The following is a 216,740-nucleotide window of genomic DNA, read 5'->3' as shown; positions in this document are numbered from 1 at the left end:
GAGACGTCCGACTGCAAAGGTACGAGGGTGCGACCTCTAATGTCTGATTACTGCAGGGGCAGTCCGGTCACACCCCGCAGCACCAGGACTCGCCGCTCCCCGCAGCTGATGTTTAGTGCCACGCAAAACAGGTCAGAGGACAAAATGCTGCCAGAAGCGTCCAGTCACATCCTCCACGTCCCTCTGCCGCCCGTAGCTGGTGACCGCCTGTCGCCTCCATCGTTAGTAGCTGGTGACCACCCGTACCTGGTGACCGCCCGTAGCTGGTGACCGCCTGTCGCCTCCATCGTTAGTAGCTGGTGACCGCCCGTAGCTGGTGACCGCCTGTCGCCTCCATCGTTAGTAGCTGGTGACCACCCGTACCTGGTGACCGCCCGTAGCTGGTGACCGCCTGTCGCCTCCATCGTTAGTAGCTGGTGACCGCCCGTAGCTGGTGACCGCCTGTCGCCTCCATCATTAGTAGCTGGTGACCACCCGTACCTGGTGACCGCCCGTAGCTGGTGACCGCCCGTAGCTGGTGACCACCCGTAGCTGGTGACCGCCTGTCGCCGCCGTCGTTAGTAGCTGGTGACCGCCCGTAGCTGGTGACCGCCTGTTGCCTCCGTCGTTAGTAGCTGGTGACCGCCCGTAGCTGGTGACCGCCTGTCGCCTCCGTCGTTAGTAGCTGGTGACCGCCTGTAGCTGGTGACCGCCTGTCGCCTCCGTCGTTAGTAGCTGGTGACCGCCCGTAGCTGGTGACCGCCTGTCGCCTCCGTCGTTAGTAGCTGGTGACCGCCCGTAGCTGGTGACCGCCTGTTGCCTCCGTCGTTAGTAGCTGGTGACCGCCCGTAGCTGGTGACCGCCTGTCGCCTCCGTCGTTAGTAGCTGGTGACCGCCTGTAGCTGGTGACCGCCTGTCGCCTCCGTCGTTAGTAGCTGGTGACCGCCTGTCGCCTCCGTCGTTAGTAGCTGGTGACCGCCAGTAGCTGGTGACCGCCTGTCGCCTCCGTCGTTAGTAGCTGGTGACCGCCTGTCGCCTCCGTCGTTAGTAGCTGGTGACCGCCAGTAGCTGGTGACCGCCTGTCACCTCCGTCGTTAGTAGCTGGTGACCGCCAGTAGCTGGTGACCGCCTGTCGCCTCCGTCGTTAGTAGCTGGTGACCGCCAGTAGCTGGTGACCGCCTGTCGCCTCCGTCATTAGTAGCTGGTGACCGCCTGTCGCCTCCGTCGTTAGTAGCTGGTGACCGCCAGTAGCTGGTGACCGCCTGTCGCCTCTGTCGTTAGTAGCTGGTGACCGCCTGTCGCCTCCGTCGTTAGTGACTGGTGACCGCCTGTCGCCTCTGTCGTTAGTAGCTGGTGACCGCCAGTAGCTGGTGACCGTGTCGTTAGTAGCTGGTGACCGCCTGTTGCCTCCGTCGTTAGTAGCTGGTGACCGCCTGTTGCCTCCGTCGTTAGTAGCTGGTGACCGCCTGTCGCCTCCGTCGTTAGTAGCTGGTGACCGCCCGTAGCTGGTGACCGCCTGTCGCCTCCGTCGTTAGTAGCTGGTGACCGCCTGTTGCCTCCGTCGTTAGTAGCTGGTGACCGCCAGTAGCTGGTGACCGCCTGTCGCCTCCGTCGTTAGTAGCTGGTGACCGCCCGTAGCTGGTGACCGCCTGTCGCCTCCGTCGTTAGTAGCTGGTGACCGCCCGTAGCTGGTGACCGCCTGTCGCCTCCGTCGTTAGTAGCTTGTGACCGCCAGTAGCTGGTGACCGCCTGTCGCCTCCGTCGTTAGTAGCTGTAGCTGGTGACCGCCTGTCGCCTCCGTCGTTAGTAGCTGGTGACCGCCCGTAGCTGGTGACCGCCTTTTGCCTCCGTCGTTAGTAGCTGGTGACCGCCTGTTGCCTCCGTCGTTAGTAGCTGGTGACCGCCAGTAGCTGGTGACCGCCTGTCGCCTCCGTCGTTAGTAGCTGGTGACCGCGCGTAGCTGGTGACCGCCTGTCGCCTCCGTCGTTAGTAGCTGGTGACCGCCCGTAGCTGGTGACCGCCTGTCGCCTCCGTCGTTAGTAGCTGGTGACCGCCAGTAGCTGGTGACCGCCTGTCGCCTCCGTCGTTAGTAGCTGGTGACAGCCTGTAGCTGGTGACCGCCTGTCGCCTCTGTCGTTAGTAGCTGGTGACCGCCCGTAGCTGGTGACCGCCTGTCGCCTCCGTCGTTAGTAGCTGGTGACAGCCTGTAGCTGGTGACCGCCTGTCGCCTCTGTCGTTAGTAGCTGGTGACAGCCTGTAGCTGGTGACAGCCTGTAGCTGGTGACCGCCTGTTGCCTCCGTCGTTAGTAGCTGGTGACCGCCCGTCGCCTCCGTCGTTAGTAGCTGGTGACCGCCCGTAGCTGGTGACCGCCTGTTGCCTCCGTCGTTAGTAGCTGGTGACCGCCCGTAGCTGGTGACCGCCTGTCGCCTCCGTCGTTAGTAGCTGGTGACCGCCTGTAGCTGGTGACCGCCTGTCGCCTCCGTCGTTAGTAGCTGGTGACCGCCTGTCGCCTCCGTCGTTAGTAGCTGGTGACCGCCCGTCGCCTCCGTCGTTAGTAGCTGGTGACCGCCCGTAGCTGGTGACCGCCTGTCGCCTCCGTCGTTCGTAGCTGGTGACCGCCTGTCGCCTCTGTCGTTAGTAGCTGGTGACCGCCCGTAGCTGGTGACCGCCTGTTGCCTCCGTCGTTAGTAGCTGGTGACCGCCCGTAGCTGGTGACCGCCTGTCGCCTCCGTCGTTAGTAGCTGGTGACCGCCTGTTGCCTCCGTCGTTAGTAGCTGGTGACCGCCCGTAGCTGGTGACCGCCTGTCGCCTCCGTCGTTAGTAGCTGGTGACCGCCTGTTGCCTCCGTCGTTAGTAGCTGGTGACCGCCAGTAGCTGGTGACCGCCTGTCGCCTCCGTCGTTAGTAGCTGGTGACCGTCCGTAGCTGGTGACCGCCTGTCGCCTCCGTCGTTAGTAGCTGGTGACCGCCCGTAGCTGGTGACCGCCTGTCGCCTCCGTCGTTAGTAGCTGGTGACCGCCCGTAGCTGGTGACCGCCTGTTGCCTCCGTCGTTAGTAGCTGGTGACCGCCAGTAGCTGGTGACCGCCTGTCGCCTCCGTCGTTAGTAGCTGGTGACAGCCTGTAGCTGGTGACCGCCTGTCGCCTCCGTCGTTAGTAGCTGGTGACCGCCCGTAGCTGGTGACCGCCTGTTGCCTCCGTCGTTAGTAGCTGGTGACCGCCTGTTGCCTCCGTCGTTAGTAGCTGGTGACCGCCCGTCGCCTCCGTCGTTAGTAGCTGGTGACCGCCCGTAGCTGGTGACCGCCTGTTGCCTCCGTCGTTAGTAGCTGGTGACCGCCCGTAGCTGGTGACCGCCTGTCGCCTCCGTCGTTAGTAGCTGGTGACCGCCAGTAGCTGGTGACCGCCTGTCGCCTCCGTCGTTAGTAGCTGGTGACCGCCCGTAGCTGGTGACCGCCTGTTGCCTCCGTCGTTAGTAGCTGGTGACCGCCCGTAGCTGGTGACCGCCTGTCGCCTCCGTCGTTAGTAGCTGGTGACCGCCCGTAGCTGGTGACCGCCTGTCGCCTCCGTCGTTAGTAGCTGGTGACCGCCTGTAGCTGGTGACCGCCTGTCGCCTCCGTCGTTAGTAGCTGGTGACCGCCCGTAGCTGGTGACCGCCTGTCGCCTCCGTCGTTAGTAGCTGGTGACCGCCTGTCGCCTCCGTCGTTAGTAGCTGGTGACCGCCCGTCGCCTCCGTCGTTAGTAGCTGGTGACCGCCCGTAGCTGGTGACCGCCTGTCGCCTCCGTCGTTAGTAGCTGGTGACCGCCTGTCGCCTCTGTCGTTAGTAGCTGGTGACCGCCCGTCGCCTCCGTCGTTAGTAGCTGGTGACCGCCCGTAGCTGGTGACCGCCTGTTGCCTCCGTCGTTAGTAGCTGGTGACCGCCCGTAGCTGGTGACCGCCTGTCGCCTCCGTCGTTAGTAGCTGGTGACCGCCTGTAGCTGGTGACCGCCTGTCGCCTCCGTCGTTAGTAGCTGGTGACCGCCCGTAGCTGGTGACCGCCTGTCGCCTCCGTCGTTAGTAGCTGGTGACCGCCCGTAGCTGGTGACCGCCTGTCGCCTCCGTCGTTAGTAGCTGGTGACCACCTGTCGCCTCCGTCGTTAGTAGCTGGTGACCGCCAGTAGCTGGTGACCGCCTGTCGCCTCCGTCGTTAGTAGCTGGTGACCGCCTGTCGCCTCCGTCGTTAGTAGCTGGTGACCGCCTGTCGCCTCCGTCGTTAGTAGCTGGTGATCGCCAGTAGCTGGTGACCGCCTGTCGCCTCCGTCGTTAGTAGCTGGTGACCGCCAGTAGCTGGTGACCGCCTGTCGCCTCCGTCGTTAGTAGCTGGTGACCGCCTGTCGCCTCCGTCGTTAGTAGCTGGTGACCGCCAGTAGCTGGTGACCGCCTGTCGCCTCTGTCGTTAGTAGCTGGTGACCGCCTGTTGCCTCCGTCGTTAGTAGCTGGTGACCGCGTCGTTAGTAGCTGGTGACCGCCTGTCGCCTCCGTCGTTAGTAGCTGGTGACCGCCCGTAGCTGGTGACCGCCTGTTGCCTCCGTCGTTAGTAGCTGGTGACCGCCAGTAGCTGGTGACCGCCTGTCGCCTCCGTCGTTAGTAGCTGGTGACCGCCCGTAGCTGGTGACCGCCTGTCGCCTCCGTCGTTAGTAGCTGGTGACCGCCTGTAGCTGGTGACCGCCTGTCGCCTCCGTCGTTAGTAGCTGGTGACCGCCCGTAGCTGGTGACCGCCTGTCGCCTCCGTCGTTAGTAGCTGGTGACCTCCCTTCTCCTCCATCATCAGTATCTGATGATGGAGGTGACAGGCAATCACCAGCTACTAACGATGGAGGCAACAGGCGGTCACCAGCTACTAACGACGGAGGCGACAGGCGGTCACCAGATACTGATGATGGAGGAGACGGGCGGTCACCAGATACTGATGATGGAGGTGACGGGCAATCACCAGCTACTAACGATGGAGGCAACAGGCGGTCACCAGCTACTAACGACGGAGGCGACAGGCGGTCACCAGATACTGATGATGGAGGAGACGGGCGGTCACCAGACACTGATGATGGAGGTGATGGGCGGTCACCAGACACTGATGATGGAGGTGACGGGCGGTCACCAGATACTGATGATGGAGGTGATGGGCGGTCACCAGATACGGAGGCGGGGGTGGTGACTCTGCATCATGGTCATTGATACATATAGGCCATTAACCCTTCTGTTACCAGGAGCTTCTCTGCAGCATTTCTTCCTTTTGTGCCGTGCGGTAGGTTGCGGTTCTGTTGGGGGTTGTAGTCCGGAGCACTGGGTAATGGGGCTGTTGTGTGCTTTGGACTGTCGGCGGGTGGCAGCCATTGTGTTGTGTCGGGGGTCCCATGGATCTCACCTCTGCTCTCCGCTGTCTGCAGACTCCTCGGCCCACCCAGCAGCTCCTCCAGTGCAGGCCTCCCCCGGCGTCCTCCCAGAATCCTCTCTGACGTTCCTGGCCACCCTCGCGTGCAGCACCCAGGAGGAGATGGAGCTGCAGCTGCAGGATCGCACGGAGTTCAGTAAGCGAGCCGTGTCCTGTGTCCTGGAGACCTCCAGCAAGCTGCACGGCCGGATGCAGGAGCTGTGCGAGCGCAGCGCTGGTAAGTGACCCCACGTCCTGGCGCAGAGCAGAGAGCATGATGGGATGTCACCCACGAATTCTGTGCCCCCCAGACACTGATCCGGTGGAGGAGACGCATCGAGCACAGAACAAGGAGGTCTTCACTGAGAACCACAAACTGCAGGACCTGGTGACCGTCCTCCAGGAGAAGCACCACCGCATCTCGCTACAGGTGCAGACCCCCAACAGCACCATAGCAGGGTCTTCTCCATACATATGTGTGTGTATAGTACTGGAGGAGCCCGGTACATGGAACAGGGTCTTATCCCCTCTATACAGTTGTGTGGAAACGGTTTGCCTCTTTCTGACCAAAAGACCCTCAAAAGCTCGACCTCGTGCCACGATCCAAAGAAATGCAGGGACAAATGAGAGAAGATCTGAGGTTGTAACAACCACCAGGCAGGTTAACGAGGCGACTTCATTATTCCATACATCCATGGTTGTACAACAAATCCAGGTAGATGGCCGACATACAATGTCCTCAGTCCACAAGACCCCAATCTGAGATCGCTAGTTCCACTGGCCCCGGACCAGGTGGTGCCCACTGTCTCCCAACTTCTGGCATCTCCAGCCGGTATAATGTGCAGTCACAGCCTTTGTTCCTCTAGAGCAGAGGTCCCCAACTCCAGTCCTCAAGGCCCACCAACAGGTCATGTTTTCAGGATTTCCTTAGTCTTGCCCAGGTAATAATTGCATCACCTGTGCAATGCAAAGGAAATCCTGAAAACATGACCTGTTGGTGGGCCTTGAGGACTGGAGTTGGGGACCTCTGCTCTAGAGGATGGATATCGTGACCGTACTCATGGATACATCTCCAGCCATCAATTAACCTCCAAACTCCATAGTCCGTCTGTGAAGGATTACCCCTTCCTCCCACGTCACCAATCCGTGACGTCACTACACAGGCCCAGCTCTCCGGCGCCCCCTTTGTCTCTCAGGTCAGTAAAGGGACTGCACCTAGAGCAAATGGCCGCCGGGGAGACTGCCCTGTTACCCACCCTGGGTATTCTAAGATTCGCAATCAGAGTAAAAGGATCAGCCCAAAATTAATTTATGATTTAATTGCCTTAAGGGCGCACTAGATAATTACAAGAAATATACAATCACAATATATCAAGAGTTACAGTCAGAGTACAATATAACAACAATAATACAAGGCTTAAAGGTATAAAGCTGGAGGTCAATTTACCAGGTCGAAGGTCGCTTGTGGAAGCCGGGGGGCATAGCATTCCGCAGGTCCAAAAACTTAGTTGCCGGGCAGCCCCCAGAAAGCATGTGCTTGCTCCCCCCTGGCTGGCATACCCTGTTCCTTAAGATGTCATCATCATCATCTTCTTCTGTGGAGTGAGACCCTCCCAGTGACCTCAGCTTCTTCTTATACCTGGCTGAGCCCCCCTGCCTGCAGCTGGGGGGCTTAGCAATCTCCACCCCCTCTGTCTCCCTGCAAGATTTATTCCAATATCTAATAAATGGGATAACTTCTCTCAGGATGATCGGATCAGCACACGGGCAGTACCAGCGCCTGTGGTTTGTTCTGCCGGTCGTACTGGGATCAAACCTGGACCCATTCGGTCCCTGTGGGAGGCTGATCCCTATATCTCGGGTTTCAGACCTTCCACCGTCACGGGAGTCACACTGTTGGATGCACAATTTCTTTAGGGTATGGAGAATATTTTTTATGAGCCTGTACCTCGGACGATGCGTCCATAATTCACAATTCCATGTTGGAGACGGTTTGGCTGGGCTGCCATAATAGATGTGTATCCAGTGGCCACTTGGCATGCGTGTTTTAATTAAGCCCCCAAGCATTTCCAAGCCCCCTGGTGGCGTGGTTTCCTCATGGGGCTTTGAACTACCGTCTACAGTTTACACTGAGCTCAGCCCGTTAGCATACTAATAGGAACTCTATTCATTAGCAAAGGTGGGGGCCAGGAGCACTCCTGTGTCCAGGAGACAAAATGGAGTCACGCCAATCTGATAGCATGCCTGTTCCAAGATGGCGGCTGTTCCCTCATCACACCGTCCGTCCGTCCATCCATCCCAGCTTGGATCCTCTCTCTTCTCAGTCCCTCCAATAACTGCCCGATCCAACCCTGTCTCTTTCTCCCTCCCACTTAAACATTTTCTTCAGCTCCTAGAACAAGGCATATTTCATCACCTGGGCTGATGTGAGACCCCCTGTGGTGACGGCTCCCCGAGGTCTGCTATCTCCATCCACACAATGGGCCTAGACTGGAATGGATTGATAGGGTGATTGCTTTACATTTAAGGTACCGTCACACTATACGATTTACCTACGATCACGAGCAGCGATACGACCTGGCCGTGATCGTTGGTAAGTCGTTGTGTGGTCGCTGGGGAGCTGTCACACAGACAGCTCTCTCCAACGACCAACGATCCGGGGAAAGACTTCGGCATCGTTGAAACTGTCTTCAACTATGCCGAAGTCCCCGGGTAACCAGGGTAAACATCGGGTTACTAAGTTAAGGGCCGCGCTTAGTAACCCGATATTTACCCTGGTTACCATTGTAAAAACAAACACTACATACTTACCTTCCGCTGTCTGTCCCTCGGCGCTCTGCTTCTCTGCCCTGTGTAAGCGCCGGCCGGAAAGCACAGCGGTGACGTCACCCCTGTGCTCTGCTTTACGGCCGGCCCTGACAGTCAGTGCAGGAAGCTGACGGCGGGGGACGTGACAGACATCGGAATGTGAGTATGTACTGTTTTTTGTTTTTTTTGTTAACTTTTACAATGGTAACCAGGGTAAATATCGGGTTACTAAGTGCGGCCCTGCGCTTAGTAACCCGATATTTACCCTGGTTACCAGTGAAGACATCGCTGAATCGGCGTCACACACGCCGATTCAGCGATGTCAGCGTGTGATCAGCGACCAAAAAAAGGTCCTGATCATTCCCCACGACCAACGATCTCCCAGCAGGGGCCTGATCGTTGGTCGCTGTCACACATAAAGAGATCGTTAGCGGGATCGTTGCAACGTCACAAAAAGCGTAACGTTGCAACGATATCGTTAACGAAATCGTTATGTGTGAAGGTGCCATTACCCTGAGCAGCCTCCTGTCCGGCCTTAGCTATACATAAGATCCAGCCGGCTCCTCTTCCTCTGCAGTAATTCCGTGTATGTAACATTGATTCCAGAGGAGAGAAAATCACTAATAAAACAACAAATAAAACACAAGAAAACCAGTGCTCCATGCTGGAAAAAGTCTCCCCTCTACGTCCTTTTGTCCTATAGTCTTCAGTAAGCGGCCATATTCTCACACAAAGTAATTGAGATCTATCAGTCTGGAAAAGGTTAGAAAGCTAATATCCACAAATGGCAAAAACAAGGAATAGTGGTAATTCTTGCCAAAATTACCCCAAGAGCGCAGCGACCACTCATCCAAGAGGTCACAAAAGCCCCTACAACAAAGACCTGCAGGCCTCCCCTGCCTCTGTTAAAGGGAATCTGTCACCCCCAAAATCGACGATGAGCTAAGCCCATCGGCATCAGGGGCTTATCTCCAGCACTCTGTAATGCATCTGTAATGCTGTAGATAAGCCCCGATGTATCCTGAAAGATGAGAAATAGAGGTTAGATTATAGTCACCCAGGGGCGGTCCTGCTGCGGTCCGGGGCCTCCCATCTTCATAGGATGACGTCCTCTTCTTGTCTTCGGGCTCCGGCGCAGGTCTACTTTGTTTCTCCTGTTGAGGGCAGAGCAAAGTACTGCAGTGCGCAGGGAAAGGTCAGAGAGGCCCGGCGCCTGCTCTCTGCAGTACTTTGCCCTCAACAGGACAGATCAGTAGGCCTGCGCCGGAGCCGCAGCGTGAAGACAAGAAGAGGACGTCATCTGATGAAGATAGGAGGCGCCGGACCGCAGTGTGAAGACAAGAAGAGGACGTCATCTGATGAAGATAGGAGGCGCCGGAGCCGCAGCGTGAAGACAAGAAGAGGACGTCATCTGATGATAGGAGGCGCCGGACCGCAGCGTGAAGACAAGAAGAGGACGTCATCTGATGATAGGAGGCGCCGGACCGCAGCGTGAAGACAAGAAGAGGACGTCATCTGATGAAGATAGGAGGCGCCGGAGCCGCAGCGTGAAGACAAGAAGAGGACGTCATCTGATGAAGATAGGAGGCGCCGGAGCCGCAGCGTGAAGACAAGAAGAGGACGTCATCTGATGAAGATAGGAGGCGCCGGAGCCGCAGCGTGAAGACAAGAAGAGGACGTCATCTGATGAAGATAGGAGGCGCCGGAGCCGCAGCGTGAAGACAAGAAGAGGACGTCATCTGATGATAGGAGGCGCCGGAGCCGCAGTGTGAAGACAAGAAGAGGACGTCATCTGATGAAGATAGGAGGCGCCGGAGCCGCAGCGTGAAGACAAGAAGAGGACGTCATCTGATGATAGGAGGCGCCGGACCGCAGTGTGAAGACAAGAAGAGGACGTCATCTGATGAAGATAGGAGGCGCCGGAGCCGCAGCGTGAAGACAAGAAGAGGACGTCATCTGATGAAGATAGGAGGCGCCGGACCGCAGCGTGAAGACAAGAAGACGTCATCTGATGAAGATAGGAGGCGCCGGAGCCGCAGCGTGAAGGCAAGAAGAGGACGTCATCTGATGAAGATAGGAGGCGCCGGACCGCAGTGTGAAGACAAGAAGAGGACGTCATCTGATGAAGATAGGAGGCGCCGGACCGCAGTGTGAAGACAAGAAGAGGACGTCATCTGATGAAGATAGGAGGCGCCGGAGCCGCAGCGTGAAGACAAGAAGAGGACGTCATCTGATGAAGATAGGAGGCGCCGGAGCCGCAGCGTGAAGACAAGAAGAGGACGTCATCTGATGAAGATAGGAGGCGCCGGAGCCGCAGCGTGAAGACAAGAAGAGGACGTCATCTGATGAAGATAGGAGGCGCCGGAGCCGCAGCGTGAAGACAAGAAGAGGACGTCATCTGATGAAGATAGGAGGCGCCGGAGCCGCAGCGTGAAGACAAGAAGACGTCATCTGATGAAGATAGGAGGCGCCGGAGCCGCAGCGTGAAGACAAGAGGACGTCATCTGATGATAGGAGGCGCCGGACCGCAGCGTGAAGGCAAGAAGAGGACGTCATCTGATGAAGATAGGAGGCGCCGGACCGCAGCGTGAAGACAAGAAGACGTCATCTGATGAAGATAGGAGGCGCCGGAGCCGCAGCGTGAAGACAAGAGGACGTCATCTGATGATAGGAGGCGCCGGACCGCAGCGTGAAGGCAAGAAGAGGACGTCATCTGATGAAGATAGGAGGCGCCGGAGCCGCAGCGTGAAGACAAGAAGACGTCATCTGATGAAGATAGGAGGCGCCGGAGCCGCAGCGTGAAGACAAGAGGACGTCATCTGATGATAGGAGGCGCCGGACCGCAGCGTGAAGGCAAGAAGAGGACGTCATCTGATGAAGATAGGAGGCGCCGGACCGCAGCGTGAAGACAAGAAGAGGACGTCATCTGATGAAGATAGGAGGCGCCGGAGCCGCAGCGTGAAGACAAGAAGAGGACGTCATCTGATGAAGATAGGAGGCGCCGGAGCCGCAGCGTGAAGACAAGAAGAGGACGTCATCTGATGAAGATAGGAGGCGCCGGAGCCGCAGCGTGAAGACAAGAAGAGGACGTCATCTGATGAAGATAGGAGGCGCCGGAGCCGCAGCGTGAAGACAAGAAGAGGACGTCATCTGATGAAGATAGGAGGCGCCGGAGCCGCAGCGTGAAGACAAGAAGACGTCATCTGATGAAGATAGGAGGCGCCGGAGCCGCAGCGTGAAGACAAGAGGACGTCATCTGATGATAGGAGGCGCCGGACCGCAGCGTGAAGGCAAGAAGAGGACGTCATCTGATGAAGATAGGAGGCGCCGGACAGCAGCGTGAAGACAAGAAGAGGACGTCATCTGATGAAGATAGGAGGCGCCGGACAGCAGCGTGAAGACAAGAAGAGGACGTCAAATGATGAAGATAGGAGGCGCCGGACAGCAGCGTGAAGACAAGAAGAGGACGTCATCTGATGAAGATAGGAGGCGCCGGACAGCAGCGTGAAGACAAGAAGAGGACGTCATCTGATGAAGATAGGAGGCGCCGGACAGCAGCGTGAAGACAAGAAGAGGACGTCATCTGATGAAGATAGGAGGTGCCGGACAGCAGCGTGAAGACAAGAAGAGGACGTCAAATGATGAAGATAGGAGGCGCCGGACAGCAGCGTGAAGACAAGAAGAGGACGTCATCTGATGAAGATAGGAGGCGCCGGACAGCAGCGGGACCGCCCCTGGGTGAGTATAATCTAACCTCTTTTTCTCATCATTCTAGATACATCGGGGCTTATCTACAGCATTCCAGAATGCATTACAGAATGCTGTACCATAAGCCCCTGATGCCGGTGGGCTTACCTCACCATCGATTTTGGGGGTGACAGATTCCCTTTAAAGTCAGTTGTCATGACTCCACCATAAGAAAGAGACTGGGCAAACATGGCCTGCATGGCAGAGTTTTAAGACGAAAACCACTGCTGAGCAGTAAGAACATAAAGGCTCGTCTCAGTTTTGCCACAAAACATGTTGATGATCCCCAAGACTTTTGGGAGAATACCCTGTGGACTGACAAGATAAAAGCTGAACTTTTTCGAAGATGTATACCCCATTACATCTGGTGTAGAAGTAACACAGCATTTCAGAAAAGAAACAGCATACCAACAGTAAAATACGGTGGTGGTAGTGTGATGCTCTGGGGCTGTTTTGTTGCTTCAGGACCCGGAAGATTTGCTGTGGTAAATAGAACCATGAATTCTAATGTCTACCAAAATAATCCTGAGAATGTCCGGTCATCTGTTTGTGACCTCAATCTGAAGCGCACTTGGGTTATGCAGCAGGACAAGGATCCAAAACACACCAGCAAGTCCACGTCTGAATGGCTTAAGAAAAACAAAATTGACTTTGGAGTGCTCTAGTCAAAGTCCTGACCTTAATCCGATTGAGATGCTGTGGCATGACCTTCATGCTTGGAAACATCCAATGTGGCTGAATTACAACAATTTTGCAAAGATGAGTGGCCAAAATTCCTCCAGAACATTGTAAGACTCATTGCCAGTTATCACTAACGCTTGATTGCAGTTGTTGCTGCTAAGTGTAGCCCGGCCATTAGGTTTAGGGGCAATCACTTTTTTCACACAACTGTATATAGTAGTGGAGGATCCCAGTACATGACGCAGTGAGGTCTTACCCCCTATGTGCCGCATCCCTTCGTCCCCTCTGACTCGCCCTCTGGTCTCGGCCCCCAGCACCACGAGCTCCAGGACCGCGTCACTTCATCAGAAACCAAAGTGTCAGAAATGGAGCGAAGCATCGAGGATCTGCAGTGGGACATCGAGAAACTGCGCAAACACGAGCAGAAGCTAAACCGCCACCTGGCGGAGGCCCTGGAGCAGGTATGTGCCCCTCTGGTCACCATGCTGCTCCTCTGACGGGGGCCGCCCCCATTCCTGCTCTGAACCCCATGACCGGCCATCCAGCAAAAACTCACTCTCACCCATGGACACCCCACAGTCGGCTGCCTTGTTCTCCATCCATCAGGTGGCTGCTCTTCTCTACCTTCCCAGTCTACCACAGGTGGCCATTCCTCTCTGTCCCAAACCCCCCATGGGTGGCAGTCCTGCAATTCTCCCCTGCCTCCATGGGCAGCCATCCCACTCTCCCCTATCCTTCCCTCATGGCCCGCACGCTACCCTGCCATAGGTAGCCTCCCAGTCTGCCCCATTTTCTCGATGACTGTCCATCCCACTCTCCCCCACAACCAGCCGTCCAACTCTCTCCCATCCTCCCCCACAACCGGCCTTCCTGCTTTCCCCCATTGACTCCACCATCCTGTCAAACGTTCCCCCCCACTATGGGTCGTACCTCCCCCACGACTGTCCCTCCTGATCTCCCCCACAACCAGCCATCCAATTCTCTTCCATCCTTCCCCACAACTAGCCTTTCTGCTTCCCCCCATTGACTCCGCCATCCTGTCTCCCACTACAGGCCGCACCTCTCCCACGACTGTCCCTCCTGATCTCCCCCACAACCGGCCTTCCTACTGTCTCCCATCCTCCCCCAAAACTGGCCTTCCTGCTTTCCTCCATCCTACCCCCCACTACAGGCCGTAACTCCCACTCTCCTTCCCCCACGACTATACCTCCCGCTCTCCCCCACAACCGGCCTTCCTCCTGTCTCCCATCCTCCCCCAAAACCGGCCTTCATGCTTTGTCCCATCGACTCCGCCATCCCGTCCCCCCACTGCTGGCCGTCCTGCTTTCCTCAGGTTCCCTTGTTGTTTTTCCATAGCTGAATTCTGGACACCACATCTCTGGAAGTTCCGGAAGTTTCCAGGGAGGACAGACGACTCTGACTGTACAGAAGGTAATGGGGTCCTGTCTGGTTATGTCTGAAGTCCTCTGTGCTGCTGCTGCCGCCTTCTGCATCGTCTCTTTTCTCAGTTTGAGATGCTGAATGCCGAGCTGGAACAAAACCAAGAATTGGCGAACGGTCGCATGTGTGAGCTGGAGAAGCTGCAGAACGAGCTGCAAGCGGCCGTGCGGCTGAAGGAGAAGCTGAAGGTCCGTGTCCAGAGTAACGGATGGGTCTTTGGAGGAGAAACCTTGGGAAGGGGCTCTGGGTAGGTGGGTCTCTTGGGGCTTGCAATCTTCACCAAGTTCCTATTCTTACAGCTTGATCTGCGGACCCTCCCGGAGGAGGCGGTCCGGGGGACACAGGACTTCCGCTGTCTGCAGTCCCAGTTCTCACTTCTGTATAACGAGTCTCTGCAGGTGAAGACTCAACTGGATGAAGCGCGAGCTCTGCTCCTGAGCACGAAAAACAGCCATCTGCGGCAGATCGAACGCATGGAGGTAAGCATTGTACTGGGGCATCGTTACTACCATGGCAGCCCTTTGTTGTGACCGCTGCTTCCACAGAGCGAGGAGCTGTCTGTACAGAAGAAGCTGCGCACAGAGGTGATCCAGCTGGAGGACACGCTCGCTCAGGTGCGCAAGGAGTACGAGATGCTGAGGATCGAGTTTGAGCAGAATCTGGCTGCCAACGAACAAGCAGGTAAGGGGAGACACTGCTCCTCCGACACTGCTCCTCCGACACTGCCATTGCTGGAGGGTAACGCCTCTCTTATAGGTCCCATTAATCGTGAAATGCGTCATCTGATCGGAAGTCTCCAGAACCACAACCACCAGCTGAAGGGCGACGTGCAGCGGTACAAGCGCAAGGTGCGAGATGCCCAAGGAGAGGTGAGTAAGTTGGGGGGTGGAGGTTGTGCGGCACCCCGTGTGTGTGTGTGGTGCCTGGTACGGTGCCCCCAATTCTGCGTAATGCCTGCTTTCTCCCATCTCCCCAGATGCGCTTACAGGTCCCTCTGGGTCCAGCACCCGGACTGTCTAGTGCTGAAGTCACCGCTCCAGGCATCAAAGAAGAAGAAGCGGCAGCAGACGTGAAGAAGGAGTCTCCTGTGCTTCTGCCTCGAGACCCGGAAATGCCCACAATCCCGGAGGTGAAGAAAGAAGAGGAGGAGCAGAAAAAAGAGCTGGAAAGGAGCAAGACACGGGAACTGGAGCGGGAAAAGGAGCGGGAGAAGGAGCGGGAGCGGGACAAGCAGAAGGGCGAAGACCCAAAGAGGAAGGACACGGACATCCTAAAACAGCTCAGAGCAGACCTCAAGTAAGAGCTGTTCATGCCAGCCTCTCGACCTGCCTCTGCTAGCATCTGCTGCATGCCCCCGATCTCTGCGCTCTTTTCAGACACCCACCCCTGATCTCTGCTCTCGCTTCAGGCACCCACCCCCGATCTCTGCGCTCTTTTCAGGCACCCACCCCTGATCTCTGCGCTCTTTTCAGGCACCCACCCCTGATCTCTGCTCTCGCTTCAGGCACCCACCCCTGATCTCTGCGCTCTTTTCAGACACCCACCCCTGATCTCTGCTCTCTTTTCAGACACCCACCCCTGATCTCTGCGCTCTTTTCAGACACCCACCCCTGATCTCTGCGCTCTTTTCAGACACCCACCCCTGATCTCTGCTCTCTTTTCAGACACCCACCCCTGATCTCTACTCTCTTTTCAGACACCCACCCCTGATCTCCTCTTTTCAGGCACCCACCCCTGATCTCTGCTCTCTTTTCAGACACCCACCCCTGATCTCTGCACTCTTTTCAGACACCCACCCCTGATCTCTGCGCTCTTTTCAGGCACCCACCCCTGATCTCTGCTCTCTTTTCAGACACCCACCCCTGATCTCTGCGCTCTTTTCAGGCACCCACCCCTGATCTCTGCTCTCGCTTCAGGCACCCACCCCCGATCTCTGCGCTCTTTTCAGGCACCCACCCCTGATCTCTGCGCTCTTTTCAGGCACCCACCCCTGATCTCTGCGCTCTTTTCAGACACCCACCCCTGATCTCTGCGCTCTTTTCAGACACCCACCCCTGATCTCTGCGCTCTTTTCAGACACCCACCCCTGATCTCTGCGCTCTTTTCAGACACCCACCCCTGATCTCTGCGCTCTTTTCAGACACCCACCCCTGATCTCTACTCTCTTTTCAGACACCCACCCCTGATCTCCTCTTTTCAGACACCCACCCCTTATCTCTGCTCTCTTTTCAGGCACCCACCCCTGATCTCTGCACTCTTTTCAGGCACCCACCCCTGATCTCTGCGCTCTTTTCAGACACCCACCCCTGATCTCTGCTCTCTTTTCAGACACCCACCCCTGATCTCTGCGCTCTTTTCAGACACCCACCCCTGATCTCTGCTCTCTTTTCAGACACCCACCCCTGATCTCTGCGCTCTTTTCAGACACCCACCCCTGATCTCTGCGCTCTTTTCAGACACCCACCCCTGATCTCTGCGCTCTTTTCAGACACCCACCCCTGATCTCTGCGCTCTTTTCAGGCACCCACCCCCGATCTCTGCGCTCTTTTCAGACACCCACCCCTGATCTCTGCTCTCGCTTCAGGCACCCACCCCGATCTCTGCTCTCGCTTCAGGCACCCACCCCCGATCTCTGCGCTCTTTTCAGACACCCACCCCTGATCTCCTCTTTTCAGGCACCCACCCCTGATCTCTGCTCTCTTTTCAGACACCCACCCCTGATCTCTGCACTCTTTTCAGGCACCCACCCCCGATCTCTGCGCTGTTTTCAGGCACCCACCCCCGATCTCTGCGCTGTTTTCAGGCACCCACCCCCGATCTCTGCGCTGTTTTCAGGCACCCACCCCCGATCTCTGCTCTCGCTTCAGGCACCCACCCCCGACTTCTGCGCTCGCTTTAGCTGCCAGCCCCTGCCTCTGTGCTCGCTTCAGATGCCCGTCCACCGCTTCAGCTGCCTACCCACAGGCCTCTGCTGCCAGAGCTCAACCTCTCCGTCCACCGCTGACTCTTGGCTTGTTATCTGTCCCTCTCTTAGAAAAGCCCAGGAGAGTCAGAAGGAGATGAAGCTGCTTCTCGATATGTATAAATCAGCCCCCAAGGAACAGAGGGACAAGGTGCAGTTGATGGCAGCCGAGAGGAAGACCAAAGCCGAGGTGGGTGCCCACTCTGCTCCCGAGGGGCCGCGGGCCACAGCCTGGTGTCATACATCTGTGTTTCTTGCAGGTGGAGGAGCTGCGATTACGAGTTCAAGTGCTTGAAGAAAAGGATCGTCGTGAGCGGAAAAAGCTGGCGGATGAGGAAGCGCTGCGGAAGATTAAAATAGCCGAAGAGCAGATCGAACATCTACAGCGGAAACTCAGCGCAACCAAGCAGGTGTGTGGTGCCTGCAGGCGGGGTAAGGATGCCCCCCGGGTGCCGGTCTCACCACAATCCCCCACCCCTTTCGATCATCTATCCAGGAGGAGGAGGCTTTGCTGTCAGAGATGGATGTGACGGGGCAGGCGTTTGAAGACATGCAGGAGCAGAATATCCGCCTGATGCATCAGCTGCGAGAAAAGGACGACGCCAACTTCAAGCTCATGTCCGAGCGGATCAAATCCAATCAGATCCACAAGTTGCTGCGAGAGGAGAAGGAGGAGCTGGCGGAGCAGGTGCAGGGCCTGAAGACACAGGTACCGCTGCGGACCCTCTAGGGTGTGTGGGGTGCAGGGACCGGTCTCATGGCTTCTCTTCGGCAGGTGGACTCTCAGCTGTTACAGGTGCAGAAGCTGGAGGAGCGGGAGCGGGTGCTGCACACCTCCCTGGCCGCCATCGAGAAGGAGCTGACGCTCAGGATACAGGCGCTAGAGATCCAGAAGAGGAAGGTGCGGACCGGGCGGGGGTATGATTCCTGGGCCAGAGTGGGAGGTGGCTCCGAGAATGGGGCACAAGGCGACTTCGAGACACTGGGTGGCTCCAGGGTGGGAGGTCACTCTGGGGCCGGACGCGGGCTGGGAGGTGACTCTGGGGTCAGGCGCGGGCTGGGAAGTGAGTCTGGGGCCGGGCGCAGTCTGGGAGGTGACTCTGGGGCCGGGCGCAGTCTGGGAGGTGACTCTGGGGCCGGGCGCAGTCTGGGAGGTGAGTCTGGGGCCGGGCGCGGGCAGGGAGGTGACTCTGGGGTCAGGCGCGGGCAGGGAGGTGAGTCTGGAGCCGGGCACTGGCTGGGAGGTGACTCTGGGGCCGGGCGCAGTCTGGGAGGTGAGTCTGGGGCCGGGCGCGGGCTGAGAGGTGACTCTGGAGCCGGGCACTGGCTGGGAGGTGACTCTGGAGCCGGGCACTGGCTGGGAGGTGAGTCTGGGGCCGGGCGCGGGCTGAGAGGTGAGTCTGGGGCCGGGCGCGGGCAGGGAGGTGACTCTGGGGTCAGGCGCGGGCTGAGAGGTGAGTCTGGGGCCGGGCGCGGGCAGGGAGGTGACTCTGGGGTCAGGCGCGGGCTGAGAGGTGAGTCTGGAGCCGGGCACTGGCTGGGAGGTGACTCTGGGGCCGGGCACTGGCTGGGAGGTGACTCTGGGGCCGGGCGCAGTCTGGGAGGTGACTCTGGGGCCGGGCGCAGTCTGGGAGGTGAGTCTGGGGCCGGGCGCAGTCTGGGAGGTGAGTCTGGGGCCGGGCACTGGCTGGGAGGTGACTCTGGGGCCGGGCACTGGCTGGGAGGTGACTCTGGGGCTGGGCGCAGTCTGGGAGGTGAGTCTGGGGCCGGGCACTGGCTGGGAGGTGACTCTGGGGCCGGGCGCAGTCTGGGAGGTGAGTCTGGGGCCGGGCGCAGTCTGGGAGGTGACTCTGGGGCCGGGCACTGGCTGGGAGGTGACTCTGGGGCCGGGCGCAGTCTGGGAGGTGAGTCTGGGGCCGGGCACAGTCTGGGAGGTGAGTCTGGGGCCGGGCGCAGTCTGGGAGGTGACTCTGGGGCCGGGCGCAGTCTGGGAGGTGAGTCTGAGGCCGGGCACTGGCTGGGAGGTGACTCTGGGGTCAGGCACTGGCTGGGAGGTGACTCTGGAGCCGGGCACTGGCTGGGAGGTGACTCTGGGGCCGGGCGCAGTCTGGGAGGTGACTCTGGGGCCGGGCGCAGTCTGGGAGGTGAGTCTGAGGCCGGGCACTGGCTGGGAGGTGACTCTGGAGCCGGGCACTGGCTGGGAGGTGACTCTGGGGCCGGGCGCAGTCTGGGAGGTGAGTCTGGGGCCGGGCGCAGTCTGGGAGGTGACTCTGGGGCCGGGCACAGTCTGGGAGGTGAGTCTGGGGCCGGGTGCAGTCTGGGAGGTGACTCTGGGGCCGGGCGCAGTCTGGGAGGTGACTCTGGGGCCGGGCGCAGTCTGGGAGGTGAGTCTGGGGCCGGGCGCAGTCTGGGAGGTGACTCTGGGGCCGGGCACAGTCTGGGAGGTGAGTCTGGGGCCGGGTGCAGTCTGGGAGGTGACTCTGGGGCCGGGCGCAGTCTGGGAGGTGAGTCTGGGGCCGGGCGCGGGCAGGGAGGTGACTCTGGGGTCAGGCGCGGGCTGAGAGGTGAGTCTGGGGCCGGGCGCAGTCTGGGAGGTGACTCTGGGGCCGGGCGCAGTCTGGGAGGTGACTCTGGGGCCGGGCGCAGTCTGGGAGGTGACTCTGGGGCCGGGCGCAGTCTGGGAGGTGACTCTGGGGCCGGGCGCGGGCAGGGAGGTGACTCTGGGGTCAGGCGCGGGCTGAGAGGTGAGTCTGGAGCCGGGCACTGGCTGGGAGGTGACTCTGGGGCCGGGCGCAGTCTGGGAGGTGAGTCTGGGGCCGGGCGCGGGCAGGGAGGTGACTCTGGGGCCGGGCGCAGTCTGGGAGGTGACTCTGGGGCCGGGCGCAGTCTGGGAGGTGACTCTGGGGCCGGGCGCAGTCTGGGAGGTGACTCTGGGGCCGGGCGCAGTCTGGGAGGTGAGTCTGGGGTCAGGCGCGGGCTGAGAGGTGAGTCTGGGGTCAGGCGCAGTCTGGGAGGTGACTCTGGGGCCGGGCGCAGTCTGGGAGGTGAGTCTGGGGCCGGGCGCGGGCAGGGAGGTGACTCTGGGGTCAGGCGCGGGCAGGGAGGTGACTCTGGGGTCAGGCGCGGGCTGAGAGGTGAGTCTGGAGCCGGGCGCAGTCTGGGAGGTGAGTCTGGGGCCGGGCACTGGCTGGGAGGTGACTCTGGAGCCGGGCACTGGCTGGGAGGTGGCTTTAGGTGTGGGAGGCCATGCTGGTTACTCACCCTACACTTATTCCAGGCAGTGGAAGCGGCTCAGCTCGCCGAGGACCTGAAGGTTCAGTTGGAACATATAGTCAGCACACTGCGCGACACGCAGAGCCTGGTGTGTGACAACCGCTCCGCCAAGGAGAAGGAATCATTCAGCCTGAAGAGAGCGCAGGTAACGCCCCACACCCGCCTACGAGAGAGCGGAGGTAATGCCCCGCCCCCGCCTACGAGAGAGCGGAGGTAATGCCCCGCACCCGCCTACGAGAGAGCGGAGGTAACGCCCCGCACCCGCCAACGAGAGAGCGGAGGTAATGCCCCGCACCCGCCTAAGAGAGAGCGGAGGTAATGCCCCACACCTGCCTACGAGGGAGCGGAGGTAACGCCCCGCACCCGCCAACGAGAGAGCGGAGGTAATGCCCCACACCTGCCTAAGAGAGAGCGGAGGTAATGCCCCACACCTGCCTACGAGGGAGCGGAGGTAACGCCCCGCACCCGCCAACGAGAGAGCGGAGGTAATGCCCCACACCTGCCTAAGAGAGAGCGGAGGTAATGCCCCACACCTGCCTACGAGGGAGCGGAGGTAACGCCCCACACCTGCCTACGAGGGAGCGGAGGTAATGCCCCGCACCTGCCTAAGAGAGAGCGGAGGTAACGCCCCACACCTGCCTACGAGGGAGCGGAGGTAACGCCCCGCACCCGCCAACGAGAGAGCGGAGGTAATGCCCCACACCTGCCTAAGAGAGAGCGGAGGTAATGCCCCACACCTGCCTACGAGGGAGCGGAGGTAACGCCCCGCACCCGCCAACGAGAGAGCGGAGGTAACTCCCCGCACCCGCCTACGAGAGAGCGGAGGTAATGCCCCGCACCTGCCTAAGAGAGAGCGCAGGTAACGCCCCACACCTGCCTAAGAGAGAGCGGAGGTAATGCCCCACACCTGCCTACGAGGGAGCGGAGGTAACGCCCCGCACCCGCCAACGAGAGAGCGGAGGTAATGCCCCGCACCTGCCTAAGAGAGAGCGGAGGTAACGCCCCGCACCCGCCTACGAGGGAGCGAAGGTAATGCCCCGCACCTGCCTACGAGAGAGCGCAGGTAACGCCCCGCACCCGCCTACGAGAGCGCAGGTAACGCCCCACACCTGCCTATGAGAGAGCGGAGGTAACTCCCCGCACCCGCCTACGAGAGAGCGCAGGTAACGCCCCGCACCCGCCTGCGAGAGCGCGCAGGTAACGCCCCACACCCGCCTACGAGAGAGCGGAGGTAATGCCCCGCACATGAGAGAGCGGAGGTAACGCCCCGCACCCGCCTACGAGAGAGCGGAGGTAACGCCCCGCACCCGCCTACGAGAGAGCGGAGGTAATGCCCCGCACATGAGAGAGCGGAGGTAACGCCCCGCACCCGCCTATGAGAGAGCGCAGGTAACGCCCCGCACCCGCCTACGAGAGAGCGCAGGGAACCTCCTGCCAGCCTTCCATGTTCCTGCTGTTGCCCATTTTTCCCCTTTTTAACCCTTCGTCTTCTGCAGGAGGACGTTTCGCGCCTGCGTAGAAAATTGGAGAAACAAAAGAAGATGGAGGTTTATGCGGATGCTGATCAGATCTTGCAGGAGGAGATCAAAGAGTACAGAGTAAGGCTGGGTGGAGTGCTGCTCCTAATATGCCCCTGGAAATGTGGGGTGGGGGATGGGGTGGGCATTAGGCTGCATATGGGGGGCAGGGGTCTGGCGCTGGGCTGAGGCTGCAGTGGGGGCAGGGGTCTGGAGCGGAGCCGAGGCTGCATATGGGGGGCAGGGGTCTGGCGCTGGGCTGAGGCTGCATGTGGGGGCAGGGGTCTGGCGCTGGGCTGAGGCTGCATGTGGGGGCAGGGGTCTGGCACGGAGCCGAGGCTGCATATGGGGGGCAGGGGTCTGGCGCTGGGCTGAGGCTGCATGTGGGGGCAGGGGTCTGGAGCGGAGCCGAGGCTGCATATGGGGGGGCAGGGGTCTGGCGCTGGGCTGAGGCTGCAGTGGGGGCAGGGGTCCGGCGCTGGGCCGAGGCTGCAGTGGGGGCAGGGGTCTGGCGCGGAGCCGAGGCTGCAGTGGGGGCAGGGGTCCGGCGCTGGGCCGAGGCTGCAGTGGGGGCAGGGGTCTGGCGCGGAGCCGAGGCTGTAGTGGGGGCAGGGGTCTGGCGCTGGGCCGAGGCTGCATGTGGGGGGCAGGGGTCTGGCGCGGAGCAGAGGCTGCAGTGGGGGCAGGGGTCCAGTGCTGGGCCCAGACTGCATGTGGGGGCAGGGGTCTGGAGCGGAGCCGAGGCTGCAGTGGGGGCAGGGGTCTGGAGCGGAGCCGAGGCTGCAGTGGGGGCAGGGGTCCGGCGCTGGGCCGAGGCTGCATGTGGGGGGCAGGGGTCTGGAGCGGAGCCGAGGCTGTAGTGGGGGCAGGGGTCCGGCGCTGGGCCGAAGCTGCAGTGGGGGCAGGGGTCCGGCGCGGGGCCGAGGCTGCAGTGGGGGTCCGGGGTGGGCACAGAGCCCCGTGGTGACGTCTATGCTTCTCCCTAGGCCCGTCTCACCTGCCCCTGCTGTAACACCCGTAAGAAGGACGCCGTCCTCACCAAGTGTTTCCACGTCTTCTGCTTCGAGTGTGTCAAGACCCGATATGACTCCAGACAGAGGAAGTGCCCCAAGTGTAATGCCGCCTTCGGGGCGCACGATTTCCACCGAATTTATATAAACTGATGGAGACAAGGTGACCGGAGTCGTCATGAGGAACTCGTGGGTGGGACCAGAATGTGGTGATGGGGGCAATAAAGATGAATTGGATCTGGGATTGATCCACACGACCTGTGACCTGATCGCTGTGTTACACATGTGCAGTAGATGGCGGTGCGCACGTCACCTGTTGATGAGACCGAACACGTCTGTATCGTTTGTGTGTCATCCATGTCACAGGCACCATGTGCTATTCTCCATTAGTCAGTGGGGACGGCCTCCTGGAAGTCCTTCATATATGGCCCAACATGTCACTTCTCCAGCACTTCCTGTCTGACCTGTTTGTGTCAAGGCTGCTATATTGTTTGTGATGCTGGATTCAGGCAGCCAAGTGTGTGAGGGGACTGTGCGGCCGGTGTCCCGTGTGTGAGGGGACTGTGCGGCCGGTGTCCCGTGTGTGAGGGGACTGTGCGGCCAGTGTCCCGTGTGTGAGGGGACTGTGCGGCCGGTGTCCCGTGTGTGAGGGGACTGTGCGGCCGGTGTCCCGTGTGTGAGGGGACTGTGCGGCCGGTGTCCCGTGTGTGAGGGGACTGTGCGGCCGGTGTCCCGTGTGTGAGGGGACTGTGCGGCCGGTGTCCCGTGTGTGATGTGTGGCCGGGTCCCGTTTGTGAGGGGACTGTGCGGCCGGTGTCCCGTGTGTGAGGGGACTGTGCGGCCGGTGTCCCGTGTGTGAGGGGACTGTGCGGCCGGTGTCCCGTGTGTGAGGGGACTGTGCGGCCGGTGTCCCGTGTGTGATGTGTGGCCGGGTCCCGTTTGTGAGGGGACTGTGCGGCCGGTGTCCCGTGTGTGAGGGGACTGTGCGGCCGGTGTCCCGTGTGTGAGGGGACTGTGCGGCCGGTGTCCCGTGTGTGAGGGGACTGTGCGGCCGGTGTCCCGTGTGTGAGGGGACTGTGCGGCCGGTGTCCCGTGTGTGAGGGGACTGTGCGGCCGGTGTCCCGTGTGTGAGGGGACTGTGCGGCCGGTGTCCCGTGTGTGAGGGGACTGTGCGGCCGGTGTCCCGTGTGTGATGTGTGGCCGGTGTCCCGTGTGTGAGGGGACTGTGCGGCCGGTGTCCCGTGTGTGAGGGGACTGTGCGGCCGGTGTCCCGTGTGTGAGGGGACTGTGTGGCCGGTGTCCCGTGTGTGATGTGTGGCCGGTGTCCCGTGTGTGAGGGGACTGTGCGGCCGGTGTCCCGTGTGTGAGGGGACTGTGCGGCTGGTGTCCCGTGTGTGAGGGGACTGTGCGGCCGGTGTCCCGTGTGTGAGGGGACTGTGCGGCCGGTGTCCCGTGTGTGAGGGGACTGTGCGGCCGGTGTCCCGTGTGTGAGGGGACTGTGTGGCCGGTGTCCCGTGTGTGATGTGTGGCCGGTGTCCCGTGTGTGAGGGGACTGTGCGGCCGGTGTGCCGTGTGTGAGGGGACTGTGCGGCCGGTGTGCCGTGTGTGAGGGGACTGTGCGGCCGGTGTGCCGTGTGTGAGGGGACTGTGCGGCCGGTGTGCCGTGTGTGAGGGGACTGTGCGGCCGGTGTGCCGTGTGTGAGGGGACTGTGCGGCCGGTGTGCCGTGTGTGAGGGGACTGTGCGGCAGGTGTGCCGTGTGTGAGGGGACTGTGCGGCCGGTGTCCCGTGTGTGAGGGGACTGTGCGGCCGGTGTCCCGTGTGTGAGGGGACTGTGCGGCCGGTGTCCCGTGTGTGAGGGGACTGTGCGGCCGGTGTGCCGTGTGTGAGGGGACTGTGCGGCCGGTGTGCCGTGTGTGAGGGGACTGTGCGGCAGGTGTGCCGTGTGTGAGGGGACTGTGCGGCCGGTGTCCCGTGTGTGAGGGGACTGTGCGGCCGGTGTCCCGTGTGTGAGGGGACTGTGCGGCCGGTGTCCCGTGTGTGAGGGGACTGTGCGGCCGGTGTGCCGTGTGTGAGGGAACTGTGCGGCCGGTGTCCCGTGTGTGAGGGGACTGTGTGGCCGGTTTGTCCTGTATGTGATGTGACGCTGCGGTGGGGCCCCTGTGCTGTACATGAGGCGATGCTGTGGCCGGACCCGTGTCTGGTTCGTGAGGTAACACACAATTTGCCAAAGGCAACTAAAGATCCCGAATCAAGATCCAAAAGTAGAACGTAACTTTCAATCATTTTCAAGGAAACACAGAAGTAAGATGAGAAGCCTGGTGTGTGGGCGCCGCTAGGGACGGACGCTGCGCCTGCAGGGCGACGGCTCCTATTATTGCCCCCATTTACTCCAGCTATAGGGGGACACACACGGTAATGGGTCGTTCGGGTGGAGAGTGATCTCTCACGTGGATCCCTTTAGGGCCAGAGTTTACCCCAGAAGAGCAGCGCTGTTCTCCTGAGATCATTAAGCTGCTGATGGATCTCCGTGCGGACACAGGTCAGTAGATCGCTGTCTATAAAGTGACTTTAGTGGAGATTACAGGATCACATTGTCCTGGAGCAGAACAATATTGTATCATACAATTATTAGGTTCTGTAGAAGGACGTAGATCTGGGGATTTATTATGATGGAATATAGGCTGAACTGGATGGACAAATGTCTTTTTTCGGCCTTACTAACTATGTTACTATGTTACAAGGCTAGATCCCTATTTAAATGTTCTCGGTTTGTGATCATACACAGACATATAGCGGATTCCTGTTTTAAAGAGGCGCTGCTTGTGATCATATGATGAGATCCACAGGAGATCACTTTAGTGACTCCCTGACTATAGTGACATATGGTTGATATTATCACCCAGGGATCATACAGTCAGATCCACAAGATCTTATTTTATAGGATCATACAATCAAAAAATCTGCCTGTATAATCCTATAAGATCTTGTCGTGAATCTGACTGTATGATCCTGTCAGACGCTGAGACGGAAGCTTGTCCTTCTAGCTGTGTAATTCGGACAGTCAACACCTGTACCGTATTCTGCAAATCTTGGATAGTTTGTTGGAGATTCTGGACATTATGGTCGTTTTGTATAATAAATGCGTCCATCCGTGCTTTTCCATTCATCTGTTCGCCGTGCAGATTGGACATTGCACCCTGCAGTTTTCTGACACGTGTCTCCATAGTTTCTGCCCCAGCGGCCTCCATTTTTGGGCTGAGTATCCTGTCACGTTACTGGCGATACAGGACTGAAGGTCAGTGGCCGAAGCAGATGTATACAAGTGACCGGACTGTGGAAAGACCTCGGGAGATGCAATATATGGCAGTTCAATATATCCGCAGATGCAGGGACCAGCCCGAGCCAGGGCCGGCCTGGATCACACACGTGCACAAAGTCCGTATGAGCAGCAGGAGTTCAGGGTAGTAGCAGCAGAAAGTCAAGAAGCAAAAAGATGCTAGCAAGACACCTTCCAACCAGGAGCTCAGCGATTGCTTCACTCAGACTGAGCACACAAAATACTCAGCAACAGGAAGCTGCACAGGGCCAGGTATATATAGCAGGTCCAATCAAGCTCAGTCAGGGTGGGGACAAATCAGCAGGGCAGGTGATGATCTCTATCTCAGACGAAGTTCATATGGTTCCAGGCAGAAGTCAAGCAAGTTCCAAATAGTTCACCAAGCAAAGGAACAGACTAGCAAACAAAGAGTTGCAGGTTCAAATCCTTACAGCAGGTCATTCACTAGTTCCCCCCGCGTGGTTCTGGGATTTTTGCTCACCGTTCTTGTGATCATTCTGACCCCACGGGGTGGGATTTTGCGTGGAGCCCCAGATGGAGGGAGATTATCAGTGGTCTTGTATGTCTTCCATTTTCTAATTATTGCTCCCACTGTTGATTTCTTCACTCCAAGCTGGTTGGCTATTGCAGATTCAGTCTTCCCAGCCTGGTGCAGGGCTACAATTTTGTTTCTGGTGTCCTTTGACAGCTCTTTGGTCTTCACCATAGTGGAGTTTGGAGTTAGACTGTTTGAGGGTGTGCACAGGTGTCTTTTATACTGACAACCAGGTCAAACAGGTGCCATTACTACATGTAATGAGTGGAGGACAGAGGAAACTCTTAAAGAAGTTACAGGTCTGTGAGAGCCAGAAATCTTGCATGTTTTTAGGTGACCAAATACTTATTTTCCACCATAATTTGCAAAATAAATCTTGCCAAATCAGACAAGGTGATTTTCTGGATTTGTTTTCTCATTGTGACTCTCATCGTTGTGTTCTAACTATGATGTCAATTACAGGCCTCTCTCATCTTTTTAAGTATGAGAACTTGCACAATTGGTTGCTGACTAATTACTTTTTTCCCCACTCTATATGGTGACAGCCGGGCTCAGGTCCTGTACGTGAGGTGACGTTGTGGCTGGGCTCCTGTCTTCTACATGAGGTGACAGCCGGGCTCAGGTCCTGTACGTGAGGTGACGCTGTGGCCAGACTCGTGTCCTCTACATGAGGTGACAGCCGGGCTCAGGTCCTGTACGTGAGGTGACGTTGTGACCAGACTCGTGTCCTCTACATGAGGTGACAGCCGGGCTCAGGTCCTGTACGTGAGGTGACGTTGTGGCCAGACTCGTGTCCTCTACATGAGGTGACAGCCGGGCTCAGGTCCTGTACGTGAGGTGACGTTGTGACCAGACTCGTGTCCTCTACATGAGGTGACAGCCGGGCTCAGGTCCTGTACGTGAGGTGACGTTGTGACCAGACTCGTGTCCTCTACATGAGGTGACAGCCGGGCTCAGGTCCTGTACGTGAGGTGACGCTGTGGCCAGACTCGTGTCCTCTACATGAGGTGACAGCCGGGCTCAGGTCCTGTACGTGAGGTGACGCTGTGGCCGAGCTTGTGCCTTGTATATGTGGTGATGGCCGGGCTCAGGTCCTGTACGTGAGGTGGTGGCACAGCCGGGCTCATGTCTCCTATATGAGGTGATTGCTGGGCTCAGGTCTTCAATGTGAGGTTTCAGCAGAGCTCAGGTCCTGTACGTGAGCTGGGCTACTATCTGGTGCGTGAGGCGACGGCACGACCAGGCACGTGTCTTGGACTTGAGGTGATGGCACAGCCGGTCTCCTGTCAAGTGTGTGAGGCCGAGCTCGTGTCTCGCATGGGAGGCCACATCTCGCAGCTAGATAATTGTGGAAACTCATTCTTTATTTTTGGTAGTGGTCGTTCACGCTCTTTATGCTGCTTTGGTTACTAGTTGGCGTCTTGTGGCCTCATAGACATCGGTGAGATCCTGGATGTGTTGCTGGACCTGGGCCAGGGCAGAATCATCATTAATAGAGTGAATGCGGCTTATTCCATCGTTGCTTTGTATGGCTCGGGCCCCGCCCCCTCTCGGCTCGTGCCCCGCCCCCTCTCGGCTCGTGCCCCGCCCCCTCTCGGCTCGTGCCCCGCCCCCTCTCGGCTCGTGCCCCTCCCCTCGACTCGTGCCCCTCCCCTCGACTCGTGCCCCTCCCCTCGACTCGTGCCCCGCCCCTTCTTGGCTCGTGCCCCGCCCCCTCTCGGCTCGTGCCCCTCCCCTCGACTCGTGCCCCTCCCCTCGACTCGTGCCCCGCCCCTTCTTGACTCGTGCCCCGCCCCCTCTCGGCTCGTGCCCCCTCTCGGCTCGTGCCCCGCCCCCCTCTTGGCTCGTGCCCCGCCCCCCTCTCGGTTCGTGCCCCACCCCCCTCTCGGCTCGTGCCCCGCCCCCTCTCAGCTCGTGCCCCGCCCCCTCTCGGCTCATGCCCCGCTCCCTCTCGGCTCGTGCCCCGCCCCCTCTCGACTCGTGCCCCGCCCCTCGACTCGTGCCCCGCCCCTTCTTGGCTCGTGCCCCGCCCCTTCTGGGCTCGTGCCCCCCCCCCCTCGGTTCGTGCCCCTCCTCGGTTCGTGCCCCTCCCCCCTCAACTCGTGCCCCGCCCCTTCTGGGCTCGTGCCCCACCCTCTTTCGGCTCGTTCCCCGCCCCCTTGGCTCGTGTCCCGCTCTTTCGGCAGCCGCTCCTCACTCTGGTTGGTGTAGTGCAGTGATAATATGCACGGCCCCCTCTTGTGCCTTTGGACCCTCATCCTCACCATCTCTAGTTGTGCCATGGTATCTTCTGTGACGGCGCTCCTTTCCAGGACCGCGATGTGACGGAATAGGTTTTGTGCTGCCATTTTTATGGTGCCAATCAGTAGGGTCTTCTTTGTGGCCGTATTCTGAATGTGCATCCACTGTGATTCCTGTAAGGTGAGAAGAGTAAAAGGGCAATATGCTGACCATGTCCCATCTGCCCCAACACCTGGGTGCTCAGACGCCAGTGGGTCTTCAGGCACCGACAACTCCTCAATCACAGACTGTCAGGAAATATGACCTATTTTTTCGTTATTGTGCTAGCCACGCACACATAGCTCTGCTGCATCTTCTTGGTTTTGTAAATGACATGCCAGCTCAGCACACACACACGCTTCCCTTCCACCATTAGGTTTGTGTAGAGTACACCCACAGGGCCCCTTTGCAGGCACATGGCTGCGAATCCCCCCTCTCTCGCCCTGCTACACAACTGTAACGTGAGAGTAGTTTTACGACCCCTTAAACTGGTTGAAAGCAGTCCCAATCATATGGGATGTAGTTTGTCTGAGACTGGGTTATTAAAGGTGAAATATATTTCCCCGATTATTGGTATAGGTGTCAATCTCACATGTCCATTTGTAAAACCACCACCCCGTGAGTTTTCTAAGCTCCAGAACCAGCAGAATCTGAGAAATGGATTTTTTCTTATCCGGGTCATACAGACACTTCATGTTTAGTCTTAACAGAAAAATAATTCCAGAACAAGAGTAATGATGGACCCACCATCGCTCTGCGAGGTTTCCAGCCAGAGATATGGAATTAATAAGGTTTTGGTATCTTCTGGACAAAGGGAGTGCCTTCCATAGCTCCGCCCACTCAGTGAGGTCATGAACAGAGGGTATAAGATCATGAAGTGCAATTAGGGGGAATTCAGCTACGACAGACTGTGCAATCTGCCCTGATGATTTGGGAAGGTCCCCTCCTCCTCACCACCACATGGCGTACCATTGAATGAGATAACTAAGTTCCTTCATCTTTAATCCATTGTTATTTTTAATTGCTTTGTACATATTGTAATTGTCTAATTTTGTAACATCTTTTTATACTTTTGTAAACCCTGCCTATTTCTTTTTGGAGTAAAAGCTATAATATTTACTAGTCTGTTCTCCTTGCTCTAAACTTATCCACCCATGTCCCCCGAACTAAGTCAACGCTACTGATTGGGTTGGCTCCTGACCCGATATTATAAAATTAGGAGCTGGTGGCAGCGACGTGTTCTGGGCTTGTTGGGAGACTCTGGCAGTGACGGACAGAGTTTTATAATCTGGGTATAGTTATATAGCTCTCACTGCAGCGTGCCCAATAGCCAGTACACAGCAAAGCGGCCCTTCTGGCGACTACTTATCCCAAGTGTAGTTCCCTGACTGACCTGAGGGTACGGGGGGCGCCAGAGAGCTGCAAGTTCCACACCTGAACTGGAAAGTGGGATATAATAAATCCCCTGACAAACTGAGGGCAACCAAACACCCCCGGTTCATTACATTGGTGGCACAGTAGTGGGATAATAGAGCATTAGTGATCTGGTTTGAGCAATCATTCCTCTCACTAAAAAGTTGCACGGTTCTTGCAAGGACCCTGCGCAAAAAGTTTTGGAGAACGAACTCAGTGTTTATTAGTGTGTATAAGCGATACCCCATACCCTTCTCTTCGTTTTTCTATCCTTTTATTTGGCAAACATGGTTATGCTGGGAGAAGCCTTTTATAAGCAGCAGTCCAAGGACACTTATTGTCCTGTGCATGTCGAAGCAGATTGACCCCACGGGCAAAAGCGAACTGGTCGCAAATCTGGTGCAACTGGAAGCCGCTTAGTATTGCAATCAGAGCCCAGCGGACGCAGAAGCCAGCGCAAGTGAAGGGGGTGCTGCTACAGAGGTCCTACCACTGAATAAGGGGCCCTATTCGCAACCAGGGTAGAGTGGACCCCCATCTGCAGATGGCATTGAAACAACTTCCCGCAGACTGATCCAGCAATACCAAGAGAAAGCTGAGAGCCAAGCGGAGCAGGAGTACCATCTGGAGTTAGCCCGAATCCAGGGTCAGAGGTCCCCCAGCCCATCAGTGAGTCCAGCAGCGCTCGGTTCTTTAAACCCCGGCCGGAGCATTTTCCTGTGATGGAAAAGGACGGGGACTTGGACATTTTTCTGTGGGCTTTTGAGAAAGGCTGCAGATAGAACCGGCTGCCTGGGACTGAATGGGTCCGATATCTAACCACAGGCCTCAAAGGAAAAGCTCTGGAGGCGTTTGCTTCTCTCCCGCCAGATTAAGATAGAGACTACGAGGCCATCAAGCAGGCCCTGATAAAGAAGTACCAACTGACTCCTGAGGTCTACCACAAAAAGTTTCGGAACCTCCAACGTGGCCCACACGACAGTTATAGTGATGTGGTGCATGGACTCAGGACCCACTTTGACCAGTGGACCCAAGGACTGTCAGTGACCACCTTTGAGCAGCTGCGGGATCTGATGATCAAAGACCAGTTCTTCCATCTTTGCCTAGCTGAGGTGCGACAGTTTGTGATGGACAGAGAACCCAAAGATGTGACAAAAGCAGCACAGATTGCCGATGCCTATGAGGCCAACCGTAGATCGGAAGTGCGGAAGCCAGTCACCACCAGCTGGAGAGGGGGTAAGCCTGCAACCAACGCCAGTACCCCTGCCAGCCAACACACCAGAGGCCCTGTCCCCTGTGCCAACAACACCAGGCCTACATCCGACCCTCGCCATCCTCACCCACAAGAGTCGCTGGTTCTGAGCGTGGTCCAGATGGCTCTGCAGTTGGCCCAGCTGGTTGTCGAGCTTCAGCGCCTCGTCACCCTTCTCCTTCATGAAGCTGCAGAGCTGCGCCCTGGCCTGGTCACTGGACGCCTGCGCCTCCTGTACTGCGAGCTGCAGATAACGTGACGTATCCACCAACATGTAGAACCGGGCGAGGACGTCACCCGAGGTCCGAAACTGAAACCAGACCAGAATGTATTCATCCGGTGACAGAGCTAAAGAACCACAATGACCAGACAGACACAGGAAGCAGTGGGTGTGCACGCCGTATACTGTACTGCACCTGGTGTACGCTCCACATACAGCGCTGCACCCAGTGTATGCTCCACATACAGCGCTGCACCCGTGTACGCTCCACATACAGCGCTGCACCCGGTGTACGCTCCACATACAGCGCTGCACCCGGTGTACGCTCCACATACAGCGCTGCACCCGGTGTACGCTCCACATACAGCGCTGCACCCGGTGTACGCTCCAAATACAGCGCTGCACCAGGTGTACGCTCCACATACAGCGCTGCACCCGGTGTATGCTCCAAATACAGAGCTGCACTAGGTGTACGCTCCACATACAGCGCTACACCCGGTGTACGCTCCACATACAGCGCTGCACCCGGTGTACGCTCCAAATACAGCGCTGCACCCGGTGTACGCTCCACATACAGCGCTGCACCCGGTGTACGCTCCACATACAGCGCTGCACCAGGTGTACGCTCCACATACAGCACTGCACCAGGTGTACGCTCCACATACAGCGCTGCACCAGGCGTATGCTCCACATACAGCACTGCACCAGGTGTACGCTCCACATACAGCGCTGCACCCGGTGTACGCTCCAAATACAGCACTGCACCCGGTGTACTGACAATCTCTGCATGCAGTATTCTACATAATGTATATTGTCCCATCTTATTGTCTCCGTTTATCCCTCCACCGTCCCATCTCTCGCTCTCTCTGCGGATCCATCCACCATCCCATCTCTCTCTCTCTATGGATCCCTCCACCGTCCCATCTCTCGCTCTCTGCGGATCCCTCCACCGTCCCATCTCTCGCTCTCTCTGGGGATCCCTCCACCGCCCCATCTCTCTCGCTCTCTGTGGATCCTTCCACCGTCCCATCTCTCGCTCTCTCTGGGGATCCCTCCACCGTCCCATCTCTCTCGCTCTCTGTGGATCCTTCCACCGTCCCATCTCTCGCGCTCTCTGTGGATCCCTCCACCGTCCCATCTCTCGCTCTCTCTGGGGATCCCTCCACCGCCCCATCTCTCTCGCTCTCTGTGGATCCTTCCACCGTCCCATCTCTCGCTCTCTCTGGGGATCCCTCCACCGTCCCATCTCTCGCTTTCTCTGGGGATCCCTCCACCGTCCCATCTCTCGCGCTCTCTGTGGATCCCTCCAGCGTCCCACTCACTGGGGATCCCTCCACCAACCCATCTCTCGTGCTCTCTGGGGATCCCTCCACCGTCCCATCTCTCGCTCTCTCTGTGGATCCCTCCACCGTCTCATCTCTCGCGCTCTCTGTGGATCCTTCCACCGTCCCATCTCTCGCTCTCTCTGGGGATCCCTCCACCGTCCCATCTCTCGCGCTCTCTGTGGATCCCTCCACCGTCCCATCTCTCGCTCTCTCTGGGGATCCCTCCACCGTCCCATCTCTCGCTCTCTGTGGATCCTTCCACCGTCCCATCTCTCGCTCTCTCTGGGGATCCCTCCACCGTCCCATCTCTCACGCTCTCTGTGGATCCCTCCACCGTCCCATCTCTCATGCTCTCTCTGGGGATCCCTCCACCGTCCCATCTCTCAAGCTCTCTCTGGGGATCCCTCCACCGTCCCATCTCTCACGCTCTCTCTGGGGATCCCTCCACCGTCCCATCTCTCACGCTCTCTCTGTGGATCCTTCCACCGTCCCATCTCTCGCTCTCTGTGGATCCTTCCACCGTCCCATCTCTCGCTCTCTGTGGATCCTTCCACCGTCCCATCTCTCACGCTCTCTCTGGGGATCCCTCCACCGTCCCATCTCTCACGCTCTCTGTGGATCCTTCCACCATCCCATCTCTCGCTCTTTCACCTCTTCTGATGCTTCCACTGTGCTGTCTAGAAAGTCGCAGAACTTGTTGTATTGTTGAATTTGGGCTTGGATTTTCTGCTTCCTTTCGACCAGTGAGTGTTTCTCCTCCTGCAGGCGGTGCAGTTGTTGCTCCTTATGGTTCCAGATTTCTCGCGCTCTCCTCGTTTTTGCATCTGCCTGCCTGCATTTCACTCCATTCTCCTGGAACACAGACAGGATCGACACCTTGGTGTTGATGTCTCTACCAGGGATTTGGCTTGAAATGCCGAACAAAAAAATGCAATATAATCCCATAATGAAACTTAATAGATCATATTGCAATTAATCTTTTTATTTTTATAGTGCTAACATATTCCTCAGCTCTTTACAGTTTGCTCACATTAACATCACTGTTCCCGTTGGGGCTCACAATCTAAATTCCCTATCAGTATGTCTTTGGAATGTGGGAGGAAACCGGAGAACCCGGAGGAAACCCACGCAAAGACGGGGAGAACATACAAACTCCTCGCAGATGTTGTCCAGGGTGGGATTAGAACCCAGCACTCCAGCGCTGAAAGGCTGCTGTGCTAACCACTGCGCCACCGTGCTGCTGTAGAGAATGATGTCCGTCCGGGTGTGGTGGGGTCCGGCGTGTTCAGCTGTTGTAATACAGACTCAGGCCGGCGTCACACTAGCAAGTTTTACGGACGTAAGAGCGCATAAAATACATCCGTAAAACTCGCCTAACAAACGGCACAATTATTCTCTATGCCCCGGGGAATGAAAGTAAAGTAGGTCAATGACCTATATTTACCTTCATTCGCGGTGAGGCGCCCTCTGCTGGTTGTCCTCTTATGATCTCGAGCCTGGGAGCTTTCTAGGAAAGTTCCCACGCTCCAGGAACAGCCAGCAGAGGGCGCCTCACCGCGAATCAAGGTAAATATAGGTCATTGACCTACTTTACCTTCATTCCCCAGGGTTTTGCAGCCAGGAGCACCGCTGCATTAACAGAGCTCCTGGCTGCAAAATATTTTAACCCCTTCAGATGGATTTACATTGTGGGACCTTACAGATCTTCGGAAGGTATGTATATTGTTGGTTTATTATTTTTTCTTTGTTACAGAGCGAGGGTCTTCAGAAGGATTGAGCGTAGAATAAATTATTACAACAACCTTTGTTTTTATTTCACTAAAATACTTTTTAATAATGTGTGTGTGTTTTTTTAACTCTTTACTATTGGATTAATAATGGATAGGTGTCATAACTGACGCTTCTCCATTATTAATTTGGCTTAATGTCACCTTACAAAAGCAAGGTGGCATTAACCCTTCATTACCCCATATCCCACCGCTACACGGGAATGGGAAGAGAGTGGCCAAGTGCCAGAATAGGCGCATCTTACAGATGTGCCTTTTCTGGGGTGGCTGGGGGCAGATATTTTTAGCCAGGGGGGGCCAATAACCGTGGACCCTCTCCAGGCTATTAATATCTGCCCTCAGTCACTGGCTTTACTACTCTGGCGGAGAAAATTGTGCGGGAGCCCATGCCAATTTTTTCCGCCATTTAACCCTTTATTTTAATAGCTAGAACGGCCAAATTTTGCAGATACACACTACTGACATTAGTAGTGTGGAATCTGCAAAAAAAATGGTGATATGAGATGGTTTACTGTATGTAATCATGTCTCATATCATGTCGGGTTTGTGAAGGAGAAAGCAAAAGCCGGTAATTGAATTACCGGCTATAAAGCCATCTAGCGCTGGATATATATATATACAGTATATATGTTTTTATGGGGTTTTTTTACACATGGATCCCTTGTACAGCCGTATGTCGGTTTTGCAAGCCTGCGATAAAACCACTCAGTACGGCTGCCACACGGATTACATACAGAGGATGCCATGCGCAAAATACGCTGACACACCCTGCCTACGGAGGAGCTACGGACCACTATTTTGGGGACTTTTCAGCGTATTACGGCCGTAATATACGGACCGTATTGTCTTACGCTGTGTGTGACGCCGGCCTCACCGTGGCAGAAATCAGAGAACTGGAGCCAGATGAGCAGCCCGCTGCCGCTGACACAGTGGTTCTTCTAAGCTCTCGCCAGCCTTTGTTCTAATTATTGTGGATCTTTAACGTTGTTATTTATAACCTGTATATGAACGGTTTGTGCTGCGGCGAATGTCGGCATTATACATAAATAGACTAATATTCTGCTTAGAACGGTAAATGTAGACGATGGAGATGCATTGCTGCTAATCATGTGCATGTGGGATCGTGGAGCTGCAGCGCGGCTCTAGGAAATCTACCGTAAAAAGAAGGCGCATAACTGGCCAGTGTGACCGAGCACCACCGCCGCCATCGCGGGGCCTGACCGATAACACTCCGCGTCTGGACTGAACGCCGACAATCTGTAGGGCAGGAGGGATGGACGCTCCACATTCTCTATGGCAGCAACGCCGCGCCAATCCTCCAGATTTCTCCACAATCCAGTGCAGCGTTTCTTGGAGAAGAACTAGAGGTCGTCATACAGAGCGAAACCGCAGCGCCAAGACGGAGAAGATGGAACCGTCGCTGCTCCGCAATCCCGGCACCTCCGGCCTCGGCTGCTGTCACTGAGGTCATTAATGGTCGTCTGAGGACGGTTCTGCCGCTGAATGTACAAATCATCAGGATCCGCTGCTGGCAGCTCCTGTGTAATCACCGACTAATGACGTCCCCAATAGAGACAAGTCTGGGTCCGCTGCTGGCAGCTCCTGTGTAATCACCGACTAATGACGTCCCCAATGGAGACAAGTCTGGATCCGCTGCTGGCAGCTCCTGTGTAGTCACCGACTAATGATGTCCCCAATGGAGATAAGTCTGGATCCGCTGCTGGCAGCTCCTGTGTAGTCACCGACTAATGATGTCCCCAATGGAGATAAGTCTGGATCCGCTGCTGGCAGCTCCTGTGTAGTCACCGACTAATGACGTCCCCAATGGAGATAAGTCTGGATCCGCTGCTGGCAGCTCCTGTGTAATCACCGACTAATGACGTCCCCAATGGAGATATGTCTGGATCCGCTGCTGGCAGCTCCTGTGTAATCACCGACTAATGACGTCCCCAATGGAGACAAGTCTGGGTCCGCTGCTGGCAGCTCCTGTGTAATCACCGACTAATGACGTCCCCAATGGAGATATGTCTGGATCCGCTGCTGGCAGCTCCTGTGTAGTCACCGACTAATGATGTCCCCAATGGAGATAAGTCTGGATCCGCTGCTGGCAGCTCCTGTGTAATCACTGACTAATGACGTCCCCAATAGAGACAAGTCTGGATCCGCTGCTGGCAGCTCCTGTGTAGTCACCGACTAATGATGTCCCCAATAGAGACAAGTCTGGATCCGCTGCTGGCAGCTCCTGTGTAGTCACCGACTAATGACGTCCCCAATGGAGATAAGTCTGGATCCGCTGCTGGCAGCTCCTGTGTAGTCACCGACTAATGACGTCCCCAATGGAGATAAGTCTGGATCCGCTGCTGGCAGCTCCTGTGTAGTCACCGACTAATGATGTCCCCAATGGAGATAAGTCTGGATCCGCTGCTGGCAGCTCCTGTGTAGTCACTGACTAATGACGTCCCCAATAGAGACAAGTCTGGATCCGCTGCTGGCAGCTCCTGTGTAGTCACCGACTAATGACGTCCCCAATGGAGATAAGTCTGGATCCGCTGCTGGCAGCTCCTGTGTAGTCACCGACTAATGACGTCCCCAATGGAGATAAGTCTGGATCCGCTGCTGGCAGCTCCTGTGTAGTCACCGACTAATGACGTCCCCAATGGAGATAAGTCTGGATCCGCTGCTGGCAGCTCCTGTGTAGTCACCGACTAATGACGTCCCCAATGGAGATAAGTCTGGATCCGCTGCTGGCAGCTCCTGTGTAGTCACCGACTAATGACGTCCCCAATGGAGATAATTCTGGATCCGCTGCTGGCAGCTCCTGTGTAATCACCAACCAATGATGTCACTGATGTGCTTAATAGAGACAAATCTGGAAACGCTGCCAGCAGCTCCTGTGTAATCACCGACCAATGATGTCCCAGATATGCTCGATGGAGACAAGTCTCATCAGGGAGGTCATTGGTCGGTGATTACACAGGAACTGCTGGTAACATCTCTGGACTTGTCTCTATTAAGCACATCAGTGACATCATTGGTCGGTGATTACACAGGAGCTGCCAGCAGCGTCTCCAGACTTGTCTCCATTGAGGACGCTATTGGTCAATAATTACACAGGAACTGCCGGCAGCGTCTCCAGATTTGTCTCTATTAAGCACATCAGTGACGTCATTGGTCGGTGATTACACAGGAGCTGCTGGCAGCGTCACCGCACCGGACTTGTCTCCATCGAGCACAACGGGGACGTGATTGGTCAGTGATCTCCATCATTCAGCACTTCTTGGTGTTGTAGTTTGTGTTGCGGTGTGTGCACACTGTGGCTTCTCACAGCCAGTGACACAAACACACACTCCAGCTGTCATACCCACACTCACCAGTATGAGGTGCTGGCTTGTCAGTAATTGGTCTTTTAGCCCTGCCTCCTGCACACGTAGCTCCTCCCACTGCAGGGTGATTACTTCCATGTTGGAGTGAAAATCCTGTATACAATGACCCTTGTTAGCTGCTGATGGCGCCAGGCCCTTACTTGTGACGAGAACCGTGAGGGTGGGACACACAGGAGGTGACGAGGACAGTGAGGGTGGGACACACAGGAGGTGACGAGGACAGTGAGGGTGGGATACACAGGAGGTGACGAGGACCGTGAGGGTGGGACACACAGGAGGTGACGAGGACAGTGAGGGTGGGATACACAGGAGGTGACGAGGACCGTGAGGGTGGGACACACAGGAGGTGACGAGGACAGTGAGGGTGGGATACACAGGAGGTGACGAGGACCGTGAGGGTGGGACACACAGGAGGTGACGAGGACCGTGAGGGTGGGACACACAGGAGGTGACGAGGACCGTGAGGGTGGGACACATGAGGTGACGAGGACCGTGAGGGTGGGACACACAGGAGGTGACGAGGACAGTGAGGGTGGGACACACAGGAGGTGACGAGGACCGTGAGGGTGGGACACACAGGAGGTGACGAGGACCGTGAGGGTGGGACACACAGGAGGTGACGAGGACCGTGAGGGTGGGACACACAGGAGGTGACGAGGACCGTGAGGGTGGGACACAAAGGAGGTGACGAGGACAGTGAGGGTGGGATACACAGGAGGTGACGAGGACCGTGAGGGTGGGACACACAGGAGGTGACGAGGATAGTGAGGGTGGGATACACAGGAGGTGACGAGAACCGTGAGGGTGGGACACACAGGAGGTGACGAGGACAGTGAGGGTGGGACACAAAGGAGGTGACGAGGACAGTGAGGGTGGGATACACAGGAGGTGACGAGGACCGTGAGGGTGGGACACACAGGAGGTGACGAGGACAGTGAGGGTGGGACACAAAGGAGGTGACGAGGACAGTGAGGGTGGGATACACAGGAGGTGACGAGGACCGTGAGGGTGGGACACACAGGAGGTGACGAGGACAGTGAGGGTGGGATACACAGGAGGTGACGAGGACCGTGAGGGTGGGACACACAGGAGGTGACGAGGACCGTGAGGGAGGGACACACAGGAGGTGACGAGGACCGTGAGGGTGGGACACACAGGAGGTGACGAGGACAGTGAGGGTGGGATACACAGGAGGTGACGAGGACCGTGAGGGTGGGACACACAGGAGGTGACGAGGACCGTGAGGGTGGGACACACAGGAGGTGACGAGGACCGTGAGGGTGGGACACACATGAGGTGACGAGGACCGTGAGGGAGGGACACACAGGAGGTGACGAGGACCGTGAGGGAGGGACACACAGGAGGTGACGAGGACAGTGAGGGTGGGATACACAGGAGGTGACGAGAACCGTGAGGGTGGGACACACAGGAGGTGACGAGGACAGTGAGGGTGGGACACAAAGGAGGTGACGAGGACAGTGAGGGTGGGATACACAGGAGGTGACGAGGACAGTGAGGGTGGGATACACAGGAGGTGACGAGGACCGTGAGGGTGGGACACACAGGAGGTGACGAGGACAGTGAGGGTGGGACACAAAGGAGGTGACGAGGACCGTGAGGGTGGGACACACAGGAGGTGACGAGGACCGTGAGGGTGGGACACACAGGAGGTGACGAGGACCGTGAGGGTGGGACACAAAGGAGGTGACGAGGACAGTGAGGGTGGGATACACAGGAGGTGACGAGGACCGTGAGGGTGGGACACACAGGAGGTGACGAGGACAGTGAGGGTGGGATACACAGGAGGTGACGAGAACCGTGAGGGTGGGACACACAGGAGGTGACGAGGACAGTGAGGGTGGGACACAAAGGAGGTGACGAGGACAGTGAGGGTGGGATACACAGGAGGTGACGAGGACCGTGAGGGTGGGACACACAGGAGGTGACGAGGACAGTGAGGGTGGGACACAAAGGAGGTGACGAGGACAGTGAGGGTGGGATACACAGGAGGTGACGAGGACCGTGAGGGTGGGACACACAGGAGGTGACGAGGACAGTGAGGGTGGGACACACAGGAGGTGACGAGGACCGTGAGGGTGGGACACACAGGAGGTGACGAGGACCGTGAGGGAGGGACACACAGGAGGTGACGAGGACCGTGAGGGTGGGACACACAGGAGGTGACGAGGACAGTGAGGGTGGGATACACAGGAGGTGACGAGGACCGTGAGGGTGGGACACACAGGAGGTGACGAGGACAGTGAGGGTGGGACACACGAGGCGACGACGTGAGGGTGGGACACACGAGGTGACGAGGACCGTGAAGGTGGGACACACGAGGTGACGAGGGGCACGTGAGGGTGGGACACACACGAGGTGACGAGGACCGTGAGGGTGGGACACACGAGGTGACGAGGGGCACGTGAAATGTTTGGGATCCCTGAGGTCTCACTGCTGTCTCGGTTCCCAGCATTTCTTCCATGTTCTGATCCTGTTGCCGTCTCTCCAGCAGTCGCAGGGTCCGGGGGCTTCGTCCGTGTATCGGGGGGAGTCTCCTGCACAACAAAGGGGGAATGAAGAAACCGTAATGCACAATAAAGGGGACAGCGGAGGACGCACCTGAGACAACGACCACCCTGCACCGCCCTGTGTCTCCGCACATCCATCCTGTGAGGACCGAGAGCAACTGCCACTGCCGCCTGCCAGAGGGCGGCCGCAAGACCACCGAGCTACACACCTGTATACAGCGCCCCCATATACAGCGCCCCCAGAGAGGACCAGTATACAGCGAACCCATATACAGCGCCCCCATATACAGCGCCCCCATATACCTGTATACAGCGCCCCCATATACAGCGCCCCCAGAGTGTACCTGTATACAGCGCCCCCAGAGAGGACCAGTATACAGCGCCCCACATATACCTGTATACAGCGCCCCCATATACAGTGCACCCATATACAGCGCCCCCATATACCTGTATACAGCGCCCCCCATATACCTGTATACTGCGCCCCCCAGAGTGTACCTGTATACAGCGCCCCCAGAGAGGACCAGTATACAGCGCCCCACATATACCTGTATACAGCGCCCCCATATACAGTGCACCCATATACAGCGCCCCCATATACCTGTATACAGCGCCCCCCATATACCTGTATACTGCGCCCCCCAGAGTGTACCTGTATACAGCGAACCCATATACCAGTATACAGCGCCCACATATACCTGTATACAGCGCCCCCAGAGTGTACCTGTATACAGCGCCCCCATATACCTGTATACAGCCCCCATATACCAGTATACAGCGCCCCCATATACCTGTATACAGCGCCCCCAAATACCTGTATACACCCCCATATACCTGTATACACCCCCCATATACCTGTATACAGCGCCCCCCATATACAGTGGGGCAAAAAAGTATTTAGTCAGTCAGCAATAGTGCAAGTTCCACCACTTAAAAAGATGAGAGGCGTCTGTAATTTACATCATAGGTAGACCTCAACTATGGGAGACAAACTGAGAAATAAAAATCCAGAAAATCACATTATCTGTTTTTTTAACATTTTATTTGCATATTATGGTGGAAAATAAGTATTTGGTCAGAAACAAAATTTCATCTCAATACTTTGTAATATATCCTTTGTTGGCAATGACAGAGGTCAAACGTTTTCTGTAAGTCTTCACAAGGTTGCCACACACTGTTGTTGGTATGTTGGCCCATTCCTCAATGCAGATCTCCTCTAGAGCAGTGATGTTTTTGGCTTTTCGCTTGGCAACACGGACTTTCAACTCCCTCCAAAGGTTTTCTATAGGGTTGAGATCTGGAGACTGGCTAGGCCACTCCAGGACCTTGAAATGCTTCTTACGAAGCCACTCCTTCGTTGCCCTGGCGGTGTGCTTTGGATCATTGTCATGTTGAAAGACCCAGCCACGTTTCATCTTCAATGCCCTTGCTGATGGAAGGAGGTTTGCACTCAAAATCTCACGATATATGGCCCCATTCATTCTTTCATGTACCCGGATCAGTCGTCCTGGCCCCTTTGCAGAGAAACAGCCCCAAAGCATGATGTTTCCACCACCATGCTTTACAGTAGGTATGGTGTTTGATGGATGCAACTCAGTATTCTTTTTCCTCCAAACACGACAAGTTGTGTTTCTACCAAACAGTTCCAGTTTGGTTTCATCAGACCATAGGACATTCTCCCAAAACTCCTCTGGATCATCCAAATGCTCTCTAGCAAACTTCAGACAGGCCCGGACATGTACTGGATTAAGCAGTGGGACACGTCTGGCACTGCAGGATCTGAGTCCATGGTGGCGTAGTGTGTTACTTATGGTAGGCCTTGTTACATTGGTCCCAGCTCTCTGCAGGTCATTCACTAGGTCCCCCCGTGTGGTTCTGGGATTTTTGCTCACCGTTCTTGTGATCATTCTGACCCCACGGGGTGGGATTTTGCGTGGAGCCCCAGATCGAGGGAGATTATCAGTGGTCTTGTATGTCTTCCATTTTCTAATTATTGCTCCCACTGTTGATTTCTTCACTCCAAGCTGGTTGGCTATTGCAGATTCAGTCTTCCCAGCCTGGTGCAGGGCTACAATTTTGTTTCTGGTGTCCTTTGACAGCTCTTTGGTCTTCACCATAGTGGAGTTTGGAGTCAGACTGTTTGAGGGTGTGCACAGGTGTCTTTTTATACTGATAACAAGTTTAAACAGGTGCCATTACTACAGGTAATGAGTGGAGGAAAGAGGAGACTCTTAAAGAAGAAGTTACAGGTCTGGGAGAGACAGAAATCGTGATTGTTTGTTTCTGACCAAATACTTATTTTCCACCATAATATGCAAAAAAAATGATAAAAAAACAGACAATGTGATTTTCTGGATTTTTTTTTCTCAGTTTGTCTCCCATAGTTGAGGTCTACCTATGATGTAAATTACAGACGCCTCTCATCTTTTTAAGTGGTGGAACTTGCACTATTGCTGACTGACTAAATACTTTTTTGCCCCACTGTACCTGTATACAGTGCCCCCATATACCTGTATACACCCCCCATATACCTGTATACAGTGCCCCCATATACCTGTATACACCCCCCATATACCTGTATACAGCGCCCCCATATACCTGTATACACCCCCCATATACCTGTATACAGCGCCCCCATATACCTGTATACAGCGCCCCCATATACCTGTATTGTCAGGAAAATGTGATTTATTTTCCATAGCTCGGGATACACAGCCAGAGCTGCCTGCTGCTCCTCCCACCAATGGTTTCTCTAAGGGTACCGTCACACAGTGGCACTTTGATCGCTACGACGGTACGATTCGTGACGTTCCAGCGATATCTTTACGATCTCGCTGTGTCTAACGCTCCTGCGATCAGGGACCCCGCTGAGAATCGTACGTCATAGCAGATCGTCTGAAACTTTATTTCGTCGCTGGACTCCCGCCGTGTGTGACGCCGATTCAGCGATGTCTTCACTGGTAACCAGGGTAAATATTGGGTTACTAAGCGCAGGGCCGCGTTTAGTAACCCGATGTTTACCTTGGTTACCATTGTAAAATTAAAAAAACAAACACTACATACTTACCTTCCTGTCACATCCCTCGCCATCAGCTTCCTGCACTGACTGTGTGCGCCGGCCGGCCGTAAAGCAGAGCACAGCGATGACGTCACCGCTCTGCTTTCCGGCCGGCGCTTACACAGTGCAGAGAAGCAGAGCGCCGGAGGACAGACAGCGGTAGGTAAGTATGTAGTGTTTGGTTTTTTTTTACGTTTACGCTGGTAACCAGGGTAAACATCGGGTTACTAAGCGCGGTCCTGTGCTTAGTAACCCGATGTTTACCCTGGTTACCGGGGACTTCGGGATCGTTGGTCGCTGGAGAGCTGTCTGTGTGACAGCTCTCCAGCGACCAAACAGCGTCGCTGCAGCGATCGGTATCGTTGTCGTATCGCTGCAGCGTCGTTTTAGTGTGACGGTACCCTAAAGCCAAAATCCTTCTTGCAGCCCCTCCCCCCTCTCTATGAATTTCCAAACACAGAAAGATGAGACGCAGGGATACCTGCGGAGGGCTCCCAGGGTTCTGGTGGGATATTGGACTTAACCCTGAGAAGCAGATACTCTCATAATTCATCTCTAGGTGTCGGTGCCCAAGTATCTGCACTTTCATGGTACGTGGTGGTGGTGAGGCAATCTTGCCTTGTGCAGGCGTGTACTACGGAGGACAGAGAATGAACTTCAATCCAATATTGCAGCCAGCGGGTAATGAAAGGGTGAATCAAACACCCCAAAACCCCGCCTCCATGGCTGAAGATTGTTCCCTCCAAATTCAGGTGACCGCGTCCCTTTAAGTGTCCAGCTAGCTTTTTTATCTCCCTGTGTGTGGAGGAAAGGAAGCCTCCTGACTGCTAGCTCCTGGGAGAGCTGCCATAGGTGTTGTCTCAGGGGAACTGGGCACGACTGTATATGAACTGTTTGAGCATGGCTTTCAAGGTTGTATTGAAGCGTCCTACTAGGCCGTCGGTCTGTGAATGGTACACTGAGGTTCACAGCTGGGCAATCTGGAGGACCCTACACACTTCTTTCATTACCATGCACATGCACATGAGTTCCCTGGTCTGTCAAAATCTCCTTCGGCAGCCCGTACTAGCACAAATATGGACACGTTCCCAGGCGATATTCTTAGCCGAAGAGTTTCTTAGGAGTACTGCTTCAGAGTACCGGGTCACATAGTCCATGACCACCAGAATATATTGGTGCCCTGTTGCAGACTTAACTAAAGGACCTACTAGATCCATGGCAATTCGCTTGAATGGGATCTCTATTACCGGTAATGGAACAAGAGGACTTCGGAAGTGCAAAGAGGGAGCGGTTATCTGACAGTTGGGGCAGGACCTACAATAATTCAGGATCTCAGGGTAACATCCCGGCCAATAGAACCTCTGTGTTATTTTCTCCTGCGTTTTCGCTACTCCCTTATGTCCTCCCAAAACATATGAATGAGCCATGTCTAGAACCCTCTTCCGGGATGGCCCTGGAACCAACAGCTGCACCACTATCTCCTCTCCCCTCATTGTGGTCACCAGATACATTAACTCCCCATTAACAGCAAAGTCTGGGAACCTGGTGTCAGCCCCCGCCTCTTGAGCAACCCCATCAATCACAGACACATTTTCAAAGGCCCCTTTAGGGTAAGATCCCACATTTAAGTAGTTCCGAAAATGTCCCCAGCTCCGGAACCTCAGCCTCACTGGTCACCAGATCGTCTTCATCACCAGCGATGACACACAAAGGGAAGTCCTCCACCTCCAACTGCAACGGTGATCCATCAGGGTTGCACTGGCTCCTGCCTGACTCACTGGGCACCCCTGCCTTTCCCCACCAGTCCCTGAAAAGGCTGAAGTCCCGTCGGATTATCACGGGCTGCAACAAGTCTCTGACTGGCCCGACCTCATGATACTCCGTACCACTTCTCGTTTTAATCAACACTCTCGCAACTGGGTAGTCTTTGGAGCCCCCATTGATACAGAATATGCCCATATGTTTCTCTGGGATCAAATTGTGGGGAAGTGTGGCTCTTATCAGGGTCACCAAACTCCCGGAGTCCAAGATTTCTGACACCAGTACTCCATTTATGGTCACGGGGCACGACTGCAGCCCCTCTCCAGGTTGATAGTCCACACTGCAGGCTGGGCAGGCATAATGCAAGCAGCGCCTGCCTAGGCTACAATCCATATGCTTGGAAGACATAGGACAACGGGCTGCCATGTGTCCAGGCCCGTGTCACCTCCAGCAGATCAGGTCTTTAGCAACAGCCTTTGGTAACCCCTCAGCCGCTCCTTGGGATCTCCGACTCCCCCCCCCCTCCCCCCAGTGGTGAATATGTTACCCCTCTTTTGGGACTCGGGTTCCCGCTGGGTACCACAGTATGGAAATGTACCACCTACCAGCCTCCTTAGGGACTTCTCAACCAAGTGGTACCTTTCTACGATGCCCACCAAGTCATCTGAATTCCAGGGTCTCCTTGGGCAACCCAGTTCTTCACCGACTTGGTGAGGGAGTGAATAAATCTGTCCATGACGACCCACTCGGCCATCTTTGCTGGAGTGGAGGACTCCGGCTGCAACCATTTCTGGACCAAATGCAACAAGTCAAACATCTGAGAGCGGGGAGGTTTATCACCATAATACGTCCAGTGATGACCCCTTTTGGCTGTGACAGAGTGACCCCTGAGCGTGCCCATATCTCCGTTTTCAGCTTGGCATACTCTTGCGCATCCTGTAATGTCAAATCGAAATAGGCCTTCTGTGGTTCACCAGTCAAACGGGCCAGTACCTCTGCCCACTGCTCTGGTGGTAGCTTGTCACGCTCCGCCACCCGCTCGAACACAGCCTCTACATCATCCTCTGGGGTCATCTTTTGCATGGCTCATGTTACCACTTTCCGGATGCAGGAGTCATCATCTTGATAGGGGGGCGGTATCTCTGCCGCAGATGTCCCCCGCCAGGAGTTCTGTCCACCTTTGTTGTTGTATCTGTTGTATTAGGAGTTTACTAGTCTCCTGCTGTATCTGCTGCTGCTGTTGGCTCAGGATCAGGTGCTGGATTAGCTCCTCCATTTTGTCCAACCGCTGTTCCATCTCTGCAGCTGCCTTAACCCAGGACATACGATTTGTGCACCACCGCTACACGTGTTCCTGGAATATTGCCTGCATCCAAAACACCACTTGAGGAAGGTCAGCTCACTTAGCTGTGCTTCAAGGTAGACACAGGCACCATGTGGGGTTAAAGTTTCTGGGTGATTTATTGCATCAGAAATCAAAACCCCAAAATGGTAACAGATAAACAGCCTGTCTGGCTCAAATGAAAATCAAACGTTTATACAATCCTGGCCAGCACTTCTGGGACAACACCTATGGCAGCTCTCGCAGGAGCTTCGGGATGGAGGCTTCCTTGCCTCCACACAACACAGAGAAAGAAAATAAAACCAGCTGGACATTTATTTCCACCACCACACCCTGGAGGTGGAGATATGGAGGAGGCATCCCGCCCATCTTTGACCTACCCACCAAGAAAGCCAGGCCCATATAGCAACTGGATGGCGCTCAGCACTTATGCTGGAGGAAACACTTAAGGCTATCACATGCAAAGCAATCATTGTGACACATATCTTCCCTCATGTACAACACCAGTGACCCTGTCACAATGTGCAAAGAGGAAGGGGAAAAATGTAATCTCCAGATGTGCAAAGAAGAAAGGGCAAAATGTCATCTCTAGACGTGCAAAGAAGAAGGGGCAAAATGTCACCTCTAGACGTGCAAAGAAGAAAGGGCAAAATGTCACCTCTAGACGTGCAAAGAAGAAAGGGCAAAATGTCACCTCTAGACGTGCAAAGAAGAAGGGGCAAAATGTCACCACTAGACGTGAAAAGAAGAAAGGGCAAAATGTCACCTCTAGACGTGCAAAGAAGAAGGGGCAAAATGTCACCACTAGACGTGAAAAGAAGAAAGGGCAAAATGTCACCTCTAGACGTGCAAAGAAGAAAGGGCAAAATGTCACCTCTAGACGTGCAAAGGAGCAAAATGTCACCTCTAGACGTGAAAAGAAGAAAGGGCAAAATGTCACCTCTAGACGTGCAAAGAAGAAGGGGCAAAATGTCACCACTAGACGTGCAAAGAAGAAAGGGCAAAATGTCACCTCTAGACGTGCAAAGAAGAAAGGGCAAAATGTCACCACTAGACGTGCAAAGAAGAAAGGGCAAAATGTCACCTCTAGACGTGAAAAGAAGAAAGGGCAAAACGTCACCTCTAGACGTGCAAAGAAGAAAGGGCAAAACGTCACCTCTAGACGTGCAAAGAAGAAAGGGCAAAATGTCACCTCTAGACGTGCAAAGAAGAAGGGGCAAAATGTCATCTCTAGACGTGCAAAGAAGAAAGGGCAAAATGTCATCTCTAGACGTGCAAAGAAGAAGGGGCAAAATGTCACCTCTAGACGTGCAAAGAAGAAGGGGCAAAATGTCATCTCTAGACGTGCAAAGAAGAAAGGGCAAAATGTCATCTCTAGACGTGCAAAGAAGAAGGGGCAAAATGTCATCTCTAGACGTGCAAAGAAGAAGGGGCAAAATGTCACCTCTAGACGTGCAAAGAAGAAGGGGCAAAATGTCACCTCTAGACGTGAAAAGAAGAAAGGGCAAAATGTCACCTCTAGACGTGCAAAGAAGAAAGGGCAAAACGTCACCTCTAGACGTGCAAAGAAGAAAGGGCAAAATGTCACCTCTAGACGTGCAAAGAAGAAGGGGCAAAATGTCATCTCTAGACGTGCAAAGAAGAAAGGGCAAAATGTCATCTCTAGACGTGCAAAGAAGAAGGGGCAAAATGTCACCTCTAGACGTGCAAAGAAGAAGGGGCAAAATGTCACCTCTAGACGTGCAAAGAAGAAGGGGCAAAATGTCATCTCTAGACGTGCAAAGAAGAAGGGGCAAAATGTCATCTCTAGACGTGCAAAGAAGAAAGGGCAAAATGTCACCTCTAGACGTGCAAAGAAGAAGGGGCAAAATGTCACCTCTAGACGTGCAAAGAAGAAAGGGCAAAATGTTACCTCTAGACGTGCAAAGAAGAAGGGGCAAAATGTCACCACTAGACGTGCAAAGAAGAAAGGGCAAAATGTCACCTCTAGACGTGCAAAGAAGAAGGGGCAAAATGTCACCTCTAGACGTGCAAAGAAGAAGGGGCAAAATGTCACCTCTAGACGTGCAAAGAAGATGGGGCAAAATGTCATCTCTAGACGTGCAAAGAAGAAGGGGCAAAATGTCACCTCTAGACGTGCAGAGCTGGAGAGACCCCAAAAGACTGAAGGAGTAATTGTAGCAAATGCTGATGCTACAAAGCACTGACTCAGGGGGGGCTGAATACAAATGCACCTCACAATGGTCAGATTTATGTTTTTATAATATTTAGAAAACCTTGTATAATTTCTTTTATACTTTACCAATACTCGCTACTTTGTGTTGTGTGAGATAGCGCTTACTGCATGTGTTGGGGGACACTCGCTTAGCAACAGGACTCAGTCACACAGGCACGTTTTTCTCACGAAAACAGTCCATGCGGTTTATTATGCAGTCATACACTGGGTTATGCACAGTTCATTATAAACTTCATAGAACACAATAGGCACCGACCGGTGACATTAAGTTGCAGCTTTAACTTAGATATTTCATATACAGCTTTAACTCACAGACACTAAACATGCTGGACCTCTCACTTCGTCCAGTTACCATGGGTGACCGTACGCCGAGCAGTTCATCAATGTCCATGGACACAACAAGCACCAACAGTCTGTTCTACTGGCAGATACTTCTCCGCTGTCATTATAGCCCCCTTCCTGGGTGTTACCTTTCTGGAGCGCCGGCTCCACACACACGCTAACCTCCTGTCAGTCCTCTCTCAGGGAAGCTGCCGACCTGGGATCACCATCCCAGACAATGCCTTGCTCACTAGGCCACCTGACAGTCCAGATCCTCAGACGGGCTGTAGCTCCCCCAGTGCAGTGCCGTTGCTGACTCTGCATCCACACCTCTCCATGTGCTCTTTAGGAATCCTACTCCCAGGACTTCCAACACAGGCCACTCAGTGCGCTATTCAGGACGTCCGTCCCCACCTGGGACCGTCCAACACACAAGTCTCTAAGTGCGCTGTTCAGGGATCCGATCCTACACCCAGGATCTCCCAACACACAGGTCTTCAGATGCATGGCCTCACAGTGTGCTATTCAGGCATCCAGTCCACACACAGGACCTCCCAACACACAAGCCGCCCAGGATCTAACAGTCTCCATTACAGAGACCATTACACCACCATGTGACCACACCATGGTCACATTATGTAGTTGTAACCACTCCCATAGATGGGAGGTGTGTGGCTAGGTCGACCCGCCCAGCTCTCATAACTAGCCCTGTAAGCCTCCCTGCATAATTATACAACATTTGTGGGACTACAGGTCCCATAACAACAACATTACATCAGGCTTACAGCGCAGACTCCCTCTGCGACACATATTGGCCATTTACAACTCTGCCAGTCACTGTTTCACCATCATTATAACCACAGATACGCCTCCATGCATATCCTGAGGAGCACACACAGTGCCCCCTAGCTGTAACAGGGGTCACTGCTTCACAGATGATATACTCCTTGAGAAAGCCACTCGGCGAAACGAGGTACCGACTATTGGTGCAGACTATCTTAGTATATTTCCTTTTTTTCTATGCCTTCTCAGATGTTTGCTACACCTATTTATATATTTAATAGGCTACTTATATGGGATTTTATGATGTATGATCATGTTATTTAGTCTTATACCCATTATTAATGTCTCTGTGCAGTGGTCTCCGTATATTTTGTTGCTTGGTTTCCCCCTATCTTTTAGGTCTTCCATATTTTATTATTATGATTATTATTATGACCTAATAAAATTATATATTTGATATATTTTTTTATATGGTTTATTCACGATTTTGGAGTAGGTATACTATTTGTGTTTGTATCACATAAAATCCCAACAACATACTTATACGTTTGTGGGTGTAATGAGAAAAAAATGTGGAAAAGTTCACGGGGTGGGAATACTTTCTAAAGACATTGCAAATGTTAGTTCACGGTGATCCTTTTCTGTTATTGTGATTCCATGAATTATGTTAATGAATGCTTCTCTATACAGTGGTGTCTCTATATACAGATCCTGGACAGATGTCAGTAGGAAAGTGCACGGCTGTCATGTGATTTCTCTTTTTCAGAGATGTTGTTATCTTCAAATAAGCTGACAATTGATTTAACCTTCACTGCCTCCCAGAACGTTTCGCTGGCACAAAGGTATCATCAGGGGCTTGTGTGGCAACGTTCTCCATACGATGCATCGTATGTAAAGCAGTTTTCTATTTTCTGCTGTCTTGATGGCTTTAAGGCACATCTCAGACACATCTCTGACACATCTACGGCACATCTACGGCACATCTACGGCACATCTACGGCACATCTACGGCACATCTACGGCACATCTACGAAACATCTACGGCACATCTACGGCACATCTACGGCACATCTCCGGCACATCTCCGACACATCTACGACACATCTACGACACATCTACGGCACATCTACGACACATCTACGACACATCTACGAAACATCTACGAAACATCTACGGCACATCTACGGCACATCTCCGGGCACATCTACGGCACATCTCCAGGCACATCTCCAGGCACATGTCCAGGCACATCTCCAGGCACATCTACGACACATCTACGACACATCTCCAGGCACATCTCCAGGCACATCTCCAGGCACATCTACGACACATCTACGACACATCTACGGCACATCTCCAGGCACATCTCCAGGCACATCTACGGCATATCTACGACACATCTACGGCACATCTACGGCACATCTACGACACATCTACGGCACATCTACGGCACATCTCCAGGCACATCTCCAGGCACATCTCCAGACACATCTACGACACATCTACGACACATCTACGGCACATCTACGGCACATCTCCAGGCACATCTCCAGGCACATCTCCAGGCACATCTCCAGGCACATCTCCAGGCACATCTACGGCACATCTACGGCACATCTCCAGGCACATCTCCAGGCACATCTACGGCACATCTACGACACATCTACGGCACATCTACGACACATCTACGGCACATCTACGGCACATCTACGGCACATCTACGACACATCTACGACACATCTACGGCACATCTACGGCACATCTACGGCACATCTCCAGGCACATCTCCAGGCACATCTCCGGCACATCTCCGGCACATCTCCAGGCACATCTCCAGGCACATCTCCAGGCACATCTACGGCACATCTACGACACATCTACGACACATCTACGACACATCTACGACACATCTACGGCACATCTACGACACATCTACGGCACATCTACGACACATCTACGACACATCTACGACACATCTCTGACACATCTACGACACATCTACGGCACATCTACGACACATCTACGGCACATCTACGGCACATCTACGACACATCTACGGCACATCTACGGCACATCTCCGACACATCTACGACACATCTACGACACATCTCCGGCACATCTACGACACATCTACGACACATCTCCGGCACATCTACGACACATCTACGACACATCTACGGCACATCTACGACACATCTACGACACATCTACGACACATCTACGACACATCTCCGGCACATCTACGACACATCTACGACACATCTACGGCACATCTACGACACATCTACGGCACATCTACGGCACATCTCCGACACATCTACGACACATCTACGACACATCTACGACACATCTCCGACACATCTACGACACATCTACGACACATCTCCGGCACATCTACGACACATCTACGACACATCTCCGGCACATCTACGACACATCTACGACACATCTACGGCACATCTACGACACATCTACGGCACATCTACGGCACATCTACGACACATCTACGGCACATCTACGACACATCTACGACACATCTACGACACATCTACGGCACATCTACGGCACATCTACGGCACATCTACGGCACATCTACGACACATCTACGACACATCTACGACACATCTACGGCACATCTACGGCACATCTACGACACATCTACGGCACATCTACGACACATCTACGACACATCTACGACACATCTCTGACACATCTACGACACATCTACGGCACATCTACGGCACATCTACGGCACATCTACGACACATCTACGACACATCTACGGCACATCTACGGCACATCTCCGACACATCTACGACACATCTACGACACATCTCCGGCACATCTACGACACATCTACGACACATCTCCGGCACATCTACGACACATCTACGACACATCTACGGCACATCTACGACACATCTACGACACATCTACGACACATCTACGACACATCTCCGGCACATCTACGACACATCTACGACACATCTACGACACATCTCCGGCACAGCCATTCACAGCTCAGTGCAGCCGCTGAACCAAGATGAGCCCATGTCATGCACAGAGAAAGCAAAGTGTAAAGATTAAAACAAGAAAACATTTCAGATTCAGTTTTTAATTAGAACTCAAAAACAAATTGTTGCATGTCAGGGTCGGCAAACCAACATTTTCTGCACAATTTACTGAGCTTTTCATAGAAAAATGGAAAAATCTTTTGAATAAAGATAAGTTCCATATGTCTCCATATGTGGCGATAATCAGGCATGAAGAGTCGCTCACACAGTCAGCCAGTGCTTCCATGTCTCCCATTGTTATGGACGTCCATGATGGTGATGGGCTCTGTGTGACCACACTCGGGTCTCCTTGTGTCAGGCGTCCTCCAGGAGATCACGTATGGTCGGGTCACTCCAACTCCTCAGGAAACGGCACTAACAGATGATCGGGGCAAAAATGCATCAAATATTACAAGAGGACAAATAATCCAAACCTCATGTGCCTGAAGTACAACAGCTGCAGGCTTGTACTGTGGAGGGACTGTTTCGCAGGCGGCAGCTGGGACTCTTATCCATTACTGTGGATTGCACGATCTCTCTAGTTTGTGTCAATTCTTCCTGTATCCTCCATGTTGTGATCATAGAGATGAGCGGATCTAATGAGATTCAAATTAGCTTAAACCTTCAGAATTTACCAGAAATTCAGTCTGCAGTGAATCTATTCTCTGGGAATGTAATGCCCCACATTATGCTCCGGGGTCTATCACGTGCAGGGTGGTCCTGGGTCTAGTCATAGTCCTGGTCTACTGTGAAGGTAGGATGTGCTGAGGACCATACGGGGGAAGGAGAGCAGCGGAGGCGGCCGGAGAGGCGACTGCTCATTGTTAGGTTGGGAGATCTTTAGGCTTCGAGCAGAATGGCGGCCAGCTGGACAAAACGTAGCCTTCTGCAAGCGCACTGGAGAAATGAGTCCGACTCTAGAAGCAGATAGTGGCTGCCACGTGTCCTCCTTGTCCGAGCGCTGAAGACGGCGCTGACAGCATACAGCGCAGCCCATCAGATTGCACGGACAGATACAAGGGGTCTCCCCGAGGGTCTCATCTGGAGGAACATCAGCTCTGAGCGAATGCCGGTGGGGAAAAGGCTAAATACTATTTATTACAGGGCTCAAGTAACAGAGCAGAAAAATGGCGACATGTCCTCAGCTGTACGTCCTGTCCCTTGGATGAACTATTATAATTATGATTTCAGAAAGATTTTTGACAGTAAAGCGAATTTAGGGGCTCATATGTTTATAAGGAACCCTTTAAATCCATGCCTTTAAACACCGCTCCAGTATTTTTCCTTACTGCAGTGCTGGAGACCCCTGCCCCGTCTGATACTCGCCTTCCCGCGGTTTCAGCCATTTTTGTGCATCCAAGGGACAGGACGTACAGCTGAGGACATGTCGCCATTTTCCTGCTCTGTTACTTGAGCCCTGGAATAAATAACATTTGCTCAGAGCTCTCGTTCCTCCAGACTTCAGCACCTTTTTCGGATTTTCCTTTTGCCTTCATACGATGATGTCATTTACTAATCGTATTGGGTTTTCTATCGCGTCCATCACTTCTCAGGCGCCAGGATGGATGGTGCCGGGAGGTTATATGCACAGATTTGTGATAAATCAGCTTTTATACAGCCTCACGCTCAATGCACCCGCCAAGACCGGTCCGGGCCCCGGAACAACACCCTCCGCACGATTCACCGTCTCCTCCATGACTCTGCACCGAGGACCAACGCAGGAAGTGTCAATCACACCCATGGGGGCGGGACACAGCCACTGAGCTCTGGCAAGTTGGGGGTCCTGAGAGGGGACTATTACTACAGATTCATAATCAGCAACAGGACAAGAAAAGCAGACGGGCAAGAGCCACGACCCAGATCTGGGGACTCAGCGCAATGTGGGAGGCCCTGAGAGAAACTGAACCACAGATCCGGCCCAAACAGCATCATATATCTGCTAAAGAAAGGCCAAAAGGAGACTACGCGCATAAGAAACCCACGGGACCACAGAAGTGCAATGCGGGAACAAAAAGCACAGCTGAGATCAGTGGGTGAGGATATGGAAGATGGCCTCATCATGGCATATTGTCGTGTGTTCATCTGACACATGCTGGAGCACAAAAGTGCAATGCTGCAACAAAACACACAGCTGAGACCAGTGGGTGAGGATATGGAAGATGGCCTCATCATGGCATATTGTCGGGTGTTCCTCTGAGACACAAGAATGAGCACAGAAGTGCAATGTGGGAACAAAAAACACAGCTGAGATCAGTGGGTGAGGATATGGAAGATGGCCTCATCATGGCATATTGTCGTGTGTTCATCTGACACATGCTGGAGCACAAAAGTGCAATGCTGCAACAAAACACACAGCTGAGACCAGTGGGTGAGGATATGGAAGATGGCCTCATCATGGCATATTGTCGGGTGTTCCTCTGAGACACAAGAATGAGCACAGAAGTGCAATGCGGGAACAAAAAACACAGCTGAGATCAGTGGGTGAGGATATGGAAGATGGCCTCATCATGGCATATTGTCGGGTGTTCCTCTGAGACACAAGAATGAGCACAGAAGTGCAATGCGGGAACAAAAAACACAGCTGAGATCAGTGGGTGAGGATATGGAAGATGGCCTCATCATGGCATATTGTCATGTGTTCATCTGAGACACAAGAATGAGCACAGAAGTGCAATGCGGGAACAAAAAGCACAGCTGAGATCAGTGGGTGAGGATATGGAAGATGGCCTCATCATGGCATATTGTCGTGTGTTCATCTGAGACACAAGAATGAGCACAGAAGTGCAATGTGGGAACAAAAAACACAGCTGAGATCAGTGGGTGAGGATATGGAAGATGGCCTCATCATGGCATATTGTCGTGTGTTCATCTGACACATGCTGGAGCACAAAAGTGCAATGCTGCAACAAAACACACAGCTGAGACCAGTGGGTGAGGATATGGAAGATGGCCTCATCATGGCATATTGTCGGGTGTTCATCTGACACATGCTGGAGCACAAAAGTGCAATGATGCAACAAAACACACAGCTGAGACCAGTGGGTGAGGATATGGAAGATGGCCTCATCATGGCATATTGTCGTGTGTTCATCTGACACATGCTGGAGCACAAAAGTGCAATGCTGCAACAAAACACACAGCTGAGACCAGTGGGTGAGGATATGGAAGATGGCCTCATCATGGCATATTGTCGTGTGTTCATCTGACACATGCTGGAGCACAAAAGTGCAATGATGCAACAAAACACACAGCTGAGACCAGTGGGTGAGGATATGGAAGATGGCCTCATCATGGCATATTGTCGGGTGTTCCTCTGAGACACAAGAATGAGCACAGAAGTGCAATGCGGGAACAAAAAACACAGCTGAGATCAGTGGGTGAGGATATGGAAGATGGCCTCATCATGGCATATTGTCATGTGTTCATCTGAGACACAAGAATGAGCACAGAAGTGCAATGCGGGAACAAAAAGCACAGCTGAGATCAGTGGGTGAGGATAAGGAAGATGGCCTCATCATGGCATATTGTCGTGTGTTCATCTGAGACACAAGAATGAGCACAGAAGTGCAATGCTGCAACAAAAAGCACAGCTGAGATCAGTGGGTGAGGATATGGAAGATGGCCTCATCATGGCATATTGTCATGTGTTCATCTGACAAATGCACTGCACTGATTAAAGGGATTGTCCAGGTTTGGCAAAAAGTCTGCAGTCACCATCGGGATTCATTGGCACCAGGAGCAGGTGGTCTTGTGACTACAAGTATGTGGTTATGACTGGTGATTAGAGATGAGCGAACATTGTCGGCTCCCTCCTTATGCGGCAAGTTATAGCCTGGATACCTGCAGCGCTCCGGCTGATCAGCTGTCCGGCTCCGCGGCTGCATGTGTCGCCGCCGTGTGACAGTCACAACAATCAGGCTCTCTTATGCATGTGTTGTGACTGAGACAATGGCGACACATGCAGCCGCGGAGCCGAACAGCTGATCAGCCGGAGCGCTCCTGGTATCCGGGTTCCCTCTGCCCCTTCTTCGGTGTAAGGAGGGAGCCGACGATGTTCGCTCATCTCTACTAATGCACATTCACACTTCCCTAAGAAATAAAGGAATCACACACAAAACTGCAGCAACATGAATTAATCCACAAAGTCTATCACCAGCAGGAAACACCGGTAGGGGCAGGTATTTAAAGCTGCACCTGAAAAGTGAAAGGACAGAGTGAATGTGTTAAGCTCGGCAGACTGCAGCCAGAATAGCAGCTCCCAACACCCAGAGAAAGGGTGCCTCATGTGCCTCCCGTGCCTCCCGTGCCTCATGTGCCTCCCGTGCCTCATGTGCCTCCCGTGCCTCATGTGCTTCCCGTGCCTCATGTGCTTCCCGTGCCTCATGTGCTTCCCGTGCCTCATGTGCTTCCCGTGCCTCATGTGCTTCCCGTGCCTCATCTGACTCCCGTGCCTCATCTGACTCCCGTGCCTCATGTGCCTCCCGTGCCTCATGTGCTTCCCGTGCCTCATGTGCTTCCCGTGCCTCATGTGCTTCCCGTGCCTCATGTGCTTCCCATGCCTCATCTGACTCCCGTGCCTCATCTGACTCCCATGCCTCATGTGCTTCCTGTGCCTCATGTGCCTCCCGTGCCTCCTGTTGCTCGGCAGAAAGAGAAGCCGACCACAGAACACAAGCTCAAGAGATCAAATCCAGGAGCATGACCTATGCGATGTCCCTACTCCCAGGGACGTTCCAACCACATATGGCGCCCTGTGCACTTACATTGAGCGAGGCTGGAAATACGTCATCACATCATACATCTTAGGGTAAAACATCATACATCTCAGGGTTAGGGTAAAACATCATACATCTTCGGGTTAAGGTAAAACATCATACATCTTAGGGTTAGGGTAAAACATCATACATCTTAGGGTAAAACATCATACCGTTCAAAGGGTCCACCAGGAAATCTTGAAGGAGCTTCTGCTTGTGGTCGCTCTCTTGCTCTGACTGATTCTCCAGTGGTTCTTGTGCCGTCACATCACTGGGAGGAACATTCTCCATCATCCGATCCTTGTACCTCCTGAAGAAACCGCACTAATGGATGATAAAAATACATCATAAACCGCCCCCCCGTGTAATAAATCACACACCGCACTCCTGTATAGTACATCACACACCGCACCCTCCCCATATAATATATCATACCCCTACCCCCTCCCCCCCCCCAGGAATAGACTGTTATCTACAGGTTGACTTTTGAATTTATGCATTTGTTCTCCAGTTGGCCAAGAAACATACACTGTTGTCATAGGAGTCTTTGATATTTTTGGATGGCCGACGTCTGCCTCTTATATCAGCTCCTACAACTGAGTGTCGCCCTCCTTCCCCTTCCTGCAAGCTAGCTCTTCTTTTCAGTCAGCCCCTCCCTCCCCCCTGCATTCAGCTGTAACGTGAGCTCCTTTCCCCCTCCCTCAAGAATGGAAACAGGTCTACTCAGCTGTGTGCAAAAAAAAAAAACACATGGTCGGGGGAGGCATTCCTTTTGTTCTCTTAAACTGGTGTATAATCCCGCAGATTAGGTCTGGAAGCCGGACAAATACATTTCTGGCCTCTGCATCAGCCGAGCCATCACACAGTGCTTTTTTTAAGCTCATGGACCAGCAGAATCTAAGTAGTGGATTACTGCTTAACCGAGGCAATTAGCCAAATCGTGTTTAGACTTAAATGTAAGCTAACCTCGTGAGAAGACATGTAATACTTTCGTCGTCTCTCTACGAGGTCTCAAGCTCAAGATATGATGGTTAGGAGGTTTTCATGGGGTTCTGAATCTCTCTGAGAAAAGAGGAGTGCATAACTCAGCCCACCCAGTGATGTCACGTCCAGAGGGTATATCTTTAACCTGCTGAGTTATGAGTGGGAAGTCAGCTAACAGAAGCTCTGCAATCTGCTCTGATGCATTGAGATCTCGCCCTTCCCCCGCCACATGGCCTGCCATTATCTGAGAGAACTGCAAGTGCTTTTCATATTTAATCCCTTTTATTTTGTAATCGTTCTGTACATACTATAATTGTCTCATTCTTTAATATAGTTTTTTTTATACCTTTTGTAAACACTGCCTAATCTTTTTGGAGTAAAAGCTACATTATATACTAGTCTCATTTTCCTTGCTCTAAAACGTACCCCCATTGTCCTCTGAAGTAAATTACGCTACTGATTGGATTGGCTCCTGACCCGCTATTAATCATAGTAATAGGAGCGGTTGGCAGCAAAGTGTCCTAAGCTTTTGGGGAAACTGGCAGCGATGGATGGCATGTGATAATTATAGTTCTCGCCTGAGTGGGAGTAGTTATATCGCCCTCGCTGCAGTGTGCCCAATAGCCAGTATATAGCAGGCAGCCTTTCTGGCGACTAATTATCCTAGGTGCAGTTCCCTGATAGACCTTAGGGTAATGGAGCGCCAGAGAGCTGTCAGTTCCAAACCCGAACCGGGAAGTGGGATATAAATAAATCCCTGAAGAAAGAACGGGGCAACCAAACACCCCCAGTTCCTGACACCCCCATATAATACATCATACAACACCCACCCCTGGAATCAAACACGGCACCCCTCGTATAATACATCCGGCATCATCCACCCCCAACCCTGGCCGGTGGCATCATACACCCTGCACACCCACCTGCAGCAGCAGGCACCCCTGACATCATGTACCAATCACTCCTGGCATAATACAGTCTGCACCCCCGCCTACAGCATCATACACCCCACACACCCAGCATCATACACCCCGCACCCTCACCTACAGCATCATACACCCCACACACCCACCTGCAGCATCATACACCCCACACCCCCAGCATCATACACCCCGCACCCTCACCTACAGCATCATACACCCCACACACCCACCTGCAGCATCATACACCCCACACCCCCAGCATCATACACCCCGCACCCTCACCTACAGCATCATACACCCCACAAACCCACATGCAGCATCATACACCCCACACCCCCAGCATCATACACCCCACACCCCCAGCATCATACACCCCACACCCTCACCTACAGCATAATATACCCCACACCCCCACCTGCAGCATCATACACCCCACACCCGCACCTGCAGCATCATACACCCCACACCCCTACCAGCAGCATCATACACCCCACACCCCCACCTGCAGCATCATACACCCCACACCCGCACCTGCAGCATCATACACCCCACACCCGCACCTGCAGCATCATACACCCCACACCCCCACCTGCAGCATCACACCCCGCACCCTCACCTACAGCATAATATACCCCACACCCCCACCTGCAGCATCATACACCCCACACCCGCACCTGCAGCATCATACACCCCACACCCCCACCTGCAGCATCATACACCCCACACCCCCACCTGCAGCATCACACCCCGCACCCTCACCTACAGCATAATATACCCCACACCCCCACCTGCAGCATCACACCCCGCACCCTCACCTACAGCATAATATACCCCACACACCCACCTGCAGCATCATACACCCCACACCCCCAGCATCATACACCCCGCACCCTCACCTACAGCATCATACACCCCACACACCCACCTGCAGCATCATACACCCCACACCCCCAGCATCATACACCCCGCACCCTCACCTACAGCATAATATACCCCACACACCCACCTGCGGCATCATACACCCTCACCAGCAGCATCATACAACCAACACCCCCACCTGCACCATCATACACCCTGCACACCCACCTGCAGCAGCAGGCACCCCTGACATCATGTACCAATCACTCCTGGCATAATACAGTCTGCACCCCCGCCTACAGCATCATACACCCCGCACCCTCACCTACAGCATCATACACCCCGCACCCTCACCTACAGCATAATATACCCCACACACCCAGCATCATACACCCCACACACCCCCTGCGGCATCATACACCCCACACACCCCCTGCGGCATCATACACCCCACACACCCCCTGCAGCATCATACACCCCGCACCCTCACCTACAGCATAATATACCCCACACCCCCACCTGCAGCATCATACACCCCACACCCGCACCTGCAGCATCATACACCCCGCACCCCCACCTGCAGCATCATACACCGCACCCTCACCTACAGCATAATATACCCCACACCCCCACCTGCAGCATCATACACCCCACACCCTCACCTGCAGCATCATACACCCCGCACCCCCACCTGCAGCATCATACACCCCGCACCCTCACCTACAGCATCATACACCCCACACCCGCACCTGCGGCATCATACACCCCGCACCCTCACCTACAGCATCATACACCCCACACCCCCACCAGCAGCATCATACACCCCACACCCCCACCAGCAGCATCATACACCCCGCACCCTCACCTACAGCATAATATACCCCGCACCCTCACCTACAGCATAATATACCCCACACACCCAGCATCATACACCCCACACACCCCCTGCGGCATCATACACCCCACACACCCCCTGCGGCATCATACACCCCACACACCCCCTGCAGCATCATACACCCCGCACCCTCACCTACAGCATAATATACCCCACACCCCCACCTGCAGCATCATACACCCCACACCCGCACCTGCAGCATCATACACCCCGCACCCTCACCTACAGCATCATACACCCCGCACCCTCACCTACAGCATAATATACCCCACACACCCAGCATCATACACCCCACACACCCCCTGCGGCATCATACACCCCACACACCCCCTGCGGCATCATACACCCCACACACCCCCTGCAGCATCATACACCCCGCACCCTCACCTACAGCATAATATACCCCACACCCCCACCTGCAGCATCATACACCCCACACCCGCACCTGCAGCATCATACACCCCGCACCCCCACCTGCAGCATCATACACCGCACCCTCACCTACAGCATAATATACCCCACACCCCCACCTGCAGCATCATACACCCCACACCCTCACCTGCAGCATCATACACCCCGCACCCCCACCTGCAGCATCATACACCCCGCACCCTCACCTACAGCATCATACACCCCACACCCGCACCTGCGGCATCATACACCCCGCACCCTCACCTACAGCATCATACACCCCACACCCCCACCAGCAGCATCATACACCCCACACCCCCACCAGCAGCATCATACACCCCGCACCCTCACCTACAGCATAATATACCCCACACCCCCACCTGCAGCATCATACACCCCACACCCCCACCAGCAGCATCATACACCCCGCACCCTCACCTACAGCATCATACACCCCACACCCTCACCAGCAGCATCATACACCCCGCACCCTCACCAGCAGCATCATACACCCCGCACCCGTACCTGCAGCATCATACACCCCGCACCCTCACCTACAGCATCATACACCCCACACCCTCACCTGCAGCATCATACACCCCGCACCCTCACCTGCAGCATCATACACCACACACCCCCACCTGCAGCATCATACACCCCGCACCCCCACCTGCAGCATCATACACCCCACACCCTCACCTGCAGCATCATACACCCCGCACCCTCACCTACAGCATCATACACCCCACACCCCCACCAGCAGCATCACACACCCCGCACCCCCACCTACAGCATCACACACCCCGCACCCTCACCTGCAGCATCACACACCCTCCACCAGCAGCATCACACACCCCACACCCCCACCTAGAGCATCATTATACACCCTGCACCCCCACCAGCAGCATCATACACCCCACACCTCCTCCTGCATCACACACCCCGCACCCCCACCTGCACCATCACACACCCCGCACCCCCACCTGCAGCATCACACACCCCGCACCCCCACCTACAGCATCACACACCCCACACCATCACCTACAGCATCATTATACACCCCCACCAGCAGCATCACACACCCCGCACCCCCACCTGCAGCATCATTATACACCCTCACCTGCAGCACTATACACCCCGCACCCTCACCTGCATCATCATGCACCACACACCCTCACCTGCAGCATCATACACCCCACACCCTCACCTGCAGCATCATACACCCCGCACCCTCACCTGCAGCATCACACACCCTCATCTGCAGCATCATACACCCCACACCCCCACCTGCAGCATCATACACCCCACACCCTCACCTGCAGCATCACACACCCTCATCTGCAGCATCATACACCCCACACCCCCACCTGCAGCACCCCACACCCTCACCTGCAGCATCACACACCCTCACCTGCAGCATCACACACCCTCACCTGCAGCATCATACACCCCACACCCCCACCTGCAGCACCCCACACCCTCACCTGCAGCATCACACACCCTCACCTGCAGCATCACACACCCTCACCTGCAGCATCATACACCACACACCCTCACCTGCAGCATCATACACCCCACACCCTCACCTGCAGCATCATACACCCCACACCCCCACCTGCAGCCTCATACACCCCACACCCCCACCTGCAGCCTCATACACCCCACACCCTCACCTGCAGCATCATACACCCCACACCCCCACCAGCAGCATCATACACCCCGCACCCTCACCTGCAGCATCATACACCCCACACCCTCACCTGCAGCATCATACACCCCACACCCCCACCTGCAGCATCACACACCCCGCACCCTCACCTGCAGCATCATACACCCCACACCCTCACCTGCAGCATCATACACCCCACACCCCCACCTGCAGCATCACACACCCCGCACCCTCACCTGCAGCATCATACACCCCACACCCCCACCTGCAGCATCACACACCCCGCACCCTCACCTGCAGCATCATACACCCCACACCCCCACCTACAGCATCATACACCCCACACCCCCACCTGCAGCATCATACACCCCACACCCCCACCTGCAGCATCACACACCCCGCACCCTCACCTGCAGCATCATACACCCCACACCCCCACCTACAGCATCATACACCCCACACCCTCACCTACAGCATCATACACCCCACACCCCCACCTGCAGCATCATACACCCCGCACCCTCACCTACAGCATCATACACCCCACACCCTCACCTACAGCATCATACACCCCACACCCCCACCTGCAGCATCATACACCCCGCACCCTCACCTGCAGCACCCCACACCCTCACCTGCAGCATCACACACCCTCACCTGCAGCATCATACACCCCACACCCCCACCTGCAGCATCATACACCCCACACCCTCACCTACAGCATCACACACCCTCACCTGCAGCATCACACACCCTCACCTGCAGCATCATACACCCCACACCCTCACCTACAGCATCATACACCCCGCACCCTCACCTGCAGCATCATACACCCCACACCTCCACCAGCAGCATCATACACCCCACACCCCCACCAGCAGCATCATACACCCCGCACCCCCACCTGCAGCATCACACACCCCACACCCTCACCTGCAGCATCACACACCCCACACCCTCACCTGCAGCATCACACACCCTCACCTGCAGCATCACACACCCCACACCCTCACCTGCAGCATCATACACCCCACACCCTCACCTACAGCATCATACACCCCGCACCCTCACCTGCAGCATCATACACCCCACACCCCCACCTGCAGCACCCCACACCCTCACCTGCAGCATCACACACCCTCCACCAGCAGCATCATACACCCCACACCCCCACCAGCAGCATCATACACCCCGCACCCCCACCTGCAGCATCACACACCCTCACCTGCAGCATCACACACCCTCACCTGCAGCATCATACACCCCACACCCTCACCTACAGCATCATACACCCCACACCCTCACCTGCAGCATCATACACCCCACACCCTCACCTACAGCATCATACACCCCGCACCCTCACCTGCAGCATCATACACCCCACACCCTCACCAGCAGCATCATACAACACGCACCCCCACCTGCAGCATCACACACCCCACACCCCCACCAGCAGCATCATACACCCCGCACCCCCACCTGCACCATCACACACCCCACACCCCCACCAGCAGCATCACACACCCCGCACCCTCACCTGCAGCATCATACACCCCGCACCCCCACCTGCACCATCACACACCCCACCTGCACCATCATACACCCCACACCCTCACCTACAGCATCATACACCCCCACCTACAGCATCATACACCCCGCATCCCCACCTACACCATCATACACCCCACACCCCCACCTACAGCATCATACACCCCGCACCCTCACCTGCAGCATCACACACCCCGCACCCCCACCTGCACCATCATACACCCCACACCCTCACCTGCAGCATCACACACCCCGCACCCTCACCTACAGCATCATACACCCCACACCCTCACCTACAGCATCATACACCCCGCACCCTCACCTGCAGCATCATACACCCCACACCCTCACCTGCACCATCATACACCCCACACCCTCACCTACAGCATCATACACCCCACACCCTCACCTACAGCATCATACACCCCGCACCCTCACCTGCAGCATCACACACCCCGCACCCCCACCTGCACCATCATACACCCCACACCCTCACCTGCAGCATCACACACCCCGCACCCTCACCTACAGCATCATACACCCCACACCCTCACCTACAGCATCATACACCCCGCACCCTCACCTGCAGCATCATACACCCCACACCCTCACCTGCACCATCATACACCCCACACCCTCACCTACAGCATCATACACCCCACACCCTCACCTACAGCATCATACACCCCGCACCCTCACCTGCAGCATCACACACCCCGCACCCCCACCTGCACCATCATACACCCCGCACCCTCACCAGCAGCATCACACACCCCGCACCCTCACCTACAGCATCATACACCCCCACCTGCAGCATCATACACCCTGCACCATCATACACCCCACACCCTCACCTGCAGCATCACACACCCCGCACCCTCACCTACAGCATCATACACCCCCACCTGCAGCATCATACACCCTGCACCATCATACACCCCACACCCCCACCTGCACCATCATACACCCCACACCCTCACCTACAGCATCATACACCCCCACCTGCAGCATCACACACCCCGCACCCTCACGTGTGCCATCATACACCGCAGATCATTTATGAAGTGCAGCATACGCAGTGTCTGCGAACGCTCTAGACCACATTCATGCTTCACAGCGACATGTTCCCCTGCAGATGTCCGGTCACCTTATAGAGGAGGATGGAGAGGAGAATGAGGACAAAGACACCTCCGACCGTGCCCCCCACAATGTACAGCGTGTGATCCGGGACCACCAGGAACTCCACCTGTGTCACCACCTGCAGACAAGAGGACACATGTGATGGACGCACACATGATGCAGCCACAGTGTGCAATGGTGGGGAGGAATGGGCACGTGCATTAGTATTAGCGCCTCTGTGTGCAACAGAGGGTGATACCAGAGAAATATGCGTTAGTATTAGCGCCTCTGTATGTGATAGATGGTGATACCAGGGACACGTGCATTAGTATTAGCGCCTCTGTGTGCAGTAGAGGGTGATACCAGAGAAATATGCGTTAGTATTAGCGCCTCTGTATGTGATAGATGGTGATACCAGGGACACGTGCATTAGTATTAGCGCCTCTGTATGAGGTAGATACCTTCGCAGTATGAAACCTGCTCCCCATGGCGCTGTGATATCGGGACTCATTGTAGTGGATCATCACCGCGCTGCTGACGCTGACTGACGTCTGTTCCTACAAGCACAAATTATGCCTTCACTTCACGTGTCAGAAACATACACGAGGGAAGGGGAGGACACGAGGGAAGGGGAGGACACGGGGAAGGGGAGGACACGAGGGAAGAGGAGGACACGGGGGAAGGGGAGGACACGGGGGAAGGGGAGGACACGAGGGAAGGGGAGGACACGAGGGAAGGGGAGGACACGGGGGAAGGAGAGGACACGAGGGAAGGGGAGGACACGAGGGAAGGGGGGAACACGAGGGAAGGGGAGGACACGGGGGAAGGAGAGGACACGGGGAAGGAGAGGACACGGGGGAAGGAGAGGACACGAGGGAAGGAGAGGACACGAGGGAAGGGGAGGACACGAGGGAAGGGGAGGACACGAGGGAAGGGGAGGACACGAGGGAAGGGGAGGACACGAGGGAAGGGGAGGACACGGGGAAGGGGAGGACACGAGGGAAGGGGAGAACACGGGGAAGGGGAGGAAACGGGGAAGGGGAGGAAACAAGGAAGGGGAGGAAACTGGGAAGGGGAGGACACGAGGGAAGGGGAGGACACGAGGGAAGGGGAGGACACGAGGGAAGGGGAGGACACGAGGGAAGGGGAGGACACGGGGGAAGGGGAGGACACGGGGGAAGGGGAGGACACGAGGGAAGGGGAGGACACGAGGGAAGGGGGAGGACACGAGGGAAGGGGGAGGACACGAGGGAAGGGGGAGGACACGAGGGAAGGGGAGGACACGAGTGAAGGGGAGGACACGAGGGAAGGGGAGGACACGAGGGAAGGGGAGGACACGAGGGAAGGGGAGGACACGAGGGAAGGGGAGGACACGAGGGAAGGGGAGGACACGAGGGAAGGGGGAGGACACGAGGGAAGGGGGAGGACACGAGGGAAGGGGAGGACACGAGGGAAGGGGAGGACACGAGGGAAGGGGAGGACACGAGGGAAGGGGAGGACACGAGGGAAGGGGAGGACACGAGGGAAGGGGAGGACACGAGGGAAGGGGAGGACACGAGGGAAGGGGGAGGACACGAGGGAAGGGGGAGGACACGAGGGAAGGGGGAGGACACGAGTGAAGGGGAGGACACGAGTGAAGGGGAGGACACGAGGGAAGGGGAGGACACGAGGGAAGGGGAGGACACGAGGGAAGGGGAGGACACGAGGGAAGGGGAGGACACGAGGGAAGGGGGAGGACACGAGGGAAGGGGGAGGACACGAGGGAAGGGGGAGGACACGAGGGAGGGGGAGGACACGAGGGAAGGGGGAGGACACAAGGGAAGGGGGAGGACACGAGGGAAGGGGGAGGACACGAGGGAAGGGGAGGACACGAGTGAAGGGGAGGACACGAGGGAAGGGGGAGGACACGAGGGAAGGGGAGGACACGAGGGAAGGGGAGGACACGAGGGAAGGGGAGGACACGAGGGAAGGGGAGGACACGAGGGAAGGGGGAGGACACGAGGGAAGGGGAGGACACGAGGGAAGGGGAGGACACGAGGGAAGGGGAGGACACGAGGGAAGGGGAGGACACGAGGGAAGGGGAGGACACGAGGGAAGGGGAGGACACGAGGGAAGGGGAGGACACGAGGGAAGGGGGAGGACACGAGGGAAGGGGGAGGACACGAGGGAAGGGGGAGGACACGAGGGAAGGGGAGGACACGAGGGAAGGGGAGGACACGAGGGAAGGGGAGGACACGAGGGAAGGGGAGGACACGAGGGAAGGGGAGGACACGAGGGAAGGGGGAGGACACGAGGGAAGGGGGAGGACACGAGGGAAGGGGGAGGACACGAGGGAGGGGGAGGACACGAGGGAGGGGGAGGACACGAGGGAAGGGGAGGACACGAGGGAAGGGGAGGACACGAGGGAAGGGGAGGACACGAGGGAAGGGGAGGACACGAGGGAAGGGGAGGACACGAGGGAAGGGGAGGACACGAGGGAAGGGGAGGACACGAGGGAAGGGGGAGGACACGAGGGAAGGGGGAGGACACGAGGGAAGGGGAGGACACGAGGGAAGGGAGGACACGGGGAAAGGGAGGACACGAGGGAAGGGTGGACACGGGGGAAGGGGGGGACACGGGGAAAGGGGAGGACACGGGGGAAGGGGAGGACACGGGGGAAGGGGAGGACACGAGGGAAGGGGAGGACACAGAGGAAGGGGAGGAAATGAGGGATGACACGTGGTGAGTGGCGGTCTTGTGATGCTACCTCCCATGTGGTCATCGGCTGCAGCTGTCCAGAGAGGTCAACATCCATTTCACCAGATGGGTCCATGGTACAGTGCCATGTCTGCAAAGAAACCTCAGATTACTCCAACATTCTGTGACATCACCACCCTGGGTTGTCATTACCTGTGACATCACCACCCTGCGATGTCATTACCTGTGACATCACCACCCTGCAACATCCTCCTATATCACACAGTGATGTAATCATACTACCTTATCACCTTATGAATTGATAATTCTATCCCATGACATCATTATGTCATTGGCGCCCTGTGACATCACAGCAGAGTACCAGTCAGGTTTTACCTGGTTTGTTTCGTGTTCTTTACTGTGGGTCTTAACAGCATAAGAGTCATTGGGGGCAGAGCAGTTGACACCATTGTTCTGAAAAGAAAGAAAAGTAACACTAATGCTCACCACGTCTCTGCTGCCCACACCTACACATGCCCGCCAAACTGGGTGCCTGCACCTTCACCTGCCCGCACCTACACCTGCCCGCACCTACACCTGCTCACTACTCACCCCAAACACTACCTGTCACACACCTACTTCCTGCACCTACACCTGCTCGCTACCCATCTCCCACACCTGCCCGCACCTACACCTGCCTGCACCTACACCTGCTCACTACTCACCCCAAACACTACCTGTCACACACCTACTGCCTGCACCTACACCTGCCCGCACCTACTCCTGCTCACTACCCACCCCTATAACTGCCTGTCACACACCCACTGCCTGCACTTACACCTACTCACTACCCATCTCCCACGCCTGACCGCCACACACCCACTGCCTGCACCTACACCCGCTCATTACCCACCCCAACAACTTCCTGTCACACCCACTGCCTGCACTTACACCTGCTCGTTACCATCCTTATAACTGCTTGCCACACACCCACTGCCTGCACCTACACATGTGCAGCGCCCCAGAGTCCTGGTCATTGCAGTAATGTTATTCTTCCACCAGGGGGAGTGATGTTACATGTGAAGACAATGAAGGAGATCTTCTGTCCAGGTATCACAACCACAGTACACACTTCACACTCCAGGCCGCCAGGGGGAGCCATGCTTCTATCTATTAGGGCACTCCTCACAATTAGGTAAAACTGGTAGTCTAGACAGAAAGTTAGAACGAGGAGAGGAGAGCAGACGGAAGGTCTTTGGGAGAATGAGGGTTCACGGAGCTGCGCCTGCCGCATGTGCAGCAGCATCCAAAGAAAGAGACATTGAAATGAATTGTGTTGCAGTGAGTGAGAAAAGAAGTCATAGCAAAAGGAGAGGAACATCAGGGGGAGACCAGCTAGAAGCAGGCTGCCTCCTTCTGAAGCGCAGTACCGGTAGCCAGAACACAGAGGGAGTAAGGATCTCTATGCTTTACTTCAGAGACTGGCAGGACAGTTGATTCCATGTTGCCTGCCCAACCATATACCCAGGAGGCACGGTGGCAACTTGTGGGGGCCGGGGTGTCTCTAGGGTCCCTATAAAAAGCCTCAGGCCATCAGTCATACGGGTTTGTCCTATCCGTCAGGGGGACAGAGAGAGAGAGACATTACACCTACGATAGTTGTGAGGACCTCACCGAGGAGCTCAGCAGGGAGGAACTACAACACTCAGGCGCTAGAGGAAGGCTACCGATTTCCACCTGGATAAGGGGGACTCTGGAATTGCCTTCAGACCGGCCGGACTCTGCCTACCCTGTGGTCCCTACCCTGGACTGTGGATGCTGAAGCCTTCAGTAAAGGTAAAGAGACTGCAACCTTGTGTCCTCGTTATTCACTGCGCCTCTCACCGTCCACCATCTACACTGGGAAGCCCTGGGGACATACTTCACCTGTGGGAAGGTATACCATCCAGCTGCCATAACATCACCCCAGCGGACCCTAAGCAGCATCGGTCACCCTGACTGAATACCACAGGTGGCGTCACGAACATATCCCTTTAAAGACCTTTCCCCCATTTTACTACGGACGTCCCGAGGGTCACGGACCGGGTCAGCCACCGTGACATCCCGCTGAGAACCAAAGGACCCGATACCGAGTATCCCCTAGCCCTTGGGGGGCGATCCACATGCTCACTACCCGCTCCTACACACCCACTGCCTGCACCTGCTCACTACCTGCCCCTACACCTGCCCGCCACACACCTACTGCTTGCACCTGACCTGCTCACTACCTGCCCGCCACACATCCACTGCCTGCACCTACACCTGCCCGCCGCACATCCACTGCCTGTACCTACACCTGCCCGCCACACACCCACTGCCTGCACCTACACCTGCCCGCCGCACACCCACTGCCTGCACCTACATCTGCCCGCCACACACCCACTGCCTGCACCTACACCTGCCCGCCACACACCCACTGCCTGCACCTACATCTGCCCGCCACACACCCACTGCCTGCACCTACATCTGCCCGCCACACACCTACTGCCTGTACCTACACCTGCCCGCCACACATCCACTGCCTGCACCTACATCTGCCCGCCACACATCTACTGTCTGCACCTACACCTGCCCGCCACACACCCACTGCCTGTACCTACACCTGCCCGCCACACACCCACTGCCTGCACCTACATCTGCCCGCCACACACCTACTGCCTGCACCTACATCTGCCCGCCACACACCTACTGCTTGCACCTGACCTGCTCACTACCTGCCCGCCACACATCCACTGCCTGTACCTACACCTGCCCGCCACACATCCACTGCCTGCACCTACACCTGCCCGCCACACACCCACTGCCTGCACCTACACCTGCCCGCCACACACCCACTGCCTGCACCTACATCTGCCCGCCACACACCCACTGCCTGCACCTACATCTGCCCGCCACACACCCACTGCCTGCATCTACATCTGCCCGCCACACACCCACTGCCTGCACCTACATCTGCCCGCCACACACCCACTGCCTGCACCTACACCTGCCCGCCACACACCCACTGCCTGCACCTACATCTGCCCGCCACACACCCACTGTCTGCACCTACACCTGCCCGCCGCACACCCACTGCCTGCACCTACACCTGCCTGCCACACATCCACTGCCTGCACCTACCACCACACACCTTGAATGACAACCTTATATCACATTTACCTGGGAAAAAGAGATGGTGATGTCCCAGCTCACAGCCTCCACGTAAGAGACATGAACACTCAGGTCAATGAGGACGGCACCGAGCCCCAAGTTCTTAATCTGGAACAACACAGGACACTAATGACGGACACACTGGGGCAGATGAGGGGACGTGAATGATGGTGACACGTGGGGGGAGAGGAGGAGACAATAATGATGGGGACATGCGCAGGGAGATGATGGGATGTAAATGTTAGTGACGCACGGGGAAGATGAGGGGACATAAGGGACAGTGAAATATGGGGGAGATGAGGTGACGCGAATGACTGACACACAAGGGAGATGAGGGGATGAAAATGATGGTGACACACGGGGGTGTAAGTCAGAAATCACCTGATATCTGTGAGTCGCCTTCGCTGTTTCATTCACTCTGACGAATGGGACGTATTTGGTGGAATCCTCCAGGCTGGTGATGAGAGAAGAACATCACACCCAATATTACAAGGAGAAGCTACAGTAAAGAAATCCAAGACATGAGGTTCCTGGGAGCGTGAACAGCGGTGACAGAAGACATCCACCCTGAATGCCTGATAATCCTCTTGTGGCCTTCTCCCCCGATTTCTTGGTGGTCTGCTGGTCCCTCCTTGATCTCTTCCTCATCATCTCCTTATCATCTTTATTCTTTCCTACTTGCCTCCTTGTCATCATCTCCCGAGTCCTAATCTCTCATTTGTTTCCCATGTCTCCCATGCCCTCCAATTGTCTTCTCCTGAGCTCCTCTTCTTGTTTGCTTCTGGCCTCCTCCTGAGTTCTTAGTCATCTTCTCCTGATCTTTACGTCATCCCCCCACATTTATTACTGATCATCTTGTGATCTTTTCCACTTCTCCTCCTGGTCTTTTCCTTGTTTCCTCAAATCTTCCTCTTCACCTTCCATTCTCCTCCACCTCAAAGAACCTCATCTTCTGAGGCATATGGCAGAAATTAGTGGTCACTGTTGACCAAGACACATGGAGGAGAGGGGGATGTCCATCTGCAATATGACAAGGGTCTCACCAGCAATTTGATAAGATTCAGAAGTAAAAACAATAGATTCTGGCAGCAATATATCAAGATTCATCTCATCGGCAACAAAACCTGATTCAATGACAACGTGACAGTATCTACCAGCAAAATGACAAGATCATGCAGCCACATGACAAGATCCACTGGCATCATGACAGCTACAGAAAAAGATCCATCAACCAATCAAGTTCCATCAGTAGCATGACACAATCCATGAGTAAAACAAGAAGATCCACCAGCACAACAGGATCCACTAGCATCTCTACAGATTTCTATTATTCCCTCTACCTACTTACAGGTACATGGAGTTATTTCTGCAGCTATTTCACCACTGAGCTGTAGAGATCTACAAAATATTGCACTCCTACAACATATTCCTCTGTCCTGCAAAATAAGTCCCTGGCTCAGTCTCACCAATCAGGTAGGTACTTACCTCCGGCTGATGACGTGGATTGAATACAAGACGGGCACCTCATATACTGTGAGGCTGGTGCTTCTGTTTCCATCTCTGTCAGAAGATAAAGTCCCAAACCGTAAACCTGAGGAACAATCACTCACGACCCTGGAAGTCACCACACAGAAGATGGAGTGGCCATCTCTTACCTCATCACATTGCTGGACATACGATCAGCCCAGGACACATTGGGGACAACGCTGGACATGACGTAGACAACGTCCTGAGGAGCAGAGAGTGGGATCAGGTTCTGGTGAGCTCTGGGCTCCTCAGGGAAAACACTCAGTAACTAGAATCCAAGTGTGCTCGGATTATGCTGCAGGCTCCCCATCATCTCCAATGTCTCCCCACCATGTGATTGCTTCCCACTTTCATCCTTGATGTCCCCCCTTTGTATGGAGGTTCCTCACCTCATTTACTGCACCTCATCTTCATCTCCCGTGTCCCCTTCTTCTCAGCTTCCCCCACCCTCAATGTTCTCCATTATCATCCTCAGTGTCCCCCTTTCTACACCAATCCCCCCATCCTCTTTGCTTTCCATCTTCATCCCCAGGACGCGTACCTCATTTTTGTCACTGATGGAGGTTTTATTTCCATCTCTATAAAGATAAAAGAGAAAGGTTGTAAATACCAGAGAACCGATAACTCACCAGCCAAGACTTCCCAAATGGACAGAGCGGATTTCCCTCTCACCTCATCACACTGGTGGCCATAAAAATACGGTCAGGCCAGGACACGTTGGAGACGACGCTGAACATGATGTGGACAACAGCCTGAGGAGCAAAGAAGATGATCATGTTCTGGTCATAGCTGAGAAGAAACAGTACCTAGAAGTCCCTCTATCTGTGCGGCAGGATCCCCATCTTCACTTGCAATGTCCCCTCTAGCTCCGGGAGCTTCCACCAGACTTCTTTTCCCTATTTTCACCTCCAGTGGCCCCTCTCTCGCTCTGGAAGCCCTCCACCAGCCTCATTTTTCCTATTTTCACCTCCAGTGGCCCCTCTCTCACTCTGGAAGCCCTCCACCAGCCCCATTTTCCCTATTTTCACCTCCAGTGGCCCCTCACTCACTGTGGAAGCCCTCCACCAGCCTCATTTTCCCTATTTTCACCTCCAGTGGCCCCTCTCTATCTGGGAGCCCTCCACCAGCCTCATTTTCCCTATTTTCACCTCCAGTGGCCCCTCACTCACTCTGGAAGCCCTCCACCAGCCTCATTTTTCCTATTTTCACCTCCAGTGGCCCCTCTCTCACTCTGGAAGCCCTCCACCAGCCCCATTTTCCCTATTTTCACCTCCAGTGGCCCCTCTCTCACTCTAGAAGCCCTCCACCAGCCTCATTTTTCCTATTTTCACCTCCAGTGGCCCCTCTCTCACTCTGGAAGCCCTCCACCAGACCCATTTTCCCTATTTTCACCTCCAGTGGCCCCTCTCTATCTGGGAGCCCTCCACCAGCCTCATTTTCCCTATTTTCACCTCCAGTAGCCCCTCACTCACTCTGGAAGCCCTCCACCAGCCTCATTTTTCCTATTTTCACCTCCAGTGGCCCCTCTCTCACTCTGGAAGCCCTCCACCAGCCCCATTTTCCCTATTTTCACCTCCAGTGGCCCCTCACTCACTCTGGAAGCCCTCCACCAGCCTCATTTTTCCTATTTTCACCTCCAGTGGCCCCTCTCTCACTCTGGAAGCCCTCCACCAGCCCCATTTTCCCTATTTTCACCTCCAGTGGCCCCTCTCTCACTCTAGAAGCCCTCCACCAGCCTCATTTTTCCTATTTTCACCTCCAGTGGCCCCTCTCTCACTCTGGAAGCCCTCCACCAGACCCATTTTCCCTATTTTCACCTCCAATGGCCCCTCTCTATCTGGGAGCCCTCCACCAGCCTCATTTTTCCTATTTTCACCTCCAGTGGCCCCTCTATCTCTCTGGAAGCCCACCACCAGCCCCAGCCTCATTTTCCCTATTTTCACGTAGGGTTAACAGCGTGCAAGGCCCCACCGTTGGGGTCAGTGCAAAGAGCTAGACTCGCTTATGTAACTTTACAGAGAAATTTGCTACTGTAGAATATCTCTACCAAGAGAGGTTAGCCTGAGAGGCACCAGCACGGTGGATGCAGGCTGCACTGAACTGTGAAGGAGACAAAGCAATAAAGGAAGTGCTGCTGAAGTGTTTGCCAGCAGTCTGCTGCAAGTATGAGCAAAGCATATTCAGTCCAACAAGTGCAGTAGCCCACAGTGTGCGCTAAGATGTATGCAAAAATTGAATACATGAAATTTATCTCCGTAAGGACTGTGCCTGTTTCTCATAATGACCAAGACAGATTTTGACAATTGGGTATGTGTGACTAATAATAACTCTGTAAAAGTTGTATATATCCAAGTAATTATGTTTTTACAACACATTGTTCTATATTTATGTAGCAAGCGTAAACCAAAATACAAAAAAAAAAATCTAATTTTTTTTTTTTAAGCCTGAATACGTTGACCGTACATTTACATACTGTAATAACACGTGACGAAAGTTATATTTCCAGATTTCTCCTTTATTCTGACAGCAACAGAGTTGGAAAAGCACTAAGGCTACTTTCACACTAGCGTCGTGCACTGCACGTCGCAATGCGTCGTTTTGCTGAAAAAACGCATCCTGCAAAGTTGTTTGTAGGATGCGTTTTTTCTCCATAGGCTTGTATTAGCGACGCATTGCTACACGTCGCACCCTTCGTGCGACGGTTGCGTCGTGTTGTGGCGGACCGTTGGCACCAAAAAACATTGCTTATAACGTTTTTTGGTGCGTTGTGTCCGCCATTTCCGACCGCGCATGCGCGGCCAGAACTCCGCCCCCTCCTCCCCGCAACTCACAATGGGGCAGCGGATGCGTTGTAAAAATGCATCCACTGCCCCAGTTGTGCGGCGATTCCACAGTATGCGTTGGTACGTCAGCCCGATGCACTGCGACGGGCCGAGTACGACGCTAGTGTAAAAGTAGCCTAAATTTGGAGTTTGGGATGTGGCCATTTTAGGTCTTTTTATTGCCAGGTTGGCAGAGTAGTTTTCTGCTGCTCCTCAGCGGCGTCTGTCAGTTGAAGCTCTTGGGGGCAGAGAGGACCTCTCTTATAGTAACTCATTGTGTAGAGAGAGAGATAAAAGCAGCAGTGGGGCTTCCTCTCTTCAGTGTGGCACAGATCGGGGGCCTCCGTTCTGGGGGCAGCGTCATTATGGGGACACCACACTACTATAGATGTATTGTACGCGCGTTCCGCAGTCTGTCGGAGGATTATTTTTGGGTGACGAGCTGTAGTTTTCACTGGTCCCATTTTGGGTACATACAAATATTTGATGGGTTCCTTTTTGTGAGGCTGGAGGGGCAGAGTCCCACAATTCGGGCTGAATGGCGAGAGGTTTTATTGTGGGTCTGTAGCCACAGTTTGATCACATTTTACTGCTTTATCGACACCTCTCTGCGCTGCCTCAGGGCCGAGAGCCGCAACGCTTAGTTTCCCTTTTCTACATAAAAGAGCTGCAGATTTATTGTGGCCAATTTTGAAGATATAAAACATTTCATTTTGCTTTTTGTGATGAGGGATGAATAAAAATGCCAATGTTGGCATCGTGCAGGACAAACATTGATATACTGTTGTGTTACATGTCATTACGGAGGCGGCAGTACCAAACATATGGCTTCTCATGCTACATTTATTTGATTTCCAGATTAAAAAACTAATAGTTTTTTTTTGGGGGGGGGGAGGGAGTGGGATTTTTGAGAGGGTGCTCTTACCTTCTTTATTTTTACAGTATTTATAGTGCCAAGCAGTATACGCGGATTACCGATCGCACTACTCTTGTACAGTCTGCGGCTGTGCGTAATCAGTGCCGGACCCTTGTAGCTTTTATCCCAGGACAGACATGTCTGATAATATTAGGCTTAGGGTCCCACCAGAGAGGTCGCCTTGTCCCTCCATGTTCTAGCAGGAGACGCGCTCAGTGTTGGGCGGCTGCTGTGCTTCGTGTATTCTGCAGTAACAGCAGCTGGCACCTGTTCACACTTGCTTTATTCTGGACGGAGCGGCCGCTCAGTCTTTAGTATCGTGTTAGCGCTTTGCTGAATATAAACTGCCTAGATCAGACGAAGCCTGTGATCTCCTAAATAGACAATGTACTCACCAAGCTCATGGTCTCGCACATGAACACTAGCTGGTGACCATCTGCAGCACTTTCACCATCCCTGAGTAAGGGGGACGCCATGTCCAACCGGGGCCTCCGTATGGTAGAAATGCGCACAACTCCACCGTGCATACACCGTACACATCCGCTCGACCTTCTTCATTGCTCCCCCATCTTCACCCTGTGTCCCCACTTTTGTCATCTACTTCCCTCCACATCCATAGTCACCACCTCCACCATCCTCATTGCTCCTGCTCATCATCCTGTGTCCACACTTTCCCCATAGTTGCCCCTCATCTTAATCCCTCGTGTCCCCCACTTTCCGCATAGTCACCCCCTCCACCATCCTCATTGCTCCTGCTCATCATCCTGTGTCCACACTTTCCCCATAGTTGCCCCTCATCTTAATCCCTCGTGTCCCCCACTTTCCGCATAGTCACCCCCTCCACCATCCTCATTGCTCCTGCTCATCATCCTGTGTCCACACTTTCCCCATAGTCACCCCCTCAGCTTAATCCTCCTTGTCCCCCACGTTTGATACCGTGCCGCACAAGAGGTTGGTACACAAAATGAGAATGCTTGGTCTGGGGGAAAATGTGTGTAAATGGGTTAGTAACTGGCTTAGTGATAGAAAGCAGAGGGTGGTTATAAATGGTATAGTCTCTAACTGGGTCGCTGTGACCAGTGGGGTACCGCAGGGGTCAGTATTGGGACCTGTTCTCTTCAACATATTCATTAATGATCTGGTAGAAGGTTTACACAGTAAAATATCGATATTTGCAGATGATACCAAACTATGTAAAGCAGTTAATACAAGAGAAGATAGTATTCTGCTACAGATGGATCTGGATAAGTTGGAAACTTGGGCTGAAAGGTGGCAGATGAGGTTTAACAATGATAAATGTAAGGTTATACACATGGGAAGAAGGAATCAATATCACCATTACACACTGAACGGGAAACCACTGGGTAAATCTGACAGGGAGAAGGGCTTGGGGATCCTAGTTAATGATAAACTTACCTGGAGCAGCCAGTGCCAGGCAGCAGCTGCCAAGGCAAACAGGATCATGGGGTGCATTAAAAGAGGTCTGGATACACATGATGAGAGCATTATACTGCCTCTGTACAAATCCCTAGTTAGACCGCACATGGAGTACTGTGTCCAGTTTTGGGCACCGGTGCTCAGGAAGGATATAATGGAACTAGAGAGAGTACAAAGGAGGGCAACAAAATTAATAAAGGGGATGGGAGAACTACAATACCCAGATAGATTAGCGAAATTAGGATTATTTAGTCTAGAAAAAAGACGACTGAGGGGCGATCTAATAACCATGTATAAGTATATAAGGGGACAATACAAATATCTCGCTGAGGATCTGTTTATACCAAGGAAGGTGACGGGCACAAGGGGGCATTCTTTGCGTCTGGAGGAGAGAAGGTTTTTCCACCAACATAGAAGAGGATTCTTTACTGTTAGGGCAGTGAGAATCTGGAATTGCTTGCCTGAGGAGGTGGTGATGGCGAACTCAGTCGGGGGGTTCAAGAGAGGCCTGGATGTCTTCCTGGAGCAGAACAATATTGTATCATACAATTATTAGGTTCTGTAGAAGGACGTAGATCTGGGGATTTATTATGATGGAATATAGGCTGAACTGGATGGACAAATGTCTTTTTTCGGCCTTACTAACTATGTTACTATGTTACTATGTATGTTACTTTCCTCATAGTCACCCCCTCCACCATCCTCATTGCTCCTGCTCATCATCCTGTGTCCACACTTTCCCCATAGTTGCCCCTCAGCCTAATCCTCCTTGTCCCCCACTTTCCTCATAGTCACCCCCTCCACCATCCTCATTGCTCCTGCTCATCATCCTGTGTCCCCACTTTCCCCATAGTTGCCCCTCAGCTTAATCCTCTGTGCCCCCCACTTTCCCCATAGTCACCTCCTCCACCATCCTCATTGCTCCCGCTCATCATCCTCTGCATTCCCACTTTAGTCACCCCCTACCATCTTCATTGCCCGTGTCCATCCTCCCAACATTCCCAGTGCTCCCCATCTTCATCTACGGTGTCCCCTCCACCCCTTCGTCTACCATCTTCATTGCCCGTGTCCATCCTCCCAGCATTCCCAGTGCTCCCCATCTTCATCTACGGTGTCCCCTCCACCCCTTCGTCTACCATCTTCATTGCCCGTGTCCATCCTCCCAACATTCCCAGTGCTCCCCATCTTCATCTACGGTGTCCCCTCCACCCCTTCGTCTACCATCTTCATTGCCCGTGTCCATCCTCCCAGCATTCCCAGTGCTCCCCATCTTCATCTACGGTGTCCCCTCCACCCCTTCGTCTACCATCTTCATTGCCCGTGTCCATCCTCCCAACATTCCCAGTGCTCCCCATCTTCATCTACGGTGTCCCCTCCACCCCTTCTTCTACCATCTTCATTGCCCGTGTCCATCCTCCCAACATTCCCAGTGCTCCCCATCTTCATCTACGGTGTCCCCTCCACCCCTTCGTCTACCATCTTCATTGCCCGTGTCCATCCTCCCAACATTCCCAGTGCTCCCCATCTTCATCTACGGTGTCCCCTCCACCCCTTCTTCTACCATCTTCATTGCCCGTGTCCATCCTCCCAACATTCCCAGTGCTCCCCATCTTCATCTACGGTGTCCCCTCCACCCCTTCGTCTACCATCTTCATTGCCCGTGTCCATCCTCCCAGCATTCCCAGTGCTCCCCATCTTCATCTACGGTGTCCCCTCCACCCCTTCGTCTACCATCTTCATTGGTGGTTTGTTCCATCTCGTCTCACCCAGACTCGTCTCTTCAGGATCGGGTGGCTGATGTTACAGGCCAGTTTCTGCTCTTTAAAGTCTCCACACTCCAGAGGGATCCAGTGAGAAGCCTGTACACAGGAGGAGGCCATAATGAGCGCTCATACAGGAGAACAGCACGCACATCACAACATCTGCCGTACCTCTGTGACATTGGCTTTGCGGTAAGACAGTCCAGGTGGGACGTCGAGGTGCAGTCTGGTCTGAGGAGCCCGCTCATTCATGTCTTGCAGGTTAAGGAACATGGAGAACAGGCTGCCGTCCTCCAGCACCAGAGGAGAATGACTGTAACAGAAGCCACAAGGACCCGTCAGCTGTGTCACAAGGCAGCCCCCCAGGACCATCACAGGACCATCCCAGTGAGTGTACGTCTCTGCTGCTCATCTCATACACAGGGAGCAGATGGCGACTAATGATGGACACGAGCACCACTAGCCGTCTTCTGCATGGTGACAGTCATGGCCCCTCTCCCACTGCCGAGACTGGGGTTCACCCAGCGACTCAATGTGAAACCCTGGGATCAGCTGTGGCATGTGATGACTTCAGGACCGTGGGGGGCACTTACTATAGATTAATGCTCAGGTCTGGATTAGGGTCAGACCCGTGGGGGGCACTTACTATAGATTAATGCTCAGGTCTGGATTAGGGTCAGGACCGTGGGGGGCACTTACTATAGATTAATACTCAGGTCTGGATTAGGGTCAGGACCGTGGGGGGCACTTACTATAGATTAATGCTCAGGTCTGGATTAGGGTCAGGACCGTGGGGGGCACTTACTATAGATTAATGCTCAGGTCTGGATTAGGGTCAGGTCCGTGGGGGACACTTACTATAGATTAATGCTCAGGTCTGGATTAGGGTCAGGACCGTGGGGGGCACTTACTATAGATTAATGCTCAGGTCTGGATTAGGGTCAGGACCGTGGGGGGCACTTACTATAGATTAATGCTCAGGTCTGGATTAGGGTCAGGACCGTGGGGGGCACTTACTATAGATTAATGCTCAGGTCTGGATTAGGGTCAGGTCCGTGGGGGACACTTACTATAGATTAATGTTCAGGTCTGGATTAGGGTCAGGTCCGTGGGGGGCACTTACTATAGATTAATGCTCAGGTCTGGATTAGGGTCAGGACCGTGGGGGGCACTTACTATAGATTAATGCTCAGGTCTGGATTAGGGTCAGGACCGTGGGGGGCACTTACTATAGATTAATGCTCAGGTCTGGATTAGGGTCAGGACCGTGGGGGGCACTTACTATAGATTAATACTCAGGTCTGGATTAGGGTCAGGTCCGTGGGGGGCACTTACTATAGATTAATGCTCAGGTCTGGATTAGGGTCAGGTCCGTGGGGGACACTTACTATAGATTAATACTCAGGTCTGGATTAGGGTCAGGTCCGTGGGGGGCACTTACTATAGATTAATGCTCAGGTCTGGATTAGGGTCAGGACCGTGGGGGGCACTTACTATAGATTAATGCTCAGGTCTGGATTAGGGTCAGGTCCGTGGGGGACACTTACTATAGATTAATGCTCAGGTCTGGATTAGGGTCAGGACCGTGGGGGGCACTTACTATAGATTAATGCTCAGGTCTGGATTAGGGTCAGGACCGTGGGGGGCACTTACTATAGATTAATGCTCAGGTCTGGATTAGGGTCAGGACCGTGGGGGGCACTTACTATAGATTAATACTCAGGTCTGGATTAGGGTCAGGTCCGTGGGGGGCACTTACTATAGATTAATGCTCAGGTCTGGATTAGGGTCAGGTCCGTGGGGGACACTTACTATAGATTAATGCTCAGGTCTGGATTAGGGTCAGGACCGTGGGGGGCACTTACTATAGATTAATGCTCAGGTCTGGATTAGGGTCAGGTCCGTGGGGGACACTTACTATAGATTAATGTTCAGGTCTGGATTAGGGTCAGGTCAGTGGGGGGCACTTACTATAGATTAATGCTCAGGTCTGGATTAGGGTCAGGACCGTGGGGGGCACTTACTATAGATTAATGCTCAGGTCTGGATTAGGGTCAGGACCGTGGGGGGCACTTACTATAGATTAATGCTCAGGTCTGGATTAGGGTCAGGTCCGTGGGGGACACTTACTATAGATTAATGTTCAGGTCTGGATTAGGATCAGGACCGTGGGGGGCACTTACTATAGATTAATGTTCAGGTCTGGATTAGGGTCAGGTCCGTGGGGGGCACTTACTATAGATTAATGCTCAGGTCTGGATTAGGGTCAGGACCGTGGGGGGCACTTACTATAGATTAATGCTCAGGTCTGGATTAGGGTCAGGACCGTGGGGGGCACTTACTATAGATTAATGCTCAGGTCTGGATTAGGGTCAGGTCCGTGGGGGGCACTTACTATAGATTAATGCTCAGGTCTGGATTAGGGTCAGGTCCGTGGGGGGCACTTACTATAGATTAATGCTCAGGTCTGGATTAGGGTCAGGAACGTGGGGGGCACTTACTATAGATTAATGTTCAGGTCTGGATTAGGGTCAGGACCGTGGGGGGCACTTACTATAGATTAATGCTCAGGTCTGGATTAGGGTCAGGACCGTGGGGGGCACTTACTATAGATTAATGCTCAGGTCTGGATTAGGGTCAGGACCGTGGGGGGCACTTACTATAGATTAATGCTCAGGTCTGGATTAGGGTCAGGTCCGTGGGGGGCACTTACTATAGATTAATGCTCAGGTCTGGATTAGGGTCAGGTCCGTGGGGGGCACTTACTATAGATTAATGCTCAGGTCTGGATTAGGGTCAGGAACGTGGGGGGCACTTACTATAGATTAATGCTCAGGTCTGGATTAGGGTCAGGACCGTGGGGGGCACTTACTATAGATTAATGCTCAGGTCTGGATTAGGATCAGGACCGTGGGGGGCACTTACTATAGATTAATGCTCAGGTCTGGATTAGGGTCAGGTCCGTGGGGGGCACTTACTATAGATTAATGCTCAGGTCTGGATTAGGGTCAGGACCGTGGGGGGCACTTACTATAGATTAATGCTCAGGTCTGGATTAGGGTCAGGACCGTGGGGGGCACTTACTATAGATTAATGGTCAGGTCTGGATTAGGGTCAGGACCGTGGGGGGCACTTACTATAGATTAATGTTCAGGTCTGGATTAGGGTCAGGACCGTGGGGGGCACTTACTATAGATTAATGCTCAGGTCTGGATTAGGGTCAGGTACGTGGGGGGCACTTACTATAGATTAATGCTCAGGTCTGGATTAGGGTCAGGTACGTGGGGGGCACTTACTATAGATTAATGTTCAGGTCTGGATTAGGGTCAGGACCGTGGGGGGCACTTACTATAGATTAATGCTCAGGTCTGGATTAGGGTCAGGTCCGTGGGGGGCACTTACTATAGATTAATGCTCAGGTCTGGATTAGGGTCAGGTCCGTGGGGGGCACTTACTATAGATTAATGCTCAGGTCTGGATTAGGGTCAGGACCGTGGGGGGCACTTACTATAGATTAATGCTCAGGTCTGGATTAGGGTCAGGTCCGTGGGGGGCACTTACTATAGATTAATGCTCAGGTCTGGATTAGGGTCAAGACCGTGGGGGGCACTTACTATAGATTAATGCTCAGGTCTGGATTAGGGTCAGGTCCGTGGGGGGCACTTACTATAGATTAATGCTCAGGTCTGGATTAGGGTCAGGTCCGTGGGGGGCACTTACTATAGATTAATGTTCAGGTCTGGATTAGGGTCAGGTCCGTGGGGGGCACTTACTATAGTTTAATGCTCAGGTCTGGATTAGGGTCAGGTACGTGGGGGGCACTTACTATAGTTTAATGCTCAGGTCTGGATTAGGGTCAGGACCGTGGGGGGCACTTACTATAGATTAATGTTCAGGTCTGGATTAGGGTCAGGTCCGTGGGGGGCACTTACTATAGATTAATGCTCAGGTCTGGATTAGGGTCAGGTCCGTGGGGGGCACTTACTATAGATTAATGCTCAGGTCTGGATTAGGGTCAGGTCCGTGGGGGGCACTTACTATAGATTAATGCTCAGGTCTGGATTAGGGTCAGGACCGTGGGGGGCACTTACTATAGATTAATGCTCAGGTCTGGATTAGGGTCAGGTACGTGGGGGGCACTTACTATAGATTAATGCTCAGGTCTGGATTAGGGTCAGGACCGTGGGGGGCACTTACTATAGATTAATGCTCAGGTCTGGATTAGGGTCAGGTCCGTGGGGGCACTTACTATAGATTAATGCTCAGGTCTGGATTAGGGTCAGGACCGTGGGGGGCACTTACTATAGATTAATGTTCAGGTCTGGATTAGGGTCAGGTCCGTGGGGGGCACTTACTATAGATTAATGCTCAGGTCTGGATTAGGGTCAGGTCCGTGGGGGGCACTTACTATAGATTAATGCTCAGGTCTGGATTAGGGTCAGGTCCGTGGGGGGCACTTACTATAGATTAATGCTCAGGCCTGGATTAGGGTCAGGTCCGTGAGGGGCACTTACTATAGATTAATGCTCAGGTCTGGATTAGGGTCAGGTCTGTGGGGGGCACTTACTATAGATTAATGCTCAGGTCTGGATTAGGGTCAGGTCCGTGGGGGGCACTTACTATAGATTAATACTCAGGTCTGGATTAGGGTCAGGTCCGTGGGGGGCACTTACTATAGATTAATACTCAGGTCTGGATTAGGGTCAGGTCCGTGGGGGGCACTTACTATAGATTAATGTTCAGGTCTGGATTAGGGTCAGGTCCGTGGGGGGCACTTACTATAGATTAATGTTCAGGTCTGGATTAGGGTCAGGTCCGTGGGGGACACTTACTATAGATTAATGCTCAGGTCTGGATTAGGGTCAGGACCGTGGGGGGCACTTACTATAGATTAATACTCAGGTCTGGATTAGGGTCAGGACCGTGAGGGGCACTTACTATAGATTAATGCTCAGGTCTGGATTAGGGTCAGGACCGTGGGGGGCACTTACTATAGATTAATGCTCAGGTCTGGATTAGGGTCAGGTCCGTGGGGGGCACTTACTATAGATTAATACTCAGGTCTGGATTAGGGTCAGGTCCGTGGGGGGCACTTACTATAGATTAATGCTCAGGTCTGGATTAGGGTCAGGACCGTGGGGGGCACTTACTATAGATTAATGCTCAGGTCTGGATTAGGGTCAGGACCGTGGGGGGCACTTACTATAGATTAATGCTCAGGTCTGGATTAGGGTCAGGTCCGTGGGGGGCACTTACTATAAATTAATGCTCAGGTCTGGATTAGGGTCAGGTCCGTGGGGGGCACTTACTATAGATTAATGCTCAGGTCTGGATTAGGGTCAGGACCGTGGAGGGCACTTACTATAGATTAATGCTCAGGTCTGGATTAGGATCAGGACCGTGGGGGGCACTTACTATAAATTAATGCTCAGGTCTGGATTAGGGTCAGGTCCGTGGGGGGCACTTACTATAGATTAATGCTCAGGTCTGGATTAGGGTCAGGACCGTGGAGGGCACTTACTATAGATTAATGCTCAGGTCTGGATTAGGATCAGGACCGTGGGGGGCACTTACTATAGATTAATGCTCAGGTCTGGATTAGGGTCAGGACCGTGGGGGGCACTTACTATAGATTAATGTTCAGGTCTGGATTAGGGTCAGGACCGTGGGGGGCACTTACTATAGATTAATGCTCAGGTCTGGATTAGGGTCAGGTCCGTGGGGGGCACTTACTATAGATTAATGCTCAGGTCTGGATTAGGGTCAGGTCAGTGGGGGGCACTTACTATAGATTAATGCTCAGGTCTGGATTAGGGTCAGGTACGTGGGGGGCACTTACTATAGATTAATGTTCAGGTCTGGATTAGGGTCAGGTCCGTGGGGGGCACTTACTATAGATTAATGCTCAGGTCTGGATTAGGGTCAGGACCGTGGGGGGCACTTACTATAGATTAATGTTCAGGTCTGGATTAGGGTCAGGTACGTGGGGGGCACTTACTATAGATTAATGTTCAGGTCTGGATTAGGGTCAGGTCCGTGGGGGGCACTTACTATAGATTAATGCTCAGGTCTGGATTAGGGTCAGGACCGTGGGGGGCACTTACTATAGATTAATGCTCAGGTCTGGATTAGGATCAGGACCGTGGGGGGCACTTACTATAGATTAATGCTCAGGTCTGGATTAGGGTCAGGTCCGTGGGGGGCACTTACTATAGATTAATGCTCAGGTCTGGATTAGGGTCAGGTCAGTGGGGGGCACTTACTATAGATTAATGCTCAGGTCTGGATTAGGGTCAGGTACGTGGGGGGCACTTACTATAGATTAATGCTCAGGTCTGGATTAGGATCAGGTACGTGGGGGGCACTTACTATAGATTAATGCTCAGGTCTGGATTAGGGTCAGGTCCGTGGGGGGCACTTACTATAGATTAATGCTCAGGTCTGGATTAGGGTCAGGTCCGTGGGGGGCACTTACTATAGATTAATGCTCAGGTCTGGATTAGGGTCAGGTCTGTGGGGGGCACTTACTATAGATTAATGCTCAGGTCTGGATTAGGATCAGGTCCGTGGGGGGCACTTACTATAGATTAATGCTCAGGTCTGGATTAGGATCAGGACCGTGGGGGGCACTTACTATAGATTAATGCTCAGGTCTGGATTAGGGTCAGGACCGTGGGGGGCACTTACTATAGATTAATGCTCAGGTCTGGATTAGGGTCAGGACCGTGGGGGGCACTTACTATAGATTAATACTCAGGTCTGGATTAGGGTCAGGACCGTGGGGGGCACTTACTATAGATTAATACTCAGGTCTGGATTAGGGTCAGGACCGTGGGGGGCACTTACTATAGATTAATGCTCAGGTCTGGATTAGGGTCAGGTCCGTGGGGGGCACTTACTATAGATTAATGCTCAGGTCTGGATTAGGGTCAGGTCCGTGGGGGGCACTTACTATAGATTAATGCTCAGGTCTGGATTAGGGTCAGCTCAGTGGGGGACACTTACTATAGATTAATGCTCAGGTCTGGATTAGGGTCAGGTCAGTGGGGGGCACTTACTATAGATTAATGCTCAGGTCTGGATTAGGGTCAGGTACGTGGGGGGCACTTACTATAGATTAATGCTCAGGTCTGGATTAGGGTCAGGACCGTGGGGGGCACTTACTATAGATTAATGCTGAGGTCTGGATTAGGGTCAGGACCGTGGGGGGCACTTACTATAGATTAATGCTCAGGTCTGGATTAGGGTCAGGACCGTGGGGGGCACTTACTATAGATTAATGCTCAGGTCTGGATTAGGGTCAGGTACGTGGGGGGCACTTACTATAGATTAATGCTCAGGTCTGGATTAGGGTCAGGACCGTGGGGGGCACTTACTATAGATTAATGCTGAGGTCTGGATTAGGGTCAGGACCGTGGGGGGCACTTACTATAGATTAATGCTCAGGTCTGGATTAGGGTCAGGACCGTGGGGGGCACTTACTATAGATTAATGTTCAGGTCTGGATTAGGGTCAGGTCCGTGGGGGGCACTTACTATAGATTAATGCTCAGGTCTGGATTAGGGTCAGGACCGTGGGGGGCACTTACTATAGATTAATACTCAGGTCTGGATTATGGTCAGGTCCGTGGGGGGCACTTACTATAGATTAATGCTCAGGTCTGGATTAGGGTCAGGTCCGTGGGGGGCACTTACTATAGATTAATGCTCAGGTCTGGATTAGGGTCAGGTCCGTGGGGGGCACTTACTATAGATTAATGCTCAGGTCTGGATTAGGGTCAGGTACGTGGGGGGCACTTACTATAGATTAATGTTCAGGTCTGGATTAGGGTCAGGACCGTGGGGGGCACTTACTATAGATTAATGCTCAGGTCTGGATTAGGGTCAGGACCGTGGGGGGCACTTACTATAGATTAATGCTCAGGTCTGGATTAGGGTCAGGTCCGTGGGGGGCACTTACTATAGATTAATGTTCAGGTCTGGATTAGGGTCAGGACCGTGGGGGGCACTTACTATAGATTAATGCTCAGGTCTGGATTAGGGTCAGGACCGTGGGGGGCACTTACTATAGATTAATACTCAGGTCTGGATTAGGATCAGGTCCGTGGGGGGCACTTACTATAGATTAATGCTCAGGTCTGGATTAGGGTCAGGTCCGTGGGGGGCACTTACTATAGATTAATGCTCAGGTCTGGATTAGGGTCAGGACCGTGGGGGGCACTTACTATAGATTAATGCTCAGGTCTGGATTAGGGTCAGGTCCGTGGGGGGCACTTACTATAGATTAATGCTCAGGTCTGGATTAGGGTCAGGTCCGTGGGGGGCACTTACTATAGATTAATGCTCAGGTCTGGATTAGGGTCAGGACCGTGGGGGGCACTTACTATAGATTAATGCTCAGGTCTGGATTAGGGTCAGGTCCGTGGGGGGCACTTACTATAGATTAATGCTCAGGTCTGGATTAGGGTCAGGTCCGTGGGGGGCACTTACTATAGATTAATGCTCAGGTCTGGATTAGGGTCAGGTCCGTGGGGGGCACTTACTATAGATTAATACTCAGGTCTGGATTAGGGTCAGGTACGTGGGGGGCACTTACTATAGATTAATGCTCAGCTCTGGATTAGGGTCAGGTCCGTGGGGGGCACTTACTATAGATTAATGCTCAGGTCTGGATTAGGATCAGGTCCGTGGGGGGCACTTACTATAGATTAATGCTCAGGTCTGGATTAGGGTTAGGTCCGTGGGGGGTACTTACTATAGATTAATGCTCAGGTCTGGATTAGGGTCAGGTACGTGGGGGGCACTTACTATAGATTAATGCTCAGGTCTGGATTAGGGTCAGGTACGTGGGGGGGCACTTACTATAGATTAATGCTCAGGTCTGGATTAGGGTCAGGACCGTGGGGGGCACTTACTATAGATTAATGCTCAGGTCTGGATTAGGATCAGGACCGTGGGGGGCACTTACTATAGATTAATGTTCAGGTCTGGATTAGGGTCAGGACCGTGGGGGGCACTTACTATAGATTAATGCTCAGGTCTGGATTAGGATCAGGACCGTGGGGGGCACTTACTATAGATTAATGTTCAGGTCTGGATTAGGGTCAGGTCCGTGGGGGGCACTTACTATAGATTAATGCTCAGGTCTGGATTAGGATCAGGACCGTGGGGGGCACTTACTATAGATTAATGTTCAGGTCTGGATTAGGGTCAGGTCCGTGGGGGGCACTTACTATAGATTAATGCTGAGGTCTGGATTAGGGTCAGGACCGTGGGGGGCACTTACTATAGATTAATGCTCAGGTCTGGATTAGGGTCAGGACCGTGGGGGGCACTTACTATAGATTAATGCTGAGGTCTGGATTAGGATCAGGACCGTGGGGGGCACTTACTATAGATTAATACTCAGGTCTGGATTAGGGTCAGGACCGTGGGGGGCACTTACTATAGATTAATGCTCAGGTCTGGATTAGGGTCAGGACCGTGGGGGACACTTACTATAGATTAATGCTCAGGTCTGGATTAGGGTCAGGTCCGTGGGGGGCACTTACTATAGATTAATGTTCAGGTCTGGATTAGGGTCAGGTCCGTGGGGGGCACTTACTATAGATTAATGTTCAGGTCTGGATTAGGGTCAGATCCGTGGGGGGCACTTACTATAGATTAATGCTCAGGTCTGGATTAGGGTCAGGACCGTGGGGGGCACTTACTATAGATTAATGCTCAGGTCTGGATTAGGGTCAGGTCAGTGGGGGGCACTTACTATAGATTAATGCTCAGGTCTGGATTAGGGTCAGGTCAGTGGGGGGCACTTACTATAGATTAATGCTCAGGTCTGGATTAGGGTCAGGTCAGTGGGGGGCACTTACTATAGATTAATGCTCAGGTCTGGATTAGGGTCAGGACCGTGGGGGGCACTTACTATAGATTAATGCTCAGGTCTGGATTAGGGTCAGGACCGTGGGGGGCACTTACTATAGATTAATGCTCAGGTCTGGATTAGGATCAGGACCGTGGGGGGCACTTACTATAGATTAATGCTCAGGTCTGGATTAGGGTTAAGTCCGTGGGGGGCACTTACTATAGATTAATGCTCAGGTCTGGATTAGGGTCAGGTCAGTGGGGGGCACTTACTATAGATTAATGCTCAGGTCTGGATTAGGGTTAAGTCCGTGGGGGGCACTTACTATAGATTAATGCTCAGGTCTGGATTAGGGTCAGGTCCGTGGGGAGCACTTACTATAGATTAATGCTCAGGTCTGGATTAGGGTCAGGACCGTGGGGGGCACTTACTATAGATTAATGCTCAGGTCTGGATTAGGGTCAGGACCGTGGGGGGCACTTACTATAGATTAATACTCAGGTCTGGATTAGGGTCAGGACCGTGGGGGGCACTTACTATAGATTAATGCTCAGGTCTGGATTAGGGTCAGGTCAGTGGGGGGCACTTACTATAGATTAATACTCAGGTCTGGATTAGGGTCAGGACCGTGGGGGGCACTTACTATAGATTAATGCTCAGGTCTGGATTAGGGTCAGGTCCGTGGGGGGCACTTACTATAGATTAATGCTCAGGTCTGGATTAGGGTCAGGTCCGTGGGGGGCACTTACTATAGATTAATGCTCAGGTCTGGATTAGGGTCAGCTCAGTGGGGGACACTTACTATAGATTAATGCTCAGGTCTGGATTAGGGTCAGGTCAGTGGGGGGCACTTACTATAGATTAATGCTCAGGTCTGGATTAGGGTCAGGACCGTGGGGGGCACTTACTATAGATTAATGCTGAGGTCTGGATTAGGGTCAGGACCGTGGGGGGCACTTACTATAGATTAATGCTCAGGTCTGGATTAGGGTCAGGACCGTGGGGGGCACTTACTATAGATTAATGCTCAGGTCTGGATTAGGGTCAGGTACGTGGGGGGCACTTACTATAGATTAATGTTCAGGTCTGGATTAGGGTCAGGACCGTGGGGGGCACTTACTATAGATTAATGCTCAGGTCTGGATTAGGGTCAGGACCGTGGGGGGCACTTACTATAGATTAATGCTCAGGTCTGGATTAGGGTCAGGTCCGTGGGGGGCACTTACTATAGATTAATGCTCAGGTCTGGATTAGGGTCAGGTCCGTGGGGGGCACTTACTATAGATTAATGCTCAGGTCTGGATTAGGGTCAGGACCGTGGGGGGCACTTACTATAGATTAATGCTCAGGTCTGGATTAGGGTCAGGTCCGTGGGGGGCACTTACTATAGATTAATGCTCAGGTCTGGATTAGGGTCAGGTCCGTGGGGGGCACTTACTATAGATTAATGCTCAGGTCTGGATTAGGGTCAGGTACGTGGGGGGCACTTACTATAGATTAATGCTCAGCTCTGGATTAGGGTCAGGTCCGTGGGGGGCACTTACTATAGATTAATGCTCAGGTCTGGATTAGGGTCAGGTACGTGGGGGGCACTTACTATAGATTAATGTTCAGGTCTGGATTAGGGTCAGGACCGTGGGGGGCACTTACTATAGATTAATGCTCAGGTCTGGATTAGGGTCAGGTCAGTGGGGGGCACTTACTATAGATTAATGCTCAGGTCTGGATTAGGGTCAGGTCCGTGGGGGGCACTTACTATAGATTAATGCTCAGGTCTGGATTAGGGTCAGGTCCGTGGGGGGCACTTACTATAGATTAATGCTCAGGTCTGGATTAGGGTCAGGTACGTGGGGGGCACTTACTATAGATTAATGCTCAGCTCTGGATTAGGGTCAGGTCCGTGGGGGGCACTTACTATAGATTAATGCTCAGGTCTGGATTAGGGTCAGGTACGTGGGGGGCACTTACTATAGATTAATGTTCAGGTCTGGATTAGGGTCAGGACCGTGGGGGGCACTTACTATAGATTAATGCTCAGGTCTGGATTAGGGTCAGGTCAGTGGGGGGCACTTACTATAGATTAATGCTCAGGTCTGGATTAGGATCAGGTCCGTGGGGGGCACTTACTATAGATTAATGTTCAGGTCTGGATTAGGGTCAGGACCATGGGGGGCACTTACTATAGATTAATGCTCAGGTCTGGATTAGGGTCAGGACCGTGGGGGGCACTTACTATAGATTAATGCTGAGGTCTGGATTAGGGTCAGGACCGTGGGGGGCACTTACTATAGATTAATGCTCAGGTCTGGATTAGGGTCAGGTCAGTGGGGGGCACTTACTATAGATTAATGCTCAGGTCTGGATTAGGGTCAGGACCGTGGGGGGCACTTACTATAGATTAATGCTCAGGTCTGGATTAGGGTCAGGTCCGTGGGGGGCACTTACTATAGATTAATGCTCAGGTCTGGATTAGGGTCAGGTCCGTGGGGGGCACTTACTATAGATTAATACTCAGGTCTGGATTAGGGTCAGGACCGTGGGGGGCACTTACTATAGATTAATGCTCAGGTCTGGATTAGGGTCAGGACCGTGGGGGACACTTACTATAGATTAATGCTCAGGTCTGGATTAGGGTCAGGTCCGTGGGGGGCACTTACTATAGATTAATGTTCAGGTCTGGATTAGGGTCAGGTCCGTGGGGGGCACTTACTATAGATTAATGTTCAGGTCTGGATTAGGGTCAGATCCGTGGGGGGCACTTACTATAGATTAATGCTCAGGTCTGGATTAGGGTCAGGACCGTGGGGGGCACTTACTATAGATTAATGCTCAGGTCTGGATTAGGGTCAGGTCAGTGGGGGGCACTTACTATAGATTAATGCTCAGGTCTGGATTAGGGTCAGGTCAGTGGGGGGCACTTACTATAGATTAATGCTCAGGTCTGGATTAGGGTCAGGTCAGTGGGGGGCACTTACTATAGATTAATGCTCAGGTCTGGATTAGGGTCAGGACCGTGGGGGGCACTTACTATAGATTAATGCTCAGGTCTGGATTAGGGTCAGGACCGTGGGGGGCACTTACTATAGATTAATGCTCAGGTCTGGATTAGGATCAGGACCGTGGGGGGCACTTACTATAGATTAATGCTCAGGTCTGGATTAGGGTCAGGTCCGTGGGGGGCACTTACTATAGATTAATGCTCAGGTCTGGATTAGGGTTAAGTCCGTGGGGGGCACTTACTATAGATTAATGCTCAGGTCTGGATTAGGGTCAGGTCAGTGGGGGGCACTTACTATAGATTAATGCTCAGGTCTGGATTAGGGTTAAGTCCGTGGGGGGCACTTACTATAGATTAATGCTCAGGTCTGGATTAGGGTCAGGTCCGTGGGGAGCACTTACTATAGATTAATGCTCAGGTCTGGATTAGGGTCAGGACCGTGGGGGGCACTTACTATAGATTAATGCTCAGGTCTGGATTAGGGTCAGGACCGTGGGGGGCACTTACTATAGATTAATGCTCAGGTCTGGATTAGGGTCAGGTCCGTGGGGGGCACTTACTATAGATTAATGCTCAGGTCTGGATTAGGGTCAGGTCAGTGGGGGGCACTTACTATAGATTAATGCTCAGGTCTGGATTAGGGTTAAGTCCGTGGGGGGCACTTACTATAGATTAATGCTCAGGTCTGGATTAGGGTCAGGTCCGTGGGGGGCACTTACTATAGATTAATGCTCAGGTCTGGATTAGGGTCAGGACCGTGGGGGGCACTTACTATAGATTAATGCTCAGGTCTGGATTATGGTCAGGACCGTGGGGGGCACTTACTATAGATTAATGCTCAGGTCTGGATTAGGGTCAGGACCGTGGGGGGCACTTACTATAGATTAATGCTCAGGTCTGGATTAGGGTCAGGTCCATGGGGGACACTTACTATAGATTAATGCTCAGGTCTGGATTAGGGTCAGGTCCGTGGGGGGCACTTACTATAGATTAATACTCAGGTCTGGATTAGGGTCAGGTCCGTGGGGGGTACTTACTATAGATTAATGCTCAGGTCTGGATTAGGGTCAGGTCCGTGGGGGGCACTTACTATAGATTAATGCTCAGGTCTGGATTAGGGTCAGGTCAGTGGGGGGCACTTACTATAGATTAATGCTCAGGTCTGGATTAGGGTCAGGTCCGTGGGGGGCACTTACTATAGATTAATGCTCAGGTCTGGATTAGGGTCAGGTCCGTGGGGGGCACTTACTATAGATTAATGCTCAGGTCTGGATTAGGGTCAGGACCGTGGGGGGCACTTACTATAGATTAATACTCAGGTCTGGATTAGGGTCAGGACCGTGGGGGGCACTTACTATAGATTAATACTCAGGTCTGGATTAGGGTCAGGACCGTGGGGGGCACTTACTATAGATTAATGCTCAGGTCTGGATTAGGGTCAGGACCGTGGGGGGCACTTACTATAGATTAATGCTCAGGTCTGGATTAGGGTCAGGTCAGTGGGGGGCACTTACTATAGATTAATGCTGAGGTCTGGATTAGGGTCAGGACCGTGGGGGGCACTTACTATAGATTAATGCTCAGGTCTGGATTAGGGTCAGGTCAGTGGGGGGCACTTACTATAGATTAATGCTCAGGTCTGGATTAGGGTCAGGTCCGTGGGGGGCACTTACTATAGATTAATGGTCAGGTCTGGATTAGGGTCAGCTCAGTGGGGGACACTTACTATAGATTAATGCTCAGGTCTGGATTAGGGTCAGGTCAGTGGGGGGCACTTACTATAGATTAATGCTCAGGTCTGGATTAGGGTCAGGACCGTGGGGGGCACTTACTATAGATTAATGCTGAGGTCTGGATTAGGGTCAGGACCGTGGGGGGCACTTACTATAGATTAATGCTCAGGTCTGGATTAGGGTCAGGACCGTGGGGGGCACTTACTATAGATTAATGCTCAGGTCTGGATTAGGGTCAGGACCGTGGGGGGCACTTACTATAGATTAATGCTCAGGTCTGGATTAGGGTCAGGTACGTGTGGGGCACTTACTATAGATTAATACTCAGGTCTGGATTAGGGTCAGGTCCGTGGGGGGCACTTACTATAGATTAATGCTCAGGTCTGGATTAGGGTCAGGACCGTGGGGGGCACTTACTATAGATTAATGCTCAGGTCTGGATTAGGGTCAGGTCCGTGGGGGGCACTTACTATAGATTAATGATCAGGTCTGGATTAGGGTCAGGTCCGTGGGGGGCACTTACTATAGATTAATGTTCAGGTCTGGATTAGGGTCAGGTCCGTGGGGGGCACTTACTATAGATTAATGCTGAGGTCTGGATTAGGGTCAGGACCGTGGGGGGCACTTACTATAGATTAATGCTCAGGTCTGGATTAGGGTCAGGACCGTGGGGGACACTTACTATAGATTAATGATCAGGTCTGGATTAGGGTCAGGTCCGTGGGGGGCACTTACTATAGATTAATGCTGAGGTCTGGATTAGGGTCAGGACCGTGGGGGGCACTTACTATAGATTAATGCTCAGGTCTGGATTAGGGTCAGGTCAGTGGGGGGCACTTACTATAGATTAATGCTCAGGTCTGGATTAGGGTCAGGTCCGTGGGGGGCACTTACTATAGATTAATGCTCAGGTCTGGATTAGGGTCAGGTCCGTGGGGGGCACTTACTATAGATTAATGCTCAGGTCTGGATTAGGGTCAGGACCGTGGGGGGCACTTACTATAGATTAATGCTCAGGTCTGGATTAGGGTCAGGTCCGTGGGGGGCACTTACTATAGATTAATGTTCAGGTCTGGATTAGGGTCAGGTCCGTGGGGGGCACTTACTATAGATTAATGTTCAGGTCTGGATTAGGGTCAGGACCGTGGGGGGCACTTACTATAGATTAATGCTCAGGTCTGGATTAGGGTCAGGACCGTGGGGGGCACTTACTATAGATTAATGTTCAGGTCTGGATTAGGGTCAGGTCCGTGGGGGGCACTTACTATAGATTAATGCTCAGGTCTGGATTAGGGTCAGGTCCGTGGGGGGCACTTACTATAGATTAATGCTCAGGTCTGGATTAGGGTCAGGACCGTGGGGGACACTTACTATAGATTAATGTTCAGGTCTGGATTAGGGTCAGGTCCGTGGGGGGCACTTACTATAGATTAATGCTCAGGTCTGGATTAGGGTCAGGACCGTGGGGGGCACTTACTATAGATTAATGTTCAGGTCTGGATTAGGGTCAGGTCCGTGGGGGGCACTTACTATAGATTAATGCTCAGGTCTGGATTAGGGTCAGGTCCGTGGGGGGCACTTACTATAGATTAATGCTCAGGTCTGGATTAGGGTCAGGACCGTGGGGGACACTTACTATAGATTAATGCTCAGGTCTGGATTAGGGTCAGGACCGTGGGGGGCACTTACTATAGATTAATGCTCAGGTCTGGATTAGGGTCAGGTCCGTGGGGGGCACTTACTATAGATTAATGCTGAGGTCTGGATTAGGGTCAGGTCCGTGGGGGGCACTTACTATAGATTAATGCTCAGGTCTGGATTAGGGTCAGGTCCGTGGGGGGCACTTACTATAGATTAATGCTCAGGTCTGGATTAGGGTCAGGACCGTGGGGGACACTTACTATAGATTAATGCTCAGGTCTGGATTAGGGTCAGGTCCGTGGGGGGCACTTACTATAGATTAATGCTCAGGTCTGGATTAGGATCAGGTCAGTGGGGGGCACTTACTATAGATTAATGCTCAGGTCTGGATTAGGGTCAGGTCCGTGGGGGGCACTTACTATAGATTAATGCTCAGGTCTGGATTAGGGTCAGGACCGTGGGGGGCACTTACTATAGATTAATGCTCAGGTCTGGATTAGGGTCAGGACCGTGGGGGGCACTTACTATAGATTAATGCTCAGGTCTGGATTAGGGTCAGGACCGTGGGGGACACTTACTATAGATTAATGCTCAGGTCTGGATTAGGGTCAGGTCCGTGGGGGGCACTTACTATAGATTAATGCTCAGGTCTGGATTAGGGTCAGGACCGTGGGGGGCACTTACTATAGATTAATGTTCAGGTCTGGATTAGGATCAGGTACGTGGGGGGCACTTACTATAGATTAATACTCAGGTCTGGATTAGGGTCAGGTCCGTGGGGGGCACTTACTATAGATTAATGTTCAGGTCTGGATTAGGGTCAGGACCGTGGGGGGCACTTACTATAGATTAATGCTCAGGTCTGGATTAGGGTCAGGACCGTGGGGGGCACTTACTATAGATTAATGTTCAGGTCTGGATTAGGGTCAGGTCCGTGGGGGGCACTTACTATAGATTAATACTCAGGTCTGGATTAGGGTCAGGACCGTGGGGGGCACTTACTATAGATTAATGCTCAGGTCTGGATTAGGGTCAGGACCGTGGGGGGCACTTACTATAGATTAATGCTCAGGTCTGGATTAGGGTCAGGTCTGTGGGGGGCACTTACTATAGATTAATGCTCAGGTCTGGATTAGGGTCAGGACCGTGGGGGGCACTTACTATAGATTAATGCTCAGGTCTGGATTAGGGTCAGGTCCGTGGGGGGCACTTACTATAGATTAATGCTCAGGTCTGGATTAGGGTCAGGACCGTGGGGGGCACTTACTATAGATTAATACTCAGGTCTGGATTAGGGTCAGGTCCGTGGGGGGCACTTACTATAGATTAATGCTCAGGTCTGGATTAGGGTCAGGACCGTGGGGGGCACTTACTATAGATTAATGCTCAGGTCTGGATTAGGGTCAGGTCCGTGGGGGGCACTTACTATAGATTAATGCTCAGGTCTGGATTAGGGTCAGGTCCGTGGGGGGCACTTACTATAGATTAATGCTCAGGTCTGGATTAGGGTCAGGTCCGTGGGGGGCACTTACTATAGATTAATACTCAGGTCTGGATTAGGGTCAGGACCGTGGGGGGCACTTACTATAGATTAATGCTCAGGTCTGGATTAGGGTCAGGTCCGTGGGGGGCACTTACTATAGATTAATGCTCAGGTCTGGATTAGGGTCAGGTCCGTGGGGGGCACTTACTATAGATTAATGCTCAGGTCTGGATTAGGGTCAGGACCGTGGGGGGCACTTACTATAGATTAATGCTCAGGTCTGGATTAGGGTCAGGACCGTGGGGGGCACTTACTATAGATTAATGTTCAGGTCTGGATTAGGGTCAGGACCGTGGGGGGCACTTACTATAGATTAATGCTCAGATCTGGATTAGGGTCAGGACCGTGGGGGACACTTACTATAGATTAATGCTCAGGTCTGGATTAGGGTCAGGTACATGGGGGGCACTTACTATAGATTAATGTTCAGGTCTGGATTAGGGTCAGGACCGTGGGGGGCACTTACTATAGATTAATGCTCAGGTCTGGATTAGGGTCAGGACCGTGGGGGGCACTTACTATAGATTAATGCTCAGGCCTGGATTAGGGTCAGGTACGTGGGGGGCACTTACTATAGATTAATGCTCAGGTCTGGATTAGGGTCAGGTCCGTGGGGGGCACTTACTATAGATTAATGTTCAGGTCTGGATTAGGGTCAGGTCAGTGGGGGGCACTTACTATAGATTAATGCTCAGGTCTGGATTAGGGTCAGGTCTGTGGGGGGCACTTACTATAGATTAATGCTCAGGTCTGGATTAGGGTCAGGTCCGTGGGGGGCACTTACTATAGATTAATGTTCAGGTCTGGATTAGGGTCAGGTCCGTGGGGGGCACTTACTATAGATTAATGCTCAGGTCTGGATTAGGGTCAGGTCTGTGGGGGGCACTTACTATAGATTAATGCTCAGGTCTGGATTAGGGTCAGGACCGTGGGGGGCACTTACTATAGATTAATGCTCAGGTCTGGATTAGGGTCAGGACCGTGGGGGGCACTTACTATAGATTAATGCTCAGGTCTGGATTAGGGTCAGGACCGTGGGGGGCACTTACTATAGATTAATGTTCAGGTCTGGATTAGGGTCAGGTCCGTGAGAGGCACTTACTATAGATTAATGCTCAGGTCTGGATTAGGGTCAGGTCCGTGGGGGGCACTTACTATAGATTAATGCTCAGGTCTGGATTAGGGTCAGGACCGTGGGGGGCACTTACTATAGATTAATGCTCAGGTCTGGATTAGGGTCAGGACCGTGGGGGGCACTTACTATAGATTAATTCTCAGGTCTGGATTAGGGTCAGGACCGTGGGGGGCACTTACTATAGATTAATGCTCAGGTCTGGATTAGGGTCAGGACCGTGGGGGGCACTTACTATAGATTAATGCTCAGGTCTGGATTAGGGTCAGGTCCGTGGGGGGCACTTACTATAGATTAATGCTCAGGTCTGGATTAGGGTCAGGTCCGTGGGGGGCACTTACTATAGATTAATGCTCAGGTCTGGATTAGGGTCAGGTCCGTGGGGGGCACTTACTATAGATTAATGCTCAGGTCTGGATTAGGGTCAGGTCCGTGGGGGGCACTTACTATAGATTAATGCTCAGGTCTGGATTAGGGTCAGGTCCGTGGGGGGCACTTACTATAGATTAATGCTCAGGTCTGGATTAGGGTCAGGTCCGTGGGGGGCACTTACTATAGATTAATGCTCAGGTCTGGATTAGGGTCAGGTCCGTGAGGGGCACTTACTATAGATTAATGCTCAGGTCTGGATTAGGGTCAGGACCGTGGGGGGCACTTACTATAGATTAATGCTCAGGTCTGGATTAGGGTCAGGACCGTGGGGGGCACTTACTATAGATTAATGCTCAGGCCTGGATTAGGGTCAGGTACGTGGGGGGCACTTACTATAGATTAATGCTCAGGTCTGGATTAGGGTCAGGTCCGTGGGGGGCACTTACTATAGATTAATGTTCAGGTCTGGATTAGGGTCAGGACCGTGGGGGGCACTTACTATAGATTAATGCTCAGGTCTGGATTAGGGTCAGGACCGTGGGGGGCACTTACTATAGATTAATACTCAGGTCTGGATTAGGGTCAGGTCCGTGGGGGACACTTACTATAGATTAATGCTCAGGTCTGGATTAGGATCAGGTCCGTGGGGGGCACTTACTATAGATTAATGCTCAGGTCTGGATTAGGGTCAGGACCGTGGGGGGCACTTACTATAGATTAATGTTCAGGTCTGGATTAGGGTCAGATCCGTGGGGGGCACTTACTATAGATTAATGCTCAGGTCTGGATTAGGGTCAGGTCCGTGGGGGGCACTTACTATAGATTAATGCTCAGGCCTGGATTAGGGTCAGGTCCGTGGGGGGCACTTACTATAGATTAATGCTCAGGTCTGGATTAGGGTCAGGTCCGTGGGGGGCACTTACTATAGATTAATGTTCAGGTCTGGATTAGGGTCAGGTCCGTGGGGGGCACTTACTATAGATTAATGCTGAGGTCTGGATTAGGGTCAGGTCCGTGGGGGGCACTTACTATAGATTAATGCTCAGGTCTGGATTAGGGTCAGGTCCGTGGGGGGCACTTACTATAGATTAATGCTCAGGTCTGGATTAGGGTCAGGACCGTGGGGGGCACTTACTATAGATTAATGCTCAGGTCTGGATTAGGGTCAGGTCAGTGGGGGGCACTTACTATAGATTAATGCTCAGGTCTGGATTAGGATCAGGTCCGTGGGGGGCACTTACTATAGATTAATGCTCAGGTCTGGATTAGGGTCAGGTCCGTGGGGGGCACTTACTATAGATTAATGTTCAGGTCTGGATTAGGGTCAGGTCCGTGGGGGGCACTTACTATAGATTAATGCTCAGGTCTGGATTTGGGTCAGGACCGTGGGGGGCACTTACTATAGATTAATGCTCAGGTCTGGATTAGGGTCAGGTCCGTGGGGGGCACTTACTATAGATTAATGCTCAGGTCTGGATTAGGGTCAGGTCAGTGGGGGGCACTTACTATAGATTAATGCTCAGGTCTGGATTAGGGTCAGGTCCGTGGGGGGCACTTACTATAGATTAATGCTCAGGTCTGGATTAGGGTCAGGTCCGTGGGGGGCACTTACTATAGATTAATGCTCAGGTCTGGATTAGGGTCAGGTCCGTGGGGGGCACTTACTATAGATTAATGTTCAGGTCTGGATTAGGGTCAGGTCAGTGGGGGGCACTTACTATAGATTAATGTTCAGGTCTGGATTAGGGTCAGGTCCGTGGGGGGCACTTACTATAGATTAATGGTCAGGTCTGGATTAGGGTCAGGACCGTGGGGGGCACTTACTATAGATTAATGCTCAGGTCTGGATTAGGGTCAGGACCGTGGGGGGCACTTACTATAGATTAATGCTCAGGTCTGGATTAGGGTCAGGTCAGTGGGGGGCACTTACTATAGATTAATGCTCAGGTCTGGATTAGGGTCAGGTCCGTGGGGGGCACTTACTATAGATTAATGCTCAGGTCTGGATTAGGGTCAGGTCCGTGGGGGGCACTTACTATAGATTAATGCTCAGGTCTGGATTAGGGTCAGGTCCGTGGGGGGCACTTACTATAGATTAATGTTCAGGTCTGGATTAGGGTCAGGACCGTGGGGGGCACTTACTATAGATTAATGTTCAGGTCTGGATTAGGGTCAGGACCGTGGGGGGCACTTACTATAGATTAATGCTCAGGTCTGGATTAGGGTCAGGTCCGTGGGGGGCACTTACTATAGATTAATGCTCAGGTCTGGATTAGGGTCAGGTCCGTGGGGGGCACTTACTATAGATTAATGTTCAGGTCTGGATTAGGGTCAGGTCAGTGGGGGGCACTTACTATAGATTAATGCTCAGGTCTGGATTAGGGTCAGGACCGTGGGGGGCACTTACTATAGATTAATGCTCAGGTCTGGATTAGGGTCAGGACCGTGGGGGGCACTTACTATAGATTAATGCTCAGGTCTGGATTAGGGTCAGGTCCGTGGGGGGCACTTACTATAGATTAATGTTCAGGTCTGGATTAGGGTCAGGTCCGTGGGGGGCACTTACTATAGATTAATGCTCAGGTCTGGATTAGGGTCAGGACCGTGGGGGGCACTTACTATAGATTAATGCTCAGGTCTGGATTAGGGTCAGGACCGTGGGGGGCACTTACTATAGATTAATGCTGAGGTCTGGATTAGGGTCAGGTCCGTGGGGGGCACTTACTATAGATTAATGTTCAGGTCTGGATTAGGGTCAGGTCAGTGGGGGGCACTTACTATAGATTAATGTTCAGGTCTGGATTAGGGTCAGGACCGTGGGGGGCACTTACTATAGATTAATGCTCAGGTCTGGATTAGGGTCAGGACCGTGGGGGGCACTTACTATAGATTAATGCTCAGGTCTGGATTAGGGTCAGGTCCGTGGGGGGCACTTACTATAGATTAATGCTCAGGTCTGGATTAGGGTCAGGTCCGTGGGGGGCACTTACTATAGATTAATGTTCAGGTCTGGATTAGGGTCAGGTCAGTGGGGGGCACTTACTATAGATTAATGTTCAGGTCTGGATTAGGGTCAGGTCAGTGGGGGGCACTTACTATAGATTAATGTTCAGGTCTGGATTAGGGTCAGGACCGTGGGGGGCACTTACTATAGATTAATGTTCAGGTCTGGATTAGGGTCAGGACCGTGGGGGGCACTTACTATAGATTAATGCTCAGGTCTGGATTAGGGTCAGGTCCGTGGGGGGCACTTACTATAGATTAATGCTCAGGTCTGGATTAGGGTCAGGACCGTGGGGGGCACTTACTATAGATTAATACTCAGGTCTGGATTAGGGTCAGGACCGTGGGGGGCACTTACTATAGATTAATGTTCAGGTCTGGATTAGGGTCAGGTCAGTGGGGGGCACTTACTATAGATTAATGTTCAGGTCTGGATTAGGGTCAGGACCGTGGGGGGCACTTACTATAGATTAATGCTCAGGTCTGGATTAGGGTCAGGTACGTGGGGGGCACTTACTATAGATTAATGCTCAGGTCTGGATTAGGGTCAGGTCCGTGGGGGGCACTTACTATAGATTAATACTCAGGTCTGGATTAGGGTCAGGTCCGTGGGGGGCACTTACTATAGATTAATGCTCAGGTCTGGATTAGGGTCAGGACCGTGGGGGGCACTTACTATAGATTAATGTTCAGGTCTGGATTAGGGTCAGGACCGTGGGGGGCACTTACTATAGATTAATGCTCAGGTCTGGATTAGGGTCAGGTACGTGGGGGGCACTTACTATAGATTAATACTCAGGTCTGGATTAGGGTCAGGTCCGTGGGGGGCACTTACTATAGATTAATGCTCAGGTCTGGATTAGGGTCAGGTCCGTGGGGGGCACTTACTATAGATTAATGCTCAGGTCTGGATTAGGGTCAGGTCCGTGGGGGGCACTTACTATAGATTAATACTCAGGTCTGGATTAGGGTCAGGTCCGTGGGGGGCACTTACTATAGATTAATGTTCAGGTCTGGATTAGGGTCAGGTCCGTGGGGGGCACTTACTATAGATTAATGCTCAGGTCTGGATTAGGGTCAGGTCCGTGGGGGGCACTTACTATAGATTAATGCTCAGGTCTGGATTAGGGTCAGGACCGTGGGGGGCACTTACTATAGATTAATGTTCAGGTCTGGATTAGGGTCAGGTCAGTGGGGGGCACTTACTATAGATTAATGTTCAGGTCTGGATTAGGGTCAGGACCGTGGGGGGCACTTACTATAGATTAATGCTCAGGTCTGGATTAGGGTCAGGTACGTGGGGGGCACTTACTATAGATTAATGCTCAGGTCTGGATTAGGATCAGGACCGTGGGGGGCACTTACTATAGATTAATGCTCAGGTCTGGATTAGGGTCAGGTCCGTGGGGGGCACTTACTATAGATTAATGCTCAGGTCTGGATTAGGGTCAGGTCAGTGGGGGGCACTTACTATAGATTAATGCTCAGGTCTGGATTAGGGTCAGGTCCGTGGGGGGCACTTACTATAGATTAATGCTCAGGTCTGGATTAGGGTCAGGACCGTGGGGGGCACTTACTATAGATTAATGTTCAGGTCTGGATTAGGGTCAGGTCAGTGGGGGGCACTTACTATAGATTAATGCTCAGGTCTGGATTAGGGTCAGGTACGTGGGGGGCACTTACTATAGATTAATGCTCAGGTCTGGATTAGGGTCAGGTCCGTGGGGGGCACTTACTATAGATTAATGCTCAGGCCTGGATTAGGATCAGGTACGTGGGGGGCACTTACTATAGATTAATGCTCAGGTCTGGATTAGGGTCAGGTCCGTGGGGGGCACTTACTATAGATTAATGCTCAGGTCTGGATTAGGATCAGGTACGTGGGGGGCACTTACTATAGATTAATGTTCAGGTTTGGATTAGGGTCAGGTCCGTGGGGGGCACTTACTATAGATTAATGCTCAGGTCTGGATTAGGGTCAGGACCGTGGGGGGCACTTACTATAGATTAATGTTCAGGTCTGGATTAGGGTCAGGTCAGTGGGGGGCACTTACTATAGATTAATGCTCAGGTCTGGATTAGGGTCAGGTCCGTGGGGGGCACTTACTATAGATTAATGCTCAGGTCTGGATTATGGTCAGGTCCGTGGGGGGCACTTACTATAGATTAATGCTCAGGTCTGGATTATGGTCAGGACCGTGGGGGGCACTTACTATAGATTAATGTTCAGGTCTGGATTAGGGTCAGGACCGTGGGGGGCACTTACTATAGATTAATGCTCAGGTCTGGATTAGGGTCAGGACCGTGGGGGGCACTTACTATAGATTAATGTTCAGGTCTGGATTAGGGTCAGGTCAGTGGGGGGCACTTACTATAGATTAATGTTCAGGTCTGGATTAGGGTCAGGACCGTGGGGGGCACTTACTATAGATTAATGCTCAGGTCTGGATTAGGATCAGGACCGTGGGGGGCACTTACTATAGATTAATGCTCAGGTCTGGATTAGGGTCAGGTCCGTGGGGGGCACTTACTATAGATTAATGTTCAGGTCTGGATTAGGGTCAGGTACGTGGGGGGCACTTACTATAGATTAATGCTCAGGTCTGGATTAGGGTCAGGTACGTGGGGGGCACTTACTATAGATTAATGCTCAGGTCTGGATTAGGGTCAGGTCCGTGGGGGGCACTTACTATAGATTAATGTTCAGGTCTGGATTAGGGTCAGGACCGTGGGGGGCACTTACTATAGATTAATGTTCAGGTCTGGATTAGGGTCAGGTCCGTGGGGGGCACTTACTATAGATTAATGCTCAGGTCTGGATTAGGGTCAGGTACGTGGGGGGCACTTACTATAGATTAATGCTCAGGTCTGGATTAGGGTCAGGTCCGTGGGGGGCACTTACTATAGATTAATGCTCAGGTCTGGATTAGGGTCAGGACCGTGGGGGGCACTTACTATAGATTAATGTTCAGGTCTGGATTAGGGTCAGGACCGTGGGGGGCACTTACTATAGATTAATGCTCAGGTCTGGATTAGGGTCAGGTCAGTGGGGGGCACTTACTATAGATTAATGCTCAGGTCTGGATTAGGGTCAGGACCGTGGGGGGCACTTACTATAGATTAATGCTCAGGTCTGGATTAGGGTCAGGACCGTGGGGGGCACTTACTATAGATTAATGCTCAGGTCTGGATTAGGGTCAGGTCCGTGGGGGGCACTTACTATAGATTAATGCTCAGGTCTGGATTATGGTCAGGACCGTGGGGGGCACTTACTATAGATTAATGCTCAGGTCTGGATTAGGGTCAGGACCGTGGGGGGCACTTACTATAGATTAATACTCAGGTCTGGATTAGGGTCAGGTCCGTGGGGGGCACTTACTATAGATTAATGCTCAGGCCTGGATTAGGATCAGGTACGTGGGGGGCACTTACTATAGATTAATGTTCAGGTCTGGATTAGGGTCAGGTCAGTGGGGGGCACTTACTATAGATTAATGTTCAGGTCTGGATTAGGGTCAGGTCCGTGAGGGGCACTTACTATAGATTAATGCTCAGGTCTGGATTAGGGTCAGGACCGTGGGGGGCACTTACTATAGATTAATGCTCAGGTCTGGATTAGGGTCAGGTCCGTGGGGGGCACTTACTATAGATTAATGTTCAGGTCTGGATTAGGGTCAGGACCGTGGGGGGCACTTACTATAGATTAATACTCAGGTCTGGATTAGGGTCAGGTCCGTGGGGGGCACTTACTATAGATTAATGCTCAGGTCTGGATTAGGGTCAGGTCCGTGGGGGGCACTTACTATAGATTAATGCTCAGGTCTGGATTAGGGTCAGGTCCGTGGGGGGCACTTACTATAGATTAATACTCAGGTCTGGATTAGGGTCAGGTCCGTGGGGGGCACTTACTATAGATTAATACTCAGGTCTGGATTAGGGTCAGGTCCGTGGGGGGCACTTACTATAGATTAATACTCAGGTCTGGATTAGGGTCAGGACCGTGGGGGGCACTTACTATAGATTAATGTTCAGGTCTGGATTAGGGTCAGGACCGTGGGGGGCACTTACTATAGATTAATGCTCAGGTCTGGATTAGGGTCAGGTCCGTGGGGGGCACTTACTATAGATTAATGCTCAGGTCTGGATTAGGGTCAGGTACGTGGGGGGCACTTACTATAGATTAATGCTCAGGTCTGGATTAGGGTCAGGTCCGTGGGGGGCACTTACTATAGATTAATACTCAGGTCTGGATTAGGGTCAGGTCCGTGGGGGGCACTTACTATAGATTAATACTCAGGTCTGGATTAGGGTCAGGTCCGTGGGGGGCACTTACTATAGATTAATGTTCAGGTCTGGATTAGGGTCAGGACCGTGGGGGGCACTTACTATAGATTAATGCTGAGGTCTGGATTAGGATCAGGTACGTGGGGGGCACTTACTATAGATTAATGCTCAGGTCTGGATTAGGGTCAGGACCGTGGGGGGCACTTACTATAGATTAATGTTCAGGTCTGGATTAGGGTCAGGACCGTGGGGGGCACTTACTATAGATTAATGCTCAGGTCTGGATTAGGGTCAGGACCGTGGGGGGCACTTACTATAGATTAATGCTCAGGTCTGGATTAGGGTCAGGACCGTGGGGGGCACTTACTATAGATTAATGCTCAGGTCTGGATTAGGGTCAGGTCCGTGGGGGGCACTTACTATAGATTAATGCTCAGGTCTGGATTAGGGTCAGGTCCGTGGGGGGCACTTACTATAGATTAATGCTCAGGTCTGGATTAGGGTCAGGTCCGTGGGGGGCACTTACTATAGATTAATGTTCAGGTCTGGATTAGGGTCAGGACCGTGGGGGGCACTTACTATAGATTAATGCTCAGGTCTGGATTAGGGTCAGGTCCGTGGGGGGCACTTACTATAGATTAATGCTCAGGTCTGGATTAGGGTCAGGTCCGTGGGGGGCACTTACTATAGATTAATGTTCAGGTCTGGATTAGGGTCAGGACCGTGGGGGGCACTTACTATAGATTAATGCTCAGGTCTGGATTAGGGTCAGGACCGTGGGGGGCACTTACTATAGATTAATGTTCAGGTCTGGATTAGGGTCAGGACCGTGGGGGGCACTTACTATAGATTAATGTTCAGGTCTGGATTAGGGTCAGGTCCGTGGGGGGCACTTACTATAGATTAATGTTCAGGTCTGGATTAGGGTCAGGACCGTGGGGGGCACTTACTATAGATTAATGCTCAGGTCTGGATTAGGGTCAGGTCCGTGGGGGGCACTTACTATAGATTAATGCTCAGGTCTGGATTAGGGTCAGGTCCGTGGGGGGCACTTACTATAGATTAATGTTCAGGTCTGGATTAGGGTCAGGACCGTGGGGGGCACTTACTATAGATTAATGTTCAGGTCTGGATTAGGGTCAGGACCGTGGGGGGCACTTACTATAGATTAATGCTCAGGTCTGGATTAGGGTCAGGACCGTGGGGGGCACTTACTATAGATTAATGCTCAGGTCTGGATTAGGGTCAGGTCCGTGGGGGGCACTTACTATAGATTAATGTTCAGGTCTGGATTAGGGTCAGGACCGTGGGGGGCACTTACTATAGATTAATGCTCAGGTCTGGATTAGGGTCAGGACCGTGGGGGGCACTTACTATAGATTAATGCTCAGGTCTGGATTAGGGTCAGGTCCGTGGGGGGCACTTACTATAGATTAATGCTCAGGTCTGGATTATGGTCAGGACCGTGGGGGGCACTTACTATAGATTAATGCTCAGGTCTGGATTAGGGTCAGGACCGTGGGGGGCACTTACTATAGATTAATGCTCAGGTCTGGATTAGGGTCAGGTCCGTGGGGGGCACTTACTATAGATTAATGCTCAGGTCTGGATTAGGGTCAGGTCCGTGGGGGGCACTTACTATAGATTAATGCTCAGGTCTGGATTAGGGTCAGGTCCGTGGGGGGCACTTACTATAGATTAATGCTCAGGTCTGGATTAGGGTCAGGACCGTGGGGGGCACTTACTATAGATTAATGCTCAGGTCTGGATTAGGGTCAGGACCGTGGGGGGCACTTACTATAGATTAATGCTCAGGTCTGGATTAGGGTCAGGACCGTGGGGGGCACTTACTATAGATTAATGCTCAGGTCTGGATTAGGGTCAGGTCCGTGGGGGGCACTTACTATAGATTAATGTTCAGGTCTGGATTAGGGTCAGGACCGTGGGGGGCACTTACTATAGATTAATGCTCAGGTCTGGATTAGGGTCAGGTCCGTGGGGGGCACTTACTATAGATTAATGCTCAGGTCTGGATTAGGGTCAGGACCGTGGGGGGCACTTACTATAGATTAATGCTCAGGTCTGGATTAGGGTCAGGACCGTGGGGGGCACTTACTATAGATTAATGCTCAGGTCTGGATTAGGGTCAGGACCGTGGGGGGCACTTACTATAGATTAATGTTCAGGTCTGGATTAGGGTCAGGTCCGTGGGGGGCACTTACTATAGATTAATGCTCAGGTCTGGATTAGGGTCAGGACCGTGGGGGGCACTTACTATAGATTAATGTTCAGGTCTGGATTAGGGTCAGATCCGTGGGGGGCACTTACTATAGATTAATGTTCAGGTCTGGATTAGGGTCAGGACCGTGGGGGGCACTTACTATAGATTAATGCTCAGGTCTGGATTAGGGTCAGGTCCGTGGGGGGCACTTACTATAGATTAATGCTCAGGTCTGGATTAGGATCAGGTACGTGGGGGGCACTTACTATAGATTAATGTTCAGGTCTGGATTAGGGTCAGGTCCGTGGGGGGCACTTACTATAGATTAATGCTCAGGTCTGGATTAGGGTCAGGACCGTGGGGGGCACTTACTATAGATTAATGCTCAGGTCTGGATTAGGGTCAGGTCCGTGGGGGGCACTTACTATAGATTAATACTCAGGTCTGGATTAGGGTCAGGACCGTGGGGGGCACTTACTATAGATTAATGCTCAGGTCTGGATTAGGGTCAGGTACGTGGGGGGCACTTACTATACATTAATGCTCAGGTCTGGATTAGGGTCAGGTACGTGGGGGGCACTTACTATAGATTAATGCTCAGGCCTGGATTAGGGTCAGGTACGTGGGGGGCACTTACTATAGATTAATGCTCAGGCCTGGATTAGGGTCAGGACCGTGGGGGGCACTTACTATAGATTAATGCTCAGGTCTGGATTATGGTCAGGTCCGTGGGGGGCACTTACTATAGATTAATGCTCAGGTCTGGATTAGGGTCAGGTCCGTGGGGGGCACTTACTATAGATTAATGCTCAGGTCTGGATTAGGGTCAGGACCGTGGGGGGCACTTACTATAGATTAATGCTCAGGTCTGGATTAGGGTCAGGACCGTGGGGGGCACTTACTATAGATTAATGCTCAGGTCTGGATTATGGTCAGGACCGTGGGGGGCACTTACTATAGATTAATGCTCAGGTCTGGATTATGGTCAGGACCGTGGGGGGCACTTACTATAGATTAATGCTCAGGTCTGGATTAGGGTCAGACCCGTGGGGGGCACTTACTATAGATTAATGCTCAGGTCTGGATTATGGTCAGGTCCGTGGGGGGCACTTACTATAGATTAATGCTCAGGTCTGGATTATGGTCAGGACCGTGGGGGGCACTTACTATAGATTAATGTTCAGGTCTGGATTAGGGTCAGGACCGTGGGGGGCACTTACTATAGATTAATGCTCAGGTCTGGATTAGGGTCAGGACCGTGGGGGGCACTTACTATAGATTAATGTTCAGGTCTGGATTAGGGTCAGGACCGTGGGGGGCACTTACTATAGATTAATACTCAGGTCTGGATTAGGGTCAGGTCCGTGAGGGGCACTTACTATAGATTAATGCTCAGGTCTGGATTAGGGTCAGGTCCGTGGGGGGCACTTACTATAGATTAATACTCAGGTCTGGATTAGGGTCAGGTCCGTGAGGGGCACTTACTATAGATTAATGCTCAGGTCTGGATTAGGGTCAGGTCCGTGGGGGGCACTTACTATAGATTAATGCTCAGGTCTGGATTAGGGTCAGGTCCGTGGGGGGCACTTACTATAGATTAATGCTCAGGTCTGGATTAGGGTCAGGACCGTGGGGGGCACTTACTATAGATTAATACTCAGGTCTGGATTAGGGTCAGGACCGTGGGGGGCACTTACTATAGATTAATGCTCAGGTCTGGATTAGGGTCAGGTCCGTGGGGGGCACTTACTATAGATTAATACTCAGGTCTGGATTAGGGTCAGGACCGTGGGGGGCACTTACTATAGATTAATACTCAGGTCTGGATTAGGGTCAGGACCGTGGGGGGCACTTACTATAGATTAATGTTCAGGTCTGGATTAGGGTCAGGACCGTGGGGGGCACTTACTATAGATTAATGTTCAGGTCTGGATTAGGGTCAGGTCCGTGGGGGGCACTTACTATAGATTAATGCTCAGCTCTGGATTAGGGTCAGGTCCGTGGGGGGCACTTACTATAGATTAATGCTCAGCTCTGGATTAGGGTCAGGTCCGTGGGGGGCACTTACTATAGATTAATGCTCAGTTCTGGATTAGGGTCAGGACCGTGGGGGGCACTTACTATAGATTAATGCTCAGGTCTGGATTAGGGTCAGGACCGTGGGGGGCACTTACTATAGATTAATGCTCAGGTCTGGATTAGGGTCAGGACCGTGGGGGGCACTTACTATAGATTAATTCTCAGGTCTGGATTAGGATCAGGTACGTGGGGGGCACTTACTATAGATTAATGCTCAGGTCTGGATTAGGGTCAGGACCGTGGGGGGCACTTACTATAGATTAATGCTCAGGTCTGGATTAGGATCAGGTACGTGGGGGGCACTTACTATAGATTAATGCTCAGGTCTGGATTAGGGTCAGGACCGTGGGGGGCACTTACTATAGATTAATGCTCAGGTCTGGATTAGGATCAGGTACGTGGGGGGCACTTACTATAGATTAATGCTCAGGTCTGGATTAGGGTCAGGTACGTGGGGGGCACTTACTATAGATTAATGATCAGGTCTGGATTAGGGTCAGGACCGTGGGGGGCACTTACTATAGATTAATGCTCAGGTCTGGATTAGGGTCAGGACCGTGGGGGGCACTTACTATAGATTAATGTTCAGGTCTGGATTAGGGTCAGGTACGTGGGGGGCACTTACTATAGATTAATGCTCAGCTCTGGATTAGGGTCAGGACCGTGGGGGGCACTTACTATAGATTAATGGTCAGGTCTGGATTAGGGTCAGGACCGTGGGGGGCACTTACTATAGATTAATGCTCAGGTCTGGATTAGGGTCAGGTACGTGGGGGGCACTTACTATAGATTAATGCTCAGGTCTGGATTAGGGTCAGGTCCGTGGGGGGCACTTACTATAGATTAATGATCAGGTCTGGATTAGGGTCAGGTCAGTGGGGGGCACTTACTATAGATTAATACTCAGGTCTGGATTAGGGTCAGGACCGTGGGGGGCACTTACTATAGATTAATGCTCAGGTCTGGATTAGGGTCAGGTCCGTGGGGGGCACTTACTATAGATTAATGATCAGGTCTGGATTAGGGTCAGGACCGTGGGGGGCACTTACTATAGATTAATGCTCAGGTCTGGATTAGGGTCAGGTCCGTGGGGGGCACTTACTATAGATTAATGCTCAGGCCTGGATTAGGGTCAGGTACGTGGGGGGCACTTACTATAGATTAATGCTCAGGTCTGGATTAGGGTCAGGTCCGTGGGGGGCACTTACTATAGATTAATGCTCAGCTCTGGATTAGGGTCAGGTCCGTGGGGGGCACTTACTATAGATTAATGCTCAGGTCTGGATTAGGGTCAGGTACGTGGGGGGCACTTACTATAGATTAATGTTCAGGTCTGGATTAGGGTCAGGTCCGTGGGGGGCACTTACTATAGATTAATGCTCAGGTCTGGATTAGGGTCAGGACCGTGGGGGGCACTTACTATAGATTAATGCTCAGGTCTGGATTAGGGTCAGGTCCGTGGGGGGCACTTACTATAGATTAATGTTCAGGTCTGGATTAGGGTCAGGTCCGTGGGGGGCACTTACTATAGATTAATGTTCAGGTCTGGATTAGGGTCAGGTCCGTGGGGGGCACTTACTATAGATTAATGCTCAGGTCTGGATTAGGGTCAGGACCGTGGGGGGCACTTACTATAGATTAATGTTCAGGTCTGGATTAGGGTCAGGTCCGTGGGGGGCACTTACTATAGATTAATGTTCAGGTCTGGATTAGGGTCAGGTCCGTGGGGGGCACTTACTATAGATTAATACTCAGGTCTGGATTAGGGTCAGGACCGTGGGGGGCACTTACTATAGATTAATGCTCAGGTCTGGATTAGGGTCAGGTCCGTGGGGGGCACTTACTATAGATTAATGTTCAGGTCTGGATTAGGGTCAGGTCCGTGGGGGGCACTTACTATAGATTAATGCTCAGGTCTGGATTAGGGTCAGGTACGTGGGGGGCACTTACTATAGATTAATGCTCAGGTCTGGATTAGGGTCAGGTCCGTGGGGGGCACTTACTATAGATTAATACTCAGGTCTGGATTAGGGTCAGGACCGTGGGGGGCACTTACTATAGATTAATGCTCAGGTCTGGATTAGGGTCAGGTACGTGGGGGGCACTTACTATAGATTAATGCTCAGGCCTGGATTAGGGTCAGGTACGTGGGGGGCACTTACTATAGATTAATGCTCAGGTCTGGATTAGGGTCAGGTCAGTGGGGGGCACTTACTATAGATTAATGCTCAGGCCTGGATTAGGGTCAGGACCGTGGGGGGCACTTACTATAGATTAATGCTCAGGTCTGGATTATGGTCAGGTCCGTGGGGGGCACTTACTATAGATTAATGCTCAGGTCTGGATTAGGGTCAGGTCCGTGGGGGGCACTTACTATAGATTAATGCTCAGGTCTGGATTAGGGTCAGGACCGTGGGGGGCACTTACTATAGATTAATGCTCAGGTCTGGATTAGGGTCAGGACCGTGGGGGGCACTTACTATAGATTAATGCTCAGGTCTGGATTAGGGTCAGACCCGTGGGGGGCACTTACTATAGATTAATGCTCAGGTCTGGATTAGGGTCAGGTCCGTGGGGGGCACTTACTATAGATTAATGCTCAGGTCTGGATTATGGTCAGGACCGTGGGGGGCACTTACTATAGATTAATGTTCAGGTCTGGATTAGGGTCAGGACCGTGGGGGGCACTTACTATAGATTAATGTTCAGGTCTGGATTAGGGTCAGGACCGTGGGGGGCACTTACTATAGATTAATGCTCAGGTCTGGATTAGGGTCAGGACCGTGGGGGGCACTTACTATAGATTAATGTTCAGGTCTGGATTAGGGTCAGGACCGTGGGGGGCACTTACTATAGATTAATGCTCAGGTCTGGATTAGGGTCAGGACCGTGGGGGGCACTTACTATAGATTAATGCTCAGGTCTGGATTAGGGTCAGGTCCGTGGGGGGCACTTACTATAGATTAATGCTCAGGTCTGGATTAGGGTCAGGTCCGTGGGGGGCACTTACTATAGATTAATACTCAGGTCTGGATTAGGGTCAGGTCCGTGGGGGGCACTTACTATAGATTAATGCTCAGCTCTGGATTAGGGTCAGGACCGTGGGGGGCACTTACTATAGATTAATGCTCAGGTCTGGATTAGGATCAGGTCCGTGGGGGGCACTTACTATAGATTAATACTCAGGTCTGGATTAGGGTCAGGTCCGTGAGGGGCACTTACTATAGATTAATGCTCAGGTCTGGATTAGGGTCAGGTCCGTGGGGGGCACTTACTATAGATTAATACTCAGGTCTGGATTAGGGTCAGATCCGTGGGGGGCACTTACTATAGATTAATGCTCAGGTCTGGATTAGGGTCAGGTCCGTGAGGGGCACTTACTATAGATTAATGCTCAGGTCTGGATTAGGGTCAGGTCCGTGGGGGGCACTTACTATAGATTAATACTCAGGTCTGGATTAGGGTCAGGACCGTGGGGGGCACTTACTATAGATTAATGCTCAGGTCTGGATTAGGGTCAGGTCCGTGGGGGGCACTTACTATAGATTAATACTCAGGTCTGGATTAGGGTCAGGACCGTGGGGGGCACTTACTATAGATTAATGCTCAGGTCTGGATTAGGGTCAGGACCGTGGGGGGCACTTACTATAGATTAATGCTCAGCTCTGGATTAGGGTCAGGTCCGTGGGGGGCACTTACTATAGATTAATGCTCAGGTCTGGATTAGGGTCAGGACCGTGGGGGGCACTTACTATAGATTAATGCTCAGGTCTGGATTAGGGTTAGGTCCGTGGGGGGCACTTACTATAGATTAATGCTCAGGTCTGGATTAGGGTCAGGTCCGTGGGGGGCACTTACTATAGATTAATGCTCAGCTCTGGATTAGGGTCAGGTCCGTGGGGGGCACTTACTATAGATTAATGCTCAGTTCTGGATTAGGGTCAGGACCGTGGGGGGCACTTACTATAGATTAATGCTCAGGTCTGGATTAGGGTCAGGACCGTGGGGGGCACTTACTATAGATTAATGCTCAGGTCTGGATTAGGGTCAGGTCCGTGGGGGGCACTTACTATAGATTAATACTCAGGTCTGGATTAGGGTCAGGACCGTGGGGGGCACTTACTATAGATTAATACTCAGGTCTGGATTAGGGTCAGGACCATGGGGGGCACTTACTATAGATTAATGCTCAGCTCTGGATTAGGGTCAGGTCCGTGGGGGGCACTTACTATAGATTAATGCTCAGGTCTGGATTAGGGTCAGGACCGTGGGGGGCACTTACTATAGATTAATGCTCAGGTCTGGATTAGGGTCAGGACCGTGGGGGGCACTTACTATAGATTAATGCTCAGGTCTGGATTAGGATCAGGTACGTGGGGGGCACTTACTATAGATTAATGCTCAGGTCTGGATTAGGGTCAGGACCGTGGGGGGCACTTACTATAGATTAATGCTCAGGTCTGGATTAGGATCAGGTACGTGGGGGGCACTTACTATAGATTAATGCTCAGGTCTGGATTAGGGTCAGGACCGTGGGGGGCACTTACTATAGATTAATGCTCAGGTCTGGATTAGGATCAGGTACGTGGGGGGCACTTACTATAGATTAATGCTCAGGTCTGGATTAGGGTCAGGTACGTGGGGGACACTTACTATAGATTAATGTTCAGGTCTGGATTAGGGTCAGGTACGTGGGGGGCACTTACTATAGATTAATGGTCAGGTCTGGATTAGGGTCAGGACCGTGGGGGGCACTTACTATAGATTAATGCTCAGGTCTGGATTAGGATCAGGTACGTGGGGGGCACTTACTATAGATTAATGCTCAGGTCTGGATTAGGGTCAGGTACGTGGGGGACACTTACTATAGATTAATGCTCAGGTCTGGATTAGGGTCAGGACCGTGGGGGGCACTTACTATAGATTAATGTTCAGGTCTGGATTAGGGTCAGGTACGTGGGGGGCACTTACTATAGATTAATGCTCAGCTCTGGATTAGGGTCAGGACCGTGGGGGGCACTTACTATAGATTAATGCTCAGGTCTGGATTAGGGTCAGGACCGTGGGGGGCACTTACTATAGATTAATGCTCAGGTCTGGATTAGGGTCAGGTCCGTGGGGGGCACTTACTATAGATTAATGCTCAGGTCTGGATTAGGGTCAGGTACGTGGGGGGCACTTACTATAGATTAATGCTCAGGTCTGGATTAGGGTCAGGTACGTGGGGGGCACTTACTATAGATTAATGCTCAGGTCTGGATTAGGGTCAGGTCCGTGGGGGGCACTTACTATAGATTAATGCTCAGGTCTGGATTAGGGTCAGGTCCGTGGGGGGCACTTACTATAGATTAATGATCAGGTCTGGATTAGGGTCAGGTCAGTGGGGGGCACTTACTATAGATTAATACTCAGGTCTGGATTAGGGTCAGGACCGTGGGGGGCACTTACTATAGATTAATGCTCAGGTCTGGATTAGGGTCAGGTCCGTGGGGGGCACTTACTATAGATTAATGCTCAGGTCTGGATTAGGGTCAGGACCGTGGGGGGCACTTACTATAGATTAATGCTCAGGTCTGGATTAGGGTCAGGTCCGTGGGGGGCACTTACTATAGATTAATGCTCAGGTCTGGATTAGGGTCAGGTCCGTGGGGGGCACTTACTATAGATTAATACTCAGGTCTGGATTAGGGTCAGGTACGTGGGGGGCACTTACTATAGATTAATGCTCAGGTCTGGATTAGGGTCAGGTCTGTGGGGGCACTTACTATAGATTAATGCTCAGGTCTGGATTAGGGTCAGGTCCGTGGGGGGCACTTACTATAGATTAATGCTCAGGTCTGGATTAGGGTCAGGTCCGTGGGGGGCACTTACTATAGATTAATGTTCAGGTCTGGATTAGGGTCAGGACCGTGGGGGACACTTACTATAGATTAATGCTCAGGTCTGGATTAGGGTCAGGACCGTGGGGGACACTTACTATAGATTAATGATCAGGTCTGGATTAGGGTCAGGACCGTGGGGGGCACTTACTATAGATTAATGCTCAGCTCTGGATTAGGGTCAGGACCGTGGGGGGCACTTACTATAGATTAATGCTCAGGTCTGGATTAGGGTCAGGACCGTGGGGGACACTTACTATAGATTAATGATCAGGTCTGGATTAGGGTCAGGACCGTGGGGGGCACTTACTATAGATTGATGTTCAGGTCTGGATTAGGGTCAGGTCCGTGGGGGGCACTTACTATAGATTAATGCTCAGGCCTGGATTAGGGTCAGGTACGTGGGGGGCACTTACTATAGATTAATGCTCAGGTCTGGATTAGGGTCAGGTCCGTGGGGGGCACTTACTATAGATTAATGCTCAGCTCTGGATTAGGGTCAGGTCCGTGGGGGGCACTTACTATAGATTAATGCTCAGGTCTGGATTAGGGTCAGGTACGTGGGGGGCACTTACTATAGATTAATGTTCAGGTCTGGATTAGGGTCAGGTCCGTGGGGGGCACTTACTATAGATTAATGCTCAGGTCTGGATTAGGGTCAGGACCGTGGGGGGCACTTACTATAGATTAATGTTCAGGTCTGGATTAGGGTCAGGTCCGTGGGGGGCACTTACTATAGATTAATGTTCAGGTCTGGATTAGGGTCAGGTCCGTGGGGGGCACTTACTATAGATTAATGCTCAGGTCTGGATTAGGGTCAGGACCGTGGGGGGCACTTACTATAGATTAATGTTCAGGTCTGGATTAGGGTCAGGTCCGTGGGGGGCACTTACTATAGATTAATGTTCAGGTCTGGATTAGGGTCAGGTCCGTGGGGGGCACTTACTATAGATTAATGCTCAGGTCTGGATTAGGGTCAGGTCCGTGGGGGGCACTTACTATAGATTAATGCTCAGGTCTGGATTAGGGTCAGGACCGTGGGGGGCACTTACTACAGATTAATGTTCAGGTCTGGATTAGGATCAGGTCAGTGGGGGGCACTTACTATAGATTAATGCTCAGGTCTGGATTAGGGTCAGGTCCGTGGGGGGCACTTACTATAGATTAATGATCAGGTCTGGATTAGGGTCAGGACCGTGGGGGGCACTTACTATAGATTAATGCTCAGGTCTGGATTAGGGTCAGACCCGTGGGGGGCACTTACTATAGATTAATGCTCAGCTCTGGATTAGGGTCAGGTCCGTGGGGGGCACTTACTATAGATTAATGCTCAGGTCTGGATTAGGGTCAGACCCGTGGGGGGCACTTACTATAGATTAATGCTCAGGTCTGGATTAGGGTCAGGTCCGTGGGGGGCACTTACTATAGATTAATGCTCAGGTCTGGATTAGGGTCAGGTCCGTGGGGGGCACTTACTATAGATTAATGCTCAGGTCTGGATTAGGGTCAGGTCCGTGGGGGGCACTTACTATAGATTAATGCTCAGGTCTGGATTAGGGTCAGGTCCGTGGGGGGCACTTACTATAGATTAATGCTCAGGTCTGGATTAGGGTCAGGTCCGTGGGGGACACTTACTATAGATTAATGCTCAGGTCTGGATTAGGGTCAGGTCCGTGGGGGGCACTTACTATAGATTAATGCTCAGGTCTGGATTAGGGTCAGATCCGTGGGGGGCACTTACTATAGATTAATACTCAGGTCTGGATTAGGGTCAGGTCCGTGGGGGCACTTACTATAGATTAATGCTCAGGTCTGGATTATGGTCAGGTCCGTGGGGGGCACTTACTATAGATTAATACTCAGGTCTGGATTAGGGTCAGGTCCGTGGGGGGCACTTACTATAGATTAATGCTCAGGTCTGGATTAGGGTCAGGTCCGTGGGGGGCACTTACTATAGATTAATGCTCAGGTCTGGATTAGGGTCAGGACCGTGGGGGGCACTTACTATAGATTAATACTCAGGTCTGGATTAGGGTCAGGACCGTGGGGGGCACTTACTATAGATTAATGCTCAGGTCTGGATTAGGGTCAGGTCCGTGGGGGACACTTACTATAGATTAATGCTCAGGTCTGGATTAGGGTCAGGACCGTGGGGGGCACTTACTATAGATTAATGTTCAGGTCTGGATTAGGGTCAGGTCAGTGGGGGGCACTTACTATAGATTAATGCTCAGGTCTGGATTAGGGTCAGGTCCGTGGGGGGCACTTACTATAGATTAATGCTCAGGTCTGGATTAGGATCAGGTACGTGGGGGGCACTTACTATACATTAATGCTCAGGTCTGGATTAGGGTCAGGTCCGTGGGGGGCACTTACTATAGATTAATGCTCAGGTCTGGATTAGGGTCAGGTCCGTGGGGGGCACTTACTATAGATTAATGCTCAGGTCTGGATTAGGGTCAGGTCCGTGGGGGGCACTTACTATAGATTAATACTCAGGTCTGGATTAGGGTCAGGACCGTGGGGGGCACTTACTATAGATTAATACTCAGGTCTGGATTAGGGTCAGGTCCGTGGGGGGCACTTACTATAGATTAATGTTCAGGTCTGGATTAGGGTCAGGACCGTGGGGGGCACTTACTATAGATTAATGCTCAGGTCTGGATTAGGGTCAGGACCGTGGGGGGCACTTACTATAGATTAATGTTCAGGTCTGGATTAGGGTCAGGACCGTGGGGGGCACTTACTATAGATTAATGCTCAGGTCTGGATTAGGGTCAGGTCCGTGGGGGGCACTTACTATAGATTAATGCTCAGGTCTGGATTAGGGTTAGGACCGTGGGGGGCACTTACTATAGATTAATGCTCAGGTCTGGATTAGGGTCAGGTACGTGGGGGGCACTTACTATAGATTAATGCTCAGGTCTGGATTAGGGTCAGGACCGTGGGGGGCACTTACTATAGATTAATGCTCAGGTCTGGATTAGGGTCAGGTCCGTGGGGGGCACTTACTATAGATTAATGCTGAGGTCTGGATTAGGGTCAGGTCCGTGGGGGGCACTTACTATAGATTAATGCTGAGGTCTGGATTAGGGTCAGGACCGTGGGGGGCACTTACTATAGATTAATGCTCAGGTCTGGATTAGGATCAGGTACGTGGGGGGCACTTACTATAGATTAATGCTCAGGTCTGGATTAGGGTCAGGTCCGTGGGGGGCACTTACTATAGATTAATGCTCAGGTCTGGATTAGGGTTAGGACCGTGGGGGGCACTTACTATAGATTAATGCTCAGGTCTGGATTAGGGTCAGGTCCGTGGGGGGCACTTACTATAGATTAATGCTCAGGTCTGGATTAGGATCAGGACCGTGGGGGGCACTTACTATAGATTAATGCTCAGGTCTGGATTAGGGTTAGGACCGTGGGGGGCACTTACTATAGATTAATGCTCAGGTCTGGATTAGGGTCAGGTCCGTGGGGGGCACTTACTATAGATTAATGTTCAGGTCTGGATTAGGGTCAGGACCGTGGGGGGCACTTACTATAGATTAATGCTCAGGTCTGGATTAGGGTCAGGTCCGTGGGGGGCACTTACTATAGATTAATGCTCAGGTCTGGATTAGGGTCAGGTCCGTGGGGGGCACTTACTATAGATTAATGCTCAGGTCTGGATTAGGGTCAGGACCGTGGGGGGCACTTACTATAGATTAATGCTCAGGTCTGGATTAGGGTCAGGTCCGTGGGGGGCACTTACTATAGATTAATGCTCAGGTCTGGATTAGGATCAGGTCAGTGGGGGGCACTTACTATAGATTAATGCTCAGGTCTGGATTAGGGTCAGGTCCGTGGGGGGCACTTACTATAGATTAATGCTCAGGTCTGGATTAGGGTCAGGACCGTGGGGGGCACTTACTATAGATTAATGCTCAGGTCTGGATTAGGGTCAGGACCGTGGGGGGCACTTACTATAGATTAATGCTCAGGTCTGGATTAGGGTCAGGACCGTGGGGGGCACTTACTATAGATTAATGCTCAGGTCTGGATTAGGGTCAGGACCGTGGGGGGCACTTACTATAGATTAATGCTCAGGTCTGGATTAGGGTCAGGTACGTGGGGGGCACTTACTATAGATTAATACTCAGGTCTGGATTAGGGTCAGGACCGTGGGGGGCACTTACTATAGATTAATGCTCAGGTCTGGATTAGGGTCAGGTCCGTGGGGGGCACTTACTATAGATTAATGCTCAGGTCTGGATTAGGATCAGGTCAGTGGGGGGCACTTACTATAGATTAATGCTCAGGTCTGGATTAGGGTCAGGACCGTGGGGGGCACTTACTATAGATTAATGCTCAGGTCTGGATTAGGGTGAGGTCCGTGGGGGGCACTTACTATAGATTAATGCTCAGGTCTGGATTAGGGTCAGGACCGTGGGGGGCACTTACTATAGATTAATGCTCAGGTCTGGATTAGGGTCAGGACCGTGGGGGGCACTTACTATAGATTAATGCTCAGGTCTGGATTAGGGTCAGGTCAGTGGGGGGCACTTACTATAGATTAATGCTCAGGTCTGGATTAGGATCAGGTCCGTGGGGGGCACTTACTATAGATTAATGCTCAGGTCTGGATTAGGGTCAGGACCGTGGGGGGCACTTACTATAGATTAATGCTCAGGTCTGGATTAGGATCAGGTCCGTGGGGGGCACTTACTATAGATTAATGCTCAGGTCTGGATTAGGGTCAGGACCGTGGGGGGCACTTACTATAGATTAATGCTCAGGTCTGGATTAGGGTCAGGTACGTGGGGGGGCACTTACTATAGATTAATGCTCAGGTCTGGATTAGGGTCAGGACCGTGGGGGGCACTTACTATAGATTAATGCTCAGGTCTGGATTAGGGTCAGGTACGTGGGGGGGCACTTACTATAGATTAATGCTCAGGTCTGGATTAGGGTCAGGACCGTGGGGGGCACTTACTATAGATTAATACTCAGGTCTGGATTAGGGTCAGGACCGTGGGGGGCACTTACTATAGATTAATGCTCAGGTCTGGATTAGGGTCAGGACCGTGGGGGGCACTTACTATAGATTAATGCTCAGGTCTGGATTAGGGTCAGGACCGTGGGGGGCACTTACTATAGATTAATGCTCAGGTCTGGATTAGGGTCAGGACCGTGGGGGGCACTTACTATAGATTAATGCTCAGGTCTGGATTAGGGTCAGGAACGTGTGGGGCACTTACTATAGATTAATGCTCAGGTCTGGATTAGGGTCAGGTACGTGGGGGGCACTTACTATAGATTAATGCTCAGGTCTGGATTAGGGTCAGGTCCGTGGGGGGCACTTACTATAGATTAATGTTCAGGTCTGGATTAGGGTCAGGTCCGTGGGGGGCACTTACTATAGATTAATGTTCAGGTCTGGATTAGGGTCAGGACCGTGGGGGGCACTTACTATAGATTAATGTTCAGGTCTGGATTAGGGTCAGGTACGTGGGGGGCACTTACTATAGATTAATGCTCAGGTCTGGATTAGGGTCAGGTCCGTGGGGGGCACTTACTATAGATTAATGCTCAGGTCTGGATTAGGGTCAGGTCCGTGGGGGGCACTTACTATAGATTAATGCTCAGGTCTGGATTAGGGTCAGGAACGTGGGGGGCACTTACTATAGATTAATGTTCAGGTCTGGATTAGGGTCAGGTACGTGGGGGGCACTTACTATAGATTAATGCTCAGGTCTGGATTAGGGTCAGGTACGTGGGGGGCACTTACTATAGATTAATGTTCAGGTCTGGATTAGGGTCAGGACCGTGGGGGGCACTTACTATAGATTAATGTTCAGGTCTGGATTAGGGTCAGGTCAGTGGGGGGCACTTACTATAGATTAATGCTCAGGTCTGGATTAGGGTCAGGTACGTGGGGGGCACTTACTATAGATTAATGCTCAGGTCTGGATTAGGGTCAGGACCGTGGGGGACACTTACTATAGATTAATGCTCAGGTCTGGATTAGGATCAGGTACGTGGGGGGCACTTACTATAGATTAATGCTCAGGTCTGGATTATGGTCAGGTCCGTGGGGGGCACTTACTATAGATTAATGTTCAGGTCTGGATTAGGGTCAGGTACGTGGGGGGGCACTTACTATAGATTAATGCTCAGGTCTGGATTAGGGTCAGGACCGTGGGGGGCACTTACTATAGATTAATGTTCAGGTCTGGATTAGGGTCAGGTCCGTGGGGGGCACTTACTATAGATTAATGTTCAGGTCTGGATTAGGGTCAGGTCCGTGGGGGGCACTTACTATAGATTAATGTTCAGGTCTGGATTAGGGTCAGGTCCGTGGGGGGCACTTACTATAGATTAATGTTCAGGTCTGGATTAGGGTCAGGTCCGTGGGGGGCACTTACTATAGATTAATGTTCAGGTCTGGATTAGGGTCAGGTCCGTGGGGGGCACTTACTATAGATTAATGCTCAGGTCTGGATTAGGGTCAGGACCGTGGGGGGCACTTACTATAGATTAATGTTCAGGTCTGGATTATGGTCAGGTCCGTGGGGGGCACTTACTATAGATTAATGTTCAGGTCTGGATTAGGGTCAGGTACGTGTGGGGCACTTACTATAGATTAATGCTCAGGTCTGGATTAGGGTCAGGTCCGTGGGGGGCACTTACTATAGATTAATGCTCAGGTCTGGATTAGGGTCAGGTCCGTGGGGGGCACTTACTATAGATTAATGCTCAGGTCTGGATTAGGGTCAGGAACGTGGGGGGCACTTACTATAGATTAATGCTCAGGTCTGGATTAGGGTCAGGTCCGTGGGGGGCACTTACTATAGATTAATGCTCAGGTCTGGATTAGGGTCAGGTCAGTGGGGGGGCACTTACTATAGATTAATGCTCAGGTCTGGATTAGGGTCAGGTCCGTGGGGGGCACTTACTATAGATTAATGTTCAGGTCTGGATTAGGGTCAGGTCCGTGGGGGGCACTTACTATAGATTAATGCTGAGGTCTGGATTATGGTCAGGTCCGTGGGGGGCACTTACTATAGATTAATGCTCAGGTCTGGATTAGGGTCAGGACCGTGGGGGGCACTTACTATAGATTAATGCTCAGGTCTGGATTAGGGTCAGGTCCGTGGGGGGCACTTACTATAGATTAATGCTCAGGTCTGGATTAGGGTCAGGTCCGTGGGGGGCACTTACTATAGATTAATGCTCAGGTCTGGATTAGGATCAGGACCGTGGGGGGCACTTACTATAGATTAATGCTCAGGTCTGGATTAGGGTCAGGTCCGTGGGGGGCACTTACTATAGATTAATGCTCAGGTCTGGATTAGGGTCAGGACCGTGGGGGGCACTTACTATAGATTAATGCTCAGGTCTGGATTAGGGTTAGGTCCGTGGGGGGCACTTACTATAGATTAATGCTCAGGTCTGGATTAGGGTCAGGACCGTGGGGGGCACTTACTATAGATTAATGCTCAGGTCTGGATTAGGGTCAGGACCGTGGGGGGCACTTACTATAGATTAATGCTCAGGTCTGGATTAGGGTCAGGACCGTGGGGGGCACTTACTATAGATTAATGCTCAGGTCTGGATTAGGGTCAGGTCCGTGGGGGGCACTTACTATAGATTAATGCTCAGGTCTGGATTAGGGTCAGGTCCGTGGGGGGCACTTACTATAGATTAATGCTCAGGTCTGGATTAGGGTCAGGACCGTGGGGGGCACTTACTATAGATTAATGCTCAGGTCTGGATTAGGGTCAGGACCGTGGGGGGCACTTACTATAGATTAATGTTCAGGTCTGGATTAGGGTCAGGTCCGTGGGGGGCACTTACTATAGATTAATGCTCAGGTCTGGATTAGGGTCAGGTCCGTGGGGGGCACTTACTATAGATTAATGCTCAGGTCTGGATTAGGGTCAGGACCGTGGGGGGGCACTTACTATAGATTAATGCTCAGGTCTGGATTAGGGTCAGGACCGTGGGGGGGCACTTACTATAGATTAATGCTCAGGTCTGGATTAGGGTCAGGACCGTGGGGGGCACTTACTATAGATTAATGCTCAGGTCTGGATTAGGGTCAGGACCGTGGGGGGGCACTTACTATAGATTAATGCTCAGGTCTGGATTAGGGTCAGGACCGTGGGGGGGCACTTACTATAGATTAATGCTCAGGTCTGGATTAGGGTCAGGACCGTGGGGGGGCACTTACTATAGATTAATGCTCAGGTCTGGATTAGGGTCAGGACCGTGGGGGGCACTTACTATAGATTAATGTTCAGGTCTGGATTAGGGTCAGGACCGTGGGGGGCACTTACTATAGATTAATGCTCAGGTCTGGATTAGGGTCAGGACCGTGGGGGGCACTTACTATAGATTAATGTTCAGGTCTGGATTAGGGTCAGGACCGTGGGGGGGCACTTACTATAGATTAATGCTCAGGTCTGGATTAGGGTCAGGACCGTGGGGGGCACTTACTATAGATTAATGCTCAGGTCTGGATTAGGGTCAGGTCCGTGGGGGGCACTTACTATAGATTAATGCTCAGGTCTGGATTAGGGTCAGGTCCGTGGGGGGCACTTACTATAGATTAATGCTCAGGTCTGGATTAGGGTCAGGTCCGTGGGGGGCACTTACTATAGATTAATGCTCAGGTCTGGATTAGGGTCAGGACCGTGGGGGGCACTTACTATAGATTAATGCTCAGGTCTGGATTAGGGTCAGGTCCGTGGGGGGCACTTACTATAGATTAATGCTCAGGTCTGGATTAGGGTCAGGACCGTGGGGGGCACTTACTATAGATTAATGCTCAGGTCTGGATTAGGGTCAGGACCGTGGGGGGCACTTACTATAGATTAATGTTCAGGTCTGGATTAGGGTCAGGACCGTGGGGGGCACTTACTATAGATTAATGCTCAGGTCTGGATTAGGGTCAGGTCCGTGGGGGGCACTTACTATAGATTAATGTTCAGGTCTGGATTAGGGTCAGATCCGTGGGGGGCACTTACTATAGATTAATGCTCAGGTCTGGATTAGGGTCAGGACCGTGGGGGGCACTTACTATAGATTAATGCTGAGGTCTGGATTAGGGTCAGGTCCGTGGGGGGCACTTACTATAGATTAATGCTCAGGTCTGGATTAGGGTCAGGTCCGTGGGGGGCACTTACTATAGATTAATGTTCAGGTCTGGATTACGGTCAGGTACGTGGGGGGCACTTACTATAGATTAATGCTCAGGTCTGGATTAGGGTCAGGTCCGTGGGGGGCACTTACTATAGATTAATGCTCAGGCCTGGATTAGGGTCAGGTCCGTGGGGGGCACTTACTATAGATTAATGCTCAGGTCTGGATTAGGGTCAGGACCGTGGGGGGCACTTACTATAGATTAATGCTCAGGTCTGGATTAGGGTCAGGACCGTGGGGGGCACTTACTATAGATTAATGCTCAGGTCTGGATTAGGGTCAGGAACGTGTGGGGCACTTACTATAGATTAATGCTCAGGTCTGGATTAGGGTCAGGTCCGTGGGGGGCACTTACTATAGATTAATGATCAGGTCTGGATTAGGGTCAGGACCGTGGGGGGCACTTACTATAGATTAATGTTCAGGTCTGGATTAGGGTCAGGTCCGTGGGGGGCACTTACTATAGATTAATGCTCAGGTCTGGATTAGGGTCAGGACCGTGGGGGGCACTTACTATAGATTAATGCTCAGGTCTGGATTAGGGTCAGGACCGTGGGGGGCACTTACTATAGATTAATGCTCAGGTCTGGATTAGGGTCAGGTCCGTGGGGGGCACTTACTATAGATTAATACTCAGGTCTGGATTAGGGTCAGGACCGTGGGGGGCACTTACTATAGATTAATGTTCAGGTCTGGATTAGGGTCAGGACCGTGGGGGGCACTTACTATAGATTAATGTTCAGGTCTGGATTAGGGTCAGGTCCGTGGGGGGCACTTACTATAGATTAATGCTCAGGTCTGGATTAGGGTCAGGTCCGTGGGGGGCACTTACTATAGATTAATACTCAGGTCTGGATTAGGGTCAGGACCGTGGGGGGCACTTACTATAGATTAATGTTCAGGTCTGGATTAGGGTCAGGACCGTGGGGGGCACTTACTATAGATTAATGTTCAGGTCTGGATTAGGGTCAGGTCCGTGGGGGGCACTTACTATAGATTAATGCTCAGGTCTGGATTAGGGTCAGGAACGTGTGGGGCACTTACTATAGATTAATGCTCAGGTCTGGATTAGGGTCAGGACCGTGGGGGGCACTTACTATAGATTAATACTCAGGTCTGGATTAGGGTCAGGTCCGTGGGGGGCACTTACTATAGATTAATGCTCAGGTCTGGATTAGGGTCAGGTCCGTGGGGGGCACTTACTATAGATTAATGCTGAGGTCTGGATTAGGGTCAGGTCCGTGGGGGGCACTTACTATAGATTAATGCTGAGGTCTGGATTATGGTCAGGTCCGTGGGGGGCACTTACTATAGATTAATGCTCAGGTCTGGATTAGGGTCAGGTCCGTGGGGGGCACTTACTATAGATTAATGTTCAGGTCTGGATTAGGGTCAGGTACGTGGGGGGCACTTACTATAGATTAATGCTCAGGTCTGGATTAGGGTCAGGTCCGTGGGGGGCACTTACTATAGATTAATGTTCAGGTCTGGATTAGGGTCAGGTACGTGGGGGGCACTTACTATAGATTAATGCTCAGGTCTGGATTAGGGTCAGGAACGTGTGGGGCACTTACTATAGATTAATGCTCAGGTCTGGATTAGGGTCAGGTACGTGGGGGGCACTTACTATAGATTAATGCTCAGGTCTGGATTAGGGTCAGGTACGTGGGGGGCACTTACTATAGATTAATACTCAGGTCTGGATTAGGGTCAGGACCGTGGGGGGCACTTACTATAGATTAATGCTCAGGTCTGGATTAGGGTCAGGTCCGTGGGGGGCACTTACTATAGATTAATGCTCAGGTCTGGATTAGGGTCAGGTCCGTGGGGGGCACTTACTATAGATTAATGCTCAGGTCTGGATTAGGGTCAGGACCGTGGGGGGCACTTACTATAGATTAATGCTCAGGTCTGGATTAGGATCAGGTCCGTGGGGGGCACTTACTATAGATTAATGCTCAGGTCTGGATTAGGGTCAGGTCCGTGGGGGGCACTTACTATAGATTAATGCTCAGGTCTGGATTACACATCTTTCCTTCTTCACAGATTTGAAACGAAATCTAAAGAGAGGAAAGATAAGAATACAGCAGGTGGAGGTCACAAATCCACAACGTCCCACTCTGGCCAATGTGGTCACTGTACCCAAGACCACCCCTCAAACGTGCAAGAGACCTACTAGAATGGACTACCCACCCTGTAGGAAAGTGAACTGTGGGCATCACACCTACCAGGTTGGTGGCATTAAGATCTGTGGACTGTAATACATGCCAAGGAGGGGAAACCTGCTGTACTACTGCTGTGAGAAACACCTGCACCTCCGAAACGTCCTCCACCCCACAGTCCTATGGAAGGAGAGAAGCGTGAGCCAAGCAGCCACCACTGCACACCGGGCGTGAGGATGGCCAAGACTGTCACCTGGAGGTATACAGTGTGGTTCTGACACCAGGTTCCAGGCCCCAGGATCTCCACTGTCCGGATCATCTTTCTCTGCTTGTCTGTGAAGAACATTCGGCTCTCAGGCTTCAGAGAATCAAGAGTCAGATTGTAATGGATGGATATGGACATGGAGCCTGAAAGACAAGATAGAACAGTGTGGCCTATAAGCACGGGACAACATCCAGCAGACGTGAGCCCGGGGCCACATCCATGAGGTGTGAGCAGGTCCAGCATCCAGCCTCACATTTCTCTCCTACCTGTATATTTGGAGGTCAGTATTTCGACATGAACACATGCCTCTAGGGTCAACATGTTGTCACAGCCACTCGCCTCCTGGCTGGAGAGAACCATGTGCGTCTGGTTGACCACGAGGCTCAGACTCACGTTGAGTACAGGTTTAGATCTGTGTAGAGAGTAACATGAGATAGATCTGAATCCTCCCCTCCAAATCTTCAGCCCACATTATAAGACCACGCTCAGATCCATCAGGACAATGGAAGCTGCGGGCGCTCAGCTGTCTGGTGGGAGAAATGGTGAGGAGATTTGTGGCCTGAGCTCAGATGAAGCCGTAGAGAGCTCTCGGAGGCTACTGGACCTCAATATCACTGGTGCCACGCCGGGGTCAGGTCTTCATTATCATAGACGCAGAACTCAGGTATCTTTACGTTGTGGCAGTGTCACAAAAGCTGACATCATTGTACTGAAGCCCATAGGAGCACGAAGAGAGTGGGTGACCCTGACCCTCTTCCTCTAAGATAGTGTGGGATCTCGCTGGGAATGCTGGACCCTGAACCCACAGTGACATCTATTTATGACCACAAAGACATCATACGACCTGTGCAAAGTCACGTGACCCAGCGATCCTACAACCACATCGATTAGGCCATCTTCTGTCATGTCCAAGACTCCATGTATGGAGAGACCAAAGCCCAGGATCCCTGAAGGACTGTGCAGCCTCTGAAAGACAAGAGACAACTCACCATGGACTGTCTACCCTACTCAATAACGCTCAGCTCCATCACCTTCAGGACCCTCTGTCTCTCGTCCGTCACCTCCAGAACCCTTTGTCTCTTATTCATCATCCCCAGGACCCTCCGTCTCTCAATCATCACCCCCCCAAGACCCTCCGTCTCTCAACCATCACATCCAGAACCCTGCGTCTCTTGTTCATCATCCCCAGGACTCTCTGTCACCTCAAGGACCCCCAGTCTCTCGTCCATCACTCCAAGGACCCTCCGTCTCTCGTCTATCACCCCAAGGACTCTGCATCTTTCACCTTTCGGACTCTGCGTCTCTCATCCATCACCTTTATAATCCTCCGTCTCTCATCCATCACCTTTATAATCCTCAGTCTCTTGTCCATCACATCCAGAACCCTCCGTCTCTTGTTCATCACCTCTAGGGCCCTCCTTCCATCATCCTTATGACTGTGTTGTTCCAGTTCTCTCTATCACCGTCAGTCTCTCGTCAGTCACCTCCAGAACCCTCCATCTCTCGTTGAACCCCTCTATGACCCTCCGTTTCTTGTCCGTCACCTCCATGATCCTCCGTCTCTCGCCCGTCACCTCTATGACTTTCTGCGTCACTTCTGTGACCCTCCGTCTCTTGTTCATCACCCTTTTGACTGCTTCGCCCGTCATCTCTATCATCTTCAGCCTCTCTATCCTCCATCATCGCTCTCTTCTGGTTACTCTCGCTTCCCTCAGTAAACATCCCTCTCTTGCTTCTAATTTTGTATTACCTGACTGTAGGCCGCAATCAGCAGTCCTGAATGTGTCCCTTTATAAATATACACGGCTCCTTGTCCATCCATCTCATACGGGGCTCCCACAGCCACCTCAGTGAGGCCATCTCCATCCAAATCCCCGAGGGAAGAGACGGCAGCTCCAAACTGAGACTGAAGATGCCCCGGCTCCCCATGGAGGGTGACACCGCACTGCAGTTTCTGCTAAACACACAGTCTGTTACTTATGAGGAATAACTCGGATGACATCTCATATTTCTCACAAAGATCTCACCTCCACGAACCGACACACAGAGACTTGTCCAGACCATCTAAGCTCATAGTGGTGAGGAGCAGAAATCAACACCAGGTCCGTCACACCGTCTTGGTTAATGTCTGAAACAGCCATCTCTGCCCCAAAGTACGAGCCAACCTACAAGAAGAAAGTCTCCTGATTAGGGGCCCACATCTCCCACTGCAGCTGGCCAGGCCGTCACTCAGGGTCTCACCTGATCACCTTGTAAGGAATCCACCTTCTTCCATCTAAGTTCTCCAGAAACTTCCTGCAGAACAGTGACTAGTCCGACATACTGGAAGCGAGGAGAACCCACCAAATACAGTGATCCGTTCCCAGTATGAAGCAGCTCCACAGAGTATCCTGTGGGGAACAACAAGCTGTTGGGTGACTGTGTCCGGAGGACCAGCGCCCTAGAACTGCGGGGTCTCTTCATTGTAAATAGAGACTGTACGTCAGTGATGGGGGAGGGGGCACATCATTAATTAAAGTAGCGTTACTCACCCAGGTAGCCATACTTCTCATCGTCATTCCGGGACATGTAAGCGAGGCCTCCTTGCATGGAGACATTTAAGATTCCACCTGACCAATCAAATATCCCTGGATCCCCGAGAACGTCCCTTTCCTACAAGAACAAGCGATAGTCACAGATCAGTGGCTCTGAGATACTGAGGATCCACCATGTTCCCCGCCAGTCCCAGGGTAATTCCAGACCAAGTTGTACTTCTCGCTCCAGTACAGGGGACAATGGGCTGAAGAAAAGCAGCTTCCACAGAACAGGGGTCCAAAATCCCCTCATGATTAATCTCTTCCCGCAAGGTCCACCTACACAAGAGGCAGAACCCAGGAGCCTGCCAAAACCTGGGTGTAGCACCGGGACCAAGGACAAGGGGCTCTGTGATGTCCCCACATAACATAACAAGCATCTGATGCTCAACAATAGAAGTCGCCCCTTTACCCCCTCAATAATGACCCCAAAGAGAGTAGTCCATGTACAGTCTCAGTGATGGTCCCCAGGAGTAGCCACTTTTCCTGCTCCCTCATGATGGTTCCCAGGAGTAGCCCCTCTTACACCTCCACCCCCATCATGGTCCCCAGGAGTAGCCCCTCTTACACCTCCACCCCCATCATGGTCCCCAGGAATAGCCCCTCTTACACCTCCACCCCCATCATGGTCCCCAGGAGTAGTCCCTCTTACACCTCCACCCCCATCATGGTCCCCAGGAATAGCCCCTCTTACACCTCCACCCCCATCATGGTCCCCAGGAATAGCCCCTCTTACACCTCCACCCCCATCATGGTCCCCAGGAGCAGCCCCTCTTACACCTCCACCCCCATCATGGTCCCCAGGAGTAATCCCTCTTACACCTCCACCCCCATCATGGTTCCCAGGAGTAGCCCCTCTTACACCTCCACCCCCATCATGGTCCCCAGGAGTAGCCCCTCTTACACCTCCACCCCCATCATGGTCCCCAGGAGTAGTCCCTCTTACACCTCCACCCCCATCATGGTTCCCAGGAGTAGTCCCTCTTACACCTCCACCCCCATCATGGTTCCCAGGAGTAGTCCATCTTACACCTCCACCCCCATCATGGTCCCCAGGAGTAGTCCCTCTTACACCTCCACCACCATCATGGTCCCCAGGAGTAGCCCCTCTTACACCTCCACCCCCATCATGGTCCCCAGGAGTAGCCCCTCTTACACCTCCACCCCCATCATGGTCCCCAGGAGTAGTCCCTCTTACACCTCCACCCCCATCATGGTTCCCAGGAGTAGTCCCTCTTACACCTCCACCCCCATCATGGTTCCCAGGAGTAGCCCCTCTTACACCTCCACCCCCATCATGGTCCCCAGGAGTAGCCCCTCTTACACCTCCACCCCCATCATGGTCCCCAGGAGTAGTCCCTCTTACACCTCCACCCCCATCATGGTTCCCAGGAGTAGTCCCTCTTACACCTCCACCCCCATCATGGTTCCCAGGAGTAGTCCATCTTACACCTCCACCCCCATCATGGTCCCCAGGAGTAGTCCCTCTTACACCTCCACCACCATCATGGTCCCCAGGAGTAGCCCCTCTTACACCTCCACCCCCATCATGGTCCCCAGGAGTAGCCCCTCTTACACCTCCACCCCCATCATGTTCTCCAGGAGTAGCCCCTCTTACACCTACACCCCCATCATGTTACCCAGGAGTAGCCCTTCTTACACCTCCACCCCCATCATGTTCCCCAGGAGTAGCCCCTCTTACACCTCCACCCCCATCATGTTCTCCAGGAGTAGCCCCTCTTACACCTACACCCCCATCATGGTCCCCAGGAGTAGCCCCTCTTACACCTCCACCCCCATCATGTTCTCCAGGAGTAGCCCCTCTTACACCTACACCCCCATCATGTTACCCAGGAGTAGCCCCTCTTATACCTCCACCCCCATCATGGTCCCCAGGAGTAGCCCCTCTTACACCTCCACCCCCATCATGTTACCCAGGAGTAGCCCCTCTTACACCTCCACCCCCATCATGGTCCCCAGGAGTAGCCCCTCTTACACCTCCACCCCCATCATGGTCCCCAGGAGTAGCCCCTCTTACACCTCCACCCCCATCATGTTCTCCAGGAGTAGCCCCTCTTACACCTACACCCCCATCATGTTACCCAGGAGTAGCCCCTCTTACACCTCCACCCCCATCATGGTCCCCAGGAGTAGCCCCTCTTACACCTACACCCCCATCATGGTCCCCAGGAGTAGCCCCTCTTACACCTCCACCCCCATCATGTTCTCCAGGAGTAGCCCCTCTTACACCTACACCCCCATCATGTTACCCAGGAGTAGCCCCTCTTACACCTCCACCCCCATCCTGGTCCCCAGGAGTAGTCCCTCTTACACCTCCAACACCATCATGGTCCCCAGGAGTAGCCCCTCTTACACCTACACCCCCATCCTGGTCCCCAGGAGTAGCCCCTCTTACACCTCCACCCCCATCATGTTCCCCAGGAGTAGCCCCTCTTACACCTACACCCCCATCCTGGTCCCCAGGAGTAGCCCCTCTTACACCTCCACCCCCATCATGTTCCCCAGGAGTAGCCCTTCTTACACCTCCACCCCCATCATGGTCCCCAGGAGTAGCCCTTCTTACACCTCCACCACCATCCTGGTCCCCAGGAGTAGTCCCTCTTACACCTCCACCACCATCATGGTCCCCAGGAGTAGCCCCTCTTACACCTCCACCCCCATCATGGTCCCCAGGAGTAGTCCCTCTTACACCTACACCCCCATCCTGGTCCCCAGGAATAGCCCCTCTTACACCTACACCCCCATCCTGGTCCCCAGGAGTAGCCCCTCTTACACCTCCACCCCCATCATGTTCCCCAGGAGTAGCCTTTCTTACACCTCCACCCCCATCATGGTCCCCAGGAGTAGTCCCTCTTACACCTACACCCCCATCCTGGTCCCCAGGAATAGCCCCTCTTACACCTACACCCCCATCCTGGTCCCCAGGAGTAGCCCCTCTTACACCTCCACCCCCATCATGTTCCCCAGGAGCAGCCCTTCTTACACCTCCACCCCCATCATGGTCCCCAGGAGCAGCCCTTCTTACACCTCCACCCCCATCATGGTCCCCAGGAGTATCCCCTCTTACACCTCCACCCCCATCATGGTCACCAGGAGTATCCCTTCTTACACCTCCACCCCCATCATGGTCCCCAGGAGCAGCCCTTCTTACACCTCCACCCCCATCATGGTCCCCAGGAGTAGTCCCTCTTACACCTCCACCCCCATCATGGTCCCCAGGAGTATCCCCTCTTACACCTCCACCCCCATCATGGTCCCCAGGAGTAGCCCCTCTTACACCTCCACCCCCATCATGGTCCCCAGGAGTAGTCCCTCTTACACCTCCACCACCATCATGGTCCCCAGGAGTAGCCCCTCTTACACCTCCACCCCCATCCTGGTCCCCAGGAGTAGCCCCTCTTACACCTCCACCCCCATCCTGGTCCCCAGGAGTAGCCTCTCTTACACCTCCACCCCCATCATGGTCCCCAGGAGCAGCCCTTCTTACACCTCCACCCTCATCATGGTCCCCAGGAGTAGCCCCTCTTACACCTCCTCCCCCATTATGGTCCCCAGGAGTAGCCCCTCTTACACCTCCACCCTCATCATGTTCCCCAGGAGTAGCCCCTCTTACACCTCCACCACCATCATGGTCCCCAGGAGTAGCCCCTCTTACACCTCCACCCTCATCATGTTCCCCAGGAGTAGCCCCTCTTACACCTCCACCACCATCATGGTCCCCAGGAGTAACCCCTCTTACACCTCCACCCCCATCACGTTCCCCAGGAGTAGTCCCTTCTTACACCTCCACCCTCATCATGGTCCCCAGGAGCAGCCCCTCTTACACCTCCACCCCCATCATGGTCCCCAGGAGTAGTCCCTCTTACACCTCCACCACCATCATGTTCCCCAGGAGTAGCCCTTCTTACACCTCCACCCCCATCATGGTCCCCAGGAGTAGCCCCTCTTATACCTCCACCCCCATCGTGCGGACACACGTATGTATGAGGCACGTTTCCATCGGCGCCTGCATTAGAACATTGCACCGTGGATGTAGAAAGGTCATGGACAGAGTGCGAGGCCTGGAGAGAAATACCAAAGAGGGAATATGGGGCCGGATTATGTACCCAAAGGGCACCGCATGCGGACCGCGCCTCACTTACACTGGAGCCTCTTTTACGGTATACCCCTATAGCGCCGCCCATAGGAAGCAGCCATCCTACCGGTGACTATCGACCCCATCACCAGCCGGTACACCACTTAGGATAGAACCCAAAACCTCAATCGCAGACACTGTTTCAGGGTTGTGCCCCCCGTCAGTGCCATGTATGACATCTGGTTTGGCTTTGTGAGAAGCATCTGGCCGGGATCCAAGGGGCAACGCTTCTCCTTCCGGAGTCTGACACGCCAGTTTGTTCTAGGTCAAAACGTCACAGATCTCTGGATGATAGACTGGGAGTGCGGAGTGGCCACAATGGCGAGAGTGGTGTCATTACTGGAGAGGCACGTCCTAGGTGTGCCGCATATCCATCCACACCGCCCGGCACCACCCACCGCAGAGCACTGCCCACCGCACAGCACTGCCCACCGCACAGCACTGCCCACCGCACAGCACTGCCCACCGCACAGCACTACCCACCGCACAGCACTGCCCACCGAACAGCACTGCCCACCGCACAGCACTGCCCACCGCACAGCACTACCCACCGCATAGTACTGCCCACCGCACAGCACTGCCCACCACCCAGCACTGCCCACCGCCCAGCACTGCCCACCGCACAGCACTGCCCACCACCCAGCACTGCCCACCACCCAGCACTGCCCACCGCACAGCACTGCCCACCGCACAGCACTGCCCACCGCACAGCACTGCCCACCACCGCCCACCACCCAGCACTACCCACCGCCCAGCACTACCCACCGCACAGTACTGCCCACCGCACAGCACTACCCACCTCAGAGCACTGCCCACCGCCCAGCACTACCCACCGCACAGCACTGCCCACCGCACAGCACTACCCACCGCAGAGCACTGCCCACCGCCCGGCACTACCCACCGCACAGCACTGCCCACCGCCCGGCACTACCCACCGCATAGCACTGCCCACCGCCCAGCACTACCCTCCACACAGCACTGCCCACCACCCAGCACTACCCGGCACTACCCACCGCACAGCACTGCCCACCGCCCAGCACTACCCACCGCACAGCACTGCCCACCGCACAGCACTACCCACCGCAGAGCACTGCCCACCGCCCGGCACTACCCACCGCACAGCACTGCCCACCGCCCGGCACTACCCACCGCATAGCACTGCCCACCGCCCAGCACTACCCTCCACACAGCACTGCCCACCACCCAGCACTACCCGGCACTACCCACCGCACAGCACTGCCCACCGCACAGCACTGCCCACCGCACAGCACTACCCACCGCACAGCACTGCCCACCGCCCAGCACTACCCACCGCACAGCACTGCCCACCACTACCCACCGCACAGCACTGCCCACCGCCCAGCACTACCCACCGCACAGCACTGCCCACTGCCCACCACCCAGTACTGCCCACCGCCCAGCACTACCCACCGCACAGCACTGCCCACCACTACCCACCGCACAGCACTGCCCACCGCCCAGCACTACCCACCGCACAGCACTGCCCACTGCCCACCACCCAGTACTGCCCACCGCACAGCACTACCCACCGCACAGTACTGCCAACTACCCGGCACCACCCACTGCCCACCGCCCAGCACTACCCACCACACAGCACTGCCCACAGCCCAGCACTACCCACCGCACAGTACTGCCCACCGCCCAGTACTACCCACCGCACAGTACTGCCCACTACCCGGCACCACCCACTGCCCACCGCCCAGTTCTGCCCACCGCCCAGTACTGCCCACCGCCCAGTACTGCCCACTACCCGGCACCACCCACTGCCCAGTTCTGCCCACCGCCCAGTACTGCCCACCGCACAGCACTGCCCACCGACCAGCACTGCCCTCTGCCCGGCACTACCCACCACACAGCACTACCCACTGCACAGTACTGCCCACCGACCAGCACTGCCCTCTGCCCGGAACTGCCCACCGCTTACCGCTGTGAGGACGGCACTCAGCCCCGCAGAAGACATCTCCTGAGTAAAGTTGGAGCCCTGTGCCACTCCTGAAAGAGGAAAGCAAACCTGTCGGATCCACTTATGTCATGCAGGATCAGTAATGTAATGTATGTACACAGTGACTGCACCAGCAGAATAGTGAGTGCAGCTCTGGAGTATAATACAGGAGGTAACTCAGGATCAGTAATGTAATGTATGTACACAGTGACTGCACCAGCAGAATAGTGAGTGCAGCTCTGGGGTATAATACAGGATGTAACTCAGGATCAGTAATGTAATGTATGTACACAGTGACTGCACCAGCAGAATAGTGAGTGCAGCTCTGGAGTATAATACAGGAGGTAACTCAGGTGTAATGTATGTACACAGTGACTGCACCAGCAGAATAGTGAGTGCAGCTCTGGGGTATAATACAGGATGTAACTCAGGATCAGTAATGTAATGTATGTACACAGTGACTGCACCAGCAGAATAGTGAGTGCAGCTCTGGGGTATAATACAGGATGTAACTCAGGATCAGTAATGTAATGTATGTACACAGTGACTGCACCAGCAGAATAGTGAGTACAGCTCTGGAGTATAATACAGGATGTAATCAGGATCAGTAATGTAATGTATGTACACAGTGACTGCACCAGCAGAATAGTGAGTGCAGCTCTGGAGTATAATACAGGATGTAACTCAGGATCAGTAATGTAATGTATGTACACAGTGACTGCACCAGCAGAATAGTGAGTGCAGCTCTGGAGTATAATACAGGATGTAACTCAGGATCAGTAATGTAATGTATGTACACAGTGACTGCACCAGCAGAATAGTGAGTGCAGCTCTGGAGTATAATACAGGAGGTAACTCAGGATCAGTAATGTAATGTATGTACACAGTGACTGCACCAGCAGAATAGTGAGTGCAGCTCTGGAGTATAATACAGGAGGTAACTCAGGATCAGTAATGTAATGTATGTACACAGTGACTGCACCAGCAGAATAGTGAGTGCAGCTCTGGGGTATAATACAGGATGTAACTCAGGATCAGTAATGTAATGTATGTACACAGTGACTGCACCAGCAGAATAGTGAGTGCAGCTCTGGAGTATAATACAGGATGTAACTCAGGATCAGTAATGTAATGTATGTACACACTGACTGCACCAGCAGAATAGTGAGTGCAGCTCTGGGGTATAATACAGGATGTAACTCAGGATCAGTAATGTAATGTATGTACACAGTGACTGCACCAGCAGAATAGTGAGTGCAGCTCTGGGGTATAATACAGGATGTAACTCAGGATCAGTAATGTAATGTATGTACACAGTGACTGCACCAGCAGAATAGTGAGTGCAGCTCTGGGGTATAATACAGGATGTAACTCAGGATCAGTAATGTAATGTATGTACACAGTGACTGCACCAGCAGAATAGTGAGTACAGCTCTGGAGTATAATACAGGATGTAATCAGGATCAGTAATGTAATGTATGTACACAGTGACTGCACCAGCAGAATAGTGAGTGCAGCTCTGGAGTATAATACAGGATGTAACTCAGGATCAGTAATGTAATGTATGTACACAGTGACTGCACCAGCAGAATAGTGAGTGCAGCTCTGGGGTATAATACAGGATATACCTCAGGATCAGTAATGTAATGTATGTACACAGTGACTGCACCAGCAGAATAGTGAGTGCAGCTCTGGGGTATAATACAGGATGTAACTCAGGATCAGTAATGTAATGTATGTACACAGTGACTGCACCAGCAGAATAGTGAGTACAGCTCTGGAGTATAATACAGGATGTAATCAGGATCAGTAATGTAATGTATGTACACAGTGACTGCACCAGCAGAATAGTGAGTGCAGCTCTGGAGTATAATACAGGATGTAACTCAGGATCAGTAATGTAATGTATGTACACAGTGACTGCACCAGCAGAATAGTGAGTGCAGCTCTGGAGTATAATACAGGAGGTAACTCAGGATCAGTAATGTAATGTATGTACACAGTGACTCCACATTTTCTATTCACTATTTCTGCTTGTAAATGAATATGATGATCAGTATAATCATGCTGAGACTCACCTTCAATTGCGAGGATCTTGCTTTGCAGCTCATTAAAGAAACCCACAAGTCTAGAGTAATCTGTTAGGACTTCTGTGTGCTTATCTGTTGGATAAGAAGCCAGTTTGGCTATTTTGTCTCTTAAGCTTATGAAGTTTTTTCCTACCTGTTAAGAAAATAAATTTGTATATGGCATTTGTAAAACTGTAGAAAGGACGGACTTTAATTTGTTTGTCTACAGACTAAAGACGAGACAACAGAAGATAGCTCTGAGAGGGCATCACAGATGATAAGTGGTGGACAGAAGATAACCCTGAGATGGTGTCATGGATGAGGAGTGGAGGACAGAAGATAACCCCGAGATGGCGTCATGGATGAGAAGTGGTGGACAGAAGATAACCCTGACATGGCGTCATGGAGGAGGAGTGGAGGACAGAAGATAACCCCGAGATGGCGTCATGGATGAGGAGTGGAGGACAGAAGATAACCCTGACATGGCGTCATGGATGAGGAGTGGAGGACAGAAGATAACCCCGAGATGGCGTCATGGATGAGGAGTGGTGGACAGAAGTGACCCCGAGATGGTGTCATGGATGAGAAGTGGTGGACAGAAGATAACCCTGACATGGCGTCATGGATGAGGAGTGGAGGACAGAAGTGACCCCGAGATGGTGTCATGGATGAGGAGTGGAGGACAGAAGATAACCCCGAGATGGCGTCATGGATGAGAAGTGGTGGACAGAAGATAACCCCGAGATGGTGTCATGGATGAGGAGTGGAGGACAGAAGATAACCCTGACATGGCGTCATGGATGAGGAGTGGAGGACAGAAGATAACCCAGAGATGGCGTCATGGATGAGAAGTGGTGGACAGAAGATAACCCTGACATGGCGTCATGGATGAGGAGTGGAGGACAGAAGATAACCCCGAGATGGCGTCATGGATGAGAAGTGGTGGACAGAAGATAACCCTGACATGGCGTCATGGATGAGGAGTGGAGGACAGAAGATAACCCCAAGATGGCGTCATGGATGAGGAGTGGAGGACAGAAGATAACCCCTAGATGGCGTCATGGATGAGGAGTGGAGGGCAGAAGATAACCCCTAGATGGCATCATGGATGAGGAGTGGAGGACAGAAGACAAACCCGAGATGGCGTCATGGATGAGGAGTGGAGGGCAGAAGATAACCCCTAGATGGCGTCATGGATGAGGAGTGGAGGACAGAAGATAACCCCGAGATGGCGTCATGGATGAGGAGTGGAGGACAGAAGATAACCCTGACATGGCATCATGGATGAGGAGTGGAGGACAAAAGACAACCCCGAGATGACATCGTGGATGAGGAGTGGAGGACAGAAGATAACGATGAGATGGCATCATGGATGAGGAGTGGAGGACAGAAGATAACCCTAGATGGCATCATGGATGAGGAGTGGAGGACAGAAGATAACGATTAGATGGCATCATGGATGAGGAGTAGAGGACAGAAGATAACGATGAGATGGCATCATGGATGAGGAGTGGAGGACAGAAGATAACCCTAGATGGCATCATGGATGAGGAGTGGAGGACAGAAGATAACGATTAGATGGCATCATGGATGAGGAGTGGAGGACAGAAGATAACCCTAGATGGCATCATGGATGAGGAGTGGAGGACAGAAGATAACGATTAGATGTCATCATGGATGAGGAGTGGAGGACAGAAGATAACGATGAGATGGCATCATGGATGAGTAGAAGACGGAAGATACCCCTGAGATGGTGTCCTAGATGAGGAGTCCAAGACTGAAAAATCGCCCTGTGATGCTGTCTTCGTTTAGGAGTGAAATACAGAAGGTAGCCCTGACATATCGTGCTGGATGAGGAGTGGAGGACAGAAGATAGCCCTGACATATTGTGCTGGATGAGGAGTGGAGGACAGAAGATAGCCCTGAGATGGCGTCATGGATGAGTGGAGGACAGAAGATAGCCCTGTGAGAGCTCTGAAGACGAAGCTGGTTACCCCAATCACATAACGGGTGACTTTCTGCTGGTCTGTAGCTTCTATCACTCCATTATTACTGTCGTGGGAGTCTCCATCTGACAGAAGGAGAAGAATTTTCTTTGCCTGCTCCCGAGCTCCCGCTACAGGTGTGAAGATCTCATTTCTGCAGGAATAGATGGGAATTTAATAGATGAGTAATAGCACAAATCACTGAGAACTTCATGAGAACAGGTAGACGGACTCTACACATAAAGCTTCAGGAAACCAATACCTCCATCCAAGATTACGATTATGGATCTCATAAACGTTGGAAATGAAGCGCGGTCACCTGTTGCCAGAGTGTGCAGGAACCATGATAGGTCTGCAGCGACTGTGACCAGGATCCAGCTAGCGGTGTCCCCTCCAGAGGCCCAGGACCCACTGCGGCCTCCTCTATGAATTATCAGCCGCTATGGACGAGGCCCCACACCCGACAACCACCACCACAGGGATTCAGAGGACTTACAGGGTGAAGTTGATGGCTTTGTATATCTTTGTTCCACCTCCTAAATGTTTCATGCCTAAAATTCCTTCTTCACCCTTTCCATTCTGATAATCTTTAAAATTGAAAATTTTCTCTGGAAAACTCGCAAACTTAACAACCGCAAACTATAAAAAAAGAAAAGTAATTTATTGTTGAGCAGAAAGAAAATACAATGAATGGTCCAAGAGAAAAAAAAGAGACTGCAGATCGGTATGTGGTGGAGGAGGAGGGTCGACAAAGCAATGTAGGTATGTGGTGGAGGAGGAGGGTGGAGAAAGGAGATGTCGGTATGTGATGGGGGAGGAGGAGGAAGGTGGAGAAAGGAGATGTCGGTATGTGATGGGGAGGAGGAGGAAGGTGGAGAAAGGAGATGTCGGTATGTGATGGGGGAGGAGGAGGAGGGTGGAGAATGGAGATGTCGGTATGTGATGGGGGAGGAGGAGGAGGGTCCACAAAGCAATGTAGGTATGTGGTGGAGGAGGAGGGTGGAGAAAGGAGATGTCGGTATGTGATGGGGGAGGAGGAGGAAGGTGGAGAAAGGAGATGTCGGTATGTGATGGGGGAGGAGGAGGAGGGTGGAGAATGGAGATGTCGGTATGTGATGGGGGAGGAGGAGGAGGGTCGACAAAGCAATGTAGGTATGTGGTGGAGGAGGAGGGTGGAGAAAGGAGATGTTGGTATGTGATGGGGGAGGAGGAGGAAGGTGGAGAAAGGAGATGTCGGTATGTGATGGGGGAGGAGGAGGAGGGTGGAGAATGGAGATGTCGGTATGTGATGGGGGAGGAGGAGGAGGGTCGACAAAGCAATGTAGGTACGTGGTGGAGGAGGAGGGTGGAGAAAGGAGATGTTGGTATGTGATGGGGGAGGAGGAGGAAGGTGGAGAAAGGAGATGTCGGTATGTGATGGGGGAGGAGGAGGAGGGTCGACAAAGCAATGTAGGTATGTGGTGGAGGAGGAGGGTGGAGAATGGAGATGTCGGTATGTGGTGGAGGAGGAGGAGGAGGGTGGAGAATGGAGATGTCGGTATGTGATGGGGGAGGAGGAGGAGAGTCGACAAAGCAATGTAGGTATGTGGTGGAGGAGGAGGGTGGAGAATGGAGATGTCGGTATGTGGTGGAGGAGGAGGGTCGACAAAGCAATGTAGGTATGTGGTGGAGAAGGAGGAAGGAGGAGAATGGAGATGTCAGTATGTGATGGGGAGGAGGAGGAAGGTGGAGAAAGGAGATGCCAATATATGGTGGGGGGAGGAGGAGGAGGAAGGTGGAGAATGGGGAAGTCAGTCTGTGATGGAGGAGGAAGGTGGAGAAGTCGGTATGTGTTGGGGAGGAGGAGGAAGGTGGAGAATGGACATATCAGAATGAGATGGACGATGGAGAATTGGAGACTGATGGGAAAGTGATGGGTGTGAAGCTGAAGAGAGCAGGTTCCTGCTGACTGTAGAGAAGGTGCAGTTGAGTAGACGCAGGGGGTGCACAGATATTCTGGAGGATCATGCAGTGATTTTCCTGCCAGGTTTCTTACATTCAGAGAACTGTTCTTCAGGTTTTGAATTACGCTGAGCAGGAAATTCCGCACACTCTCAAGCTCAGGATCCCCCACACTGAAAGAGTCATCGAAGAGGAAACACAGGTCCACCTCCGCTTTCTGGCACTCTGGACACATCAAAGATAAGATGAGTGATGGCACCTCCAGACTACACATGGCAGGAACTGGTCAGACACATGCGGTTCTCAAAATACTCCAATAGAGGATACAAGAGAAAGGGCGGGAGAGGACAGGACAGGCGGTAGGTGAGGACAGAGGAAGACACTGGCTAAGAGAGAGGAAGACAGGCAGAAGGTGAGGACAGAGGAAGACACTGGCCAAGAGAAGAAGACAGGCAGTAGGTGAGGACAGAGGAAGACACTGGCCAAGAGAAGAAGACATGCAGTAGGTGAGGACAGAGGAAGACACAGGCCAAGAGAAGAAGACAGGCAGTAGGTGAGGACAGAGGAAGACACAGGCTAAGAGAGAGGAAGACAGGCAGAAGGTGAGGACAGAGGAAGACACAGGCCAAGAGAAGAAGACATGCAGTAGGTGAGGACAGAGGAAGACACAGGCCAAGAGAAGAAGACAGGCAGTAGGTGAGGACAGAGGAAGACACAGGCTAAGAGAGAGGAAGACAGGCAGAAGGTGAGGACAGAGGAAGACACAGGCCAAGAGAAGAAGACATGCAGTAGGTGAGGACAGAGGAAGACACAGGCCAAGAGAAGAAGACAGGCAGAAGGCGAGGACAGAGGAAGACACTGGCCAAGAGAAGAAGACAGGCAGTAGGTGAGGACAGAGGAAGACACAGGCTAAGAGAGAGGAAGACAGGCAGAAGGTGAGGACAGAGGAAGACACTGGCCAAGAGAAGAAGACATGCAGTAGGTGAGGACAGAGGAAGACACAGGCCAAGAGAAGAAGACAGGCAGTAGGTGAGGACAGAGGAAGACACAGGCTAAGAGAGAGGAAGACAGGCAGAAGGTGAGGACAGAGGAAGACACAGGCCAAGAGAAGAAGACATGCAGTAGGTGAGGACAGAGGAAGACACAGGCTAAGAGAGAGGAAGACAGGCAGAAGGTGAGGACAGAGGAAGACACTGGCCAAGAGAAGAAGACAGGCAGTAGGTGAGGACAGAGGAAGACACAGGCCAAGAGAAGAAGACATGCAGTAGGTGAGGACAGAGGAAGACACAGGCCAAGAGAAGAAGACAGGCAGAAGGTGAGGACAGAGGAAGACACTGGCCAAGAGAAGAAGACAGGCAGTAGGTGAGGACAGAGGAAGACACAGGCTAAGAGAGAGGAAGACAGGCAGAAGGTGAGGACAGAGGAAGACACTGGCTAAGAGAGAGGAAGACAGGCAGAAGGTGAGGACAGAGGAAGACACTGGCCAAGAGAAGAAGACAGGCAGTAGGTGAGGACAGAGGAAGACACAGGCTAAGAGAGAGGAAGACAGGCAGAAGGTGAGGACAGAGGAAGACACAGGCTAAGAGAGAGGAAGACAGGCAGAAGGTGAGGACAGAGGAAGACACAGGCCAAGAGAAGAAGACAGGCAGTAGGTGAGGACAGAGGAAGACACTGGCCAAGAGAAGAAGACAGGCAGTAGGTGAGGACAGAGGAAGACACAGGCTAAGAGAAGAAGACAGGCAGTAGGTGAGGACAGAGGAAGACACAGGCTAAGAGAAGAAGACAGGCAGTAGGTGAGGACAGAGGAAGACACAGGCTAAGAGAGAAGAAGACAGGCAGAAGGTGAGGACAGAGGAAGACACAGGCCAAGAGAAGAAGACAGGCAGTAGGTGAGGACAGAGGAAGACACAGGCTAAGAGAAGAAGACAGGCAGTAGGTGAGGACAGAGGAAGACACAGGCTAAGAGAAGAAGACAGGCAGTAGGTGAGGACAGAGGAAGACACAGGCTAAGAGAGAAGAAGACAGGCAGAAGGTGAGGACAGAGGAAGACACAGGCCAAGAGAAGAAGACAGGCAGTAGGTGAGGACAGAGGAAGACACAGGCTAAGAGAAGAAGACAGGCAGTAGGTGAGGACAGAGGAAGACACAGGCTAAGAGAGAAGAAGACAGGCAGAAGGTGAGGACAGAGGAAGACACAGGCTAAGAGAAGAAGACAGGCAGAAGGTGAGGACAGAGGAAGACACAGGCTAAGAGAAGAAGACAGGCAGTAGGTGAGGACAGAGGAAGACACAGGCTAAGAGAAGAAGACAGGCAGAAGGTGAGGACAGAGGAAGACACAGGCTAAGAGAAGACAGGCAGAAGGTGAGGACACAGGAAGACACAGGCTAAGAGAGAAGAAGACAGGCAGAAGGTGAGGACAGAGGAAGACACAGGCTAAGAGAGAAGAAGACAGGCAGTAGGTGAGGACAGAGGAAGACACAGGCTAAGAGAGAAGAAGACAGGCAGAAGGTGAGGACAGAGGAAGACACAGGCTAAGAGAGAAGAAGACAGGCAGTAGGTGAGGACAGAGGAAGACACAGGCTAAGAGAAGACAGGCAGTAGGTGAGGACAGAGGAAGACACAGGCTAAGAGAGAAGAAGACAGGCAGTAGGTTAGGACAGAGGAAGACACAGGCTAAGAGAAGAAGACAGGCAGTAGGTGAGGACAGAGGAAGACACAGGCTAAGAGAGAAGAAGACAGGCAGAAGGTGAGGACAGAGGAAGACACAGGCTAAGAGAGAAGAAGACAGGCAGAAGGTGAGGACAGAGGAAGACACAGGCTAAGAGAGAAGAAGACAGGCAGTAGGTGAGGACAGAGGAAGACACAGGCTAAGAGAGAAGAAGACAGGTAGTAGGTGAGGACAGAGGAAGACACAGGCTAAGAGAGAAGAAGACAGGCAGAAGGTGAGGACAGAGGAAGACAAAGGCTAAGAGAAGACAGGCAGTAGGTGAGGACAGATGAAGACACAGGCTAAGAGAAGAAGAAGACAGGCAGTAGGTGAGGACAGAGGAAGACACAGGCTAAGAGAGAAGAAGACAGGCAGAAGGTGAGGACAGAGGAAGACACAGGCTAAGAGAAGACAGGCAGTAGGTGAGGACAGAGGAAGACACAGGCTAAGAGAGAAGAAGACAGGCAGTAGGTTAGGACAGAGGAAGACACAGGCTAAGAGAAGAAGACAGGCAGTAGGTGAGGACAGAGGAAGACACAGGCTAAGAGAGAAGAAGACAGGCAGAAGGTGAGGACAGAGGAAGACACAGGCTAAGAGAGAAGAAGACAGGCAGTAGGTGAGGACAGAGGAAGACACAGGCTAAGAGAGAAGAAGACAGGCAGTAGGTGAGGACAGAGGAGGACACAGGCTAAGAGAGAAGAAGACAGGCAGAAGGTGAGGACAGAGGAAGACACAGGCTAAGAGAGAGGAAGACAGGCAGAAGGTGAGGACAGAGGAAGACACTGGCTAAGAGAGAGGAAGACAGGCAGAAGGTGAGGACAGAGGAAGACACTGGCCAAGAGAAGAAGACAGGCAGTAGGTGAGGACAGAGGAAGACACAGGCTAAGAGAGAGGAAGACAGGCAGAAGGTGAGGACAGAGGAAGACACAGGCTAAGAGAGAGGAAGACAGGCAGAAGGTGAGGACAGAGGAAGACACAGGCCAAGAGAAGAAGACAGGCAGTAGGTGAGGACAGAGGAAGACACTGGCCAAGAGAAGAAGACAGGCAGTAGGTGAGGACAGAGGAAGACACAGGCTAAGAGAAGAAGACAGGCAGTAGGTGAGGACAGAGGAAGACACAGGCTAAGAGAAGAAGACAGGCAGTAGGTGAGGACAGAGGAAGACACAGGCTAAGAGAGAAGAAGACAGGCAGAAGGTGAGGACAGAGGAAGACACAGGCCAAGAGAAGAAGACAGGCAGTAGGTGAGGACAGAGGAAGACACAGGCTAAGAGAAGAAGACAGGCAGTAGGTGAGGACAGAGGAAGACACAGGCTAAGAGAAGAAGACAGGCAGTAGGTGAGGACAGAGGAAGACACAGGCTAAGAGAGAAGAAGACAGGCAGAAGGTGAGGACAGAGGAAGACACAGGCCAAGAGAAGAAGACAGGCAGTAGGTGAGGACAGAGGAAGACACAGGCTAAGAGAAGAAGACAGGCAGTAGGTGAGGACAGAGGAAGACACAGGCTAAGAGAGAAGAAGACAGGCAGAAGGTGAGGACAGAGGAAGACACAGGCTAAGAGAAGAAGACAGGCAGAAGGTGAGGACAGAGGAAGACACAGGCTAAGAGAAGAAGACAGGCAGTAGGTGAGGACAGAGGAAGACACAGGCTAAGAGAAGAAGACAGGCAGAAGGTGAGGACAGAGGAAGACACAGGCTAAGAGAAGACAGGCAGAAGGTGAGGACACAGGAAGACACAGGCTAAGAGAGAAGAAGACAGGCAGAAGGTGAGGACAGAGGAAGACACAGGCTAAGAGAGAAGAAGACAGGCAGTAGGTGAGGACAGAGGAAGACACAGGCTAAGAGAGAAGAAGACAGGCAGAAGGTGAGGACAGAGGAAGACACAGGCTAAGAGAGAAGAAGACAGGCAGTAGGTGAGGACAGAGGAAGACACAGGCTAAGAGAAGACAGGCAGTAGGTGAGGACAGAGGAAGACACAGGCTAAGAGAGAAGAAGACAGGCAGTAGGTTAGGACAGAGGAAGACACAGGCTAAGAGAAGAAGACAGGCAGTAGGTGAGGACAGAGGAAGACACAGGCTAAGAGAGAAGAAGACAGGCAGAAGGTGAGGACAGAGGAAGACACAGGCTAAGAGAGAAGAAGACAGGCAGAAGGTGAGGACAGAGGAAGACACAGGCTAAGAGAGAAGAAGACAGGCAGTAGGTGAGGACAGAGGAAGACACAGGCTAAGAGAGAAGAAGACAGGTAGTAGGTGAGGACAGAGGAAGACACAGGCTAAGAGAGAAGAAGACAGGCAGAAGGTGAGGACAGAGGAAGACAAAGGCTAAGAGAAGACAGGCAGTAGGTGAGGACAGATGAAGACACAGGCTAAGAGAAGAAGAAGACAGGCAGTAGGTGAGGACAGAGGAAGACACAGGCTAAGAGAGAAGAAGACAGGCAGAAGGTGAGGACAGAGGAAGACACAGGCTAAGAGAAGACAGGCAGTAGGTGAGGACAGAGGAAGACACAGGCTAAGAGAGAAGAAGACAGGCAGTAGGTTAGGACAGAGGAAGACACAGGCTAAGAGAAGAAGACAGGCAGTAGGTGAGGACAGAGGAAGACACAGGCTAAGAGAGAAGAAGACAGGCAGAAGGTGAGGACAGAGGAAGACACAGGCTAAGAGAGAAGAAGACAGGCAGTAGGTGAGGACAGAGGAAGACACAGGCTAAGAGAGAAGAAGACAGGCAGTAGGTGAGGACAGAGGAGGACACAGGCTAAGAGAGAAGAAGACAGGCAGAAGGTGAGGACAGAGGAAGACACAGGCTAAGAGAAGACAGGCAGTAGGTGAGGACAGAGGAAGACACAGGCTAAGAGAGAAGAAGACAGGCAGTAGGTGAGGACAGAGGAAGACACAGGCTAAGAGAAGACAGGCAGTAGGTGAGGACAGAGGAAGACACAGGCTAAGAGAGAAGAAGACAGGCAGTAGGTGAGGACAGAGGAAGACACAGGCTAAGAGAGAAGAAGACAGGCAGAAGGTGAGGACAGAGGAAGACACAGGCTAAGAGAGAAGAAGACAGGCAGTAGGTGAGGACAGAGGAAGACACAGGCTAAGAGAGAAGAAGACAGGCAGTAGGTGAGGACAGAGGAAGACAAAGGCTAAAAGAAGAAGACAGGCAGTAGGTGAGGACAGAGGAAGACACAGGCTAAGAGAGAAGAAGACAGGCAGTAGGTGAGGACAGAGGAAGACACAGGCTAAGAGAAGAAGACAGGCAGTAGGTGAGGACAGAGGAAGACACAGGCTAAGAGAGAAGACAGGCAGTAGGTGAGGACAGAGGAAGACACAGGCTGAGAGAGAAGAAGACAGGCAGTAGGTGAGGACAGAGGAAGACACAGGCTAAGAGAAGAAGACAGGCAGTAGGTGAGGACAGAGGAAGACACAGGCTAAGAGAGAAGAAGACATGCAGTAGGTGAGGACAGAGGAAGACACAGGCTAAGAGAGAAGAAGACAGGCAGTAGGTGAGGACAGAGGAAGACTCAGGCTAAGAGAGAAGAAGACAGGCAGTAGGTGAGGACAGAGGAAGACGCAGGCCAAGAGAAGAAGACAGGCAGTAGGTGAGGACAGAGGAAGACACAGGCTAAGAGAGAAGAAGACAGGCAGTAGGTGAGGACAGAGGAAGACACAGGCTAAGAGAGAAGAAGACAGGCAGTAGGTGAGGACAGAGGAAGACACAGGCTAAGAGAGAAGAAGACAGACAGTAGGTGAGGACAGAGGAAGACTCAGGCTAAGAGAGAAGAAGACAGGCAGTAAGTGAGGACAGAGGAAGACACAGGCTAAGAGAAGAAGACAGGCAGTAGGTGAGGACAGAGGAAGACACAGGCTAAGAGAGAAGAAGACAGACAGTAGGTGAGGACAGAGGAAGACACAGGCTAAGAGAGAAGAAGACAGACAGTAGGTGAGGACAGAGGAAGACACAGGCTAAGAGAAGAAGACAGGCAGTAGGTGAGGACAGAGGAAGACACAGGCTAAGAGAGAGGAAGACAGGCAGTAGGTGAGGACAGAGGAAGACACAGGCTAAGAGAAGAAGACAGGCAGTAGGTGAGGACAGAGGAAGACACAGGCTAAGAGAGAAGAAGACAGGCAGTAGGTGAGGACAGAGGAAGACACAGGCTAAGAGAAGAAGACAGGCAGTAGGTGAGGACAGAGGAAGACACAGGCTAAGAGAGAAGAAGACAGACAGTAGGTGAGGACAGAGGAAGACACAGGCTAAGAGAGAAGAAGACAGGCAGTAGGTGAGGACAGAGGAAGACACAGGCTAAGAGAAAAGAAGAAGACAGGCAGTAGGTGAGGACGGAGGAAGACACAGGCTAAGAGAAAAGAAGACAGGCAGTAGATGCGGACAGAGGAAGACGGGCTAAGAGAAGAAGACAGGCGGTAGATGAGGACAGAGGAAGACACAGGCTAAGAGAGAAGAAGACAGGCTGAAGGTGAGGACAGAGGAAGACACAGGCTAAGAGAGAAGAAGACAGGCAGAAGGTGAGGACAGAGGAAGACACTGGCCAAGAGAAGAAGACATGCAGTAGGTGAGGACAGAGGAAGACACAGGCCAAGAGAAGAAGACAGGCAGTAGGTGAGGACAGAGGAAGACACAGGCTAAGAGAGAGGAAGACAGGCAGAAGGTGAGGACAGAGGAAGACACAGGCCAAGAGAAGAAGACATGCAGTAGGTGAGGACAGAGGAAGACACAGGCTAAGAGAGAGGAAGACAGGCAGAAGGTGAGGACAGAGGAAGACACTGGCCAAGAGAAGAAGACAGGCAGTAGGTGAGGACAGAGGAAGACACAGGCCAAGAGAAGAAGACATGCAGTAGGTGAGGACAGAGGAAGACACAGGCCAAGAGAAGAAGACAGGCAGAAGGTGAGGACAGAGGAAGACACTGGCCAAGAGAAGAAGACAGGCAGTAGGTGAGGACAGAGGAAGACACAGGCTAAGAGAGAGGAAGACAGGCAGAAGGTGAGGACAGAGGAAGACACAGGCTAAGAGAGAAGGAGACAGGCAGTAGGTGAGGACAGAGGAAGACACTGGCTAAGAGAGAGGAAGACAGGCAGAAGGTGAGGACAGAGGAAGACACTGGCCAAGAGAAGAAGACAGGCAGTAGGTGAGGACAGAGGAAGACACAGGCCAAGAGAAGAAGACAGGCAGAAGGTGAGGACAGAGGAAGACACAGGCTAAGAGAGAGGAAGACAGGCAGAAGGTGAGGACAGAGGAAGACACTGGCTAAGAGAGAGGAAGACAGGCAGAAGGTGAGGACAGAGGAAGACACTGGCCAAGAGAAGAAGACAGGCAGTAGGTGAGGACAGAGGAAGACACAGGCTAAGAGAGAGGAAGACAGGCAGAAGGTGAGGACAGAGGAAGACACAGGCTAAGAGAGAGGAAGACAGGCAGAAGGTGAGGACAGAGGAAGACACAGGCCAAGAGAAGAAGACAGGCAGTAGGTGAGGACAGAGGAAGACACTGGCCAAGAGAAGAAGACAGGCAGTAGGTGAGGACAGAGGAAGACACAGGCTAAGAGAAGAAGACAGGCAGTAGGTGAGGACAGAGGAAGACACAGGCTAAGAGAAGAAGACAGGCAGTAGGTGAGGACAGAGGAAGACACAGGCTAAGAGAGAAGAAGACAGGCAGAAGGTGAGGACAGAGGAAGACACAGGCCAAGAGAAGAAGACAGGCAGTAGGTGAGGACAGAGGAAGACACAGGCTAAGAGAAGAAGACAGGCAGTAGGTGAGGACAGAGGAAGACACAGGCTAAGAGAAGAAGACAGGCAGTAGGTGAGGACAGAGGAAGACACAGGCTAAGAGAGAAGAAGACAGGCAGAAGGTGAGGACAGAGGAAGACACAGGCCAAGAGAAGAAGACAGGCAGTAGGTGAGGACAGAGGAAGACACAGGCTAAGAGAAGAAGACAGGCAGTAGGTGAGGACAGAGGAAGACACAGGCTAAGAGAGAAGAAGACAGGCAGAAGGTGAGGACAGAGGAAGACACAGGCTAAGAGAAGAAGACAGGCAGAAGGTGAGGACAGAGGAAGACACAGGCTAAGAGAAGAAGACAGGCAGTAGGTGAGGACAGAGGAAGACACAGGCTAAGAGAAGAAGACAGGCAGAAGGTGAGGACAGAGGAAGACACAGGCTAAGAGAAGACAGGCAGAAGGTGAGGACACAGGAAGACACAGGCTAAGAGAGAAGAAGACAGGCAGAAGGTGAGGACAGAGGAAGACACAGGCTAAGAGAGAAGAAGACAGGCAGTAGGTGAGGACAGAGGAAGACACAGGCTAAGAGAGAAGAAGACAGGCAGAAGGTGAGGACAGAGGAAGACACAGGCTAAGAGAGAAGAAGACAGGCAGTAGGTGAGGACAGAGGAAGACACAGGCTAAGAGAAGACAGGCAGTAGGTGAGGACAGAGGAAGACACAGGCTAAGAGAGAAGAAGACAGGCAGTAGGTTAGGACAGAGGAAGACACAGGCTAAGAGAAGAAGACAGGCAGTAGGTGAGGACAGAGGAAGACACAGGCTAAGAGAGAAGAAGACAGGCAGAAGGTGAGGACAGAGGAAGACACAGGCTAAGAGAGAAGAAGACAGGCAGAAGGTGAGGACAGAGGAAGACACAGGCTAAGAGAGAAGAAGACAGGCAGTAGGTGAGGACAGAGGAAGACACAGGCTAAGAGAGAAGAAGACAGGTAGTAGGTGAGGACAGAGGAAGACACAGGCTAAGAGAGAAGAAGACAGGCAGAAGGTGAGGACAGAGGAAGACAAAGGCTAAGAGAAGACAGGCAGTAGGTGAGGACAGATGAAGACACAGGCTAAGAGAAGAAGAAGACAGGCAGTAGGTGAGGACAGAGGAAGACACAGGCTAAGAGAGAAGAAGACAGGCAGAAGGTGAGGACAGAGGAAGACACAGGCTAAGAGAAGACAGGCAGTAGGTGAGGACAGAGGAAGACACAGGCTAAGAGAGAAGAAGACAGGCAGTAGGTTAGGACAGAGGAAGACACAGGCTAAGAGAAGAAGACAGGCAGTAGGTGAGGACAGAGGAAGACACAGGCTAAGAGAGAAGAAGACAGGCAGAAGGTGAGGACAGAGGAAGACACAGGCTAAGAGAGAAGAAGACAGGCAGTAGGTGAGGACAGAGGAAGACACAGGCTAAGAGAGAAGAAGACAGGCAGTAGGTGAGGACAGAGGAGGACACAGGCTAAGAGAGAAGAAGACAGGCAGAAGGTGAGGACAGAGGAAGACACAGGCTAAGAGAAGACAGGCAGTAGGTGAGGACAGAGGAAGACACAGGCTAAGAGAGAAGAAGACAGGCAGTAGGTGAGGACAGAGGAAGACACAGGCTAAGAGAAGACAGGCAGTAGGTGAGGACAGAGGAAGACACAGGCTAAGAGAGAAGAAGACAGGCAGTAGGTGAGGACAGAGGAAGACACAGGCTAAGAGAGAAGAAGACAGGCAGAAGGTGAGGACAGAGGAAGACACAGGCTAAGAGAGAAGAAGACAGGCAGTAGGTGAGGACAGAGGAAGACACAGGCTAAGAGAGAAGAAGACAGGCAGTAGGTGAGGACAGAGGAAGACAAAGGCTAAAAGAAGAAGACAGGCAGTAGGTGAGGACAGAGGAAGACACAGGCTAAGAGAGAAGAAGACAGGCAGTAGGTGAGGACAGAGGAAGACACAGGCTAAGAGAAGAAGACAGGCAGTAGGTGAGGACAGAGGAAGACACAGGCTAAGAGAGAAGACAGGCAGTAGGTGAGGACAGAGGAAGACACAGGCTGAGAGAGAAGAAGACAGGCAGTAGGTGAGGACAGAGGAAGACACAGGCTAAGAGAAGAAGACAGGCAGTAGGTGAGGACAGAGGAAGACACAGGCTAAGAGAGAAGAAGACATGCAGTAGGTGAGGACAGAGGAAGACACAGGCTAAGAGAGAAGAAGACAGGCAGTAGGTGAGGACAGAGGAAGACTCAGGCTAAGAGAGAAGAAGACAGGCAGTAGGTGAGGACAGAGGAAGACGCAGGCCAAGAGAAGAAGACAGGCAGTAGGTGAGGACAGAGGAAGACACAGGCTAAGAGAGAAGAAGACAGGCAGTAGGTGAGGACAGAGGAAGACACAGGCTAAGAGAGAAGAAGACAGGCAGTAGGTGAGGACAGAGGAAGACACAGGCTAAGAGAGAAGAAGACAGACAGTAGGTGAGGACAGAGGAAGACTCAGGCTAAGAGAGAAGAAGACAGGCAGTAAGTGAGGACAGAGGAAGACACAGGCTAAGAGAAGAAGACAGGCAGTAGGTGAGGACAGAGGAAGACACAGGCTAAGAGAGAAGAAGACAGACAGTAGGTGAGGACAGAGGAAGACACAGGCTAAGAGAGAAGAAGACAGACAGTAGGTGAGGACAGAGGAAGACACAGGCTAAGAGAAGAAGACAGGCAGTAGGTGAGGACAGAGGAAGACACAGGCTAAGAGAGAGGAAGACAGGCAGTAGGTGAGGACAGAGGAAGACACAGGCTAAGAGAAGAAGACAGGCAGTAGGTGAGGACAGAGGAAGACACAGGCTAAGAGAGAAGAAGACAGGCAGTAGGTGAGGACAGAGGAAGACACAGGCTAAGAGAAGAAGACAGGCAGTAGGTGAGGACAGAGGAAGACACAGGCTAAGAGAGAAGAAGACAGACAGTAGGTGAGGACAGAGGAAGACACAGGCTAAGAGAGAAGAAGACAGGCAGTAGGTGAGGACAGAGGAAGACACAGGCTAAGAGAAAAGAAGAAGACAGGCAGTAGGTGAGGACGGAGGAAGACACAGGCTAAGAGAAAAGAAGACAGGCAGTAGATGCGGACAGAGGAAGACGGGCTAAGAGAAGAAGACAGGCGGTAGATGAGGACAGAGGAAGACACAGGCTAAGAGAGAAGAAGACAGGCTGAAGGTGAGGACAGAGGAAGACACAGGCTAAGAGAGAAGAAGACAGGCAGTAGGTGAGGACAGAGGAAGACACAGGCTAAGAGAAGAAGACAGGCAGTAGGTGAGGACAGAGGAAGACACAGGCTAAGAAGAAGACAGGCAGTAGGTGAGGACAGAGGAAGACACTGGCTAAGAGAGAAGAAGACAGGCAGTAGGTGAGGACAGAGAAATTCCCAGGCTAAGAGAGAAGAAGACAGGCGGTAGGTGAGGACAGAGGAAGACACAGGCTAAGAGAGAGGAAGACAGGCAGTAGGTGAGGACAGAGAAATTCCCAGGCTAAGAGAGAAGAAGACCGGCAGTAGGTGAGGACAGAGGAAGACACAGGCTAAGAGAGAAGAAGACAGGCAGAAGGTGAGGACAGAGGAAGACAGGCTGAGAGAGAAGAAGACAGGCAGTAGGTGAGGACAGAGGAAGACACAGGATAAGAGAAAGGAAGACAGGCAGAAGGTGAGGACAGAGGAAGACAGGCTGAGAGAGAAGAAGACAGGCAGTAGGTGAGGACAGAGGAAGACACAGGCTAAGAGAGAAGAAGACAGGCAGAAGGTGAGGACAGAGGAAGACACAGGCTAAGAGAGAAGAAGACAGGCAGTAGGTGAGGACAGAGGAAGACACAGGCTAAGAGAGAAGAAGACAGGCAGTAGGTGAGGACAGAGGAAGACACAGGCTAAGAGAGAAGAAGACATGCAGTAGGTGAGGACAGAGGAAGACACAGGCTAAGAGAGAAGAAGACAGGCAGTAGGTGAGGACAGAGGAAGACACAGGCTAAGAGAGAAGAAGACAGGCAGTAGGTGAGGACAGAGGAAGACACAGGCTAAGAGAGAAGAAGACAGGCAGTAGGTGAGGACAGAGGAAGACACAGGCTAAGAGAGAAGAACACAGGCAGTAGGTGAGGACAGAGGAAGACACAGGCTAAGAGAAAGGAAGACAGGCAGTAGGTGAGGACAGAGGAAGACACAGGCTTAGAGAAAGGAAGACAGGCAGTAGGTGAGGACAGAGGAAGACAAAGGCTAAGAGAGAAGAAGACAGGCAGAAGGTGAGGACAGAGGAAGACACAGGCTAAGAGAAAGGAAGACAGGCAGAAGGTGAGGACAGAGGAAGACACAGGATAAGAGAAAGGAAGACAGGCAGAAGGTGAGGACAGAGGAAGACACAGGCTAAGGCCGGTTTCACATTTGTGGTTTTGTCCGCAGCGTTTCTTCCACATATATCCGCATGCGTTGTGTATTCCTATCTTTAACATTAGAGACGCATGCATTTGTGATTGTTCGCGTTTTGACGCGTTTGATGACGCATGCGTCGTTTCGTCGACTGCGGTTTGCCGCGGAAATGCAACATGTAGTAATTTTTAGAGGCGTCAATTTGCCGCCTGGAAACATATGCGGTCGATTGCGCAAGGAATGCACCAAAAAAACGCATTGTTGTCTATACGAACGCATGCGTTCACAAGAGAAAAAGATGTCTAGACACTGATAAGCCCCCCCACATATAAGGTGATCAAGGGAGGGAGTGGACATTGGCAGGTCACTACTCAGCAGACACTGAAGCAGACGAGACACAGGCTACATCTTAGAGGAAACAAGCCTCTGAACAATGTGAGTATATCCTAGCCAATGCCTTTATTTTCTATTTTCTGTCTCTACATGTCCTAATTTCTTGCATTTCTTTCTTTCTACATGCATCAGAAGGTCTTCTTCATCATCTCGTGAGGAGTTTCTACCTGGGCTGTCAGAAGTCGAGCATGTGAGGTAAGTATTCACCGTCACATCTACACATATGACAATTTTTGTTTTTCATTTTTTTAGAGCTCTTCTTCTACTGCGGCAGAGACTGGGCAGGAGCAGCGGAGTCAAGGTTGGGTGGAAAGACGGCAGCGAGTACGTATACAAGGCTGACTGTTTTATGTATCCTCAGTGTAATATTCTTGAATCTTCCTTTCTTTCCATTCGTATTTCTTTACTTTTTTCTTCTGGAATCCTTTTGTATGTTGACTTTCCTATTCATGCCATTTCTCAGCATCTTTTTTCTTTCTTTTCCTTATGTTAATTGACCAAACTTTAATGACTTTATTTATTTTTTAGGTTTCACAACAGGAGGATGATCTCATAGAGAATGAACTCCTCATCTCCCTGGTCCAGGAGCGAGTCCCGTTGTGGGACACCCGGGATCCACTGCACTCAAACAACGTCACGATGCGGCGCCTATGGAACCAAAGCCATGTGGGATGCCTGGGACAACGCCCCGACTCGGGTCCGAAGGGCATTTGGTAAGTATTGCACTGCAGCGTGAAGCAGCAGAGACCTTGGCCGTGCTCACTCGACTGTGTGTGATGAAAGAAACTCTCAGGAGTTGTGCGAGCACGGCCAAAAGTCCATTTTCTGACCATAATGGGTTTTTTTTTTTTTTTAACAGTGGCCAAAGTTAAAACACGTTGGCATTCGATGAAGGACCGCTTCAACAAGGACCTGCGTCAAGAGAGCCGTGTTCCCAGTGGTTCAGGAGCCAGGATCAGAAGATAAAAATCCCAGAACTTGATAGTATTTGTAAGACCGGTCCTTGCTCAGAGAACGTAAGTATTTCTCCTGTGCATTTGGATGTGTTGTATTGCCATAATCTGTATATTTCTATTCCACAAGATTTTGCGTCTGGTAATTTTTTGGTATTCATTTTCTTTTTCCTTTTTTCGCAGCACATGGAGCAGTACTGTTGGCCCAGGATCTGGAGCGGTCCCTCATCCGACAGCCACGGATCCGTCCCAGCCATCCAGCAGCGCTGCAGCAAGTGGGCCTGCCACACTAACTGGAGACCAGGAAGCTGGTCCATCAGGTCTTACCCTTTCCCAGTCCTCTGCCCCTTTTTTTGGGCTCCTCCCGGCAGCGGTAGAGGGCATCAGACAGGTCCCTCATGCCTGAGTTTTTGCACTTGAGCCCAGTTTTTCACGAACGACTCAAGGCTTTGGGTGACCGAATGGATATTTCACTTAGCCACATGAATACACGTATCCAGGAGGTCACCAAATGCCTTGATCAAGTGAAAGCCGACCTCCAGAGGCCAGCACATAATTTCTTTAACCAAATTGAGCAGGGCATTTTGGAACGCCTTACTCCTGATCTCCAGCTGAGTGTCATGCAGGCCTGCAATGCTGCTTGCGTGCAGGCTATGCAGCAGAGTTGGTACTTTCAGCAGTGTCGGCATATTATTATTATTATTTATTGTTATAGCGCCATTTATTCCATGGCGCTTTACATGTGAGGAGGGGTATACATAATGAAAACAAGTACAATAATCTTAAACAATACAAGTCATAACTGGTACAGGAGGAATGAGGACCCTGCCCGCGAGGGCTCACAATCTACAAGGGATGGGTGAGAATACAGTAGGTGAGGGTAGAGATGGTCATGCAGCGGTTTGGTCGATCGGTGGTAGCTGCAGGTTGTAGGCTTGTCTGAAGAGGTGGGTCTTCAGGTTCTTTTTGAAGGTTTCGATGGTAGGCGAGAGTCTGATGTGTTGTGGTAGAGGGTTCCAGAGTAGGGGTGATACGCGAGAGAAATCTTGTATACGATTGTGGGAAGAGGAGATAAGAGGGGAGTAGAGTAGGAGATCTTGTGAGGATCGGAGGTTGCGGGTAGGTAAGTACCGGGAGACGAGGACACAGATGTATGGAGGAGACAGGTTGTGGATGGCTTTGTACGTCATGGTTAGGGTTTTGTAGTGGAGTCTCTGGGCAATGGGGAGCCAGTGAAGGGATTGACAGAGGGGAGAGGCCGGGGAATAGCGGGGGGACAGGTGGATTAGTCGGGCAGCAGAGTTTAGAATAGATTGGAGGGGTGCGAGAGTGTTAGTGGGGAGGCCACAGAGCAGGAGGTTGCAGTAGTCAAGGCGAGAGATGATGAGGGCATGGACTAGGGTTTTTGCAGATTCATGGTTGAGGAATGAACGGATTCGTGAAATATTTTTGAGTTGCAGTCGGCAGGAAGTGGAAAGGGCTTGGATATGTGGTTTGAAGGAGAGATCAGCGTCAAGGATTACACCGAGGCAGCGAGCTTGTGGGACTGGGGAGAGTGGGCAGCCATTTACTGTAATTGATAGGTTCGTTGGGGGGGTCGCGTGAGATGGGGGAAAGATGATGAATTCTGTTTTGTCCATGTTAAGTTTCAAAAATCTAGCGGAGAAGAAGGATGAAATAGTGGACAGACATTGAGGGATTCTGGTTAGAAGGGAGGTGATATCTGGTCCAGAGATGTAGATGTAGATGTAGATATCCACCTGTGCCCTCACTGTCACGATTAACCTCAATGCCGACCTCTGCTGCATTTCACTGCACGGCCACCTCCATTCATAGCACTGCTGGACACCAGTACAGCACCACCACCATGCCGAGTGCAGTTGGACAGCCCACCGCCACCACCATGACAACCGCTGCTCCTACTTAGACCTCCTCCACTGACACCACGATGCAGCAGGACCCTGGCGTGGCCTTCCGTAACGCCACCACCATGATGCAGCAGGACCCTGGCATGGCCTTCCGCTCTACGAGCGCTATGGACTCTGGCATGGCTGCACGCTCTACGAGCGCTATGGACTCTGGCATGGCTGCACGCTCTACGAGCGCTATGGACTCTGGCATGGCTGCACGCTCTACGAGCGCTATGGACTCTGGCATGGCTGCACGCTCTACGAGCGCTATGGACTCTGGCATGGCTGCACGCTCTACGAGCGCTATGGACTCTGGCATGGCTGCACGCTCTACGAGCGCTATGGACTCTGGCATGGCTGCACGCTCTACGAGCGCTATGGACTCTGGCATGGCTGCACGCTCTACGAGCGCTATGGACTCTGGCATGGCTGCACGCTCTACGAGCGCTATGGACTCTGGCATGGCTGCACGCTCTACGAGCGCTATGGACTCTGGCATGGCTGCACGCTCTACGAGCGCTATGGACTCTGGCATGGCTGCACGCTCTACGAGCGCTATGGACTCTGGCATGGCTGCACGCTCTACGAGCGCTATGGACTCTGGCATGGCTGCACGCTCTACGAGCGCTATGGACTCTGGCATGGCTGCACGCTCTACGAGCGCTATGGACTCTGGCATGGCTGCACGCTCTACGAGCGCTATGGACTCTGGCATGGCTGCACGCTCTACGAGCGCTATGGACTCTGGCATGGCTGCACGCTCTACGAGCGCTATGGACTCTGGCATGGCTGCACGCTCTACGAGCACTATGGACTCTGGCATGGCTGCACGCTCTAAGAGCGCTATGGACTCTGGCATGGCTGCACGCTCTACGAGCACTATGGACTCTGGCATGGCTGCACACTCTACGAGCACTATGGACTCTGGCATGGCTGCACGTTCTACGAGCACTATGGACTCTGGCATGGCTGCACACTTTACGAGCACTATGGACTCTGGCATGGCTGCACGCTCTACGAGCACTATAGACTCTGGCATGGCTGCACGCTCTACGAGCACTATGGACTCTGGCATGGCTGCACGCTCTACGAGCACTATGGACTCTGGCATGGCTGCACGCTCTAAGAGCACTATGGACTCTGGCATGGCTGCACGCTCTACGAGCACTATGGACTCTGGCATGGCTGCACGCTCTACGAGCACTATGGACTCTGGCATGGCTGCACGCTCTACGAGCACTATGGACTGGCATGGCTGCATGTTCTTCGAGCACTATGGACTCTGGCATGGCTGCACGCTCTACGAGCGCTATGGACTCTGGCATGGCTGCACGCTCTACGAGCACTATGGACTCTGGCATGGCTGCACGCTCTACGAGCACTATGGACTCTGGCATGGCTGCACGCTCTACGAGCACTATGGACTCTGGCATGGCTGCACGCTCTACGAGCACTATGGACTCTGGCATGGCTGCACGCTCTACGAGCACTATGGACTCTGGCATGGCTGCACGCTCTACGAGCGCTATGGACTCTGGCATGGCTGCACGCTCTACGAGCGCTATGGACTCTGACAGGTCACCCACCACCACGACTATGGCAAGACAAATGAGCCCACCGAGGCTTCCCAGAACCCGCCTATCCCCAAAAAAAACAAAAAATAAAAAACAGCGGACTCTTATCATTCCTCCCCCTTCACCTCCCAATGTGTCTGTAATGTTAGGCTTGTCTCACCCTTCCAGTGCATCTCAAGCCTCTCATGTGTCAAGCCCCATACCCGACCTACCAGACCCCACTAGTTTCATTGCCCCTTCTTCTGCCACCCCTGCGTCGTCCACGGTTAGCCTGGCCTCAGTGCTTCACCCCCCCCCCGTTTACATCACTCTACACCAAGCCGGCGCAGTAAATGAATATTTTTGTTGTTAAAAAATAAATACAATTTTTTTTGCCCTAATTATGTTTGGGCACACCGTGCGCCAAATAAGAAACTTCACCGCACACTTAATTTTTGTGCCACATCATATCTCCAGTAGTTATAAAAAAAGACTGCAGGTTTGTGTGTTTAGTATAAAGATATGAGGTGGAACCAAAAATAATAGATGTATTAACTCCATAATCTCTTCCTTCTGCTTAGTCTGTGACTAGTGTTGCAGTCTGAAGAGAAAATGGCAGAAATACAGTACAGAACTCTACTGAACAGGTCCGGTGTCCAAAAACCCATTAGTTATGACACCTGACCTGGTGAGTAGAGACCTGCCTTGTATAACCTCCATTTTCTCTTCTTTATACATAATGTATTACACACAAATAGAGGGGACAATGGTGGTCACACGGCATATCTATGCTCACCTGCACAGGTGACAGAAATAGTGAATTCATGAGCCTGTATATGTTTATCATGAATTCATTACTTCTGACACCTGACTTGATGAGTATAGATCTCTTGAATGTGACAGTCATTGTCTCTTCAGTCTGTGTCCAGTGGATACTGCTGAACAGAATCAGGACGCAATGACGTCACCAAGCATAAAGCAACATGGCTGCCATTACTAGCAGTATGTGGTCAGTGTTTTATATCAGTATTTGTAAGCCAAAACAAGGAGTGGAACAATTAGAGGCAAATTATGATATTAACATAATAACTAGCACCTCTGCCTTTATCACCCACTCCTGGTTTTGGATTACAAAAACTGATATTAAATACAGACCAAATACTGATAGTTTTAGGACAGACTTGGTTTGGAGAGGAAAAACATAGGAGAGACGGTCAACACAACCAAAACTAAAGTTTATTAATGAGAAATATTATTATCATTGTAGAAAATTACTGTTACAGATGTAATTACAACAGGACATTTACACAACATTGTCCTGCCATGACACACGTCCAATATCTGAATCAAAAAATGCAGCAAATTGGTCCCGCATGTGTCCAACTTCAGCAGTTGACCGCAGCGGGTGATGCTGGAAATCTGGCAGTGGGTGTGCAACTGGTTCATCCAGTTCAATGTTGGGTCGCTCCTTTGCCATTATGTAATTGTGGAGAACCACACAGGCTTTGACCACCTCGTCAACTGTCTCCACTTTTAGATGTATGGCTGATGCAAGAATGCGCCATTTTGAGACTAGAATGCCAAAGGTACACTCTACTGTTCTCCGGGCCCTGGTCAGTCTGTAGTTAAAGATCCTTCTAGTGTGGTTCAAGTCCAGACTGGAATATGGAAACAGTAGGTTTTCACACATCTGAAAGGCCTCATCCCCAACCATAACAAATGGCATCGGTGGGCCTTCAGTGTTGGGGAGAGGTTGTGGTGGTGGAAAATTAAAATTTTAGATATAAAAGCAACTAAGGGTGCTGCACAAAAGGTTATTTCTTATTTCTTGGTAGTCCTCCTGCTGCAAATAAACGGACACAACTACCCAAAATGTCCAATATTAAGTGTAAAAACACAAACAACTGTATATACAGTGGGGCAAAAAAGTATTTAGTCAGTCAGCAATAGTGCAAGTTCCACCACTTAAAAAGATGAGAGGCGTCTGTAATTTACATCATAGGTAGACCTCAACTATGGGAGACAAACTGAGAAAAAAAAAATCCAGAAAATCACATTGTCTGTTTTTTTATCATTTTATTTGCGTATTATGGTGGAAAATAAGTATTTGGTCAGAAACAAAATTTCATCTCAATACTTTGTAATATATCCTTTGTTGGCAATGACAGAGGTCAAACGTTTTCTGTAAGTCTTCACAAGGTTGCCACACACTGTTGTTGGTATGTTGGCCCATTCCTCCATGCAGATCTCCTCTAGAGCAGTGATGTTTTTGGCTTTTCGCTTGGCAACACGGACTTTCAACTCCCTCCAAAGGTTTTCTATAGGGTTGAGATCTGGAGACTGGCTAGGCCACTCCAGGACCTTGAAATGCTTCTTACGAAGCCACTCCTTCGTTGCCCTGGCGGTGTGCTTTGGATCATTGTCATGTTGAAAGACCCAGCCACATTTCATCTTCAATGCCCTTGCTGATGGAAGGAGGTTTGCACTCAAAATCTCACGATACATGGCCCCATTCATTCTTTCATGTACCCGGATCAGTCGTCCTGGCCCCTTTGCGGAGAAACAGCCCCAAAGCATGATGTTTCCACCACCATGCTTTACAGTAGGTATGGTGTTTGATGGATGCAACTCAGTATTCTTTTTCCTCCAAACACGACAAGTTGTGTTTCTACCAAACAGTTCCAGTTGGTTTCATCAGACCATAGGACATTCTCCCAAAACTCCTCTGGATCATCCAAATGCTCTCTAGCAAACTTCAGACGGGCCCGGACATGTACTGGCTTAAGCAGTGGGACACGTCTGGCACTGCAGGATCTGAGTCCATGGTGGCGTAGTGTGTTACTTATGGTAGGCCTTGTTACATTGGTCCCAGCTCTCTGCAGTTCATTCACTAGGTCCCCCCGCGTGGTTCTGGGATTTTTGCTCACTGTTCTTGTGATCATTCTGACCCCATGGGGTGGGATTTTGTGTGGAGCCCCAGATCGAGGGAGATTATCAGTGGTCTTGTATGTCTTCCATTTTCTAATTATTGCTCCCACTGTTGATTTCTTCACTCCAAGCTGGTTGGCTATTGCAGATTCAGTCTTCCCAGCCTGGTGCAGGGCTACAATTTTGTTTCTGGTGTCCTTTGACAGCTCTTTGGTCTTCACCATAGTGGAGTTTGGAGTCAGACTGTTTGAGGGTGTGCACAGGTGTCTTTTTATACTGATAACAAGTTTAAACAGGTGCCATTACTACAGGTAATGAGTGGAGGAAAGAGGAGACTCTTAAAGAAGAAGTTACAGGTCTGTGAGAGCCAGAAATCTTGATTGTTTGTTTCTGACCAAATACTTATTTTCCACCATAATACGCAAATAAAGTGATAAAAAAACAGACAATGTGATTTTCTGGATTTTTTTTTCTCAGTTTGTCTCCCATAGTTGAGGTCTGCCTATGATGTAAATTACAGACGCCTCTCATCTTTTTAAGTGGTGGAACTTGCACTATTGCTGACTGACTAAATACTTTTTTGCCCCACTGTATATTTGCGCTGAAGGTACCGTCAGATCACAAAAACCTATTAGTAGAAAGACTTCCTACAGAGAATAATATCCATGGCACTATGTTTGAACAATTACCTTATAGGCGGTTCATTATACAGCGCCTATCGTCCACTTCAGGTCCTTGCGAATACTGGATGATCACATACATATATCCATAACAAGGGTCTCCCGAAAATGTACACAGCGATGATGCTTTCTTTTTCCAGAAATTGTTGGGAAGGGGTGTTAGACCTGTCCCGGCCGGTGACAGTCACCCCTTACCTCACAGGCAATGCTTCCAGATCTTCAGCGGTAACCCGCGCTTACAAAAGTAAATTGCCGGCGAGGTGCAGTGAAGCTGCAGGACCTCGCGTGACGTCACATTCACGTGATGCTTCACGTGACCGGCTAACGGAATGCACCTAGGACCAAAAAGTTCTATCCAACGCGTTTCGGAGTCAGCAGACTCCTTCCTCAGGGAAGGTTTTTGCGAAAATTAAAATTTTGTACATATACATGGCGGCCCATATCCGAGATTTTGAAACTCTGGGAATCGTTGCCACAGCCAAAAGCTCCAATGTCCACGGCGATGAAGGGACAGCCCGCATCGGCTATTGCCATGAGCACTACAGAAAAATATTTTTTGTAATTGAAAAACTCCGATCCTATCCTGGCAGGTTTGATAATGCGGATGTGCTTTCCATCCACTGCTCCCAAACAGTTGGGGAAATCACACACACTCCAGAATTTTTCCGCAATTTCAAGCCACATGTCCGCGGTGGGTAGGGGTATAAACTCATCCCAGAGAACATTCCACAAAGCCCGGCAGGTGTCAGCAACTATTCCGGACAGGGTGGATATTCCAAGCCGGTATTGGAAGTGGAGGGATGATAAACTCTCTCCGGTTGCCAGAAATCTGTAAGAAAAACAAACCAAAAAAATGTACAATCTATTCTATTTATGGTGTGGTTACGCTAAAGACAGAAAGGAAAATACCCTAAACATACACGCGTGAAAACACAAAATGTGGACTGTCATTGGTTTAGATTTGGAACGTACCTTAATGTAACCAGCAGACGTTCCTCAGGTGGAATCACTCTATGGAGCTGGGTGTCCTGTCTCCGTACGGCTCCTTGGACACGAGCAAGCAAATCCCGGAACGAGTCTTGCAACATCCTTGTATATTCATGAAATTTCTCCGGGTTGGCATTAAGCTCGCCATACAGCGTGTGATAGGCTCCACGGCTCTCACGTAGTTCGATAATGGGGTGCCTCCAAAAACGCCTATGTTGTCTCCATCTTTCGCAATTTCTGTGTTCCTCCCAAGCAAAAGCACAGGCAAGAAACATCTTGATGCTTAAATCCAGGTTGAAATAAAAGCTCTCCATGAGAAGATCCATCATGACACAGGATACAGGAGCAAAATCTGAATATTACAGCTGTTCAGGGGTTTATATAAAGATATCCCATAATACATGCCCTCAGTAGTCCCGTTGGCGGGGTCTGTTTAACTAGATTTTTCTCCTGTAAAATTTGTCCTCATGCACACCAAAAACGCAAACGCAGAGAAAAACGCATATAAACGCGTACAAACGCCGCGTTTATATGCATTTTTTCCACCACTTGCGGATGTGGATTAAACGCTGCGGATTAAACCGCAAATGTAAAACTAGCCTAAGAGAGAAGAAGACAGGCAGTAGGTGAGGACAGAGGGAGATGCAGGCCAAGAGAGAAGAAGACAGGCAGTAGGTGAGGACAGACGAAGACACAGGCTAAGAGAGAAGAAGACAGGCAGTAGGTGAGGACAGAGGAAGACGCAGGCCAAGAGAGAAGAAGACAGGCAGTAGGTGAGGACAGAGGAAGACGCAGGCCAAGAGAGAAGAAGACAGGCAGTAGGTGAGGACAGAGGAAGACACAGGCTAAGAGAGAAGAAGACAGGCAGTAGGTGAGGACAGAGGAAGACGCAGGCCAAGAGAGAAGAAGACAGGCAGTAGGTGAGGACAGAGGAAGACACAGGCCAAGAGAGAAGAAGACAGGCAGTAGGTGAGGACAGAGGAAGACACAGGCTAAGAGAGAAGAAGACAGGCAGTAGGTGAGGACAGAGGAAGACACAGGCTAAGAGAGAAGACAGGCAGTAGGTGAGGACAGAGGAAGACACAAGCTAAGAGAGAAGACAGGCTGTAGGTGAGGACAAAGGAAGACACAGGCTAAGAGAGAAGACAGGCGGTAGGTGAGGACAGAGGAAGACACAGGCTAAGAGAGAAGAAGACAGGCAGTAGGTGAGGACAGAGGAAGATGCAGGCCAAGAGAGAAGAAGACAGGCAGTAGGTGAGGACAGAGGAAGACACAGGCTGAGAGAAGAAGACAGGCAGTAGGTGATGACAGAGGAAGACACAGGCTAAGAGAGAAGAAGACAGGCAGTAGGTGAGGACAGAGGAAGACACAGGCTTAGAGAGAAGAAGACAGGCAGTAGGTGAGGACAGAGGAAGACACAGGCTAAGAGAGAAGAAGACAGGCAGTAGGTGAGGACAGAGGAAGACACAGGCTGAGAGAGAAGAAGACAGGCAGTAGGTGAGGACAGAGGAAGACAGGCTGAGAGAAGAAGACAGGCGGTAGGTGAGGACAGAGGAAGACACAGGCTAAGAGAAGAAGACAGGCAGTAGGTGAGGACAGAGGAAGACAGGCTGAGAGAAGAAGACAGGCGGTAGGTGAGGACAGAGGAAGACACAGGCTAAGAGAAGAAGACAGGCAGTAGGTGAGGACAGAGGAAGACACAGGCTAAGAGAGAAGAAGACAGGCAGTAGGTGAGGACAGAGGAAGACACAGGCTAAGAGAGAAGAAGACAGGCAGTAGGTGAGGACAGAGGAAGACACAGGCTGAGAGAGAAGAAGACAGGCAGTAGGTGAGGACAGAGGAAGACACAGGCTAAGAGAGAAGAAGACAGGCGGTAGGTGAGGACAGAGGAAGACACAGGCTAAGAGAAGAAGACAGGCAGTAGGTGAGGACAAAGGAAGACACAGGCTAAGAGAGAAGACAGGCGGTAGGTGAGGACAGAGGAAGACACAGGTAGAGAGAGAAGAAGACAGGCAGTAGGTGAGGACAGAGGAAGACACAGGCTGAGAGAAGAAGACAGGCGGTAGGTGAGGACAGAGGAAGACACAGGCTAAGAGAAGAAGACAGGCAGTAGGTGAGGACAGAGGAAGACACAGGCTGAGAGAAGAAGACAGGCGGTAGGTGAGGACAGAGGAAGACACAGGCTAAGAGAGAAGAAGACAGGCAGTAGGTGAGGACAGAGGAAGACAGGCTAAGAGAGAAGAAGACAGGCAGTAGGTGAGGACAGAGGAAGACACAGGCTAAGAGAGAAGACAGGCGGTAGGTGAGGACACAGGAAGACACAGGCTAAGAGAGAAGACAGGCAGTAGGTGAGGACACAGGAAGACACAGGGTGAGAGAGAAGAAGACAGGCAGTAGGTGAGGACACAGGAAGACACAGGCTGAGAGAGAAGAAGACAGGCAGTAGGTGAGGACAGAGGAAGACACAGGCTGAGAGAGAAGAAGACAGGCGGTAGGTGAGGACACAGGAAGACACAGGCTGAGAGAGAAGAAGACAGGCAGTAGGTGAGGACACAGGAAGACACAGGCTGAGAGAGAAGAAGACAGGCGGTAGGTGAGGACACAGGAAGACACAGGCTGAGAGAGAAGACAGGCGGTAGGTGAGGACACAGGAAGACACAGGCTGAGAGAGAAGAAGACAGGCAGTAGGTGAGGACACAGGAAGACACAGGCTGAGAGAGAAGAAGACAGGCGGTAGGTGAGGACACAGGAAGACACAGGCTAAGAGAGAAGACAGGCGGTAGGTGAGGACACAGGAAGACACAGGCTGAGAGAGAAGAAGACAGGCAGTAGGTGAGGACACAGGAAGACACAGGCTGAGAGAGAAGAAGACAGGCGGTAGGTGAGGACACAGGAAGACACAGGCTGGGAGAGGCCATGACAGGTAAAAAATGTTCTTGGTCTATAAATGGGTCACTGGTATGACATGGGTTATGTACCCTCACATTGGCACATATCCAGTGTGATTTCCCCATGGGATGTAAGTTTCAAAGAAAGCAGTAAAGCCGCACCCTATAATTATATAGTCTCTGTGGACATCGCGGCGCACGTCCTCACCAAGGCGTCCATCCCAGACAGAACATCCAAATCCAAAACTGAAGAAAAGGACAGCGCCACACCGGATAGTGAAAAGCAGCTCACATACAGTACAGACCAAAAGTTTGGACACACCTTCTCATTTAAAGATTTTTCTGTATTTTCATGACTATGAAAATTGTACATTCACACTGAAGACATCAAAACTATGAATTAACACATGTGGAATTATATACTTAACAAAAAAGTGTGAAACAACTAAAATTATGTCTTATATTCTTGGTTCTTCAAAGTAGCCACCTTTTGCTTTGATGACTGCTTTGCACACTCTTGGCATTCTCTTGATGAGCTTCAAGAGGTAGTCACCAGGAATGGTCTTCACGTCACAGGTGTGCCCTGTCAGGTTTAATAAGTGGGAATTCTTGCCTTATAAATATGGCTGGGACCATCAGTTGTGTTGTGCAGAAGTCTGGTGGATACACAGCTGATAGTCCTACTGAATAGACTGTTAGAATTTGTATTATGGCAAGAAAAAAGCAGCTAAGTAAAGAAAAACGAGCGGCCATCATTACTTCAAGAAATAAAGGTCAGTCAGTCCGAAAAATTGGGAAAACTTTGAAAGTGTCCCCAAGTGCAGTTGCAAAAACCATCAAGCGCTACAAAGAAACTGGCTCACATGAGGACCGCCCCAGGAAAGGAAGACCAAGAGTCACCTCTGCTTCTGAGGATAAGTTTATCCGAGTCACCAGCCTCAGAAATCGCAGGTTAACAGCAGCTCAGATTAGAGACCAGGTCAATGCCACACAGAGTTCTAGCAGCAGACACATCTCTACAACAACTGTTAAGAGGAGACTTTGTGCAGCAGGCCTTCATGGTAAAATAGCTGATAGGAAACCACTGCTAAGGACAGGCAACAAGCAGAAGAGACTTGTTTGGGCTAAAGAACACAAGGAATGGACATTAGACCAGTGGAAATCTGTGCTTTGGTCTGATGAGTCCAAATTTGAGATCTTTGGTTCCAACCATCGTGTCTTTGTGCAACGCAGACAAGGTGAACGGATGGACTCTACATGCCTGGTTCCCACCGTGAAGCATGGAGGAGGAGGTGTGATGGTGTGGGGGGGCTTTGCTAGTGACACTGTTGGGGATTTATTCAAAATTGAAGGCATACTGAACCAGCATGGCTACCACAGCATCTTGCAGTGGCATGCTATTCCATCCGGTTTGCGTTTAGTTGGACCATCATTTATTTCTCAACAGGTCAATGACACCAAACACCTCCAGGCTGTGTAAGGGCTATTTGATCAAGAAGGAGAGTGATGGGGTCTACGCCAGATGACCTGGCCTCCACAGTCACCAGACCTGAACCCAATCGAGATGGTTTGGGGTGAGCTGGACCGCAGAGTGAAGACAAAAGGGCCAACAAGTGCTAAGCATCATGGGAACTCCTTCAAGATTGTTGGAAGACCATTCCCGGTGACTACCTCTTGAAGCTCATCAAGAGAATGCCAAGAGTCTGCAAAGCAGTCATCAAAGCAAAAGGTGGCTTCTTTGAAGATCCTAGACTATAAGACAATTTCAGTTGTTTCACACTTTTTTGTTAAGTATATAATTCCACATGTGTCAATTCAGAATTTTGATGCCTTCAGTGTGAATTTACAATTTTCATAGTCATGAAAATACAGAAAAATCTTTAAATGAGAAGGTGTGTCCAAACTTTTGCTCTGTACTGTATTTATTCTGCCTCCTACGGCAACGTTTCAGTCCGAAGACCTTTGTCAAGCCCATGGGGTGTGACATCAGTCGGCTGCACCATAAGGTTCTTCTACGTGACCAGCTGTCATGTCCGGTAGTTCTCGGCTGTGCACACTGTATGATATGGGGGCACCCACCTTGATAACCAGGGGTACGCATCTCAGATGCTGTGAGACCGGAGTCCACAGTGTAGCAGGCGCCATTTGTGTACAGGGTCTGGGAACAGTCATGAGGTTCTGCAAAGCCGCAAACCTGGAGGAGAACAGATGAGACGGATCAGAATGTTGGATACTTGGAGACCGCCTGGGACTGACAGTGTTGCATAAAGGTGCAGGACCGAGGATGTGTCCCAAAGGGAAGTTTCTATCTGCTCCTCAGTCACACTGCACAGATTCTTCGGCCCCGATACATCGCCGACATCCAGCGGGAGAGGTTTTTCCTCCTTCTTGGGGAATTTTCCAGTAGTGATGATAATACATCTAGGCTTTGATATTCAGGAAACCACCATCACTTTTTCTCAACCATTCTTTGGTGGGGTTACTGGCACTAATGCAGTCCCAATCCAGAAGATCTCTGCGATGACCATGCTTTACTCTGTAGGTATCAGCTTCTGCTGATCAAATGCTTCCTGTGGTCCATAACCATCTCCCCCACCATCCTTTACACTGTAGGCATCAAGTGTTTTTAGCAAAAACTGTTTTAGTCAAGTCTGTGATCCTGGCGTGCCAAGGGTTCACCTGTAATTCTCAGTTTTCCACTAATATTGCTCTTGGAGAGTGATGTATCCTCATGTCACCCCATACATATGTCATGTGCCTTCGCTCCCTGCACTGGTGTGGTGAGAACTCCTGTGGGATGAGGTTCTGGCTTCTTATCGATGTCTTCCATCATCTCTTGCTTCAGCTGTTCCTCCTGGACAGTGGTCGCCCCATGTAGATGTGATGTGACCTTCTCTAATAGTCGACTCCGGCGCCATGACGAGTAGCGGTGTGAGCTTCCTGTGTGATGGGGTTCTGGACATTAATGTTCATCTTTGTGACTGAGGAGCAGATCCAGAGATCACCACAAATGATAGACAATGAAGAGCCCCTGTCAGCTCAGAATGACTGTTCAAACCAAGCACATACGCTCAGTGCACTGCGGTGCGGCCAAGCAGTTCTGTGCACCTTCCCACCTACTTGTTTGCCATCTATCTCCACCTTTTGATGCAGAAGTCAAGAAAGGAGAAAAGCAGCACTCAACGGATCTTCATGGCTGAAAGTCCACAACCTATGGTCATCGTTTACATGGCATGCGGCATGCGGGTGAGGGAGATCTGGTTGACACTTCTACGGGTTCTTCCTAAAAGTGACGTGTATTCATGTTTTGTATGGGTGGTTCCTTATTAAAACAGTGATAAAATCACTAACAATACAGACCTGTCTATTCTGTCATCTAACTTACAGGTCCTCGGACATCGGTGTCTAACCTACAGGACCTCTGGCATCGGTGTCTAACCTACAGGACCTCTGGCATTGGTGTCTAACCTACAGGACCTCAGGCATCGGTGTCTAACCTACAGGACCTCGAGTATCGGTGTCTAACCTACAGGACCTCGAGTATCGGTGTCTAACCTACAGGACCTCTGGCATCGGTGTCTAATCTGTCGTGTAACCAACAGGACCTAGGCCATCGGTGTCTAATCTGTCGTGTAACCAACAGGACCTAGGCCATCGGTGTCTAATCTGTTGTGTAACCAACAGGACCTCGGACATTGGTGTCTAACCTACAGGACCTCAGGCATCGGTGTCTAATCTGTCATGTAACCTACAGGACCTAGGGCATCGGTGTCTAATCTACAGGATCTCGGGCATCGGTGTCTAACCTACAGGACCTCGGGCATCGGTGTCTACTCTGTCGTGTAACCTACAGGACCTCGGGCATCGGTGTCTATCCTACAGGACCTCGGGCATCGGTGTAATCTATTGTGTAACCTACAGGACCTCGGGCATTGGTGCAATCTGTTGTGTAACCTACACATTAGCGTTGTCTAATCTGTCGTCTAACCTACAGATCCCTGGGCATCAGTGTCTAATCGGTCGTCTATCCTACAGGACCTCGGGCATCGGTGTAATCTGTTGTGTAACCTACAGGATCTTGGGCATCAGTGTCTAATCTGTCGTGTAACCTACAGGATTCCGGGCATCGGTGTCCACCCTACAGGACCTCGGCATCGGTGTCTACCCTTCTGGACCTTGGGCATCAGTGTCTACCCTACAGGACCTTGGGCATCGGTGTCTAATCTGTCGTCTAACCTACAGGACCTCGGTCATCGGTGTCTTCTGTAATCTGTCGTGTAACCTAAAGTCCTGTAGGTTACATGACAGAATAGACATGTCTGTATTGTTACAGTGTTTTTATCACTATGTTTTAATATTGAATTCTTATTTGTTGACGTGTAATAAGGAATACACGTCACATTTCGAATGGACCTGTGGAAGCATCAGCCAGATGCCAAATGGCCGTCGTCCACATTCCCCTACATGCTGCATGCCATGTAACGATTGTCCACACATCACAATCCGTTAAAATGTTGAAAACATGGATCCTGCGCCAATTGTAAAAAACGGATGCACTGGAGACTTTTTTTTGACGGTTCCAGTGCATCCTAGAAGGCTATGTGCACATGTTGTGTATGAGTCTTCGCCGGGGTTTTTCGCTGCGAAAACGCATACAAAACCCATGATAAAAATAAAATAATAAAAAAATCATGATATTCTTACCTTCCGGCGTCCTGCGCAGCCCCTGCAGCCTTCCCGATGCTCGCAATGCTCTGTTCCCAGTGATGCATAGCGAGACAATCACCTGTGATGATGTACCGGTCTTGCGAGACTGCTACGTCATTGGGTCATTTTGCTATGCATCGCTGGGAACTGGAGCTGCCGGCAGCATCGGGGGGGTGGGGGCGGGCACGGAAAGGCTGCGGGGGACACGGAAGGTAAGAATAGGCAGCATCAATAGTAAAAAGAGAGGGAGAGAGTGAGAGAACTTCCCTGATGGGAAATTCTTCCACGCATGCTCCGTTTGAAAAGATGGCATCCGTCACTGGATTCCTGCTTTTCACAGTCCGCGACGGATCCTGCGCCCATAGGCTTCCATTGTAGCCAACGACGGGCAGCGCAGGATCTGTCGCTGAGTGATTTTCCAACGTACAGAAAAAAAATGTTCCTCTGTGCGTTGTCTCCGCCCGACGGACAGCGATTTTACGACGGATCCAGTGCACAAAGGATGAAACGTGTGGCCATCCGTCACAATCCATCGCTAATGCAAGTCTATGAGAAAAAAACGGATCCAGCAGAAACATTTGCTGGATCCGATTTTTTCAGAAAACGACGGCTTGTGACGGAAAAGAAAGACGGAAGTGTGAAAGAGGCCTTAACAGTAGGGGGTTAATGTTAGGGCCAAGTCTAGGATTAACGTTAGGGCTAAGTCTATGATTAAGGTTAGGCTCAACGTCAGGGTTAAGGTCGGGGATAAGGTTGTGCGGCTTTCCTCCTTTCTTGCCTTCTCCAATATTTTTTCAAGTCTCGGCATTTACACCACCGATTAGCATCTAAAACAGTCGCTATTTTCTGTGATAATTTTACAAGTTTAAGCCGTTTTCAATTGCTGCCTTGATATTTCTGCTTTGTTCTGCATTTCCATCATTTTCTGGCTCTAGAAAGCCAAAACTGTCAGTCACATAAGAGGGGGACGGGGATAGAGGGGAAACCACTGAGAAGGTGCACTCAACTGTTTGGACAGTCACTCTGAGCTGACAAAAGCTATTTAAAGAATAAGCAATTTCCATCAATAAAACCCCAACTACAAGAGACAACAGCTGCAAGTGGAAGAGGAGACCCCACTACCAGTACAGGACAGGTCACATACGAGACAGCGGCGGGACACCGGCTCCACTTCCAGGGTCAGGCCGAGGTGAGACGCGTTCCCCCGATCTAAGAGCAAGAGAGAAGAGACGCTGTACAGGCTCTACTGCTACAGAGGCACCGCACAGAGAGAAGTATGTGCCCCCCACACCCACCGCCGGGGGCTTCTCTGTCCTCATCTACATCCATAGACATTAATATGGAGAAACGTATGTGCCCCCTGTCACGTACCCACTTCTCAGTACGCGACTTGGGGTTGCGCCTGCAAGGGTTAATCTATCTCCCCACTCTCAGTCCAGCATTCAACCTCTGTCCTATGCTGTAATGGGAGCATAAATCACACACTGACCCAGGCCACACACCCGCTCATACACGCTGCCACCACTCACCGAATACACGGGTGATGAGACCGGAAATATGACTACTACTGTCTGCCAATCATAAGGCTCACACAGTTTAAGGCTATGGATTCTATAGAACATACAAGGTTCAACTTGTTACAGTTTTAAGCTTTAATACAAAAAGGTACAGTGCTTACAGTAAAAAGTGTATAAACATATGATAAAAAGACATACAAATAAGTTACAAAAATAAACGGGAGAAAAATATAGTTACTGATAACAGTATTTCTCTGACCCCATGATGGCACCACGGAGAGGGGATGCACTCCGTTGGGACAGGAAACCTACAGACAAAAAGGCGGTACCCCTCTTCCGCATCAGTTGTTTACAGAGCACTAAAGGAACTATCAGATTGAAGTCATAATTTATTATAATAAATATTTATATCATTACTGAACGGAAGCACCGCGTGACGATTTTCTAACTGTATAACTAAAACAAACACATTGAATGTGCACACCCACGCGTGGAGGGAGGGAATATACGGGTGCCATCATGGGGTCAGAGAAATACCGTTATCGGTAAGTAACTTTATTTTTCTCTCATCCCCCATGATAGCACCACGGAGAGAATTGCAGAGACATGCCGACAAGGGTGGGATCACCGCCTCCAGAACCCTTTTGCCAAAAGTAAGATCTGAAGAGGAGATTAGATCCAGCCAATAGTGGTTGAAAAAAATGTAGAGGCTCTACATATCTGTTCTATCGAGGCTCCGGCTCTTTCTGCCCAGGAAGTTGCCACTGATCTTGTTGAGTGAGCCTTAATTTTCTCCGGAAGGTCCGCTCCGTGAGAGGAGTATGACAGTGCGATAGCATGCCTTATCCACCTTGCAAGTGTACTCTTGGATGCTTTCTGCCCTTTGCATGGTCCCTGAGAGCAGATAAAAAGAGACCTGTCCTTCCTACACTCCCGTGTAGCTACTAGATACTGGACTATGCATCTCCTCAGGTCTAGGGTGTGTAAAGCTTCCTCCCTATCATTTTTAGGGTTTGGACAGAAAGCAGGGAGAGATATCTCCTGGGCCCTATGAAAACGAGATGCCACTTTAGGAATGAAAGCCGGGTCAATTTTAAGGACCACTCTATCCTCCAGAACCTGGGTCAAGGGCGGATATGCCGAAAGAGCCTGAATATCGCTGACCCTGCGTGCTGAAGTTAAAGCTAATAGCAAGGAGGTTTTAAGGGACAATAGTTTCAGCGAGGCATCGGATAGAGGTTCCAAAGGGTGCTCCGTTAGGGCGGAGAGGACCAAATTCAGATCCCAGGGGGTAACCCCTCTCCAAAGGGTGCTCCGTTAGGGCGGAGAGGACCAAATTCAGATCCCAGGAGGTAACCCCTCGGGATAAGACGGGTTCAGATCTACTTGCAGCCTTGATAAATCTAGATACCCACTGATTCCCAGCCAAGTTATAATTATACAGGGTACCTAGTGCTGCAGCCTGAACTTTTAAAGTATTTGTGGCTAGTCCTTTCTCTAGACCCTTCTGTAAAATCCCTAACATAGATGTTACTGGAAGCTCCCAACCCCACGAAGCACCTGACACTGATATGAAGTTTTTCCAGATTCTACCATATGTTTTGGTAGTTACCAGTTTCCTACTTTTTTGAAGGGTGGCAATTAAATTCGGGGAAAAACCCTTTATCGTTTAAAAGGGACCTTTCAAGTTCCACGCTGTCAAGTGTAAGTTTTTCACTTGTGGATGGATCAGAGGCCCTTGGGAAAGGAGGTCCAGAAGATCCGGAAGAACCCAAGGATCTGAGATGGACAGCATCTTTATCCATGAAAACCATGGCCTCTTTGGCCAGAATAGAGCTATTAGAATTACTCTCGCCTTCTCCTCCCGAATTTTCCTCAGGACTGTTGGTATCAGGACTATGGGTGGAAAAGCGTAGGCTAAGTGGTAATCCCAGGGTATCATGAGGGCATCAAGAGCAACCAGGTTCCCCTGGGGATCTATGGAGCAGAAAGTTTTGAGTTTTCGGTTCTTGTGGTTTGCAAACAAGTCTATGTCTGGATGACCCCATGCCCTCGTGATTTGGTTGAATACCGACTGTCTCAGTTCCCATTCTCCCTGCCTTAGTTGGGTTTGACTCAGGTAGTCTGCTGTTTGATTTTCTGACCCCTTTATGTGTAGTGCTGACAAGGAACTCAGGTTGTTTTCGGCAATCTGAAAAATTGATCTTGTTACCTCCATCAAGGAGTGGGATCTGGTGCCCCCCTGGTGGTTCAAATATGCCACCACTGCTTGATTGTCCAAAAATATTCTTACATGGTGAGATCGTAGAGAACTCAGAAAATGGACCAGGGCAAATTTCACGGCTAAGAGCTCCTTCAAGCTTGAGGATGCTAGACTCACCCCTTCTTCCCAAACCCCTTGGGCTAACTGTCTGGATAGGTGAGCCCCCCACCCTCTGTGACTTGCATCGGTTGTCAAAGTTTTTGAAATTGGTAGTATCCAGGGAACCCCCCGAATTAGATTGTCTGTATTTGTCCACCACTGTAGCAAAAGGGCTGTTTCTGGTAAAATGTCTGACCGCCCTTCGAAATTCCTTTTTAGGGAATCTTCTGCTGCCAATATTTCCCACTGTAATTTCCTGGAGTGGCCCTGAGCCCACTGGACAGCCGGGATGCAAGAAGTCATAGTGCCTAGGAGTGACATAGCCTTTCATAGGGTAGTGGAGGGAAAAGCTATTGCTCGGGATGCTAGCTCCGTCATATTCTGAACCTTCCAATCCGGGAGACGCCATTCCTGAGTGTTCGAGTCCAGCAGTACACCCAAATACTCCTGTACTTGGCAAGGCACGATTTTGGATTTTGACAAGTTTAGCATCCAGTCTAGATTTGTGAGATCTGACATAGCTTTGTTTAGTTGGTCTTTGCAGTGGCGTGGGGAATTGCCTATTATAAGGAGGTTGTCCAGATACGGTACAATCAAAATATTTTGTTCTCTCAAATGAGCCATCACCTCTGCCATTATTTTGGTGAAGACTCTCGGGGCGATAGCTAACCCGAATGGAAGGGCTGTAAATTGAAAGTGCCTTATCTCCCCCTGAATTATGACTGCTATCCTGAGGAATTTCCGATAATCCTTGTGGATGGGGACGTGATAAAACGCGTCTTTTAGGTCTAGTACTGTCATAAAACAGGAGGGAAAACAGCATTTTTACTGCATATTTTATTGTCTCCATTTTGAAAGACTCTATGTGTAAGCATTTGTTTAATTTTTTGAGATTTATGATCCCGTCCCGTCTGGCTTTTTCCTTAGAAAAATCGAAGAATAAAATCCCTCGCCTTCTTCTTGACGAGGAACCTCCTGGAGAACATTTTTCCCCACTAGCCCTAGGATTTCCTGTTGGAAGGGCCAGCTGTTCTTCTCTTACAGGTCTTTGGGGGGTCACTATGAGGGATGGGGAGATGGTAAAGGAATTTTAGCTTTAGTCCTGAATTTATTATGTTTTTTTATCCAAGTGCTGTTGGATATCGTTTCCCAGGCTGAGAGAAAGAAACGTAACCTTCCCCCCACCTGGGGAACACCCTCATTGGGATTGAGTTTTGGTGGCGTTAGGGTTGTTAAACATGAACCGCTTGGTTTTGTTTCTTTTATCCCCCCATCCTTCCCGGGAATTTTCTCCCCATTTTTTTTTTTTTTTTTGGGGGGGGGGGGGGGGGCTTTCTGTGTCCAAATTTTCTACTTCAAAATGGCTGTTTGTAGGGGTACCCAAATAGATTAGGAAAGGACTTCTTTTTATCCGTTGCTTTATCTAATATATCATCTAGGGTGGGCCCGAACAGAAATTCGCCTTCGCAGGGCATAGAACACGACTTTGACTTAGTTTGAAGGTCTCCTGACCAAGTTTTAAGCCATAAGGCCCATCTGGCTGCATTTGAAAAAGAACCTGCCCAGGGGGCCAATCTAACGGAATCTGTGGAGGCGTCTGCTAAAAAGGCTGCCGCCCCTCATCATAGGGACTGTATTTCCAGCCATATCATTAAGGCTCTAGCTGTACACGTACCTGCGACAGCAGGCTTCGGACCACCCTCCGCCACTTCCCAGGCACCTTTTAACCCCTTTCTGCCAATGGACGTACTATTCCGTCCATGTGGGGTGGGCCCTACTTCCCAAGGACGGAATAGTACGTCCAGCGCGATCGGCCGCGCTCACAGGGGGGCCTATCGCAGCTGACATCCGGCACTATGTGCCAGGAGCGGTCACAGACCGCCCCCGACACATTAACCCCCGGCACACCGCGATCAAACATGATCGCGGTGTGCCGGCGGTATAGGGAAGCTTCCCGCAGGGAGGGGGCTCCCTGCGGGCTTCCCTGAGCCCCCTGCAGCAACGCAATGTGATCGCGTTGCTGCGAGGGTCTCCCTACCTCCCTCCCTGCTCCAGGCCCGGATCCAAGATGGCCGCGGCATCCGGGTCCTGCAGGGAGGGAGGTGGCTTCACAGAGCCTGCTCAGAGCAGGCACTGTGAAGCCTGCAGTGCTCTAAGTGAGATCAGTGATCTGACAGAGTGCTGTGCAAACTGTCAGATCACCGATCTGTGATGTCCCCCCCGGGACAAAGTAAAAAAGTTTAAAAAATTGTTTCCACACATGTAAAAAAATAAATAAAAACAACAAAAAGTGGAATAACACGCGATCAAGAAGACAGATATAAATAACCATGGTACCGCTGAAAACGTCATCTTGTCCCGCAAAAAACGAGCCACCATACAGCAACATCAGCAAAAAAATAAAAAAGTTATAGTCCTCAGAATAAAGCGATGCAAAAATAATTATTTTTTTCTATAAAATAGTTTTTATCGTATAAAAGCGCCAAAACATAAAAAAATGATATAAATGAGGTGTCGCTGTAATCGTACTGACCCGAAGAATAAAACTGCTTTATCAATTTTACCAAACGCGGAACGGTATAAACGCCTCCCCCAAAAGAAATTCATGAATAGCTGGTTTTTGGTCATTCTTCCTCACAAAAATCGGAATAAAAAGCGATCAAAAAATGTCACGTGCCCGAAAAGCTTACCAATAAAAACGTCAACTCGTCCCGCAAAAAACAAGACCTCACATGACTCTCTGGACCAAAATATGGAAAAATTATAGCTCTCAAAAAGTGGTAACGCAAAAAAATATTTTTTGCAATAAAAAGCGTCTTTTAGTGTGTGACGGCTGCCAATCATAAAAATCCGCTAAAAAACCCGCTATAAAAGTAAATCAAACCCCCCTTCATCACCCCCTTAGTTAGGAAAAAATTAAAAAAAATGTATTTATTTCCATTTTCCGGCTAGGGTTGGGGCTAGGGTTGGGGCTAGGGTTAAGGTTAGGGCTAGGATTGGGGCTAGGGTTAGGGATAGGGTTAGGGTTGGGGCTAGGGTTAAGGTTGGGGCTAGGGTTAGGGCTAGGGTTAGGGCTAGGGTTAGGGCTAGGGTTAGGGCTAGGGTTAGGGCTAGGGTTAGGGCTAGGGTTAGGGCTAGGACTAGGGTTAAGGCTACAGTTAGGGTTGGGGCTAAAGTTAGGTTTAGGATTTGGATTACATTTACGGTTGGGATTAGGGGTGTGTCTGGGTTAGAGGTGTGGTTAGGGTTACCGTTGGGATTAGGGTTAGGGGTGTGGTTATGGTTGGGATTAGGGTTAGAGGTGTGGTTAGGGTTGGGATTAGAATTAGGGGTGTGTCAGGGTTAGGGGTGTGGTTAGGGTTACTGTTGGGATTAGGGTTAGGGGTGTGTCAGGGTTAGGGGTGTGGTTAGGGTTACCATTGGAATTAGGGTTAGGGGTGTGTTTGGATTAGGGTTTCAGTTATAATTGGGGGGTTTCCACTGTTTAGGCACATCAGGGGCTCTCCAAATGCGACATGGCGTCCGATCTCAATTCCAGCCAATTCTGCGTTGAAAAAGTAAAACAGTGCTCCTTCCCTTCCGAGCTCTCCCATGCGCCCAAACAGGGGTTTACCCCAACATATGGGGTATCAGCGTACTCAGGACAAATAGGACAACAACTTTTGGGGTCCAATTTCTCCTGTTACCCTTGGGAAAATACAAAACTGGGGGCTAAAAAATATTTTTTGTGTGAAAAAAAAGGGATTTTTTATTTGCACCGCTCTGCGTTATAAACTGTAGTGAAACACTTGGGGGTTCAAAGCTCTCACATCACATCTAGATGAGTTCCTTAGGGGGTCTACTTTCCAAAATGGTGTCACTTGTGGGGGGTTTCTACTGTTTAGGTACATCAGGGGCTCTGCAAACGCAATGTGACGCCTGAAGACCATTCCATCTAAGTCTGCAGTCCAAATGGCGCTCCTTCCCTTCCGAGCTCTCCCATGCACCCAAACAGTGGTTTACTCCCACATATGGGGTATCAGCGTACTCAGGACAAATTGTACAACAACTTTTGGGGTCCAATTTCTTCTCTTACCCTTGGGAAAATAAAAAATTTGGGGCGAAAAGATAATTTTTGTGAAAAAAAGATTTTTTTGTTTTTACGGTTCTGCATTATAAACTTCTGTGAAGCACTTGGTGGGTCAAAGTTCTCACCACACCTCTATATAAGTTCCTTAGGGGGTCTACTTTCCAAAATGGTGTCACTTGTGTTTCGTGTTGTGTTTCAATGTTTAGGCACATCAGTGGCTCTCCAAATGCAACATGGCGTCCCATCTCAATTCCAGTCAATTTTGCATTGAAAAGTCAAACGGCACTCCTTCGCTTCTGAGTGCTGCCATGCGCCCAAACAGTGGTTTACCCCCACATGTGGGGTATCGGCGTACTCAGGTACGCCGGTCATTAACGTGCAAACCACCCTTGGGGGTAAAGGGCTTAAGAAAAAGTCTGCTTTTTTTGTCCATGGGATCTTTTAATGTTCCCATGTCTTCGAATGGAAGAGCACATTTTTGGGAGGCTTTAGCGATAGCTACGTCTAATTTTGGCGCTTTCCCCCAGAAGGAGCACATAGGATCCTCAAAGGGATATTTTCTTTTGGGGGTGAGGAGGCCTTTTGTCTCTGTTTTTTTCCATTTTTTTCTGAATTTGTTCTTGAACTTTATTGTTTAGTGGGAAAGATCTTCTGGATTTTAGTTTGAGCCCGCTAAACATTATATCTTGAATAGATTTATTTGGTCGGGAGTCTACGAGGCCCATACTGGATCTAACTATTTTTTATTAAGTTATCTGTTTCAATTATTGGAAAACAACCCCGACCGCCCTCCTAAGAGGATGAGGCAGCAGAAGTTTGAGAGTTATCGGACTCGCTCCTGCTAGCTGAACTGCTGGACTCAGAAACAGGGGAAATTAATTTAGTTTTTTCGCCGTCTTTTTTAAGGATTTAAGTGAATCCTCCACCTGATCTTTAATAAGGGACCTGAGACTCAGGAAAATTTGGTGCTTCCTCCGAAACTGTTTGCTGGATGCAAGATTTACATAGTCTCTTCCCCCAAGTAGTTGGTAGATACCCGGTGCATAACGCGCATACACTGTGTTTGGTCTTGCGGACACATCTCTTCCCCTATAACGGAAGAGAAATAGGCCCTAATTATAAAAGGTGACTTTCACGAAGTCCACTTACCACCCAGCAGAGGACGGAAGGGTACCGGATGTGAAGACTCTTTACATGGATTTTCTTACTATGTTGAGAGCCTGAACGGTTGCTGCTGCTGAGTCTGTGGGAAGGATCTTTCACCGTCCGTCTCTTCTGCTGCCATGGCTGCTGCTCCTGCAGAAGGCCTGGCCGCATGAAATCCTGGCTGGGAGAGTTGCCCAAAGGACCCTGCTTATCCGGGAGCTCCTGGTCGCTCATGCCTGCTTGGGGATGGCGACTTACTGAGAAGCAGCTTCCTAGAGCTGCATCTGGCTTAAAAAAAGCCTTTCCCGACCCTCCCCCAGCCTCTATTTCATCAAGGGAACGCTGTAGGCCTTCATTACAGCGTTCCCAGTAATGCACTGCGCGCCCGACATCATCCGGATCCCGTGCATGCGCAGTACCTGTCTCCCAGAGATGCATTGCGGCCAGGATCTCGTGTGTGCACCCTCTAGTTCCGGAGCTCCGTAACGCATGCAGCGATGAGGGACGCCGCGTGGACACCGGGAGAGGTGGTCTTTATCTCCATCTTCTGCCACCTCTCCCTGCACACCCTCAAGGGCTTGCTGACCCCGGCAGTGGTGCTTGGGGAACCGCGCCAGCTGAGGCAGGCAACCCCCCCACCTGAAACCGCCTGACCGGCCCCGAATCCAAGCTTCGGAAAAGAGGTACGTGCTGTATGGTTCCCTCGGGACAGGAAACCAACTGATGCGGAAGAGGGGTACCGCATTTTTATCTGTAGGTTTCCTGTCCCGACGAGGCAGATCCCCTCTCTGTGGTGCCGTCATGGGGGGAGAGAAAAAACATACAGAAATGTCTAACTTCATAGACGAATATGGACTGGAACACATCAGCTCGGCTGCCCCTCAATCTGTGAACACAATTGTATACAGGCCTAATTTACAGAGTCACCCTGGAGGTCAAATTTCTAGACTAGCCTCTCAGGTTAATATTTATAATTGCTCATTTGTGATTGGACCGTGAACACTCCACCAATAAATATATTATTTCCTCTTAAATTCTCTGTGTAAGTTTCTCACAGATAGATAGTGTCAGGCTGTAATTGACATCTCTCCAAAAGAGACAGGTGTGAAACGCTTCCTCTTCTTGGTTCTTAGCAAGGCCCCCTGGCGAGATTGGAGAGAGTAGACTGCTTTCTCAGGATCTCAGGATAACATGTGCTGTGACCCCTGTGTGACCTGCAGTCTCAGGCAGATGTTAAATTACTGCTGGTTACACATCTATACCTATACATATTTCACTACACCCCCGCATCCACCTCCGGGGGCTTCACTGTCCTCATCTACATCCATAGACATTAACATGGAATTGCTACTCTGCAGATATAACAGCTCTCGCTCTTCTAGGAAGGATGTCTACAAGATTTTGGAGGAGTCTGTGGTAATTTTTGTCCCTTCATCCAAAAGAGCATTTCTGGGGTCAGACCCGGATATTGGGAGGAGGCTGGGCTCACAATCTTTGTTATAGGATGAGGGTTAGGGGTCTGGGCTCTGTGCGGCCGCTCAAGTTCCCCCCTCCATGTCTGTATGGACCAAAGCTGAAGATACAATTGTCCACCATGTCTTGTACTTAAGATTAATATTCTCCTTCACTGGAGCGGAGGGTCTGTGACACAAATCTCGCCCCAGCTCCTCTCACCTGGCAGTGTAAGGTTCTCACACGTCCCGCTGACGACATCACACGTGTGTAGCATGTTGGAGCCTGGATCTCCGATGAGGACTCTGGAAAAAGAGAATCTGTGTGAGGAGTCTCCTGATAAAGTCCTACAAGTCAGACAAAGCCTGGGTAGGAAAGGAGCAGAGCGCAACATCCTCTGTAAACGGTTGACCCCCCAAACAAAGGAACCCACCAAGGGTACAGGAAACAGGACAGCGGGAGGACAGGGGCCGGAGGCCGCAGGCGGACAGGGGCCGGAGCCCGCAGGAGAGCCGGACAGGGGCCGGAGCCCGCAGGAGAGCCGGCGGACGGTGGCTGGAGGACGCAGGAGAGCGGGTGGACGGTGGCCGGAGGACGCAGGAGAGCTGGCAGACCGTGTCGGGAGGCCGCCTTACACTTACTGCAGTCACTGCATACAGGATGCAATAGTAAGAAGCTGGTCCCGGCACAATAAAACGTTCAGTAGAAGGAGCTTATTGTCACAGTCCCGGTGCCGAAGATGTGTGACGGTCCGGCTATGTACAACATGTCCCTCCTATAGAAGCAAACATCAGGCAATGTGGAGACCTCACCTCTCTCCAATTGTGGAATTGAACTGCACCACTCTATATCCGAAAAGCCCACCGACCGCAGCAGAAAACCGGCTATATTCCTGTACCTCCACATTGTAAGGGAAGGAGATGTCCACCTCTAGAACAAAAACACTCATGGGAAAATGGTGTCACCATCGATATAATAGGAGAACTAGACATAAACCTACCAACAAGAAGAGACAGCAGCAAAAGAAGCCAGAAGTCCATGAGTCCTTGCTGGGTGAAGACCCGGAATATGAAAGCGGCCAACAAAGACCTGTGAGAAGAAAGCAATGGGCTTCGGAGCTGAGCCGTCATGTGATGACACAGGCTGGGTGGAGGCATAAGGTCACCTTATACTTGTGGTTAGGAGGGGGTGAGAGAGGAAGGAAGTCTTCACAGCATGAGATACTCAACGTTTCTTTATACTCCGCCACCTGAAAGACAAAACTGATGGAATCAACCAACTATTATTACCGATTATCAATAAACTCAGGCTCAACCAGAGAATTCTCCCTCAACGATGACCTCCAGAATCTTACCAACACGGTCCTGAGGAATGGTAACCTACCAAAGACTGCTCTCCACAGCAAGCTCAGGAACAAAATATTACAAAATCTCAAAAATCTTTTACTGCAGAAGTTTCTTCATAAAGATTTCAAACTTTCAGATCATAAAATATAATGGAAAGTGTACATTACTCACTATTCTGCTGGTGCAGTCACTGTGTACATACATTATATTCCTGATCCTGAGTTACCTCCTGTATTATATCCCAGAGCTGCACTCACTATTCTGCTGGTGCAGTCACTGTGTACATACATTACTGATCCTGAGTTACCTCCTGTATTATATCCCAGAGCTGCACTCACTATTCTGCTGATGCAGTCACTGTGTACATACATTACATTACTGATCCTGAGTTACCTCCTGTATTATATCCCAGAGCTGCACTCACTATTCTGCTGGTGCAGTCACTGTGTACATACATTACTGATCCTGAGTTACCTCCTGTATTATATCCCAGAGCTGCACTCACTATTCTGCTGATGCAGTCACTGTGTACATACATTACATTACTGATCCTGAGTTACCTCCTGTATTATATCCCAGAGCTGCACTCACTATTCTGCTGGTGCAGTCACTGTGTACATACATTACTGATCCTGAGTTACCTCCTGTATTATACCCCAGAGCTGCACTCACTATTCTGCTGGTGCACCCACTGTGTACATACATTACATTACTGATCCTGAGTTACATCCTGTATTATACCCAGAGCTGCACTCACTATTCTGCTGGTGCAATCACTGTCTACATACATTACATTACTGATCCTGAGTTACATCCTGTATTATACCCCAGAGCTGCACTCACTATTCTGCTGGTGCATTCACTGTGTACATACATTATATTACTGATCCTGAGTTACATCCTGTATTATACCCCAGAGCTGCACTCACTATTCTGCTGGTGCAGTCACTGTGTACATACATTACATTACTGATCCTGAGTTACCTCCTGTATTATACCCCAGAGCTGCACTCACTATTCTGCTGGTGCAGTCACTGTGTACATACTGTTGTGAATTCTGTGGCTGAGTTCACTTCTGTGGTCACAAGTGGTATTGCAGTCTCTGGGCTTCCTCCCTCAGGTGTTTTGGTGAGCTCGTTGGCTGCCTTGCTATTTAGCTCCACCTGAGTCTGTCTTCCTTGCTCCTTGTCAATGTTCCAGTGTTGGATCTGAGCTACTGCATCTTTCCTTGGGCCTGCTGCTCTGCTAGATAAGTGCTTCTAGTTTGTTTTCTGTTTTTTCTGTCCAGCTTGCTATTAACTTTTGCTGGAAGCTCTGAGAAGCAAAGGGGTGCACCGCCGTGCTGTTAGTTCGGCACGGTGGGTCTTTTTGCCCCTTTGCGCGGTTTTCGTTTTAGGGTTTTTTGTAGACTGCATAGTTCTCTTTGCTATCCTCGCTCTGTCTAGAATATCGGGCCTCACTTTGCTGAATCTATTTCATTCCTACGTTTGTCTTTTCATCTTGCTAACAGTCATTATATGTGGGGGCTGCCTATTCCTTTGGGGTATTTCTCTGAGGTAAGTCAGGCTTGTATTTCTATCTTCAGGCTAGTCAGCTCCTCAGGCAGTGCCGAGTTGCATAGGTAGTGATAGGCGCAATCCACTGCTGCTTATAGTTGTGTGAGGATAGATCAGGTACTGCAGTCTACAGAGATTCCACGTCTCAGAGCTCGTCCTATTGTTTTTGGGTTATTGTCAGATCTCTGTATGTGCGCTGATTACTGCACGCTGTGTTGCCTGATTGCCAGCCATAACAGTACAAGGAGCCACACCAATGATTCCCAATAGAGGGAAAAAAGAAATCCTGACATCATTTTTTTTTCTTAGCTCTGTCTTCAGTCTTTTTTTTCCCCTAGACATTAGAGTGCTTCAGGACACAGCTGTGGACATGGATATTCAGGCTCTGTGCTCCTCAATGGATAATCTCGTTATAAATGTACAAAAGATTCAAGATACTATTGATCAGAAATCGATGCTAGAACCAAGAATTCCGATTCCTGATTTGTTTTTTGGTGACAGAACTAAGTTCCTGAGCTTCAGAAATAATTGTAAGCTATTTTTGGCCTTGAAACCTCATTCTTCTGGTAATCCTATTCAACAGGTTTTGATTATTATTTCTTTTTTGCGCGGCGACCCACAGGACTGGGCGTTTTCTCTTGCACCAGGAGATTCTGCATTGAGTAATGTTGATGCATTTTTCCAGGCGCTGGGATTGCTTTACGATGAGCCTAATTCAGTGGATCAGGCTGAGAAAAATCTGCTGGCTTTATGCCAGGGTCAGGATGATGTAGAAGTATATTGTCAGAAATTTAGGAAGTGGTCAGTACTCACTCTGTGGAATGAATCTGCACTAGCGGCTTTGTTCAGAAAGGGTCTCTCTGAAGCTCTTAAGGATGTAATGGTGGGATTTCCTATGCCTGCTGGTTTGAATGAGTCTATGTCCTTGGCCATTCAGATCGGTCGTCGCTTGCGCGAGCGTAAATCTGTGCACCATCTGGCGGTATTGTCTGAGAGTAAACCTGAGCCTATGCAGTGCGACAGGACTATGACTAAAGTAGAACGGCAAGAACACAGACGTCTGAACAGACTGTGTTTCTATTGTGGTGATTCTACTCATGCTATTTCTAATTGTCCTAAACGCACTAGGCGGTTCGATAGCTCTGCCGTTATTGGTATTGTACAGTCCAAATTCCTTTTGTCCATTACCTTAATGTGCTCTTTGTCATCGTATTCTGTCATGGCGTTTGTGGATTCAGGCGCTGCCCTGAATCTGATGGATTTGGATTATGCTAAACGTTGTGGATTTTTCTTGGAGCCTTTGCGGTGTCCTATTCCGTTGAGAGGAATTGATGCTACACCTTTGGCCAAGAATAAGCCTCAGTACTGGGCCCAGCTGACCATGTGCATGGCTCCTGCACATCAGGAAGTTATTCGCTTTCTGGTACTGCATAATTTGCATGATGTGGTCGTGTTGGGGTTGCCATGGCTACAAACCCATAATCCAGTATTGGATTGGAACTCTATGTCGGTAACCAGCTGGGGTTGTCAGGGAGTACATGGTGATGTTCCATTTTTGTCTATTTCGTCATCCATTCCTTCTGACATCCCAGAGTTCTTGTCGGACTTTCAGGATGTATTTGAAGAGTCCAAGTCTGATGCCCTACCTCCGCATAGGAATTGTGATTGTGCTATCGATTTGATTCCTGGTAGTAAATTCCCTAAGGGTCGTTTATTTAATTTGTCCGTACCTGAACACACCGCTATGCGCAGTTATGTGAAGGAGTCCCTGGAGAAGGGACATATTCGCCCATCGTCGTCACCATTGGGAGCAGGGTTCTTTTTTGTAGCCAAGAAGGATGGTTCGCTAAGACCGTGTATTGATTACCGCCTTCTTAATAAGATCACTGTTAAGTTTCAGTATCCCTTGCCATTGATTTCTGACTTGTTTGCTCGGATTAAGGGGGCTAGTTGGTTTACTAAGATTGATCTTCGTGGTGCGTATAATCTGGTGAGAATCAGGCAGGGAGATGAATGGAAAACGGCATTTAATACGCCCGAGGGTCATTTTGAGTATCTGGTGATGCCGTTCGGACTTGCCAATGCTCCATCTGTTTTTCAGTCTTTTATGCATGACATTTTCCGTGAGTATCTGGATAAATTCTTGATTGTTTACTTGGATGACATTTTGATCTTCTCAGATGATTGGGAGTCTCATGTGAAGCAAGTCAGAATGGTTTTCCAGGTACTGCGTGCTAATTCCTTGTTCGTGAAGGGATCAAAGTGTCTCTTCGGTGTGCAGAAAGTTTCATTTTTGGGGTTCATCTTTTCCCCTTCTACTATCGAGATGGATCCGGTTAAGGTTCAGGCCATCCAGGATTGGACTCAGCCGACATCTCTAAAAAGTCTGCAGAAATTCCTGGGCTTTGCTAATTTTTATCGTCGCTTCATCTGTAATTTTTCTAGCATTGCCAGACCATTGACCGATTTGACCAAGAAGGGTGCTGATTTGGTTAATTGGTCTTCTGCTGCCGTGGAAGCTTTTCAGGAGTTGAAGCATCGTTTTTGCTGTGCCCCTGTGTTGTGTCAACCTGATGTTTCTCTTCCGTTCCAGGTCGAGGTTGATGCTTCTGAGATTGGTGCAGGGGCGGTTTTGTCACAGAGAGGTTCTGGTTGCTCAGTGTTCAAACCATGTGCTTTCTTTTCCAGGAAATTTTCTGCTGCTGAGCGTAATTATGATGTGGGCAACCGAGAGTTGCTGGCCATGAAGTGGGCATTCGAGGAGTGGCGTCATTGGCTTGAGGGTGCTAAGCATCGCGTGGTGGTTTTGACTGATCATAAGAACCTTACTTATCTTGAGTCTGCCAAGCGCTTGAATCCTAGACAGGCCCGTTGGTCGTTATTTTTTGCTCGTTTTGATTTTGTGATTTCATACCTTCCGGGCTCTAAAAATGTGAAGGCGGATGCTCTGTCTAGGAGTTTTGTGCCCGACTCTCCGGGGTTATCTGAGCCGGCGAGTATCCTCAAGGAAGGAGTCATTGTGTCTGCCATCTCCCCTGATTTGCGGAGAGTGTTGCAGAAATTTCAGGCTAATAAACCTGATCGTTGTCCGGCCGAGAAACTGTTCGTCCCTGATAGGTGGACTAATAAACTTATCTCTGAACTTCATTGTTCGGTGCTGGCCGGTCATCCAGGAATCTTTGGTACCAGGGAGTTGGTTGCTAGATCCTTCTGGTGGCCGTCTCTGTCACGGGATGTGCGTGCTTTTGTGCAGTCCTGTGGAATTTGTGTTAGGGCTAAGCCCTGCTGTTCACGTGCCAGTGGGTTGCTTTTGCCCTTGCCGGTCCCGAAGAGGCCTTGGACACATATTTCGATGGATTTCATTTCTGACCTTCCCGTTTCTCAAAAAATGTCGGTCATTTGGGTGGTCTGTGATCGCTTTTCTAAAATGGTCCATCTGGTGCCCTTGGTTAAATTGCCTTCCTCCTCTGATTTGGTGCCTTTGTTCTTCCAGCATGTGGTTCGTTTACATGGCATTCCTGAGAATATTGTTTCTGACAGAGGTTCCCAGTTTGTCTCGAGGTTCTGGCGAGCCTTTTGTGGTAGGATGGGCATTGACCTATCTTTCTCCTCGGCCTTCCATCCTCAGACTAATGGCCAGACCGAACAAACCAATCAGACCTTGGAAACATATCTGAGATGTTTTGTTTCCGCTGATCAGGATGATTGGGTGTCATTTTTGCCGTTGGCTGAGTTCGCCCTTAATAATCGGGCCAGCTCGGCTACCTTGGTCTCTCCATTTTTCTGCAATTCTGGGTTCCATCCTCGTTTCTCTTCAGGACAGGTTGAGTCTTCGGACTTTCCTGGTGTGGATTCTGTGGTGGACAGGTTGCAGCAGATCTGGACTCAGGTAGTGGACAATTTGACCTTGTCCCAGGAGAAGGCTCAGCTTTTCGCTAATCGCAGACGCCGTGTGGGACCCCGACTTCGTGTTGGGGATCTGGTTTGGTTATCTTCTCGTCATATTCCTATGAAGGTTTCCTCTCCTAAATTTAAACCTCGTTTTATTGGTCCGTATAGGATTTCTGAGATTCTCAATCCGGTGTCTTTTCGTCTGACCCTCCCAGACTCCTTTTCCATACATAATGTATTCCATAGGTCGTTGTTGAGGAGATACGTGGCACCTATGGTTCCATCTGTGGAGCCTCCTGCCCCTGTTTTGGTGGAGGGGGAATTGGAGTATATTGTGGAGAAGATTTTGGATTCTCGTGTCTCTAGACGGAAACTCCAGTATCTGGTCAAATGGAAGGGTTATGCTCAGGAAGATAATTCCTGGGTTTTTGCCTCTGATGTCCATGCCCCAGATCTTGTTCGTGCCTTTCATGTGGCTCATCCTGGTCGGCCTGGGGGTTCTGGTGAGGGTTCGGTGACCCCTCCTCAAGGGGGGGGTACTGTTGTGAATTCTGTGGCTGAGTTCACTTCTGTGGTCACAAGTGGTATTGCAGCCTCTGGGCTTCCTCCCTCAGGTGTTTTGGTGAGCTCGTTGGCTGCCTTGCTATTTAGCTCCACCTGAGTCTGTCTTCCTTGCTCCTTGTCAATGTTCCAGTGTTGGATCTGAGCTACTGCATCTTTCCTTGGGCCTGCTGCTCTGCTAGATAAGTGCTTCTAGTTTGTTTTCTGTTTTTTCTGTCCAGCTTGCTATTAACTTTTGCTGGAAGCTCTGAGAAGCAAAGGGGTGCATCGCCGTGCTGTTAGTTCGGCACGGCGGGTCTTTTTGCCCCTTTGCGTGGTTTTCGTTTTAGGGTTTTTTGTAGACTGCATAGTTCTCTTTGCTATCCTCGCTCTGTCTAGAATATCGGGCCTCACTTTGCTGAATCTATTTCATTCCTACGTTTGTCTTTTCATCTTGCTAACAGTCATTATATGTGGGGGGCTGCCTATTCCTTTGGGGTATTTCTCTGAGGTAAGTCAGGCTTGTATTTCTATCTTCAGGCTAGTCAGCTCCTCAGGCAGTGCCGAGTTGCATAGGTAGTTGTTAGGCGCAATCCACTGCTGCTTATAGTTGTGTGAGGATAGATCAGGTACTGCAGTCTACAGAGATTCCACGTCTCAGAGCTCGTCCTATTGTTTTTGGTTATTGCCAGATCTCTGTATGTGCGCTGATTACTGCACGCTGTGTTGCCTGATTGCCAGCCATAACAACATACATTACATTACTGATCCTGAGTTACATCTTGTATTATACCCCAGAGCTGCACTCACTATTCTACTGGTGCAGTCACTGTGTACATATATTACATTACTGATCCTGAGTTACATCCTGTATTATACTCCAGAGCTGCACTCACTATTCTGCTGGTGCAGTCACTGTGTACATACATTATATTACTGATCCTGAGTTACATCCTGTATTATACCCCAGAGCTGCACTCACTATTCTGCAGGTGCAGTCACTGTGTACATACATTACATTACTGATCCTGAGTTACATCCTGTATTATACTCCAGAGCTGCACTCACTATTCTGCTGGTGGATTCACTGTGTACATACATTACATTACTGATCCTGAGTTACATCCTGTATTATACTCCAGAGCTGCACTCACTATTCTGCTGGTGCAGTCACTGTGTACATACATTACATTACTGATCCTGAGTTACATCCTGTATTATACCCCAGAGTTGCACTCACTATTCTGCTGGTGCAGTCACTGTGTACATACATTATATTACTGATCCTGAGTTACATCCTGTATTATACTCCAGAGCTGCACTCACTATTCTGCTGGTGCAGTCACTGTGTACATACATTACATTACTGATCCTGAGTTACATCCTGTATTATACTCCAGAGCTGCACTCACTATTCTGCTGGTGCAGTCACTGTGTACATACATTACTGATCCTGAGTTACCTCCTGTATTATACTCCAGAGCTGCACTCACTATTCTGCTGGTGCATTCACTGTGTACATACATTACATTACTGATCCTGAGTTACATCCTGTATTATACTCCAGAGCTGCACTCACTATTCTGCTGGTGCAGTCACTGTGTACATACATTATATTACTGATCCTGAGTTACATCCTGTATTATACTCCAGAGCTGCACTCACTATTCTGCTGGTGCCGTCACTGTGTACATACAGGAGGTAACTCAGGATCAGTAATGTATTATACCCCAGAGCTGCACTCACTATTCTGCTGGTGCAGTCACTGTGTACATACATTACATTACTGATCCTGAGTTACCTCCTGTATTATACCCCAGAGCTGCACTCACTATTCTGCTGGTGCACTCACTGTGCACATACATTACATTACTGATCCTGAGTTATATCCTGTATTATACCCCAGAGCTGCACTCACTATTCTGCTGGTGCAGTCACTGTGTACATACATTACATTACTGATCCTGAGTTACATCCTGTATTATACCCCAGAGCTGCACTCACTATTCTGCTGGTGCAGTCACTGTGTACATACATTACATTACTGATCCTGAGTTACATCCTGTATTATACTCCAGAGCTGCACTCACTATTCTGCTGGTGCAGTCACTGTGTACATACATTACATTACTGATCCTGAGTTACATCCTGTATTATACCCCAGAGCTGCGCTCACTATTCTGCTGGTGCAGTCACTGTGTACATACATTACATTACTGATCCTGAGTTACATCCTGTATTATACCCCAGAGCTGCACTCACTATTCTGCTGGTGCAGTCACTGTGTACATACATTATATTACTGATCCTGAGTTATATCCTGTATTATACTCCAGAGCTGCACTCACTATTCTGCTGGTGATGTCACTGTGTACATACATTACATTACTGATCCTGAGTTACATCCTGTATTATACTCCAGAGCTGCACTCACTATTCTGCTGGTGCAGTCACTGTGTACATACATTACATTACTGATCCTGAGTTACATCCTGTATTATACCCCAGAGCTGCACTCACTATTCTGCTGGTACAATCACTGTGTACATACATTACATTACTGATCCTGAGTTACCTGCTGTATTATACTCCAGAGCTGCACTCACTATTCTGCTGGTGCAGTCACTGTGTACATACATTACATTACTGATCCCGAGTTACATCCTGTATTATACCCCAGAGCTGCACTCACTATTCTGCTGGTGCAGTCACTGTGTACATACATTATATTACTGATCCTGAGTTATATCCTGTATTATACTCCAGAGCTGCACTCACTATTCTGCTGGTGATGTCACTGTGTACATACATTACATTACTGATCCTGAGTTACATCCTGTATTATACCCCAGAGCTGCACTCACTATTCTGCTGGTGCAGTCACTGTGTACATATATTACATTACTGATCCTGAGTTACATCCTGTATTATACTCCAGAGCTGCACTCACTATTCTGCTGGTGCAGTCACTGTGTACATACATTACATTACTGATCCTGAGTTACCTCCTGTATTATACCCCAGAGCTGCACTCACTATTCTGCTGGTGCAGTCACTGTGTACATACATTACATTACTGATCCTGAGTTACATCCTGTATTATACCCCAGAGCTGCACTCACTATTCTGCTGGTGCAGTCACTGTGTACATACATTACATTACTGATCCTGAGTTACATCCTGTATTATACCCCAGAGCTGCACTCACTATTCTGCTGGTGCAGTCACTGTGTACATACATTATATTACTGATCCTGAGTTATATCCTGTATTATACTCCAGAGCTGCACTCACTATTCTGCTGGTGATGTCACTGTGTACATACATTACATTACTGATCCTGAGTTACATCCTGTATTATACTCCAGAGCTGCACTCACTATTCTGCTGGTGCAGTCACTGTGTACATATATTACATTACTGATCCCGAGTTACATCCTGTATTATACCCCAGAGCTGCACTCACTATTCTGCTGGTGCAGTCACTGTGTACATACATTATATTACTGATCCTGAGTTATATCCTGTATTATACTCCAGAGCTGCACTCACTATTCTGCTGGTGATGTCACTGTGTACATACATTACATTACTGATCCTGAGTTACATCCTGTATTATACCCCAGAGCTGCACTCACTATTCTGCTGGTGCAGTCACTGTGTACATACATTACATTACTGATCCTGAGTTACCTACTGTATTATACTCCAGAGCTGCACTCACTATTCTGCTGGTGCAGTCACTGTGTACAAACATTACATTACTGATCCTGAGTTACATCCTGTATTATCCTCCAGAGCTGCACTCACTATTCTGCTGGTGCAGTTACTGTGTACATACATTACATTACTGATCCTGAGTTACATCCTGTATTATACCCCAGAGCTGCACTCACTATTCTGCTGGTGCCGTCACTGTGTACATACATTACACCTGAGTTACCTCCTGTATTATACTCCAGAGCTGCACTCACTATTCTGCTGGTGCAGTCACTGTGTACATACATTACATTACTGATCCTGAGTTACCTCCTGTATTATACCCCAGAGCTGCACTCACTATTCTGCTGGTGCAGTCACTGTGTACATACATTACTGATCCTGAGTTACATCCTGTATTATACTCCAGAGCTGCACTCACTATTCTGCTGGTGCAGTCACTGTGTACATACATTACATTACTGATCCTGAGTTACATCCTGTATTATACTCCAGAGCTGCACTCACTATTCTGCTGGTGCAGTCACTGTGTACATACAATACATTACTGATCCTGAGTTACCTCCTGTATTATACCCCAGAGCTGCACTCACTATTCTGCTGGTGCAGTCACTGTGTACATACATTACATTACTCCTGAGTTACCTCCTGTATTATACTCCAGAGCTGCACTCACTATTCTGCTGGTGCCGTCACTGTGTACATACAATACATTACTGATCCTGAGTTACCTCCTGTATTATACTCCAGAGCTGCACTCACTATTCTGCTGGTGTGAGTAGAAGGATCTGACAACCTCCAGGATCCCTGATCTGGATCGCCTCAGGGACCCCGCAGTGTCGACCAGTCCTGTAACCACTTTACTATTCACTGACATCCTGCAGTTTCTGTAAGGGTCGGGCGAGCGGTACTTCCCTTAATCCCTCTCAAAAACCAAAGATGCGTGTCTATCGTACTGACACCTCATAAGCAAAGATTTCACTCTGGAGATCTCCTCGCGGCTACCTCCAGTTGAGACAAGATGCTCGAGTTTCCTCCTCAGACCCTGATACAGGCGGTACCTGCTCAGACTCCTGAGGCTCGAGAGCTGGCGGAAGAATCTCGCCACCCTTTCCTTAAACATCTCCCACCACTCTGACTTACTACTACAAAGATCCAGTAATGGTACCTGGCTCTGAAGAAAATCCTCAAAGGACTGTCTTATCTCCGCTTCTTCCAAGAGAGACGAATTGAGCCTCCAAAAGCCTCTTCCCATCCGGAGGGTCTCTGTAACATTCAGAGAAAACAAAATTAAACAGTGGTCGGAGAACTCCACCTCAACAACAGACACTGCTGAAGAGACAGCTTCCTCCTTTAAATAAAACCTAGCTATTCTGGACCTACAGTTACCTCTATGATAGGTGAACCCCTCGTGGCCCGGGGTGTGCCGAATGTGGACATCCACCAGGCGAGCCTCACTAGCTATACTATTAAGGGCGACGCTATCATAAGTCAGCTTGTCCCTGGAACCTCCTCTATCTCGGGGCCTCGTGACAGCATTGAAGTCCCCTCCAAAGACAACCTGCCGACTTGTAAAAAGGTAGGGCTTGATCCTCATAAAGAGACACTTCCGGTCCCACTTAGATTGGGGACCATAAATGTTAATGAGCCGGAGCTCTTGTCCCTTCATGAGGACATCTAAGATCAGGCACCTCCCCATTTATAACTCAATAACCCGTCGGCATTCCACCGGTGCGGTAAAAAGGATCGCCACTCCGCTATACGGCTCGGCCGCAAGAGACCAATAGGAGGGCCCGAGTCTCCACTCCCTCTTAGCTTTAAACACATCTGCCATGTTTGGCAGCCTGGTCTCTTGCAAAAAGAAAATGTCAGCTTCAACCCGGCTGAGAAAATCAAAGGCCGCAAATCTGTCTGTATTTGACTTTATGCTGGGGACATTAATGGACTCCAGCGTCAATGGAGTGGGTACCGCCATCACTGGTGATTGAGTTAGATGGCTTTCTTTTTCCCACTCCCCTTATCCTCTGCCTCAGAGGAGGAATCCTTCCCCCTCTTTAATGACATAGAGGTGTCCATTCCCACCTGTTTTTCATTTTATCGTCCTCGTCTCTGGACTCTGGGCCAGTCCCTCCCTCCAAGGACCTTACATTCCCAGAAGGAGGAGACTCGGCGTCCCCTGTGAGCCCCGCCGAAGCCAGAACCTCACCCTCAGCTTCCTCCTCAGAGGAAGAGATGTTTTCAAGGGCTTGGAACCGGTTAGAAAGACCAACCAGAGGGGAGTCGGTTTTTCCTTCCTTAGGTACCTTGGTCAGAGCGGGAGAAGATGTTTTATCTCCCTTCTTTCTCTTCTTTTTGATGCCGAGCTTACGCTTGTCCTCTAGCCACTGCCTATTATCCTCATCCATACTTTCATAATGGGAGGACTCTGAGGCAGTGGCACTTTCCTCCCTGTGGATCCTCCTGACCTCCTCATCCAACTCATCATCCTATGGGGCCTCAGCAGCAAGACTGGCGTCCAGGACAGGGGCCGCCCGAGGCTCGCCCAGCTCCCTATCCTGTCTTAGCTTGTCTAGACGCCTTAATAATAATAATAATAATAATCTTTATTTATATAGCGCCAACATATTCCGCAGCGCTTTACAGTTTAACAGTTTCAAACACAAAAGTCATAAGTAACAACGTTAACAATACAATAATTAAAGCAAAATAAGACGACCCTGCTCGTGAGAGCTTACAATCTACAATGAGGTGGGGGAGATACAAAGTACAGGTGTGTATTTACAATGATGTATTTACAATCATGGTGCAGCCATCTTCAGGGGTTGGGGAATAGATGGGGATAGTGAATGGGCTACACACAAACATAACATAACTTTGATTAGTGAACGTGATAGGCCGCTCTGAACAAATGTGTTTTGAGCGAGCGCCTAAAACTATGCAAATTATGGATGGTCCTAATATCTTGGGGTAGAGCATTCCAGAGGATTGGCGCAGCACGGGAGAAGTCTTGGAGTCGGGAGTGGGAGGTACGGATTAGTGCAGAGGTTAGCCGAAAGTCATTTGCAGAGCGCAGTGGTCTGTTAGGCTGATAGACAGAAATGAGGGAGGAGATGTAAGGGGGTGCCGCACTGTGGAGAGCTTTGTGGGTGAGAACAAGTACTTTGAATTGTATCCTGTAATGAATGGGCAGCCAGTGTAACGACTGGCGAAGACCGGACGCGTCCGAGTAACGATTAGCCAGATGGACGACCCTGGCTGCTGCATTAAGGATGGACTGGAGAGGGGAAAGTCGAGTGAGGGGGAGGCCAATTAATAGAGCGTTACAGTAGTCCAGGCGGGAGTGGATCAGGGCGACCGTGAGGGTTTTAGCTGTCTCCATGGTGAGAAAAGGGCGGATTCTAGAGATGCCTGCCTTAGCTGGGCAGGCGTCTTTTTATTGCTTTTCTTCCTTGGCCCCTCAGCTCCCTCACCCCTGCTAGTCTCTTCCCCAGTAGAATCAGCCTCACGGCTTTCTCCCACCGGGGTCACGACTGAATTAGCGAAGGAGCGAGGACAACGGCTGAATGGTTGAACTCACCACACAGGTGACACCTAATCTCCACACAAGATGCAGCAAGATGGCCGATATCCCCACACAATGCACACTTCTGCACAGTGCAGTTTTGCACTGAAGTGTGTGGGGTCGCCGCACTTGTGACAGAGCTTCAGTTGCCCCTGGTAGAAGACCAGGATACGATCCCTACCCAGGAAGGCAGATGATGTTATGTGGGCAACCATACCACCTGAACGCTTAAGTTTTACCATAAATGTCCAGGCCCCTGACCAGATACCAAACTCGTCACGGTTTTTCTTTGGCATTTCTACCACCTCTCCATATCTGCCAAGTCACGTCATGATAATAATAATAATCATTTTATTTATATAGCGCCAACATATTCCACAGCGCTTTACAAATTATAGAGGGGACTTGTACAGACAATAGACATTACAGCATAACAGAAACACAGTTCAAAACAGATACCAGGAGGAGTGAGGGCCCTGCTGCTCGCAAGCTACAAACTATGAGGAAAAGGGGAGACACGAGAGGTGGATGGTAACAATTGCTTTCGTTATTCGGACCGGCCATAGTGTAAAGCTCAGGTGTTCATGTAAAGCTGCATGAACCGGTTATCAGCCTAAGTATGTAGCAGTACAGACACAGAGGGCTAATACTGCATAAAGTGAATGAGAACATGATGCGAGGAACCTGATTATGGTTTGTTTTTTTTGTTTTTTTAATGGGCCACACAGGGATAGTTAGGTTAATGTGTTGAGGCGGTAGGCCAGTCTGAACAAATGAGTTTTTAAGGCATGCTTAAAAGTATGGGGATTGGGTATTAATCGTATTAACCTGGGTACTGCATTCCAAAGAATTGGCGAAGCACGTGAAAAGTCTTGGAGACAGGAGTGAGAGGTTCTGATTATTGAGGATGCTAACCTCAGGTCATCAGCGGAGCGGAGAGCACAGGTAGGGTGGTAGACTGAGAACAGAGAGGAGATGTAGGGTGGTGCTGAGCCATGGAGGGCACGGGTAGGGTGGTATACTGAGACCAGGGAGGAGATGTAGGGTGGTGCTGAGCCATGGAGCACTTTGTGGATGAGGGTAGTAGTTTTGTACTGGATTCTGGAGTGGATGGGTAACCAGTGTAATGACTGGCACAAGGTAGAGGCATCGGTGTAACGGTTGGTGAGGAATATGATCCTGGCTGCAGCATTCAGGACAGATTGGAGCGGGGAGAGTTTGGTAAGAGGGAGGCCAATTAAGAGAGAGTTACAATAGTCCAGACGAGAATGAATAAGTGAAACAGTAAAGGTACCGTCACACTGAACGATATCGCTAGCGATCTGTGACGTTGCAGCGTCCTGGCTAGCGATATCGTCCAGTTTTACAGGCAGCAGCGATCTGGATCCTGCTGTGCCATTGTTGGTCGCTGCAGAAAGTCCAGCACTTTATTTCGTCGCTGGACCTCCCGCTGAATCGGCGTGTGTGATGCCAATTCAGCGATGTCTTCACTGGTAACCAGGGTAAACATTGGGTTACTAAGTGCAGGGCCACGCTTAGCAACCCAATGTTTACCCTGCTTACCAGCATAAGTGTTAAAAAAAACAAACACAACATACTTACCTCCCGCTGTCTGTCCCCGGCGCTGTGCTTCTCTGCACTGGCTGTGAGCGCCGGCCAGCCGGAAAGCACAGCGGTGACGTCACCGCTCTGCTTTCCGGCCGCTGTGCTCACAGTCAGTGCAGGACAGCACAGCGTTGGGGGACAGACAGCGGAAGGTAAGTATGTAGTGTTTGTTTTTTTACTTTTACGATGGTAACCAGGGTAAACATCGGGTTACTAAGCGCGGCCCTGCACTTAGTAACCCGATGTTTACCCTGGTTACCGGCATCGTTGGTCGCTGGAGAGCTGTCTGTGTGACAGCTCTCCAGCGACGCTGCAGCGATCGACATCGTTGTCGGTATCGCTGCAGCGTCGCTGAGTGTGAAGGTACCTTAAGAGTTTTTGCAGTGTCGAAAGTAAGAAAAGGGCGAATTCTAGAAATGTTTTTGAGATGCAGATAAGAAGAGCGAGCCAGTGATCGGATGTGGGGGGTGAAGGAATGCTCAGAATCAAGGATGACCCCAAGGCAGCGGGCATGTTGCTTTGGAGTAATGGTGGAACCGCACACGGAGATGGCAATGTCAGGCATAGGTAGGTTAGTAGAGGGAGAGAACACGAGGAGTTCAGTTTTTGACAGGTTTAGTTTCAGATAGAGGGAGGACATGATGTTAGAGACAGCGGTAAGACAATCACTGGTGTTTTCTAATAAGGCTGGTGTGATATCAGGAGAAGTGTATAATTGGGTGTCGTCAGCATAAAGATGGTACTGGAAACCAAATCTACTGATTGTTTGTCCAATAGGGGCAGAATACAACGAGAAGAGGAGGGGGCCTAGGACTGATCCTGGAGGAACCCCAACAGTAAGGGGAAGGTGAGAGGAGGAGGAACCAGCAAAACATACAGTGAAGGATCGGTCAGAGAGATAGGAGGAGAACCAGGAGAGAACGGTGTCCTTGAGGCCGATGGAGCGGAGCATAGTGAGGAGGAGCTGATGATCCACAGTGTCGATTGCTGCGGAGAGATCCAAGAGAATTAGCATGGAGTAGTGACCATTAGATTTAACTGTTAGTAGGTCATTAGAGACTTTAGTGAGGGCAGTTTCAGTAGAGTGTAAAGAGCGGAAGCCAGATTGAAGAGGGTCTAGAAGAGAGTTATCTGAGAGATAGCGGGTAAGACGGGAGTGGACCAGGCGTTCAAGGAGTTTAGAGATGAAGGGAAGATTAGAGACAGGTCTATAATCTTTGAGATAATCCAGAATAACATCCCTCAGAAACCCTTCAAATATTTTACCAACAATAGAGGTTAGACTTACTGGCCTATAATTTCCAGGGTCACTTTTAGAGCCCTTTTTGAATATTGGCACCACATTTGCTATGCGCCAGTCCTGCGGAACAGACCCCGTCGCTATAGAGTCCCTAAATATAAGAAATAATGGTTTATCTATTACATTACTTAGTTCTCTTGGTACTCGTGGGTGTATGCCATCCAGACCCAGAGATTTATTTTAATCTTATTTAGCCGGTTTTGCACCTCTTATTGGGTTAGATTGGTGACTCTTAATATAGGGTTTTCTTTGTCTCTCGGCTTTTCACCTAGCATTTCATTTTCCACCATGAATACGGTGGAGGTGTTTAATATTGTCACAGATCCCACCGTGCTGCCAACAATATGTCACGGTTCACGGGGAAGATACCTTTATCACCCCCCCACCACTCACACCAATTTGTCATGAACCGGGATTGTTTGGTTGCCCCTCATTCCTTCTGAAGGGGATTTATCTATATCCCACTTCCCTGTTCCGGTTTGGAACTTGCAGCTCTCTGGTGCCCCCCTTACCCTCAGGTCAGACTAGGTACTGCACCTAGGGTAATTAGTCAACAGAAAGGCTGCCTGCCACGTACTGGCTATTGGGCACGCTGCAGCGAGGGCGATATAACTACTCCCACTCAGGCAGGAACGCCACCATCGCTACAAAGCCTCCCAAACACACAGAACAAAGTATGTTGCCACCATCTCCAATTCTCCTAGGATTAATGGGTCCGGAACCAACCCAAATCAGTAGCGTAATTCACCTCAGAGAACGCAACAGTTCGTTTACAGAGCAGGGAGAGACAAGCTAGTAAATTGTATATTTTACTCAAAAAAAAGGTAGGCAGTGTTTACAAAGTATTAAAAAGATATTATAAAAACAAAATCATGTGTACATTACAATTATAAATAAAAGGACATCACCTGTTTCTTGGTCCTAGGGGTGGGCCAAGACGCGATCGAGTCCACTTTCCCAGGCTGTGGCTTTGTGGACTTCCCACCTACCCGGTGCCCCAGGTAGTGGACTTCTCTCATACCCATCTGGCACTTTCCCGGCTTGATGGTCAGACTGGCTTGGTGGATTCACCTGAGCACCTCCTGGAGATGCTGAAGGTGTTCATCCCAGGAGGGACTGAAGATGGCAAAGTCATCCAGGTACGCCACTGCGCACTTTTCCAGTCCCTGAAGCAGGTGCTTGACCATCTGTTGGAAATTGGCAGGGGCATTCTTCATGCCGAAGGGCATGACCGTGGACTCGTACAGTCTGAAGGGTGTGATAAAGGCAGACATCTCCTGCGCCTCGGGGCTCAGTGGAATCTGACAGTATCCTTGTCACGATATGGTATGAAATATCATAAGTAGTTCTCTAGCCTGTGTGGGCTAAGCCCCCCTTCTTGGAGCAACAGTTTGTAGCTGCAAATTCCTGGCTTTCCTTCTCTGAGAGTATGGGGGAAGAGAGGTTTTATTGCTCTGGGGTCGTAAATTCCAGGCTCAGAGGAAAGTCCCTCACCCCTCCCACATTCTCTAGTTCAAACTGGAAAAGTGGCTCCAAGATTCAGGAAAGATTCTTTGTTTAGTTTTTGTTAGATATTAGGCAAACGATTTAAGCTAGAAATACGAAAATATATATTTTTATTCTCACTCGGTGTATCCACACAACCCGCGAAACACGAGCTTCTAACTCCATCTGGTAAAGAAGTAGGGATTTCTCTGGAAATATGTATCCCAGATAGGACATATTTGATCTCATTAGAATGCCCACGTTAATCTGAGATGAATGATGAGTTTGGTCTGACTCTGACATGTTTTGTAGTGAAGTTATAGAAATCAGAGAGAATAGTTTAAAGTTTAGGCAGAATGTAGAGAGAGGAGGGTCTGGATAAGCCAGCCTTTCTGTGATGTCACAGCCTTAATGTTTTAAGTGTCTGGCAGGCTCTGAGGAGTCACTTTCTGCTAGATTTCTTCCTGACTTCTTGTCCTCTCCTGAAGCCAGCAGCATCCCATGGACTGGGATATATGGAAACTGCCCTAGCCTGATTGCCTGCAATGCGTTGAACATGTGAGTGTTACTTTTCTCATTTAAACCCTGTTTATTTCATAATTACCCTTGTACATATTTGCAATTGTCTCCTTTGTAACTTCTTTATAAAATATTTTTCATAAAGCACTGCCTAATTAATTTCAATGGAATATACTATTATATATTAGTTCGTTCATCCATGCTCTAAACTTACCCTGTCTTCTGAAGTGAAATACGCTACTGTTACTGTTGTGTTGGGTTAGCTTCGGACCCGTTTAATCGAAGCTGGTGGCAGCGAGAAGTGTGCAGACTTTTGGGTTATGTTGTAGCGGCTGCGACGTTAATAATTATTGTTCCTGCCTGAGTGGGAGTAGTTATCGCGTCGCTGCAGCGTGCCCAATAGCCAGTACATAGCAGGCAGTCTGTCTGGCGACTAATTACCCAGGGTGCAGTACCTAATCTGACCTGAGAGTAAGGGGGGCGCCAGAGAGCTGCAAGTGTTAAGTGGAACTGTAAGCGGGATATACATAAATCCCTGCAGTTCGTGGTATATAGAAAAGCAGTGGGATACCTAGAATAAGCCCCTGCTGTAAGCAAGAGGTCAATAGCCTTGTGTGTGGTTTTTTCATCACATTGTTAGCAGTGGAGGGATAACTAAGATAAGCCCCCCTGCACATGTGATAGCCGTCTGTTGGCCTAAAGTCACCCCAACCCGTGACGTAGGGGTGACGGTCACGGCGTGAATCCTGACCCATTGGTGACAGCGGTCAGGGGAATCGTGACAATTGGTGGCAAGGCGGTGGGATATCTTAGAGCATTAGTGATTTGGTTTGAGTAATCATTCCTCTCACTAAAAACTTGCAGAAAGTTCTTGCGAGGACTCTGCGCAAATAAGTTTGGAGAACGAACTCAGTGCTTTTTAGTTGTGAGACAATTGCGTACTGGTAATTATCCCTTCCCTTTCTCTTCGTTTTTCTATCCTATCTTTTATTTGGCAACCATGGTTGGGCTGGGAGAAACCTTTTATGAGCAGCAGACCAGAGACACCCTTGTTGCCTTATGCAAGACACAGCCCATTGACTTTGCAAGCAAAAACAAAGCCCAACTGGTCGCAGATCTGGTGCAATGGGAAGCAGCTCGAGACCGCTCTCAGAGCGCAGAGGCCGCAGGAGCCAGCACGAGCAGAGGTGCTGCAGCAGAGGTCCAACCACTGAATGCTGGCCCTGTTAGCAATCCGGGCGAATTGGACCCCCACCTGCAGGCGGCCTTGAAAGAATTCCCCATTGACGACCATGAGAGACGTCTGCAGCTGATCCAGCAATACCAGGAGCGAGCCGAGCGAGAGGCCCAGGCCCAGCGAGCTGAGCGGGAGGCTGAGCGAGCCGAGCGCCAAGCCCAGTGAGAACATGAACTGGAGATGCTCCGGCAGGGGGGGATGCCCTCCACCGCCCAGAGACGTGAGCCCAGCAGCGCTCAGATACCTAAGCCCCGGCCCGATTACTTTCCTGTTATGGAGAAGGACGGGGACTTGGACACTTTTCTGCGGGCCTTTGAGAAAGCCTGCAGGCAGTACCAGCTGCCTACAGATGAATGGGCCCGATACCTGACACCAGGGCTGAGAGGTAAAGCTCTGGAGGCGTTTGCTGCCCTCCCTCAAGAACAAGATGGTGACTATGAGGCCATCAAAAAGGCTCTGATAGCCAAGTACCAGCTTACACCCGAGGTGTACCGTAGAAAGTTCCGGACCCTCCAACGTGGCCCACACGACAGTTACAGTGATGTGGTGCATGGACTGGGGACCCACTTTGACCAGTGGACCCAAGGACTGTCAGTGACCACCTTTGCACAGCTGCGAGACCTGATGATCAAAGACCAGTTCTTTCATCTTTGCCCAGCTGAGGTGCGACAGTTCGTGATGGACAGAGAACCCAAAGACGTGACGAAAGCAGCACAGATTGCCGATGCCTATGAGGCCAACCGTAGATCGGAAGGGCGGAAGCCAGTCACCACCAGCTGGAGAGGGGGTAAGCCTGCAACCAACGCCAGTACCCCTGCCAGCCAACACACCAGAGGTCCTGGCCCCGTGGCCAACAGCACCAGACCGACCACCGAACCTCGCACGTGTTACACCTGCCGTCAGACTGGTCATATCAGTCTCTCCTGCCCAACCAAGCAGAAGAACACCCAAGCCAAGGCCCCAGGGCCTAATGCAGCAGTTCTTTTGGTGGGTGGTGTGGTTGGGAGGGTGTGTGACAACGTACAGCACGTCACTGTGGGAGGCCATGTTGCTACAGGCCTCAAGGACACCGGGGCTGAACGAACCCTCATCCGACCCGAACTGGCGGCCCCTGAAGAAATCATTCCGGGGAAAACCCTAACTGTCACTGGGATTGAGGGCATCAGCTGTCCCTTACCGATGGCCCGGGTTTTTATTGATTGGGGTGCTGGGAGCGGGGTGAAGGAAGTGGGGCTGTCGGATAATTTGCCCACTGATGTTTTGTTGGGGACTGATTTGGGGAGGATGTTTGCATACTACGTCCCTGACACCCCTCCCCAATCTACTAATGAGGGTAAAGTTAACCCTGATGATGATGATGATGGGAGATCGCATGTGTTACCTGACCATGCTTTATCCTGTAATGATGCAGCTAATAACCATTTTTTCCCTAGGATTGATGGTGAAAATGTTGTACCTGTGCCAGCTGAACCTGATAATGATTTTTCTGTGAAGGTTAATGTGTCCATAGGTACAGGCGTGCCCAGCCACGTCGCTCTGCGGAGTGAGACGGCTGAGGAACCCCTAACAGGGGCAAGTGTCGGTGCTACAGGAAATGGGGAGATGCATGGGAACCGTGAGGAAGGTGATGCCATGAAAGTGACCAGTGCCACCGAGGAAGGTAACTGGCCCATAAGTAGCACTGCCCCTGGAGTGTTGGGGGTGGATGGGGAGGTAGAGCCCATAGCCGCGCCGGCTGATGGGCCTGTAGAAATCCCCGGGGAGACAGCCTACGTAGCTGCTGTCACCCGCAGTCAGAGTGCCCGGAACGCAGATAACTGTCAGCCTTCCGGACCCTCCTCAGTCATCACAGTGACTGAACCAGAGGTGGACCCAGAGCAGGTCCAAGAGGGTTCCCGTGGGGAAGGGACCCTGACGTCGCTTCTGGCTTCCCCTAGCCAGGAGTTTCAGGCCGCTCTGCACACAGATGCGAGCCTAGAGAGTTTGAGACAACTTGCCGGGACGCCCTTCTCCGAGACTGATAAGGAAAAGGTGTTCTGGGAACAAGGTAGGTTGTACCGGGAGACAGTACCCGGAGAATCACAAAAGGAGTGGTTGAGGGAAAGACAGCTGGTCGTCCCACAGCAATTCCGGGGTGAGTTGTTGCGGATTGCCCATGAGATCCCGCTAGCTGGACACTTGGGGATCAGCAAAACTAAGGCCCGGCTGTCTCAACACTTCTATTGGCCTAAGATGGGGACAGATGTGTCAAACTACTGCCGCTCCTGTATCACTTGTCAAAGAGTGGGGAAGGCGGGGCCTGCTCTTAAGGCTCCCCTGATCCCTTTGCCAGTGATAGAGGAGCCTTTCCAGAGGATCGCGGTGGACATTGTGGGCCCGCTGGCCGTCCCCAGCAGCTCTGGAAAGCAATATATCCTTACTGTGGTAGACTACGCTACCCAGTACCCAGAGGCAGTAGCTCTGTCGTCAACTAGGGCAGATAAGGTGGCGGATGCCCTGTTGGCCATCTTTTCACGTGTAGGGTTTCCCAGGGAAATGCTTACTGATCAAGGGACCCAATTTATGTCTCGCCTAATGGAGGCTCTCTGTAAGAGAATGAAGGTGAAGCACCTGGTATCGAGTGCGTATCACCCACAGACCAATGGCTTGTGTGAACGCTTCAATGGTACCCTCAAACAGATGCTACGCATGCTGGTTGAGACTCAAGGGCGCGACTGGGAGCGGTACCTCCCACACCTGCTGTTCGCTTACCGAGAGGTTCCGCAGGCCTCGACGGGGTTCTCCCCCTTCGAGCTCCTGTACGGCAGGCGAGTTCGGGGACCCCTTGGGTTGGTAAGAGAATCCTGGGAAGAGGAGCCGAACCCTTCTGAAGTGTCCATAGTGGAGTATGTCATGCGCTTCCGTGACAAGATGCAGACCTTGACGCAGTTGGTGCATGACAACATGACGCAGGCTCAGGCTGATCAGAAGCACTGGTACGACCAGAACGCCCGGGAGCGGACCTACCACGTGGGTCAAAAGGTGTGGGTGCTGGTCCCTGTACCAAAGGATAAGCTTCAGGCAGCCTGGGAGGGCCCGTACGTCGTCCACCAACAGCTCAACCCGGTCACGTACGTAGTCACGCTTGACCACGCTCGGGGTAGGCGAAAGGCCTTTCACGTCAACATGATGAAGGCTCATCACGAACGTGAACCTTTCGTCCTACCGGTCTGCAGCTTACCCGAAGCCGGGGAGGAAGACACCCTCCTGGACTTGCTGGCCCAAACCAAGGCCAATGGGTCCATCGAGGATGTGGAGGTAAGCGCCTCGTTAACTGAACCCCAGCGGGTGCAGTTGCAAACCACACTGGAACCTTTCCGGGTCGTGTTCTCCAACCGACCTGGGAGGACTGAGTTAGCAGTCCACGAGGTGGACACCGGGAATCACGCCCCACTACGGCGAACACCCTATCGAATCTCTGACCAGGTGCAGCAGACTATGCGCCAAGAGATCAATGAGATGTTACAGCTGGGGGTGATTCGACGGTCAACGAGCGCGTGGGCATCACCTGTAGTTCTCGTGCCAAAGAAGGACCGGACCACCCGGTTCTGCGTGGACTACAGGGGGCTCAACGCCATCACAGCCTCGGATGCGCACCCAATGCCGCGCATGGAGGAGCTGCTTGAGAAGTTAGCTGGCGCAGATTACCTAACAATAATGGATCTGAGTCGAGGATACTGGCAGATTCCCCTGAGCCCCGAGGCGCAGGAAAAGTCCGCCTTTATCACACCCTTTGGACTGTACGAGTCCACGGTCATGCCCTTCGGCATGAAGAATGCCCCTGCCACTTTCCAGCGGATGGTCAACCTCCTGCTTCAGGGACTGGAGACGTACTTGGATGACATTGCCATCTTCAGTCCCTCCTGGAAGGAACACCTGAAGCATCTCGAGGAGGTGCTCAGGCGAATTCACCAAGCAGGACTGACTATCAAGCCGGGAAAGTGTCAGATGGGCATGAGGGAGGTTCACTACCTGGGGCACCGGGTAGGCGGGAACACCCTGAAGCCAGAGCCTGACAAAGTGGGAGTGATCGTGAACTGGCCCACTCCCGTGACCAAGAAACAGGTGATGTCCTTCTTGGGCACTGCAGGGTACTATAGGCGCTTCGTAAAGCACTATAGTAGCCTGGCAAAACCTTTGACGGACCTCACCAGGAAGAAGCTACCTCACATTGTCAACTGGACAGATGGCTGTGAGGGGGCCTTCCAGGCGTTGAAAACCGCACTGTGCAACGCCCCGGTGTTGAAAGCAGTCGACAGCAGTCGACCGTTCTTGGTGCAGACTGACGCCAGCGAGTTTGGCCTTGGTGCTGTGCTCAGCCAGGTTGACTCGGAGGACCAAGAGCACCCCGTGTTATACCTGAGCCGGAAACTTTTGCCGAGGGAAGTGGCCTACTCCACAATCGAGAAGGAGTGCCTGGCCATAGTCTGGGCCCTGCAGCGCTTGCAGCCCTACTTGTATGGTCACACCTTCACTGTGGTGACCGACCACAACCCTCTGCGCTGGCTAAACGCCATGTGTGGAACCAACGGCAGGTTGCTACGCTGGAGCCTTGCCCTTCAGCAGTTTGACTTCACCATTGAACATAAAACGGGCAAAGAGCATGGGAATGCAGATGGACTCTCCCGCCAGGGTGAACCTACTGAGGTGCCCATGGAGGCATACCGTGGGGTACTGCCTCCCTAGCGCACACCAAAAGGGGGAGGTGTCACGATATGGTATGAAATATCATAAGTAGTTCTCTAGCCTGTGTGGGCTAAGCCCCCCTTCTTGGAGCAACAGTTTGTAGCTGCAAATTCCTGGCTTTCCTTCTCTGAGAGTATGGGGGAAGAGAGGTTTTATTGCTCTGGGGTCGTAAATTCCAGGCTCAGAGGAAAGTCCCTCACCCCTCCCACATTCTCTAGTTCAAACTGGAAAAGTGGCTCCAAGATTCAGGAAAGATTCTTTGTTTAGTTTTTGTTAGATATTAGGCAAACGATTTAAGCTAGAAATACGAAAATATATATTTTTATTCTCACTCGGTGTATCCACACAACCCGCGAAACACGAGCTTCTAACTCCATCTGGTAAAGAAGTAGGGATTTCTCTGGAAATATGTATCCCAGATAGGACATATTTGATCTCATTAGAATGCCCACGTTAATCTGAGATGAATGATGAGTTTGGTCTGACTCTGACATGTTTTGTAGTGAAGTTATAGAAATCAGAGAGAATAGTTTAAAGTTTAGGCAGAATGTAGAGAGAGGAGGGTCTGGATAAGCCAGCCTTTCTGTGATGTCACAGCCTTAATGTTTTAAGTGTCTGGCAGGCTCTGAGGAGTCACTTTCTGCTAGATTTCTTCCTGACTTCTTGTCCTCTCCTGAAGCCAGCAGCATCCCATGGACTGGGATATATGGAAACTGCCCTAGCCTGATTGCCTGCAATGCGTTGAACATGTGAGTGTTACTTTTCTCATTTAAACCCTGTTTATTTCATAATTACCCTTGTACATATTTGCAATTGTCTCCTTTGTAACTTCTTTATAAAATATTTTTCATAAAGCACTGCCTAATTAATTTCAATGGAATATACTATTATATATTAGTTCGTTCATCCATGCTCTAAACTTACCCTGTCTTCTGAAGTGAAATACGCTACTGTTACTGTTGTGTTGGGTTAGCTTCGGACCCGTTTAATCGAAGCTGGTGGCAGCGAGAAGTGTGCAGACTTTTGGGTTATGTTGTAGCGGCTGCGACGTTAATAATTATTGTTCCTGCCTGAGTGGGAGTAGTTATCGCGTCGCTGCAGCGTGCCCAATAGCCAGTACATAGCAGGCAGTCTGTCTGGCGACTAATTACCCAGGGTGCAGTACCTAATCTGACCTGAGAGTAAGGGGGGCGCCAGAGAGCTGCAAGTGTTAAGTGGAACTGTAAGCGGGATATACATAAATCCCTGCAGTTCGTGGTATATAGAAAAGCAGTGGGATACCTAGAATAAGCCCCTGCTGTAAGCAAGAGGTCAATAGCCTTGTGTGTGGTTTTTTCATCACATTGTTAGCAGTGGAGGGATAACTAAGATAAGCCCCCCTGCACATGTGATAGCCGTCTGTTGGCCTAAAGTCACCCCAACCCGTGACGTAGGGGTGACGGTCACGGCGTGAATCCTGACCCATTGGTGACAGCGGTCAGGGGAATCGTGACAATCCTCAACTCAGATCTATTATCGTCAAATATTTTGAGCAAGCTAACTGCTCAAGCAGCTCCTCGATGTGCGGCATGGGGTGCATGTCAAAGGCTGTGATGGCGTTGAGACCCCTGTAGTCCACGCAGATCCAGGTGGTCCGATCCTTCTTTTGCACAAGAACTACAGGTGAGGCCCACGCGTGTTGCCTGTTGAATCACCCCAGCTGTAACATCTCGTCGATCTCCTGGCGAACAACCTGCTGCACCTTGTCGGAGATCAGTTAGGGTGTTTGCCGTAGTGGGGCATGATTCCCGGTGTCCACCTCATGGACAGCTAACTCAGTCCTTCCGGGTCGGTTGGAGAACACGGCCCGGAAGGGTTCCAGCATGGTCCGCAACTGTGACCGCTGGGGTTCGGTTAACAAGGCGCTTATCTCCACGTCCTCAATGGACCCACCTGCCTTGGCTTGGGTCAGCATGTCCAGGAAAGGGGTCTTCATCTCTGTCTTCGAGCAGGCTGCAGACCGGTAGGATGTAAAGTTCACATTCGTGATGAGCCTTCATCATGTTGACGTGAAAGGCCTTTTGCCTACCCCGAGCGTGGTCAAGCGTGACCACGTAGGTGACCGGGTTGAGCTGTTGGTGGATGACGTACAGGCCTTCCCAAGCTTCCTGCAGCTTATCTTTTGGTACGGGGACCAGCACCCACACCTTTTGACCCACGTGGTAGGTCCGCTCCTGGGCGTTCTGGTCATCCTAACGCTTCTGATCAGCCTGAGCCTGCATCATGTTGTCATGCACCAACTGCATCAAGGTCTGCATTTTGTCACGGAAGCTCATGACATACTCCACTATGGACACTTCAGAAGGGTTCGGCTCCTCTTCCCAGGATTCCACGGACTCGCCTGCCATACAGGAGCTCGAAGGGGGAGAACCACCGTCGAAGCCTGCAGAATCTCTCGGTAAGCGAATAGCAGGTGTGGGAGGTACCGCTCCCAGTCGTGTCCTTCGGTTTCAACCAGCATGCGTAGTACCATTGAAGCGCTCACACAAGCCATTGGTCTGTGGGTAATACGCACTCGATACCAAATGCTTCACCTGCATTTTCTTACAGAGAGCCTCCATTAGGCGAGACATGAATTGGGTCCCTTGATCAGTAAGCATTTCCCTGGGAAATCCTACCAGTGAAAAGATAGCCAACAGGGCATCCGCCACCTTATCTGCCCTAGCCGACAGAGCCACTGCCTCTGGGGACCGGGTAGCGTAGTCTACCACAGTGAGGACGTATTGCTTTCCAGAGCGGCTGGGGACGGCCAGCGGGCCCACAATGTCCACCGCGATCCTCTGGAAAGGCTCCTCTATCACTGGCAAAGGGATCAGGAGAGCCTGAAGAGCAGGTGCCGCCTTCCCCACTCTTTGACAAGTGATACAGGAGCGGCAGTAGTTTGACACATCTGTCCCCATCTTGGGCCAATAGAAGTGTTGAGACAGCCGGGCCTTAGTTTTGCTGATCCCCAAGTGTCCAGTGAGTGAGATCTCATGGGCAATCCGCAACAACTCACTCCTGAATAGGTGCGGGACGACCAGCTGTCTTTCCCTTGACCACTCCTTTTGCCATTTTCCAGATACTGTCTCCCGGTACAACCTCCCTCGTTCCCAGATCACCCTCTCCTTATCAGTCACGGAGGTGGGCGTCTCGGCAAGGTGTCTCAAATTCTCCAGGCTCGCATCTGAGTGCTAGATAGCAGAGGATACAAAAATAAACTGCGCGGTCAGCAAAAAACCATCCTGTAATTACTTGAACTCATGTTCCAACTCATGGAACATGAGGAGCAATTACAGCCCACTAAAGCAACCAGCAGCAAAGAGACAATTATATGCAAGCTGGACAAGACAAAAATAAAGCAAAACGTGGAACAAGAAAATCAAAACTTAGCTTGTCCTGAAGATTACTGAAGCCAGAAGCTGAGGTAACAAAACACTCTGATAACCTTGATAGCCGGCGGGGAAATGACAAGAAAGCCCGGTTAAATAGGAAACTCCCAAATCCTAATAGAACAGGTGGACACCAGAGACAGCAGAACACAAATCACCCAGTACCATCAGTAACCACCAGAGGGAGCCCAAAAACAGAACTCACAACACCAGGCACTCTGACTGCGGGTGACAGCAGCTACGTAGGCTGTCTCCCCGGCGATTTCCACAGACCCATCATCTGGCGCTGCTATGGGTACTACCTCCCCATCCACCCCCAACATCCCATGAGCAGTAGTACTTATGGGGCAGTTATCTTCCTCTGTGGCACTGGTCAGTTGCGCGGCCTCACCTTCCTCACAGTTCCCATGCATCTCATTTCCCTGAGCACCATCGCTAACTCCTGATAGGGGTTCCTCAGCCATCCCACCCTGGGAAGTGATGCGGCTGAGCACTCCTGCACCTGTGAACACATCCTCCTTGGGACACAAAAGGTTAGAAGGTAACATATGCACATTTTCATCATCAGCATTATCAGGATTACCCTCGGCATTTTCAGAACAATCATTATCAAGTACATCATCACCCAGTAAAGCAGTGTCAGGTAACACATGCAATTTCCCATTGCCATCATCGGCATTCGATCGGGGAGGGGAGTCAGGGACGTAATATGCAACCATCCTCCCCAAATCAGTCCCCAATAAAACATCAATGGGTAAGTTATCGACAGCCCCACTTCCTTGACCCCACTCCCGGCACCCTAATCTATATACACCCGAGCCATTGGCAAGGGACAGCTGAGGCCCCCAATCCCAGTGACAGTCAGGGTTTTCGCCGGAATGATCTCTGGTGAGGCGGCAGCTCGGGTGGTTGGTGAAGCGACAGCTCGGGTGGTTGGTGAGGCGGCAGAATGGTTATTGCAGGCTGTAGGCTTTCCTGGATAGGTTTTCAGGTACCGCCTGAAGGATCCGAGGGTGGTGGATAATCGGACGTGTTGAGGCATGGAATTCCAGAGGATGGGGGATATTCAGGAGAAATCTTGTAGGCGGTTGTATGAGGAACACATCGCCGTAGCTGTTGTGTGGGCCACGTTGGAGGTTCCGGAACTTTCTACGGTAAACCTCAGGTGTAAGCTGGTATTTTGCTATCATGGCCTGCTTGATGGCCTCATAGTCACCATCTTGGTCTTGAGGGAGAGCAGCAAATGCCTCCAGAGCTTTGCCTCTTAGCCCTGGGGTCAGGTATCGGGCCCATTGGTCCCCAGGCAGCCGGTACTGTCTGCAGGCTTTCTCAAAGGCCCGCAGAAAAGTGTCCAAGTCTCCGTCCTTTTCCATCACAGGAAAGTGCTCTGGCCGGGGTTTAGGGGTCTGGGCATTGCTGGACTCACTGCCCCACATTGTGGATGGTACTACCCCAAGTTGGGCCATGTGCAGTTCATGGGCCTCCCACTCAGTTCGGTATTGCTGGATCAGCTGCAGACGTCCATCACGGTCGTCAGCGGGGAGTAGTTCCAAGACTGCCAGATTGGGGTCCAATCCGCCCTTGTTGCTAGTAGGACTGGCATTCAGTGGTTGGACCTCTGCTGCAGCACCATTTTCGCTTGTGCTGGCTTCTGCGGCCACTGGGCTCTGAGGCTGGGCTTGGTCTGCCATGGGGGTCCAGGCCCTGGTACGTGTATACTCCAACAAGTTTCCCTCTTCTGCTGGGTGTACCAGGCTTCTCCTTTTGCGGCCATCATTGCCAAATAAAAGATAGGATAGAAAAACGGAGAAGGGTAAAGGGTAATCGCAAGTGCACACACTTGTCTCAGGACTATGAAATCATAGAATGATAGAGTTGGAAGGGACCTCCTGGGTCATCTGGTCCAACCCCCTGCTCAAAGCAGGATTTACTAAATTATCCCAGAGATGTCTGTCCAGCCGGTTTGAAAACTTAAACTAGTAAACACTGAGCTTGTTCTCCAAAACTTATTTGCGCCAAATACTCTCAAGAACTGTGCAAGTTTTTAGTCAGGAATGATTGCTCAAAGCCAATCACTAATGCTCTATTACCCCACCGCTCTGCCACCAATATGTCACGGATCCTACCGTGCTGCCTACAATATGTCACGGTTCACGGTGAAGATACTTTTATGACCCCCCACCACTCACACCAATTTGTCACAAACCGGGGTTGTTTGGTTGCCCCTGGTTCCTTCTGAAGGGGATTTATCTATATCCCAGTTCCGGTTTGGAACTTGCAGCTCTCTGGCGCCCCCTTACCCTCAGGTCAGACTAGGTACTGCACCTAGGTTAATTACTCGCCAGAAAGGCAGCCTGCTGCTATGTATTGGCTATTGGGCACGCTGCAGCGAGGGCGATATAACTACTCCCACTCAGGCGGGAACAATAATTACCAATGCTGCCGTCGCTACAAAGCCTTCCAAATGCACAGAACAAAGTATGCTATCACCAGCTCTGATTCGCTTAGGATTAACGGGTCCGGAGCCAACCCAAATCAGTAGCGTAATTCACCTCAGGACGCGACAGTTCGTTTATATAGCAGGGAGAGACAAGCTAGTAAATTGTATATTTTACTCCAAAAAAAAAAGGTAGGCAGTGTTTACAAAGTATTAAAAAGATATTATAAAGAAGACAAAATCATGTGTACATCACAATTACAAATAAAAGGATTAAGATTGAAAAACCACTTACATAGCGTTCAGATCATTTCATATCATCATGGCTGGCCGTAGGCTGAGGAGGATACACACATCTAGATGCATGTCACATCTATAGAGCAGCAGGACCCCGGACGCAAAGACACTCCGAGAATGCTGTCTCACCAAGATATTCTTAGCTCAAAACCCAGGCACTACTCCTGTGGTGACATCAGTTAGGGGCTGACATCTCCCCTTTACTTAGAATTTAGGCTTCGGTTTCACCAGACAAAGACATTCCTTGGGTTGGTAAGGGGAGGCGGAACAAGTGGCTTTAAGGGATTGGTCTTCTGCAGTTAAAAGCTATCAACTGCTCCACATTGGTATCAAGTTGCACAGAGTATCTGCCATAGGGCTTTGTTTGTAGTATGAGCGAATGCAGAGGGGGAGAAAGGGGGGTATCGAAACTGCAGTGTGTGTCTGGAAGCCATGTAACCTACTGAAACTAAACTCACAATATGGCATTTTTACATTATCGTGACAAATAGATTAGCTTTTTCCTCGTCATCTACAACCATTCTTTCCTCACTATTTTTTAAGGGGCCGACGCTTTCACTTATGATTCTTTTACTATCCATATAGTTGAATATTTTGGGATTAGTTTTACTCTCCTTAGCAATGTGCTTCTCTGTTTCCTTTAATTAGTTTTTTAGATAAAGTATTTTTCTCCCTATAGTTTTTTAGAGCTTCAATGGTGCCATCCTGCTTTAGTAGTGCAAATGCTTTCTTTTTACTGTTAATTGCCTGTCTTACTTCTTTGTTTAGCCACATTGG

General features: G+C 51.6%; 4 protein-coding genes and 1 long non-coding RNA gene across 11 annotated transcripts in view; 2 read left to right on the top strand and 3 right to left on the bottom strand.

Moving 5' to 3' along the window:
* Positions 1–23,080, top strand: part of RNF40 (ring finger protein 40) — a 42,229-nt gene extending 19,149 nt beyond the window's left edge. The window contains exons 4-20 of one of the 2 annotated variants that reach the window (XM_069735247.1): positions 1–19; positions 5,402–5,623; positions 5,697–5,815; positions 12,936–13,082; positions 13,978–14,052; positions 14,130–14,249; positions 14,361–14,540; positions 14,607–14,742; positions 14,818–14,930; positions 15,038–15,357; positions 17,096–17,213; positions 17,284–17,433; positions 17,520–17,732; positions 17,799–17,924; positions 20,301–20,441; positions 21,793–21,894; positions 22,800–23,080. The exon at positions 1–19 is cut by the window's left edge and continues 123 nt beyond it. In XM_069735247.1, the coding sequence (XP_069591348.1) occupies positions 1–19; positions 5,402–5,623; positions 5,697–5,815; positions 12,936–13,082; positions 13,978–14,052; positions 14,130–14,249; positions 14,361–14,540; positions 14,607–14,742; positions 14,818–14,930; positions 15,038–15,357; positions 17,096–17,213; positions 17,284–17,433; positions 17,520–17,732; positions 17,799–17,924; positions 20,301–20,441; positions 21,793–21,894; positions 22,800–22,976 (2,478 nt within the window). In that variant the 3' untranslated portion in view covers positions 22,977–23,080. Of the gene's footprint in view, positions 20–5,401; positions 5,624–5,696; positions 5,816–12,935; positions 13,083–13,977; positions 14,053–14,129; positions 14,250–14,360; positions 14,541–14,606; positions 14,743–14,817; positions 14,931–15,037; positions 15,358–17,095; positions 17,214–17,283; positions 17,434–17,519; positions 17,733–17,798; positions 17,925–20,300; positions 20,510–20,543; positions 20,850–21,792; positions 21,895–22,799 lie in introns of those variants that run through there. The other variant, XM_069735248.1, reaches the window with a different exon arrangement.
* Positions 23,081–28,089: 5,009 nt separating this feature from the next.
* On the bottom strand, positions 28,090–31,916 carry LOC138646249 (coiled-coil domain-containing protein 42-like). Its single transcript, XM_069735715.1, has 3 exons — positions 31,731–31,916; positions 28,962–29,111; positions 28,090–28,164 (listed from the first exon to the last, which is right to left on the bottom strand). The coding sequence occupies exons 1-3, from the start codon at positions 31,914–31,916 to the stop codon at positions 28,090–28,092; spliced, it is 411 nt and encodes a 136-aa protein (XP_069591816.1).
* A 1,874-nt stretch (positions 31,917–33,790) lies between these two features.
* LOC138646248 (uncharacterized) lies at positions 33,791–46,778 on the bottom strand. Its single transcript, XM_069735714.1, has 4 exons — positions 46,698–46,778; positions 46,361–46,521; positions 38,498–40,912; positions 33,791–34,094 (listed from the first exon to the last, which is right to left on the bottom strand). Exons 1-4 carry the CDS (start codon positions 46,776–46,778, stop codon positions 33,791–33,793), a joined length of 2,961 nt encoding a protein of 986 aa, XP_069591815.1.
* A 6,707-nt stretch (positions 46,779–53,485) lies between these two features.
* Positions 53,486–185,547, bottom strand: ITGAL (integrin subunit alpha L). Of its 6 annotated transcripts, XM_069735239.1 has the most exons (34): positions 185,499–185,547; positions 185,334–185,422; positions 185,146–185,263; positions 184,556–184,638; positions 174,932–174,996; positions 171,160–171,274; positions 144,068–144,198; positions 142,529–142,671; positions 142,042–142,186; positions 140,057–140,201; positions 137,961–138,028; positions 131,818–131,938; positions 131,528–131,676; positions 131,314–131,451; positions 131,037–131,243; positions 130,131–130,252; positions 129,553–129,698; positions 129,275–129,429; positions 129,088–129,201; positions 128,858–128,919; positions 81,099–81,240; positions 80,934–81,026; positions 74,665–74,744; positions 74,534–74,570; positions 74,121–74,194; positions 73,951–74,025; positions 72,847–72,919; positions 72,475–72,573; positions 69,673–69,750; positions 69,347–69,427; positions 67,062–67,157; positions 66,629–66,739; positions 58,367–58,517; positions 53,486–53,814 (listed from the first exon to the last, which is right to left on the bottom strand). In XM_069735239.1, the coding sequence occupies exons 2-34, from the start codon at positions 185,371–185,373 to the stop codon at positions 53,789–53,791; spliced, it is 3,483 nt and encodes a 1,160-aa protein (XP_069591340.1). In that variant the 5' UTR covers positions 185,374–185,422; positions 185,499–185,547; the 3' UTR covers positions 53,486–53,788. The 6 variants fall into 6 exon arrangements, with proteins under 6 accessions (XP_069591340.1, XP_069591343.1, XP_069591338.1 ...); XM_069735242.1 differs by lacking the exon at positions 174,932–174,996 and having other exon boundaries at positions 185,499–185,517; XM_069735237.1 differs by lacking the exon at positions 185,499–185,547 and having other exon boundaries at positions 185,334–185,485.
* On the top strand, positions 157,523–159,678 carry LOC138646061 (uncharacterized). Its single transcript, XR_011314824.1, has 3 exons — positions 157,523–157,894; positions 158,041–158,197; positions 158,318–159,678. It is a non-coding gene; the product is annotated as an uncharacterized lncRNA (long non-coding RNA).
* Positions 185,548–216,740: the final 31,193 nt, after the last annotated feature.

Source organism: Ranitomeya imitator, chromosome 7 (assembly GCF_032444005.1).
Source record: "Ranitomeya imitator isolate aRanImi1 chromosome 7, aRanImi1.pri, whole genome shotgun sequence".
NCBI lineage: Eukaryota > Metazoa > Chordata > Amphibia > Anura > Dendrobatidae > Ranitomeya > Ranitomeya imitator.
The sequence above is the reverse complement of the archived record's forward strand: the minus strand, read 5'-3'. Positions and strand labels throughout refer to the sequence as shown.

Bases quoted from the DNA above. Each gene is read 5' to 3' on its own strand.
- LOC138646249 (XM_069735715.1), bottom strand. From the start codon at position 31,916: ATGTTGGTGGATACGTCACGTTATCTGCAGCTCGCAGTACAGGAGGCG. The intron at 29,112-31,730 runs GTGAGGATGGCG...CTCACCTTACAG, and splicing joins AGAACCAGCGACTCTTGTGG to GAATCACAGTGGATGCACAT. The intron at 28,165-28,961 runs GTGAGGATGAGG...GCCCTGGCCCAG, and splicing joins CCATGGCACAACTAGAGATG to GTCCAGCAACACATCCAGGA.
- LOC138646248 (XM_069735714.1), bottom strand. From the start codon at position 46,778: ATGACCCCAGAGGATGATGTAGAGGCTGTGTTCGAGCGGGTGGCGGAG. The intron at 46,522-46,697 runs GTACTGGCCCGT...CCCCGCTCTCAG, and splicing joins CACCAGAGCAGTGGGCAGAG to ATGTTTGACTTGTTGCATTT. The intron at 40,913-46,360 runs GTGGGCATCGTA...TTTGTTGTGCAG, and splicing joins CCTGGAATTCAGATGACTTG to GAGACTCCCCCCGATACACG.
- ITGAL (XM_069735237.1), bottom strand. From the start codon at position 185,463: ATGACGGCTCAGCTCCGAAGCCCATTGCTTTCTTCTCACAGGTCTTTG. The intron at 131,452-131,527 runs GTGAGACCCTGA...TTCTTCTTGTAG, and splicing joins ATTCCTTACAAGGTGATCAG to GTTGGCTCGTACTTTGGGGC. The intron at 72,920-73,950 runs GTAAGTACCTAC...TCTCATCACCAG, and splicing joins ATCCACGTCATCAGCCGGAG to CCTGGAGGATTCCACCAAAT.